At 51.1% G+C, this 252,301-nt stretch overlaps 4 protein-coding genes across 4 annotated transcripts in view; 2 read left to right on the forward strand and 2 right to left on the reverse strand.

The window, feature by feature from the left end:
- The window catches only part of ARL8A (ARF like GTPase 8A), a 21,756-nt gene extending 21,702 nt beyond the window's left edge, over window positions 1-54 (reverse strand). Inside the window, exon 1 of the mRNA XM_074925264.1 lies at window positions 1-54. This exon is cut by the window's left edge and continues 273 nt beyond it. The gene's annotated coding sequence lies outside the window, so the exon portion shown is untranslated.
- Window positions 55-6,493: 6,439 nt separating this feature from the next.
- Window positions 6,494-21,172, reverse strand: PTPN7 (protein tyrosine phosphatase non-receptor type 7). The gene is made up of 10 exons (XM_074925521.1): window positions 21,068-21,172; window positions 14,456-14,684; window positions 13,819-14,002; window positions 13,302-13,386; window positions 12,569-12,645; window positions 9,952-10,089; window positions 8,965-9,075; window positions 8,210-8,367; window positions 7,248-7,361; window positions 6,494-6,718 (listed from the first exon to the last, which is right to left on the reverse strand). The coding sequence occupies exons 2-10, from the start codon at window positions 14,584-14,586 to the stop codon at window positions 6,625-6,627; spliced, it is 1,092 nt and encodes a 363-aa protein (XP_074781622.1). The 5' UTR covers window positions 14,587-14,684; window positions 21,068-21,172; the 3' UTR covers window positions 6,494-6,624.
- Window positions 21,173-35,742: 14,570 nt separating this feature from the next.
- On the forward strand, window positions 35,743-70,484 carry LOC141969494 (receptor-type tyrosine-protein phosphatase V-like). Its single transcript, XM_074925355.1, has 39 exons — window positions 35,743-35,827; window positions 36,875-36,929; window positions 39,339-39,605; window positions 40,325-40,594; window positions 41,178-41,444; window positions 42,918-43,190; window positions 43,840-44,100; window positions 44,675-44,947; window positions 45,381-45,650; window positions 46,175-46,444; window positions 46,870-47,142; window positions 47,429-47,701; window positions 48,129-48,398; window positions 48,779-49,051; window positions 49,867-50,139; window positions 50,623-50,895; window positions 51,746-52,015; window positions 52,485-52,763; window positions 53,001-53,135; window positions 53,242-53,452; window positions 56,140-56,207; window positions 56,371-56,497; window positions 56,821-56,868; window positions 57,293-57,386; window positions 58,270-58,360; window positions 58,863-58,939; window positions 59,777-59,911; window positions 60,470-60,592; window positions 61,102-61,262; window positions 61,638-61,773; window positions 62,360-62,439; window positions 63,175-63,262; window positions 63,727-63,817; window positions 64,474-64,550; window positions 64,882-65,016; window positions 65,520-65,642; window positions 66,384-66,541; window positions 67,193-67,328; window positions 69,852-70,484. The coding sequence occupies exons 1-39, from the start codon at window positions 35,762-35,764 to the stop codon at window positions 69,909-69,911; spliced, it is 6,810 nt and encodes a 2,269-aa protein (XP_074781456.1). The 5' UTR covers window positions 35,743-35,761; the 3' UTR covers window positions 69,912-70,484.
- Window positions 70,485-80,441: 9,957 nt separating this feature from the next.
- Window positions 80,442-227,283, forward strand: LGR6 (leucine rich repeat containing G protein-coupled receptor 6). The gene is made up of 18 exons (XM_074925442.1): window positions 80,442-80,806; window positions 132,510-132,581; window positions 143,235-143,306; window positions 155,190-155,261; window positions 179,407-179,622; window positions 188,454-188,525; window positions 202,469-202,537; window positions 204,041-204,112; window positions 205,327-205,398; window positions 206,520-206,588; window positions 207,546-207,617; window positions 210,670-210,735; window positions 213,264-213,335; window positions 214,927-214,998; window positions 215,790-215,915; window positions 218,396-218,556; window positions 223,997-224,077; window positions 225,926-227,283. The coding sequence occupies exons 1-18, from the start codon at window positions 80,442-80,444 to the stop codon at window positions 227,158-227,160; spliced, it is 3,036 nt and encodes a 1,011-aa protein (XP_074781543.1). The 3' UTR covers window positions 227,161-227,283.
- Window positions 227,284-252,301: the final 25,018 nt, after the last annotated feature.

Here is a 252,301-nt window from a genome sequence, read left to right on the forward strand (position 1 = left end):
CCGAGCCGCCGCCCCGGTATTGTCCGCGCGCCGCGCACCCTCCTGCCGCACCGCCGCGCGCCGCCCCGCGCGCGCCGGGTGGGGCCTGCGCGCCGCCCGCCGGCGCTGCCGCCCCCTGCCGGACGGGAGGACCCAGCGCACCAGGCACCGCCCGGCCCCAGCACCCTGCACCCCCAACACCCCGCACCCCCGCCATCCCAGCAGCCCCTGAACCCCGCCCTGCTTCCCTGCGCCCCCAGCACCCCCACAGCCTGCACCCTCAGCCCTTCGGCACCCCGGCACCCCTGCATCCAGCAGTCTCCACGCCCTGCACCCCTACGTCCTGCACCCCGCACACCCCGCACCCCCAGCGCCCTCCGCACCCCGGCGTACATGCATGCTGCGCCCCCCGCACCCACTGCACCCAGCACCCCTGCTCCCCCTCACCTGCCATGCTGACACCCAGCACCCCCAGCACCCCCTGCACCTTGCACCCCCAGTTCCCTGCACTGACCACCCCCAGCATGCTGCACCCTCAAAATCTGCAACCCCAGACCACTGTGCCCTGCAACCCCAGTACCCCTGCAGCCTGCACCCACAATTCCCCTGCTCCCGGCACCCCTTGCACCTTCCTGAGCCCTGCACCCTCTGCACTCAGCACCCCCACACCCCCAGCACCCCCTGTGCCCTTTCGCACTCGCTGACCCCTGCACCCGGCAGCCTGCGCCGGGCAGCACGTGGCTGGCACCCAGCGCTGCCTGGCACCTATCCTGCACCCCGGGACCGAGGAGCCGGCACCCGCCCCCTCCAACCATGCCAGCTGGGCAGACCCCTGATCCTGCACCCTTACGTGTCTCCTCCCCTGGACCCCAGCTCTCCCCTGCACCCGGGGGTCCCACGGGGCTCCCTGGCACCCACAGGAGGGCTGGGCCAGCCTGTGGGGCTGCTCCCCCGCCCCCCCAGCCCTGCTGCAGCCCCGCCACGCTCCCCCTGTTACCACCTGCCTGAGATACAGCCACAGCGGGGAAAAAAGTGCCTGGCCAGGGGCCAAGGCAGCTTGGGGGCACAGCAGGAGCCACCTCCCTGCCACAGGTGCCCCTTCCTCTGGGCTTGTGGCCATGTAGAAGCACTGGATGCTCCCGAAGGAGAGTGTGATGGTGTGGCACCAGTGGTGGCGAGGGTGAGGTCCCAGCAGGGATAGCAGCTCCTGGACTCAGTGGACACTAATGGGTGAGATGAGGGTGACCTGGGGGTCCAGCCCCCGTGGGACATGCACCGTGGCGTGAGGGGACCTCATGGGCACGAAGGGGAACTCGTCCACCCACTGGTTTGTTTTCAGCTGGTTTTGCGGATTTGTGTGCTGGGCTTTGACCTGGCACTTTGCCCTTGGGCCTCAGTCTCCCCAGGTAATGGGCTGCATCTGCTTTTGTATTTTTACCCTTTGATTTCTCAAAGCAAAACCTCAGCAGAGCCAGGAGCCCGGACCAATGTGACAAGAGCTGATGAGCAATTTTCCACATGCAGAATGAGACACAACTCCAAGGCATGACTTTCTCAAGGGATGTTTCTATAAGATGTTTATACAGCTTTACACACTGCAACACCAGCCTTTAGAGACCAGGTTAGGCCCTGCATCCTCAAACCCCCCTCATTTTCACCCAGCTAAGCTTTGCTGAGTTGCAAGGGAATGCTAAGCTGCTCCTGCACTCCAGGTAGTTGTGCTGGCTGTGCTTTCACACTGCTTTGCTCTTCCACATAGGTGCTGAGCACTCAGGGCAGTGTGCTGCCGGCCACCCTGCCTGGCTGTGCGCTGCCAACAAGGCTCAGTTACATCTAGGCTAGATTTGAGCCAGTCCTAAGGTGAGGGCTGGCACACCTGGGCATTTGCAATTCCCTTACACCGGGGTGAAGAGGCAGGACCTTTATTCCAGCAGTTGCCCACGTGCCTCTCGAGAAGATTGCTCACACTCCCATGAGAGACAAAGACGCTGAATTCACTGCTGGGGCTGCTCAACTGCCTGAGACAAATGTGTACACAGAGAAAATAGAGAAACTGAGTTGTGGTTGGATCTGCCTCACAGTGGGTATCTCAGAGCCCATGACAGTTAGTGTAGGTTTTCAGAGACAGAAACAGTTTTGCTTTCAGAGATGCTGCAGCCTGCTGATGGTCCCCATGCTCTCAAAGGGAGGCCTAAGGAAGCAGGAATATTGTTCTTTTTTGTAATTACTCCATTGTTGCTCCTCCTCATAGCAGTGAAGAATTCATCATCCCTCAAATCTTTGTGTGATTTCTGCCTGAAGATGTGTGGTTTTTTAACAGATTCCAGCCTGGGGAATGTCCTTATACCAGTTTGTGGCTTCCCACCCAAAACGCCTGTGGCACTTGAGCTGTCAGCAGAGATTGCCTCCTGATAGCAGCCCCTGCCAGAGAAACTGTCCAGCCAGTGCTCAAACAAAACACACCCCTCACAGCAGAGATGGGAGCTGGGCGAGTCCATCCCCATGCTGGGAAAGACATGAGCAAATGAGCAAAAAAGACCCTTTTCATGTACTGGCTCTTCTCCACCCATCCTCATTTCCCTTATCCCCAGCAAGAGAAGGGTCTCACACCAGCCCTGGCAGGTTTTGGAGACATCTGGCTGTTTCCAGCTGGTGTGAACCAGGGGGTCCCAAGCTCTGCTCCCTGCAGAGGAACTGTGGTGGCACACGTGGGGATACACAAGCTGGGTCCAGTCCCCATGGCTGCACCTCTGCAGTGCTGTCCCCCACTGTGTCACGCTGTGGTCCCTACGCCAGGAGCATGGGACAGGGCAGAGTGTCTTGTGCAAGAACCAGCACCACTCCATGACCTCTCCAGACAAGAGCATATTTGAAATTCCCAGAAGGTTTTGGTGTGGTTGCTCAGCCAAGCTCCTTAAAGAAACTGAATTGTCAGGGCTGTGCCTGTGTTGATGTGGGTAACGGTGGCTTATTCTCTGTTGCCTTGTCTCATGGTTTAACCACTGCATTACCAAAGACCAGCAGGAACAGATGTCACTCCTGTGCCCCACAGTGTCCCTGCTGCTCCCAGCCACCAGGCCAACCCGTCCCTCTGATGCCGGGTGGACCTCATCCTCTGTGGGGTCCCACCTGCTGCCGGTGCTCTCACAGGGTCTCTGTGAGCTTCTGGGACCCCAAGCTGCTCTTGAAATGTCAAAGCATGCCTTGAAATTTCTCCTTTCTGGGTGATGGCTTTGTCATTGATTACTTGGAGCCCATGAGGATGCTGTTGGAGAATCATCTGTAGTTACATCGCTTGTCTGAGTGGAAAGCTTTGAGATATTGAATATCCAGAACGCTGGATTTTGGCACATCCTACCCCAATGCTCTGCTCTTCCAAGAAACTGTCCCAATCAGTGCCCTGCTGCAGCCTGCCGTGGTGTGCTGTGTTCTGTGGGGACACCATACAGTGCACTGGTGCTCTCCATCAGCTGCATTGAATCTGGAGGACCTTAGATCTCCTTGCCACCAGCAGTGCCTGCATGTGGCACTACGGTGATGTGTGCACCATGTTGTTTTTCTCTCACCCTATGCAACCTCCAGTGTGAGTTGTCATAAGGGTAGGAAATGGATTATCAGCCTGAGAAACCCCAGACCAGAATTACAGTCATGTGCAGAAAGGACTTTTCCTGAACTCTGCGCAGGACCTGGCCTCCTGGGGACGCGGTTCACAGGAGTTTGCAGCCCAGGACCCCCAGTACCAGAGCTCCCTACTTGGTTGTCTGGGATGAACTGCCAGCAAAGCACAGAAATGCCGTGAGAAGGAAAAAGACAGCTGGGTCCATACCAGGGTTTTAAGGGAATGAGGAACAGGAGCAATCTTGGCCCTGCTGAAACCCCTGGCCAAGCTCAGGGGTTTAATCTCAGCCCAGGACATGGACAGACATGAAATTTTGGACTGATTCTTTTCTTTTGCCTGCTGGGCACCCCATGATCTTTATGGATGGGGTGAAGCAGTTTCCCAGGACATACCTGACACAGCCAGATCAGATCAAACACCTGCTTCACCCCTGACATTGGGGGAGCCCCACGATGGGGTTTTGCAATAACACAGGCAATGGCCCAGTATAGCCCTGAGGAGTGCTTGGGAAATAAATACAGAGAGGCTGGAGAGATACTCAGATAGTGCCTGATAAGTGTCCTGAACAGATAAAGCTGGTAGAAACTGAGACTGATAGACAGGAGAACTGCTTAAATGATCATAATCTGCATCAGACAGCGGAACTGTCAAAACTCCAAGCACCCCGTGATTGGAGAGGGGTGGGGGGGGGTGACAACCTCAGAGGGGGTGACAGCACCCCCTGCCCAGCCACCGGTCCCAGTGATGCTCCTGCATGCCTTGGGAGACCCTCAGCGCAGCTCTTGCTCCAAGCCTGCCCTAACAACTCTTCTCTTGATAATAAACCAAAATAATGAGAAAAACTGTGCATATCCTGCTGTCCAGGGAGTGCAGGAAAAGACTGTGTCTTAGTGCAGTTTTCAGGATCTTCAAGTTCCCCTGGCTGATGGCAGTGTGGAGAGGAAAGACTTGGGGAGGAGGATGCTGTGTGCCAGCTGTGTGCCGGTTTGTCTCAGATGAACTCAAAAATTCTATCAGTGCCCTCAGAGACACCATTAAAAGCAACAGCGTGACATAAAATGAACTGAGAAGGCAAAGTCCTGAGCCTTTGACCTTCAGGGAGCTCATGGAGGTTCTGCAGCCTCTCCAAGAGCCTGGGCACCAGGCAGGAGCCCGGCAGTGACCAAGGTCCCCCCAGCAGCACCCGAGTGGGCAGGCTCAGGGGCACGAGGAAGGGTTGACCTGACGGCAGGTACAGGGAGATTGCTCCACTGGGGCGATGCAGACGCTTCAGATCTGGGGGTTTTCCCACTGTGGGGCCAAGGGGTGGGTTTGGTCCTGGTGCCACAGGAGGAGGCTGTGCTAGCAGAGTGTCTCTCACTGTCTGAGACATTTCTCCAACAGGTTTTGCTCCTTGGGGTGAGCAGATGCGTAACATGGCTTTATTGTGCTATAGCATGTGCCCTGGCAAGTACTCTATCTGAAGAGTCTGCAAGCACGTGAGAATGACTAATAAGGACTACCAGGGTTCATCAATACATGAAAATTTCTGTAATATTGTGTATTTTTGCACACTGGGTCATGCCTGGTCTGCCATGGGGTTTGCTACTTATGCCCAGAGATATCAGGGAGAAGCAGCTGATTTTGGCTCACTCCCCATCCCTGGACGAGGCTGATCCACTTGCTCACTTATTGCTTTTATAGAGAGAGGCAGGAGAGGAGCAGAGAGGATGGGATACTGGGGGCAGATGACACAGGCCTGAGGACCCCCCTCCTGGACTGATGGACTGATGACATGTCAGGAGAACTGCAATTAAGGATTAAAATTCTCTTTTTATTCAATCATTTCTTCTCCCAAGAGAGTCTGAATAACAGGCACTAGGGAAAAACCATTGGGCAGCATTTTGGGGACCCACAGAGTGGTGGAGGGGGGTCCATGCATACAGCCTTGATCCAGGAATGCTCGCAGAGCTGAGACAAGATCAGACTCTTTCAGCATGAGGATTGACCCTTTTTTCCCTGGATCTCACCCATCACACAAGCCATGTCAGGGCTTGTCAGCATGGGCAGGCACAGGCTAGGCAGCCACCAGCTCCTTATCAGTCCTCACTGCCCAAGAGGGTGTGCAACCCCCATCAGCTGAAGGCCACTTCTGAACAACTTTAAAATATTTTAGAGAATATTTCCATTTCCATGCTTTGTGCCAAAATGTTTCTCCCTCTTCTTTTTTTTTTTTTCCCCTGAATTTATCAGTGAAGAAAAACAAATAGCAAAACCCAAATATTATTTTGTTCTGATTTCAGCAAAAAAACCCAAGATTGCAAAACCCCCACCCTCGTGTAACAAAAGGCAATCAGTAACACATTACTTGCAAAACTGCAGATGCATTCAGGAATCTCCCCTAGTTTAAGGCTGTTGAGAAGGTGCTGGTCAAAGGTGGAGAGGAAAGCAAGCCACATACAAAGGCAACCAACTGTGCACCTTTTGTACTGAATCATCAAGGTGGACCTTTAGCAAGAAGAGCATCGTGGCGTGTGTTTGGAGCAAGCCCAGCCCTGCACGCAGCCCAGCCTCAGCCAACAGATGATACGCAGTCAGGAGAGAGGCTCTGTTTATTTGCAGGGCAATTCTACCAGCTCTGTGTCTAACGGGGTAAACATTTCTGTGCATCTAAAAGGCAAACTGTGCTTCCAGCGCTCACCCAGCTTCGGTTCCTCTGCACATCTTTCTCTTCTGGTTGAGAATAAAACATTGCATGTTTTGAAAGCCAAAGCTTCTTTCCATGGGTGAAATCTGCCTCAAGCCAGCAGTAACGTCCGCCTCGAGCACCCACTGAGTCCTTCATGTGAACCCGCTAAACCTTGCTCCTCCCCAGGGTCACAAGGCGACAGTCCCCACGGGTTTGCGCAGCTGTGCTCATCCTGAGGGATGCTCATGCTGCTGCTCTGTGGTCCAGCAGCAGCAGGAGGGATTTTGGTGGATGTGTCTCCAAGGCTGGTGCAGGAGAGGTCAGAGTGGGGAGCTGGCAGCCTGGTGGGAGCCCTGTGCTAGTGGCCTCTCGCCTCCAGCAGCTGGGAAGCATAGAGAGCTAGTGTGTGATGGAGGAACTGGTACTGCTCGCTTGTCTGGATCATCCCGCCTCTGCAAGGGAAAGGAAGGTCCTACTGACACCTCACCGAAACCCACAACCCCATCCCCTGCTCCCTGCTCCCAGGGCACAAATATTCCTGCTTCACCCATCATGTCCAGGTACCTCTGAAACAGGTGCCAGAGCTGCCCAAAGAGCATTGCTGGGCTGTTCAAAATGCAGATTAGGAGCCGCTTTGGCTCTATTTTTTACCAATACTTCTTGAGAAGTGACAAAATTGAGTGTTTCTGGATTTAGTGGCTGAGCTGGAAGGAGTGGACTGGCTGCCTGGTTCAGAGCTGCTCTTCTCTCCCTCATGTACTCAGGTGCCCAGAGCTATAACAGCCCTGACAGCAAAACCAGCTGAGCACTGGGGAATCATCTGCTGTCAATACATCTGCATCTTTCAGCAATCCTTCTGGTTTCCATCAAAAATTGTCCCCATGCCCTGTCACGATGCCCTTCCCCACATCCCTCCCACATCCCTCCTCCCAAGCTTAGCACCCAGCAGGACCCTCCAGGGAGCCTGCTCTGAAAACACACCTGTCTATGCGCAGATGGCACACGATTCCCAGGATATCCACCTCCCCCTTGTCCTTCAGCTGTTGGCACCCGATCCTGGTAGCGATAAAGCAGCCTGTCCGGCCGATGCCTGCGCTGCGGGACAGACATAGCTGTGCTGAGCACCAACAATATCCACTGCCTGGACCTTAATCTGCCCGAGCTGGATGTACTCCTGAATTGTTTTGCTGCCATAATTACTTCCTAGAGGGATGCTGGGGTTCCGGTCCCAGCTACCAGAACAACTTTCTTAGCCAGGCACCAAAAGACATGGGTTTGTGTCACTCTGCCATGGCAAGAAGGTCTGGCCATGTTGCATGTCCCAGATGAGGCTGCTCTGGAAGTGCAAAACCAGTCTGTGCTCCCCACCCCTCTGCAGCACAGGGGTCTCTTCAACCCCCCCCCAGCTGTGCTCTAACCCCTGGCACCGAGCAGTTTGCACTGGGGCAGGCCAGCCTGCAGCACTGCACGCTGGGTGTGTTGTACAGGGACAGCCAGGTGCTCTGCTCCCCTGCCCCCAAATTCACTCAGCAATGAGAGAATATATGCAGAGTCCACCTCCTCCAGGAGGGCTGCCATGAAAAACAGCTTCGCAGCCAAGTCACAGGCCATGCAGAAGAGGCAGGAGCCCGAGCTGTTGTGGATCTGCCATGGCGGCTGGGTCCTGACCCTGCAGACCTCTCCTGCTCCCACCCTGCTGTCCACAGACCCAGGTGCAAACCAGATACGGGGCGGTAAGCACCATGCTAATGTCACCATCCTGATGCCAGGACAGGAGCTGCTGGTTGCACAACTCTGCTATGAGCTTGCTGTGCCCTGGAATTTCTGCACCACAGCGGGACCAGCGCATGAGCATTCACATGTGGGATTTTCCCCTCCAGCATTTGCAGACTAACCCCAAGGTAAAGAACACACAGGTGCTCAGGTGAGGGAAAAGCTCTTACCTGCAGTGCACGATGATGGGCCCTGGTCTGGCTGCAGCCTGCAGAGTCTCCTCCACCTTGGACACCAAGTGGAGCAGGGGCTTGGCTGACTCAGGTGTCTGCTGGTCCGGCCAGGAAGGGAAGAGGATGTGTTTGACCTGGCGGCATTCACCTTCAAGCTTTTCCAGCACAGAAGAAAGAGAAATCAGGATGTGGGAACATGGACTCACTGGGCTGGGCCAAACGCAGGCATGGAGTCCAGCTCAGACAGAAGTCGGGCAGCCTGCACCTATCTCATTTATTCTCCTCCTGAATCCCTTCTGAGCCTCTGCCAGACACCCACGAGAGATCCCTGGACCAGGGACACTGCAAAGTATCCCATCCCAGAAGATCCCAGTGCTGTCCCCACAGTCCAGGCAAAGCCAGCAAGACACATTTGGCTAATGTCAGCCCACAGTGACTACTGAAAGCCCACGGGGCAGAGCCCAAAACCACAGTGAAAACAGAATTGGGCTAGTAGAGGAGCTCTCCCCAACTGATTCCCTCTCCTGTGCCCCCCAGGGCTGAATCTTGCTCCCTCTCAGCCTCCTTGGGCAGACAGGAGCTCTGCAGATCCCTCCTCTGGCAGGGGGCTCATAAGACCCAGCTCTCCAAGCCATGAACCCCTGCTCTCCTCTCACACAGTGCTGCCATCCCACTGAGAGCCCAGGAGTGTCAGAGGCACTGCCAGGCCCTGCTGAGCTCCCCCTCTACCCCAGGATGGAGCTCAAACCCACCTGGATGGAGAGATCCCGTATCACGTACTCCACACAGTCGCTCACCCCCTGCACATGGATGGTGAAGGGACCATAGGTGCCCTCCTTCTCAGGCCAGTAGTGGACACATTTCTGAAAGAACAAGGCAGGGTTTGTGGCTGTGGAAATGCTCAAGGCACCTACTGGATGTTTGAGCTATACTTTGCTCAGTGCCCTTGGGAAGAGGCATCACCTGGGGAGGTGTGGAGGAGTGGTGAAGATGGATGTGGAGTGATACAGAGGGGAAACTAAGGAAGGGACAGATCCCTCTCTCCACATCTGCTCCCCTGCACCCTCTCCCATGACATAATGGCTTTCAGACTCAGGTCCGCACAGCTCTCCCCAGCCCCCCAGGAGCTGTGCTAGGGCCAATCCATGTCCTGCCAGACCCAGGAGGACCCAGATGCTGGTGGAGGGCACAGGGATGCTGCGTCAGCCAGGGAGAGAAGGGAGGAGGGACATGGCCAGGCAAGAGAGAGTGAGTTGCCCCAGGCTGGTGCTGCTTGGATGGGGAGCCAGGGATCCCAGCTGAGCCACAGGGTGGCTGCCATGCAGGGTACAGTGCTGCTGGGTCACATCCCTCCTGGATCCACCGGCTGATTGCTCCCAGCCCAGAGGAGACCTTCTCGAGGCTGGAGGAAAACTGCTGACTGCTGCTTCTGCTCCCTCTCCCAGGAGTTGCCCTAATCTCTTTATCCTATTATCCAGCTGGCAAAGCATGGCCAGAGCATGAGAGGCCACGTGAGGAGGAGAGGCTTTGATGGATGGCACCAAGGCTGCAGCCCTGGGGCTCTCCTCCTCCAAGTGTGCTCAATCAGGGGTACCCTCTGAGAGCAAAGCAGAGAGAGCGAGCGGGTGGTCAGACCCCACCTTTGGTCTCGCATAACCCTTTGCTGTTGTTATTATCCTACCCCACCCTTTGCTCCTGGCTGGGGTGCTGTGCCTGCGCCTAGGGAGGGACAATGGTACCTCTTTGCGCTCCTGGAGCTTGGTTATCATGATGATGAGGGGTGTCTCTTCCTGCCACACCATCTCCCAGAAGTCGGTCACGGTGTTCAGCATTGGTCCCTGGGTGGCAATGTACTCCCGGGGCTGCCCCGCATAGCCCTGCTGAGCACACGGTCCATCAGTGACACTGTGGGGAGCCTGTATCCAAGCCACACCAGCTCTTGTGGTGATTGTCTTTCTTTACAGGTGGGACACTGAGCCACACAGGCTATTTCCTACTAAATCTGTCCTTGAAGTTCTTTTATAGACCGGATCAGGAACTTCCAGACATCCCGTCCGTCCTCCTGGTCCCACAAACCAGGAGCAAACCCCTAGAGCAAGCCATGTGCACCCAAGCTCCTTGCAAACATCCCCAGGTTATTGGTATGACAATAGCCAGCACGATGGACGCCTTGGCAAGGCAGAGCTCATGCAGTGAGGGCACTTCTTACAAGAGGCATTTCCCCAAGGACAGGCAGAAGTCATCAAGCCCTCCTCTGGCTGGGACCTGGGACAGTCCCACCAGTCCTGCCTCCCTGGCAGGCTCGGGAGGGGATGTGGCAGTCCCCACAGTGGGAAGGCTGAGCCTGTGGACACTGGAAGGGTGGTTGGCATAGGCCCCTGTGATGCCTCTGCCACAGGTTGTGCTTCACAGCTCCAAGAATCCTCTGCTCGCATGGTCACTTTCTCCCCCAGTATAAAATTGCCAAGAAATACAAAAAGCTTGGAGGTGCTCTGAGTCCGGTTCAGCTCCTGCTTCACACCATGACCTCACGGGCAGTGCTGCTGGCCAACAGAGGGGAGCAGGCAGGAGCTGGAGGGCAGGCACAGGCAGAGGTGTGGAAAAGCCTCCTCCAAGGCTCCAGCTGGAGATGCAATTTGGCAATACAGCAAGGAGTCAGGGACCTGGCTGAGGATGCCGCGAGGATGCCAGGGGAGGCACCCACAGTGCTCACAGCCTTTGGAAAAGCAAGTACAGGGCACTCTGAGAAGAGCTTAATGGTTTTGTCAAAAGAGATCTCGGTTTAAAATGCACCCAAACCCCTGTGATGATTTTAATCCAGATCTTTCCAGCAATCCTGTTAACAGCTTCATCCCACAAGAAGGTGCACTGGCCCAGCCAAGGGGCAGGAACATTTTCAGGAACATTTTGTATATCCCTTTTCTCATGCCTCAAGAATGTTGTTTTTTTTTTTTCCTAGGAAACATGTTTTCCATTCAGAAGGAGACTTGCAGAAAGATCTGGGGGAATTCCCCACCACCTGCTTCTCAAGCTCAAAAACATTTCATGGATACAATCAGCAGGAAAAGTATTCAATCCCAGGTAGGGGCTGATGTGATCAAATACCTGCAGAATTCTTCCAGACTCGCCATGCCTCCCAAGCATGCCAGAAGCAGGCTGAGTTGCTAATTTGCTGATGTGCCCACAAATTCCTGCACTGTGACACCCTTGGAGAGGAAGGGGTCAAGAAAATACCAGCTCCACACAGGGACGTGCGGGCACCCATGTGCGCAGGTGTGTGAGATAGGGATCATCGGTGGTTTTGCATTTTTGTTAGCACTCCTGTGAGACAGAGAGGATGCCACATGCTCATGTACACCCTGAGGCATGTGTCAGGGTCATGGTGTCACCCGATGTGAAGCTGCATGCTGCCAGGCTGCTTCAGTAAGACTACTCTCAAAGTAGTCCTCTGCTGCCCATGTTCAAACCCTGATTTGGACCAGCAAGCCTCCCAACAGTTTTAGGCATGGTGGTCCTGCATCCAAAGTCAGACTTTGATCCTCACTGCAGTATGCTGGCAGCTCTTTGGATCACACCCATGATCACCATCAGAAGAATAAATGCTAATAAATGCAGGGGTCTGTCCATCATACCAAAGCGCACTTTTGTGGGCTACTTCTCTGACTTCCACATTCCCACTCTCTCTTCGCTGGCTGACACAAGAACCTGTTTCAGGGTGATACATGGTTCAGCACAAGTGAGACTGCAGCCTCCAGGGGGTCATTTGCACAGGAGGATGATTAGCATAAATAAGGCTGCTTGTGGGTCTGGGGATTTCTCAGTCTCTGGAAAGGGACCCCATTGGGTGTCAGAGATAAGCCATGCCCTCCTTTTCATTCATTTTCTTATTGGGAAATTGCAGCAAACCCCCTAAGTGGAGAGGAAATTTTTGGATGTGTAAGGGTTGAACAGGACCGGGCTGCAAAGCTCTGTTGGCATAGCTTGCCGCCTGTGGCCTTGCCAGACAACAGACTAGTGCATGAGGAAGGGACAGAGGAGCTGCTGCGAGGGAGCCCATAGAGGTGCTCAATCCACCCGAGCAGCGGGAGCTGAGAGCAGCCACCTCATGAGACTTTCACACCAAAAGGGACAGTGTGTCTGCCCTGCACAGATGGAGCCATGTGTGTCCAGCTCAGAATGGGGTGGCAAGTTCAGAGTGCTACCCCAGGGCAGCCACAGGACAGCGGGTGACAGTCAGTGCCCAACATGCGGGTCCCAGAGTGGCACCTGCAGCACCAAGGAGTTTGCAGCCTGATGCCTTGTGAGGCTGCAGGACATGGGAGACCACCTCATTCTCCAACCAGGCAGGACACTCACCGTGATGTAGTTGGCGTTTATGTAGCTGTTCTCCTCCTGGTTCCCTGCCCTCCTGAGACAGACCCGGCTCTCAGGATCTGAAAGATATGGTAGGTATTACCCCAGGGACAGTCTTTTAGAGCCTGACCCTGCCAATCCTCCCTGCCTCAGCTCCAGAGGCTGGAGGCTGAGTCCTCCAGCTCCATGCCATGCTCAGAGCTGTCTGCACCCTCCCTCAGGCCCCTTCTTGCCCCACTTCACCCTCACTACCATGGCAGAGTACAGCCAGTCATGCCCAAACCTGCCTGTACCACAGTGAGCATGTGGGGTAACTGACTCGTCAGGTAATGACCCACCAGGGCCTTCCCACAGTGCCTGACTAGAGCCCACATGAGTCGTCCTATAACGTGCCCAGCCTTTACACCCCCAGCGAGATGCCCTTGGGACAGGGAGCAACCCAGGCTGGGCTGTCATGTGCTGCACACCCTGGGAATACACCCCAAGGAGTAGTTCCCCACACACCACCCCGTAACACCCCTTGCAACACAGCAACCAGCTCCTGCAACATGGGGAGCAGGAACAAGCACAGCAGGAACACCAAGAGCACCCAAGAGTGCCCACCCCAGTGCCTGGGCTGCTCTGAGTCACCTCTCTCCCATGCACACACATCCACCACCCCACACACACACACACATACACACCCTGCACGTGGCACCTGGACAAATGTGAGGCAAAGGGATGCAGTGGCACATACTGGGGAGGATGGTTTTGTATCTGTCCTTGGAGGCACGTCCAGGGATCTCCAGCTCCTCCGGACTGACGAAGTTGGGTGGGATTTTCTGCAGAAGGAGAGAACAACTATGAGGAAACCCCCACTGCTGGTGCTTGTGTCCCCTCACCGTGGCAGAGCTGGTCCCCAAGGCAATGAGAAGCTGACCCAGGGACCTAGCAGCATCACCAGAGACGTGCCCTGTCCTTACCCCAGGTGTGGTGAGACACCTTCCAGAGAGGTCACGCTGGGAGAAGAGCTTGGCATGGGAGGGCAGGACGGGCTTTCCAGGGACACAAACGGGACTCGTGTGCACTCCAGGGACTGGACAGCCAGGGATTACCCAGGGCATCCCTCACCTCTGTCTGCTCACATCACCCTCCCTCCCACCAGTGCTGTGAGGCTCGGAGCCTCCCTCGGAGATATCCACCCCTGCCAGACCCACCCACCACCAGCCCCTGTTCTCCCTCATGCGAGGAGGGAGAGGGGAAGGGCATCACACCGAAAACTCCTCCTGGAGCTGTGTCAGGCTCTGCGCCTGCTGCTGGAGCTCCTCTAAAGTCAGCACATGGCTGGATGTTCTCAGGAACTTCAGCGTGATGTCCCGCGGCGTGCAGATGGGCTGGATGGGCTCCACACTTCCTAGTGAGCTCATGTCCAGCATCAGTGACACATTGGAGCCCCTCCTGCAAGGAAAAAGGTTCCCTGGCTGACCCGCTGCCACTCCAGGACAGGGGGACAGCCCATCCTGCCATATCATTGGTTAAAACCATCCCACACCGAGCAAAAGCCAGGCAGAGAATAACAGGGGATGACAAAAGGGGCCAGGTAGAGACCACAGAAGATGGGGGAGTTGAGGAACAAGGAACTAGCTGGTCATTTTGCCTTTTTGCTGGAAAGCCCCCAAAGGACAATGTCTAGATTTGGCCCGGGCTAGACTCGGGGGTTCAGGGCTCCCTCCACGTTCAGATCTGGCATCTGCACAAGTCAGCAGGCAAAAGGCTGACAGGGATGGGCTGGGGAAAGGAAGTTCGGGGTAGCCTAAGCCCTGGGGATGAGCAGTGCCATGGGTACCCCCTGTCTGGGCTGAGACAGGCAGTGCAGGGTTTGGGCTGCAGGCACCATCCAGCCATGCTCACCTCTCCTGAAGACGCACGTGCTTCTTGGCAGAGGGACTGGGTTTGTCTGTCTTGTCCATGTCTGTCCCGGCTGCCTGGGCTGTCAGGCTGCCGTTGTGAACTCTGGAGCACACCAAGCAGGCTTGTACCATGCTGTGACAGCCGCGAAGCCCTTGTCCTGAAGCACAAGGAGTGAACACGGGGGGCCCTCAGCTCCCAGGGAGTCAAGGAGCCATTGGAGGAGAAGCAGCTGGAAAAGAAAAGGCAGATCTGAGAGTTACTATGAGGCTGGGGGGATCCCCCAACGGATGGTCCCTAAGCAAGGGACAGATTTTAAGTCTTTTAAGCTGCCCAGGAACCAGGACCCCCAGCCCCTGCGTAGGGGCCCACAAACAGGCGGCATAAGGCGACCTCCCAGCACATTCACCCTCCCGGATGCCTGCAGCACTGCAGCCCACACAGGCACCCACTGGTGACCCTAGGCATGGCACCGATGGCCACCTGCTTGCACCAAGCAGAGGACATCCACGCTCTGTGTTGGCGGAGCATGGTCTGGTTTAGGGGGAGACCAAGACGCTCTCTGCCTCCATGGGAAGCACAAGTTAACATGTGTTCCCAGCCCTTCCTGGCATGCCTGCTTCAGCCTGGGAACGTGGTGGGGAGGAGTGAGAACTGGGACCTGCATGAGCACAGCAGCATTCAGCAGCTGAGACAAGGTGGGCTGTGGGCACCTCAAGGAGCCTGGCCAGCTCCTGCTGTTGGCAGACACAGGGCCAGACAACCTCAGCGGCCTCATGGCTCTGGTGAGGGAGGGATGACCCTGGGACAGCCTCCTCCATCCTGCAAGTCTCAGCAACCGTCAAGAGGAAACTGCTTTATCTGAGTGGTTGAGCAAGAGGCAATGGGGTAGTCCATCTGGAGGAGGGTGCCATGGGTCCACCATCACCAGCCCTGTGACAGCTCCTGGCAGGGAGGGAGAGATGCAGGTGACGCTGGTTCACCTCTGGGCAGAGGTCCTCATGGTGCAGGCAGTGCCCTGGGATTGTGAGGCTCCTTCTCATCCCCAGCTCCCTCTGTGAGGAGGAGATGGACCCGAAGGGACAGGGGATGGTGTGGAGTTGGAGCTCTTGGTGGGCAAAGAGTGGGATGTCAGGTACCCCATCAGGTCAGGGAGGTCCTGCAGAGACCTGGGTCCACGCTGTGCCTGTGCCGTTTGGGAACACGGCTACAGCAGGAGCTGCTCCCCATGACTCCCTGATGCCCAGCAGCATTTCTGGGGGTGGCAATGCCACCACTGCCATGCACACCATCCCCACACCCCATGTAGAGTGCCCTGGGGGGCCTGTGTTGCCAGGGTTTCCCCCAGCCAGGCAGGGCAAGAGCAGCAGGAGCCACAGCACCAGGAGAGATCCTGACCAGAGACAGCAGCAGGCTCCAACCCCAGCAGCCATCCCTTGCACACTGGCCAAGAAACACCTAGGGGATGCCCTGGCCAAGCCCCTGGCAGCAGAAGGGCCCTGGGAAGAGTCCCTGCTGGCACTTCCAGGGAGAGCGTCCCCATCACCCTGCCCAGCATCCCAGCCCTGCTCGGGGCTGCCCAGCAGCAAGCACATGCCCACCACCCATGGGCACCAGGGCCCGGCACTGCCGGGCAGGGATCCCCTCTCCAGTGGGCGGCATGGGAGGGCCGGGGGGTTGCCTACCTGCTGCCCCGCGGCGTGGGCTCCGTTGGTCCCGGCACAGGCCCGCAGGCGCCGCGCGTGTCGGTCTAACCCCACGGTTTGAAAGTGTTCAGGAAGCTGCTTATCAAAGGAGCTGCTGCCTCTGCTGCTTCCTCTCCCTCCTTCTCCCCCACCCTGCCTGCCGCCCACACACATACCGGCCACATCGCTGCAGCTCAGCTCCGCTGGGCTGCCTGCAGCCCCAGCACTTCTCCCCACCAGCGAGCCCCTGTCCTGCGCCTGCAGGCACAGCCCTGCCTCCTCCAAAATTCTGGGGTGCCTCCACAGGGAGCTCCACCAGGGCTGGTGGGGTGTGCTTGGTGTCCTCTGTGACCAGCCGTGGCCAGTGCTGGTGCCAGCCCATGGGCCACGGAGGCACAGGCGAGACCTGGACATGGGGCTGGGGCCAGCAGCAGGAGGGTTGGGGTGGGATGCTCCACACTGTGCAGTGGCACTGCTCTGGGGACACCAGACCACACCTGCCCCACAGGGAGCCAGGGTGAGTCCTCCCATCCCTGCCACCCTGGCCGTATCCCCTGGCCCGGCTGCGCACCAGCCATTGCCCATACGGCTGAGGGGCGAGCCAGGGCCCGCTGCCTCCTGACCTCAGTGCCCAGCTGTGCACATGGTGGCCCTTATGCCACCCACCAACCCCCTAACTGCTGTCCCTGTGCGGGCCATCTGCCACCTGTCTGCCCCCAGCATCATCCCTGGGCACCTCGGGGGAAGGTGTATGAGTTCCCTCTCCCCAACAGGGCAGGGAAGGGGCTGTATTTGGGGAGGAAGGTCCCTGGAGGGTCTGGATCAGGTAGGACAGGTCTGCCCTTGGGGCACTGCACATCCTTCCTGCCGATGCCCGCTGCTGCCTGCCACAGCCCTACCGCCTTCCTGTTTGTTATTGCCTGGGCTCTGCGCAGAGACACCGCACCGCGCTTCCTTCCTCTTCTGCCCCCACCCGCTACACTGCAGCGGCTCCTGCTGCGTCCCCACCAGCCACCACAAACCCCGCATCCCAAACGCCTTCTCCCCACCCCTGCCAGGCCACTGGCTCCTTCTGGCTTCCCCAGGGTCCCCCCCTACCCCAGGCCACCTCCAGCCCAGCTCGTTGTGATGACCAGGTCCCTCCCCGGGATGTGCAATGCTGGGACTACCAGTCACTGTGCTGGAGAGGTGCGTGTCTGTGCACACCCGTGTGTTTGCAGGAATGTGTGTGCAAGGGGGTGCCAGAACAACATCTGCACTGGTGGCCCGTGGGAGATCCTGTCAGTGCCACCTTTTAACCAAAAACTGGGAGATCAGTGAGGCCAAGCTCCAGAGCAAAGTACTGGGCTTGGCCAGCAGCAGAGCAAAGGCACCAGCATCTCTGTCTTATGAGCAGACCCAGGGTGCCACAGCCTCTGCAGACCTGGACCGTACTCTATATCAGGCCTGAGGATGGACTGAGGAATTGCTCCTGGTCCTACATGGGATGAAAGAACTCAGCTCTAAGAACCTACAGACAACCCCGCCACAAACAAGCCCAGCACTGCCCTTCCCTCCCACCCTCTGTCTTCTGACTCAGAGGACCATCAGTGAAGTACTTAACAAGGTGGCTGTATACACTTGCCCTCAGTAAGGACCAGAGTAAACAAAGAGGGTTCTTTCCTGAAGTATCAGCCTGTCAGACAATGGAGAAACTTCCTTCCTCAGCAAGGCTGAGGCTGGGACTGTATCTGCCCTCTTAGTGTAATGGGCACCCTTCCCATCTGGGTGGCTTTGAGCTCAAGGGGTCCTGAGGATGTAGCCAAGATGCAAACCCCTGGGACTGCCCTTCCCGTCTTTTGCTGGCCCAACCCTGCACAGACCTGCTGCTTCTTTGTCGCTCTGCTCCCCTGGCTCTGGGACAAGCAAGGGACAAGCTCAGCATGGCAGTGGGGCAGATCCCATGGAGCTGCCAGTACATGTGAGCCATTGGACACGTGTCAGTGACATCCGTGCACCCTCTCTCACTCCCAACCTGCCCACCTGCCAGGTGCCTGTGACAGCTGGACCCCCACAGACCTTGTAGGGCCCAGGGAGCATCCACAAAACCCATCAGCACCCAAAGGTCCAGAGAAATGGATCTCCAGTCCCCAGAGGCGGCCTGTCCAGAGGCCTTCGGGGTACCCAAGAGGCACCACAGGCACATCCTGCTCCTCTGCATAGAGCACAGTGGGCAGGAGACCAGAGGGCAGCATTGGCCTTTGGGAGTTGGATTTTGGCCCTGTTTCCCCAAAGGGAATGGGAACCTTTCACCAAAACATGATTTTATCCAAGAAACAAGCTCAAGCTGCAAAAGTGGTGTGGAAAAAAAGTTTATAAAGGCCAAGAGCTCCCTGTGTGCTGTCCATTTTTGTGATTTGTTGCCCAGCATGATTTCAGAGATTCGATGGCCATTTCAAAGGGTTTGAGATCCCCTCAACAGTAAGTCCCTTCCTCCTCCCTCCAGGTTCTGCCTTGGTCATGAAACCCTGAAAGCTGCAGAGAAAGCTGCCGATGCACTCCCTTTGCAGAATGACCTTGTTTGGTTGCCCTGGGACCTGGTCACTCCTTTGCCTCAGTGAGACCATGCACAGGGCTAAAAGGAGGAAACTGAGATACTGAGATGCAGCATATCCTCTGCCTCTGAAACAACACAACATCAAGATACTCATGCTCAGGGAAGTACTCCAGAAAACCCTACAGCCATTTCCCTCTGCCACTGATGGACCTCCCATGCCACTGGCTCGGCTCTACTAGCCATGTGCCGGCTGGGACCAAGAAGGACACTCAGGACAAGTGGGAACTTCACTGGGAACTGCACCTGACCCCCTCTGGCTTTTCCTTATTCAGAAAACACTGATGGAGACTCATGGAACATGGGGACTCATCCAGAATGGAGGGAATGCAGGAGTGAAGCAGAGATGGGGTGCAGGGTTGTGCCATGGCCCAGGCTCCCAGGGGCAGAAAAAATCTGCATTGCTGAGACCTCCTGACCCCTACACACATCTGATGGTCCATGAGTGGGCCTCAGCATACTCCCACGCATCCAGCATGGCTACTCTTCCTCCCCTCTGCTGAAGCACCAACAGGCTGAGACATGACAACAGATGACCAGGGGGAGACAGAGCATGGGAGGCCACAGCCCAGTGGGTACCCAGAGCATGAAAGACAAGGTGATGGTGGAAAGCGAGGCATAAGCTGGTGGAGACAGAGTGGATGTGACTAAGACCAGGAGCAGATGGAAAAGGAACCATCACTTGACCCAGGGCACTGTTCGGGTCTCAGTGCCACTCCTGCAGCATCCTTCTCATTGCACTGGACCACGTGGCTGCTGCCTGCCTGGGAATGGCACGTGTACCTCCACATGCCTTTGTGCAGGAGCACAGGGCAGGATGCACACCCACACGTGCAGAGCAAATGTCCCTGTTCACACATTAGTGTCCACCCATGCAGGCAGAGGGCATGCAAATACCTCACTGGCCTCTGCAGCGCAGGGGAGTCCCAGAGGTGCACACACACGCTTTTGAGCACACCAATTCTGGCCACCTCTGCACTCCAGCTTGGAAAATGATGCTGCCACCCTGCTCCTCCTGAGGGACACAGGCTGGACCTGCAGAGGGGTGCAGCAGTGAGCAAAAAGCCAGCAGCTGCTCTGGCCAGTAAGGGTCCCTGCGCGGCTGTTCCCTTGTTGGACTGCCAGCTCTGCACAGATGCATCAGGCTGGCCAGGGCTGCAGAGCATGGGGAAGCTGCCGGGTGCTACAAGAAGGGACTTCTGGGTCCATGGAAGACCTGCAGTAGGTCCTGGCTTCAGGGGAGAAGTGTGTCTGGGCTGGGGCCACCCAGGGACAGTTTGGTGTCAGGGCAGGACCAGGGCTCTAGGGCAGCCACACCCATTGCATTTATGCCACAGATAAAGAGGAACCTGGCAGGGCAGTACCTGGAGGACAGAGCCCAGGAAGGATGGGGGAAGCAGCACTGAAGGAAATGATTCTGGGGTGGGTCCCACAGGGCCACAGCTGTGCCCCTCATCTAGTGAGGCAGGAGGGGTCAGGGCCCAGAACAGGAACATCCTTTGTCCCCAGCACTCCTCTCTGCTCTGACCTTGGTGGCAGCAGGGTGTCACTGCCTGGGTCCCTCAAGGGTGGCCTCCACGCTCACACTCTTACAGTCCATGTGGAGAGCAGGACTGCTGCAAGGAGAAAAGTGTCCCTGATGCTGGGTCCTTCCCCTGCCTTGCTGCAGAAGCCCCAACCTCCTCCTGTCCCCAGAGGTATCCCCAATGCCCAACATGGTGAGCAGGGTGAGTGAGTGTGGCATTTGTGTTTCAGGAGGTGATGAGGATGCCCAGAGTGGTGGTGGGACAGCAGAGGATTGGTGATGGAGGGGTGGACGCAGAGTTACCACATCAGCCATTCACGCTGGCCCAACCTGGGCCCAGAGATGCTGGCATGGGATCCTCTGTGTCCTATCTGGAGACACTGGTGCATTAGGATCACAAGTTGGGATGTAGGGACTGAAGAGGTCTGTGGCAGAGCCTCAGGGGTCTTGAAGGGACTGTATGGCTGTGGTTTTATTTTCAGCAAGCCCAGCAGGACAAGGGGACCCTATGGAGCTGGTGCTTCAAAGAGGGACATCTGGATTTATCCCTGACTGATACTTCCTGGTTGTTCACTTACATTTTACAATTCCACTTCCACGGGGTCATCTTGCACCCTGAGCATCCTCTGGCAATACCATCATAGCTAGTTTCCCATGTGCAAAGAGCAGCTCCCAGCTTCAGACTGGGACTTGTTCTTCCCACTAAAACCCAGCCAGCCCTTACACCCATCTCTGTCCTCCAGCCTCCCAAGCATGAGCCTCCTCTCCCAGCCACCTTACCCTCATCCATAGACCCCAGGACCTCTCCTCACCTTCTTCAAACAGCAGCGTAGCCCCAAAACCACCTGAGCTCAGGCAGGTACCGAACTAACACCCAAACGCAGATGCTGCCCCGCGGCCTCACTCCCCTGGGATTGCCTACCGCACCATGGCCTCGTCTCGCTGGGCCTCCGTCACCTTTGGGTCCAGCGCTCAGAAAGAGCTGGTTTTGCTCCCGCTGGCACGACTGGGAGCTCAGGACATCCTGCAGGGTTTTGGAAATTAGCCCATCTCCTTCGCTGCCAAAACATCCCACGTGAAGGTGAAGCAGCTGCCTGGGGATTCAGCAGACTCTGTTAAAACCAGCCGATCAGCTCCCGGAAGGATGAGAGGGGCATGATTAGCTCGAGCATCCCACAGAGTGGGCTGCGGGGGGTGCAAACAGCCCGGTTACAGCATGGTACTGGGGGGGGCTTGGCGTCACATGTCCGCTGGCCTGGGGACAGCCAGGACCGGGGAGCTGAGTGCAGCACCTCTGCAGATTGCTTTTGCCGGAGAACAACGTCTCGCTACTCCAGCTTCCTCCGCGTGAGCGCATTCCCAAGGACAGCCCCGACACTGTGCCGTGGTGGGCGAACGTCTGCCACACACAGCCTGTGCTGGCAGAGCCGCGGGGAGCTCAGAGCCCGCAGAGCAGCGCCGCATGTGAGCCCGGACCCTTGGGCATCCCACTGGGATGGAGCTGATCCTGGGGGAGGGAGAGCTGGAGGGACCGACGTGTGACCTTCCTCCCACTTGCCAGTGACCGTCTGCACAGAGTTTGCTCCTGCCGCTGCCCGGATCTGGCTGGGAGCAATTAAGCAATTGCTGTTTCATTTTTTCAAGGCATCCGCCGCTGATCTTGCAAGCCCCTTCATTCCTGCTCTCTCCTCAAGGAGAACCAAAATGACAGTTTATCACCTGGTTTTCTTGCTTAACTGTTGGGATTTTTTTCTTCTTTGACTGACTGCTGAGCAGAACCACTTTTGGTTTCTGGAATTAGATATTCTCCCACATCTCCTGCAAACAGCCTGAGCTTTCCTCCAACTTCGCAAACAGAGGCAAAGCAGGTGAACCCCCAGCCCCATCTGTGTGGGGTTAGCAACGACACAGAGTTGGTGCTGCTGTGGACTAAAGAGGGGTGTGTTGGCACAGGAACAACTCTCCTGGGAAAGGTGTTCTAGTGGGAAGGTACTTTATATTAGCGTAGTTTATTTCTCTCCTCATCTGGGAACAAGGTCTCCCCATTCATTTTAGCTTCATGCATGGAGGGTTGCTCCTGAGTCAAGTGGTGAGGGTAGAGGGGATTTAAGCCAGCATGTGGGGCCAGATCTCCAAGGTGCTGAGACTTTGACTCTCTAAATAACAAATGCCAGAGGAGAAGCCACAGAGGCAGAGCAAGAGCCATGGGGCTACTTGGTCACCCAGGACATACTGCAGCCCCAGCACTCATGGCAGTATCTTGCTCATCCTGGTGTCGCTTGGGCTTGTCCTGCACTTCCCCAGCTGCCTCCGAGAATGCTGTGCTTTTGGAAAGTCTGTCTGGAAACATTTGTGTCCCTCAGATACCCCTGGGGAGCTAGCTGTCTGCCTCACATGGGAAGCCTGGCAGGGTGGCAGCAAACAGTGTCTTGCCCTGTTCCAAGAGACACACACACATCTTCTCAGGAGGCTCTAGATCACAGTGCCTGCTTGCAAAACGGTGCAAGGAGTGTGGGCAAGAGAAGGCTCCCAGGAACAAAAAACACCTCAGCTACCCTCCATCCCCAGAGCATACAGGACAAAGCAGCTCCCTATGAAAAAAACACAAAAAGGCCTGAAAATCCCAAAGATCCATTGTGCTGTTCGTATCCTGGGTCCCTGGGAACACTGCACCCTGTAGCACCAGGGACCTCAGCACCCAGCGGCATGGACTGAGCCTCTCTGCCTGCTCCGGCAAAGCTCCGCTGGGTTTGCTTTGCACAGTCCTGCGGTCTCCAGCCCCCAGGCTGTTTTCTCATGGGGGCACTGAGCATGGTGACCTCTTGCCGGGTGCAGGGGCCGTTATCAATAACAGGAAACGAACTTGTCAGGAGGGGCAGGAGGGGGAGAGAGACCCAGAAAGAAAGGAAGCGGTTAGAAAGTAGTCACTTCCATTTTTGTTGCAAGAGAGCCTGCGCCCACATGCCTCTGGGCTCGGGGGAAGAAGCTTTCTGCAGGCTTATCTGGTCTGGGATCAGCAGTGAGTTTTTCACAAAGACTGCACAGATCCTCTCCTAGCCCATGATAACAGCTAGAAAGAAGATAGTAAACCAGGGATGGTTAAAAATAGGCTGCTCTCAGCCAACGTCCGGTGCAGAAATAGGTGCAGTGAGTTAAACAGATGCTGAGTTTGTCACTCCATGGGGGCTAAGTTTCTTAACCTCGCTAAAAACAGCCCATGCATGTGATGCTGACTGTACCATCTGGCCCCAGCACAGGACAGACCTGTGGGTGCAGCTACCTGGGGCCCAAGGGCCCTTCTGCTGCAGGGTGCAGGCCAGGGAGGGTGTGCTGGGAGCTTCTGCGTGGTGTCTTGGAGGTGGGGATGAACGGGGCCCGTCTGAAAGGCCAGTGGTACAGGGTGAATCCAATCCAAGAGCTTGGCTCCTCCACTTCCCAGCTGCTGGCATGTCGGCTGCTGCTGATGGAGAGGAGACATCTTTTCTCCATGCAGGTAGTTGCATAACTCACCCCAGCAGCCTCTTCCTCTTTTTTCTTGGGCAAACTGTAGAGCTGAGGCCTGTCAGATCTTTACTAAAAGCTGTGTTTTCCAGAGCTTTCCATGCTGTTTTCCTGCATTCTAAGTATCTTTTTAAGGTGGGAGAGCCCACAGAAAAGCCTTGCTACCCCCTGTAAGTGCAAATCCACTGCCACCTCCCCATTATACAGCACCCTGCAAGATCCCCCTGAGCACAGAGATGGGATCCCTTCTTGCCCGGAATTGCCCCGAGACAGTCCTGTCTTAGCACAGCAGCACAGGCCCTACAGCCAGGACACACACTGATAGATGAGTGAGGGAGACACATCTCACATGCAGATGTCCAGAGAAGGGCAACGGAGCTGGGGCAGGGTCTGGAGCACAGGTCTGCTGGGGAGCGGCTGGGGGAACTGGGGGGGTTCAGTCTGGAGAAGAGGAGGCTGAGGGGAGACCTCCTGGCCCTCTGCAACTCCCTGCCAGGAGGGGGCAGAGAGGGGGGATGAGTCTCTGGAGCCAAGGCCCCAGCGCCAGGCCCCGAGGGAATGGCCTCAAGCTGCCCAGGGCAGGGTCAGGCTGGCTCTGAGGAAGGATTTCTGTGCAGAAGGGGCTGTTGGGCGTTGGAATGGGCTGCCCGGGGCAGGGGGGGAGTCCCCGGGATCCCTGGAGGGGTTGAAGAGTCTGATTGACCCAGTGCTGAGGGATCTGGTGGAGTTCGGAATGCTCAGTGTGAGGTTCGTGGTTGTACTGGAGGAGCTTCAAGGGCTTTTCCAACTGAGATGATTCTGTGAAACTGAAAGCTTTTTAGGTTTTTTATTTCTGCTGCTAGGGTCAAGGGGAGTTTCCAGCTGCTCTGAGTCAGGGGACACCTTTCCTGACACCAACTGCAGGTAGCAGAGGATGGAGCCAAGGGGCTTTCAGCACTGGAGGATAAATCAAGGCAGCAGCTGGTGGCAGCAGAGGCCCTGCTGCAGCACAGGCATCAGGCTTTTTGCTGATGAAAGCCTCACCTCGCCAGCACTGGAGGAGCTGCAGTGGCAGAAAGCAGACTTCATCACCCAGGGCTGACAAACACTCTTCCTCTGCGCCCGCTTGGCATGGGCACAGGGGTCAAGCTGAGGGGCTGGTATCAGGGGCAGTGTTTGCAGTAATCCTGAAAAAGGCACTGGGTCTGCTGCTGCATGGGAGAGCAGCAGATCATGGTCTTTGTGTCACTGCGTAGTGCTCCAGCTTGTGGTCCACCAACTGGTCCTTCTTCCCCCACATCTCACTTCTGATTTATGGCAGACATTGTGCCCTGTTAACAAGGGGTGCTGGACTGTCTGTGATGTCCTTTTGGGAAAGGGTGGGCCTGTCTATAATGCAGAGCCTGCATGTGGTGCTGGGGCCCAGGTCTGTGATACCAGGGTGGAGCAGGAGGGACTCATGCTGCTGGTGAGTAGAGGAGAGGATGGGGAAGCACTGGCCGATCACCCACGGGGTTGTGCAGAGGGGCACAAAGACAGTGAGCTCTGCTCTTAGCTGGGGCAGGTCACCCCCGACCTGCCATGCCACCAGCCATCCTGGCACCATGACACCGCAGCAGATCGTGTCCCATTTGGTGGGCATCACCCCTGCCAGGGGGCACCTCCACCTCCTCTCACAGCCCCCCAGGCAGCTCTGCCCACCCTTCTGTGGGTTTCCTGAGCCTCCTCACTGGTGACATGAGAGTCACCAGTGAGGCCACCTCAGCTGGGCTTGGGGGCTGCTCCACTTTGGGGAGCTGGAGTTCTGCTGAAGGACCCTGCAGAGCTGAGATGCAACAGCCTGAAGGCACGTGCTGGGCAGGGGCCCTGCTGCCTGCTCGGGCTGGGGAGGACATGCTGTGTGTTGGGCTGCATCCTGCAGCACTGGTTGGGCCTGGTCCCATGGATGCTGACAGGAGCCCCCTGTGTTTGCCTATTTCTCCATTTCTGTGAGGCCCTGGTTTATGTTTCTGTCACAGTCAGGGATGGCTGAGCATGTAAGGATCCAGTATGGACCCTGAGGAGATCCAGATGGATCCTGTCTTTCACAAGGAGCCAGGACCGATAGTCAGTGACAGCCACCCCGTGTGTCAGTGTCCTCTCTGCTTGCCTCTTCTCCATGGGTCAGACAGTCCCCAGGGGCTGACACTTACAGGCTGGCTTTCAGGGCAGACTCTTTGCCAACAGCCTCTTTTTAATAACACTCAGCAAAGGAGGGGAAAGATGATGTTTGCCAACTGAGAAAATACGTGTGTTTCCCTGGAGACCTGATGGTAAGGTCCCCCCAGCCCTGCTCCTGGTACCATCCAGGACAGAGGAGAGGTCAGAATCAGGCAGGGGAAGAAGTTGGAGGAGCTGGGCAGGGGGCTCTGGGCTGAGGTAGAGGAGTAGCGATGGGTGCTGGGTGGGCAGCATCATTGGGCAGGGTGATCTTACCTGTGTGCACAGCTGCAGAGAGGCTCTGGGCGAGAAAGGATGCACCCAAGGCTGGAACAACACCAAAATTGTACAGGGCGCTGCTCAGGACCCCAACACACAGCTGGAGTGCAGGGCCAGGCCTGGGAGGAGCAGGGGTGGTGGGGGTGGAGACACTCACTTCACACTCCTGGGAAACAGAGCAGTGGTGTGCCATGGGGCATCCTGCCCTTGTCCCCTGCCTTCAGCAGCACCCTACATGAACCACAGCACCGAGCCATTTCTGCTCACAGCAGAGCCCATGGGAGCTCCTGGCACTCCCCATGCAGGGCTGGGCGTGTCGGGCAGGTGTTTGTGCATGTGATGAGTTTGTCAGGCCATGGAAAGCTGTCCTAAGAAACACCAGCAAGGCTGCGTAAACAAGTGATGTCCAGACTGTTTTGACCTAGGTAAGACCATGAGTTCATGGATGCTTTCAGTCCAGAGGAGAATAACACTGTCTTTTGTCTCAGGTCTCCGGTAAAATTCCCAGCTGATTCTAAAGCCAATCTTTTGTGACCTCTCTCTGCCAGATGTCAAGCAGCAGGAACTTGCTTCCCCGGTGAGGGTCTGCTCTGGCACCAGGCTCTGTGTGGACAAGTCCTCTGCCCCAGTGGTGCTGGATCTGCTGCTTAGAAAACAGGAAACCACTTGACCAGGAAAAAGCAGTGAAACATTCCCTTATTCTGCAATGTTTGTTGTTTTAGGCTCTCTCAGACAAGTGGCTCAAGCCGAACAGCAGCCTGGCTGATCCCCCTGAGCCTTGGGGCTGTTCCTCCCCGACCCCGCAGCCAACCCAGCCCAGCTGCACCACCCACAGGAGAAGCAGGACAGCGTGGCTTCGCAGCCCAGATGTCAAACTCACTGCTAATGACAGCCCAGGGAGGGATGAGGTAGCTCAGAAAAGCTTGATGTGTCCCCGTTACCAGCCTTCTGCTTGCTCGCCCTCCCCCCGCTCCAGCAGCAGAGCACCTCTGCTTCTCCGTGCAGGGATGGTAAACTGAGGCAGGGTGGGTGTGTCCAGCCTCAGAGGTGAAAATAACTTCTGCCAGTGCTTTGGATAGGGACTGGTTCTCCAAGTCTGGCATCTGTGAAGGTCTCCAAGCCCCACAGACCCTCCATGCCCCCAAACCCTCATGCCAGGATGTCATTGGGGGCCCCTGGACTGACTCCGTGTCACTCTGCAAGATGCAGCGAATGGTCCCACCATCCCCAGTCAAGCAGCAGAGGCTGTGGCTGAAGGGACAGACACTTGGCAGGGATCTGGAGCAAAACTCTCAGCAGGCAACAGTGACCCTGAATCCCTCTGCAAGCGCCACACTCCTGCTCCAGAACTGCAGGACCCAGAGAGGCCAGAGAGGCCAAGCTTGCGCCAGCAAAGCCGTTAGCAATCTCCAGCCATGAGACCCTCACTCATGGCCAAGATGTGTCCCAGGAAGCAGCTTCTGTTGCGATGGGTGAATCTCACCCACGGCAGCACCCTGGGGATCAGCCAAGCTGCAGCTGTGTCAGCCCCAAATGTGTGTCTGCCAGGGCAGAGTGGTCTCGGGGGGGGCTGCAGCTGAGCTGCGGGGAGTAGAGCTGGGGTGGGGGTCCCCCTGCGGCTCCTGTGACGCAGCAGAGCTGCCTTCTTTTGGGAGCTGGATGCAGAAAGAAGCAGGCACCACTGACAGCCAAAGAGACTGTTCGTGTTGTCTTTGGCTCCGGGTGCAGCAGGAGGTGCCAGGAAGAAGCCGAGGAGCTCCAGAAGCTCTTCCAAAGCTGCAGCCATGCTGCGGGGAGGGGAGCACCCCTGGGTGCCACGCTGCAGACAGACATCGATCCCTCTGCTGAAGGACCAGCTCTGCCCTTGAACAGCCCCATCCCACACTCGTCCCCACGCTCTGGGACCCTCCAAGGTGTTGCAGCTATGGGGACGCATGCGAAAGGCCTCGGCCAGCGCAGCTTGCCAGGGCCCAGTGCTTGCTGGCTGGTGAGCAGCTCGGTGCAGCGGCAGCGTTGGCATTGCTGCAGACAGCAGTCTGCTCGCGGGGGACGTGGGAGAGGGAAAGCAGCCAGGCAGCAAGATGGGACAATGCTCTGCCTTTGCCCTGAGCTGCTGGGCAGGCCTCCCGCCCGGGGGCATGGAGGATGGGCAGGCCCTGTGTTTACTCCTCCAAAATAGAGACCTTCCTCCCCAAAACAAAACCTTTTGTGTGCAAATGCTGCCGTCTGGCAGGTTTGTTTTTATACAGGAAACTTTGAACTAGAGGGCTGGGGCTGGTTTCATTTTGAGGTGAGTTTTTCATTTCGTTATGGTATTTGGAAACTGAGCTGCTTTCCAGATTTGGAGGCTGTGTTTTCATGTAGCTGCTGAGCATGGCAGCAGCGTCCAGGGCTTCCTCCTCTCCCTGCTGTGCAGGCAGGCTCGTTTGGACTGAGCCAGCATCGTCTTCTCTCTCCCTTTTCTCTGCAGAGAGCTTTGCCTAGCTGTGGGGAGCAGGTGGGGGGAGCAGCCATCAGGGACAGATGCCCATGGTGGGAAGGCTGAAAGCTGAAATGTGTGACCCCAATGGGACTGGAAAGGGCCAGATGCAGAAGTTGTACCCGCATGAACCGCAGAGCGGATGCAGGAACCCGCTGCTCCCATGTGGGGCTAAACCAGGCTAATCCTGCCAGCCTCTTGTGAGGAGACCAGAAACATGAGCTCCAGGCCCTGTTTTCAGATGGGACTGCAGGAGACAGGAATCCTCACGCTCCCTGCTGTGGATCTTGCACCTCCTCCTGCCACATCCATCAGGATGGGAGAGAGTGCCATGGGACCTGCTCCCATGGACCCAACTTTCCTCTGAACCCACTGGCAAGACCCTTCTTCTTGCCCTCAGGGACCAGCTGGCCACCCACTGACAAGGGTGAGGACAAGCTCTTGGGATGCTCTGCACCTCCTGAGCCAAGTCATCAGCTCCTCTCCATCTCCCCCTTGACGTGGGACGGAGAGGGACCAGGATGCTCTTGCTCCAGAACGGTGGCTGGTCTGGTGGTGCTCAGGGCAGCAAAGCCTTGAGCAGTCGCAGCCCACAGACACCTTCAGGGCTGGAGCACAGGTCTGGGTGTCTGCACTGGCTCCACCACAGCCTTGGGGCTCTCCCTGTCTCTCTTTGCAACAGCAGCATGAAGGGATGCCCGCTGGCTCACAGGGTGCCCCCAGCACCCAGGCTGGCCCTGCAGCACATGGTGCGAACTGAGGTAGGGTGCAGGGAGCCGTGGTCTGTGCCCAGCCTATGGCACAGCACGTGGCTCCTGCCTTCCTGGGTGTGCAGACCCCTGCCGCCACGGGGCCACGGGAGACACCTCCGTCCGGCTGATCCCTCCTCCCTGGCATCCTGCAGCGGACGCGCTGGGCGAGCCCAGGCGGGCCTTCCTCTGGGACCAGCCCAGACTTGAGCGTCGGGGCCATGCACAAGCGGGAGTAAACGGCAAGCGAGTGTGAGCGCGCCAAGTTGACACCGCAGACGCCAGGCTTGCGGGGACGGGCTGTGGACCACGCTGGGGATGCCCACCAGGACAGGTACCAGTCCCACTCCCTGCCCCCCTGTCTCTTCCCAGTTGTGTGGTCGTAGCCGGGATGCGTGCAGTGGGAAAAGGAGAGTGGACCCTCCTGTGCTGTGGTACCGTGCAGGCGAACCCCATCCCACGGCGCCGGGGCGGGCAGCAGGGGATGGGCAGTCTCTGAGCAGGCCTGTGCCAGCAGCAGAGCGTGGCGTTATGCAGCTGTGCCTGCACAGCGGGGTCTCATGCCTGGTCATCCCAGCGTGGTGAGGCACGGGTGGGCACCGGGAGCTGCTTTGTGGCTACTTTACGGCTCCATGAGTGTGGCATCCTGGCAGCACCTTTGCTGTCAGCCTGTGCTGGCACTGCATCTGCGCTGGGAGCAGAGCCCGGGGCTCTGCAGGCTGTTGGCAGTGGGGTGGGTGGTTTGGGGGCCATCCAGGTGCTGCCCCATCACTACTTGCAGTAGATGTGGGGCTGGCACTCTCCAGGCTCCCCACTGGGTGCCTCTTGCCCTGGCCAGGGGAATGGGACCAGTGAGCTTGCTCAGCCCGAGGGGTGGCACCCACACCCGGGGGGGGGGGGCGCAGAGCAGGTCTGCCCGGCTCTGCCGGCTTTGGGTGTGCTCTGAGTCACCCGCAGCCCTGCTATTCCCAGGTCTGCAGGCGCCTGGTTCGCACCCGCAGGCATCCCAGGCTCTGCTGCCAGGTCTTCAGCAGCAAGTGGGGGGGAGCGCAGAGCATCACCCAAGCACGGGAGTCACTCCGATGACTCCTGGCCACCCCACGGCCTGGCCAGCTCTGCCCTGCAGGAATCTGATGTCCCCCACTGCCTGCCTGCCCTCCTCTCTGCCAAATGGGAAGAGCGCCAAGGTTTGAGAGCGCGGGGCAGGAGGCAGGCAGCAGTGCTGGCAGGGCTCCATGTGGAAATGATTAAACATTTTCAAGGGGTTGGAGGCAGAGCATCCCAGCGCTCTAGGGTTTAGTGTTGGAGAACGGTGGTGTGTGAACCTTGCAAAGAGAGAGGTCCCAGCAGCACCTGCATCCTCTGCAGGTTCCACCCTGGGAACAGCCTGTTCCCCTTGTTCCTCCCTCGAAGCCCTGGGCAGCGCTCAGCACCTCAGAGGTGGCAGAGGGGAGAAACTGTGGCCTGGGGCAGTTCACAGCACTGGTGGGCACAAGGAGAAACAGGGACTGAAGGGATGTTGCTGCTGGGCTGAGGCAGGACAACAGCCCTAAAGCTACTCCGAGCCCAGTCCCAGTGTCACCAGTGCCCAAATCAGGGGGCCCCTGGCAACACATTGTCACAGGGTGCCAGGTTGGATGCAGGGGGTCCTGCTCGGGGAGGGATGGCAGAGCTCCCACGTCCAGGCACAGGCTCTGTGCAGTGACAGCATTGTGCATGACAGTGCCAGGTCACATCTGTGCCCTCTCCAGGTAGCAGCCTGAGTCCCTCGGGCAGTGGCAGTGTCCTTGCCCGTGTGCTGTCCCCTGGCAGTGGTGTGCAGGGACCCTGCAGGCTCTGCCTGCGCCCAGCCTCGGGAGCATTGCCTGCTGGCTGTCACCATGCACAGACCCTGTCACACCGGGCTGAGAACTCTGCTGCCCACCCTGCTCATCCTCACTCTAGATGGTGCTTCCCAGGTGTGGGAGACCATGCTCAAAGCTGGGAAATGCCTCAGCAGGGACAAGCCCTGTGCCACCAGCTCCATGCCCAGGGCACTTGGAGTACAGGTCAGTGCACAGAGTACAAAGGCAAACTGGGGGTGGCCTCTGCTCTGCTCTGAAACTGGCACTACCCAGGGGGCCTTTGCTAGACAGGGCCTTTGCCACTGCAGCATGGCTACCGTCCGTCAGCATAAGCAAGACCTGACCCCGCAGAGATGAGCATGCTATCAGAGGTCCCCTTTCCCATCTCTGCTCCAGACTGGATGATCCCACTGGGGCCTGGAGCAAGGACAATCTCCCAGCCAGAGGCTCTCCGCCTTTCATGAGGGGGCGGCTTGGCTGCACAGATGCCGCAGTCCCACCCAGCTCTGGCCCCACAGCTTCTGAGTGATCATGGTCGGAGAGGTGTCCCCCATCCCCCTGCTCCTTGCGGTAGCCTTTGCTGCTTCACGGAAAATGTGATGACTCGGCAGCCCCTGAGTTTCCAGGCCTGGTTCCAGCTGCTGGGTGGAGAAACCTTCTGCAGTTGTTTTTGGGTCTGGCACAGCTGAAGGCTTCACTGTCGGGGGGACTGGAGGGGAGATCTGGCATCCCCAGCTGAAGGCAAGCGAGCTCTCTGTCCTTGCCTGTGGTGGCACAGTGTCACTGGAGTGGCTGCGGGGAGGGCAGCACTGGCACGTAATGAGCAGCTTCTTCCGTCCAGTATGGGAGGCTGCTGAGCCCTGTGGCGCCAGGGACAGGGCCTGGGTTTGGCTCCCACCGACACTTTGTGCTGTTTCCACCACAGGCACAGCCCAGACTCCCTGAGCTCAGGGAGCACAACTGCCGCATCCCCAGGTTTAAAATCAGTGGGGACATGTCCCCACAGCCAGTGGGGTGCCCGTACTGTGTGCCCTGGGATGGGCCACCAGCAGCATGCAGAGTTTGGGAAAGCAGCTGGGACACCGCCGGCTCTGCCCAGAGGTCAGTCCCATCCTAGTGGGCAGCAGGACATGGTGCCAAGGCATCCCCCAGCCCGTCCTCATGTCAGCCAGGGTGTCACTTCTCTTCCTGGATGGAGAGGCATGGGGCAGTGGCATAGCATGGCAGTGGGCTCCAGGGGCACGGAGACACTGAGCTCTAGGACTCCCTGCTTGGCTCCCCAGCCCAGAGACCAGGGAGGGCAGGACAGACCCTTTGGTCCTTGGGCAGGCTGATTCCCAGAGAAAGTACCTTGGTGGTGGGTATGTGCCCCTACACAGGGCCATGGTAACAGAAGCTACTTTCCAACAAGGTCCTGAGGAGCCACATCCCACTTACCTGCCTTGCAACTCCATCCACTGAGCCAGAATGGCCAGAGATGGAGCTGACCAGCTTTGCAGAGAGGCAGGTGGCTGGAGCGTTGGGCTGGCAGGTGTAGGAAGTACGCGCGGGCTCAGCTTGCTCCCCAGCTGGGCAGGGCAGACTCAGCCCAGCTGGAGTTTCCCAGGACTCCAGTGAGTGGGTTTATCCTCTTCCTGGCCTGGAGCTGCTCTCTGGTGTGCTTTGAAGCTAGAGGAGCCCCACCTTGACTCTGCAGCCTAGGAAAATCTCCTGTCTGTGCCACTGCAGGGGACACTGCCTCCTGTCACCTGCCTCAGACACTGGGAGATGCAAACTCTCTTCCCAGGGTTTTCCTTGATAATCAAGGGTCCCTCCTGCCCCATCCCCCTGGATTACAATTCCCAGCCCACCACGGGCCTCCATCCTAACCTCCAACCCCTGCTTCATCAGCCAGGGGCTTCTCCAGTTCAGCTCTGTCTCACCCACCCCCAGCCTCACTCGCCTGCTCTGCCCCTGCCAGAGCCATCCCAACCCTCCAGGCTGCTCACAGCAGCAAAAAGCCCATGGTCCCCAAGCAACACGGGGTCACGTCTCCCTGCACTGCTATGGCAGGGCGGGTTGCCTGACAGCATGCACCCCACCATGGGCACACACAGGGACATCAACCGAAAGCATCTTTGCAAATGTGTTTGGGGACCAGCCAGCTGTAACCTCCTAGATCCTGCCCTGGGCCCCCGGGTAAACCTGGCAAGCCCTTGCTGCAGCAGGGAGCTCCAGCCTCCTCCCAGCTGGCTGCAGCCGCCCAGCTCTGGAAAGGGGCCTTTTAAAACAGTCCCCAGCCCACTGGAGACAGCAGCAGTCAGCCCCAAACCTCCCTCTGCCTTGGCTGGTGGACGGGGAGTCTCTCCACAGCCATCTAAGGGGAGGGAGAACATCACCTCCAGTACCCGTGAGCACCCACCTTGCACTCACCTCCTGTGGGGGATGGCTAGCCCCCGGTCACACTGACATCCAGCAGCAGGGATGGGTGTCCCCAGCTGTCTGTGGCACTGGTTGATGGATCATCCCCATCACACCTCAGTCCCAAATGCTTATCAGGGGATCCCTGAGAGTCAGAGCTTTTACCCTGGGCCTCCATCACTTGAGCAGATACACTGCTTGCATTTCTGACATTCAGCCCTCCCCAGAGCTGCCAGTGCTGAGGATTAAAAAGGCTTGCCAGAACCAGAGCCAAGGCATTGCCTTCTGCTTCCATCCTGATCTCCATGTCCAGGGGGAGGGCAGGTTTGGGGACATAGTGACTCAAAGGTCCTCTGGTTGTTGAGCTGTGCCTCTCTGCTGGGGGCGTGCCTGAGTCCTTAACAGATGAGACAAAGGTGACAAATAAGCTCTCGCTGCTGGGCTGAGCAGCAGGGTCAGGGCTCCTTTACCCTCAGTCCACTCCAGGAAGGGGATTGGACCTCTGCAGAGACGTCACTGTGACCATGGATGAGCAGTCCTGGCAGCAGTCCTATTTGGCCAGGACCTGGGGAATTAACTGTTCCCCCAGGCAAAGGGAAGGGGACTCATGTGCTCTGTCCCCTTTCCCAGCTGGCCCCATCAGCCTGGGGACTGTCAGGATGCTTGAGGGATGGACCTGGGGTTGGAGATGGGTCCTAGACTGGGGCCCTTGTGTCCTCTTCTCAATAACGTGCAGGGGCTGGGGCTTTCCCATGTCTTTGCCCAGGCACTGGGGGCTTATCCGTCTGTCCCAGGTCCCACCTGACAAACCAGTTTCTGGGGGAGGGAATCTGCTGTCCTAGGGCCAGCTGGGGGATGTGCCCCACCCCGACAGCTTGGTGGCTCACAGCAATAAGCAGAACTTGAATAGTCCCTGTTGGTGGCCATTCTTGGCTACTGGGACAGACTCCTAAGGCCACACAGGCTGCACTGGCTTCTGGGATAGATGCATCACTGAACATCCTCCAGCACTGTCCCCGATCTCCAGCGCTGATGCGAAGCCGCTGATGTGAAGCCAATGGCATCTCCGCTCTGAATCAGAGCTGGCATCCCGCCACGCATTGCACAGACACAGCACAATGCATGGCCCTACACACAGCTCGGGGGGCACAGCGTGCTCCCCACGGCAGCCCCGCGGCGTACAACTCCTACAACCCATGAACAGACAGGGCACAGCTCCGACCCAGCCAACCCTTCAAACGGGCAAGGCGTGATCTCTGCACCCGTGGGATGCAGGAGAACCTCTCACAACATGTGTGCACCCTCCCCCAGCTCCAAGCTGCCTCCCCCGGTGCCGTGGGTGTCACACAGAGGCACAGGTCTCCCTCCTCACCCAGCAGGACCAAACCTCCCGTTCCCCATCAGCCCCCCCCGTGCAGAAATTCCCGCATACGGATCTGAAAGGTGCCTGAATGTGCCGGGCACGGAGCCAGGCGCAAGGTGCGCAGCACCCCGGGGCCACGGCTCCCTCCAGCATCCCGGCCGGCGGCGGCTCCGGTCCGCCCTTCCTCCCCTCGCTGGGGGCTGGTCTGGGCACTCCCTCCCAGCTCAGAGCCGCCATCTGTCCTGCTCCTCCCCTCTCAGCACCAACTCCCACAACTCTGCAAGAACTTCTGATGGCCAGACCGGGCTCCAGCCGTGCAGAGACCCAGCCACAGTGAGACCCCCCCGCCAAGCAGCTCTCTAGCCGCAGCACGCACACGCTGACACAAGGACAGCTGCAGGGATACCGCAGAGGGACACAGATCCGCGGGAACAATAGCAAATGCACAGAGCGAGAGGCACACCCCCCCACCGGACGGCTCCCGGCCCCGCGGCGCGCTCTGCTCCTGCCCAGGCACCGGCGGCGCCGACGCGCAGCGCCCTGGCGTGCGACGCCGCTGCCCGCTGATGGCATCCTGCCCCCCGCGCTCGGAAAGCATGCGGGGACACAGCCCCTCGCTGCCATGGGAGAAGGGGCTGGCTGGGGACAGCCACTGCTAAGAAGCCACCCCCCCCAACTTGTCACCCCTCTAATCTGCAGCCACCCTGGTCCCAATGATGCCGCCGCTGCTGCCGCTGCTGGTCCTGTGGGTGCCGGGGCTCCTGGGAACGCTGGCAGAGGTAAGCCCCTGTCCCTTGAACCCCCGCTTGTCCATGCAGGCTCTTGGCTCCAAGCTCACTGGCGGCAAGGGGCTCTGCATAGTCCTACCCCGCTGAGGAATGACGGCATATTTCTGGGCTGCCTCTCCAGCCATGCAGCTGCACCAAATTAGCAACGTTTGCAATTACGAGCTGGCGCTTTCCTCCAGTTCCCCCCCCTCCCCGCCATGCCCTCTCGCCCCGGAGCCTGGGATCGGAGCGTGTTACTGCTGCCATGGCTGCACGGCTCCTCGCCCCAGGAATTGCCTGGCTGCTGTTCCCAGGGCTCCGGAGCCCCTTCGCTCCCCTCCGAGCATGCCCACCCAAAGGCACCGCCGTCGGTGGGGGAGCCAGAAATGAGTCAGCCAGCAGAGCCAAGGGGGAAATAACGAAGGAAAGATGATTGCTCCTCTGTGGCTTGTTGCGGGACAGGGAGTGGGCAGAGATATTTCCTTTAATGTGGAGGGAACTAGCCTCAACCTAAAGCAGGGCACACCCTACTCATGAGCAGACTGTGGGGAGACGCGTGTCCCGCAAGCCTGCTCAGCACCCGCTGCGGTGTGGAGGGTGCTGGATACTCTGGAGCTCTCAGGCCAAGCCCTCGCTTTGCAGACTGGGGGATGGCAGCTGGACTAAGGTCTGGGGTCCCTCCACCCTCCCCCCCGTGGTCATGGGATGTCTTGTGCCCTGGCTGTTTTGGTGGGATGTCTTCCCCTGTGGGCATGGCCTCGTGTTGGTCCGCAGTCCCAGGACCCATGCAGAAGGCCAGGGCAGCCCACAAGCTATGTCTGCTGAGTCTGTCTCCCTGCCTTGGCTAGGGGAGGGCAATGTGAGCAGTGACCTGGGCTCTCCTGGGAAAAGGGGTCACAGTCCCCCGAGGGTCACAGCCCCCAGATGCCATGGCAGGGTGGGACCTGTGCCTGGCCAGCCTCACCCCTGGCCTGGGACAGGGCACCTCTCGCAGGCATCAGTCCCAGCTCAGACCACCTCACCTTGCTCCTCTCTCATGTGACATCTTCAATCTCCCAGGGCAGGGGATGCAACCAAACAGAACGGGCAGGGATGGATGCACACAGTGATAGAGGTAAGTCAAAGCAAAGAGGTTCCCAGGGCTGCAGAGGGTGGTCTTGGTGCCCAGGAGTGATGAGATGAGCAGATGCACTGGGCCAGGACTCTTGGAGTTGCATAGCTTTGTAAATACTCTGCGTTAGATTTCCTGCACACTGCAGATCATGGCCAGGGTAGGGCAGGGAGTCAGCCCCATCCTCCTCCAGCAATCAACCTTATGTGAGAGACAAACAAGGCTCCATTCTCTCCTTCCCATGGGGCATCAAGTGGGCTCAGCAGCAGCACAGGCATAGGTGCCCTGCATGGAGCTGCTGCCGCTGGCTGGGCAGGATCATACTCCATGGGGCAGCCCCATGGCTGTGCCGAGCTGCCTGGGGAGCGGCACAGCCACGCTCACCCTGCAGCCAGCAAGCACAGCTCTGTGCTTGGAGCCAGCGTGGTGCCCACTCGGCGCTGGCCTGTTGCCAGTGGAAACTCTCCCAGATGATCTGCAGGCACCAGTCAGGGCATGGGGTGTACCTGGATGTGGCTGCGATGTGGTTAGAGAAGCTTATCTATGGAGGCATGAGCAGTGTTGTGATCACGGGCCTCAGGGCTGGAGGATGCCTCTGCCCCGTTTCAGATATTAGTACATTTGTACTGCAGAGGTGAAGATGATTGCCAAGGGACAGATGGAGGCAGGTGATGTAGTCTGTTGGAAACCTGAGAGAAGCAGACAGACGTGGGTGGAGAACTCGTACCTTCAAGAGATAAGAAAGAGCCTGCAGTGAAAAAACATCCCTGTTTGGACTCCACACAGGGCGCGATCCCGCTGGCTGTCTTCAGAAGATTGGCCATGCCCTGTGTTCCATGAGCTGCTGCCACTGGGTCTCTGCCAACAGCAAGGGAAGCCCAGGGCAGCTGGCCCAGGTGTAGACACCTGACCCATGGACACCCAGATACATTCATAAAACCCTTCCTGAGCAGTCTGTTCCTATGCGCTTGAACTGCTCAGGGATAGCACTGAAAAAGCTTTTTCCAGGGGGACCATGTCGTTCTCTTTTGTGTCCATCTAACCCCCAATTTCCTTTGCACTCCTCTGCTGAGTGTGGCAGCATGTCCCAAACAATGGCATTGCATGAAACAGAAGTTGCATGTAGTTCTGAAACTGTCCAGCTTTGTGAGAAGGCCACACACAACACCTGAGCAGTCCCAAAGGTGCTGCTGCCCCTGGGGCTCACCCCACACTGCTCCTCTTTTGCTGTGTAGAGGCAGCCCAGGGCAGACCTCTGGGGCAATAGCTGTACTTTTTTAAAGCTTTCTTGCCATGCCAGATCACATGTAAGCCTGTTACAACATGCTGCACGTCATAAATTTTAAGTGCTAATTATTAGACACATGTCTTATTAGCACTAGAGCTGTTTTGTTGTTTCCCAAAGGCTGAAAGCAACAGAGCTCATGGTTCACAGTGAGGCTGGGGATGGGCAGTGTGAGGTGGTGTGTTAGTGGAGGCACAGGGGGGCAGAGATGGAGCCTGCGAGGGTCACGTTGCCAGCTTGGTCCCAACAGACAGGCTCTGTCTGGCTCCTCTTTGTGTAGGTGGTTCCTGAACAACTCTAAGGGCAGGGATTCAATAGCAGTTTTGGCCACTGACCCATCAATTAGGCCAAGCCCTGTATGCCACTTCCTCGTCCCCAGACGCTCTCCATCTGGATGCCCCAGCACTGGCCCTGCAGCCACAGCGTGCTGACCTTGCTGCTGCAGCAGGGCCAAGGCAGGGACACACCTCAGCAGGAGGCTGTGCAAATTTGGCCCATTTCCTCCATGTATGCAGTGTCCTGCTCTTCCCATCACCTCTGCCCTGGGCAGGACAGTGGGGAGTCTGTGCCTTGATCCTTCCAAAGCGACTTTTACCATCTTGTCTGTCAGAGCCCACACAGAGTCAGAGGTTATTGCAGGGAGCATAATGGCTCCACTGCCATATCCACCCTGCTCCCTCCCTGGCCATTGTCCTGCTTCTGCAAGGTGGACCCAGAGCCCATCAACATCTTTTTGGGGACTCAAACTAACCGAGATGGTGAGCAATGGATTATATTCAGCCAGGGCAACTTTTCTGCCATAAACCAGGGCTGTCTGGACAAAGTATGTGATGGCCTGAAGCCTTCTGGTCTTTCTCCAATGGAGAAGATGCTCCATGCTTAGGAGAATCTCTTTCATGTGGTGCCTTTCGCCCCAGTCCATGGGCGTTTCTGAACCTTCTTGTGTTTTCCAAAGGCTGTCCAGATCCCTTGGGGTTGGGGGGTCTGACTGAAGCGGGGCAGTGCCCATGGTGGTGGCCTGTGCCAAGGTGTGCAGCGAGGGTCGGGGTCCGGGAGCCAGGCCCTGTGGGCTGGCCACACAGCAACACCACAGCTTCCTGTGGAGGGTTTTGGCTTTGCCTCTGCAGGAACCCTCCTGAACCTCAACGTGAGTGCCCATGGCCGGTCAGACTCGCTCCTTCTGTCCTGGGATGAGCCAGAGGGAGGTGCCGAGGGGTATTCGCTTGCCCTCTCCTCCCTGGGGTCAGGCACGCCACTGCAGAATGGATCTGCTGGACCCAACATCACCAGCTTCTGGTTCCACGAGCTGACCCCTGGCATGCACTACAAGATTGAGGTGACAGCCACACTTCCCTGCATGGAGACCACCAGCCAGACAGTCACAGCACAGACAAGTAAGGGGTTCCCCAGGGACTGCAGAGTCAAACGGTTTCGAGTGCTCCTACAAATGATCATCACTGCTTAGGAGGGTGCAACATACAGGCCTGTGTGGAGTTCCATGAGTTCATGGGAAGGTCAGGTCTTTCCTTGCTTCCACAAGCATTAGGGTCCTTCCCAGCTCCCCATAGCCCCAGGGGTCATTCCCTGATCCATGTGGAGGGAGGGTCCTGTCCCTACACCTTGCATGGGCAGGGTTCATGCTATATCTTCTCCTGGAATGATATAGCTAATGACAGACCAACCTATGATGTGGACTGCAGAGAGCTGAGGTCTGGAAAATGTCATGCCTGGAGATCTAGAAAGAGTGACAAGGAAGTAGCATCTGCTCCATGATTCTGGTACATCTCTGTCAATCATTGGCTCGCCCTCCAAGCCTTGCCCTAAGCGCTGATGGCTTCACCTTTCTCAGAGCCCACCTGGTGTGTCGCCCCTGACTGAGCCTCCCTGCCTGGGTCAGAGTGACTGTGCAGAGGCTGATCCAAAGGGGATGGTTCAGCCCACAGAACCTGTGGGAGACTGGTGAGGTCAGGGAGGTGCTAGGACTGTGCTTGGGGGATTGAGTCCTGTGGGGCTGGCTGGCAGGACCTCACCAGGTGAAGGCACTGTCCCACCAGCCCTTGAGCAGGGACTGCCAGGCAACCAGCCAACACCGTCTGTGCCCTGTCCAATGCAGGTCCTTCACCCGTCCGCAACCTGAGCCTGAGCAGTGGTGGGAGCTCTGCCGTGCTGCACGCCTCCTGGGTGCACGCCCTCGGTCAGCGAGATGGCTACCACCTTGCCCTCTACCACAGCGAATCCCAGACGCTGGTGAGAAATGCTTCCATCCTGCCAAACGCCTCCATATTCCTGTTTGACGGGTTGCTGGCTGGCAGCGAGTACGCCCTGAAGGTCAGCACACTGGCTGGATCCGGCCAGGCGAGCACCAGTATCCACCAGTGGACAGGTAGGAAGTGAAGGGTGTGCCTGCCCAAGAGGGAAGGGGTGGGAGAAAGGGTTTGGCAGGAGGGGGTCAGAAAATGTGCCAGCTGGGCTGGCAGAGAGGCAGGGGAGGTCTCCAGGCTTGTGATGGGGAGTTTGTGTAGGATGGGGAGCAGCTGGGTGGTTTTCACATCCTCCCTGTAAGCTCAGTGTGCCAGGCCAAGGGGAAAACGTCACACCTCAGGCCTGCCTTGCAGGACCCGCAGCTGGGTTTGTGTGCTCCATGTCCCCATGGGAGAAGGACAATCTGGGCATCCTGGCAAAAGATCTTGACTGGTGGGAGCTGCAGAAATGTTGCATTACCCAGCCTGCCACCCCTCTGCCCTGCAGCCTGAAAAAGCGGGACAGTATGGAGGAACCTGAAGAGCCCTTCAGCCCTTCTGGGAAGGGACATGGGAGAGACATCCCTCAGCAGCCCCCTGCCAGACCTTAGCCCCCATGCCAGCCTAGAGAGCAGCTGTGGGTGTAGGAGACCCTGGGGAGAGAGGAAGGTCCAGGGACCCCCATCCCCAGTGCTGAACCTCACTGCCTCCTGCTTTTCCCCTCAGCTCCCTCCATTCCCACCCAGCTGAGGCTCAGCCCAGGCTCCAGCACAAGCCTCGTCGCCTCCTGGGCAGGTGCTGCGGGGGCTGCCTGGCTCCACCTCGCACTCCACAACCTCCTCACCCAGACGGTGACCACGACCCTGTCAGCCAGGAGGGGCCTCACCAGCTACACCTTCCAGCATCTCCACCCCGGCACCCAGTACTGGCTGGGGCTGAGCGCCACAGCTGGGCCCTACACCGCGAGGGGACCCAACGCCACTGCTTGGACATGTGAGTGTAATGGCCAGGGGGCGGGGAGGACCTTGGTGGCCCTGGCTTCCTCCCTGTCCCTGGTCCAGCCTCAGTCCAGACATCTGCCAGAGCTCCAGGTGCAGAGGGAAATTCTTCTGCTTTAGATCTGGCCAAAAGCCACCTCAGGATTCAGCTCTGGGGCACTGTGACAGTGGGGCCAAGGTGTCCCCATGACAGGTGAATTACCAGTGCCGGCCTGCTTCTCCCTGGGATATACTGGGATCAGCCTGTGGCCTCTTGCTGAGGAGGAGAATGGAAGGGCAGCAGATCCCACTGGTGTTCAGTGCAGCTGGGGCTGGGCTCTCACATGCTTCAGGGCTGCCAAGGGCAGCAGAGAAAACAGGGGACAAGAGGATAGCAGTTTATCTGGTTCAGAGTTTTCTGGAGGGAAATGGATCTTTGGTCCTCTTTGATTGCTGTCAAGGCTGTATTTTGGTAGGACCTGATAACCTCATCCTGGTGGATGTCCCTAATGTGGTGGGTGCTGTTCAAACACAGCCAAGGAATCCAGCCTCTGGAAGGTCAAGAAATTGAGGGTAGCCCTCCCAGTCCGCAGCTGGGAAAACCCCAGCTAGTTGCGCCTTTCAGCCCAATCTCCTCCACCTTTTGGCTTCAGGCTGACAAGAGGCCTGTGAGAGAGGGTGGCTTCCACCACCCCAGGCCTGGTTTGCTGCCGACACCATGTCCGTAGCACTGAAAACAGTTCTGGCCCCAGACTTGCTCTTCCAGATGATCCCAGAAAAATGGGGGGGAATGGAGAGGGCAAGCCTAGCTGCCTGGACAGAGCAAGACTCATACCGAATGTCAGGAAAGTGTTGGCCCTGTTTAGTGAGGAGCAGCAAATTATGGAGGTGCCAAGCTGCAAACTCAGAGCTGTTGTGGCCAGTGACTCGTCCTGGCCCTGGGCAGAGACACTGCTCAAGCGTACGCTGGAAGGACCTAGGTGCCACCAGGTGACAAGTCTCTTTCCTGCCGTGCCTGCCAGTCCAGGAAGCTGGAGGCTTCTCACTGCTGACTCTGCAGCTGGGATTTTGGAAGACCTCCACACACCCAGCTGGTTTGTTTCTGCTATGAAGTGAGTCTGATTCAATCCCTGCTGTTGCCGTCTGTGGCTCTGACCTACTTGACTGAACAAAAGTCCCCGGTGCCAGATGCAGGAGCCAGGGGCGTCCAGCCAGGCCAGTTCCTGGGAATATCAGCAAGCTCATGATGGGACACAAATGGAGAGGAGGGTGACTTTTAGGAATTTCCCAGCAGGGCTGCCAGCTTTGTCTGGGCTCTGTTAGACCAGGAATGGTTGTGCTAGGGAGTGGAGGCAGCATGTTCCAAAGGATGTCTAAGGCTGGACGTAATCCTGGCAGATAAAGAAGCAGGGAACGAGGCTTAGGAGTGTATGGGGTCCAGAGTATCCCATAATCCCGACAAACACAATTCCATTCCCTTCCCTTCCAGACCCCCTGAGTCCTGGCAATGTGACGCTGAGCAGTGCAGAGGAGCAGAGCTCCCTGGAGGCTCGCTGGAGCACCCCAGCAGGAGAGAGGGACTTCTACCTGGTGACACTGCAGGAGGGAGAGGATGGAGCTCTGACGAGGAACATCTCCGTCAGCGGAGACAATGATCGTGTCACCTTCCATGGGCTGAGCCCCGGGAAGCAATACTCTGTCCAGGTGACAGCGGTGGCTGGACCTTACCGGGCATCAGCCCACAGTACAGCAGCCTGGACACGTAAGCAGAAAGCCCAAGTGTGTTCTTTCGAGGCCATTTCTGCCACCTGATGGGGGGGCTGATGCCCAGAGGGAGGTGGCAGGATGGGGAGAGGGACTCCGGCAGGGGCCGAGATGGGGCTGGGCAGTGCAGTGACACCTGGGCTCAAGAGCAGGCTGAAGGTCGGAGCGGCAACATCTGCTGCCGCACAGTTTCTTGTGAGGGTGGACTTGGAGGTCCTTGGCAGACTTGTGCCGGGTGGTGTCAGGCATAAATCAAGACCAGATCCTACTCAGTAACCTTAGGACTCAGCGTTTGGCAGGAATCAAGGCAGCTTCCCCTCTGCCTGCTCACAGCACCTGGTTTGGTGGGTAGTGAAGCACCACCAGGGTCCCCAGAGCAGCATCTCCCTGTGCCCAGTCCCTCCTGGGTGACCTGTGGAGCTGTGGATGGTGATGTCCCAGAGCTGCCACCCCAGGAAGGAAGAACTGGAGCCTTAAGCAGTGTGGGGAGCCACTCACCCAGCCCCTGGTGCCCAGAGCAGTAAAAGGCTCTCCCTGAAGCCCTGGCTGCCTGTGTTTGGTGGGCGGACCACTGCAGAGTGTTGTGAGAGCTGTCTGATGCACTGTCCCACGCAGTGACGTGCAGATCCCATCCTTGTCCCTTGCAGAGCCGCTAGCACCATCTGGTGTGAGTCTGTCGAGCCAAGGGAGCCCCTACAGCCTACTAGCCAGCTGGGAGGAGGCAATGGGAGAGGGCTACCTGCTGGCCCTCAGCCCCGTGGAGCACTCTGTGAAGAACAGCTCGCTGCTCAGAGGTGTCACCAATTTCACCTATGAGGGTGTCCACCCTGGGACACTCTACACCTTTGAGGTCAGCACCGTGGCTGGCCCCTACACGTCCTCACCCCGGCGCATCACCAACTGGACATGTGAGTGCCGCAGCCCTCACGGCAGCCAGCCCTGGGCTTCCCACTGGATCTTGCCCTTCCTCTCAGTGTTGTGCCTCAGGGCATGTAATAGCACATGTCTTCTGCCTCTTCATGCAATAAAAGGTCAAAAGGCTCAGGAGGAAAACAGGTGCTGCTGGATGTATCTGACTCTAGTCTGTATCCCAGTCACCTGGCACAAGGGTCAGCGGAGCCCAGGTGCCCTCCTCCTCTTCTCTCAGGCCACGCTCCTGTGGCACTGCTCAGGCTGCATCTGCCTTGATCCACCTCTCCACCATCCTTGTTTAGACCTTCCCACCCACCACCTCCTCCAGCACCAGAGCAGTCCTCTCTTACCATTCCGGTTTGAACTCTGTGCTGGCCCAGTCCCTGCCAAACTGGTGGGTGGGTGTCAGCAGGGGTGACAGTGGCCTGCTCAGACCCCACAGGTGGCCAGAGAACCTGGATCTGGGTTCTTCCAGGGAAGGGGCTCCAGCCACAGCACATTTGGGGTTGTGCTTCTGCCAGGTGACCCCAGTCCAGGTGCAGCTATGACTCTAGAGCTTTCCTTTCCTAGATCCTCTGCCCCTGGAGCAGGTGACCCTCAGCAATCAGGGCCACAGTACCTCTCTGCACGCCTCCTGGAGAGCAGCTCCTGCTAGCAGCACCGGCTACACAGGCACCCTCTGGGAAACCAAGTCCCAGGAGTGGGTCAGGAACATGACTGTGGGAAACAACTGGACAAATGTCACCTTTGAGGACTTGGTTCCTGGGCGACAGTATACGCTAGAGATGGCTGCTATGGCTGGACCTTACAGATCCCCTGTGAGATCAGCCACAGACTGGACATGTGAGTGTGATACCCCTGCCTCAGCCCTCCCGTGAATTGTAACCATGGCCTGCCAACGAGAGCAGAAAGCTCACGGTGTGGAAGCAAGGCAGAGTATGGACCATGTATGGGGAGGAGGGGGAACCAGGGGCAGGGATGCATAAGCAGATGAGGAGTGGAAGGACAACCAGAGCCACATTCGGTCAGGTTGGAAGTAAAAGGGTCTTCAGTGCAGGAGAAACCCATCACTGAACAGAAAACATTTCCAAATGTCACACAGCAGGAAAGGTGGGTTTGTTGTGGAGAAGAAGGTCAGGCTGTTCCGGGGTTTGATATGCCAGGGCTCATTTACCTGACCTGAGTCTGTCAGGGATAGGCAGTGGAAGGTGCCCAGGACAGGCCCCCACTCCACTGACGACTGCCTGTCACTGCCTGGATGTCTCTTCTCTCTCAGACCCCCTGGCTCCGGCTGGCGTGACCCTGACCAACACTCGACGCCCGCTGGGACTCTCTGCCTTCTGGGACAAGGCTGCTGGTGATGTGGACCAGTTTCACCTCCAGCTCTACAGCAAGAACCATCCAGCACAGAGGAACATCTCCGTGGGGCCAAACACCCACAACTTCACATTCCTGGGACTTTCCCCTGGCATTCAGTACTTCCTGAAGGTGACCGTCCTTGCTGGACCATACAGATCCTCGTCACACTTTGCCACTGAGTGGACATGTGAGTGAGAAGAGTCCCCAGCCTCCTGCAGGGACTGGGCATCCTGGCACTGCCTGAAAGACTGGCAGTGACATGGACGTGTCTGGGCAGAAGGAGGCCTCTGGTGAGACCTGCGTGCTCCCTGCCCCTGGAAATGGGAGCATATGGCATGAGTTAGGTGCTGTGTGCTGGCTTCTGGGCCCCAAAAGACCATTTTCCACAGCTCAGGCTTTCCCCAGTCAAGCTGAACCTTCTGCCTAGATCACTTGTGATCTCCAGGCCAGCCTGGGACTGCTGGGAGTGGGATGCTAGAGAGTAAGCACAGAGACCCATATGAGCTTTCTGGTCCTTGTCCATGGAGCAGAGCAGCCCACTGGGGAGCTCAGTGCCCTCTTCTCATGTGCATGTCCCCCAGGACAGGACAGCTGGCAGTAAGCTGCCACCACTTCTCCTTTAGCCCCATGCAGAGGTGCAGGCTGTGTCCTGCCTTCTCCAGTTGCTTTCCTCCACCATCTCATGGATCTCCATGCTGTGTTTCCCCCTAGATCCACTGTCTCTGGCTAATGTGAGTGTACAGCCTGGCCGGAGGCCCCAGGAGCTACACGTGAGCTGGGTGGAGTCAGGTGGTGGCAGAGACCACTTGGTACAGCTCTCGGTGGCTGAGTCCCTGTCCATCATCAGGAATGTGTCCATCCCCCGTGGAGTCACACAGCTTGACCTGGAGGGGCTTGTGCCAGGGTCCCGATACCGCGTGGAGATCATTTCTCAGGCTGGGCCTCATCGCACCTCCTCTCAGACTGCCATCGGCTACACTGGTAGGAACACAACTCCTCTGCAGCCATCCCCATCCCTGGTACCCAGCCTGACTCTGACCTGGTGAGGGGCTGTGGACCAAGACGGGGGTCCCAGGGCGGTTCTGTGGGAGAGCTCTGAGACCATGTCCCTGCAACCCCACTGGTGCCTGTCTCGTACTGAGGATGCTGGCTCTCTTGCTGGGACCCTCACTCATCCTGAGCCCAGTAGCTCAGTGGGGCATGCTGCAGGCCTGCCCCAGCACTCTGGGACAAGGGGGTCTCAGGCCATGGTGGTGATGCACCATTATCACCTGGGACGCAGGGAGCAGCTTTGATATGGGAGCAGCCCAGTGCTCTCAGCTGTCCTTAGACAGCTTCATTCCCAAATTAGAGCCAGTCCTGGTCATCCCACATTTGGCTTTCGTAACACTGTTTCTCTCCCACAGTCCCGCTGCCTCCTCTTTCCCTGTCAGCAAGCCCTGTCAGCACTGCATGGGCTCTGGCTGTGCACTGGGAGATGCCTCCTGGGCAGAGGGATGGATACCTGCTCAGCATACATGAGGAGGGCTCTTCTGCACCAGCAAGGAGCATGGAAGCAGGAAAGGACAGCACCAATGTCACCCTGGTAGGGCTGGAACCAGGAACTTGCTACCTTGTTCGGATCTGGGCAGTAGCTGGACCCTACCGCTCCCTCCCCAGGAATGTCACTGGCTGCACAGGTGAGCATCCATTACCACCCACAGGCGATTTGGGTGGGAGCACTGTGAGGAGCTCCAGAATGGGATGAGGATCAATGTTGGCACCCAGGGAGAGGAGGGCACTTCAGCCTGGTTCCTGGTGATGCTGGCCTGCTGCCATCTGCTTCTTGCAGCCTTCTTGTACCACATGGGCACAGAGCACTTGCTGGCTGCCCAAGGAAAGAAAGACTCCTCCCTGGGGATGGTTGCATGTTCAGAACTGGATCTTTTTCTCTCTGACTCATGTGTCTGTCATATTTCCTTGCAGTTCCAGCCGCACCAACAAACGTGAGCCTTACCAACCCAGACAGCTCGTCAGAACTTTACATGAGCTGGAACAAGCCTGCCGGCAGGAGGGACCACTACCGTGTTAATTTGTATAGCCTCAGCACCCAGAGCAGGGATCAGGTCCAGACCTTGAGTCCAGATGCCCAGAACATCACCTGGACTCACTTGGAGGCAGGCAGCAGGTTTGCTGTGCAGGTCACTGCTGTGAAAGGCTCATTCGAAGCCTCCTCCACCAATGTCACGCAATGGACACGTGAGTCTGATGGCCTGGGTTGGACACAGCATTCCACTGTGCCCCAGAGCCTCCATCTGAGCTTTGCAGAGCACCCACCACCACCACCTTCCCCATCCCCACTGTGCCCCTAGCTTCTACATATTTGTCCCAACCTTCTGGTCCCTGTTCTCCCTCCTCCAACACAGAGCCAGTCCCCCCTACTCACCTCAAAGGCTCTGGGTATCTTCATCTCCCCTGTCATGTCCAACTGCAAACCCTGGGGATATTGCACTCAGATCCACATGCACTCATGCCTGTCTCTGGAAGGTTCTTTGGTGGCCAGCCTGCCCACCTGGAGTCCAGCACTGCCAGAGCATGAGGAACCACTGGGCAAAGCAGCCAGCTCATAGCAGCAAGCAGCAAGTGGTGGCACACAGGGACTGATTGTCTCCCTGTTGCTTTCCAGATCCCTTGGCCCCTGCCAACCTCACCCTGGGCAGCCCCTCTGCCTCTATGCTGCAGGCCTCCTGGGCAGCAGTGGGGCGAGGAGCAGAAGACTACGTGGTGGATGTCTATGACACAGCCTCCAACAGTCGCGTGGGACGCACGGTGCTGGGCGGGGATGCCAGGAGTCACATCTTCAGGAACCTGAGCCCTGGCACCCGCTACAGTGTGGCAGTGAGGGCCACAGCTGGGCCCTTCCACACCAGCACCCCCAACCTCACCCACTGCACACGTGAGTACGATGCTCTCCTTGCAGCGAGAGGTGTCCCCCACCAGATCTTCTTCCTGGGTGACCATACTGATGCAGCCAAATCCTGCCTTCCTCTCCCACCCATGCAGGCACCTGCTCATGCCCTGCCAGATGCAGCATGGGGAGTCTGTGCATGACCATGTGGCCTGGCCACCCACGTTTCTGGTAGCATCCACAGCCATCCACAGGCTCAGGCAGTGCTAGGGAGGTGGCAGATGCCACAGGGTCAAGAGCAAAGCCAGCCCTTGGGACCTTGCAGGGCTGACCCACCTTCTGCAGCACAGGCTTGGCACAGACATGGAGCATCTCCTTTCCCTCAGCCCAGATGTGGGTCCTGGTAATGACTTGTGTTTCCTCCCCAGGCCCACTGCCCCCGGCTGCTGTGCACTGGCTGAGCACCGGGCACTCCGACAGGTTGAGCACATCCTGGGAAGCTGCGGCTGGGGGGCGAGATGGCTACACGCTGACCCTGTATCGCACGTGGCTGGGCACCGTGGCAGCTACAGCCTCACTCGGGAGAGATACCCACAACTTCACCTTCATGGGCCTGACCCCAGGATACGAGTATTCCCTGGAAGCCAGTGCCACAGCTGGACCGTATCAGGCAGCGGCACCCAACATCAGTGGCTGGACACGTGAGTGCCTGGAGGAGTGTATCCTGCAGAGGGGTGGGAGCCTTGCACCACTGGGCAGTCCTGAGGAGGGCTGGGAGGTTTACAGGAGACCTGGTGCCTTTGGAGGTGTGCATACACATGCATGGGTGCAACACACAGCAGTTAGTACAGGGGTACACTGTTACCCTCATGGGCGCATGGATGTTCAGCTGTAGACTTGCTTAAGTACGTGCTGATGACATGTATGGATACCCAGCTGTGCCCACGTGAGGACATCCCCCTGCCCATGCTGTCCCACCTCCCTGTATACAGGAGCATTCACGCCCTGGCTGAGTCTCCTCCAGCAGGTAGAAACCACATTAATATAAAGGTTCATGAAATGAATCGGTACAAAAGGCTAATCCACAGTCCTCCCAGGAGAACAGGTCTTTGTTCTGGAGATGGACTAGTCCAGCACTTCTCCCTACCCAGAAAGATTTTAGGGCTGGACAGAGTATAGACACTGTGCCAGCTCTGCCCAGGCTGCTGCATGCCAGCTGGGTGCTGGGGGCTGTGTGTGCATGCAGCAGTGGCAAAAGGTGCTCCAGCTGGGCTATGGGCATGAGGGTGACCTGAATGAAGAAGGGTTGTCATGTGAGGGACCACAAAGGGTGAGCAGCATTAAAGGTGAGGTGGGATGGAGACGGAGAAGAAAGAAGTGAGGAGAAGTGTGACAGAGGGGCCCTGTGAGTCCCATCCCTCAGGGAGCACCTGTCCTGCTGCACAATGTCATGTCAAGTGCGTGTTTCCTTCTGCATGGTCTCCAGTCCCTAACATCAGGTCTGGTGACTCCTCAGGCCCGCTGCCCCCGGCTGCCGTGCGCTTGCTGAGCACGGGGCACCCTGACAGGCTGAGCGCGTCCTGGGGAGCCGCAGCTGGGGGGCGAGAAGGCTACGCACTGACCCTGTACCATGCACGGCTGGGCACCATGGCAGCTACGACCTCACTTGGGAGAGACACCCACAACTTCACCTTCACAAGACTGGCCCCAGGAAGCAAGTATATGCTGGAGGTGGTGTCTGTGGCAGGGTCCTACCGGGCACCTGCAGGGAATGTCAGCAACTGGACATGTGAGTACCTTATTTTTAGGGTGATGTGTGCCTTGCTGTGCAGTCACAAAAGCTCATGTGGCAAAGGACATGACCCTGCTGACCTTCATGACAGACCCCAAGCCCTGCCTGACATCAGTGGCATGGCACTGAGCAGGGCTCTGCCCACCCATCAGCTCCACAAGCATGGATTAGACCAGCTGAATCTCTGGGGGCTGTTCTTCAGAGTAGAGGCACGAAGGAGGGAGTAGCAGACAGGGTGTTCACCTTCCCCTCGCCCCTGTCTGGCTGGGTGCTCCTTCCTCACCCATCTTCGGGTGTCTGGTCTGTCACTGCTCAGACACGCACCACCTGAGGCTTGCAGAAGCTGCCTCCAGACTGGCAGATGCAGCCATCCAGTTCAGTGCCGTCCTGCATGGTGCATCCCTCCTCATGACACTGCAAAGATACCCAGGTTATGTCCTCAGACCCTTCACTGACACGTCTCCCATCCTGTCTCTTCAGACCCCCTGGCACCCCGTAATGTGTACATGACGAACCAGGGGTACCCCAACAGGCTGAGCGTGTCCTGGCGAGCTGAACCCCAGGGACAAGACAGTTACAGGCTCCTCCTGTATCATTCGGGATCAGGTATTGTGGCTGGCAATGTATCTGTTGGGAAAGGCACCAGCAAATTCACCTTTTCCGGCCTGGCTCCAGGACACAAATACCTGCTGGAAGTGGTGTCTGTGGCAGGGCCCTACGCAGCCTCTGCAGGGAACATCAGCGACTGGACAAGTAAGTGGCAAGAGCTGGATATCCTTAGGTCATTCATGAGGCGCAGCCTGCCCCAGCTGCGGTGGGAAGGGGCAGGGACACGGGCAGGACTGCTGCCTGGAAGCTGTAGGTACCACCATAGCAGTGGGATCATGGTCTGTGCAAGCCCCTGGTGGCGGGGGGAGCACGGCAGTACTGCTGACAGTCTGGCAGCCACAGTTGCTGTTCCAGAAGGGAGTCCTCCAGCTCATGGTCCTGAGGTTCTCACAAGCTGGCTCCTCCAGGTGTGGGTGACTGAACAAGGGCAAGGGATCCCATGGCAGTAGTGCTGCTCTGGTAGAGGACACACACAGCCTGGGAGATCACGAGGCCTTACAGCCTGGGGAGGACACCCTACCATCCCTGCTGCCTTTCTCCCAGGCACTCAGAAAATTCCTGGCATGGGGGTTAAGGGGAGGCTGGGCTTTTTTTTTTTTTTTAAGGAATGTGGAAATTGCAGATAAACACAATAAGCCTTTTCATGTGCTTGTCCCTGCACTTTGCTTGGGGAATCCAGAGGTCTCTGCTCCCACGCTCAGCCAGCCTGTGGCAGGGTGCTGGGAGTCATGTGCAGAGCCCTTCAGGCAGGTCTCTAATGAAACTTGCTAATTAGCAGGAGGAAAACCCCATCTCCTCGTGCTCCTCACTCTGCATGTCCTCTGACTGCCATTTAAAGGTCATTTCTGGTGGTGGCAGCCAGCAGCTGCAGAAATGTTATCGCTGAACATATGAAGTTGATTTGCATATTACCCATCTTCTACTTGTATCTTTACAGGGTGGAAGAGAGTACATGCATGCCAGTAACTCTTCCCTGGTGTGGTTTTCATTGTAGCCCCCTCAGTTCCCAAAAATCTCTCTGTGGTGGCTGAAGGGAACAACACAATGCTCATCTCCTGGGGCAGTGTTTCTGGAGAGCAGGACGACTGCCAGCTGTGGCTGCGGGATCCCAGGAACAGCACGCTTCCCCGGCGCCATGCCCTCAGCAGAGGGCAAGTCCAGCACCTCCTCCAGGGGCTGATCCCAGGGAGGAACTACTCTGTCTCCTTGAGCTGTGTGGCTGGGCCCTACTGGAGCAGCACCAAGCCCCTGGCAGTGCCAATGGGTGGGTGTGTGCTGCCGTGCGGATGGGGGGAGTGCAGGCTGGAAGGGGTGGAAGTGCCTGGGTGGCTTCAAGACTGGATCATCCCTTGGGTGTCAACAGAAGCATGGGAAGTCTTCATGGTGGGAGATAAGGAAAGCCAGCAAGATGTCCCTATGGTAGCCATCAGCTCCCTAGACTAGTCCCATCACAGAGATTTCCCATCAGTTTGTGGCCTGGCTACCTGTGAAGCAGAGATCTCCATTGGTCTGCTTCTCTTATGAAATATCTGCTCAGGCCCTGTCCCATTTACCTTGTCCTGTGGCCCTTGGCACAGAAGGCTCCCAGGTCACAGATGTCCAGCTCTGCTCCTCTCTCATTAACTTAGGGACAGGCAGTAGAGGACCATAGTGACTCCTGGCTGCTGCATGGGCTGAGGTTGGGATTCTCCTGATCCAGTAAGTTCAGAGCCTGCCATATCTCTCCTTCACAGAGCCAAACCCTGTGGAGGATGTGCAATGCCTACCAGAGTCAAGGAGTCTATACTTGAACTGGACAAGCTCTCCTGGAGATGTGGAGGCTTATGAGGTGGTGACAGAGAGACTCTCTGATGGACCTCCCACCTCCAAGTATGTCATGAGCATCCCTACAAGCAAGGCCAGTCTGGAGGGGCTGGGGCCAAACTCATCCTACCAAATCAGTGTGAGCACAGTGGGCATGAATGCAATGAGGAGCCAGGCTGTGACTCTTCTCTGCAACACAACAGTGGAGGGTGAGTTCCCTTCTTTCTCACAACCTTGTCACAGAACCGAGGAGAAGACCCAGTGTTCCTAATTAGACTTGGGGACTCTTCCAGATTCCTGTGAGCCTTATGTGGTCCTGCATTGAACTGCAGTGGGTCAGGGCTCTGGGCAGTGATGCTGGTACCAGTCACAGGCTGAGCAATGTGTGGTGGGTCTGTGGGAGTAGAGACAGACTAACAGACTGTGCTTGCTGGTTCCCCTTCCAGCCCTGCCACCACCCCTTCGAGCAGACATCTTCCAGGTGGAGGCCAGCTCCACAGTTATCATTTCATCCGACCTGTTCAGCGAGGAGAATGGCCAGATTGAGTATTATGGTGTCGTTGCTACCACTAATGACTCACGTAAGTGCCCCTTCACATCCTAGTCTGCATTGGCTTCCCGGAGGGCAGCAGGTCCCTTGGACGTCACTTTGAGACTACCACTGACACCTTGTACATTCCCCTTCAGTGCTGAGGCCCACCCAGGAAATCATGTCCAGCACATGGTATGACCACTATTATGGGACAGAGGACTCCTACCTGGCTGTGCTAATCCCCAATCCCTTCCATCCGAGCCCCAGGAGCTCCACCGAAACCTGGCGAGTGCCAGTGGGAACAGAAGAGTGCGGCCAGTCCAGGGCAACGTGCAATGGGAAACTGAAAGCCAATGAACAGTACAGGTGAGAGATGTCAACACCGCTCCTGAGGGGAAGGGGCTGGTGGGGAAAAGGGACTGCACATGTCCCTGCAAGGTGCCGCCATCTCTCTGGATGTCACCTCATCCTCCCCAGAACCCCAGGGGTTGCTCCACTAAGCAGCATTTGAGGAATGAAAGGCCTGGCATACCAGAGAGTGTTAGACAGTGTAAGTGGGCAGGGAGAGGGAGAGCAGAAGTCAAAGCTGAGACTGACTGAGGGCTGTACATGTTGCCTTGGGAGATGGGCAGTTGTCCACCTCCAGGGTAAGAACTAAAATGGCCGCTGTTATTTGCAGGACTTTTGCATGTGACTCACAGCCACAGGCAGACTTAAATAGTGCTAAAATGAAACCCACTGGGAAACATCAGTTCAAGTGGTGCCTACACAACTGGGGGTTCAAAGGTTGAGGGGCACGAATGCACAGGCTGAGGTTCAAGTTCCCCCCACACACAGATCACAATAGTCATAAATTCAGAGTCTTATTTGACAGTAAATAGAATCCAGGAACATGAATGTACAAGCATACATATTTTGTTATAGGGTACCTTTAAAATAGTTGATGGTAAAACAGGTTTACTACTACAGAGAAAGAATTCTGTCTTTAGTCAGTCCTCTGTTAATTTAGCAGCTCATGATCTCATCAAACAGGGACCGTATCCCCAGACATTTCTCTGACAAAGGGATCCCCCAGAATCTGGAAGGTTGTCCCACTTCAATTTAAAGAAACTTAGAGCAAGAGTGGCCAACTAGTGACAGAAGTGGCTGATAGTGTTGGGAAAAGAGAAAGAAGGTACTGAAAGGGTGTGTGCATGAGAGAGAGCTTGACTTTCTCCTATGAGTAAGTGAGAATTAGATCTGCCCTTAGGTTTTGTGGGGAGTGGAGGCAAGGTCCCTGGTGTGGGTTTGGACCTGCTGGCTCTCCTTCCTTTCTTCTTTTCTACTTCACTCTCTATTTCTGCTATGTGCACTCTGCACTTACATGAAAAACTTAGATTCTTATAGAGTCATTTTAGATTTACATGTTGCCAAACAGAGGCTCTTAACACAAGCTGCTGTTTGGGGCAGCACTGGCAGAGAATAGAGATTGGTGTTGCGTCAGGAGAGTAGGAAGTGGCTGCTTCTCCTGGGTAAAAAGAGGGAGTTTCCAGAGACCCGTTCCCTTGGAAATCCCACCCAGAGTAGGATCATCAAGAGCAAAGAGCTCTTTGGGCTCTCCCTAGGTGCTGTATTGTCATGCCTGGCAGGAGAGCTGCGTGATGACACGTTCCCATCCCATGCCCACCACAGGTGCTGTATCCCTGGGCTGGCCCAGGAGAGTCTCCAGCTGATTCAGAAGGTTTGAGATTGATTTCCCACCAAGCCCATCTATTCCCTGTTGCTAACAGCTCCTGCCTGAGTCCCACTCAGGCAAGGCAGGGCAAGCCTTAGTGCCTAACTCTGCTCCAGGCAGCACGGCTGAGGCAGGGGACAGGCTGGGCAAAAGCTGCGTCTGCGCTACAACATGTTGGCTCAGACCAAGATCTGCCAGCAGCCTCGAGGGGAGTTTCACAACAGCACAAACACTGGGAGACCCCTCCACCCCCCAAATACTGTCCAGCGAGTCCGAGAGTATGTATCTGCCCTCCCTGCTTCCCAGCTGCCATTTTCACTCCAACACCCACCTCCTGCAGGGTAGCAGCTCCTTCAGAGCCGCCAGGCTGTCATTAGCCCACCTACCAGGATTCAGTAACGTGTACTTAAGTGTCCAGTTACTCAGGACTAGAAGACCCTTTAGCACCTCTTCACAGCTTGCTTTCAATTTGTCTACCCTAAACAATATTTATCCTCAGTAGGCTGTGCTGCTTTCCTCCTTAATCATTAGTAGCGTGGTGAAAAGCAGATATGGCTGAGCCCATCTCCACGCAGAAAGCCAGCCCTTCCTATCTTTCAGTGAGTTATTTATCCACAAGACCTTCTCTCTCATGCCGTGGCATCTGCAGAATCAGTTTCCAAAGAGGTCTTTGCTCTGGCAGCCAGGTCCAGGGTGCTGCCAGGGGGACTCACTCTGGGCTCCACAAACTCTTGGCTGCTAAAATGCAAAGCTACGTTTGAAAGCCTTACCTTGCGTTTAGGGCACAAGAAGACCTCCCCTTCCAAGTTACCTGCTCAGAAAGAAGTCAGCTCTGCAGGGAGCTGTGAGGCTTGGTGTGCACACTGCTGGGAGGAGGATGTGGGGCAGATCTCCATGGGGAAAAGGATGCACCAGCCACTTCGTGTGCATAAGTACAAGTCAACCCAGTTAATGCACTGACATGAACTGACAGTGACTCAACCCAGCTTGATTTTCCCTACTTACTGTTGCCTTTCCCTATTTGTGTCCTGTAAGAGAGCAGAAACTTACTATTTGTCTCTGCAAATAACCCTTCAGAGGAGAGCTATTTTCAACTTGTGCTTTCTGAATATTTTCTGGTGTTCTCCCAAGTGCAACAAACTTGTCCAAGAGGCAGAAAAGGGAAGAAAGAGCATTTCCACATATTCCCTGAATCCCTACCAGAAAACCAGCTTCTTCCAATACAGCATTTCAAAACAGAGGCAGATGTCCTCTTCCCTTGGGTCTTCCTGCTGCTGGCTCCATGGGTGCTGTGCTCAGTTCAGATTGCCCCTGACAGCAGGGCTCTGCTTTACCCTAGGTTCAGCATCGCTGCCTTCACCAAATACGACCCAGTAGCTCCGGCAGTGACATTCACCATGTTCTCAGGTAAGATGGAGAATGCCATCTTCCCTACCTGGCTGTGTAGGTTAGAGATAATAACAACCTGACAGTGGCAAGCCAGAGGGAGATCATAGACTGTCGCAAATAAATAGAATAAATTCAGCCATTTACTAATTCTCACTTCTGTCTGTTCTCTTTTTTATTCCAGCTGCTGGATCTGGTGCAGATGCAACTCCACTCTCAATGCCAATAATTGCTGGAATCATCGTGGGATTTGTCTTGACACTTGGAGCTATTTTTGCTTTGATCTACTGGAAACAGCTCAGAGCAAAGAGGTGAGAATGAACCATCTCTTACCTGGTGGGTGCAGGCAGAGAAACTCAACCTTCAGTGGCAGACCAGGAGGAAGAGCAGTGAGAGGGTATAAAAAGAGATTTAGGCAAACTAGGACACCTGGTAGTGGTGGTGTGCCTGGCAAGCACAGAAGCAAAAGGCCTCTGCTTGAGGAAGAGGGCGGCTGCCCGTGTGCAATTAATTCACAGAACCCTACTGGTGTGCAAGGCAGCGTGCCTGATGTGAGCCAGCAGCATGCAGTGTGCTCACAGCATCTGTCCCTGCACTGCAGGGATGAGTAACATCTCCCATACTTTGATTCTAGAACCAAGAAGAGCAGTCTGCCCCAGGAAATGGAGACCTACAGCTTGAGGTCAGTGCTGGCATCTTCCCTCTCTGTATGTCCCCACTGCAGGTCCAAGAGTCCTTCACCTATTTCCTTTCTCATGCTTTGACTCAGGAAAATATCCAACTCTGTCTTGCCTCCTTCAGTTATTTTTTAAATCTTGGGCTTTTGCATGTTCAGTATTTATTGCCCAATGCGTTGTCCACACCGCCTCTGCAAGGCTTCTGCAGTAGGAGAATATCCTCATCATCCTGAAATCCCTTCCAATATTTAAACAATGCTCTGTTGGACCCACTTCCCTGGGCAAAGATGTGGGCTATAAACCTTCCCTGTGTGTGTGCATCCAGGTACTGCAGGTCTCAAGGCTGGGCTGTCTCATTGGCCACCTGACTGGCCTGCCAGACCTCCCAATAGCTAAGGCAAGTTTTCCTCTGGACTTCATTTCATGCAGAAACGTCCATCGGCCAATTCCTGTACAGAACTTCAAGCAGTACTATGAGATGAAGACAGCAAGTGCTAACCACGCTTTTTTCCAGGAGTTTGAGGTGAGATGAGACTCCTGCTAGAGATGAGACTTAATTTCCCATCTAGGTAGCTTGTGCTGTTGGATGGCCTGTATGAACTCCTCATCTCCAGGGACAGTAACCCATCTCTGTAGCAATCCAGCCACCTTACCAGGCAGCCTTGGAGGCCAAAGATTGGATGGACCAAGTGCTCAGGCAATTCTTTTGCTCAAAACCTGTTTTGTTCAAGTTCTGCTGGAAACATGTTGTCTGTGGCATGAGGTGAACTAGCACTGTCCATAGCTGCTGGTGGGCAAAGCTGAGGTCCCCAGGCCTGGACTGGGGGTGAAGATGCTGAGTGGTGTTGCAATAAGACCCACCCTGACAGTGTTAGAAAAGACCCTGCAGCCAAAAAGAAGGTGGAGGAGCACTCTCAGAGCTATAGGGCCAGGCTGTAAAATTCACCTCAGGTTGCCTTCACTGCATCCCACTGCCAACATGTGCAGGCTCGGAACTGTTCTGCTGACAGCACCTTTGGAGGTCCCATCAGCGATTTCAATGTGTCCTCAATCACCCTTCTCTGGCCTTCTGAATGAGGACAGAAGCTCAAGATATTTCTGTTTTCTCAGCACAAAATGCTCTGAGCTTCTTGGTAGATTTCTGATTTCTGAGGTTTATTTTCCCCAGTATTTGTTCGTGAGCTTGTTTTCTTTTAAATACAAACAGTGCTGTTGGAAAAGGCACTGGGAAAAGCCACCTATGGCTCAGACTTCACAGGCCATACTGAGGGAGGAGTAGAGCAGTTTCTTGTCTGTGGGTGACCCTCTTTAACCACCAGACAGAGCCGTTGGCCATGAGCAGGGAGCTGTGTTATCATGAGCTCTCCAGAGAGGCATTTGTGCTTATCTTCTTCCCGGTCCTACAGGAGCTGAAGGAAGTTGGGAAGGAGCAGCCAAAGGTGGAGGCTGAGCTACCAGCGAATGTCTCCAAGAACAGATATCCCCACGTGCTGCCCTGTAAGTGCTGTCTCCTCCTTCCTCCCCCCAGCATCCAGGGTGGGAATTTACACTGCAGAGCACAGGGACGGGCTCACCTTGCATCGCTTCAGCATTCACAGTGCCTGTCTCCTTTCCTGGGAGAAGAAGGAGCCTTGAAATGGGCCTGTTTCCATTTTTCTACTGGAGACTCAAGGCTTAAGGGTTAATCCAGGACTGAGCTCCTCCAGAGGCTGCTGGGTGAGCCCAGCTCAGGGATGGGTCCCAGCTGGAGACCAAAGAGTGTCCCATGGCTTCTCCAATGAGCCCCATGATACCAGCTATGCTTTCTTACCCCCTGCTAACCCAGCTGGCAGGCAGTGTTTACCTCTCCAGGGAGAAGGTGCCTGGCTGAGCACAGAGCCTCACTGCTCACTGCATACATGGACCTGCTGGGGCTTCTCCCAGTGTGTTACCCAGGTGAAGTGACCATGTCTTGGTGGGGGGCTGCCTTGGGGTGTCACGTGTGTGTGGTCTCTTTCAGATGATCACTCTCGAGTCAAGCTGAGCAAACTGGGGGAGGATCCACACTCGGACTACATCAATGCCAACTTTATGCCTGTGAGTGCCCATTTGCCTTCCCCACAGAGACATGGCCACAGGGCGCCGTCAGAGAAACTCTGCCTTGATTGAGGCTGTGAGGGCTGGTGGGAAAGAGCTGCCACTGAAGCCACAGCTGGCACAGGATGGCAAGGAGGTGGGGGTGAGGCGGAGATGCATAATTACCCTTTAGCTGGGATTGGTGGAGATCATCAGATGGCAAGTGCTGCGAGTGCAGAGGTGTGAGTGTGGGGAGACTGGCAAGGCTTTCTGCTCTCTTCTTGAAGACTATCCTATCCTCCTCCCATCATCTCCCAGCTTACTGCCCTGTCTGTCTGCCTGCTCTTTCTCCTTCTGGTCTGTGCAGCTGCATTTGAACAACCCTGGAGCTGTGCCCACATCCCCCATCCAGGAGATTTTTCCAGGTAACAGGCAGGACACACAGCATGCATGATCGGGTGTGTGGATCTGTGGGGCATGTGTGTGTCACAGGGCCAAAGGCAAAGAAGCAGCCTGAGACCTTGCATGCTCACCCTACCTTCAGCAATGTCTGGGGAGCACATGAAAGACCCAGATCTGTCTTGCCCTGGTTAGTCTGAATGAGGAACTACTTGAAGGGAAATGGTGGTGGTCACGTCTTTATTCCAAATATGCAGAGAGCATGTGCTGGGCCACACGTGCTTCCTGAGAAATCAGCTGCTTCTGAGATCAGCTGCCTGGGAACTGCGTCTGCATGGGCTAAGGGCAACAGGCATTTCTCCCTCTACCACAAAAGCAGACCAGGCACTGATTGTGTCCCAAGGCAGGATCCACCTGCCTCAGGAACTTGCCAACTCCTCCTGTCTGCCTCTTGCTCAGGGCTATACATCCCAGCAAGAGTTTATTGCCACCCAGGGGCCCCTGAAGAAAACGATAGAGGACTTCTGGAGGCTGGTGTGGGAGCAAAACGTCTGCAACATCATCATGCTGACAGTGTGCATGGAGAATGGGCGGGTAGGTCAGCACTTCTGGGCTTTCACGTGCCAGCCTCAGCTACGCCCAGACCTGTTTGTGTGAGCTGAGCCCAGGGCTGGGTTTGTGCCCAGGGTGGCTCGAGGGTGAGCATGGGCCACACAGCTTCCCCGACAGGCAGTCTGGCGGTAACAGAGGCTGATGTGTGCTGCTCAGCATTACACTGGGATAGGAAGGGGCAGAAGTGGCGCTTAGCTGGGGCCATGCCCATCACCCTTAGATATTTCTGCAGCGACTGAAATTACCACTTGCCTCTGGATGAGACACTTCACAGGGACTGTTCCCCCAGTCTCCAGAGATGATGAGACCCACACAGGTCCTTTTCTCTGGAGGAGGCTGAGATCCAAATGAAGGGGAGGTGGGGGAGAGCCATACAAATCTCCCACTGGCAAGAGGAAGCACCCTGCCTGCTCCCCAAGACCTGCCCTGGCTCCCTGAACAGCTGCTGCTTTCCAGATGCTTCCAGGGAGCCAGGATGTCAGCGAATGGGACCTGGGCCCTCACTGGTCTCACTGGGATCCCATCCTGCCTGTGTTCTAGGTCCTCTGTGATCATTACTGGCCATCAGAATCTGCCCCGGTCTCCTACGGGCAGGTCCGGGTCCACCTTCTGATGCAGAGCAGCTCTGAGGAGTGGACCATGCGTGAGTTCAAACTGTGGCATGTGAGTAAGGACCAAGAAGGTTCGGGGGCCTGTCAAGGGCTGGGAGTTTGTATGGGATGCAGTGACATTTCTCCTCTGTGGTGGTGGCATAATTTCCTTTCCCTGCCATTAGCAGGGTTCAGAGAAAACCCAGTCCCCTGAGTAGAAGCCTGTCACTTCAAGCTTGGTAACACAGAAGTGTCCAACGTGTATCACCCCTGCTGTCCACCCTTGCTCTCTCCTTTCCACATCCCTGCACTGGGACACAGCCTCCAGCTCCAAAGGCGTGTTCCCTGGCAGTCAGAGGCAGGTCTCCTCCCTGCCACGTCCACGTGCCTCACCATGGCAGGGGGCTGTGGGGGAGGACAGCAGAGCAGGAGCCACCAGGCAGTGCAGCACACCTGGCGTTGGCTGTTCCCTGCAGCTGAGCCGGGTGTCCCCACGTCCCTGGCTGCTCCCAGGGCTGCAGGATGCAAGCATGTCCCTGTGCCCGTGGGCTGCACACCAATCACCAACATCCCCCCTGGCAGGAGGGTCTCCAGGCAGAGCGGCATGTGTCCCACCTGCACTACACGGCATGGCCTGACCATGGGATTCCAGAGTCCACAACTTCCATTATGACCTTCAGAGAGCTGGTCCGGGAGCATATCCAGAGCACCAAGGATGCGGGGCCAACACTGGTGCACTGCAGGTGAGGCTCTGCTGTGGGGGATGGCAGCAGGCGAGGACATGGGGGACTAGGGTCCTACTTGTGCACAAGCTGGGAGGGAAAGCAGCACCTGGAAGACAGAGCTGGTCTGTAGAGAGCCTCCTGCTTGGGTGCTGGGGATCACAGGTCTGTTTGCAGCCTGACCCCAGTTGCAGGGGACAGGGCAGCTAGACATCAGCACCAACCCAGGGCAGTCTGAGCAAACCCTCAGCCCCATGGGGTGCTGCGACCAGTGCCTCAGGGTGTTCTGACCAGTGGCCCAAGGAGCAGCCTCTGGGAACCTTGTCTAGCAGCAGGAGGGGAGGCCATCAGCTGTGGGGTGAGGCGATGTTTAACCCTTGCTGTCTGTGCTCGCAGCGCTGGGGTGGGCCGTACAGGTACCTTCATTGCCCTGGACCGGCTGCTGCAGCAGATGAAGCAGGAGAAGGTGGTGGACACATTTGGGGTTGTTTATGCCTTGCGGATGAACCGTTACCAGATGATTCAGACTCTGGTAAGACCTCTGCTCCCTCTTCCCCCAGACCCCTTGCTCCATGGCATAAAAGCTAGCAGGGCCTGGCAAACAGATGAGCTGCCTGGCCAGCCCTGGCACTCCCAGGCTGGTCCCCAGCCTGGCACTGTGTCACGGTGCTGCTCAAAGCAGCAGCACAGCTGGAGTGGAAATTGCTCAGCTCTGGGGGTCTCCAGCAGCTTCATTCTCTGCTAGATCCATCGGAGCAACAGAGTCTCAGAGCCCTCCCAGGAGACTTGGAAATCTAGGAACAGGATCAGGCCCTTTGCAGGCAATTCTTAACCCACACCATGTTGTTGGCCTGTGATGCTCCACAGCCCATCTAATATTTCCAGCAGTCAGGGCTGGGACAAGGTGTCAGTTCTACTCTTCAGGACAGACAGACAAACCCAGTGGAGGGATTAAGGGCCTCTGAGACTGAAGTAGCCAGGTCCTTTTGGGCATGAATGTAGGGGTTTTAGGGCATGAATGTAGGACACCCTCTGCCTACCTGGCAGTGCCAGACCTACCCTTTCATGCTGTCTCTGTGGTGCAGTGCTCTACATTGCTGTCTGCCTTTGCCTTCCAGTCCCAGTATATTTTCCTGCACAGCTGTATCCTGGAGAAGATCTTGGAGGAACCACTCCTGAGTTTATCACAGACGGAGAGGTAAGGGCCTCCTATGTGTTGCCAGCCACTCTATCCACAGCCCCTTCAGGTAGCAAGCTGGGATCCTGACCCCAGCTTGAGCCTTGGCTCCAGGACAGAAGGATGGGGAAGCCCAACCAGCCGTCCCACTTGGTCTTTTAAGGTGATGATCCCATGGCTAGTTGTTCCCTACAGCATGGGGAGCCCAGCCCAGAACTGGGTGTGAGTCACTGGGCACGCTGGGAGGACTTGGAGGATCACATCCTCCCTTCCTCCAGTGCCAGTCTCTTGGGCTATGCCAATGACAAAATGCTGCAGAGCTGTCCTGGGGAAGGCATTTTGATCAGCCCCTGTCTTCATAACCCACAGGGATGCCCTAAAGATAGGTTTGAATTGGAGGGGGTCATGGCAGCTGGGTGGCCCTGGGATGTCCCTTCTAACAGAGGCCAAGAGGAGGGATCACAGTCAGGCTGGACATGGCTTTGCCCACCTACCTTGTTGTCTCTGAGGCTACATCTGGCAGTCACATACCTATCTTTATGGTCAAATTGTCTCCTCCCTCATGCAGAACAGCATGCCCTTGTCTCTGCTGCATCTTGGGAGTGGGCCCTGGACTGTGACACACCTGAGACCTGCCTGGACCCCAGCATTTGGGGGGTGAAGATCTGCTCACAGCCCTGTCCACCTACTGCAGACACAGCCTGGATGCTACTGATTTTGCTCAACCTCACCCTTACGCCCAGTTTCTCTCCCCAGGTCCTGCCCCATCCCACTGAAAAGCTTTGCTCAGCACTATGCCCAGAAGGCGGCCAAGTCCCATGTGGGCTTCCTGAGGGAGTATGAGGTGAGAGCTGTTCTGGGTAGGGTGCGGGTAGTACTGCCGTGGCCATATGCACTGGGGGAATCTGGGGAGCGATTGCACCTGGCCAGGCTGGGGGATACCCAGTAAGTGCTTCCTGAGTGGGTCCCATGCCCCAGTTTTCACACACCTGGCTGTCCTGGCAGTGTCCCCTCTCCATGGCATTGCATCCCCAGGCACATAACTCCTTTATGCATCCTTCACTGATCAGGGTCTGTCTATGACTCACTCCCTCCCAGACCCCATGCAAGGTAGGGACCTCGCTGAACACCATTCTCCTACAGCATGGAGCAGACCTGGCAGCCCACCCACCCTCAGAGGTGGTCACGTAGCACCCCTACTAAGGCTTCTGCATGGGCAACTGTAATCTTCCCTCTGCTGAGGGCAGGTGATCTGCTCCTCCTGACCCTTCCCTGCTCACTGCTTCCACCACTCTTTCACTCTGACAGACTCTTCTAGAGGTTGTCAAGGAAGAAGCCAGCTCTGCAACACCATCTTCAGGCAACCAGCAGACACGGCCGTCTTCCAGCATCCTCCCATGTAAGTGCTGTGACACCTTGCATCCTCTTCCTTCCTGCACTTGCGTGGAGCCAGGCTGCACCAGGGCCGGTGCTCCACAGTACAAGAAAATATTTTGACACACTCCAGTGAGTCCACCAGAAGGCTGCCAAGGTGTTTCAGGAGTGGAAGCGCATGATGAATGGGACGGAGATAGGTGTGTTTGTTTAGCCTGGAGAAGATAAGGGAAAGGGGAGATTTTATTGCTATCTTCAGCTACCTGCTGGGAGGGCACAGAGAACATGTAGTCTTCTCAGGGGTGCACCATGGAAGGACAAGAGGCAATAGGGATCATTTGGAAGGGTAAGACAAGTCAGCATAAGGAAAAAAGAGATCCCATGAAGGTGGCCAAACATTGGAACAGTGGCCCAGAGCATCTGCAGGACATGCAGATTCCATTGGCTAAGACATGAGCAACATACACTATGTGTATCTGCTCTGAGCAGGGGGCTGGGTAGAGACCTGTCTTTTAGGGACCAATTCCCATGAACCATCGAAGAGCACTGCAGAGGGGAACACTTCGCAGAAAAATGGTGAATGGGGGTTTGGATTTGTGTGGCTGTGCAGAGTCTGGCAGTAGGTCTGCAGGACCTGTGTGAGCACAAGGCTGCCCTGGATCCCTCCCTCATATTTTGCAGATGATCGCTCCAGAGTGAAGTTTTCCCTGCTGGAACAGGGCCCTTTCTCAGGTCTTCTGCAGGTGTGGCGTATCCCGGTGAGTTGTCCACCCCTGTGCCTGGGTCCCACAGGCAACTCGTCATCATGCCTCTGCTCCCTGCTGCCTGGTTCCTGCGCTGCTCCACTGATCATGGCTGCTGTGATCCTGTGTGGACAAGAGGCGACTGTGGGGACTGAGGATGTGTCTGCACTCACCTACCCAGTTTGGGCTGTCCTTGCTTCCCTCCCTCAGTGCTTTCTTTCATTTCCTCCTGTCCTGCTGAGCTTCCTTCCCTTCTTTTCCTGGCCTCTCCCACAGCCACCTGGGCTGACGGGCTACCTGTATCAACCTCTCCAGCTGGAGAGTGACATTCTCATTTCCAACCCAGGGCTGCAGCTCCAGCAGGGAGTATCTGGCTGTCCAGGGGCCTGACAAGTTGACCATGGAGGACTTTTGGACCCTGGTGTGGGAACAGGACGTTCACACCATCCTAACACTTCTCCCGTGGCAGGACAAAGGGGAGGTAAGGTGCTGCGCCCGCCTGTGCCGTGTCAGAGAAGGGATCTGTTTAATGGAGTTGGAAGCTAGCATAGCTCTGAAACTTGGACTCTTTTCACTGCCTCCTGAAGCCTGGATGCAGATCCAGCTTAGCTAAAGCTGGACCTTTCCTGTGTCAAAGTGCTCCCACAGCTTGTCATGGGAGGCAGGTTCTGTCCATGGCCCTGGACTCAGCTGGTACTCTTCAAGGTGCCTCTCCATGGCTCCCAAGGACAGCACCTCCTGCCTCTGGCCAGCCAAGGTGGAGAGTGTTGGGCAAGCAGGTTCCCATTGCCAAACAGCTCTGTGTTAACAGGGAAGCTGCCTGCAATCTGCTGTTGTTTCCTAAACTCTCCCAGGATTTAGCTAGGGGATGAACTGACATGTTGGGGGTGCTCTCAGTCGAACCCCATCACAGACCCCTAAGGTAGTGACTGATCTGACAGATGACAACCATCAACATGAAGCCAAACTTCTTGTTGTGCGCAGGTGGCAAGTGAAGCGTGCTGGCCCCTGGAAGGAGACTCTCTCTGCACAAAGATGCTGACCATCCAGTGTGGCGCAGAGAAGCTTGTCTATGGATGGAAGTGTATCCAGCTCAAAATAAAACATGTATGTGTTGATGGGGCAGGCCTGCCTGAGATGTTCTTCACTGCTAGCATATAAGTCTGTAGGGACAGGAGCTGAAAGGTCCATGGAAACTTAGCTGTAGGAGCGGAGTGCCAGCAGTCCACAAATACAGGAGAGAATCTAAGTTGCAACAGTCTTTTAGGGAATGGCTTTAAACTGCAACAGGGCAAGTTCAGACTGGACATGAGGAAAAAAAATTTCCCAGCAAGAGTGGTCAGAGAGTGGAACAGGCTGCCCAGGGAGGGGGGAGTCCCCATCCCTGGGGGGGTTTCAGGGCCGTTGGGATGAGCTGTGGGGGATGTGGGGTAGGGGAGAACTTTGTAGAGTCGGGCTGAGGGTTGGACTCGATGATCCCGAGGGGCTTTTCCAACCGGAATGGTTCTGTGATCCATAGCATCTGCTGCATGGACATAGGGGATGTACAGGAGAGGCCTTGGAGGCTTCCCCCACCCTTTGCTGATAGGTCTTTCTGACCTTTGAAAAGGCACACACAGTTCTCAGTCTGCCTCTCAAGGGGCAGGGCGGGGTGCTGCGGGGAAGGAGAGCATGTTGCCAGCGACACCATACCCACTGCACTGGTGATGGCCAATGCCTCAGCAGAGATTGCCTGAACAGCTTCACAGAAGCTAGCAGTTAGCTCAGGATTGGAGAGCTGGGACCCCTCTGCATCCAAACTCATCCATCTCTCCCCATAAGCCATGTCAACTCTTTGTGTCTCACCAGGAGAAGAAAGCAAAGGAGAGGCAGGTACAACGGTTCCTATACACGCTCTGGAGCAGCAAGAAGCAGCCAGATGTCCAGAGCCTGGTGGAGCTCCTCACTGCTGTCAGACGGTGCATGCCCCATCGGAAGAGAGCCGGTCCTCTCCTGCTGCACTGCAGGTACCTCACATGACTGCTCTGTCCATGGGTAGCCTCCCAGAGCTGGTACCCACCAGGCTGCACAGTGCCTTGGCATGGCCACCAGCAAGCCTGCATCCTCCACCAAGGTCCTTGAGGTTTTGGGGCATGTTGTCTAGGTCCCTGGGAGCCAAGGAAGCTCAGAGCTTGGGAGATCAGGTGAAGCAGTGCTCTGCCAAGCACATGGGAGAAGGGAGGACAAACAGGACTGGGTTGGGGGAAGCGTGGATGGAGCAGATGCTCCCGGGCTGAGGTGCCCAGGTCATGCCCAGGCTTAGTGCTAGGATCCTGGGAGCAGCCCTGACATCCTCATCTGCTTGCAGCCAGGGAAAGCACACAGTCCCACAGGAGCCAGCACATCAGCAGAGCTGGCTTGGGTGAGGGATGCACAGCTTGGCAGGGCAGGTAGGCTGGATCTCCAGGCTCCTCCAATGGGCACTTCAGGGTCCCATCACCTTAGTCAGCACGGAGCTCTCTGCCACCTAGACCAGTGCTCACAGTCCTCCATCCCCCTAATACTCGCTCGCTGCATGTTTTCTCATGGGGCTTCTGACTTCTTGGGCTGGTGCCCACTTCCAAAGAGGTTCAGCTCAGCCTGGCCTGGCATCAATGACTCTCCCTTGTCCCTTGCAGTGGTGGTGTGAGCCAAATGGGGACACTGATCTCCCTGGATTGCCTGTTGCACCAGATGAAAGCTGAGAGAATTGTGGATGTCTACGGGGTGACCCTTCAGCTGACAAGAAGCTGCTGTCTCATGACCCCAACTCTGGTAGGTGGGAAGGAGAAAGGATGGTGGGCCAGGCAGAAGAGAACATTCATGCTGAGCTGCCTGGAGGTGGTAGCATGCTGCCCACTCACTGGGTGCTACCTGCCACCTGGGAGCCCAGCCAGCCTATGCAGGGATTTATTCCATGCTTCCTCCCCATCCTGCAGCTCTTCCAGCTCCTCCATCCTCCTTACCAAGGGCTAAGGGCACAGTCTTCTTCCAGAGAACAGAGTTCCATCCCCTTAGTTCTGGAGTTAAAATAGGTTAAATTGCATGTGAGCTCATGATAAATGCCAGGCACTTCCCATTCCGCCTTCTAAAGCATGAAGCACTGTTTTCATCCTACATGACAAATTTGCCTGCTTACCCTTGGCCTCCGGACATGGCTGTCAGCCTGGATACCCAAATCTGCTGCCTTTTCCTGCTGTATCCCACACACCCAGAGCCTGCTCCCAGCCCCTGCCTGCTGCCACAGGCCAGGCCGCCTGCGCGGGGGTCAGTGGGACACCCTGTCACATTTGCAGCTGCCCTGCAGCTGTGTGGTCGGTGGCAGTGTCTGATGGTGCCGCAGCCATGCCCTGCTGTGCTGTGCCAGCCCAGCCCAGCCTCACAGGCCTCCGGCATGCTGCTCCTGATGGGCACTGCTGGCGGAGATGCCCTCTGGACAGTGCTTTCATTTGCTTCGACCGCTGGATAAGCTGATGCAGCATCCCTGGAAACCCTCCCCATGGGACAGCAGAACTGGGGCAGATCTCTCTGGGGCTTCCCAGCTGTAGAGCTGCCTGCAAGCAGCTAATTGCATTCTTAATTAATGTGAACCATGCTCATGGTGGGAGCCGGAGGATGGCAAGGCCTCCGCTGCCCCCGTTTCAGAGCTCCTTTGTGTTTCAGCATCAGTCTTGCCGAGCAGAGACACAATGTGCCCATAAAGGCACAGCAAGCACCCATCAAAAGCTGCTGCCCTGCTGAGGGGGGGCAGCAGAGGCAGCTGCCTCCCCACCTTGCCGCAAGCAGTGGTCGCTCTGATCCCAGCACAGCCAGTCAAGGACAGGCAGCGCTGCCCTCCAGCCCCAGTCACTGCCATGTGGCTACCAGCCTCCTCCATCACTTGCCAGGACCCCTTGATCTCTGTCAGGGGCATGTTACTGTCCTGCTGGGGGAAACAGCTGATTTTCTGGGAGGGTTAGTAGCCAAACGGGGGGAAGATGAACCTTTGAGGGATTGTCCATGGATAACCAGCGGGTGTTTAAGCACCCCCAGCTCCAGTGCAGCGTGTCTCTGGGGATGTGCTCTTGCATTTGGCCAGGTGTTGAGCGTGCTTGGTCTGAAGTCAACCCTGCGCTGTCACTCCAGATTTCACAGCCACAGATTAGGCTCATAGAAAACACACTCTGGTGACCTAGAACTGCAGTCATTGTGTGATCTGTGGCTTTCCTGGCCCTTCAGTGGGGCTGAATACACCACTGGCTGGGGAGAAGGCTCCTCGTGACTTGCAGCTTAGCCAGCGCATTAGTGAGCTGTTTGGAGGCCCCTCTGTCAAGTCCCTAATCCCCCCTCCCTGGCTACCATGTGATTTTGACCCACATCATTTGCAGGCTGTCCCTGCCCTCCAGCTTTGTGCATTGAGTACAACCTCATTTACCTTTCCAACATCTTGCCTTTCCTGGAGCCCTGCCGTTGCAGTGGTCAGTCCTGGGTGGTTTATAGCCTAGCATCGTTTTGGAGCAGCCTGGCATGTAAGCAGATCCTTATATCAAATCCACAGTGGACTTGAGACCACAACCCACATTTGGTACTGATGAATTGTTTTGGTGATCTTAAAAATAGAGAAACAATGCAACTGGACTAAAACCACCCAGATCTTTTTGCATGCCTTGCAGAGATCTACCTTGATCCTCTGTCAGCACTTGACTCAGGTACACTGAGACTACCACCAAGGGAAACTCTTGCTCTAAAGGTCTTCCCTCCTGGCCTCAGGTCACTGCCAGACCCTGTGCACTCCAGCTGGGCAGAGCTCTCCCCGCTCACTGCCCTGCAGCACCACTGGAGTTACTCTTTGGTCTTGTTTTAGATGCAAACACTGTGGCACATCCGAAAGCCACCAGAGCACTTTGAGGAAGTCAGATGACATTGTTCCTCCCAGTCTCAGATGGGGATGTTCTTCTCATCCCCATCACAGGAATAATGAAGCAGGAGGAAACAAACTTGGTGTAACTACAGCTCCAGGCTGGATTCCTCCTTGCTGGGCAACTCTGGTGGCAACCTGTTTATGAGAATCTGAAAGCCAGCATCCAAGGCCTTCCCAGCAACATCCAAGAAGCTGTGTATCAGGCCACTCAAAGTATCCACAAGCTCCATAGTTCTTTTTCCAGTGCTATGTCTTGACAGGACAAACATGGGCCACCTGGGACAGCAAATCAGACACTGTTATTTAATTAGGACCTTTAAGACAAATTTCAGGATAGTCCTACAACCAGGAGTTCTCTGTCAGAAACCTGACTCCAGATCCCCCTTTCTCTCTTGCAGGACCAGTACATGTTCTTATACACCTGCATCCAGGACATCATCACTCAGAAACAGCCCTAACACCGCTCGGCACTTCCTGGCACCGTCCCGCCCTCCACCTCTGTGGGGTCCTGTCCGGAGCCAGGAGCTGGGGTGAGAGCACCATGGGGCTTCTGGCACAGAGCGAGCCCTGCAGCAAGAGGGGACCTACCCCAGCACTGTCACCAATGTGTCCCACAAGGTGTTAGCAGGAACATGGGGTCTCCTGAACAGATGGGCAGTGCTGTCCTGCCACGCACTGCTGCAGACCCTCAGTGCAGACGTGGCAAGGGGCTGGGTGGGATACTGCCCTGCTTTGGCCATCTCCTGGGATTCCTGGTGCCTGGAAGGTTTGTTAGCCCCACTGTGATAAGCAGTGCCAGCTGTGGGAGCTCTGCAGTGCCATTGCCCTTCAGCACAGAGGAGCAGCCCTGGGCTTGCTTCTGGACAGCCCTGGTGCCTGCAGGCTGCTGAGGTCGGTCATGAGCACTGAGCACCACCGTCTCCATGTGTCCATGGGCACCGGGCATGTGGAGGTCTCAGACACTGCTGTGGGCAGAGCATGGTGGGAGCTGGTTTGTCTCGGCTGGTGGATCAGTCTTAGGTACAAACAATAAACAGCCCTAGGAAAGAGTGTGCTTGTAAAGGTGGGTTAGCTTTTGTGGGGCCTCAGCGATGCCAAGACCTTCTTCTGCTGCAGCACAGCGGCCGTTCTCGAAAGGGCAGCTGTGTCTGTAGCCATGGGCAGCAGATGTGGTACCCTTGGGCACTCCAGGTACTGCAGCCCATGGCACACAGCAGCTTCTGCTCACTCTCATCTGCTCCTGTTACTGAGGCAACACTTCTGCAGTGAGCCTCCAACCCACCCGCAGCTTTACAAGGCAGAGACACATTTTCTGTTGAAGCCTGGGCTTGAAATTGTGAGCCTGCTGGCTCCCAAGAGCCAAGGACCAGAGCAAAGCCACCTGATCCAGCTGACATGCTGGCATGCAGCTGGCAGCCCTGTGGCTCGCTGCAGAGCACTGGCTGCTGCTCCAGGAGCTGGGGTTGTCCATGCAGCCACGCTGCTGCTCTCTAAGCAGGGATTGGCCAAGCTGAAATGGCAAGTAGCGACTTGGCTCATTGAGCTCCCAGAGTAGGTCAGAAGGGTTAAAAATCCCAGATGATTTCACCAGCATATTCCCGGAGTAGAAAAAACTCATTGGCCCTCCTTCACCCCTTCAGACAGCTTGAGGTTATGGTACAGTCTCAAAGCAGCACCCCTGTCCCTGTCTGGGCCCATGCTCCTACCCACAGTACCATGCCCTGTGGGAGCTGCCGTGGAGTGGGGCGAGGAGACAACAGCTACGATGAGGAGGTCCAAAAACCTACTGCAAGGAGTAGACAGCCTCAGGTGGGAGACTGAGTTGACCACTTATCCTGTTGCCCCTGTGTCCGCAAACAGCTCCTTCCTCTTCTAAAACAAGGATCCTGCTGTCTGCACCCAGAGTGGGACACTCAGGGCACCTGTTAGTCATCCCAGCAGTGGTATGATGATGCCTCAGTTGCACCTGGGTTTGATGCCCAGCACCTTCCCCCCGCCCCCCCAAGATAACAGTTTTCTCTCTGGCAGTTGCTGTGCCCACCCAACTCCCATCCCCAACACCCACCAGTGCAGTGCAGCTGCCAGCCATGTGTTCAGGCAGGGGTGGGAACCTGCCATGTGTAGACACAGAGGGTGTGCAGCTAGGCAGGAGAAGTTTCTCTGTGCACACAACATATCTTCCATACTTCAGGAAGGGCTTCTCTGCTGCTCAGAGTCCTCTGCCATCCTTTCCTTCCCTGCACTCCCTCTCCAAGCTCTGCTCCCAACTCCAAGCTGCAGCACTCATGGGCTAAAGGAAACCAAGATGGTGCAGAGCCTCTGCCCCATACAGGGCTGTTTTTCCCCCCGACCCTGGGCATTCTATGTGTGCAATGCTGTCTTCACCGCAGGTCAGAGCATCCTGGGTTTCCCATGATCACCCTCATCCACCCTGACCTGGATTGCCATAGACCCAGCTGCTGCTTGAAAATGTTTCCATGTGACTACATCTTTGTCCCAGGGCCACCCACCACCATGATTCAACAGGTCACTGCCTACAGCCTGCACAAGTGGCCATCGCAGTGACTTGTAGCGTTTCTGCTTCTGGTTGGATACCAACATGCCGAGAGCTCTCCAGGAGGACATGTAAATACTTCCAACATGAAAAAGCCCTGTAAAACTCAGTGGATATTCTTATGTGCACAAAAGGATTTATGGTGGTGTCCTGGGAGGAGTCTGGCACTTGCCCATATGCTCACAGGAAGCCTGGTGGCTTTATAACTTTCATGTAACCAGTAACTGCTCAGCTATGCTTGTGCTGCAGGATAAGTGTCACAGCAAGGAAATATTTGTTCCCAGTGACCCCCCCAGCCCAGTAGGCTGGATTGATGGGGTCAAACTGTTTGCTGCTCGTGAGGTACATGCAGTTTGTAGCAGCAGCCACCTGCCATGTTCTTCTGGAGCATCACAGGAGAACACACTGGTGCATGCTGGAGGCCTGACATAAAGCAAGAAAGCTGCAAAATCAGATCTGGTCCAAAGAATGATGTGCCCATTGTCTGTCCAGAGTTTTGAGTTGATAGGCTGGTGAAGTGTAGACCTGCCCAGCAGCACAGAATCTCAACAGTGTTGGGGGATTTATCAAAAGAGCCCCCAAGAAGGAGCAGTCTCAAAGACCACGTAACCTGCTGCCACATGCACACAGGCCCATCCTCCTTAGAACTCTATCAGAAACAACCTTGATGTCCAGTTTCCACCCTTTCAGCTCCAGTCAGCCTTAAAAATCATTCCTGGACTACAAGACAGTAGTCTTTCTGCCAAGACCTGCAAGTCCACTCGAACAAACGCCTGCAAGGACAGTGAAAGTGCTGGCATTTCCATACCGGAGGCCCAATCCCACCCACTTGTCCGAGTCCGCACTGCCTCAGCCTCGGCACAGCTGACCTGCAGAGCACACAGAGGCCCCTGCACAGGAATGGGAGAGGGAGCTGCTGATGTAGGAAAAGGACTGATGCTCATTCCCTCAAAAAGGGAAGAGATGAAGCAGACCTAGATCCAACTCCAACATCTCTGCTGGTGCTGCTGGACACAGCTTGTGGCTCTCAATTGCTACGCACGGCCTGGAAAGCCCCGGTGCTGAGCATGGCTGTATCTCAAAGGTGTGTGTAGATGCCGGCTTCAGCCTGGTGCCCACCAGGCTCTTGTTCAAAGTGTGCAGTCTCCACTGAGCTCTGACAAGCATTCATACCTGTACGTACCAGCATGGTTTGTGATGTGGAAAATGTCTAATGCTCTTAGAGAATTTAAAGAACATCTGTGAAGTACCCTGACCTGCAAAGTGGGGACAGTCACAGTGACAGTGAAGATGTGAGGGAGGACCCACTGCCATGAGGTAGCAGGAGTCTTGTGAGGAGCACAGAAGCAGGATTACCAGGGGTTTTTGCTCTCTAGAGCCTGGCAGCCAGTGTGTGGGGCTCTTCCTGCTGGCTCCTTACCCCGGGTGCGTGGTCATTGACCCTTTGGCTGCGAATCACCCCACAGTAGCCTGGGCTTCTGCAGAGACAAGCCCTCTGTTGCTCTGCCAAGTGGAGCTACCAGAGTCTTCCAACAGCCTGGCCAGGACTGCATCCTCAGAAAGGGGCAGCTGCCAAGGATAAGGAGGGGCAGGAACTCCCCATCCTCTCTTTTCTATTTTTCTACAATCTATCAGAGCTACCCTGTGGCTTTCAGAGTTATTATGCCTGGGACTTTGCTCAAAGCCATATTCCCCATGGAGAGAGTTTGGGTCTGGCTCTACAGCTTGTGGCACAGGAGAGAGGCCTCAGAATGGGACAGCATTCCCGGGGACTGCTTGTGAGCTCTTGCCTTTCATGGAGAAGAGCAGGACAACTTCCACATGAGACAGCTTGGCCACCCTCCATTTCATCTTTAGCTGATAGGAGTGACTGAGCAAGTTGAGGGTTGAGTTCTGCTGGCACCTGCCCCACATCACCTCTCGTCCCAGCGGGGCTCAGTTCAGCACATCACTGTCCATCTGCTTTGCCAGAGGGGCTGCTACACCAGGATCTTTCTACGGTCTCTTGGGAAAGTGCTCAGGGGTCTCCTGTGTGTCTACGCACAGAGGTGGCAGTCCCAGCACGGGACGCACAGACATGCGGGTCTGATGCGTGGACCCAGGGCTTGTGGCACAGCATGGCAAGGGACGCTGGCTCCGAGTCGTAAGGAGGCAAGTGAAAGCCACGGTGGGGGAGGCATGTTGCTGCCTGCAGAGCTTCCAGAGTCCAGGAGCAAGTGATCCCACAGCCCTCACACCTGGCTAGCACAACACAACAGTGTTTCCAGCAGAGCCAGCAGGCAAGGTGAACCTGCAGACATCTGCAGCTAAAGCTCTGGCAGGTATGGAGGGACCTTCTCATCAATGGGATGGGCACGGGACTGGGATTTGTCATGCAAACTGGCTGGCAGGTTTCACCCAATGAGTTAGCTATGGCTGCATCTGTGGCACAGCCTGCTGCTCCACATTTCACGTCCTGTCTAACAGGAAGCTGACTTGGTGACGATGATGAATTTACGACCTCCCACCCACTGCTGCAGCAGAGTCTGGAGCCACAGATGCTTACAGAGGGTGTCGTGGGAGCTGCGGTTTGGATGAATAATTTTCCAGCCCTGCAGCTCAGAGCCACGAAACCCAGAGGGGGAGAGAGAAACAACAAAACAGTAAAGCAAAACAAGCCTCCAGCTCGGGCCGCCCAGTGAGTTCTGGACCGTGCCGTGTTGTTCTTCATATTTAGCCTGCTCCAGTCTAGCAGCATACAGCCACCACCCTCCTCCATCAGCCCCCGTGCAGAGGTCAAGACCCTGGAGATGAGCAGGACTGTGTCCATTTGGATCCCGCTTCCCACCCCCTTCCCTCCTTCCCATGGCTGCCAGAGCAGAGGCAGACTGGGTCAGCATTGCCAAGTGACAGGAGAGCAGGGGGACCCAACCCTCAGATCTCCTGGGGACACACAGCCATGGCAGCCTGCTGGTGACTGCTGGGACCACAGCTCCTTGATCCCACAGTTTCTCCATTCACTGGTGCTGAACCTCTCCCCTAAGCTCTCCCCTGTCCCCTGCTCCCTCTGGGGCACAGAGAGTCCAGCAGCTGCCACATCTTTGGACAGCACAGTAACAGGGCATCACTCCCACCACAGGGAGCCCACAGCACCCTGCCACATCCCAAGCTGGACACCTCCATGATATCAGGTGCCTGGCACCAGGCTGTGGCTGCCCCATCTGTAGACGTGGTGTAGGGATGCCCAACGCTCACTGTCTCTTCCCCCTGAGCTGTACCAGTACCAGGAGCAGCAGGATTGCAGCCTATTCCTCCCCAGGATCTCCAGCATCATCTCTCATCAGCTATTGCTGTCAGCCACCTCCTGGAGAGCAGAAGTGCTGGGACCAGGCAGATTCAGGATAGGTCTGTAGTGGAAGGGGAACTCTTCCTGAGACAGCCAAGTAGGGCCAGAGCTGAGGTTCCCTCTTCAGCACCCTGCTCTTGCATGTGCTAGACTTGCCATGGCTTTGGCTCCCTGATCTAGTTGATGCAGGCACTCCAAAAAGGAAGATCTTCAAGCATGTAGGACACTGAACCAGGGCTCTGGTCCACCTAACAGATCTTCTACCTAGCTCTGCACCTCTGTCCTTCTCTACAAGGAATGGAGCCACCAGGCTCCCGTATGGGTTTTTTTCAAGGAGTGCCTCCCAGAGCAAGGAGTTAAAGGGCATCTGAGCCTTCTGCTATTCTGTGCCCTGAGCATCAGGTAGGAATCGTCCTTCTCTGTGTGGCTTCATTGGCACCAGCCCTTCAGGTAGCCTGGATACCTCCAGTCCCCATCCTTGCCCTGCCGTAGTCAGGCAGCTGGAGCAGCATACTGGGCACTGGGGCTTTCTACTTGTTTTCAAGTGTTTGCATTTACATTTTGGAAAGCCTCTGGGAGCTCTTGCTGGGCCCGGCCTCACATGTGGCCTGACTGTGGTATTTCAGCTTTTGGATGGCCCTGATGGGAGCAGGAGCACCCAGAGGATTCTTCTGGTCTTTGCCCTGTACTCGACCTCGAATGGCTCCCCAGGGTATGCCCCATGCTTACAGACACATCTGAAGCACCATCCCTGCTGGTTTGGGATGCATCTTGCTCTCCCCACAACCTGCTTCAGGAGGATCATGGGATGGTGAGAAAGTCTGGAGGGCTCATTTTATAGAGAGATCACATCCCAGGAATGAGTGTCCTCTCCACAGAGGTGCCATAGATGAGATGGATGAGTGCATGCCCTGGCACACACAGGCCAGCCCTGGTGATGCCAATTCTTCTCGGGTGTCCCCGCGCTTTCTGAGACTGCCTGGGGCTCTCTGCATCTCCTTCCCTTGCAAGTCCTTCTGGAGGGACTGTCTCTCTGTTCTCCTCTCCAGTGTGAAGCACACTGGAGTCTCAGTTCTGCCACAACCTTGGATGTGAAAAACAGCCAGCATCCTCCTGGTCTGCAGCAGGGACTGGTGGTCCTTGGAGATCAACAGCCAAACTGGGATTCTACTGGGTTGATCCTGAACCCTCTAAAATCTGGAAGGGCACAAACAGTTGTGTTACTCCATGGAAGCAGGGAAGAAGACACACTTGTGGGTTTGTTCCAGGGTCCGCAGGTCTGGCATATGCTGAAGACAGAAATAAAGAGCCTCCAGCTCTTTGGCTCAGCTACCACAACCTGTCTTCCAGCTTGGGAAGGTCCCTGGCTGGATGTCCAGGGCATTGTCAGCAGCTTGGGAGGAGTGACAGCGCAGCAGGGCCCATCACCTCCCTCTGCTCTGCAGGAAGAGAATTGCTGAGTGACAAGGTCAAAGTCCAGAAGGTTTTCCTGTCTAGGCCAAGAGAGTCATTTTTGCCTGTTTTAAGGGTTTAGCTGCAGCCCTGCCTCAGGTAAACCTCCACAACAATTTCGTTAGCCTTTAAACTCCAACAGCTCTAAAAAGCCCTGCCAGCCACAGTCCACAGCACAAAGCTTGTTTGGCATTTCATTTCTGGTCCCCAGAGAGGATCTGGCCAATGCTGGTACTCAGAGTCCCAGCTCTGCTCAGGTCCAAGGCTGAGATCCAGAGCCAGACCAGCATGTTGTACTGGCATGAATAACACATCCCCTTCCCACCACCCCTGCCTCTCCTGTGTCCCTGACAAGCAGAGGCAATACCTGTGTTTGCAGTAGCTCACACAAGCTGGACCTTGTTCCCCACTTACGCTGTACTCTAAATTTTCACAGATATTTTTTTTTTTCCTGCTTTTAAGCAAGCTGTAGGAAGACCTGTCAGCTATGCAGTGTGGGGGCAGCAGGAGAAGTATCACCTGGGATGTCACCTGCCACCCAGAGATACCACATGCTGAAGTGTCACACTCAGCCACAACCCCCCGGTGTTTGATCCCAGTCTCAGTCCCATCCTTTAAAAGCAGCTCCCTGTGAACAGAGGGTGCAGCCTGGCGGGTGCAGCCCCAGCACACCAGCGTCTCAGGTAAGCAGAGAGTGCTGCTCAGCTCGCTGTGGAGCACTGCTCTTCCATCTCCCCAAACCACAGCTGCCGCTAGAGGACAACACACAAACATGTGAGCTGCGCAGAAAAACATCCACTCACATTAATAGGAATGAACTGGATCTGGAGCTCCTGGTGTCTTTAGTAAGGGCACAGCACAGCCCGCGCTACTTGCAGCAAACTGCAGTCTCAGTGAGAGCTGCCTGAAAAGTGACACTACCACCCCGGAGGGACTTATTCAGAAATTCCAGGTTTACCGTGGAAACATCAAAGCTCTCTGGTCCAAACAACTTGATGTTCAGACTCTTGGTTTTGCCAGGGGCCAGGCAACACGCTGGAAGTGAACACTTTGAATATTAACACCTATGATCAGATCTCAAAAAACAAGACATGGAAATGAAACACCACAGCAGAGCTGGAATGAAAAGCAAGCAGAAAAGGCAAAGCAAAGTGAGACACACAGAGCAAAGCACTCCAACTTCAGGCTGTGTTTCTCCAAAAACAATGTGAAAAATATCATTGCAGTCAATGCCTTCCTGAGGAAATGGCTCTATTTCAGCAGAATGGCAGTTTTCAATAGGAATCTCTTCAGAGTGATTTTTTTTAAGAGCTCTATTAATAGTGTGCTCAGCCAGAGCCCTGGATCCCCAAGGAGAATTCAGTGAGCAAGAAATTGTCAGGAGCTCACAGTGTGGTTGGTGTCTGGCTGCTTAGGCTGGAGAGAGAGGGACAGGGAAATAGTAGATAAAAGCTGCTGCTGCAGCCAGGAACGGAGTGATAAGCCTGACACTTTCTCCAAACTGACACCAAATTCCTGGCTGCTGCTGGAGCAAACCTGGCAGTTTCAGGCCATGCTAAAGCCCCATGTCAGAGACGGAGGGGAAGCTTGTGAAGGAACCCAAGGAGGAGCCCTTTCTCCGAGGAAGGCTTCCTGTCTCCCCACCAAGCAGTATTTCACATTTGGAGCTGTTAGAGCACATTGCAAATGTTTAATTAGTGACATCCCCAGATCTGCTCATGATGGAAGGGGCTTAATTCCAATTAAAGCAGTTCCTGCTCCTGAACCAAAATCCTTGAACCTCTGCACTCAGTGAGAAAGTTTCCACTGAATTCAGCAGTGATAGGGTTTCAATCCTGAAACTGTAGAATCTGAATGGACTTTGCAAATTAAAAACTTTCAGATCCGGAATCACCCAGGCCAAGAGCCCTCAGCCTGAGTCTGTGCATCAGCCCCAAGCCCTGAGCTTGATCTTGAGCAGGTTTTTTTTTTCAGAGGAGATACCCACTCTGACTCAAAGGCCTCAAGGCACCCCAGCCCCAGGTTAGCTGGAGCTTTTTGAGTCTCCCACTTTGCAGGCTCACCTTCCTGACCCCAGATAACTCCCCTGCCTTTTTTGTGCTGAAAGAACGGGGGTATCAATTAGGAAACTCTTTTGCCAGAAGGGCATTCAGGAGAAGCAGGGCCATTAAAATTATCTCCCAGTCTCTGCTTCAGCCATGCAACATCTTACCATGGCATGACCACAGCCAGAGGGGTAACTTTGTGGGTGCACTTTGCAGCCACCCAAAACTGGGCCCTTCTTTCTCTGCACCATTCACTCCCTCCAGCAGTGGCTGGAGGGGAGGCGGAGGGAGGGACACACACACCTAAAGCCCAGTGGTCAGTTGTCTTCAGAGTGAGAGACCCGTGTTCAGCTGCTGTCCCCATTACAAACAAGATGCCTGGCCCTAGAGAGAGACGCAGCATGGTTCAAGCTGTGGGGCCAGACTCAGGCCCTGTCACTGAACCCACTGCCATAGGAGGACATCAGTCACCCCAGCCAGGGACATCATGGTGACCCTGAGCAGCCAGTGGCTGTCATCAGGAGGGAGGAGCAGAGAGGCCACACAGAGCTGGCCTTTGCAGGCTCTGCCATTGCTGATCCAGCAGCCTTTTCTCAGCAGGTGCTTCTGCTGCCCCAGAACTCGGTAGCTCCTCGACACCCAAGCAGCAAGAAATCCTGTTCTGATGCACATCCCACATGTTTCAGGACACCTCAAGGCCCTGGGCTGGACTGCACAGCTGTACCCCCCTTCTAAGCCAGACCTGCTCCCTTCAGCATGATGGGGCTCCAAATGCATGGCTTCACGACCCCACTCAGGGGACTATTCCTCTGCTATGACCTCTGACCACTTTACCCAAGGTTAGAAAGAGCTCTTGGAGCAAACCTGCTTCTGGCATCAATGCTGTGCAGCTCCTGCAAACACAGCTCACACATGCCCCTAACCTTGATCTGGGCAAAACTGTAGCAAGCAGCACAGCTGCAAGAGCACCCTGTCCCTCTGTCCTGGAGAGCATTCTGTCGAGGTCAGTGCCACGACATTGCTGCTCCATCCCCCTGCATCTCCCACCCAGCCCCTGCCCAACGCGTGGGGACAGAACGGGGCTGCTTGCGCGGGCGGTCAGACCGCGGGACAGACAGACCTACAGCCCTGGGCACAGCTGCTCCCAGCAAACAGCTCCTTGTGAGCTCCTCACTCCCCTGTCCACAGCTGCACCCTGACTTTCCAGTTGCAGCTGGGTTTAGCAGCCAGCGCAGACACACGGAGTCCTTTATCTGGGGTTATATTTCAGCGTCCCAAAGTCTGGAGCGCTTGAAGTGCTGGTTGGGTACTCCTGCCTCCCTATTTATGCTCCTCTGCCCTGCTATCTTTGCCTTCCCCTGCCTTGCTATCTCACAAAAACATTGTTACAAAACAAGCACAGGTCCCGGAGCTATGAACAGGTCTTTATTTGTTGAGGTTTCTTTTCTTTTTTTTTTTTTTTTTTTTTTTCTCCCCCTTTCTTCCCTTTGAATGAAATTCCTGCCAGCTCTAAGAGAGAGAGAGGGAAAGAGTAGAAAGTTTAACTCCTCCCATTGGAGTGTCTCACGCCCCTGCCCAGCCCTTGAAACCCAATAACCAAGATCATTCAACAATGCCTTCCCTTCTCTGGCTGCATCCTTACCACACTCCGACCTGCAGGAGATACCCTGCCCGCTGCGTGCGAGGCAGCGGGATCGCTCCCCTCCATCCAGCTGAGCCCCGGGGTCAGAGCCAGCCGGCGGCTCCTCGCACAGTCCTCAGGGCTGCAGCCAAAGCCAGGATGGACAAGCTCTTCTTCTGGGGCATTCTTCTGGCCTCCTCTGCCCGCTTCCAGGCGGTGCCTGCAGAGCAAGGTGCTGTGCCCTCGTGCCCACCCCAGTGCCACTGCGAAGAGGATGGCATCATGCTCTCGGTGGATTGCTCCGAGCTGGGGCTTTCAGAGGTCCCTGCCAACCTGAGCCCTCTGACAGCTTACCTGTAAGTACAGCCCTTGCTGTTTCTTTTGCAACACTTTCTCTGGACCCCTTTATCAGCGGCAGCTTTCCTCCAGCTTGGAAGTTTGTGCCACATTTGCCTGAAATTAAATTTCCTCTGGAAATTAGAAACAAAACAACAACAAAAAAGGCAGCTATTACTCCCGGACCTGCCAAGCTGAGCCAGCTCCCCCTCCTCCCTGCGCCCCTCTGCAAATGCTGTTTATATTGCGATGTTATGCATGCTTTGCTTCTTGATTACAGTGGATCAGAGGAGCTGATTTGCTGGGTAGATTCTGATTGTCTGAGAACATAATGGAGTATTTATACTGAGCAATTAGTGCAAACTGCTCTGGGATCCTTCTGTCAAACATTTCAATAGCTGTGATTACTCATGGCTTTCGGAGGTTTAGGTTGAGCTGGCCACCAGCAGTGTCCAAGCTGCTTCTTTAAAAAGAATATTGAAGTCTTATAAGAGGTGTGGGGACTTTGGTAGGTTGTGGTGTTTGGTTTTTTAAAATTTAAAAATTCGTAATTATCTGAATGTTTCCCATCCTTTCTGGCATTAATACCCCAAAGGGTTAAACTACTGCAGGACTGGTGGGTTCATTTCTTGCCCCAGCGATGGTCTCAGTGGTGACTAGTGATGGCTGAGGATGTCCCCAGGGTGAGCAAGGGACTCTGGGGAAGGATCAGGTTTTGTCCAGGAGAGGAAACACCTCTCTCAGGGAGACAGGTTGGCCCTGGCATGTGCTGGGGAAGATGCTTGGTCTCTTTATTTGCAGAAAGTGATGAACCCACCAACTTCAGCTGCACGCCTGGTAAGGACTTTGGCTTTCCCAGCTAGGGATGCTGCTGAGGTGCCACCAAGGGAAGCTGTGTATGCCACGATCTTTGAGAAGAACTAGGAGCCCCCAGGCGGTGCTGGGGCCATTTGTTTTGCAGTCATTGTGCTGAGAGGGGTCTTGTGTCCAGGGGTGGCATACAGACTGTGTTGCTGGTTTTCTGGTGTTCCTGGAATGTCCTGAGATGAAGTCACTCAACTGTTAAAGCTAAGCACCCTAACTTCAGGAAGGGTTTTGCAAAGCCAGGTTGAAGCTGCCACAGCTGGATAAGAGCTTCTCTGCTTGTACTGCTTGCCCGAGGAGCAAATTGCTCTGTTTTGTGCCAACCGTTGGATGGCCAGAGATGTATTGGGTCAACTGAGAAAGAAGTATGACAGGAAAGGACGATTTTTACTGAAGGGCATGAAAAATGAGAGAAATGTGTCATGCAAGCTGCATTTCCCTAGGAGAGGGAACCACAGAGCACTTGTCACATGAGGTGTGTCCTGCATTGAGCTGTCCCCTCTGCTCCCACCCTGGGACTAAGTTTGCAGCCTATGAGTGAAAAGTCACTGCAGCTCTTGAGCATGTCTTGGTGGAGGTGGTTAAAAACATGTGGGCTCTAAGTGTGGGAGGCTGCGGAGCTGCAGCACTGGTGCTACTGTGAGGACAAGCAGCAGCCCTGTCAGGGCCCTTGCAGACATCGTAAGGTGGGGCACCCATGGCCCCAACTCTGCAGAGAATGTGCAGCCCGTCACCTCTGCAGAGTTGGCCCTTGCGCTGGGAGCCGCAGAGAGCTCCACTGCATGGACCAAGGGACATCTCGAGGTTAAACTCTCACTGCCACATTTACCCTGATCGCGGCAGGGACACAGAACCCTGGGCTACGGATCCCTTGTGCGCGGACCCCAGAGGGCGGGTGCTTAAAGATGCTCCCGGCGCGGCGCGGCGGTGACTCTGCGGCTGCTTCTGGCAGAGGCCTGGATGTCACTGGGGGTCGGTGTTCGGGCCAGCCCTGCAGGAGCTCAGCTTTGGGAGCGTGTCCCGTGCCGTGGCCGCGGCTCCGGTCCCCCGTGGGCGGCTGCACCCGGCGGGTCTCTCGCACGGTGGCGCCCGTGACGGCCCTTTGCGGGATCGGCGCCGGCGGTGCCACCCCCCGCGCAGGGAAAGCGGGGCTGGGGGCAGCCTCCGGGCGCAAAATGCGCGGGGCCGAGCCGGGGAGGTGTTGGAGGGTCCAGAGTTTTCCTCCTCTCCTTAGGGCTGGGTCTGTTTGTGGAAAAAAGGGCATTTGCCGTCTGTCCGTTAAACACTGCTGGTGAATTAACAAATAGGATCTAACAGAGGGAGGGAGGCAGAATAAACTGGGAATTATTGCAGGAGGGCTGGAGAGCTGAGTTTTTCCCTTTTCTGTCACCACCTGCTTGGGCCACCTTCAGCAAGTCATCTAAGCTTAGTTTATCAGTTAAAAGCTGTGAAGTCAGGGCTGGTTTTTTTAAAGCAAAGCAGCATAATTTTTGTAGAAAGTATGGATATTCGAGAGAGATCCAAGCTCTTCATGTAAATTCAGGCTTTAAATCCATATTCAGATATGTAAAGAAATGTCTAGATTTTTTTGGAGAGCTGCAAGTGCCGAAAAGCAACAAGAATCATGGAGCTGGAGGAGCACAGAGCTGAAGGGCAGCGGCTCCCTAAACTTTCCACCTCCTTTGCTCCGTGCCCTGGTCTTCTAAGCAAGTTACTGGTACTCTGCTGTAAAGAATAGGACTCCCTCAGGTGCACAATAAAAGATCCTCATTATAGCCTCTGGTTAGACACTGCCTCACCACTAATGAGCCCACATTCATGCCCCATCCTGACAGTGCTGTGACTCCGCTGTGCCTGTCTCTCTCTAAGAACCCTGTCCTTGCTCATTCTCACACCTCCCCGAACATGAACCTGATCCCACCCTCCCCAAAACCAAGCTTTTCCAATGGAAGCATCCTTAGTGAGCTTGCAGCTGTGGTCGGGGAAATGAGAGATAAGCAAGTCACCTCTTCTCAGGGACACCTCTCCAGTAGTCACTTAGACATGCTGATGTCTTGTGGGCAACCCTGGAGAGAGCCCAGGCAGCCAGCTCAGCTGGGGTTGTCCGTGTTAGGTGACGTGTCCCTGCTGTCTGCACTGCTCCTGCAGGCAGCCTGAACTTGATCAGGGCTGATGCTGCCTCTAACACCCAGTTTCTCTGGAGCAGCACAGACCATCCTGCCTGACTCACCACACAGGGGCTGGCAAAGAGCTTTGGTGCACGGCATATTGGCAGGAGGGGAAGGTGGTGGTGGTGAACTGTGTCTTAGCCTCACCTTACAGTCCAGCCATGAAACACTAAAGGTCAGCACACCCTCTCTTATTCAGCTATGTCCAGAGACCCTAGGGCCTCTATCAATTCAAAAGGGATGAGCTATTCAGAGAGCAGATTTAACCTTTAGCTGATACACCAGTAAGTCCTGACAGCAGTGTGTCAAATATCACGTCTCTGTCTTCCATGGCCAGCACCATATGTAGGAAGTTGCTTTTGGGGCTGGCAGCAGAGATGCACTGGAGCTGATGGGGGCTCTCTGGAGAGGACAGCAGCAAGCTGAGAGTGCAGAAGGAGACTGGAGCTACCAAGGGGAAGATTCCTGTGCAGCAGAGATGGGACTGCGCAAAGGGGCATGGAGAAGGATGGGGAAATGGGAAGAGCTGCTTGGTACTCAGAGTATTAGCTTAGCTCCCATCCCTGGCACCGCTGCAAACCCTGCGTGTGACCTGGTTGATTCCCTGGGGTATGGAAATGCCACATCGCATGGGCTGGGGGAGTTCAGTCCCCGGCTGTCCCCATGCCCATCACCCACTGCCTGAGCACTGGGAACAGGGGAACAGAGCTGTGGTTGGGTGCAGGTGCTCAGCCCCAGGATGGCATCCTTCCCCCCTGCCCCCCCCCGCCCCCCCCCCCGAGCTCCTCTGTATCTGGCTACCAGCCCCTGGCAAGGGGGACTGGTGGCAATGCTTGGGGGTGAAGGAACATTCTCAATTTGCTGAGATTGCTGTTATTTCACCAAAAAAACCCAACACCGTGTTGCTGGTGCATGCCAGGTCCCTCCTCGCGACACTCTGGCTTGTCCAACCATAGCTGGCAGGAAATAGGGGGCTCAAAGAAATGGAGTACCTGTACTCAGCAGAGGATGTCCTCAGTGGTATCCACAGATGGAAGGGCAACAGCAGTATCGTCATGGTCATGCCTTCAGGCCAGCTAGCCAGACAGCACACATGCACCCTGGCCAACCTGCACATGTGTAGGTTGGAAATCACACATCTTGCAGTGCCTTATCCCCAGCCCCGCTAGGGGAACACAGGGAGGAACTGGAAGGATTGCTCAGAATCATAAAATATCTCAGGTAGGAAGACACCTCTGGTGGTCTCTGATCTACACTCCTGCTCAAAACAGGTCCAGCTTGTGAGGTTGGTCAGGGCCTTGTCCAGTAGGACTTTGAGTATCTCTAAGATTCCCTCAACCTTCCCAATTGTTGACCATCTTTATGGGAAATGTTTTTCTGCATATCTAATTACAATTTCCCATGTTCCAGCTTGTGCCCATTACCTCTCATCCTTCCCCTGCACAACTCCAAAAAGACTTTGGCTCTGTCTTCTCTGCACCCTCCCAGTTAGTAGTTAAAGACAGCAATAACATTCCTCCATTTCTCCTTCTTTTGTGAAGACTGATCAGACCTACTTGGATGAGCAGTGCCTGAGACACAGGTGGAGCAGGGAGTATTGCAAGGTGGGAGAAGGGAGCATGCAGGCTAATGGGGATACTGCAGTGGAAGTAATAAGGATGAAGGACACAAGCCTGCAGGTTACCACACATCAGTAGTACCTGGCTCAAAGATCAGCTGGAGGAGTCATCCCCCCCTTCCCCAGGGTCCCAGGTCCCCACAGTGCCATGAAGGGGTCAGGCTCTACCTCTGCTCTGTGCCCCATCCCCAGAAGCATTGGTGACCGCTGTGTCCTTGTCCCAGGCCCCATGCACACCTTTCAGCGACACCAGGCAGCCACTGCACAGCTCTGCATGCAATGCTGATGCTCTGTCCTGGAAAGCCAGCAAAGACCTGGAGCACAAGACAGATGATGATGTCACTGGGCTGTTGCTGTCACAGCACTATTTGGGGGAATAAAGAGCAGCAGAGAGTCTGGCTGCTCCCAGATAACACCAGGCATCTTAGGAGGCTGCCCAGACATTCCTCACAGTTTCCATTGAGGTGAATGGGATCAGGAGCTCTCAGGGCTGTTCTCACCTTGCAGAGACATTTTGAGCCATTGCCTGGAATTTAGCATCCCACTGGGAGTCTGTGGGGCGCACATCACCCATGCTGTCCTCTGAGCTACCCACGGGGATCAGGTGCCACACGGCCTCGTGATAGATATCCACAGGAGGCAGGGATGCTCTGACGTGAAACTGGGCAGACACTTCCCTTGTCACACAATGTTGCATCCAGTGCAGGGAAAGAGTGAGTGGAGGATGCCTCTTTCTTGATATTTGTATTTTTTAAGCACCCACAAAGCTCCGGGTAGGTGAGGCAGCAGTGTTTGAAGGCTGAATACAGAGCCACAGATGAGGCCTGGAGCAAGACAAGCAGCAGTGCTGAAGGCACCTCCCCTCAGTCTGAAACCCTCCCTAACTCTCTTCCCCAGAGTCTGCTCCTCCACAATCCCCACCTTAGGAAAAACAAGGACAGCCCCCACCACAGCCCTCCTAAGATGGAAAGTACCCCAAGGGCTGCCAGCGGAGCCAGGACACCAGTAAATGGACAGAACTGGTGGCTGACCCATAGGAGCCTGGGAAGGCTTCACAGCTGTGGGGAGGCGTCTCCTGGTTGAGGGGATGGCTGGGCTCGCAGAGGGCTGACAAGAAGATGGGATCTCTTGCAGGGATGACAGGGATGTCTGTGTGCCTTTGGGTATTAGGTGACAGTCACACACCCTGGGGTGACAGAGGGAGCAGCCAAAAATGCAGAGAGCACAAAATCCCAATGCAAGGTGTAAACGAAATCCTTCCTGGGGGCATCCCTGCTCTCCTGCCCCAGGTAATTCTGCAGAGTCACCATCCTGTGGCTGATGCTTGCCCAGTGCTAGGGCCCATCCACAACATCTTCTTCATGCCATGGTCACCACAGGAGCCCCAACATTGCACCAGGACCCATCCAAACACACCATAAAGGTGCAGCCTCACCCCAAAGAGCTGCCAGACCCTTCCACTTCTCAAGCCATGATAGAGCACAAGATTTCCAAAGCCACCCCCAGGTCCAGGTGGCCAGACTGATGCACGAAGGGCTAGCTCTCTGCTTGATCTTCTTCCCTGTTGGAAGACTAATGGGAAATGCTGCTCCTGCCCCATATGGCTAGAAGTCCACAGTCTCACCCTCCGAAGTGCGTGGCATGCCTGGGAGAACAGCAGCCATAGCAGGAGCCAGGGGAAACATTTATGGGCTTGGAGTCCCAGATGTGGGAGATAAGGCTGGTAAGAAGCATTAGATGAGCTGGGCTCTGACACACACTCTGCAGTGGGCTCATGGATTTATATTCACCATTTAACAGCTTTGAGGCATTTTTTTTATTTTTTTCGCTCCTAAAAATATCAGGGATAATGAGAGTTTCCCACCTTCAGGGATTTGGTTTCCTCCAAAGGAGCCCTACAAAGACCATCCGCAGAGCCTGTTGACTCTGTACAGGCATTCCACAAGGACATAGGTGTGTTCTGCATCCTTATTACATCCTTGCCGGCAGGATTTCAGGGGAACTTTAAGGTCAGGACACCAGGGTTCAACTCCAATTACCCAGAACCCCAGTTACCACCTCAGGATCTCCTGTGGCAGATGGTGGCTTTTTGCTGGCATGTTGCAATGAAGATTCCACGGGGAAGCATCTCCCAGCATTAATGAATGCCAACACTTTGGGATACGCACGTAGGCTGGGCCAAACCGAGATCTGTCCAAGTCCCATGTATCAGGGAGAGCTGCTGGTAATAAGTCCAACAGTGACTCTGGCTGATGTTTCCCTTCTGGAGAAGGCAGATGAAAGCTAATGAGAAGCAGTGTAGTTGATGCAATTGTGCTCTACAGCTTGTAATGGGAGAATACCAAACTGAGATGTGGTATCAGGCACAGCTTGGGAGTGGCTAGGGAGAGAAGATGAAAAGCAACCTGGAAGAGCCACAGCTACTGAGCACATGCTTCCCAGTGGCCTTTGGTATTCCCTAGGCATCATGTAACTCCCATCCCAGCCAACAGCTGAAATTTCTCAGTGCCTTGGCCCGTGGCAGTGCTCAGAGCGCTGCCGGTTTAGCAGAGGACCTTCATCCCTGCATTACCGTCATGAGCCTGGTGCTGCAGATGCTGCATGGTGGGTGCCTGGGCTCGAGGCTCAGGGCAGAGCAGTGGGAACATGCTGAAACCCCCAGCAAGCTGACAAAGTACTGCAAAGTACTGGTGAGGGAGCCAGTGTCCTGGGAGGATTAACAGTGCTCAGAGAAAAGCCAGAATTGCAGGACCTTTAATAGTGAGGTCAGTCCTAGAGCTGCCTGAAGAGCACATTTGGTGGGATGATTCTCCAAGCAATACCTCATTTCACTGGAAAGGAAAAGCTTACTGAAAGTGGATGGGTGTTCGTGGGACTGTGAATGGGAGAAATGTAGTAACAAGCTGAACAAGAGAGATTGTTTCAATGTTTTCACTTCATGGTGGCTTAAAAAAAAAGTTTCCATTTCCATATTTTCATCTGCTAGTGTTACGTTTACCCATAGGCGATTTAATATTCACACTGCAGGACTCCAAAACTATCAAAGCAAAGCATCTTGATGTTTCTAAAACACGATACATTGATTTTTTTTTTTTTTTTTTGTTCTATACCAAATATTGACATGTTGGGTCTTTGTTCTGAGTTCAAAGCAAAGGAAATGTTTAAGTCTCTGAGTTTCCAGTGAGGTGAAACTTTCAGGTTCATGACAGCTCTTCCTATCTCCTCCTGGATCATCATCTCCCAGTCTCTTTCTCTGCCATGAGCTCTGCTCCCTTTTACCTCCTGGTATCATGAACTAGAAATCCTTTGGGTCTGGCAGTGCTTTACTTGGCTGCTGCTATCCCGGTGTGAGTTCTGTTGGGATTCACGGGATGCTGTGCTTTCCAGAGAGCGGCTGGTCCACGAGCAAGGGTTGCAGCTCCCAAATCTTTCCAGCTTTGACAAGTGACGCTGCAGCTGATGAGGTGTAGGTCTGTGGCTTTGGTACCACAGGTCATGGCTGAGACCTTCCCAAGATTTCAGTTCAAAAGGAAAGAGGCATTCTTTGCAGGGCTGTTGGGAAGTGGCAGCAGGGTGTCTGGGGCACTGGATGTGAGCAGATGTCCACTTCTTGGTGGGGCACTGCCTGAGTAGGGCTGCAGGAGCTGACTCAGGATTTGCCCCATCCCAAAGCCAACAACTGGTGCCCGGGTCTCTCTGCTGGAGAGGAAGCAGCCAGACCTTTACTGCACTTGCTTCCCAGCTGGCAGCGAGCGCTGAGTTCCCTGGCAGGAAGGGAGCAGGTGTATGGATGAGGAGCACAGCGGGGAAGGCAGCACAGCGGGGTGGTTAGAGCAAACGTGCTCAGGGATGGGGCTGTGCTCCGGGGTGGATAGCCACATGTGACTGCCAGCAAGCCTCCACCCTCCTTCTCCACTCTGCAAACTTCAGCCAGGGTAGCTTGGTTGCGACTGGAGGCCAGTCCCTCCCACTCGTGCTTTGAGGATGCCCCACTCCTGGTCCCGTCCGCCGGAGTGCGTGAGGCTGGGCGGCAGCAGGCATGTCGTGGCCGCACGCTCCCTTCCAGCTGGCACCGCCGTGCAGGGAGCGCGGCTGGGAGGGAGTGCTGCTCACCCGCCACATACTCTGGACTTCAGCCACAGCAGGCTGGTCCTGGCTCACATTCGATTCCACTTTGTCTCTCCACCATGCCTGAGAGCACTGGCCACAGCAGAGCCCAGGTTTCTGCAATGTTGAGCACTTCCACTGCAAACGCCTTCCTCCATCCTCCCCCCTCTCCTCCCTGCCCACCCCCGAGGCTAAGTAATATGCCACAGCCTCCCCTCTCTCCCTCCCTTTCTTGAAGAATAAGCTCATAAATCTGCCTAGGGCAATGAAAACACTGAGCTCATGGCCCTTAGATCTGTGCAGGAGGAGCTCTAGCTGGCGATTAAAGGAGTTTAGGGTTTTCTTTGAAAAGCTCTTTGATTCTGGCAGAGGCTCTGGTGCCAAAAGGCAGCAATGGAGCTGCAAATGCCTCTCCCCCTCTGCACCTGCCTGGGTCAGGGAGCAGCAGGAGGGTGGAGGAGGGAAAGGGAAGAGCAGCGCTTCCCAGCTCACTGCAGTGGGGGCTGAAGGACCCCCTTCACCCTTTCTCAGCAGTGGAGCACCTCCTGCCAACAGCAGGGAAGTGGGTGCTGCTGCCTTTGAGCCCCGACGTTTTAGCTGATGTGCCAAAATGCCTCTGTTGCTGTGGAACAATCCGCTTCCCCAGGTCCTTCTTTGGAGGAGTTGGGCTGGGTCTCAGGGAGCCCGTGGGACAGATGGACACTCTGCCTCTTGGCTGCTCTGAGACAGATCAGAAGGCACCTGACATGGGCCAGGGTCCTTGGGAACCCCGAAATGGCAACATGAGCCACCTCCATGCACCACAGAGAAATAGCTCTGGGTGCAGAAAGGGGCGCTAAGGGCAGCCCAGTGATGAGCTCCCTGGGTGCCAGGAGAGGCTGTGGGGAGCCAGAGAGGAGCTGGGACCAGGACAGGGATCACCACAGCGGTGCTCTGAAAAGTGGTGGGAAGGGATAGAGGAGCACTGTCAGGGCTGGGAGGAGCCTGAGATCTTGGAGAAGGATTTGAGTTTCATAAGAGCTGAAGAGAGATCTGAAACAGCCTTCACAAAGAAGAGCAGGACCAAGTGCAAGCATCTAATGGTGCAGCAGAGTCCAAACATAACCGGGCTCCAGCCTGAACGGAGGCAGGAGCTGTGCCAGTGGTGGGGAGCAAGGGGAGGACACAGTGAAGCTCAGGTGGTGCCTCCAGTCTTGCAGGGATGCATCAAGGATCCAGGAAGGGGTAATGCAAAACCTTTCCCAGATCCACCAGTGCAGGCTTTGCTGACAGTGATGAAGTTGGGCAGCTCTCCAGTCTCCTACCCTCCATGGGATAACAGAGGAGTTTCCTGAGGTATCAGCAGCTCTCTGTCTCCATTTACCTTGTTTTCAGTCCTTCCTGTACCTGTTTAAAACTCTTTGAAGGATTTAGAAATGAAAAGCATTGCTCATGGGAGTGGAGCAAGTCAGACACACCTGTAAGGGTAGGACCTGCTCAAGGGACCTGCTGTCTCTTCTTGGGAGCAGCCACAGGTCCCACTACAAAGAGACCCCGGGGAGACAAGATAGTTTCCAGCACTGAACATCCCCGTGGGGCACCAATTAGTAACATTCCCCTTCGTTCAAAGGGAAGGTGAAGCCCAAGCACCACCCGTCATCCCATCAGGGCTCTGCGTGCTGAAGTGGGAACCACAGGAGTGGAAGGGGAGCGGAAACGTGGTCTCCTCTGCCAAGTAAGAGGTGGGGAGAAGGGGGGTGCACGCATGGGAGCGGGGAGGGCTGATGGGAGGATGCCCCACACAAATATTGAAAGGCTTGGTAACGTGACACTGAGCCCCGCAGACCACCGACCCCTGGGACATTCCTCCTGCCCAGCACCACCTCCCAGCACCAGCCGTGTCTTGTATGTGCAACAGTGAGTTGAGCCAAGGCCACAGCTGCTGGCAGTGTGACTGTGTGTGTAAGCACCAGAAATCTGAAGGACCTGCAGGATCGGAAGGCACAAGTCACCTTCCCAAGGAGATTATCTGGTTAGGGATGACTCTGGGTGTTACTGCATCTTGCAACTTCAAGAGAATTCCTGATTCTGGACATTTCTTAACCTTAGTAAAGCAAATTTTCATCTTTGCATACATGAAACCAGCATGAAAAGCATTTGCACTTTTAGACAGAAATTCATCTTCTATCTTTCCCAAAGAACATGAGAAGAAATTCCGGTTGCAGAGAACAATCTCTGCAATTTTGCTTTACCCCTGTTTCTGCAGATGCACAGCTGGCAGTGCCCTGCTGGCTTCCCAGTACCTGGGAGCTGAGAGAGGCAACAGCTGTGTGAGCATTCCACTGACTTCCCAGGCAGCACTCTGAGTCAGCCTGACTATGGCCATGAAAACAGTGCTGCTGCTGCTGCTCAGTCAGCCTCTCCCAGGGGAAGAATGAGGTGCAGAGTCATGTAGCTGCACTGGAAGGCTTGCTTCTCCCTGTACATAGGGGTGTACATGGGAGTTGTCAGATATTGTCCCAAGCTGTTGTCTCAGATATTGTCCCAAGGCTTTGTCCCAAGACTAGGAGGTCACCTGCCTGAGCAGCATGTTCCCCAGGTACCGAGGGACAGAGACAAACCTTTAGGGTCAGATGTGTTTTATTTGCAGAACCGAAGGTATCACAACCAGGACAGAACCTTGGTTATATGTGCAGATAAGACTTTTATTGTTGCACTTATTTCCTGTGGCAATGGGTTCCACAGATTAATGAGGTTCCTGCTGCACAGAGAGGTTTTACATGTGCTCTGGCAACAACATGCAGGGCTTTACTGAGCGCAGGGGCAGCCTTGCTGTATATGCTGTCTTTAACTTCTCTTCAGCTCAGGGCCAAAACAGCAGGTTCTTGTGCTGCAGGTTGTGTTTGCAGCTGCAGTCCTGCACAGGGAATTTCCTGTTGGTTAAGGTATTGTTGTGCTTTCATGTGGTGTAAGACAGCGCAAGATTTATTAGTGACAACAGCATGAATGCTGAAAGCCTTGATTTATTGAAGAAGGGGGAGAGGAAACGTGTTGCAGCCCATGCTGGTTAGTGTGGTGTGTCTGAGATGAGCTAGCACACACTGTGAAAACTGCTCTGCTCCTCCATGAGCCAGAGCCGTGCTCTGGCTCATCTGGTAGGCCTACTCCTTTTCCAAGGGATGACTTTCCACTGACCATCTTGCACATGATTTGAGGAAAGGGCTTCTCCTAAATGGAAGGACACAAAGACTCAGACTTTTGGGAACAGAGAGGTACCCGCTGAGCTTTGGCTCACTTGTATGGTGGAGGTGGGTGATACAGATGGCTGGAGTGCAGCACGAGAAACCTCGACTGTTTTCTAGCTCTGTCCCAGCCCTGTGGTTTACACCTAACAAGTCCTCTCCTTTTCCTGTGCCTCAGTCTCCCTATCTTTAAAGCACTACTAATAAACCCTTCACTAATGTGCTTTGAGATCAACTGATTAAAACAGTGCTACAGAAGAGTTGGAGACTCTCAGCACTTTTCAGCCACATGTCTGGACCTCTTGAGCTAAAATACCTTTAAAAAGTTTATTAAAAAATTCTTGAGCTTTACATTTGTTCAGCCACAACACAGCAATTCTAAACTCTCAGATTTGTAGACGGCTTTTCATGTCCACTGACCTTATCACTCCTTGCTTACGAATGCAGCCACAAGTCAGTGCAGCTACTGAAATACTCCTCTGGAGTCGCATCCAGCAGCTGTTTAAAAGCTCGTGGGCAGCTCTGGCGAAGTCCATAGAGGAAGTGAACCCAGCTGGTAAACTGCAGCTCGGCCAGAGCTTCTGTAAACTCCAATTCTTTAATCTGTTTTCTATAGGAAGCTACCTCGCTTTTAGCATACTTCTTCCTGAACATATGGGGATAAATAACAGCTATTTCAGTTCTTTGGCTAAAAAGGAGGGGAAAGTTTGGCTTGGGTTAAACAAATAGATATTTTTTTTTCAGGTTTCCCATACAATTAAAACTAAACCAAAACAAAACATCTTTGCTCTAGGTATCCCTGAAACATTTTGCTTTGACCCCCAAAAGAATACTTTGTTTCATTTTGAATTACTTGAAAATCTTTAAACCCTTTAAAAAAAAAGATCTTACAATGAAATATTCCACCATTTTCCCTCCCTTCTTTTTCCAGTGGAGCATAATTTTTCTGTGAATTTACTTTTGACCAAAATGCTGTGAGTTCTGCCTGACCTGGAGAGTCACCCAGCTGAGCTTGTGCTGTCACTCATTTTTCCTTCCCACTGTACAGACACGCGGGTCCCATGGGAGCATCATCCTTATCCCAGGACTGACTGCGCTGACTTTCCAGGGAGACTAGAGAGTGTCTGGGAGAGGGGACAAAAGAATCCACGAAGGCTTCTTTTGGCGTCAGGGAGCTCCTCTGGCTCTTCTTACTATCTCTGCCTACTGCCAAGGCACCTTGGAAACACCTTTGAAACGTCTCCATCATGTTGGGCATTGTGACTGGGCTGGAGGGGAAATCCACATTCCCTTTGAAGTCTGGATACTTGAGCAGTCTTAGAATTATAGGGCTGTAATATACAGGAATGTGTAGGGCTGTAATTGTGACTTAGATCCTTGGATGAAAGGTGCTATGTACATACAAAAGGTATTATTATTATTGCTATTATTATTACTATTATTATTACTATTATTATTATTATAGGGCTGCAATATGTGGATTGGAGATGAAAGTAGCACCAAAAGATCCTGAAATATGAGATGTGTCTTAAGGAAATTCCAGTTTGGGATTAGGTTTTGTCTACATGGGGGAAGCAGAGCCGACTGGCTCCCCTGGAGTGACAGCTCTCGGGCTTTTATGGAAGAAGTCCTGTATGCAGGCATGATTCCCAAATCCAAGTTGCTCTGTCTCTCAGAAGGGTGTCTCCAGGAGGAGCTATTCCAGAGCAGTTTTTGCAGAAAAAAAATTACATCAGACATTTTCACCATTCTTTCTGAGACACTCTGTCTGCTGCCAGGCAGACTGTAGCCATCACAAAGTAAGTCCGTGGTGCTTGAGCCATCCAGTGTGAGAAGTACAGGAACTGGTGACCCTTAGCAGGCTGAGGTGGAAACTGGAGCAAACTTCCAGAGTCACTGAGCAGCAGAGAGCTCCTGTGTGCACTGATCCTCCTGCACTCAAGCAGAGATAGTGCCAGATCCACCGTCCTGAGCTCATCGTCCTCTCTCCAGCCATCAATCACCTCTCCCTGCAGAGCCTGGGAGCAGAGCACAAAGGAAGACAGGGATCAGCCTTGATCCTTCGTAGGGTCTGTGGGTCTGCACAGCCTTTGCCATCAGCCTCAAGCTGTTTCTCCTGCCCTGTTCTGCACTCACATCTTGTTAACAAGGGAGGACTTAAGTGAAGCCAGACACTGAAGTGGACTCCCCACGACAGCACCCACAGTGATTTTCTCTTGTGTCACAGGCTCTGTAAAGCATCAGGTTTCACCCTCACATGCAGCTCCAGCTGCCTCTCCTGGAGAAGGTGGGGGGAGGATTTAATATGCTCTGATTTCCATCAGCTTTGAAAGGCCAGGCAAAATCAGCTTGAGCTTTTTCACTGACTTCAAAGGTTTTGGGGAAAGGCCTTCGCTCTCCTGCTCACCTATGAGAGTGCACAGGCAGGTCTGCACTCAGCTGGTCTTGCTGAAGAGCTGAGCCAGAGTCATGGGAGGCAGGTGAAAGTGGAAAGGACTGTTTTGCTTCAACTAGACCCCTCCCTGAAGGAGGCTTTCTCCTGCCCTGAGTAGCAATGCCGGCTCTGTCTGGCACAGGCTAGATCTGATGAGGCACTGGGATCTAGCTGATGGTGTGGCTCCTGCTGGACCTGGTCCCTGGAGCAAGTCAGGGAGCAGATTGAACTGACTTCACTGATGCACCCAGAGATTCCTTTCAAGCATCCAGTCCTCCATTCTTCTGCAGTGCTCCATGAACCAGCAGGCAGCTTCATTCTTTAGCCTGGAAGAGCTTTCATTTCAGCTGTGGCTATGAGATGGGATGATGAGTAATTCTGTCTGCAAGTCTGGTGTACACACAGGCTCTTTCACAGTCTCCTTAAGCCTCTCTCTTGCTGTTTCTGTGGCAGCACTTCAGTTCTCAGCATGATGTGTGGCAGGGCTGCTTCTCCCGGACAGACTCTTCCCACAAGGGTATGGAACAACTGCCAGGGATGAATGGGGATGAAATAGCTGCATGCTGGTAGCCCTCTGGGCTGCCACCAGCTACAGCACTTCTGCAAAGGAGCTTCCTTCTCACCTGATGCTGTTTCTGGCAGGTACAAAAAGGGAGAATTCAAAACCCCTGTGAGGAAAGTTTGTAAAGCCTTAGTGTTATAACTATGTCTGGTGGTCTTGGGAGGAGCTGGAGTGTCAGTGAGAGCCGCTTTGACTCTAGAATCAGCTTGAGAACCTTAGAAAAAACGTATTTCTCGAGACATGTCCAGCAGCTTATGCTAAGTGTTGCATTCACATCAAACCAGACCTCACCTGCAGAACAGATGCTGCTTGGAGAGCAGATCCTTGACACAGGGACTTGGGCACAGCCATGTAGCTGAGCACTGTCAAGCAAAACTCTCCGCTAAGTAAAGCCCTGAACTACCAGAGGTGCCCCTGGAGCAAGAGACCATACCAGGCATCTGAATATCCAGACGTAAAAAACATTTCCCTTCATAAGATGTGTGCCAAAAATCTTTGAAAGGGCTGCAAACCACAGACTAGTGTCTAGTGTGTCTAGCGAGTGGCCTGAGCCACTTGCTGTGCCCCAGTCTGGCAAATAGGAGGAGCCCTGGGGACCGCTGTGTGCATCCCTGGGCAGGTCTCAATGCTGGGCTCTGGGACTCAGGTTTCCCGGTTTCTTAGGCTGTTGTGCTCCTTCATCCACTCCTCTTCCTGTCCGTTTGCCCCGTGGCCAAAGCTTTCTGACCAAGACATCCCACGCACTCTGGCTTCCTGGGAATTTTTGTATTCTTCTGGTCAAACATTGCCCCTGCCTTGTTACTCCACGTGCCTTGTGAAATCAGGCATGCAGAAGCAGGAGCAGGGCCTCTACCTGAACCACATGTGCCACGGAGCACAGGCTGGCTCACACCGGGGGTGATGAGTCAGTCCATCCACAGTAGCTTGTCCGTTGCTGAACTCCCACAAGTGAGGTCTGGCTCCTCCGCAGTAAGGTTCAGCTCCCCGGCCCTGCCCTGCTCTTTCCCAGTTGCACTGATAAGTGGAGCTTTTTCCCCAGCAGTCGGGAGTGATGGTGACTCACCACCACTTCAGTGTGAACCGTGCAGCCAGGCGCTCCAGCAGCAATGTGGGCTGGAGACAGGAAGACTCTCGTTACCCACTTGACAGCAGAAGAAAGGCGCAGGGACCACCCACCAGAGAATGAGACAAGGCAAGAGCGGTCACGCTCTAATGTCTCGTGGCTTCCTGGTGACACCATCGAGTCTGCTGCAGTTAATGGAAACCCGCTAGTTATTCAGGGTAGCAGAGATCACTCTGAGATGAGCCAACTCTTGGCATCTCTGAAACAGCCTGTCCCACCAGAGGAACTCTCAATCCCCTGCCAAGGCTATTGCTGGGCTTGGCTGGAGAGCACCTCAGGCCAAATCCCTGCAGGCATCTCACTGCCCTTCGAAGGTGGTGAGCATGGTGAGGAATGCAGCTGTTGTTCATCTCTTACCTTGGGCTGTGAGTTTCAGCCCAAGAAGCCAAGCTGCTACAAACAGCATAGAGAAGCTCTCCCCTGCTGTCATAAACGCTAGGAGACTCTTTGTCTATAAATCATGCACTGTCTTGGGAGGCAGGACTTGGATGTTTACTAGCCACAGAGACCCAGGCTTTTCTGGCATGGTCAGGATGCTGGCAGGATCAGTAGTTCCCTGGGAAAGGGTTCAGAAAGGAATGAATTGTAGCACTTGCTCTTGTGCTGGTACCACAAGGGAAGTCTGCACACATGGGCTGCATCAGTATAGGGAAAGACCAACAGGATCCTGTCTGCCATGTGTCGTCATAACCAAGACAGATCCCTTGGGTTGGATCCTCAGTTTCTGCTGGCTGAGATTTCGTGGCTGTTGACTTCAAACTTTATTCATGAAAAGGCCAGAAGTCCAAAAGGCATTTTTCAAAAGCTTTCAGCCATAACGTTTCATTTGGGAAGTCTTTGGTCTGAACACAGGTAATTTTTAGCCAAAAATGCCAGCAATTTTCAATTCTGATAAAAATGCTATTCTCCGTTGGACAGTGTCAACAACTGTTGTTTTTTGCTCCTTGCTCATTACTCTTCCCTGCAAGAGGAAACAAATGTCTCCAGGCAGCGGTCCCCTGGGATCCGAACAGTTTATCCATATCTCTCACCCAACACAGTGCCTTCTCCAGGTAGCATTTCTTTTACCTCCAAAGAGATGCAAAATGCTGCCTCTGGCCTAGAGGTCTGGTTTGTGTGTGGACATGAACATTATTTACTGAGCTCACTGGCTGGTGGCTTGCTCCACAGTAAGATTCAGCTCAAAGATTACAGTATATTACAACTCAGTATTACAACTCAGTATTACAACTCAGAAAAGTGCTGACTAGTAAAGCCATGTCTGGGAGAGGGTAAAAAATTAGGTGGGAAACACAAGTGTTTCAGGGGAGTAATAGAGCCCACATTTATCTGTGAGACTGTAGGAGCAGGAAATATTGTCTGATGGAGCAGATGGGGAGCAGAAATTCTCCCTCTGAGGGAGAGGAATCTTTCTTTGAAAGAATCTTTCTTTGCAAGCAGCCCAGGATTAGGGATTTAAGAGCAGGCTGATGAGGTTGTTTATCCCAGAAGGCAGACCAGGTTGGCTGAGTGGCTCCTCAGGGGTCATTGTACTATGGTCCAAGAAAAAGGAGAGATGGCACAGTCTGGGGCTTCTCAGAAGACATGATCAGAAGAGTATAATGCAGTTCTCTGGCTGCAGTGTTGCAGGGAAAAGTGCAAGAGACTGGATGAGTTGGAATAAATATAAAGAGTGACTGTTCATTGCCCCAGAGAGCTTCCCTGCATGACAGCTTATGGGGATGGATCCTGACCAGCAGCTCAGTACCCACCCAGCCGCTTGCTCACTCCCTCCAGTGGGATGGGGGAGAGAATCAGAGGGGCAAAAGTGAGAAACCTCATGGGTCAAGATAAAGACAGTTTAATAGGTAAAGCAAAGCTAAGTGTGTGAGCAAAGCAGAACAAGGAAATCACTCACTACTTCCCATCAGCAGACAGGTGCTGAGCCACTTTCAGGAAAGCAAGGCTGCATCACCTGTAATGGTCACTTGGGAGAACAAATGTCATCACCACAAATGCCCCATCTTCTCTCTCATTTCCCCGGAGCTTTTATTGTTGAGCATGATGTCATATGGAATGGGATATCCTTTCGATCAGTTCAGAGCAGCTGTCCTGGCTGTGTTCCCTCCCAACTTCTTGCATGCCCCCAGCCTAGTCCTAAGGTGGGGTAGGGTGGGAAAAAGATGCTGTGCAAGCACTCCTCAGCAATAGCCAGAACACTGGTGTGTTATCAACGCAGTCACACATCCAAAACACAGCAGCCTGTGTGCCGCCATGAAGAAAATTAACCCAGACAGAACCAATTCACAGCTCTGTTAATTTGCCTGACTCCAGCATTCACCTGCTTGTACTTCCTTCTGGCAGGTTTTTGCAGGCTGGTGTGGAGGTCAAGGTTCTGCTTCCAGATACTGTTATCACCATATGATTTCATGGCCACAGCCAGATTTAAATCATCTTTTATTTAATGCCATTCTTGGGCTTGATCTTCTAGGCTGTAGTGTAGATAATTGCTACTGTTGTGGGCAGGAGCCTCCTAAATCTTGATAAATCAATCCGATCCTGATAAATCTAGCCAATTTATTCACTTCATATCCAGTTATTTCTGTAATGTTGTTCATCAGTTATGTGACCTACTCCCTGACTATGTTACAACTCTTCAGAGGCAGGAAGGCAATATTTATATCCTGTAGCTCCAGTCCCGCAGTCTTTCCTACAGTCCTACACAACAGACCATCTAGGGCAGCGCCTACCCGTACTATGATTTTTCTGAAGGTCCAGATAATAATTAATGGCTAGTTATCACATTCTTTTGCCTGGCAGATGTGAAGGAATGGTTGGGAAGTTTTGCGTCTGAGGACAGAGTTGGTGACATAAGAAGGTTTCAGAGGTGCCTAGGGTGGTCCTAGCTGCTCCTGTCCCTAGCTACAGTTTGAACTTTCATCAGACTCACCAGGTTCATGATTAGACCTAGAAGGGCTTTTTGTTATTCTATGACTTCAACTTATCTTGGCAGGGGGATAGTGATCTGTCCTAGCTGCAGGACTGCAATTCCTCTTAGCACCTGAGGGGGTCCTACAGCTGTACTGGGGGAGCTTTGCTACTCTGTTGCCCTTTATTTCTCTCACAAAACTTCTTGTTTCAAAGTTCACCATTCCTCTTGACTAGTCCAAGTCTTGGATAAGTCACAGAACTCCAGGTTTGGAACCACTGGTCTCAGAACCCTGAAATGGAGCTCCAGGTTGCTTTGTTGTGAGGTTAAGACCTTCCCTGGGAGGGAGCACTAGCAGATATGTTTCCATACACCCAAGCCATGCATCATCAAGCAGAACTGTCTTTGCCCTGGAGTAGCACTGATATTCCTGTGTTAGGCACTGAAGGTGTCCCAAAGCTCAAGCAGATACAGACTGCAAATTTTCAGAGCAGCTGTGCCATAGCTGGGCCCAATGGAGGATCAGACCATGACAGGCATACTTGGCAGGTCACCTTGAGAACCACAAGCTGTCTGTCAGAAGCCCTTCCACAGAGAATAAGAGCTTGGCCTGTACTGTAGAGCTGTTAGAGATGCCAGGCACATTCCCTGCCTGCTCAGGGAACAGAGACCAGGCAAGCCAACTGCTCATCATCCTCCTCAAATGCAGATCCAAAGCTGCTGGGAAAGGAGCCTCCGTGGAGGTCAGGGCTGAGTGATGGCCACAGGAGTCTTTACTGAGAGGCAACTGTGGCCAACGTAGCAGGCACTCATAGGGAGAGAAGGCACAGAGAACAGCAGAAGTTCCCTCCTCGTCTCAGCCAGCTGGATGGTACCTGCAGTGATGGAGGAGCTGTGTGCCTGGCATTTAACCTTCCTTTGGCCAGGTGCTACCTGGGACTTCCCCACTTTGCATACAGCAGGTGTGAACAGAGCTGTTTGCCCTGTGGACTTTGGAGTGGTGGGGCTGGAGAAAGTATATCCCTCTTCAACCTGGCGCTTGCCATGGTCCCTGCACATCCCCTTTGCTGGCCTTCTCCGTGCCAGGGGAGGCATTTCACTGTGCACTTCATAAAATGTGCCCACCACTCATTCCCTGAGAAAGGGCTGTTTCACTCAAATGGATCCTGGCAGCACAGGGCTCTCAGATATTGTCATCTTGGGATTTTGCCGACTTTTAGTTGTTGCTCATGCTGGTGCAACTTGTCTGGACAGGACAGATGATACTTTGGTGCATGAGCAGAGGGAGTGCCACTGAGTCACCCACAGGGCATCTGATTTCCAGACATGGCCCACGCACTTCACTGCCTTTCTCCCAGGAGACCAGGCCACAGGTGCTGGGGTCATCCCTTCATCGATCTGTATCTAAAAAGGGAGGGAGCAGGGCTGACACCCAGCGCTTGCCACTGGAGAAGCATCTACTGCCAGCAGGCAAAGGTTCCCACATCCTGCAGCTGCCTGGGAGCTGGGAGCAAAAGTGGCTGATGGTGGGTCCTTTCTCCTTCATGTGGGGACACATCTGGGTCAGTTCCCTACCTGGAGCTGTGGGGAGGCGACGGTGAACAGCAGGAGCAGCCTGATCCTGCAGTAGGGAGGATCCTTGGCAGCTCTCCCCAGCTCAGAGCCCCTGTGGGTCCCCTCTTGCTGGCTGTACGTGGTGGCAGTGTCCCTCAAGCACTGGGCAGATGATGGCCAGGACTCTGGACACCCGGACCAGATGCATGTGGCTTTATGCATATGAGGACATGTTACCACAGACCCAGCAAGGAGGTCCCAGTCCCTTCTCCAGGTTAGGGTATGGATTAGGCACAGACTACCTCACACGGGGGTCCTGCCTCCCACCCCTGTTCTGCTCCCCTTGCTGTCCCACACAGCAGGGCCAGGGAAGGGGCAGGGTGGGAGCCCCATCTGCTGCTCAAGCCACCAGCACTGAGAAGGGCTGAGCAAAACCAGCTCTGAGCACTCAGGCGTTCATCCAGGTTATGGCAGCCCGAGGTGGGAGGTTTGCACAAGCTCTGCTTATGATTTCCCAATCTGAGAGAGCACCAGGGAACATTGGCCTGCCATAGAGCTTGGCCATTGCCAGGGTAAACCCCCACAGTTTAAAAACTCCTTGTAATTAATGAACCTTCCCATTAAGTGTCACAATGGAACAATTCATTATTACTGATGTGTGCAGGCTCTGCAATCCACTGGTTCTGCTGCCTCCTACAAGAATGTGGAGACTGATTTAAATAGATGAAACCATCTCATCTGCATTGTCTTTGGTGATTTACCAATTCCAGGTACTGTTCTCCAACTCTTTGGCATTTATTTACCTGCCTCTTAGTCCTCCATATCCACCAGCTTCCAGGTACTGCAGCCAAATGGATTTGCACTGGATCACATCTGTCAAAAAAAAAGGGAATTAGGAATACTCTGCTTGAGTGTCACTTCACTGTTCCCACCACAGCAACCAGCAGGGACTGGCTTTCAAACTTCCACCAAGTGTGACCAGTCAAACTGATTTCTGCTGTCAAAAGCTTCTGTTTTCCCCAAAAAATTCTCAGTGACTTAATGATGTCTGTGAGTTTTGTCAGTATAAATCATCTGTCTTGCACCCGTCTTGGAGTAAGTTCTCAGAGTGAATCTGGTGGGACGGCGGCAGGCACTGTCCCAGTGTCAGCACTTGCAGACAGAGAAGGACAGAGCTGGGTGAGCTGGTGGATACGAGTCCTGCAGGTCTGGAGCAGGGTTTACCAGAGGGAAGTCAGAACAACAACCTGTGACCGTAGAAGAGAGCTGTGTCCCAGGAGTAGCTTTCTTTCCTCTACCTGGAAGGCACCGTGCCCAGGACAGAGCAAGGTCACCTGTTAACAGTGTGCATCCAGTGGAAAGGGAGTTCTGCTCTCATGCCATTCTGCACCCATCCCTCATGGAGCTGGGACTTGCCTGACTGGCTCGCTCTCTGCTAAGGGAGGTGCAAGCCCTGGAAACCACGGATGTAGTGGGCTAGCCCAGCACCGAGGCTAGAGACCTGTCAACCACAGGGACCACAGTATTTTGGCAGCCTCAAGATTGGGTGGATCTGCTTTAGCACTGTGTTCCCATCTCACTCCCCGTATCATCCAGATTTATCCCGGAGACAACAGAATGAGTCACTGCTGTGATTTCCTCAGTGGACTGTGATTGTGTCAGGGCTATTCCCTAGATGTGATTTTATCTGTGGGACTTGTCTCTTTCACTTATGTTACACACATTCTGACTATAGGGGATGGCTCCCTGGTTAATGCATGCACTCAGGGCAGAAGATGACCACCTCGTGATTTTATTAAGTCTGTGTGCAGGAGCTCATGGCCCCCACAAAGGTGGTCTAGTGCTTGTCCTCTGTAAGGACCAGCTTTGCTCATGGAAGCAACTGGCAGTTCACCTTCCTCGCATCCAACTGTTTTAAGTGTCTCTAGTCTGTTCATCTTTACAAGAAGCTGGAAAAGGAAAAAAAAAAAAAAACAAAACAAAAAACCCAAGAACACATCTGACCCATTCAGATTGTGCTGTGGGTCTCCACTGTCAGGGCTCACTAGGGTTCAAGCCTCTCCACTGAAGCAACCACTGAACAAAATGGAAACAGTATTTTTTCCAGAAATAAGTAAGGTCTGTGGGATAGGAAAAGACTGGATTAGTGCTCAAAGCAGGAAGCATTAAGGGATGCATAGGCAGAGTTTTGAGGAGCTGAATATAGGAAGTTTTTGGGATGGCTATATACATATCATTATTTATCACATAGGTATAAGATTATTGGAGAGGTGTTCCCCAGGACATGGAGCCTCCATAGAGACACTATACCTGTCTACCATGGCATGACCTACATTTCTCAGTGTCTGCTGGATGGAGGATTTCCATGAGATTTCCAGTGGCTCTCCAGGAATTCTCTAATGTGGATAACTCCCAGACCAAAGAAATGCTGTCTATAAGCTTCCTCAGAATCCAGCATTTCTTGGATTTGACATTCCAGTGGGTCACCAACCTAGATTAGAGGGAGGGGAGTGCTTTCTCAAATGTCTCTTCATGAGAATTCATGAAACAGTGTAAGAACTCAAAGCGGCAAAGATGTAATTTATTGGGTTGATCTGAGCAGAAATTGTGAAAGGCTCCCCACAAAAATAACAGTTAAATTTTCAGATGAGAGTGAAGTTTGTAGGTGTTTTGTCTAGACTGTCTCTCCTTTTGATGGAGTTGGAGACTCCCAACAATGAAAAACTGGCTGGGCTTTAAAGACTTCCTTTGATTTTTCCAGAAGGGACTGTAATCCCAATGCACAGTCTGGCCTAGTTGAGAAATCTGGTCCTTTGTAATTTAGTGCAACTGAGAGTGAAATCATTGATAGACCTCAACTTGTCTGTCCAGACATCTGTACAGATAAATGAATGGAGGAATGCTATGGAAATTGTGCAAGCATGATACCCACATCACCTAGTGCAAGCTTAGCCATCATTCCAGAGTTTATTTTCTTTATTTACCCATTACCTTAAAGTGAATATGAAACAGTGAACAACTTTTTTGTTCTCAATAGGATAAGAAGTTCTTTCCAAAACATGGATGAAATCTGAGGCTTTCAATCAGAAATCACAGTAGGCAGCAAGTCTACAAGTTAAGAAAAGCTGAGCTACTTCCTTAATAGAAGGAGGGTAGGTGCAGGATAGAAGGTGTCTTAATTAAGCTCATTAATAAGGCAAATAAAGCTGTTCTGATTCCCTGGAGGTAGGAAATGTAAGCTAACATCAAAAATATAATCTAAAGAAAGAGCTTGTGCAATTAAAGATGCCGGGCTATCACTAGTTCTACAGCCTTGATATACTTGCAGGGTTCAGCTTGTATAACCCACTCCCAGGTGTCCTATGGCATGGTGTGCCAGTCAAAAAGAATGTGATGAGAAGTTCATAATCCCTGAAAGATTTACTGTGTCAGAAAGGCACTTGCTCGAACTTTGAACCAAACAGCCCCTTATGGGCTTGAGTTGTCTCCTGGTTAGGGTAAGAAACCTCATGTTTGCCTGTTGCATGGGTACCTTGCTTTGGTTGAAGACTATGAGCCATGAGTAGGCAGAATAATCCTTAGGGTGGCTGAGGGTCCTAAACAGGTTACATTGGCAAACTCCAGGTGGTTTTAAAACTGATCTCCAGGACTGCAGACCAGAGCTGGTTAGCTTGTGCTTTTAATACAAAGCCTGCTTTCCTCATCTTTCCAACAGGCAAAAATGCAAGCTGGTAAAATTGAATATAATAATCAGGAAACAAATGGGTTAACAGTGGTTTAGTCTTGCAGTCATGGTGCTTTATCCTCCTCAGTGTTCTCATCCCAGCTGGGCAGAAGCAGCTTTGCTGCAGGTAGCTCATCAATAGCAGCTAATTGTCTTGAATTCAACTAATGTCAGTCACTAAAAATAGCTTGTGTAGGGAGGAAGCTGTGGTTGAAAGGTCTTGAACGAACTGGGCTACCACTACTCTTCCAGCACAATGAGAAACATCTGCTTTAACAGTGAACTGATGGGAAGGGTCTGTGTGTATTATGAATGGGATGATTACGAAAACCTGTTCAAAACTGTGTATTTCCTCAGCAACCAGGGTGTGATTTATCTCCACCTGAAATATGTAGCTAAAATAGGCTGTATGAATCACACAGTGAAAGGACTTGTTTCTCCTCATGGGACTATAAAGGGAATCCAAAGTCTAGCTCAGATGTAGACATGTGCATTGTAGGCATCTAAACCGAGGCGGTAAGATTCAAACGTCCCCCTCTTTAATAAGTCCAGGAATGGGAAGATCATTTGATGAAGTCTTTAATTAATTGGTGATAAAAGCTAATGAAGCTAAGAAAGCACTGAAACCTAGTAACTGTCTTTGGTGTGGCCAAGTCTGTGATTTCTCAGAGTTCATTTCCATTGCCTCTGGGGAGGTGAAGCAGACCAGGAATTCAATGGAAGACTTTTCAGAATTTCACCTCTCTAATTTGGCATATGAGTTTGTGACAGCTCAAATACTCTGGAACTGATTTTACAAGATGTTCAGGTTGGTTCATGCCCTGTGAAAAAAATAATGCTGTTGTCCAAGAGTATTATTATAAAGGAATCTAGTAAATCTCTAAAAAACATAATTAAAAATTTTGCAAGGTAACTGAAGCATTAGATAGGCCAAAGGACATGACCAAATACTCAAAGTGTCTGTCTCTGGTCCAAAAGTTCATTTTCATTTTATCTTCTGAGGATTCTCTTGCCAAACTTCAGATGTCTCTGTGTTGCAGTTTTGTAAAGACATTTTCTGCAATATAATTTTCAAGATCAAGAGTAATGGATGTCTTTTCTCACAACTGTCTTACCTGATTTTCAAAACCTTGATGTATGATGGAAATAAGCCATCCTACTTGCATGCAAAAAGAATGTGAGGACACCTGTGGTGAAGCTGAAGCATGTACAAACCCTCTGGCTGGCTTTCAGAGCTGTGTTCTCCAAGTGCTTTCATGCTGGCTCTGACAATGGATAAAGGAACCCAAATCTGGCTCCCAGAGCCGGTGTGGTCATCTGCCCAAAGAGAGGGTGGAAGGGAGCAGCATTCTGTCTCCATAGCCGAGTATTTTATTGGCATAACAAGTACTTGTTTTTTAACTCACACAAGGCTGGTGTAATGCCAACGACCTTTCCTCCTGAGACCATGATGGGATGATACTACTTCTAATGACATGTTGATGGAGACAAAAATCAGAAATGAATGTTATCCCCTCACTCCAAAGGGCTGAAGATTGTGCAAGGAGAGCCAGCCCCTCATCCCCCCTCACGTGACTGGGAAATGGGATGAGTGAGCCAGACAAAATTTAATAGCTAATTACTTTTGCAGTGTAACAGCAGCCACTAATAATAATATAAATTATTTCCTACACACAAGAAGCAGGCAATTTGACAGGCCAAAAGGTGGCAGATATGAGAAGAACTGCTCAAACACAGGGCCATCACCATAAAATTAACTCATTTTCTTCGTTTTTTCCTGAGAACAGGCTGTGGGTGCTTCCCTCAAAGCCATTTTTAATGTGGACAAATCTAAGAACAAGTGGATAAGATGAATAACAAAAAATGTCAGAACCAGATGATACTCACACAGCTTCTAAAGGCATCCACATTTGAGATTACCGACCATCCTGCTTAGCCCATTGTTTAAACCAATTCTGCTGTCTGAAAAATGCAAGGAGACAAATGCAACACCAACTTTGGAAAAGCCTTCAGGGGCAATCCAGGGAATCACAGACCCTTGAGCCTGTCAGATGGAGTGAAGCTAGAAGTAAGGAATATTATCAGTAGATGAAATGTAAAGGGTAGATTGGGTAAGAGATAAGAAGAGGATGGTCTGAGAAGAGGAAACCATTCATTGAAGTTGCCAGGAAGTATCTGGTCCAACAGAAAGTAGTTCTTGAGTTTCCAGAAAGTCTCCAAGATGAGCACCCATCAAACTCTCTTAAAGAAATTCAGTTGATATGGACTCATGACTGGTTAGGAGAAATGAAATTACAGAAGGTTCAGGGGGCATTTTTAGAGCAGAAGGCAGGAGGAACCAAGGACCAGGAGAGTATCACAGGAACCTTTGCCTCTGGCAGGTGACAGAGCTTTGCCAGGAGAACAAAACAGGAAAAATTTGGTTTTGAGAAACCCAGGGACAAACTAGAGCTTGTGTACACACACCGGTGGGCTGCATGGATGTTATGACCATATGAGAAAGACTTCATGGAGGCAGTGCAAGGCAGATCCATGAAGGTGTCAGCCTGGTCCTCAGGGCAATCAAAAAGGCGATTGTTTGTTAGGCAGTGTTCAGGAATGGGAGGGAAGCTGCACCAGTTCTAGTGTCTAAAACAGTGTGGTAGGTCTACTGAAATCAAAAGGAATGACTGGAGATCAGGATTGCCTTCTTTCCAAACTGCAATGACGTACATAGTGTCATAGGCTCAGGATCAGGAGCTTAGAAAAGGGACAGCCATAGAAAGAGAAAGCAGATCAGTAATATCCACGAATCAGTTCTTTGCACTGGTCCTGCTACTCTTTGTTACTCCGGCAGTTCCTGCTTTACTGCCCCAGCCAGTTTCACACGCCTTTGACTAAGGGAGCTTAGGAAAATGTTCATTTTATCAGGCTTTTCCTTCTGCCTCTTCTCAGAGCAGTTCCCACACTGTGAAACACTTCTGTGGAAAAATTCATCTTCAGAAGGGGTTTTCAGGCCCATTGTGGGTGCAATATGCTCTCACTATGTGGAAACTGCTAGTGAAATTATTATAAAACCATGGTCACTGGCCCCATCGTGAAAATGACACAGAGTAGATATGTCATCTTCTATTACCACTTCTCTGACTCTTATTGTCTTGCCAGAATAGCGATAACTTCACAGGAACCATGTCTCCTGCTTTCTTCTTCCCGTTCCATCCTGGGCTGAGCACCCAGGTCCCACTGAAGGATCTCTGTCTGGGTCAGTTTTTAAGTATATTTAGTGCTGGGGTGCTCAAAAACTGAGCCAGTGTGTTGACAGGTACTGCTGGTGCTGCTTTCTTATGAAATCCAGGCTTTTTTGAGATGGCTACAAGGAAGCTAAACTCTTCTGAAAATCTGGCTCCAAAACAAGCAACTCCTGCCGTGGTTTTCCCAGGCAAGTGCCACACGCTGACTTCTGCGCAGGAGCTGCTCAATGGGAGAGAGAAGTTTCTGGTTTAGGGGTTTTTTAAATGGAAAAATGTGTTTTGTCCTCAATTGAATATTTCCTTCAGAACATAGTGATGTTTGCCAGAACGTCTCAAGTTTCCACTGGGAAAGTTGAATCATGATGAATTGACTGGCGTCCTCCAATGCTCAGTCAAAGCACTTGGCTGGGTCAAACAAAACTGTATTTGACTTCACAGTGACACTGAACTGTATAATGGGAGGCACCTGCTTGGACCTGTAGCTCAGTTAATCCTATTAAGTTTTCCTAATTGGACCCCCAGGGTGACTGTGATGTGATAAAGGCATCAATGCTGGAAATTTGTTTTCGATGTGGAAAACAAATATTTCAGGGAAGGAAATATTGTATCTCAAGCTTTGCTTTTGTTCTGAAAAATATATTGGGAATATTTCAGGCAGCCTTGATCGCATCAGCTGGCCTTTCACCAGGTCCTTTCTGATTCCTGGCCGGTGGTCTTTTGTAGGTGGAGATGGATGAACTACAGGAAACAAGAAAAAAATCCTAGAAGAAAATACTCCGACTGTTCTCACAAGTTGAAAAACAGGAGCATTTGTTCTCAGTTGAAGACAGTGTTTTGTCTGAACTGGTTTCAAGCAATTCAATCTATTTAACTGTGTCAGTTTGGATGAAGAATAATGTATTCCAAGGGACTTTGTGAAAACAGAACATTTTAATATTTTCAGAGTTTTGCAGCCTTTGCCTCCACAAATAATTGAAAAACCTGATGCTAATTTGCCAAGTCTTGCATTGTCATTCCACAAGCACTTTTGGCAAAGTAAATGTTAGTCGAAAACCTTTTCGCCATCTCTGCAATAAGTTCATTGCTTTCTTCCATTTTCTGCTGGCTGAGAACCCCAGCACAGCTAAAATCGAGCAAAGCGGGAGGCAGTGGCTGCCTAGCACAGCCAAGGGGATGAACTCGTTTGTGAACATTGGTGTGCACATGTGGTAGGACAGAGACAGTCGGGGTAACTTACCACAAATTTGCCATGTCTGAAGATATCTGTTGAGATCTTAACACAGAGTAACTCCTCAGTAGCGAACCAAGAGTGACATTTTGATTTTGCTCCTCCTTAGACATTTTTTGTCTATATCGAAAGCTGTCTGTGCAACCCAGCATCGATGACAGTTGCCTCTAGTGACAAGTGGTGGATACCAAGAGGTGCTGTTGTCAAGGCAGGGCTCTGCACAGGTGGTCATGGACAGAGCTGGAAGCTCAACAGCAAATGTGGGAAAAGCTGCAGCATTTTTGTCTAGTGAGTGTAAGCCGAAAAACAAAATCCTCGTTTTGTATGGGGGAATGCAGCCTGTAAGCTGCCCAGCAGATGCTCCTCTCCAACCATGGAGAGAAGGGCAGCCACCTGTGCAGGTGGGGGGAGCCTGGATATGGGGACAAGTTTGGAGAAGGGATATGACACCCCTCAGCTGTCGCTAGAGCAGAAATTGGGACTAGGACAGTGTGGGCTGAGAGCAGAAACAGCTGTGGGCTAAGCTGTGGTGCCAGCTGCAGGCATGCGAGGCCATCCTGCAAGTACCAGCAGGAAGGGGAGCTACTGCCTCTGCCTGATGGAGCCTTTCTCTTCAGAGCAGCCGCAGGGAGCATCGCTCCATGTATAACAAATCCGGGCTTGGTGCTTTCTTCTCCCCTGCTGTCAAGAGGATTTACAGCTTGTGGTAGGGAAGGCAGCAGTATTAATAGTGCAGAGTGGGAGAGGAGTCCTTTGAAGACACAAACTGAACGGAAGGATGGTCTGGCATGGCTGGGACCTGTGCCCTGAAGCCAAGCCCTTACAGCCTTCCACCAGCCCCAGCCGGGACACCAGCCTAAAACCCTGCAGCACCAGGGGCTTCTGCTTTCAGAGAAAGGGCAGTTTCTGCTGAAACCACTGCACTGACTGCCCTGGCCAAGGGCCAGAAAACTTGTGGTCAGAGTTAAGAGCCTTCGCAACCGACGTACACATGCCAGAGGTGATTGGGCAGCATACAGTGATGTGCTCTCTCCATAGTGTTTTGCTAGTTGGTTGGATTTGTGATTCAGCTCCCAGGTCTTTTTAAGTGGTAAAGCTGTTTTCCTTGCTTTCCAGGGGTCTCAAGGGCCCAGTGAAGTGAAAGGACCATTTGAGTGTCCTATGGAGAGGGACAACTGGAATCAGGGTGGTCAACCACTTCCAAACCTCCCTCCCTGATGCCAGCTCTCCCCAGCCCACCTGCTTATGTCATGTATGCAGACACATATGTGGCAGTAGATGTCGGCACACTCTCCTCGGGGTAGGACATGGTCACTGGGCTCCACATGCAGCAGCTCTAAGAGCTGCCTGACTCTTACCTGTGGCAGCAGGGAAGGCAGTGGTGCTTTTCTTAGGGCTCTTAAATTAACAAAGAAAAGCAAACATAGTGCAAATTCTGGGCACCAAGCACAGGGACTGTTTGCATACATATTGGTCCCAAGAAGCGCCCCAGCTTTGAGAAATATTACTCGCAGCATGGCTGAAGGATGGCAGGCTGGTGAGGAGGGAAGGGGGAGGTGTGTCAAAGACTGGCTGAGTGGCCTCTGGTCTGGGGGTATGACAGCAGCTGACTGACTTCATGGGGAAGTGCCAGTGATTGTCTCCATGAAGTCAAGTATCAGTGTCCCAGGTCACTTTTTGGAAGATGGGTTGGCAAAGAACTGGGCAGGTGTTGATTATGGGAGCAGAGAAGGCAGCACATGTGTGACTGGTGGCAATGGCAAACCTTTACACTTCTTAGAGCTTGTAGCAAACACCAGCTCCTGGAATCACGCGAAGTGAGGGCCTTTCCTTTGAAAAAGACATTTTCCAGGCCTCTGAAGGTTCAAAATTGAGAAGGCAAATAAAAGAAAACAAATATTTTTCATTGTTAACCCTTTTGCCCAAGCAAGTTGACAATATCCAGAGTCATGAAGGGCTGGTTTTGTTAGGATGAAAAGTAAACTATAGGGGTTGGGTGTATTCTTGATGTAATCTCATTTATTTACCAAGAACACACGCTGGGGCCTGTTCCCCTGTGCACTGCAGAACAAACACCAGCAGCCTTCCTCAGAAATCCCACACCTGCCCTTCCATGCCCAGGAAGCCCTGTCTTCTGTCACTGAGCAGCTTCTCCCCAACCATCACTCCAAGCAAGCTCCATCACTGGCAGCCTGACTCCAGGACCTGATACTGCAAATCCTGCACCCACACTGCTTTCAGTCTGAGGTTCCTCTGTGGGAGCAGGTAGCAACTATCAGGATGATGCTTTTTACATCTATCTGCTTGTTAAAATCAGGTTGACTTTTGGAGACTGGATGGATGTGTTTGGAACCTACATTTGCAGCCATTGCTGGAAGGGAACTGGAGTGCACTGAAGTGATTGCCTTAAAAATCTGTTGTCTCCTTAAGAGAAATAAATACTAGCATCATTCTGCAAGCATATGGGGCATTTGAAGGCTTGAGATGGACATCTCCGGTGTTGAAAGCAAGGGTGAAATTGCTTGCACTGTTGCGACAGGAATGCACTGATAGAGGTTGATGTAATGAAGGGGAAGTAGGAATGTACTCTCTGATGGAGCAGCGAGACCCAGAACTCTGACAGGCATTCAAGTATTATTGAGATATTAAGTTAGTAGAGCTAGTCCATATTTTTCAGAGGCTGAACAGGCAGATATGCACCAGAAAGCTCAGTACTGTAGTCTCAGGGTGATTCAGGGCTCATTGTGCCTAGTGCCTTGTGCCTTTCCTTTGCATTTCCAAGCAGAAGTCCCATTAAAAATGGTGTTCGGGCACCAGGACCCCTGACAGCTGTGAGCAAAGGAGGTTGCTCCCTGCCACAGGCCCTGCTCCAGGACAGTGCATAAAGACATTACCCTGTGATCACTCACAGCCCCCATGTCACTGTGAGTCCTCCCATGCACCCTCTGTGCAGTGGGCACCGTTCCTCATGCTCTTGTTGGAGTTATGAGTTATCTGTAGCAGCTGGTACACTGTGTTCAGGATATTCCTCTTTCCTTCTTCCGTGCTTTGCTGCTTCTGTTTGAGATCTATAAACCTGCCAAATAATGGGATTAACCTTGTAAAAGAGCTTTGCAACATTCATACATGGCTGGGGACTTGTTTGTGCCCTTTTCCTGACTTGCCACCACCTCAGCTTCAGGACAGCATGTCCCATGATGGCAGAGTTCGATTTCCAACAGCAGGGATTGTGTCTGCAAGCAGGCACAAGGCCGCAGCTCTCCAACAGAGGCAAGTTTTACAAGAATTTCTGCTGGCAGCTGACACTCTGTGTCTCTACTGTCCTCTGGGCCAGACACTGGTTTCCGTGTGAGAAGCTCGGTCACTGCTCAGGGGACACGGTGCTTGGATTCCATAATTCTGCTGCCAGATCCCCATCTCCAGCCCAAGCTGCACTTCACATTTCAAGCACTGATAAGCATAGAGATGTTTCTGGCAATGAGCAGTGCCAGATGGGGATACCCACCTCTGTGCCCCTCTTATGCAGGGGCACTGACAAATGGAGAGGTTATGGGCGCACTCCCAGCCCCACTGCATAAAAAAACATCCATCAAAGGCAGCTTGACCCGACCCTGCCAAGTGCCAGAAGCAGTGTGAGGACCACTCAGAGGATCCTGCAGGATGGCTGACCTTCAGTTTGTGGCAGTGAGGAACAGCTCGAGATAATGAATGGACACAGCTGGCTCAGAAGAGGACATCTGCACAGCACCTGTGGAGTCTGCTAACGAGAGTGAGGTCTCCCTTCCGCTGTCAGCCGTCATCCATCATTCCCCACAATAGTCTGGGTTAGCACATCACTTTGTGGCTGTGATGGTGGTTTCAGATTCCCCCCACAATGTTCAACAGATCAGTGGGTCATGGGAGTTGTGCCAGCTCTAAGGCATAGTGTAGAAGAAGACTTTGTCTCTCTCTGTCCCTCAGACTGTTGGGGCAGTGAAAGGCTACTGATTCCAAAGGTGAGTCCAAAATGCAGGGGACAAATGACACAGTCACTGATTTGCTCCAGAAACGTTTTGCACAACTGAACTGCACAAGATAAAAGCAGAATCATACTGGAGTTGTACAGGAGTGCTGGACCAGCATGGGCTATGAGGGGATGCTGCTTGTCTCACTGTCATCCAGAGATGACCCCTTCCACCCTACGGGCAGAGCAAGAACCACAAGGACCGGGAGCAAGGCAGGCCATGGCTCTGAAGATGGTTTATGCAGCGTCAGGCTGCCAGCAACCATGATAAGGTGTCTCCCCATACTCCAAGGAGCGTGGCCACATCCTGAGTGGGAAGGCAGTCAAAACCCAAAGTATTCCCTAGATTACCCACACAAATGCCTCAATCTCTGTGTCCAAGGTCAGCTCCACTCAAACAGGGCAGAGGAGTCATCTGAGGCTGAGCGTGCAGCCAGAGCCTTTCTGTGTCTCCACATAGCAGCATCCAGCTCCTATCTGCTGTCCCTTTCTCTGCTGCCCTCATGGGCTACAGGTGAAAACCCCTCTAGCCCAGGCTGTACAGAAAAGGCCTGCTAACATCACTTGGCAAGTTACTTACCTGTCCCAGGGGAAACAGAAAAAAAAGCCGTTGATACTGCAGTGGAGCTGCAAAGGACAAGAGGTGCCCACTGCAGCCAACAGGCTGTCAGATGCATGGAGCAGAGAGGACATTGCAGCAAAGATGGGAGACAAATCAGAAAGCATACTGTGCTGTCCTGGCATCGGTGGATTGCTCTGCAACTGCCTCATAGTCCTGTGTCCAGCCTCTGCCTCTTGCACACAGAGAAGCTCTCCAGGGCACGCTGCAGGGAACGTGCCCTGTCACATTACCTGTCCAGAGCTCTGCAGCAGCTGCTTTCCTCCTCCCCTGCACTCAGCCCTCAAAGCATCTGGTGGTCATCAGATCAGCTCTGGTGGAGGAGAATTGGCAGGAAGAGGTGGTGGTTCAGCATCAGCCACGTGGGATGCCGTCCAGCACCAGGACTAGCAACAAGCCTGATGTCTGCTTCTCACTCAGTCTTCTCAAGGTTTGAACAGCTCTGGGCTCTCTCTCTTGTCTCATCAGAGCTTACATTTTACTTTAAGGAAATACTTCTTTTTCATTAAGTCTTCTTCCTCCTACTTTCAATAATTTTGTCTTGCAAGACTGGGATTGGGTGTCTGGCCATAACTTGGCTTGAGAGGAAGAGGAATACAGATGGAGACACTAAAACTGTGAAGCAGTTCGGCTTCCTCAGTTCACAGGTGCTGCTCCTGGTTCTTCCAGACTACTGAAAAAGCTTCAGAAAGCGGACATTACTGCAGATGCTTCTCACTTCTTGCACAGCAGGCAGAAAGTGTGCTCTCAGTTAAGCATGGCCTAGATTCCTATCTGATTCCCCAGGGCCTTGGTCTTTCCCAGGAAGGGCAGTGCCTTGGGCTGTATAAAGGAAGGGTGAGGCTGCTCCTGTCTGGCTCCAGCAAGTCAGATGAGGGCACCAAGCAGCAAGGCCGGAGACAGCATCTCCTTTGACATCCATTTACCCATAATGAACCAGGGACATGGCTTCATGCCCTTCTCAGGGCCATCAGGACTAGTGGCAATAGCGTAGAGACAATTCTCTCCAATAGCCTGGATCTTGGTAGCGCAGAATATTTTCTCTCTGATGAAGAGCAGTGCCTGGCAGTGCAGAGGGGCAGCAGGAGTCAAGAGGTGCTCACCATCCTGATCTACTGGCACTCAGGCTGTTTGCCACTCTGCTCTCAGAAGACTAGGCAGCTCGACCTCACAGAGAAAAAAGCTTTAGAGTGCACCATCAGGATTTGGACAACTCTGTAGGCAGCAATCCCCCTCTATGAAAACCTCCGCCCTAGGGGCCCACAACCCCCCCAGCATGACCCTGACCAGCATCCAGCCAGAATGACACCTGCACCAAGCAGGCAAGGCTGGATACCTCTGCGAGACAGACAGCAGCCTCTTGGAGATCTCTTCCCCACCCAGCTCTCCTTGGCCCTCTCCCTGCTTTATTCTTCCGCCTTTTAATACATCGGATGTTACTCAAGCCCACTGATTGTTCTCCCTTTTGTGCTGGGGCAGACAGACGGGCTCCCCAGACAATAGACAGGCTTCACCAATGACTGGGAAAGAGAGGTGGAAGATTTACTGCCATGAGGTAATTGGCTGGAGGAATTTGAACTTTCTTTGCTTCAGGAACTGCCTCCATTGTCCTGCCTTGTCAGCAAAGTGGAGATAGGGAGGGTCCCGAGCACGGTGTGCTTGCAACAGGCCAGGTCTGCCTTCCGAGCGCCAGCTCCATTCACAGACCCGAGCCAGAACCTGAATCCTTGGGCTGTGACTGTTTTCCGCCTCTGGGTGCAGCTTACCCCACCTGCTCTGACACTTCTTTTGCCAGATTTCTCAACCATGTCTGATTGGTGACCCCCCTCCCCCTTATTCAGAGCATAAAAATGTCCCAACCCTTTTTCATTTACCCCATCAGTAAGAATAAAAACATCTCCCTGATGCCTTTGATAGTGCGTTAGGACATGGACAGGCAGCATCACAGACCAGATCATACCAGTGCGTGGGTGCGTGGTGAGGCCAGCGGAAAGTTGGTGCAAAAGGTGAGGTCTTGTGGTCTGTGTGGGGGTGAAAAGGTATCCATTTTCAGCTGGAAGAAACACTTTTGCAACTTGCAACTGCCAGCACGGTGTTTTTGCAATCTCTTCTTGATGTGGGTGTAGCAGGCACAGATCAGGAAATGCTGCACTAGCTATGCTGACACTTCATCATCCTTTTTGCTGTGAAAGGCCGTTTTGTTGGGATCCACAACAATTTCAGCCTGCCACACTGCTTAGAGTCTTGACTGCTCCAGGCAGGTCTTTAGTAAATGGCTGGTTTAACCCCATATGGGTCCAGTGGTTTCTGCTGCACATCTTTGTCATGTTCTCTCTTGATGGCTCTGGGTTGCTGAGTTTTCCAGCTATCTGAGGTTATGGACTTGAACATGCTTAGTGGTTGTGTAAGTGAACTGGTTAGAAAACTAACAAGATGCTCCAAGATTACCTGTTTTGGTGGGACCCTTTAGCACACCTTTTACACAGACGTTGCCAACAGGCTATCACGTGGAGACATCTAGGTAGACTATCTGGGTAGCAGCCCACTCCCTGTGCTCCATGGACATTGCTTCTGCCACCTCAGCCCAGAGACAGGGTGGGAGCATCAGGGTGGGGAACGTGCTGGGGATGTGCATAACCCCAACCTTAGCCTGTGCACCCCAAAAGCTCTGGTGCCCAGGTGGTAGGGGAAGGCCAACAGAGTCCATGTCCCAGGGTCATGCCTCTGACACCCCTTGCAGATAACAGTGGGAGTTGTCCAGCGATATCCTATCTCTGCACGTAACATCAGTCTTGTGGTTTTCTGCCCTAGTACCAGTGGGAAGACCAGTGCTTCTCAGTTTCTGTAAATCCCTAGATGCAGGACCTAAATTATATTTAAAAAGCTATTTTAAGTTTTATTTATGCTTCTGAATTATCTCACATTCTGGGGCTTTTTTTCACTTTTCCTGACTCCCTCCCCATATGCAACGTCAGCCTTGGTACTCAGACAGGGCCACAGCTGGGGTGGCCTGTGAATCCCACCCCAGAGCCAATTCTGATTCCTTGAGAAAGGTGATGTTTCCCTTCCTCACTCTGTCCAAATCCACCCTCCTACATAAAAAAAAAAAAAAAAAGGAAGGCAGGAACATTTGCAGGAGCAATTTTTTTTTGAGATCTCCTTTACTCAAAGTCTCATGAGGAAGGCAAAAATTTAACACTGTCCTGGTCACCATCAGAGGCTCATCCATGCCCATAGCTCTGGCATCAAAGCCTTGTCTAACAGGGCCCAAGGTAGGGATCCAACTCCCAGAGCCAATTGGTCAAGCCAGCTGCCTCCACACTGTGAGGACAGCGCCCTTTGTGCCCTTCCCTGCTTCACATGCTCAGTGGCCAGCACTAGGCTTCAGGAGTCTTAGCACTGGCCATTGTCTTGCGTGAGCTGATGCCACAGGATTGATGTAGACAGCGTGTTGCAGCCCATCACAGACAGTTCTGCAAAACCCCTCCCAGATACCCATTCCAGGACAGCCCCACTACAAGGACATGTGTGTCCTCCTACCGAAATGCTGAGAGCACATGGTTTCAGTTGGTCTTTCAATTCTCAGTCTATACACTGGCATCACAGCACAGGGAGCTGGAGAGCAGGGGAGAGGGCTGGGGCAGAAGAGGAGTAAGATCCTCTCTCAGGCCCCAGTATTTCTGCCAGTCCACCCAGATACTTGGCCGCAGGATGTTGAAGAGACAGCATTATGTCAATGCCAGCATTATGTCTCCAGCAGCACCTAGCACTACCCAACACCCAAGAAATAGAAGAGGGCAATTTTGTGCACTCCTTTCCCAGCTGAGATAGTTAATAGTTGGCCATGCCACAAAGCAGAATGGTTTAAACTATTTTTGGGGCAGGTTGAATACAATAGAAAACCAAACTTCTGTTCCATAAAAGCACCTGCCAAGCCTAACTCTAAATATAAATCATCTGCAGTGCCAGACCATCCCAAGCTAGTTCTGCTCAGGAGTGAATTATTGTTTTCCATTCCTGCTTGAGTGTATTAAATGTATTCAGCCTTGTCATGATGTGATTGTTCCTTCTCTGACTTGTTTTGGCACAGAGCGCACCATCTCCAAGATGAGTGAGCTGAAAAGCAAAGCCTGGACACTGTCTCATTACTAAGCAGGTGTTAAGTTATCACATGATTTTCTCCTCTTGAGGCAGCCACTCTGCAGATGTTGTATTAATCCTGTTTGCAATTTTCAGGGCCTTACTTAAGGTTCTTTGAAAATCCCAGCCTGCACAGGCAGCCCTCTATATCAACAGCTTCTCACAGTCATGACTGAAGTAGTGCCACAAACCAGGTTAAAAAAGCAAAGTGCAAACCTTAAGGGAGGTTCTGCTGCCCATCATTGCAACGGGCAGCTCCCCTCTGGGCAAGGCAGGCAAATAGGAGCATCCTGTATCCCTGCAAAATGCCTCCCCACTGGTCCACCTTCACAGTGTGACAGGGCACCTGAATCTGTGATAAAATGCACAGGGACACCATTGTTATTTCCCCACAACTGTCCCCCCACCTCTCGTGTCTCTCAGTCATTCTGCTTGGGGGAGGACCCTGCTGGCCTTTCTGCTGGGGTCCAAAGTGTGTGAAAGACAACAGAGACAACTCAGAGATATCTCCGCCAGCTGTAGGCTGAACACAACCATCGCTCTTTGTTTGGCCAAAGATTTGCTGAAGTCTTTTGGGGCTGGATGCAGTTCCCCACACAGGGGCTTGAAGTGAAACCTGAGACAGCCTGTGGTACCTCAGATGTCCCCGTGGTGAGCAGATACAACACAGGACCCACGGGAGATCCTCAGCATGGTGGCTGGAAGCCATGGTGGATGCAAGGGTGCTGCAAGGCCCCTGTTTAGATGCCTGCAGGGTCAGTGCAGACAAGGTCCCAGTTGGCTGGATGAAGCAGCTGCTGTTTGGATCCTGCTCTGGTGGGGGACTGACCCTGGACAGTCAGACCCCACCTAATCCTTCCCGGTACAGCAGTGCTGGCAGCTGGACCCCAGCGTTGACGGCACAGGTGAAAATCTGGGAATAACATACGGCTAAAATGGTGGTTTTGTCTGACAGTTGTCAAATGGCTGGAGTCAAGACTTCTGCATGCTGTCAGCACCCCAGCAGCCCATCGCAGGAGCCAGCAGGGAGCTGAGAACCAGGGAAGCACAGGAGTCCAGCTTCTAGCATCCCTCAGCTTTTCAGGGTTCTCTGCTCCAGAGCAGAGGGGACAGGCACACGATTCCTAATGCCAGCATGACCTGACAGCAGCAAGTGCTGGGTGCAGACAGCCTCAGAACGAGCAAAGCCTGAGGATGCCAAGGACACTCTCTTCCACCATACTGCTGGAGCCTGTGCAGGGCACACCCTTGCTGTGCTGGGCAAGAGTTGTGCTCACTGCGCTCAGGTGACTGGTGCCTGCAGAAAAAAAACTACAGTGAGAGACAGCCCAGTGCCTCACATCCAGAACTGTAGCTGGATTAAGAGAACTTTAACCCATTTTAAATCCAAATCAGGCAGTACGAGAGCTGTGTCCTTGATGGAGGGGCTGATACCCACATAATATGAGTCATGTGGGCCAAAAAGAAGAGCTATAGATTATTATGCTTGAAAATCAGGATAACCAGGGAAGTTAGAATGCTGACACTAAACCAGCACTCTGGTGTCAGTGCTTGGTTACCCAGCCTGGGTTCACGGGGTAGCTCTGAAAGCAACACTTGTAAGAGAAGGGCAGTGATGCTTGAGGAGAAACCTTGCCTCAGTGCACAAGCCAAATGGGAACATTCACAGCAGCCCACCTTCTCCTGTCTGTCGACCAGCATTGCAACACAGCTGGCACCAGAGCTAACTCAAGCAGTGTCAGAGATGCCAAAACTGAGCCTTCCACCCGTTTCAGGCATGAGAACACAGCCTTGGCTCTTTCAGTTGTTTATGACACTGAATTGTCTTTACTGGTTGGTCATGGTGGTTGGGAGTGTTTAGAAAGTGCCATTTAAACACAGGCTTCTGCAGCACAGTCTTTCCAAACCAAATGTGGAAGGACCAGGACTTGAGTGTTTCTGGGGACTGTGTCCCGAGACAGAGCACCGCCTGCCCTGGTCCCTCCTGCCAGCTCCCAGGCTGACACGGCTCCTAGCCCTTGAGCAGCAGTTCAGCGACCAGGGAGCCATGCTTGTCACTGCCGTGTCTGGTTGCAGGTTGAGACTGGTGTGTCTCACCACAGGTGGGCTGCACACACATTCTGCACAGCTTGTCACAAGTTCATGCATAGGCCTCACACGCACTCCATGCTCACAGCCCTATCGAGCTCTTTGTAGTGGTCCAGACCTTGCTGGAACCTGGGCTGCAATCCTGACCACCCCTCAGCAAAGGGTGTTGGGGATCTACACAGGTGTAAGTAGTGCTTAAAGCAAAGCAAGGTACCAGGGGTTTTTTGGGAGAGCCGAGTCTGTAAAGCAGCTTGGCTGGGTTCAACAGACCACAGCAGTCACTGCGGTAAACATGATCTTGGGGATAGGAGGAGTTCAGGATTGACTGCAGCATGATGGTGCAAGGATGGTGGTGTAGGGCATGGTGCTGCACATGACCAAGATGGAGATGGGGCTTCTCCTCATCCCTTGGCCAGGCTCTGCTAAAGGGAGAGCCTCTGTCCTCAACACAGCCTTCCCTGGATAAATCCCACCTGGGATCTTAACTCTTGGAGATCTGCATGCTTCGTCTTCACAGAGCTTTCTAATGAATATTAGAGAAGCACTCCCTTTCCACGAGGTCAAGATTTGGGCGTAAAGCCATCAGCTTGCATCTGGGAGAGTAAATCCTCATTTTCCTCTGACTTAAGATCTTTTTTTTTTACCTTCTGGGTAAGAGAAATCAGTTATCACTGGAGGTAACAGTCTGCTCTGAGGAATCACAGGCAGGAAGACACAGCCTTCACATCTAAATCTTTCCTATTATTTCTTGCCAGAAAACCTCTTGTGCTTTTCCAAGAATTTTACGGGATCTGTCCAGAAGTGCAAAATCAGGTACAAGCCTCCATACCTTAGAAACTGGATTCCTGTTCTTTGAGAGAATGACGCAATCTGCAGCACTGACATTTGCCAAGTCCAAGAGGTCACATGCAAGGGGAGGAAGCCCATGTAAAAGTCTCCGAATGCCAAGCCCTGCTCCCTCTGCCAGCTCTTTGTTTGAGCATCGGTCTCTCACTGACCCTTGAGCCACCTCTCTGCCCTAGCATGTGGGTTTTCAGATCGGGACACGCACAGCCCTGGAGATAACCCAGACAGCTTCAAAGCCGTGTGCCAGTGAAATACAGAAACTTGTCATCTTTCCACCAGGGGCAGACAAGGAACAGCTGTTAAGGTAATCCTGTGTCTAAGCACAGCCCAGCACCAAGACCAGGGTTCCCATGGGGCCACAGACCTTTCTCAGTGCTCACGTCTGGCACCCCGCAGGGTCCCATGCTGGTAGCTTGCCCATGAGCAGAAAAAAGATCCACTTATGATGGACAAGGCAACCAGGTCTCATTCTGAGAAACAGTTTCCTTGAGCAAAAAATGCTCTTCATCAAATGCAGCAATTTCAAGGCAACACGTCGATGTGATCGAAATTTTTGAATGAGAATATGTTGGAGATGTTTGAATCTGAAGGATTTGTTTCAGTTGGGGTTTCATTTTACTTCTCATTTTTCCAGATTCAGCCTCAGGTTAATATGTGCATGTGCTGTCTGTCATTAAATATTGCATTGTCATGGCTTGGCTTTTAGTGAATGAAATGTTTTGATGTCAGCATAAAGCATTTCAATCAGCCATTCTGACATTTTCAACTAAAAAATGTATTAGAATTTTTCCCCTGTAAAATATTTCTACATTTTGCTTTCTTATTCCAGTTAGTGACAGACACAAACTCCACAGAGATTCACTAGTGCATCTCCTCCAACCCTCTAGTTCACGTGTGCTTATTTATTTGCTAGTCTCAGGACTTTGAAACCAAACTCTGCACCATACATCAGCTGGTGTGTCCCCCCCGAGATATGAGTTGCCAAGGGAAAAGGCAGCCTGGCCCAGTGCTCTTCCAGTAGTGCCTTGCCCCGTCTCAGCAGCTTTTACTTCCACCTCAGGTAGACATCACACACTCTCTGTGACCACACAGCCTGCCTGATGCTTTCTCTGGGTTTTTTTTGCCAGCCAGAGATCTAATAGGAATAACTGCACACTGCCAGATCCTCTCAAAGTGACAAATGGGCATGGAAAGCTATTAGTTTCCTGCCTGCCATCCTTGGGCTCCTCCATCTCCTTTCTGTGGGTGTGAAAGTAAATGGAGTGGGGCTGGAGGTCATGGGCATCAGCTGTCGGTGATTCCTGAGCAAGGTTGGGTGGGTCTGAAGTTGGCAGTGAGGGGAGGAGCCGTGCAATGAAGAGAAACAGGACAAAGGGTGCTGCCCTGGGCCAGAGGTGCAGGGGTCTCTTGTGCACAAATTAACTATGGGCACCTTCGAAAGAGTCCAGCAGGGCTTTCAACTCTCAAGCAGAGGTGGAATTCAGTATTCAGAGAGCTTTTTTTCTCTAATTCAAATACTGCCTCTCCTTAGACTTCCAGCTGATGCTTTTCCAGGACATGTGGGGCCAAAAGCACTTTGTGCAGACTTTGTGCAACCAAAGGAAGGATGTGGATGACAGTGGTTGCACGTGCCACTGATATGCCATTGGAAGCATGTCTGTGACACCTGTGTGCAGACCACAATAGCTTAATGCTGCTTCTAGCCTGCCCCAAAAAGGAGAACCAAAGCTCACAGCAAATGCCCTGAATCAGTCATGGGTACCAAGCTGGCAGTCCAAAAGCCAGTCCCGGTCAAGGACACACTCAGGAAGTGTTTGGGCCACAGGTTTATCCACACATAATGGCCCAAAAGGAAAGCTGGCCAGCAGGAAGCTGTCACCCAGCACAGCCAGGCTATTGTTTTCAGACATTTGCTCATCAAAATTCACCAAGAGCCACTGGGAGCAACAAGAAGACTTTCAGGAATCTCTTCTTCTGCATTGCCTGGCTGTACCCCCATGCCCCAGCTCTACGAATCAGTCGTTTAGGCACTCTTGAGCCAGATGTAGCATTAGACAATCACCCTGAATAGTCACAGGTAGATCTATACTCCCTTAATTTGTCTTGTATCCTTGTCCTCTGTCTTTATAGGGGGAGTCTACAAAATATCAGCAATTTGTAGCTAAAAAATACATCATTCTAGTGCATCAAACCAGTATCATCTTCTCTGTCACACCTCTCCTCACACATCTTTTTGCCAGGCAGAGGAGTCCTGGTATCTTCACCACTACACTGGCCCAGCTCCTTAGACCCTGTTCCCTCTCCTGTCATCTGTCTGCTCCCTTAGTGTCTGCTTTTTTGGTACAGTCCAACAAGCCATGCTTTCCAGGTGGATCATTTACTGTCCCAGGAGTATCTCTGTAGCAATTCACTTCTGTTCCCACCACATGGGCTCCAACAGGGGCTCAGCCATTGTGCTCCCACTGCTTCCTCCCACGTTAACTGTGCAAGTGGCACAGGGGGGCTGCAAAGCCCTTCACTGCCCTGAAGGAAAACCAGGCTGTGCAGTGTCAGTGTAGACTTCCCACAGAGGTCTTCATGGAGGGACTTGGCAGGGACGTGGAGCAGGCAGGGCAGATCTTAACGAACAAGGTACCTGCTCAGGCACTGCGGGTTGCAGAACTGCTGGCAAGTGCCTCTGCCATGAGATTCTGACTCCCTAGAACAGCCTTGTGTCTCACAACCATGCTTGACTTGACTTGAGCCACCTTCTACCCTTCTGCATTACTCTTCCTGAGACACAGCACCATACCCCCCAGCCAGCCCTCAGATGAGTGTGGCTAGTGTCCCAGAGTAGAGCTGGGTAAGAGCTTCTCAACACATTTGTCTTCATAAATATCCTGCCTTAATCAAAGCAGAAGAGGCCAACTTGAAAGCACTATATTTCGGTGACTCAGCTGATTTCAAGGCTATGTGACAGATGCACCAGTTGCATTTGTTTGTTGTTTACTGCTCATTATCTCTTTCAAAAGGCTTTGGCTGGGCAGCAAAGAGGAAGATGCTCCTGGGTTTACCTCTCCCTGGTAGCTGTTCCGGGTGTTAAGAGGATACCTACTCCAGCAGGGTGTTCCAGGACAGTGACTGTTCCCAGACAGGTCTGTTCCCAAGGAGCCCAGCAAGTGGGGAGCTGGAGCCCAGCAGAGACCTGGAGAAGGGCAGGGAACAAACCCACACTCAGGACACAAGGGAATCTGAGGCTCTTTCCAGGGATCTAGTGGGGACCACTTAGCTGCTAAAAGTCAGGACATTGCTGGGCTGTGGCTGATCTGAAGAACACAACAGGCAGAAAGGACATTTGCTTGCAATCTTATTTTTCTTGCTTAAAAATAAAAAAAAAGAAGTTCTTTGCTCTCATTCATACCCCTTGCTCTCATTCATACCCCAATATTTCTTTTTGGTTTTTATGTACTCACACTAAGGAAAAAGTTCATGTTGACCCAGCTCCAACACTGGCCAACTCCGAATCCCATTATGTGAAACATAAGAAGAGTTTTAAAGAGGTTATCCTGCTTGGACACTTTCAGGACAGAAAGTATTTTTCTTTACAAATGGTTTTTGGTTTAGACTGTTCTTTCTGGGATTATTTTTTTAAATGTCAAAACTGGAGGGGGGAAAAAAAAACAAAACAACTTTTAAAATTATTTTATCAACTCAAAAGAATTGTTGCTGGACTTCTGATTCATAGGAATGACCTAAAATATGAACTTGCAGAATGGTACCAGAAATTGAAAATAGGGTCCTTGCCCAACATCCAAGCCAAAGCAGCCTCCTGCACTGACTGCTCCGCCTGCAAGGTGAATGCAGAGGGCCTGGGGAGGCTCCATCAGGCTCCCCCTCAGTTTGCTGTACAAGATTCCCCTACACCAGTCAAAGCAGCTCTGTGCTAATGGGCACTGGAATTACCAGGCCACCTGTGCACCCGTAGACCAGAAGATGTCAGTGCCCATCATGCTCGTAAGAGCTATATCCAGCAGTACAAGCCATCTTCTCCCTGCCTTGTAACAGCCCAAGTGCCTTCCCCTTTTATTGCCACACAGACTTTTTCTCTGGCAGTTCAGACAGTTGCAGCCAGGAGACGGAGCCCATGAGAAAAATCTCTAAGAGCACATTTAGCAAGATTCACATTTTGCCTTTTTGGAAAAAATGTCCCCATGTTCTGATTCAGGTTTCGTCTCTGCCTCATGGCATGGTGACTTCTGGAGGCAGGTCCTTGCTGCTTTTCAGCCATGTGTCTTCCATGTAGCTGCAGCCTGTTCTGCCAAGCAATCTGCCCTTCTCCCTACCCTTGGCTGAGCACCCCATCCTTTCTCCTCTGCTGTCAAGGGAGAGCCCTTCTCCTGGCAGACCCGGTGGGCCTAGGGGGTGATGGTATTCACTGACAGCTCTGACCTGGCAGATGGTTTCTAAAAGCTATTTCTTCTTGTTCTCACATCAACCATTCCCAGGGGCAGAAATTCATTATGCCTCTGCTCAGGTCCTTTCTGCTGTCATGCGTGGAGGGCACATAACATGGTGCAGAGCCAGGGCAGCTACCAGTGGAGCTGGAAGTGGAGCAGCCAGAGCGGTGTGAGAGTTGTGCTTGCTGTAGGTTATTGCTTTTCACTGCACAGACCAGACTTCTGAAGACCTGATGGTGCAGGGATGGGCTTAATCTCACCCTGGCAAACTGGCCTTGGCTGAGTCTTTATTATTGAAACATTGTGGAGATCTCGGATAGGGCCTACACATGGGGGATGATCTAAAATGACTGATCTATTTTCAAACATGGAGAGGTGGGAGTAGAAACACGTCCTGCTTTTGCCTATTGCAGTGATATGGGATTGAAGCAGGGCTGGTGCCTCCAGATATGGTGTAATGCAAATGAGCTCTTACTGCTTTGATCTCTTTATCTTCCCTTTCTCCTTTTCTTCATGGAGACTACCTTTAGCGTAGTTTTCAACCTGCAGGCCTTTAGGAAAAATTTCAGCTGGTTCTATGGCTCCAAGTACCATTCTATCCTCAGCCCCAGCTTTACCCCAAGCAATTCAGGCATTTTGTGGTGACCTCGGAGATTTCAAGATAAAGAGGAAAGGAGATAACAAGAACCTTTATGAATCACTCTAGTATAATCTGAAGAATTTCTAAAAGCATCATTTATTGCCTTTGGGCTTCTTTTCTAAAGGTGGTGTAATTGTGCGTTTTTCACTGGAAGCTAATGAGAGTGGCCAGAAGATAGGTAGAGACATTGCTCATCTCCCAGTGATTTCAGAGAGACAAGAGTGTTTCATGCCTTGCAAGAACAGGTCTAATGTTGGACCTTTCCATGATAAGGATGGGAATTTTGGTCTGGTTTGTACAGTTCCCCCAGAAATCAGACTGCTGGACTGGGAGGCCTTAGTGCTGTAATTGTGCAATTAAATAATCAAGAGGATACCGGGTTATTAGCTTCTCCCCACAGTCATAAGAATTTCAGCTCAAACTTCCTGAGTGTAAGGAAGGTCTTTTCTATGGTCCAGGAACCCATGTGTTCAGCAGCAACACTGAGAGGAGCTAGGAAGAGAACCCATTAATATCCTGAAAATCTTGAAAAATGCAAAGATATTCATATAGTAGAGCAATTATGGGCTTGAGAAGCTAGTCACCATTTAGGATTCTTAGTAGCTTCCTGTAGGCTCAAAACCTGAGGATAGCAGTTAGATATGTTGAGGTGACCTTGCCTCCTTACAAAAGAGGAGCACAGGGTCCATGTCCCTAGGTAGTGAAAATCCTGTCCGGTGGCTTGAGCAATGTCTGTCATCACTTCCAGGTGTTGCCACATGCACAGGATTTCACTGAGGTATGAAAGCAGCCAGAAACCTATAGAGTACCCCACTGCTGACTCCCTGAAAGTCTGTCCCTTGAACCACACCCTGAGCTTGCAGAAACCTTATAGATCAAAGATTCGCTTGAAGGCAGCTACTTTCCCCTGCTCTTGTGGAAGGACGCCACAGGTGTCTCGTCATTCTGAGTGGCAGAGGGACCCCTGGAGAACACCTCAGGGTACTGAAGCCAGTGACCAGACTTTCTGCCCCTCTGGAGTACAGAGAGAGATGACAGGGGAATGTCTTCTCTCAGCCATAGCTAGGAGCTGCTCTTTCTGTAGGAAATCTCCCAGTCCCGCCATGTCATGTGTACTTTGCAGATCTTGAGCCAGATGTGCATGTGGCTCTGAAGGCTCTGTGCTTGGCCTCACCCAAAACTGTAGATTTCATCTTCAAACCCTCCTGACTGAAAAGTTGTAGTCTTGTGTTACTCTAGTGTGGCTTCAACCCGTTTTGCTTTAGTTCTGCTGACTTCTACTTGTGTTAATTCACATTAGAGTGCGTCTCTGGGGAAACACTTTGCTTATAGTCTGGGAAGGGTATATCAGGAGCTTTGTGGGTAATGGGCAGGGTTTATTGCTCCCCAATTTTGTGAGCAGCTTTTAGACACCTTGAGTTTGTGTGAGATGCATCAATACCGCTGTCCCTAGAGGTACACCCATCCTGGGGGTATTGATTAGACCTATCTTGGGCAAGTATCACAGGGCGCCCTTCATGCAGGCCCACATATTATATCGTAAAAAACTTCCCCCTTGCCCTAAGAGCATGCACTTCTACAAGGTCCCACAGGTGCCTTCACCAGAGCTGAGTCTGCTGGGACTGTGCTGGTCCCCACAGGGACATCCATGGCTCCATGTTTCAGAGCACCAGCACCACAGCCTGCATCCCACCTGCCCGAACAATTATGCCAAAGAAAAATTCCTTTGATCTTTAAAGCTCATATCATCCCTGAACTAAAACCCTGTGGTAATCATCTCATAGCACTGGTAGAAAGCATGGCAGACAGTCCTACTGGGGTACCCAAGGCATGGTGTGTGTCACATCATTTTTTGGTAAGGAAGATCAGCTAATCAGTGAATAATCAAAGGTTGTTCATGAAAGAAGGCGACATCAAAGCAAATAATTTAAGGAACCCCTCGAGGGCCAGAGGAGTTGTAAGGTCTGAGGCTGAATCACATGAGCTCAGTTTCCATGAACTGTGTCTCAGTTTTCCTGCAGGTACAAGTTAGAAATGCTTACGATAAATGTTTAGAATTAGTTGGGGAAGGGGGGGATGTTAAATCACACTAATTACAGACATGATGGCTTTGGTGCAGTGCCATTTGAAAGCATATGTAATTTCAAAACTTAATGCAAGAGGCCTTAAAAGACATTGCTTCATGGGTAAATGGGGGTGATACCAGAACAGAGTTTCAGTTCCGGGAGTAGTAGCGTAGCTCATCTTACCGTCAGCATTTCAGACCGCAGCCATGCAAAACGATTTGACAGTGAAAGGTTTTGTGCCTTTATTTGATAGCTTGCAGGCCAGTCACTGGGGAAAAGGAACACGGGAGCTCTGGGACAGGAGCGGAATGGCTTGTCCCGGTGTCTAATGCACTGTGGTGTCATGAACTCAAAGGCAAGAATCTGGACAGTTCCTCTGATGGTCCTACATTGCAAGCCTGGGTGAAGTTGCAGCACCCCATGTCCTCTCCTATGTTTCTCATTTATTTTAGAGTTAAAGGATCTAAATTATGTTCTTTGTGCATTTCTGTAATGCCTGCTATGGTACGGTCCCCATCTTTGCAGTGGTTTCTCCAGTGCAAATGACAATAGCCATGCTTAGATATGAGTGACCCAACACTTGTTTGACTCCACTGGATGCGAGTCACTCAAAAGAGACAGCTACTTTGGAAAGTCACAGTCATTGACAGAGCTGAGAAAGGTCAAAGGAGTTCCTAATCCATTCAGTCCACGAATCCCTAATCCTTCTGCCAGATGTTGCTGAAAAAAAAAAAAAAAAAATCCATCAAGGTTCAAATACCATGGGTTCCTTTTAACATTTACTAAATGTAGCTAGTTGAAGTAACCACCCCCAAACACTTGAAGAGATAAATAGCTTCTCTGATTACTCTGACAGAAAGCATTTCCACTCTTGCATGCACCGGGGATGTACATAACACAAGAAACATAAGAGCAAAAACTTGGGAAAACACAGCAACAAGTCAACAACATCTTTACATGAGTAATAAGTCAAATATTTACTCCCACAACACTTCAGGCAAGAATCCTGTGCTTCAGCTTTCACACAAGCATGGACAGTCTGTGGAGAAACATCTTGTACTTTTGTGGCTAGCAAAATCACTGGGTCCAGGACCATGCCCAGGAAGTTCATTTCCAGCACTTGGAGGAACTCATTCTTCCGTCACAGAATCTGTCCTTTCAGCATCCCCTCCGTGCTGTCCTCATACCATGGCCACGCCAGAAACGCCACCACACCGAGCCAGATGTGATGTCCAGGAGTGATGTCCAGAGGAGCTGATGTGTGGCCTATATGGGATCTCACACTGGAGAGTTAACAGCAAAGCTGAGTTGTTGGCACCCTATTTGCCTTGCTGGTGATTAGCCAGCAGACCACTACCAGGGTTTGCACTATGGGCCTCCCCTTTCAGCACTGTGAGTGTAGATGTGCCGTGCTTGAGTCCTGTAGGACTACAAACCACCAAAGCATCCAAACACTCAAAACATCAATGAGTTTTAAGTAAAATGACCCAGAATATTCCCCATGCAATAACCTTGGAAATCAGGGCTGGATTTTTCTACACTGCCCCAAGAGATGGTGAGAGAGACCCTTCCCTCAGACCTGTCTGGGTTCAGGCCAAGGGTGCAAGAGGGTGAGAGAGAGGGGAGCGGAGCATTTAAAGAAAAACCATGTGAGGTGGAGCCCTGAGGCTGTCAGAGTGGTGGGATAATGGTATTTCTCCTCTGCCTTTTTAAAGATTTCTTCAGAAACCAGTATATTTTGTTCTTCAGGTTATGGATCAAGGGGGAGGAAAGAAGGGGTCAAAACATCTTTTGCCCATTACTGCTGTGCTGCTGGGTAGGACAGAGGCTGAGGGTCTGCGCATGCCTGCAACCCCTGCCCACCCAGGGGTGCCGGACAGGCAGCTGTCCTCATGCCTGGGAAGGGGCTGGGCACCCAACATGCAGTTCAGTGAGGTTTGACAAGTGTGTCCTGCAGTGAACAAGTATTCCCTTACACTGCCAGCAGAAGGCAAATTAAGGAATATGACTCGGAGTTTCAAGAAGATCTTGGAAGTTTTAGATCTGTGTTTTGTTTCATAGCCTTTCATTTTACGTTATTTTTCGTTATTTTCACACTGTTTCACAACATGTCAAAACATCAGGCTAATTCATTGCAACATAAACAGGAGACACTTTGATGTAGTGAAAAAAAGATGTTTTAATGGGTGCTAAGTAGCAACTGCCCTTAGGGATTTAAAAATAAAAATAGAAGCGGCACAAAATAATATTTTAACCCTTCTATTGTATCCTGGGATCATCCAAATATAGAATGCAGCACTAGACACAGAACAATGCAGACAATAAGTTTATTTTTGCATTCATTCTTGAAATAGAATTTTGAATTCCTGTAGATCTTTCAGAGATTTTTCCACCACTTCTTTGGAGAGAAGAAAGTTGAAAAAAAAACTTTGCCAGGAGTATCTTCAAATAGGTCTGATGAAACTGCACAGGACACATCTCCAGAGAAATTGTAAAGGCAGGCTTCAGGCCCTCCCTAGCTGTAACCCTGTCTCCACCAATGCCAAATTGATCTGGTTAGAAAGTGGTGTTTTTTTGTGGAAAATGGTGCAAAACGGAGAAGCCTACACCCCCAAACTTCTTAAGCCTCTTTACTAGCAGAACTCAGGCATCTTCTCACTGAAAAATACAAAAGAATTTCAATTTACATGAATTTACAATAAACCTGCTTTCCACTGAAGTGATTTGCTACCCAGAGCCCAAAGCCAGCCCGTGATGCTCCAGGGCGTCTGGTATATGACCTGTGGTCCCAAGTCTTGGGTCTGCAGGGTCTCAGTTAAAATGACAGTGTGCTGTGCAGGCGGCAGCCAGCTCAGAGAGATCCCTCTTGTATGGCTGGGTTGTGCTGAGAGAATTTTCTCTTTCATGTTTCAGTCCTTGTCCTTGGCACAAGCCTCCTTCCTCCATGCGTTTGTCCAACACCAAGATAGATTCCCACTGACATTTGGTGGGGAGGACATATCATTCCTTATGTTCACAAGTCTGTGAGATCTGCAGCTGGAAAGAGTGAAGTAAAATGCCTTTGTTTTTATGTTGTGCCCCCTTATTCTCGTAAGAGACACCTGTCTGCCTCTGCCATTTATTCTAAGCAGTCCAAAGGAGCCAGGCAGTGTCCTGTCTATAGACAATGAACAAAAATAGCCCCTTCAGCTTCACGCAAGTCTACCCGGTGCCTCAGATGACATTTGTCTTGGATTGCTGTGCTTGGTAGGGAATTACATCCCATCCATTCCCACTGCTTTCAGCCACAATAGCTTTTAATTCAGCCTCATCTTTCCCCATAGTTGTAAAAATCAAGGCTCACTTGCAGTCACCTGGACACAGCTTCCGCTAGACTTGAGTAACAAGCACGATTTTCTTCATGTGCAGCTGCTCATGAGGGCAGGGTTGCTGCTATCAAGTACCAGACCTCCTGAAGAGCCTCAGAGCCCAGAAGCATCCTTGTTTTTTCCAACTACCAACTGCATCATTTGCTGCAGACTTTGCTGTATCGTCCTGAGGCAATGACAGCTCTGCAGTGGGTGGCTCACAGTGACTTCAGACTCAGCACGCCCCTTGGACCCATTGAGTCGCAGCACAGTCTCCTCTGGGAGGGTCTGTCAGACCCAAACCAGGATACGAAGTGAGCCTTTAGCTGGAGATGGCAAAGACTGAGACAAGCACAATCAGATTCCTCTCACCCTTAAACTCAGAGTTTGTCAACCACAGAGGGTTTGTCCCTCGTTCCTGGTGTTGTTCTCTAGTTTCCCCAGTTTAGAGCAGATCTGTGCAATAGGATGTAGCCCATCTTCCATGGCTTGCTCTTTCCTCAAAAGCATCTGTCATGGATATGCACTGGAAGAGCTCCCTGTTGCATCTGGCATGACCAGTGGTCACAGATACTTTTGGGCCCAAGGACATACTGTCCTACTCCGGAGTCACTGGGCTTCCTGTCTCCTCTCCATCTTGCAGGAAGAGCCTGGGCTGTGATAAGATGCTAATGCTGAAATGTTTTTTTGCATTATTCCTTCTTAGCAGAGAGGAGGGACAGAGCCTGGCATTGGGGTTTATTCTGTGCGAACCACAGTGTGACTGACCAGAGACTTCTGTCTTTCTTTTCCACTAGAGATCTGAGCATGAACAACATCAGCCGGCTGCAGCCCAGCACTCTCCGTCACCTTCGCTTCCTGGAGGAGCTGTAAGTATGGAGATGCCACACTGGGCAGAGCATGGTCAGGGTGGTGGAGGGACACTGGGGAGGGTGCCTGTGGCTCTGGTAGCAACCCCCAGTGTTGTCACTGTGGCTACAGGCTGAGATGGAAGGACGCTGCACACTGGGAGAGGGTTTATTTGCTTTTCTATCTTAGGGATTTGACTGAGGTCATTGTATTTAGGCTGAGAGGGTGCATGTGCCAAAAGTCAAAATAAAAGGGGACCCGATTCATTCTGCAAAAATCAACACTGTACCCCAGAGCAGGCCCAGAAAATGGGAGCTTCATTCACCCTTCTGCCTACAGGGTCCCCCTCATAGCCTCCTGCACTCCAGAGACACATCAACTCCCAGGCACTTTGCAGTTCAGATGGCAAAGAGCATGTGCAATTGAAGTAAAAAAACTTTTCCTCAGAGGCCGTGGGGGATCATTGTGCACCAGTGTGTATTGCGGTCGGAGCAGGCACAGACACAGCAGCAATCACAATCCCCAAGGATCAGCATGTGGCTGTATGTCAGTGAAGGAGTGGCCCCACCTCTGAAAGTGTGAAAATTAACCACCAACATTAGAAACCACTGGAATTCCTTGAGAGTCCCAAAAAGTGGGAGCCTAGGGGGCAGAATATTGAGGCCGGCCATTTCTGCATGGCTAGATTGCACCTGTATGGTCTTATTCCACTTGACCATGAGAAACACCTCCAGGTGTTATTCACATGCTGTTGCTCCTGACAACACAATAGCTTCTGTTTGAAAACACAGTTTCTTCAAAACACTATTATTACTTCACATGAAATCCTAGTATTAATGTTGCATCTGATGTATATATTGTAAATTTGCTGTATATATAACACTTGCTACAGCTCAATCTGTCTAAATGAAACATTTTGACTTTACTGAATCAGTTCTTGCAGCCACCGCTATACACGACATCGACATTTCAAAAATGGGATTTTCTAAAACGTCAGAATTTCCTGCAGAATAGGTGTTTGCACTACCCTGAAAGGAGGCATTTTCATCTCCCAGATGTGCTAACCCACATGTTCTGCAGTGGAGCGACCCTGAATCATCAGCATCCGGTACTGCAGTATGCCAGTGACGTGCACAGATCGTGGTGCTGACCTGCCTAACACCTTACTGACATGAGCTCTGCGCCCCGAGACGCTGTGCGTGCTCAGGCACCACTGCCATGAGCAGAAAGTCCCCTCTGTGCATTTAGAAAAGAGTTTGCAGATGAATGTGCAATCCTTATGTGGACACAGTTATGCAAAGACGAACTTACTCCTCTGAACATTCAGTCTTGACTAAAGAGACCAGACCAGATACTGATGTTCATTATTCCCATAACAGATCAAAGCTCATAATTATCAAATTTTTAAGCACGTTTTTAATTTCAAACGGTCTTGCAACTCATCTTCATCTGCCTGTAGTTTCTGTTCACTAGATTTGTAAGGACACCAGCTACCCAAACTCCCCTCCCCCTTAGGCATTTACAGCCTGAACAGGAGTAACTTTTATCCTTCTTTAGCTCTGGAGCTCAAGCTACCCACAGAAGGTGGGTTTTTCAAGACCTTGCATCCATCTTGCAACCTTTCTCTTTCCATTTTGTCAATATCCGTGTTGAAGTGTGGACACCCATAGCGTTCACTGGGGGTAGTACAGTTTTTACAGACGGTTGTATACAATTAACAGTTGTCTTGCTGCAAGCAATCGTGCCCTGATTACATGTCATGTAGAAACAGAACAGTCTCAACGAGTGATGAATAAATATTCATAGGCTCCAAGAGCCTGCTTCCCAAAGCCAAAAATAATTACAAATGAAACAGATGAAGAGGAAAAATTTAAACAGGAAAATCTGAAAAATAATTGGAAGTTGTTAGAGAACATTTCACTAGAGGTTCAAAATGCCACAAGTCCTCATTTGGAAAGCAAAGGTATTTTGACTAGGAAAAAACCATCACAGTTAGGAGAAGAAATGGAAACTACATCACCCTCTGTGCCAGGAGGTGCACAAGAATCAAGCAAACAAATCCTGCCTGTTTACACATGCTCAACAGAAATTTGTTCAGGTTTCACAGCTCAAATCTCTGCAGATTTCATCTACCCCAAACATATTCCTTTGGGTCTGCTGGGGTGACATGTAGCACATGAGACCAAGTCTTCTGTCTGCCTCCCCATGGAAGAACTGCCCATGCTGGGTCATGCTAAGTGAGTGAAGACCAAAAAACCCTGCTGAGCAATGAGGGACAATTCAGGTATCTCAGTGTTAGTGCCTCCCGGGGAGGAGGAAGACCTGCCTCCCTGCCTCCCTGCCTGCCTCCCTGCCTGCCTCCCTGCTTGCCTGCCTCCCTGCCTGCCTGCCTGCCTGCCTGCCTCCCTGCCTGCCTCCCTGCCTCCCTGCTTGCCTGCCTGCCCCCCAAGCAGACAGTGAAGAGGACCCTGCTGCAGCCCATCCTTGCTGCAAGTGCCTGTCTTCAGTTAGATGGAAACCTTTTGGCAGGTTTCTTATTTCCAGGGATTTTGGGTGGTCTTACAGCCCCAGACTCCCTCATACACTATTGTGTTCCCTGTTACATCCTTGATAAACTGGGTGAGTAACAGGGTGAACAACTGAAGACAAAACTTGCAATATTCAATTCAAGGTGAACTAAAACTTATGCTCTGGGGCTTTGGTCAATCCAAAGAAGTTCTAACCTGAAAGAAAAAGTTTGTCTCATTTTCGGGTTACTTCTTAACCTTTGCTCTTTTACTTTGGGTCAAACTTGGAAAAAAAATTATATTTCAAGTATTTGCTTTATTGCAAAGAAGTTTATAAGAGATGCTTGAACATTCTGAAAAAAATCACAGGTTCCTCAGCCAGGAATATTTGCCAAATTCAACACAGAATTTCAAATCTTCTTTTCAGTTCCCCTGGAAACTCTTATATTTTAGAGATATTTTTACCTTGGTCTAATGACCAGAAACTCCTGACACCCCTGGCCCTTGAACACATGTGAATGTGATCTGTAACCCTCATCTTCTTTGACAGTCAGAGAAAGTCCATGTTCCTCTGCCTCCTCCACAAGCAACTCATAGTTCTGCTCTCCTGCTCTGCTGCTGCCAATCTCCTCTCTTAGATACCATCCCAGTAGCCCAGAGTGACAGCAGCTTGGAGGGGACCTGGTGTTTCACACCTTTTACAATTCCTCATCTTTCTGTGCCTCTATTTTAGCACCTTCTCAGGATCTTCATGAAGGTGAAGTTTCAGGAAAGTCAGAGATCATCTGGACTCAAAGCTCAGCTTGTGCATGGAAGCTCAGCTTCCCTAGTGGGAAGGGGAAAGTAAGCTGCAAAAATGGGTAGATGAAGCCCATGTGTCCCATGGACACTGAGGACAAATGTGCCTTGTTGTACGTCCTTCAGGCTGGTGAGAAGCACTTGGAATCCAAGTTGTTGGATCCACTTGAGCCCTGAGTACGTTAGTCCTCTGCAGTCACCCATGCCGGATGGGGGCATGCAAGGAACAAGTGAGAGCAGAGTGGCATGTGAGGGTCTTGAGGACAGTGGAGCAATCACCCAATCCACATCATGATGTCCATACGGGCTGTGTCTCACGCGACATTTCTGCATTGTCTCTAGTCCCCTCTGGAGACCGAAGGACCACGTCCCACAAGGGATCAGAGGCAGCACTCTGGGTAGGGCACAGATGAGGACACCAGCACTGCTCCAGCTTAAACTGCTCGCTCACTGTGTGGTCTTGGTAAAATGATTTTCCCTGCCAGTGCCTCTATTTACCCATCCATTCACCAAAGAGAACGGGCCTCTCAGGTGTGCCGGGACCTGTTAGTCATTAGTTTTTACTGTGAGCTGCTCAGGAAGGTGTTGCGGATGCAATTAGCACTCATGCTCAGAGGCTGCCAGGAGACCAGATTCTCCAGTCTCAGCTAGCTTTGAAGAGGCAGTGCCGCTGAGGACTCCGCTCCCATGGCTCTCCATCAGCCTGCGCTCTCCTCTGTCACCACCACCCTCCAGCTCCAGCGGGGAAACAGAGTGACAGGAGAGGCTGTGCCCTGAGCAGGCACAGTCCCAGCCCGGCACTCACCCATCCTTCCCTCCAAAGAAAACCTCCAGTGATAGAGGTGTTCAGACCTGGGCCTCACACAGACAGGGAGCAGCCCGGAGTTTAGTGTGTCTCCTCTTTGTTTCTTTTTTTTCCTTCTTCTTTACTTTCTTTCTCTCTTTTTGGCAGCAGGAAGATTGTTTAAAGTTGCTAATAAATTCCAGTTAATGAAGCCTGAAAAGCCAGAGCTGGGAGCCAAGAGAAACAAGAGCAATCAGTACAGAAGGAATAGAAAGAGGATCTTGAAAGCCGGCCTGGGAATAATAACATGTTGAAATGTGTTTGCCGGCAAGGGCTTTGTTACCGCGCTTTGAATCCAAACAGGAGCACTTGGTGCCAAGAAGAGAAACTGCAGCCAAAGGCAGGTGTTCATTGCCATTCACCTCTTGCTTCAGGGCACAGCGGCAAGATCAGACCCCTTCCCAGCCACTGGCTCTTTCACCTGCCTCTTCTCAGGCCCCGGGGGCAGAGGGACTCAGCATCACGGGGAGTGCCATGCCTCTGCATCAATGCAGGCACAGCAGGCTCAGGACCCACACCACGGCTTCCCCTTGCAGGCTCTTCCCTTCCCCAGGCAGCTCATGCAACTCAAGGGACCGGACGCCAAGAAACAGCATAAAACCAAAATGAAATAAAATGCAGGCATTTATGCTGGGAATGTGAACACAGCAGCCCTCTTCTTCTCCCCTGCACCAGGGAAGAAACCCCCTTCCCATGCAGGTGCACAGACCGGTGGAGCCATCATGGGTTATGGAGCACCAACACTGCAGTGTGCCCTGCCTGGTGTTGGAGCACCTGCCATTACCCACATCAGCTCCCAGACATCTGAAACATCCATCTTTGGGGGTATTGTCCAGCACAGGGTGTCACTCCAAGGCAATCTTATTCTTGTAAGAGGCAACACTGCAGTAATACTGGCTTTGGGGCATGACTCCTTCTTGAGAGTGGGTGCTGACATTTCTGGACAATGTTCAAGTGTGCTGGCACAGTGATGAAAATCCTTGCCTGGAGCAGTGCAGTAACATGTCTGGAGTAGGGTACTCCTAGGAGAGCAGTTTTGGTGGTTTTCGATGACATAGCAGGCTGCAGAGGTCTCTGGTAGAGAGACAAATGCTTGCAGGGCCATGATCTTGCCTTGCCAGGCTGAGATTTGGAGGCAGCATCACTGCTCCCTTGGCAGCCACCTTGCCTGACACAGCTCTCCATTTCCAGATGGCTGTACGCAAGGTGCAGCTTCTCTGAATGCTTGGACACCATGGTTCCCCCAGGGTGCTGCCTAGCTCCTGTATCTGAGAAGGCATCAAGATGCAGCTTGTTAACAACAAGGGAACTAGCCCCGGTTCATCCAGGACTTTCAGTCCTCCCAGTGACATTGGTCCTTGCAGAGGACAGCACTGGTCATCAATTCAGTGGGAGGGAAAAAGCACAGAGTGGGTCAAAGGATCATTCCTCTGATGAAGCCTTCCAAATGTCATCCCTGTGCAATCCAGCGTGGCGCTGAGGCAGACATTGGCTAAGGTGTAGGTGGAGACAGGACAGAAGGGCTTCTAAGGGGTTCTCCATCATACACACTGAAAAATGAAGCCAAGTTATTGCAGGGACCCAAGTCAAATTCAAAATGATGTGAAAATTTAGAGATTTCAATTCTTTTTCTACTCCATTTAGGCTAGGGATAGTGCTCAGCAATTGAAAAATCCTTACAAGTGAGGATAGTTGGCCCCAATTTTCCTGAAAACTGCCTTCCAAATGTCTAGCTGTGTTCTGGGGTATCCCAAGTCAGGCACCCACAGAAAAGTCAATATTCAAAACTGTTCTGAGGGTTTGGAGGGAACAAATCTCCCCTGAACACCTTGACAGTTTTTCATGTAAGTGGATGGAGTGAAGTCATTCAGTGTCCTGTATTGGGTTGTTCATTAAGGGGTTGTGTCTTATTAAATCTTACTTGGCAAATGAATCCAAACTAGCTTGCATATGAACATTCATGTGGGTTGAAAACTGGCTTGAGGACCATAAACAAAAGAAACGAATGCCATCAATCTATCGAGTTGGAACAGGCATTCGGTGGGGGTATGGAGAGCAGAGTTAGAAACAGGCATGCATAGTCTCCTCCTCAAGGATGGAGTAAGGCAGTAAAGACCACGTTAGAGAGACCTCCAGGTGATACCAGACCAGGACCAGCTGCAGATTCCTGTGTGGAAAGGGAGAGTCCACACCTGGCTCTTTCCTCAAATGTACCATGTTTTCACTTGCACGGCTTAATTGGCTTCATTCCTGTTTTGCACCAGCATGAGAACAAACTCAAGTGTAACACAAAGCCCTTGGTCCTCTCTCCAGGGGTTGGCACAGTCTTGGCATGATGACACTGTTTAGACAGGAGCGCAGAGAGTTTATCTGGGCACAGATTCTGACTTGACAGTGTTAGTGCTTGAGAAATGAACCAGAGCAGGAGATCAAAGCAGGAGGCTGACACACTCAATAAAGATCTGGCAAGGGGGAAATTCTCTGGGATATGGACACACATGTTTGTCCTGTCCTGCCAATGGGCAATGTTCCTGCCTCCTAATGTGAATGATAAGAGCATCACAGTGTTGCCTGAGCACATGACATGAGCTATCATGCCCAACAAACAGCCTTTGGGCGTGCCATGGAAGTTGTAGCATGACCAAGAAGCCCAAGATACAGGAGGGGGTGGGAGCCTGTGGTAACTGAACTGCAGCAACCATGAGGTGGTAAACCATGAGTTTGTTCCAACTTGGACTGTATTGGGAATGCAGATCAAAGCCTGGAGGAATGTTCCCAGAAATCACAGGAGTGGGGAAGTAGGGGGGAGCAGAATTTAAAATCCAATGAACACGTGAGCTTTCCAGAGCAAGCCAGCCAACTCCAGGTCTCACCCTCCCCTTCCACCTGTCCCTTCTCTCCCTCTTCCATCAGTCACTTTAATTCAGAACTTTTCCTTTCTCCCAACCTTATCTCACAACATAAGCTCCAGAATGGCAGGACACACAGCTGAATGAAGTCTGTCTGCCCTAAAAAGAGACCTGAGCAGGCCTGAAGTAGAGCTTGTGTGCTCTGGACCAGACTTTCACCCTGCAGGAGCAGCTCCTCTTCTCCCCATGTGCTTAGGGTACAAGAGACTGACACCTCTCCATCCTTCTTAGACGGGTTATTTGCTTCAGCCTTCTCCACAGAAGGAGCAAATTAAGAGCTGTCTCAGGGGAAGTCACACTGGCAGCATCATTTCAAATGTTATTGTTTCCTTTTAAATAGAAAGGAAGGAACTATTTTGGTGGATTTCCTGTGGGATCTGGATTCTAGTGATATATTCAATGGATGCCTGTCTGCCAGGCTGGGAGATTTCTGAAGAGTTTGAAAGGGACAGAAGGAACCAGGCACTAGGGAGACATGGAAAGAGGAAGGGTCACACACAGGGAGTCTTTTGTGTCTTGGATCTCTTACATGAACAGGAGTTAACAACATGGAAGCAGGCATCTCTTCCCAGTGGCCACTCCTCCTGCGGGACAGGACACCCCAAGAGACCCACCCATCCCTGACCTTCTGTCAGAGAGCTGGGACAGCTGTGAGCCCTCGCCTGGGACACCTGGCCACCCCTCACAGCGTCATGAGGCTCCTGTCCTGGGAGGTTCAACAAACTTCCAAAGCCCACCCCTCCAGACCCTGTGTGCATGTCCTGGACATGTAGCCCTCTGGGAAGGTGAAACCTCAGACTGTGTGCATGAACCCAGACATCTCCCACCTCCCAGTCTCTGCACACATATAAGTAAGCAGAGACCATCTTGGACCTCAACAGCACTGGCAGCTGCCTTGGGAGGTGGGTTGAGTGAAGTGGTTGTGGCTGGTGCCTCCCTTTGTGCCTGCTCCTTGGCTCAACATGTAGCTCTGAACCTTGGGGAGAGGATCTGGGCTGCCCTGGCAGTGGAGAAGAGGTAAAGGTAGAGAGAGAACAGCTAGAGGCCAGAGGTGAGCCAGTGACAGGGCAGAGTCTGTGGGTGACAGGGACAAGGACAGAAGCAGCAGCAACAGGGTCCGATGGCTGCCTTTCCTGGCGATGGGGGTGCTTTATGCCTCTAAATTCACCCAGAGATGGTGAAACCAGTGCATCTCCAGCAGAGTTGTTTTTTTCCCTCATGTTCTGTTTTGCCCATGGTGCTCAAATGACACAAGCTGTCTCAGCACATGTCCCGCCAGAATATGGGGCTCCCTTACACCCTGTTCTGAGGCCAGGAGCCTTAGCCTGGGCTCCATCCAAGCTCCACACTCCTCTCCTGCAAATCCTGGAGGTCCCAGATCCATTTAGAGACGTGGCAAACGTTCAAACACACCCATGAAAGTGAACATAAAGGTCTGCCAGGAAACAAGTCAAGAGGCACATGTAACCATGAATACGTGTAGCCTGCTGCCAGCGAAGGCAAGGGGGCAGACAGGGGCTCCAGGGAGGTGAGGACAGAGTCCCCCACAGAGCGAGCGCAGCCTGGTAGGATGGATGCTGGGAGCAAGCTGAGGATGCCACGCAGGAACACCTCCCCTCCAGGCGAGCACTCCAGGCTCCTGGACAACACTCCCTCCCATGTGGAAATCAGCAATCAAAAGGAGCAATTACCCCAAATCACAGCCCCCAAGTGACAAATAGCCCAGCCTGCCAGGCGGCTTGCATACTGCAGAGGCAGGTTACAACCTGCTCACACACATTAAAGAGACGACCCTGTGCTGTTTATGCTGTCGGAGGCCTAATTATGGGAGCAATTTTCTCTAGGTTCCCGAGGGGAGAGACAGGGAGGGAGAGAGCTCGGGCACCCGCACATGCCTGCTCTGCCACTAGTGAGTGTGGATCCCCAAAACGGCTCCGATCCTCTCCATGACCTTTGCAGAGTCCTCGCTGCAATACACTCTGCTGCCAGCCTGGATTACACTGCTCATCCTTGACACCTGTCTCCTTTGCAGGCAAAACGTCTAAAAAGGAAACTGAGCTTTGCTGATGCTGAATGAATACAACAAGCTTGCCAGCATCTGTGCCTGAACTCTTGGGCCTGGTTTGGATTTTCTGGGAGAGTGAAGATGAGCCTGGTCATGAATGATGTTCACTATCTCCTTTTGGGACATGCAATATTCCACTCCAAGTCAAGCAGACAACTACAAGTTTCTTACCCTGTGACTGTGGAGAAGTCCAACCTTGATCGGTGTTTTCCCACTTGGGGATCAGAAAGTAAAACACAAATGCAGCAAAAATTTGGGGTTTTAATGAGGTTGTTGAACCTGTCTTCATGATTTCTGGGTGATGGGCACTGGGACTTAACCCTTGTTTGTCCTCATGGGAAAAATAGGAGGAGAAGGAGAAGATTCTCCTTAGGTCAAGCATAAAGTCAAGAGTCCTGGACTTTACTCCTGGTTCCCACCATGGTCTCTCAGGATGACTGTCCTCGTCAGTGGAAGTAATAGTAACAGTGATGCAGTTTCCAATGTCAGTGAAAAAATCCAAATACCTGTTAATGCTCCAGCCTGCTCTAGGCCTTCTTAAAATTTGAGTGTTCTGATCATATGATTCTGTACAATGGTGAATCCCACGGGTTTCCTTGGATAAATTCTTTCAGCTAGTTCTGAACATCCCCTGCTCTTTGCTCTGTGTCCCCGATGGTCCCACTTTCCTTTGTGATGCTGCTCTTTGTCTTCTTCTCCCATCCCTTCACATTCATCTTCATTCGTCAGGCTTCCCAGGCTGCATTGTCCCTATCTTCACCTTCCCTCCTACAGTTTTCTCCAGTCATAACTCATCCAAGAACCACTTCTGACTTTTCTGGCCTGGTTTTCAAAACTATATTCAGATGAGCTGACTCTACTGTGGGCACCTACATAGTACCCCCCAGCCCCAGCCCCTTCCCTGGTCTCCTCTCACAGCAATGATACCAAAATCATGTGTTGAAGGAGCTGGGCCTGAGCTGTGATGCCACAGGTCAAAGCAGGGCTGGGAATTAAGGGTTGGAAGCAAATCCAGTGGCATTGATCAAAGAACCTGCATCATACAGAAACAGGCTGCATGCAGACAAAAGGGACAGAAATGGGTCCATGATTTAAGGATAATCCTCCCAGGACCTGTGCATGAGCAGAAAGTAGTTCTCCCCCTGCTCCCCCCTCACTGCCGGGCACCTGGCGTAGAGCAGGGTCTGAAGGTGGGTCAGTGCCCTTGAGCAGAGGTTCCTCTCACTGGCAGCCTGTGCTGTAATTTCTGTGGCGTGGGGTCTACTGCAGGTATCCAGGGGGTGATTTGATCCATGAGCTGTCACTGGATGCTGAAAACACTGGATTCGGGTCTGGGAGGAGTAATAAACGATAATTTGCCTGTTCCCCGAGCTGTAAGAGGGGATGATATGCAAAGGATCCCAATGGCACGAGGATGGCTCAGCTTGCAGGTGTTGCAGTCTCCTCCCCAAAGGGACTGTAGCAAGACACATGAATTGTTAAGCCTCTGCAGACAAGGGACTGTCATTACAAGGATGTTGAGACATTACTGGCTCTTCTTTTTGTTGCAGACGCCTCTCTGGAAACCAGATCTCCAGGATCCCAGGGGAAGCTTTCTCTGGCCTCTACAGCCTGAAAATTCTGTAAGTAACTCACTCCCCTCTGCAGAGCCACCACTGCCCCCCCCTGCCCCTTGGCACTGACCATGCACGGGGACTTGCAGCCACCCAGAGGGAGAGGCAGAGTTACAAGGCAATGTAGTGTCACTTGTTAAACCCACCTGGCTAACAGGGCCCTTGGTGAGTAGGAAGCTGTGTCCCACCCCAAGGACAAGCCATCCCCCCTGCACCGCTTCCTTCTACTCTGCTGCAGCAAACCGTGAGCAGATCACCTCCAGGGCACAGCCCTCCATGCTGTGTGGAGACACGCCGCAGGAGAACCTGCAGAGGTTCACATTTTGCATAAAATTCACCAAATTCCCTAACGTGGTTTCCCCGAGACGTGGTGTCCAGACCCCAGACTGGCCCACATCTGCTCTGCTGCAGACTCTTGGGGCTGGGTGAGAGCAACTCGAAGGTCCAGATATCTGCACTCTGGCAGGTGCCACGGAAAGCTCCTGTGCTCTGCCCAGCTCAGCCACTTCTTTGCAACCAGCTTGCCCTTGCTGCAAACTTCTGCATGGCCCAGGAGAATTCTGCAGGGCTCTGGAGTGAACTGCCCCTGGGAAGGGTGGGATCCTTGAACAGTCTGACTTCATCCAGAGCCCAGCCTGCCCACAGGGTGATGGGGACATGTGCAGCTGGCTCTGGGAGCATTGCAGCAATCAGGCCATGCCTGGGAACTGTCAACCCTGGTAAATGAAGGCCTCCTTGTCATCGTGGGCAGGCCACCCACCTCTGCCCACCCACCAGTGGGGAAGGTCTAAGTGACAAAAGCTACCAGCAAGTTCCTCCCCAGAGTATTTTTCTACAGGACAGGGTGTCTCACTGCTCATACAGTCACACCACTTTCTGCATCTGTGTGACAGTCCTGCAGGGTCTGTGCAGGGTATTGAGGTGGGACTCCCTTTCTCCCTTTCATGAAGCATCTTAAAAATCTCCTGCAATAAACACTTGATCCCCAAGGGGATGTTTTGAACTCAGCCACAATGTGAAATTGTTGTAGCTGGTCCAGTTTATACAGAGCGAGCAGGTACAAACCTGCTCCCAGGATTAGAGAGCATAGGGCTGTTTACTACGTCTTCTGAAGAAGTAAAGTATGAATCCTGCCCTAAATCTCAGGGCTTAGAGATTTATCCATCCCCTGCATTAGGCAACAAATCAAAGGAACTGAGGAAAAACCACAGCTCTCCCACCCAATTTCAACAAGAGGAACTTTCTACTCTGGGAACGCAGGATCTTTTAAAGCTGCTTTTGATCAATTTCTATTTGTGTCAGGCCCAGGTAACTACAGATGCAGAGTACAAGAGCAATGCCTCCCCTCCGGAGCCAGCACAGCTCCCTGCAGGTTGCAATAAGGAGAGGCCCGTGCTCTCTCTACCCTCTGCCCGTGTGTAGACAGGCTCACAGACACCCGGTGTGCTCCACCACAGCTGGGACATGTTCACAAGTGACCCCATTGTAAGGAGAGGCTTGAAGGATCAGAGCTGGGAAATGGTTGCATGGAGAAGCCGATTCCTGGATGTCTTGTTCATGCTTCAGGACAACCTGCCTTGCTCTCAGCCAGGCTGTGCCCAGTGACAGAGGGTGGCCCTTGGGCTGTCATACCAATCCCTCTGGCTGCAGACATGCTTTAGATTTACTCTAACCCCCTGACCTTTCCCACGGAGGTATGCAGAGGACTAGCGCAGCTCCAAGGCCAGGAAAGGAAGGGTTGATACTCACAGTGAGTGGCCCATCCAGTCCCCGCCATGGGCCTCTTACTTAAAGAAGTTCTTGCTTTCTAAAAGCAAGGGCATGGCCAGCCCTCATTCCACTGGGAGCATTTCACTTTCCAAAGACTGGTGCTTCCCTGGCTTGTTTGCAAGGGTATGTTGGCCTGTCATGTGCTCTTGTTACAATAGATGCCCTGATTGTTTTCTGTGACTATACTGTGGGCTCCACAGGAGTGAGGTCATTGATGGATTCAGATGTGGGTCCCTTCACCCTCCAGAAACAGCAATTGTTCACTCTCATCTATTTCTTTGTCACTGTGAGAGTGATTTCCTCTGCTGAGAAAAGACTGTGGGAAAGCACAAGGTGCTGAAGAAGGCAGGTGAAGGCCGCCGTGTGTTTCCTTCAGGTCCTTCAGGTGACTGGAGCAGTGACCTGGTTGAGGCTGGTGACTCTGCAGCAGCTCAGCACAATCTGCTCTGTCTCCCCATGGACCAGGGGGAACAACTGTCCTTCCTGTCACTGGTTTGCTGAAGAGTCATGGGCCACTCCACTTCCGTCTGACCTCCTCAAGACAGGAGTGTGAGTGCAGGGTGCCTTCCACAGAAGCACCACAACTTCGCTGAAAGCACAATAAAATCATCAAAAACTCCTGAAGGGAAAGATGATAATATTGCCATTTTACAGGCTGGATAAACCAAGGCAGGAACTGAGTTTAGAGGCAGGGTGTCCCTTCCCAGCCCATTGCAGAGCACCTTGCACCTTCCCTCAGAGTTTGGTTGTGGTCAGGTGTGGAGAGCCTGGAGAGAGACTGTGGGGCTGGCTCACCCTGCTCCTTGCACTCTGGGAGTGACCAAAAATCCTCATCCTCTTCCCAAACCGTGTCTCAGTTCCCTCTTCCCTTGCTGTGCTTCTCCACCCTGATCCAAGCCTGCTGAGGGCAAGACTGCCCTGTGAGATGGCTGCTCCAAGATCTCCATGAGACCTGGCACTTTGAAACTGAGAGGAGCAACTTTAACCCAAAAGACTGTAGGAGGCATTAGGGGCTAATGGGGAACTGTTGTGATTTATAGGATGCTGCCATTATGGATACAGTGGCTGCTACACTAATATGGCAGGGGGTAACCAGCTGTAAATGGGTGTGAAATGTGTGCCTCATGTACCATAAAGAAGCATGCTGGGTAACTGGGGAGCATCAGTTTGGCCCCAGTTACACCCATGTCCTGTGGGGCTGCCATGAAGCTACACTGTGCAGAGCACTGCGTTTCGTGGTGACACGAGCTGCTCACTGCACTGCTCCCCATCCAGAGCAGATCTTTGCTCCCTTAGGGCCAGTATAACCACTCCCCCAGTCATCTATTTTAATCTCCACCAAAAAAACACAGATCTTGAAGGAGGTATCTGTAGAGGAACTCTGAAGAGCCCATGAGGCAGGAAAGATCAGAGAAACGCTGGGGTGTCAGGTATTAAGAGACAGGAACAGAGAGGAAAGTCCTCTCTCCTCGCTTTAGATAGAGGCAAAGCACCGAGTTTATACTTAACCATTCTGACTCTGTTGAGAAACAAGACAGAAGAGGACTTAGGGAGGGCAAGTCACCATGCGGCTACACACTGAGCTTTCCTGGGGTTGCTGGACTCTGACAGCCAGCAAAGGCTATGGGACAGGCTGCTGGGCTGGATACCAACCTGCACCCAGATGCCAGCTGTGATCCTTCTGCTCCTCTTGATGGTGGGGAGGTTATGGCCAGGCCACGCTGTCCCATCTGGGACCTGCCCTGCAGGACATGGGGCAGCAGGAGAGCAGCCGGCGGACAAGGCAGAAGGATGAGGAGATGCCAGATCCTCACCTGTGGGGAAACTAGAACAGAAATTACAGAGGTGATAGAAGAATGCAATTGGGATAATTTGGTCTAGAGGAGAAAAGGCTCAGGAGGCAGCGTGGGAATGTCAGGCACAGAGATGTGCAGTGTGCTCACACACCACTCCTCAGCGGCGGGGCAGGGCAGGGCTGGGCGTGTTTGAAGTGGCTCCCTCTGCCCGTGTCCTCCTCCCGCATCTCCTGCGCAAAGCTGGTCCATGGGCAGCACAAATGGCCCAAGTGTCCTGGTGCACACAAGGGGCAACCCGAGCCTCAGACACCCTGACAGTCTCAGATCCCTGCTCCACCGGCTCCTGATTTCCCTCTGATCATCCTGTCACACCAACTTGCCATTCTTAAAACGCTTCCCCTCATCACCTTCCTGGGTGATCTTCTCACTGCCTGCTCTGCGTGGACACGGGCCAAGCACAGGGACCACGGAGCACCATGAGCTTCCTCCCTGATGCAGCCAGAGCCCACTCCTGCAGGGTGCAGGCTGCAAGGCTGGTGGGACCCCTCTGAGAGGAGCATCACCCACGGAGGGTTGTGTGCCTGCTGTGAATTGTGCCCTGGTTCTCCTTCCACGCTTGTGAAAGGGGAGTGTAAGCCCCAGTGATCAATCCCGTGGGTGCTCTCTGCAGCCCACAGGGATGGGGAAGGTCATGCAGGAGGACAGCTGTCACGCGAGGACCAACACAACTTCTGGTCCTGCATCGGGATTTGTTTCTGTAGCTGGGGTGTGCTGGGGAGATAAAACACTGGGTCCTGCAGCCCAGTGAAGTAGAAAACCAAATTGTTTTATTTAAAAGCAGTGAGAAGGATCAGGGGTCTGTTGATGAACTAAATGTACAATGAGTCAACGGAGGTTACTTAACCGAAAGGAGAGGTGAATGAGGCTGGACATAGGACAAGGACAAGCAGCTGCTGCAGTAAGGAAGGAAATACATATTTTTTGTATCTGAAGACAGAACTAGCAGGTTTTGGAGTAGATGGCACCAGGGATATTCAGGACAGATTGTGTCTACAGATACGGACGCTCTGTCACAGGCTGGCTGAGGTGTGATAGGCATGGCTGGGGTTGAGAATGGCTCCCCAAACATGGCCAGCTGAAGCCTGTAGGTATTCGGTAGCTGAGTCACCGCAGGATCAGAGATCTTACCTCTGGTGACAGGGCTGTCCCCCGAGGACACCTGAGGCTGGTAGCTGGGGATTGTAATGATTTTCATAATTTGATTTTAATGTGCCAGGGCCTTAGAGCTAATTGCTTGTCCACAAGTAAACTCTCTTATGCATTTTGGGCTGTCAAGGGGCCTGGTGCTTTCCCAGAGAATTAGTTTATGTTTAAAAAAGGATGGGAAACACCCTGGGAATTCCTCCACAAACCCGCCTGTGCAGATGGTCCTCTCCTTGCCCTCGGATTGAATCCCAGAGCTACTGGAAGCAGGACCAGATTCTTGGCTCTGCCTCCTCCGTCTGCTTCACTGCACAAAAACCACCTGGAAAGCGGCCATGAAGATAGGCCTGTGCAGAAAACATGCAGGGGTACACCCGGGAAAGCAGGTGTGTGGGACTTGGAAGAGAGCAAGTGAAAAGCCAGGCTGCCCCACTAACCAACAGAACATCATGACAAGGGAATATGCTGAGATCTTGGGGAATATGCTGAGATCTTCATGCACCGAGCCTTGAGTCACCCCCAACCAAAGGCAAGGTGAGATGTGACCTCCTCAGCTCCCCTCAAATGGGAGCATACTGACAGTGACAGATGCTCAGCAGCAGCATCTGGTGCTCTGAGGTCTTCTCAATGGATGGGTACATCCCTGTGGAAAGAGACTTTGCAAGTGCTGCTCTCCCAGGGGCTCTGCTCTGCAGCATAGCCAACCCACACCCTCCCCGTGGAGGCTGATGCTCCTGAGTCTGCTTCAGTGCCAGGATCATTAGAAACCAGCTCCATAGGCTGGTTTGTCTTCTCTGCCAAGGTTCTTCCCTTGCAAAATTAACTCTTTAGTCCATGCTCTCCCAGTCTTGGAGCTTTCCAGAATGGCAGAATATGCTGCTTAATCAAAGTCTCTGGAAAACTGGAAACTTCCCTGTCCTTTCAAACCTCCTTGTGAGCTGCCTGGATGCCACTCACCTCCGAGTGCCCTGGCTGGAGCTCCATCAGCCAGGAAGCATCCATCACAGCTGGCCGTGTGGCTGAGCTTGTGCTGGCCATGGCTTCACACCACATCCCACCCCCACACATGCATCCCTCATCAAATGCTCTGCTGTACAAGCAAGATTGCTAGGGCCTCTTACTTTCCTGGCTGAACATGCTGCAGCAGCAGCAGTACTTACTGCCCAAGAAGGAATCCCACACCAAACTCCGCAAGGAAAGACTCCAAGTACAACCACAACCTGAGTCTGCCTCACCCCAAAGTGTGGAGGGCAAAATGCCTGGGTGCATCCTCTTGGCTGCAGACCCTGCACCCGCAGCAGCCAGCTGGGGTGGCCCACCCCACTGCTCTGTTCCTCAACAAGCCTCAACCAGTCTGCGAGAGCATGCAGACCCAGCGCTGCCCACAGCCTGCCTGCACAGACAGTGGCACGAGAGCTGCCCAGAACCTGCCTGCACAAGCATGTTGACCCAGTGCTGCCTGCAGCTGCTCTCACCTACACACTGCCCCGGAGCTGCCCATGGCCGGTCTCCATCGACAGGTGGGCTGGAGCGAGCCTGACAAGAGTGGCCTTGCCTCTGCACATGCCACATTTCCTGGATGGATGGATCCTACTCAATGGCCACCCCCACTGGTCCCTCCTTCTCTTCTCCACCTTGAACTGCAATCACAGCATCTCATGTGGTCCAGGACAGGCACTGACTAGCCTGGGTTGTGAACACCCATCAAAAAACACCACAAAAAAAGCCATGCTGCCCCAAAATGGCGGGTGTGCAGGTGGCCTGGGACACTTCAGGGGTTCCCAGATAGACCCTCTGTCTTTGACAAGGCCGAGCCTGTGCAGAACAGAAATGGCTTTGAGACAAAGGGAATGGTGTGGTACATCCAAGAGACGCTCCCATGGGGAGGGAAGAGGAACGTGCAAAGGTTGGAATGTCTTTAATCCCCATGCATGGGCTCCAGGCACAGTTGCCTCAAGCAATAACAGCCCTTTGACTGTGCTGGCTGAGTCACTTCAGCCTCCCAAGATGGGGACATTTTATCATGCACAGACCTGTACCTCTGAGGTCTGTAAGTCTGCTGAGACTGTCTTGTGCAAGGATCCTGGTGTGATGGGACCTGATCCCAGCATTTTTCTGGTTGTTTAGACAAGGTGTCTGCCAACAAACAATCCTCTTACTTCTGAAAATAAAGCATGACCTTTGAAGGGTTGTGATTTATGCTGTGGATAGCAGGTTGTGTGTCCACGTCTGCCAGTGTCTGCAAGCTCCAGTATGGTGACCTGAACAGTACAAACCCAAGGTGACAGTGGGACAGTGGGTCCAGACCTACTTTTGGTCACTTGCTGGCCTGAATGGTCTTTGTTTTTCATGTTTGTCCATGTCATCAGCTTGTCCAGAAGACCTAGTCCTGCACTTGATTCTGGCTAATCAACCAGCACAGTCCTGTAGGACTTTATTCATTGTTACAGTTGCTTGAAGACAGAAAATTGCACCCAGCAATTGAGAAACTGCACAAACCAGAGTGGGCATAAGGCTGGATAGGTGGTGAGATTGCTTCACGGGTGAAAGTCAAGCTCTGATTAAGGTTGTCTCCAGGCTGCTGTGAAGTAGCAGCTTGCAGTTGGAAAGCTAATGAAGTCCAGGAATTCTGTGTGAATTGGAGCCAAGAGATGATGGAGAGGCAGGAACAATGACAGATGCTGATGGAGAAGGGCTGGGGCCAGTGTGACTGGGGATCCTCGAGTTGCTGTGACCTTGTGGACTGAGGTCCAGGTTTACAGATCATGCCTGTGCTTCAGTCAGTCACTCAAGGGGTGCCTAGCTCCCTCATGCAGCTCCCTGCACCATCCTGCAAGCACACACCCTGGAACACAGTTTCCTTTCCTGGTGGAGCATGAATTCAGGGAGGGGACAGGGCATGCCAGAGGCTTTCAGGGACAAGAAGTCAGGAGATGACTGGTTTGCAGGAGATGACTGATTCCCTCTTTACAATGCTGTTCATATAAGTCATGAAGTGACCCCTTAATGTAAAATGTATCAGCCGTCCTTGGGGCTGGTCTGGAGCCCAGGAGTCCTGCTATGGGTGCTCTCCTCAGTGAGCATTGTCCTCCTCCATTTTACACAAGACCAGCACCCCAAGAGAGGAAATGTCACCACTTAGAGAGGGATCCTGTGACCCTGTCCCAGCTCTCCAGGTGTACTGCTGTCCTCTGAACCCTTTTTCCATCCTCCTTTTGTAGCAGCACCTGAGCACCCCAGTACAGAGCAGCCCCAGGAACCAGATGCCACAGTGAGGAGATGTGCTTCAGCTAGTCTGTAGGGACCTCCATGACATCATCCTCCAAGTTTTGGAACAATTATTTGAGCTCTTGCCAAAATCATGCTATATGTTGTTGTTGAAAGGATCTTTTATGAAAATAAAAATAGATAAACATTCCAGAATGGTTTAACATGACATGTAAGGATTGGCTGCAGTGACCAGGGGCCTGATGGGGGTTGTCCTTACGACCAGACTGTCAGAAAAGCCGTCCTGGGCCATCCAGTGGTAGATGCAGCATGCCTTTTCCTGCTCAAACCTGAGCTCCCAGTGAGCAGAGCTGGGGCTTTCCTAAGCTTGAGGCTGAATGAAGAACTTTTTGTTTAAAACCAGGGTAGAAAATTATCTAACCCTGTTTGGAACTATTTTTTGGTGTCTCTGTATCATTCTATAATGACGAGTTATTGGAGTAATTACATGCCATGTGAAGAAGCACTGCTTCCTGTTCCAGTCCCAGCATCTGAAAACTTCTGCAGTTGCCCTGCTGCTGTGAAAGATTGCAATTTCCAGAACTCCAATCATTTATCTGCATGAAATGGCTTCGTTTTGGAACTGCTACATGCTGCTGAGTGTCTGGAAAGTCTCTCAGTCTGTGTAACTGGTTGGAGAAGAGACTTGTAATAGAGGGGAGGCAGCAGGATACAGCAGAAGTATGACAATGGGGTTTGCTTTAATATTGACTGCAGATACTTGTACTGATCAACTTGAACACTGAACTCAGATTTCATAGAGCCACTGAGATCCAGTGGGTATCCCACCAAAACCCCAACAGCGCTCCCTAAAGCCCCACTTTATCACTCTCTGTTTAGCTGTGCATCTTCCTGATTTTTGACAAAACGGAATTGTACTGCTTCACTGGGCTGCAGGACCCAGTGTTTTATCTCCCCAGCACACCCCAGCTACAGAAACAAATCCCGATGCAGGACCAGAAGTTGTGTTGGTCCTCGCGTGACAGCTGTCCTCCTGCATGACCTTCCCCATCCCTGTGGGCTGCAGAGAGCACCCACGGGATTGATCACTGGGGCTTACACTCCCCTTTCACAAGCGTGGAAGGAGAACCAGGGCACAATTCACAGCAGGCACACAACCCTCCGTGGGTGATGCTCCTCTCAGAGGGGTCCCACCAGCCTTGCAGCCTGCACCCTGCAGGAGTGGGCTCTGGCTGCATCAGGGAGGAAGCTCATGGTGCTCCGTGGTCCCTGTGCTTGGCCCGTGTCCACGCAGAGCAGGCAGTGAGAAGATCACCCAGGAAGGTGATGAGGGGAAGCGTTTTAAGAATGGCAAGTTGGTGTGACAGGATGATCAGAGGGAAATCAGGAGCCGGTGGAGCAGGGATCTGAGACTGTCAGGGTGTCTGAGGCTCGGGTTGCCCCTTGTGTGCACCAGGACACTTGGGCCATTTGTGCTGCCCATGGACCAGCTTTGCGCAGGAGATGCGGGAGGAGGACACGGGCAGAGGGAGCCACTTCAAACACGCCCAGCCCTGCCCTGCCCTGCCGCTGAGGAGTGGTGTGTGAGCACACTGCACATCTCTGTGCCTGACATTCCCACGCTGCCTCCTGAGCCTTTTCTCCTCTAGACCAAATTATCCCAATTGCATTCTTCTATCACCTCAGTAATTTCTGTTCTAGTTTCCCCACAGGTGAGGATCTGGCATCTCCTCATCCTTCTGCCTTGTCCGCCGGCTGCTCTCCTGCTGCCCCATGTCCTGCAGGGCAGGTCCCAGATGGGACAGCGTGGCCTGGCCATAACCTCCCCACCATCAAGAGGAGCAGAAGGATCACAGCTGATGTCCTGCTCCTCACATCCCCATGTAGCCATTCAGGGTCTCTGCACTCTCCTAAGAGCAAGTCTGTCTTGCCTCCAGTCTCCTGGGATCCCCACCAGCCCCAGACAGTTTTGGCAGGGCTCCATGCACATGCCCTGTTGGATTTGTGCAGCTGTTGGAGCCATCCATGGAGCCTTTCTCTTGGTCTCCTTGCAGTATCCTGCATTTTCCAGCCACTCTCCCAACCTAGCTGATCTCTGCACCCCTCCTCGTATGTAAAAGGTACCTTGTGCAGCCCCGTGTTTTCAGCAGAGTTAACAATCTTCCCCCCCCCAGCTATCCTCCAGGTCCTTAGCATTAATACTGAGTGTCATCTCCAGAAGAAATGCTGTGGACCCTTAAACATGTTCTTCATTTGAGAGGTAACCATTTATTAGTTTGAGTATGGCCTCTCTGCTGCCTTTTTATACCAATCATCAAACATGTCTTCTCTCCTGCTTTACATTCCAGCATTTAACATCTTACTAAAGTAAAGCTAAAGTCATGGTAGGTGGTGTCTATGCTTTCCTCCCCATTCCTCAGCCTTTTACCCTGTATAGAAAAAACCTAGATTCCTTTGGCACAACTCATTCTTCACTAGCCACTACTGACAGTTGCTTGTTTCCCCGCTTTTTCTTCTGTGTGTATACAAATAATCTAATGGTATGACCCCCTTTTCTTCCAGAAAGTGAAGAGTTATGTGGCCTATAGCTTCCCTTTTTTAGAGACTGTCTCTAAAACTGTCTTTTTTCCAACTTTCCGTTCATGACAGACCTTTAAATCCTCTGCACTAAAGCTAGCAGTCACAACAGTGGGAAATTTTCTTGTTTGCATCGGTACTTTTTGGGCTGCCCCTCACTACTAAGGCCTTGCTCTGTCCTTTTGACACTGGTAGTAATTACAACAGCCCCCTAAGTACCATTTCCCTTTTCATGTCATCTCCAACCACTCCTTGAAGGTTTTGGAAATAGAAACCTTGGATATGTAAAACATTCCTTTCTTTAGGCACTTTTCCCAGCGCAGCTACCACACTGGGATGTCTCTCTTATCCAGAGGAGTATGTGCCCATGATGTCCCAATTCTCAAAGGAACAAGTAGGTTCAGAACAGAGTATGGTCCAGAGTCAAAAACTGAGCCTTTCCAGAGATGATAAAACCAGTAAACTCATATGCGTGGTGCTCCAGGAGGTCAGTGAGACAGGATAGCAGCTGACCAGCTCAGAAATACTTCTGTGGTCCAGTTCTGACCCTACTTGAATATCTAGAGCCAGTCAGACACCCACCCCTGGGGCAGGAGCACTGCTTCCCAGTGCCTCCTCCTCTCCAATCACTTGTGTAGCTTCCTTGGTGTCCATGGCCCTTCTCCATGCCCTATACTCACTTCTGTTTCTGAGAAGTCTTCCTGGTCCTGCCCATTCAGCCCAGCAGCTCCAGTCACCTGCTCACTCTGAAGCCCTTGCGCTGGTTTGGTTTTTTCCACAACAGCTTCAGTTACTGCTGCAAGTAGTGCCAATGCTGCCAAGCCCCTTAGCAAACAGCTATGGGCTGGCTCCTCATCCATTGTGTTTGCAGCTGTCCCACAAGTTGAATAAGAAACCTGCCCACAGGCTAGTTTCCACAGACGCTGCAGAGGTAACCACCAGTGACACACACTGCGAGGAGGATGTCTTACACAAGTGTAAATATCGGACAGCTCAGCTGAAAGCACTGGTATTACTCTGGACTAACAGATGTGTGTGTGCAGTGGTGAGGCCCCTTTATGGTCACATCCTCCCAGTGGATCCCCCACTGTAGCACCCCTGGGACATTCTGCTGCAGGATCCCGGCCAGCCTGGACTGCAGCTCACCGGCCAGCAGCCTGCAAGCTTGCTTAGGAGCCCTGGGTGACCAGCATGGTGCTTTCCAACCCCTCTAGCTTTCCAGAAAGAGTCTAGGACAGCTTCAGAAACAAGCAGCAGCATCCTCCATTTTGTGTCAGGAGCTTTTTTTTTAACAAAGTTTTCTTATTTCTAATTATAGGATGTTGCAGAACAATCAGCTGAGTCGCATCCCTGCAGAGGCACTGAGAGATCTTCCAAACCTCCAATCTCTGTAAGTCATTAAAAATCAATGCCACGAGCTGCACAGTCCCTTGGGGGCTCTGGGCTTCCCAGCATTTGAGTCATTAGTTCCTTTGTCAAGGATGTTCTGTCCCTTCTTCCTTTTCTTTTCCAATTAAAGCCAAGATTACTGTCACTTAGCATAGAAGGGAGGGGAGGGCAGTTTTCAAGGAAGGAACACTGTCTTGGTAAAGGATGTTGAAATTACAGCTCCCCATGTGTGCATCGTGATGAAAAGGCCGCCAGTGCCAATGCATATTTCAAGGAATGCTGGAAAATATCCACCCAGAAGGGGCTCTGTTCTCTCCACTGCAGACCACAGTGGGGAAGGGACCTGCCAGGGAGCACAGAGGACGTTCTGGTCTGTCAGAATGAGAGTTGGGCTGTTTGACCCAGATAGAAGGTAGTTATGTCCGGGTAGAAATGTTTTAAAACACTTTTAGTGGTTCACCCATGAGAAGCAGCTGAGGCTTCAGTTGTGCTTTTCCTTTAACTACATCTACAGCAGGTTTATGTTACTGTATTCACTAAAAAGCACACATAACTGAAATATTTGCAGTTTTCCTGTGTGGACACACCTGCAATCAGATCCTGGTAGTGCCACTGAATTTAGGGAAGGTCTGTTTGCTAATTGCCCAGCTGATGTAAGCAGCACTGCTGAAGCTTGTAAGAGCATTCTGAATTGGGCTGAACTACTGAAAAATTAACCTTAACCCCAATCTTTAACTTCAGTCCTAGTCTTACTCTGTCTTTTTATCACAGAAATGTTGGCTGAAAGCAGTTTCTGGGGGTCTCCAGCCTGCTGCTTGGAGCAGGATCAATACTAGGTGAGACAGTGGCAGCTTTGTCTATCTCAGCCTTGAAACCCTCCAAGCATGGAGATTCCCCCCTTGCTGGTGACGTGACCTGGGGCTGTTCTTTCTGGGGAAGAAGTTTTTTCTCAAATACAACCTAAAACTTCTGGAGCGTGATTTGTGGTCATTACTTTCTGTCTGATCACTTGGAACCACTCAGAAGAGCTTGGCTCCATCATCTTTAGGTGAGGGTTGCTAGCAAATCTCCTCTTAGCCTGTTCTCTGCTAGGTGAAACCAACACAGTTCTGTCCACCCCTACTCATGGGGCAAGTGCTCTGGGGCCAACTCAGTTGCCAGCCCTCCACTAGACCTATCTGGTTCCTGTTCATCCTTCTTACACTGGGCAGCCCAAAACTGGGCACAGTTCTCCATGTGTGGCCCTCCCAGAACCAAGTAGGAGTTTCTGTAAATATTAATTTAAATATTAATTTGCAATGGGGGTGTTGGCTGTGCAGGATATGAATATTCTTTCTGCCAGGAGAGATTTGAAACATTTGCTGCTGAAACACCACTGGCACATGGTTGTGGCTGTTGTTAAAATGTGTTGAATTCACCACCAGTGCCGCCAGAGTCGAGACCCCCCACTCCAGGGATCTGGAGATTAGGTTGTTCTCCAAGTGACTTCCCTTTCAAGGGAAACATGACACAGAAGTTCACTGCAACGTGGCTGCCCCAGGAATGCCCCTTTCCCTCATCACCCTGTCTCTCCTACACCCATGAAAATGTGTGACAACCAGTGCCACCAGAGCCCACAGTTGGATAGACCCAACCTTTGCTTCTGAAGGTTCAATTACCTGCAGACACCACTGCTGCTCAGGCCACTCGCCCTGGAGCACACACTGCTGATGGACGGCCATCTTGGCTAGTGCTGAGAGGTCCACACACTCCATCCCCTCAGCCAACAGCCTCCACTGAAATACCACGTGGCACATGAGAAATGCAAAATGCTCAAGAAGCTGCTCACAGCACTTTTGGGCTTCATTTAAGGCTCAGGCTGGGAGGATGGCTTATCTTGAATCAACACAGAGGTACCAGTTCTTAGTGTACTTTGAGGCCACCTCATCCAGTGTGGGCCCCCCAAGTGCCTCCAAAGTTGGGCGAGGAGGGAGAACTCAGGCCAGCTGGGATCTTGTGTTCTGCCTGCAGAAACTAAACAGTAAGAGCAAATTTTAAGGAAGAAATAAGCTGCTTCAGTCAACCTGAGGGAGACAAGGCTTGGAATAAGTTCAGAGGGCTGAATATCAGGGCATGACTGGTTAGGACTTGCATAATGCCTGTCATATTAGGACTGGTTTCAAGAGCCACAGTAGCAGTGGTAAGAGGTTGCTTAGCCAGCCGTGTCCCATTTGCCCCCAGAGCATGCTTTCCCAGCTGGCAGGCTCCCATCCAGGGTCCAAGGTGGTTGAGCAGGGACCTCCTGCCCTTCCCCGGCAGCCTTGGACCTTTCGACCAACCTGTCCATGCTGTTATTCCCCTCTCAGAGCTCCCTTCACCCCCTTACCCCTGGTAGTTCATCCAGGTCTTTCTTCTCAGTAGTGCACAATTACCCATGTCCAGTCCTTCTGGGCTCCTTCACTCTTCTCATCACCATCCATTTTTAGGATCCTCTTTCCCCCAGACCAGGGCCACCTCTTCTGAGCCTTCCCAGCTCCACCTCTGAGGTTCAGGTTCCCTTCCCAGCCTCTCATCAGACCCAAATTCCTGTCCTAGACACAAACTGCGCACAGGAGGGACTGAGACAGTGGCCTCTCACTCCTCTCTCTTTCTTAAAAAAATGAAAAACCTCTTAGACCTGACAAGAGCTGGGTTTGGGATGGGAGAAGGGGCAATGACTTCTGACATGCAAGACTGCTCCATCCATTGCTCCCAACTACACCAGCCAGACCCACAGTTTATCTGCCAGTCACCAGGCACAGTGAGAATAAATAAGTTCAAAAGAAGGCTCCTGCTAGGAAAATAAGCATTTCATGGTATGAAGTTTAAAGCATCCCTCCAGTCGTGAAATGCTGGGGTTTCAACCCCACTCCCCAAATTAAGGTTGACATATGGGTGATTCCCACAGCCCTTCACAAAGGGGGGGTGAGTTTGCCTTTAGCCTGCCTTCCTTCCTGCCTGCCTGCCTGCCTGCCTTCCTTCCTGCCTGCCTGCCTTCCTTCCTTTCCTTTCCTTTCCTTCCCTCCCTCCCTCCCTCCCTCCCTTCCTTCCCTCCTTCCTTCCCCTTCCCTGGAGAAGGCTTTAGGCTTCCCTTCCTTTTCCTTCCCTGGAGAGCCACTGGGTAAATGAGCCCCAGGTGTCCCGCAGTGAGTAACCCAAGGTCAGGTGTCCCACTTAGGGGTAAAAGCTGGGACCACTTGCAGGAGGGGCAGTGTCTGTCTGTGAGGTGGATGCACTGTGTGGAGTTCCCTGTTGGGGAAGGACCTCCCACCTCCCTGGGACTGGGCTCCAGTCAGGTCTGGCTTTTGTAAACACGGGCTGTGTAGAGATTCAGTATGTGGCTTCCTCGGTCTTATGTATTTGGCTTGTTGACTTGGTTGTCTCCCATCCCTTCTGTGTGAGACTACATTTCACTATTTATCCCACCCATTGTTGGTCATGGGGTGGTGTTGTTGGGGTCAGTGGGATTGATGTCAATTATGTATAATCTGACTGACTTGTTTGTACCCCCAGCGCTCACCCATGTACTGACCCTTTTGTATCAAATACAATTTGGTTATTGGTTCATCTCTATGCTGGCTGTGTCCTTTATGCTAGGCCTAATAATTGGCAAAACAAGCTGAGGGAGCCTGGATACATGTTCTCATGATCATGGACTACCCAGGGCTTCTGGACCATCTTTACATGGATGACTAGTTAATTAAACATGTTCTTTGGGAAGCTCAGCTTTGAGAAATAGTATCAGAAAATAAGAGATATAGCATCAATATATGAATCTTATATGAATCTCATCATCATTCAATCAGAAAATAAGAAATAGCATCAAATAGTATCAGAAAATAAGAGATTTGTGTTGGGAAAACAGCATAACCCCTTGTGGAAGATCTGCTGTTGGCAACACCTCTCTCCCTGAGCCAGACAGGTATCCCACTTATTAGCTCAGGAAGGTGGGACCTGCTGCAGTTGGGTTGGTTCTTCATCACATCTCACCTGATCAGAGAAACTGAAAAGGGATTAGCTAAGCAGCAAATTAGTGAGAACTGCTAGACATGGCAAACTGTGGATCTTTCCCCATTAAGACAATAACACCTGTACATAGTCCTCTCTAGCTGCACACTCAGAAGTGTTTCCTAGAGTGTTTGCTCACTGTCAGTGCTTGAACTGCACTGGCAAGAATGACACAAGCATGGGAAGGCAAAGTGATCTTCCCTAAGTCAGGAGTAGGACCTAGGTGTCCTGGCTCCGCTTGCCACATTAAGGTGTTTCCATGCCTCTGCAATGACACAGTCAGTATGTGTAACCACCAGTCACCAGGAGAGGAAGTACCAGGGACAGATTAAAAGCCCCAGGAGAGAGGTTTCTGTAAGGAAAAGCAAGCAGAAAAATGGTAGTATCTTCTGTAGCCTCACATCAGTGAACCTGCCTCACCCATTCTGTTATTTCTGTGCTGAACAAGAATTCAGGGTAAAGCCATAAGAGGTCATCCTGGTCTCCTATAGTCGCTTTTCCGTGCTGTGCCCAACTCTTTGAGCCAGGTGGGCAGTCTCCGGAAGCAAAAGTTTCAGAAGTGTCCCACATCATAGAGACCTTTTCCCTCTCCGAGCTACCTGGTTAAAGGATGGGCAGAAGGTGCCTGTCAGAAAGACTCTGACTGCAGATCACCAAGAGGCTGCAGTAAAACCTGCCCTCAGCATAGGGAGTACAGGAGGTGGTTGTTCTCCGAGATAGCTGTCCTCCACAGGTAGTTATTCTCTGAGAGGACAGACACAAGCCAGCTCTGCCTCATGTTGTCACTGTACCAAGCCCTGTCTGTGTGTCTAGCTTGGCCGCTTGAAAGTGTAGAGTGCACCAGAAGATGATGATTTGCACTTTCTCCTCTTTTTTGTACAGTCTCTGTATAAATAGAGAACCCTTGGGCATGGTAAAGGCCCAAAAACCATGTCTGGTAACTAAGCCCAGCATGGCTGTGAGGCACAGCCCTGCTCTGGGTAGATGGGACATCCCTGACACAGTGTGTGTTCTGAGATTGTACCACTGCTGTGTCTCACACTGGTGAAAGCATGACCTGCCTTCATCCTGGGTCTCTGTCCTGTGCTGCTCCCCCAAGGGAGAAGCCGGTGCTTGCAGAGTCTTGCAATTCCCCTTCTAGCTCACGTTTAGAGACGCTCTTCTGTAACCACCTTTTCCTTCTCTTTCCATTCAAACAGGGAAATGCTCCATAAAGATAAATGAAACCTGATTGGAAAAACGGGAGTGGCACAGTGTGGACAGTCACTATGTCTCAAGGCAGATACAGAGCTAGGATGCTTTGCTTGGGTTTCGCTGGTGCTGCCACAACTTCTCCAAAGGCAGTTACTAGCCTCAGGCCAAGAGCCTCCAGTACAGGTCTGCATTAGATATTTTTTTTCCCTCTTTTTCAAATATCTGAGTCATTTTCCACAAGTTTATGAGACTTCTGTGTATTCATTGCTAAAAAATTAGCCAGCCTGGAACGTCCATAGGTCACCCACAGCATGGTTTCCAAGCATTACTGGTCAGCCTATCTGAGACCCAGTGTACTTACGTTGCCCAGAGACTATTTTTTTTCCATTCAGAAGGGGAAGTGGCTTTATGGCACATCATAACCATTCATGAGTTACCAGACTTGTAAGAAACTTCATGGAATATTAACTATCTGCTTTGCAAGCTGGCAACACATGCTAAGCAAGCAGGACAGATGAAAAGGGAGGTGAAAATGGGAGCCAACAGGAGTGGGGTGGAACAGACAGCTCTACTAGACAGAAAGGGATTGTGTGCTGGTTATTTTCTTGCTCTTTCAGATATTTGTATTTGATGTCCACATTCATCATTCTGGGATTCAGGCAGGATTTGAAGGGAAAGTATGTATCTCTTATGGACAAGCTGACACAGGAGAGGAAAACCAGACTTCTCAATACACAAGTATTTTCTCAGGTTTACAACAGAAGCAGCCAAACCAAGTGGAAGTTGAGAACAATTGTTTTGAGCATAGCTCTACCAGTAGGACTTACCAGGCAGTTCAAGGGATGAGGTGACCAAACAAGTGGGACAGAAGGGGATGCTTCTAGCCACTGTGGAACAGAGAGAGGGCAGTATTTACTGCCTGCCCAACACCAAGTGAGAGCTGAAATGTAGCAAAACCTAATGTGTCAGTGGAGGCTTTGAAATAGGAAAGTGAAAAACCGTAATGAGGAAAGTCCACTTGTCTCCAAAGGTGGCATCTTGCCTTTTGAGCATTCAGAGAGGATGCCCACTAAGATAGGCCACATGCACCCAAGCCTTGGCAGCACTTGACATTGAACTGCTGGGTCCCTTTGCTGCACTGCTGGGGTCCAAGCTGGGGTCCCAGGCATGAGGCATGTTCAGACCCGTCCTGAAGTCCCTCTGCTGCTGTCTGAGAGTGCTGGACAGTGCAGGCAGCCAGACACTCCTCAGGCTCTGCAAGAGGCATGCTGTGAGGTCATGGTACCAACTAGGAAGTCTAGAGCAAGTTTGGGAGTCTCTTACAGCAGAACAACTTGCACATACATGCTCAAGGAGAGAAAAGTCCAGGCAGAAAGAAATGTTGTCACTCAGAGAGAGAAGGAAAGTTATTCCTCCTTTTAACTGAGGGATGATGCACATGGAAGTAGCAGTCTCCTGTCCAGAATGACCAGAGAGCCTGTGGCACAGTCAGGGCATGAACTCTACTCTCCAGAGTACCTTCTCCCGGGAAAGCTTGTTCCACACTGGAGCCCTCTTGCATTGCACATGCACCCTGTATTTCTTCCCATACAGACATTTTTTGTGGCAGCCTGAACAAAGGACTCCACCTCCAGGGAGGGGAAGCAGGAGGTCTCTGTTAACATGGCCTGGGCCCTGCTCTCACGTCTGTCTCTATAAGACCAGGAACAAGGAAGGAGAAACACTGGCCAGGTGTCACAAAGACCATACTTACACTGCTCTCCTTCTGTGAGCCTCCCCTTGCTTTTCCCTTCTGATCTGTCTAAGATGAGGGTCTGTCTTCAGGCAAGGAGCCTTCTCAAAGCTGCCAACCCATGAGCTTCAGGTGTGCAGGATTTTCCATGGCAGGTGTGGTGTAACCCACAAAAGACGTGTTGTGGTTCAGGAACCAGCAATGGGAGGACACTGATTTTAACTTACCTAGATGAGGCATACTGCTTCTCAGGAAACCTAAGTTACTGAAGGTCCAGTCCTTCACAGGACAGACAGCATGCCAAAAAACTGACTTTAGATTCAGAGAAGTTTAGGTGAGATGAGGGGGTCGGGGTGTCCCCCTGCAGGTGCTCTCCAAGCGGATGTTCCCATTGCCCTGTGTGATCCCCCCATACCTTTTCCAACCAAGAAAGATGCAGTCCTGAGTTATGGGAAATAATATTTCAAGCACACTGACAGGGCTTCCTTCTGCAAACTCTAACACAGAGCTGGAAAGACTGGCAAATCAAGTGGAGGTTTCCAGTCATTCAACATAAATCTCTGCCAATTCCCCATCACTTCATGTGCTGACCCAGAGCTTGGCTGCTCCAGGTTGACTTACTGTGTTATCACCAAGTATCATTCATCAGGGGCTTCATGTGATCTGGGCCACTCCTCCTCCAGAGGGAGGCATCCACTATGGTCGGCATTTCCCGACCAGAGGTGTTCATGATTCACTCTGCCCCATGGATGCCAGCCAGCCTGAGCAGGCAAGTGTCAAATCCACCCAGATACCCCCATCCACATCAGACACACCTGTCCTTACAAACACCCCTCATCACAGGTCCTCTGAAGCTGCAGCCATGCCTGTGGGGCCAGAATCAGACCTGCCCTGCTCCCTGTCAGCTACAGGATGTGGAGGCATCACTGCCTGGAGCCTGAGCTGTCAGGAAGGAGACCTTGGCAGGGATCACTGGATGAATACAAAGAGGAATTTGGATTTCAAAAGAAGAGAATACAAAGCTCTGGAGACTGAGCCTCTTACCAAGTGTGAGGGAGCTGCTTCCCAGCAGGCTTGCTTTATCTGGGAAGCATGTTGGGAAGCCCAGTGGGGAGGATTAGAAAGAACACGCACACCTGATGGCATTGCTCTGAGCCCTGCAAGGGGTGCCAAGGCTTTGCGTAATGTTCTGATCCAGTTGTGATCCCCTGGCAGAGTATCTGGTTACCAGTGGTTTATAGGTGCAGTAACAACATACCATGTGTATTCTGGAAGAGTCGTGTGTCAGTCTAATTAACGACTTTGTGGTTTGTGAGCACTTACCTAAAGCAGATGGGCACTGTGTCTGTTCCTCTGCCAGGCAAAAGGAGTCCAAGGTATTTCAAAGTGAGCAGGTGCTATAAATTATAATTACCAGGCTTGCAGAGGTAGAGAAAGCAAAGCGAAAAGAAACCTGATGGATTAAGAGATCAAGATAAACTCTTGGGTTTTCTTTTTCAAATACTCATGGAAAGTGATGAGAATGGCTGGCTCTTTCTGGAGTTTCTCACAGATCAGCACTTTGGGAAGGTGCTTAGCGTGTGTCTGGCTCGTCTGGTTGGTTGTTGCCTACAGCAGTTTGGAGGGGGAAGGGGGAATTAGTGCCAGTCAGAAGAGTGTCAGAGCTTTTCCGGTATGGGCGGCTATATGGTGGCCTCAGGACAGCCATCACAGCTTGTCTCACCTGGCTTTGAGGCCAGGGGCTCCAGGAGGGTAAGATTTCTAAGTGGCCCATTGCAGCTTTCCCAAAGTTACCACTGTCGTTCAGGTCCACAGTACCAGCCTGTGTTTTCAGTGTGTTGATCTGATTTCTAGCCTATGGCCATGAATCCCAGAATCTGCATTTCCTTGGGGTTCCCTCCTCCAGACTGGGAAGGAACTGCATTAATAGCTAATTTCTGGGATTTGGAGAGACTTTGGGCATCCTTAGGACACTAGCAGGTTTCTGACTCAGTACCACACAGCAGCATAGGCACAAAGCTTCCAGTCACATTTCTCCCTGCTGATAAAGACATCCAAACATTTATCTCCTGCCCTGTGGTAGCTCATTTCTCCTCCCACAGAGACTTGTGGCTGCATGTCACCTCATGTAGACCCCAGACCCCAAAAGTATCGACATAGGTGGCACAGAGATGATGACACACATAGTCATCTAACCCCACGTGGGACATCAGCAGTGTGGAAGGCTCCAGCTGAGCTCATCTCCATGTGTCTGAGAGGCACCCCTTAGTCAAGAGAGAGTAGACGCACTGGGAGAGAGGCTCATCTCCTGGCTCATCTCAGCTCCTCACCTGCCTTCAGAGATGGATCACTCACAGAGGGGCCTGGTCCTCTACACTCACAGCTGGATTCACAGCTGGAGAGGGACACACAGTTCAAAAGGAGACATCTGAGTATAGTTGAGATGCCTTCTGCCTGTGATACCCTGTGATACTTGATGTCCTCGGTACTTGGAGCACGGCGTGTGAATCAGGGAGTTAACCACAGCTCTAGCTCATCCCCTGGCCTGCATGTGCAGGGATTTCTCCAGAAACATCTAAACTTCTGGTAACCCTGCTCCAGAGGAGAGAGAGCATGTAAATCGTAGTGCATCTATACTAAAATTCAGGATAAGAGGGAACTAGAAGTCTGGTGTCTTGGCTGAAGGTCTGCAAAGCCCGTCCACTCCAGTAAAGTAATTTTCAGATATTTCTGCCTTGTCCAAGTGATCAGCAACAGTCAGGGCCTTGGACAAGGCTTGACTGTGGGATTTCCCAACAGCTGTTGCTGTCCCAGCAGCCTCCAGCACACTCAGCCCATACTGCGCTTCACCCTTGCATTTACAAGCGCAGAAACCAATTGCAGCACGTGAGACTTGGAGAATGGTTCCCCACCACTTTTTGACAGATCTCCCCATTGCATTCACCTCCTCCTCTGTCATCAACCTCTCCTATCTCTCAGTCATGCCCCACTCCCTGCTCTGCAATATCCCCTTTCCCCAGTAGCAACAGCAACACTTCATAAGGAGTGAAGGCTCAAGATCCTGCACCATGAGGTCAGGCTCTTTTTTCCATAATACACTTCAAGTTTTCTCATCTCCCTGGCAAGATACACCACAATGCTAGCAAACACTGACTTCAGTCCTTGCGGGCAGTTCGTAAGCCCTGTATCCCAAAAGGATTGCTAAAGCAAAGGGTCCCAGGAAAAAAAACTGTGATTGTGTCTCCATCTGCCTTCTGTCTCTTGGCAAGTCCTCCTGTGTGCAACATGTAAGGGAAGCAACTGCAGAAAAGGAAGAGACCTTCCCTCCATTGACACATAGGTCCCTCCATGTTCCCAGCATGGACACATAGAGCAAACCATTTCCTGCTACCTTGTGACTAATGCACCCAGTCCACAGTTAGCCATTCCCACTACAACCATACACAGATGGTGGGCAACAGCCCACCAGGTCCCATTCCCTGACGTCCCATCCTTGCTCTCATTTCAATTCTCCTTTCTCCCTCACAGTCTTTGTTCACTGCATCCCTCTGAAATATTTGCAGGATTCACTTGCCACTCTGCCACAAATCTGCTGTTCCCAGCTGAAGTCAGCCACAGTCTTTCTGAGGAGGACTCCTGTCCATCAGCACTGGTCCTGCTAACATCACCTTCCCATTTCAGATGTTCATATGACAGCAGTGTCTTTCCTCTTTACAGCTGTCCTGCAGAAGGATTCGATGCCTTTATAAGCTGGTGGGATGCAACCTGGAGAACAAACTGTGTCATATACATTGTTCTTTAAAATATTGCAAGCATTTTCATGTTTTCTACAAATATTGTTCTGATTTCACTCCAGCTTTACTCGACTCATAATCTCTTAGTGCTCAATCAGCCTGATATGTACACTCCCTGCATACAGGTTAATTTTACCTCTAACTAAAACAATCCAGTTCATCCAACCCATTGGCTTGCCACTTCTGTATCTTTAGCAGAAACGTTCTGGAGTTTCATGGAAATGCAATCCCCTGTCCCTCAAGGCAGGTAATTATTTTTATATATATGACCGGAGATTAAAATTCAAAGAATGACTTATAGCAATTTGAGAACATGTGGACTTTGATGTCAACAAAGGAGGAAAGCTCTTCCCACCTGATCAGATTCTCACAAGCATATAAATTCTTATGACAGAAGGAAGAAAAAAAATTACTTTGGAATCAGCATGGCCCGAAGAGCTCAGTCAATTCATTCCTCTTTTCACTTCTTTGATCTGTTTGAGATTTGACAGTTTGCTGTTAACAGCAATATTCCTCTCTATAAATCACATGTGATCCAGTAAGGTTTAAGAAAGGTGTTTCCATTGCGTATTTAGAGGCTAAAAGCTATGGAAAAAACGGAAATCTATAAAGTCAACATAACATAGCGGTGACTAACAATCTGTTGGCATAGAAGTTGTCTTGTGGCAAGACCACCTCACTCCTGTAACATGATTTACTGGCTACAGGGTCTTTCTGAATCACAATGAAAAAGAGGTAAGGGAGGAGCATTGAGGTAGTTCTTAACAGCAAATCTGAAGATAGGCTGAAATGAAGCAACCACAAGTATTTTCTTGGTGATTGCTGCTGCTGAGAGCACAGGACCTTGAATTTCACCTGTTATAGGCTGCTCTGCAGCAGAAAGCATGCTTGTGGCGGGACAGAGAGCCCAGAACTAGTGTCACAGTGCAGGCAGCATGCTAAAGAAATTCCTTCCACTGTAGAGGCCACTTGCAGCTCAAAACCTTCCTGTCCCATCTCTGAAATCCCCTCTTTTGCCTGAGGCACCTCTTCTCAGAAGCCAGCTCTGGAGATGAGCACAGCTAAATCCGTGGAGTTTCGTCCCCATTCGTGTTTTCAGAAGTCTGGTCTCCGTTTTAGCATTTCAAGTGTTTAATGGTATTTCTACACAGAAGAAAGTCTAGGAGGGGCCAAGAGCAGATGTCTGCCACATCCAAGTGAACACTACAGTCAGGCGTGCCACACATCGGGAGGTACTGCAGGGAACTTTCTTGCAGTGATTCAGCCATGTTGTGGTGCTGTGAGTCCTTGCTGAAGTTCGGCTGCTGTTAGTATTCCTCACTGGCTGGATGGAAGCAGGAGCCTCTCTGGCTCCACATGCCATGATCCTTCCTCCCAGGTATAATGAGCAAAATCTGAGATTCACCTGGAAACAGCAAGGTGGCCCTGGTAGTTGTGTAGTTGAGACAGTGCCCAGACAGTGAGGAAATGTTTCAGTTGTGTTTTCTTTCTTTGGATTCAGGTGGGCTGATGTCCCTGGAAAGGGCTGAGGCTCTCCTTCTCTATGGCCACATGTTGTAATCTAGTTCAGGAGTGACAAGCCAGATTCGGAGGAGTCACTGCTTTTTGGCATAGACTTCGAGCAGACAAGATTTTTCTGGTTCCATGTACCACAGGCTGTCATCCAATCCTGCCGCTCCTTAGTTCTTTTCTCTACTTCACCCAGTCTGAGCTGTCACTGAAGATCTGTGCTTGTCACCAGGACACACAGTAGCTTGGCAATATCAGACCAGGTTTGAGGAGAAAAACCTGCATTAAAATACAAATCCAGTTCAAGATTCAGATTTTGGAGTTGTTCCTCTGCTTACACTGTCCTGATCCAAATCCCTGATCTGGGTTCAAGAGTGTCAGGTGCGTGACTGGACCTTATTTCTTATTCGAGCAGCTTTCTCTGCCAGTCATCTTGTCTCCTCTTGTTGTTTATGGGCTGTTCCCCAGTACCTTTGAAGAGCACTAGCATTTTTACTGCAATGATGATCAATAACACATTTTTCAAAAGTCAGTGACAAATCCACTTGGCAGAAAACTGATCACCCTCTTTTATAGGTGCAAAAAATCTGGCTTGTTGATGGTGTTCTTGGTAGGACCCAGCAAGCACCTTCGCTGCCTCCCCTTTGCAGCCCTCAAAGCACAGCAGCAGGATCAGCCACGCTAGTGCTTGGCATTACAACAGAGCAGCCCAGGCCAGGTTTGTAGTTGGGAGGTTGAGTGGCTGGGACCAGGAGGCTGGTGTCTTTGTGCCTCTGCTATGAGTGGAGTGCTGGATCGTTCCCTCATGGTGGGAGATCCTAAGATACCACCAGGAAGGAAATCAAATTCTCCATGGCCTTGCTGCACAACCTTCCTCCCCTTCAGGTAAGCTTCTGCTGTGCCCATGTCTCCCTCAGGCAGACCAGGTGGATTTATCTCCTCTGACCATAGCTGTCTAGATATTACTCATCTCAGCTAGTCAGCAGTGGAAAATGATCAGCATCTCCAGAGAGTGAATCATGCCTGTTACCTGAGAGCCCTGTCTGGGGGGTGAATCACTCTCTGGAGGACCCTGGTTTTCTCTTCTGGCTATGGAAAGACCCTGTATTTGGTTCCAAGTTCTGTGTCAATAAGGCTGCATGAAATGTGTCTTTCCAACCCCTGGAGATCAAAAAATGCCCCTCTCCCCACCTCCCCATTTTTACCTGGCAAAACCAGATCACCAAGCTAACAAAAATCATCAGAGCATGGGTACCAAAGCAAAGCTGAGCATCTCTCCTCCCCCATGGCCCCATGCACACAACCCAGCACACACGTGTGTAGCCCTCAGAGAAACACATCAGAGGACACTGTCTTGCCCAAGAATACAAGTGCAAAGAGCAGTTTACCCATTAACCAGAGGGGAATTTCTCTGCATTCCAGAGCTGGAAGGATTTTAATTTGTAACCATTGTTCTGGGAACAAGTCAGAAATGAGAAAAGCTTCTGACATGGGTACTGGGTACATCACAGACATATTTTTTTCCTGTCAGTAGGAGGAACTCAGATGGTCAGATTAGGGCCTTTTCTGCTTAGGACTAAAAAAGCATGAAATGCAATGTGGTTATCCCACTGCAATGACCTCAATAGCTTTTTTTGAGAGGAAGATTTAGAGACCACACACAAGCTGTTGAATGTATCATCCTCAATAAACAGTTCTCTTTAGCGGTGCCCATATAAATCTTTGTCTCCATTTGTCCTTCATCCATTACGCCCTGGCTTTGATCAATGAGATGTTGTCAAGTTTATGGAAAGGAAATGTCCATATGGCTCATGTTTGTGAGTGTCCATGATGTGAAGGATCCCTGGATTCATCTCCCAGGAAGATGAGAGTGTTGTGTTGTTTATCAGACTAACAAAAGTTTAGTGAACTTCAGTCACTCTAACTTACTTTATTGTATGACAGAACTGGCAAATAATACAGAAAAACAGGTGTCTGCATAAATTGCTATTTCCTCCCAAGAATGGTGTCAGCAGATACAGAAACTCTACCCCTGAGTGTATCGGATGTGTTACCTCTGTACACAGTGTGTAAAAAGCAGCAGTTTCATCTCCTTATAGCTTTTGAAATTCTTTCCTGGAATGTGTAGAGAGTAGGCTTTTCATCTCCCAGTCATCTTGAGTTGGGACATCATGTTCGTCATGATCCCCTGAGTAAATTCGTCTCTTGTGACTTCGCTTTCTGATTTTCCCATTCATTGAGCTCGTAGTTGGCAATACTTGGAAGGGGGTGATGATGAGTGACACCCTTGCCATGCCCCAGCCCCTCCAAGATTCACCAGTTGTGCTCCCAAGAGAAGTGGTTGCAGCACGGGTTGGGTGGCTTGAGCTGTATTTGTCTATCAGCTTGGCAGATTTATACCTACGTGGCTATGCCCATTATGTCCTGTAGTCGCCACCAACCTTTTCTATACTGACTGCTAGCAATCCAGCGTGGCAGCCAGGAGCTCCATGTGGATAAACATTCAAGAGATCATTCACACCAAGCTGAAAGTGGTGGCCAGTTGTCTATATTGTTCCTACCTCTCTCTGCCCACACTGCAATGACTGCAGTACCCACCTTTCCATAAGCATATGTCCCTCAGAGGAGACTCTGACAAACACAGAAATTTAATTCCGCCTTCATACCCCTCTCATAGGCACTGTCAGTTCCCATCTCAGGGCAGGGGGGGAGGCCAGGAAAAGGCACACACTATCTTGACTGCCCTCCCAGTGCCTAGGACATTTTAGGCACTAAAGAAATAATAATCACAGTTCACATCCATAATCCACACACACACACTCTTGCATATGAGTCATATAGTAAGTTCCAATGTGTTTTCCATTGACCTTTATTATGGGGATTCATGAACCTTAACTCACTCGCTTACACACATAAGTATCCAGGGCATGCTGCATTTCCCTAGTGACGACTCAATAGAGAAGATGAACAATGGGTCCCAGATGTTACGTACAGTAGATACAGCCACATAGCAGGGAAGATGGGTCCCAGATGTTAGATACAGTAGATGTGTCAGTGCAAAAGGAAGATGGGTCCCAGATGTTACATGCATTGAATGTATAAGTGCTCCTGATGAACCACAGAGAAGCTTCAGGTAAACTGGAGATAGGAAGGCAAGAAAGAAATGAAGAACATATTTAAACTGTCACCCATCTTTGCAGCCTTTAGTCCTCTACACAAGATACATTAGTCTGCTCTCATCTTTAACCCTCTGCCATTCATAGCTTGTGGCCTTCAAGGCATTCCTCCCACCACAAGGTAGATGGGAGCAGAGTCAGTCTAGTGAGACTCGGGGATGAAAAGCACAGAACTGTCTCCCCTCGTGAGGTAAGGCATAGGAATCACTAGCTGTCTTGGTAGGACAAATACCAAGTTAATTTTTAGCCAAGTGATGTCATGCGCATAAACAACATTTTAGGGGCAGTAGGAGCCATCCCTGTGCATGACAGTCCCTACCAGACATGCTGTCTTTGGCAGCAGGAACCCAGAGCTGTGATCTGCGAGGTCCCTGCTAGCCCAGGCTGTAGATGATCCAAGCAATCTGTCTCCTAACAGCCATGTGCAGTGCTAACTGCTCTTGAAGGGAGGCAGGTCCTGTCACAGCCCCTTGCAGTGCAGGGCAGAGCCTCTGTTCCCTGCAGACAGAGGAAGGAGGAGACAGAGAAAAGCCAAGCACCTTGTCCAGGGTCACACTGAGCCCACAGCAGAGCAGGGGCACTGGACAGTCAGGTCCAAATCCCAGTCAAGCAGACTATGTCCTGTTTTCACAACTCAGTGTTACACCTCAAAAGCAGCCCCAGCTGTCAGAAAGAGCAGAAGAGCTTTCCAGTGCCCTGCAGCTGTGGTGTGGCTCAAAAACTACTGTGTCTGGCCCATGGAGAATCCTCTCAGCGAGAAAGGGGGCAGAGAACAGTCCCACAGAGCCCTGTGTTGACTCCAGAGGGCTTGTGGCTGCCGTGCTGTTTAAAAAAACGTGGTAAGTTGTGGAGGGGCCAAGTCCAGAGGGCCTCAGGCCCTTGTGACATTGAGAGCTATTGTGCACGCCTCTCCAGGACAGCATCTGGCCAGCTGTGAATTGCACACCTTCGGTGAGAAGTGATGCACCACATCCACGACCATCAAGGTTCAAGGCTCTCAGCAGAGGCCAGTGCTGAGCCTCAGTATAGTCTGTGAGCTATAAGGTTATTTAATTTCTAAAACAAAGCTGGCTGCATCAGAAAGTCGGGAGGGGGGGGGGGGGGATGTCTTACGGATGCTCACCCAGCACAAGGAGGCACTCAAACACACCGGACACCTCAACAGGATAAAGCTCACACCCAAGTTTCAATCAAAACAAAATAACCATAAGTCTAGCAATGATTGCCCAAGTCAACCATCACAAACTGTACACCTGGAGCCCTATCCCCATGTCAGCTCATGATTAGAGAGTGGATGGAGCAGGGTAGACATGAATCCAGCTGTGACACCCCTGCAGGTCCCCCAGGACCTTGTGATGCATCTGGTCTGGTCCTGGTCCCCGTGCATTCAAGATGTGAGCTGGCTCTTATGTCCCAGTATATGTTTGGCCCTGGGGATCTGTCAGGGTGCCATGACCTGTTCTGAGACCCTCTCCCAGAGAGCAGTGTGTCCTGTTCCTTCTGTCCCCAAGAGGTGCTCTCCCTTCTCTTTTCCAGCTAGCTTGTGCGCTTGACAAACACCTTGTTTCCCAGCAAATATGCAGGACCCACACTGCTTGGTGGGCCTTTGAGCCACTCTGCTTGGCCTCTGGCTGCTTTCTGTACCTTCTCCATTTCCCCCTGCCATGGGCAAGGAGGGCAAACCCAGAGAGAAGGCTGGCTGGGGAGTCAGTGCAGTGGTGGAGTGCAGCTGCCCAACTGTCAGCAGTTTCTATAACTGCACAGAGATTTTGGCAATACTTCTTGCACGGTTCTGACCTGAGGGGTTTTGGAGGTGTCTGGAGCCCGGGATAACAAAGCCCTCTTGTCTGTACCAAAGGCACTTTGTGTGGAGTCTAGGTATTGCTCTGATTTAATTTCCTGAGCATCCATCAAGCAGGGTTTCCCAGAGGTACATGTCCCATTAAGTCAGACTCTGCAGTCCAAACAGAGCCCTGCAAACTTTTCCACCAGGTCCTGTTCCACAGCCAACTGGGAACATGTTTGCATCTTGAACCTTCGTTTGCTGTCTGGGTTGGTTTTCACAAGAGTTTTTAGACTGGAAATGGAGCAAGCCTTGCTTGAGGGATGTGAGCTCTTCTGTGGCACAGGCAGAGCGCCCAGGTGTTGGAGCAGGCCTACAAGGCAATGTTTTACCTATTCAATAGTGTCATTCATAGGATCAGGGAAGCACAGAATGGTTTGGGTTGGAAGGGACCTCTAAAGCTCATCTAGTCCAACCCCCCTGCAATGAGCAGGGACATCTTCAACTAGATGAGGTTGCTCGGAGCCCCGTCCAACCTGAATGTTTCCAGGGGTGGGGCATCCACCACCTCTCTGGGCAACCTGTTCCAGTGTTTCACCACCTTCATCATAAAATTTTTTTCCTTGTATCCTGTCTGAATCTACCCTCTTTTAGCTTACCCCTTGTCTTATCACTACAAGCTCTACCAAAAAGTCTGTCCCCATCTTTCTTATAAGCCCCCTTTAAATATTGAAAGGCCGCAGTAAGGTCTCCCCAGAGCCTTCTCTTCTCCAGGCTGAACAACCCCAAGTCTCTCAGCCTTTCCTCAATAACAGAGGTGTTCCAGCCCTCTGATCATTTTTGTCTCCTCCTCTGAACCCACTCTGACAGGACCATTCTTCCACTGTATCTGCAGTATGTCATGACCACAAGGACACTATAGGCAGAGCAGAAATTGAACCCAGTTTCCCACCTTCCAGGCTAGCACTGTGTTCTCTGGCTGCCTTTCTCCTATCCCATTTGATATCAGTTGATGAAGAAGACCTTGCTCCTCACCTGGGTTATTTGGGCAGGCTCAAGGACCCAGAACCTCCTGTCCCTGTGTGTTCAGGCCCCATCAGGTGCTGTGCCTGGCACAAAGAGAAGCACATGTGGAGCTGGCTTGCAGGGGATTGTGGCAGAGGGGGACAGTGTCTTTTAGCAGGGTGTTCTGCAGGGCTCTGGAGCTGTCCTGCTGCGCTGCACCCTCAGCTCCTTGCACAGCAAGTTCCCCAGGAGCTCACAAGCCAGGTACTGACTCAGTGCATCTGGGATTTTTTCCTGAGAAAGGAGCTGAGGTGTTGGCCCCAGTCATTAGTAAGTTATCGGAGAAATTTAGCTGCAGTGACATCATCTCCTTCTTATGTTACTACAAGGAACTTAGATCCTATTATGGGATAGGAGGTAACTCAATCGAGCCTTTCAAGATAAACTCAGACAGGAAGAGAGACATGATTGCCTGAAGGCACCAATTAGACATTTCTGGTGAGATCAGCTCTGTTCAGCTAACACACATGCACACTGGGGCCAGGGAAAACAGCAAGCACCTCGCTCCCTGAGAAGGGGGTAGTGTCAGGGAGGGGTGGGCAACCAGCTCTTCCTCCCACTGCTGCCGGGTCAGTCCTCACCACTCCTTCAAGGGTCACAGCTCTCTCTCCACACTGTCCTTTCTTTATGTCCTATATTCTGGTGTTGACAGATAATCAAGATGCAGAGGACATCCCCCATTTGGAGAGAGAACATCCCAGCCCAGTACCTCCCAGTGCTGATATGATCTTTGGTGGCACATTTTCTCCAACTTTATCAAGGGAAATAGTAGCCCAATATGTTTCAAAAAACACTGGGAGGATGGATTAGATACGGTGATCCCACTGTCCTGTTGTGACTGGGAAGTGGAGGAATATCAGAGTCTGTACTGCAGATGGCTTACTGCACGGTTTGTCTAAGGCATCCAGAGAGCCAGCTGTGATTGGCTCTACTCTGTGCAAGGGAGGAAGAAGAGCAGCAAAAGTCAGGATATTTCCCGATAGTGTGGCATTGTGCATTTCATTGATTTCCAGGCTGCAGCTCCCCTTGTAAGTGTTCCACAGCCAGAAGGAACTGGGAAGATATGGGCAAAGTTGTTTCTGCCAGTCGTAGCCTGAGATTTGCACCACATCTGTTAGGGAACAGAGAGAGTGTTTCTGGTTATCCGCTGCTGCACACTTCTGCCAGTCATGTTACAGACAGCAGGATGCATGTCCTTACAGATGTCTAGGAAATGCACTTGTACATCCTCTGAAATGCTCTGAAGCTGTTCTTGGAACAAGGCAGTTCTTAGAAACTGCTGGGTCTGTGGCACAGGAAACCAAATATCTCAGATTATAGCTCAACCTGTCAGAATTAATATAAAACTTATGACATGCTTGATGCACTGGCAACTGCACATAGCCCCACCACCACCGACCTCCTGAATGGCTGCGCTGATTCCACTGGCTTATCTTCTGCACACTGGGAAGGAGGAATCTCCCACTCTTGACCTTTTCTCATTAGTAAAGGATTTCCCTACCTGCTTGGTTCCTTCTAGGAATGTTTTTGATCCTAGCATAATGTCTGGACTGTTCCTGGCAAGAAGGCAGGCAAATCCTCCTCAAGCCTTTATCAAATACAGACAATGCTCAAAGCAATGAAGTGCTCTTCAAAGGTACCCTGCGCCCGTGTGAAGCCTACCTGACACTGTCTTGTCCAAGGAAAAACTTCCCTTTCCCACTACACACAAGTTCCTTTGGCTCCCCAGAGCCTTTCAGTGCTCCTTCAGGCACTTTTAGGACTTCTGATTGTCATGTTGAAGTCCTGCCCATAACTATCAGCAGTAGATGCAGACCTAAAGCCAGAAGCTGATACTTTCAAGCAGCTGCTGATTTTCATAGGCCGTTTTCATGAATGTCCCACTTAAAATCAGCTCCTTTTGTCTACAATGGACAGGACAATGCTCTGCAGTGCCTTGTCTGAGTCTGTGAAGTCATTTGGAAATCTTACCCATGCAGACATCTGGAGACCACTGTGTGTCATCTGCTCTCCCGATCTGCAGCGTTGCTCGACAGTAGGTGTGAGATGAAGTCCCACTTCTAAGGCAGCCAGCAGCCCCAGGAAAGGTGCATCTTCCTCTGTAAGCAACAAATGGTTAATGCTTGCAAGGAAAACCGAGTGATTTGGTGAAATAAAGATTAAAACATCTCCATGGAAGGTGAGGAGCCAGCCCCAGCCTGCGCTGTCCCATTTACCCACTAATCGGCCCAATTATCTTAGGTATAAATCATAACACAAAACACTTACAGAGCCAGAGTCACACACTGAAGAAAGGAGAGAACTGTTGGGTTGGTTTTTGTTTAGTATAATTGATATAATTACTAACAACTCTGTGCCAAGAACTTCAGCTTTTCTCCTTCCAGAAGAGAGTGGAGAGCTGTCTGAAAGCCATAGCAATTAGCAATCCCCACATGCACAGCTTTTATTAGAAAGAATGCACCTCTATTCCAGAAAGAGCCAGCAACTCCCTGAGGAGCAATTAAACAACCCAGAGACCTTTTGGCACCAGGAAAGCAGCCATCAGTCCATGTTCCCTGTTCCCTTGTCAATGCTGCAAAGGCACAAAGGAATCCTGCCTGTCGTGCTGCATGTGAAATGCCTTCACCTGGAACGTCCTTGTTCCCACTTTTAACTTCGCTAGCTCCAGATAGCTGCACCTTGCTGTGCTGTGGTCCAACCAGGCTGATGTTTCTGAGGTTGCTCAGGCCCTTGTCCAGTTCATTGCAACCAGCAAAAAGTCTCCATTTCACTCCACTGAGGAATCTGGCTGGGATCTGATTTGCACACTCTTAGGTGCCTGGAGCTCACCAACACTCCCCATGCACGCTGCTCTCCAGATAGTGTCTCATGGACAGTGGCCACACTCATCACAACACTCCACATTGCCACCAGGCAGCCCCTGTGGAGCTGAGGAGACAGAAGACTTGGGATTCGTTTGAGTCTTGCAGAGGTGATCTCTCACTGACAGCAGGTGTTGAGACACGGAACAGAGCCTGGCTTGGAGCTGCAGAACATCCAGAGCTAGTGGCCATCCAGAGCATTACCAGACTCCTTCAGTGAATCTCAATTATTGCCCCTGTACTAACCACAGGGATCCGCAGAGACAGGGAGGTGTCCGAGTACCTCAGAAAAATCCGCCAAGGACCCATGCCGCCTCACTGGCACTTCTCTCATACCTATGGACCATGGATGTAAAAAGGTGCCTTTCCTGGGCATAATAAAATAGCCAGGAAGAAAATCCATCAACATTAATGTTTTCCCCAACACCTGGGGCGCCATCACACTGAAGCCAAACTCCCTTGTGGCTCAAGGCTGAGAGGTCACCCAGGAGTTCCTGACCGAAGTGGGACATAAAGCTGGACAGCCATGGGGTCCACCTCGCTCCCTTGCCACGGACCATCCCTCTCTTGGACAGCTCAGCCTCATGCACCAGCCCTCGGCTCTGTTTTAGTGTCTCCATTTCTGAAAGCTTAATTTGGTTCTGAAAAACGATAACTATTCTCAACAGATATTTTCATTGTCTGTGCTTTAATTAATTAAACTTGAAACAGAGCACTCACTTCAAAACAATTTTCAGTAAACATATAGAGATTTGGATGAAAGAATGTCTCTGAGAAAAGTAAGAAGAACTTCTTTTTTCTTTTTTGAAAAACAGATTATGATGCCAGAAACTAACAGAATTCTTATGCTGAAGAAGGAATGGAAAAATTAAGCAAAGATTAACATTTCCCACGCAAGTTTTAATTTTGGTCAAAAGGTTCTTTTTATTCCCAAAACATTTTGATGAAAATTTTCGAATAGTGTCTTTAATCTTACCCTGAGCTGCTGCAGGGTTTGCTTTTCTGCTCTTCATTCTTTGGATTTGTCTTCCCAGGAAGATGACTGATGCTATGCTCTCGTTTGTTTGTAATCTTGGTGACAGGAGGCACATCGAGGCAGAACTTGCAACATGCTCACCCTCTTCAAGGGGAAAATATACACTGTCTTGTGTCAGTCCTCTGAGCAAAGATGCAAATCCTGTGGCAACAGAGCTGAGATTTGGGTGCGATGAGCTTTTGTCATCCACAGAGGAATCAAGAGAGCAGGCTGAAAAAGTCTCAGCTAAACAGCCTTGCACTAGAAAACGTTGCTTTGCATAATGCAAGTGTATTTTAATTTGGAAAAATACATTAATGTGGCAAAATGGGAATAATGGAATAGTTATTTAATTCACCTTGGAGTATCATTTCCGTTTGAGGTGATCCTGTATCAAGACTTGTACACCACATTTAAAGGACAGTTGTACAAGGGAGATCTCAGGAAGGTTTGGCTAGAGTTTTTGACCAGGCCCAGGTCAGAGCAGCCAGTGCAGGAAATGGTTCTCTGTAGCATAGGAAAAGGTCTGTTTCCCAGGATATTCTGAAATTTTCACCCAGGGAATACCACCCCTACCCCACTGCGGAGACAGGCGTTTTCCCACATGGGGGGGCATTTGCTCTCCTCCTGCAGACTAGATGAATGCAGGTGCTGGGAATTGGTTTGTAAACTAGAAAATGTTGTCTGTGCACTTCGGACAAGGGTCTGGTGCCAGGGGGGAACAGTGTCAGGGGGTCTGCTCCAGTGTCCAACTTTCATCAAAATATATTACTTTATGTAGTCAAAAAATACTAATTCCTATGCCGCATTCCTTTAGGGAGGATCACTGATCTGAGGGCAGGGTCATGACAGTTCTGTTAACTTCCTTCTCTCATGCTTTGATAAGAGACAAAATGCTTTCTCTTTGCAATTTGAATTCAGAGATCTTTCCTTTAGATAGCTTGGAAAAATAAAATAAGCTCTGTTGGCCACGGATGGAAATCAGAATTTGCTTTCTCCTTGGTATAATTGGTTCCTGGTATTTCATCCAAATTTGAAGTGTTTTCCTCCTATATTTTGATTTTAAGATCTACAGATAACACATTATATTCTGCTCACCATTGTTGAAATAAGAGATCTTTAAGAGAAATTATTCCCAAAACTTTTTTTTTAAACTTTTTTTTTTTTTTTTCACAAGCTTAATATTTTTTGGCTTCTAATTCTATCTTGGAACAAAAACAATTCTTAAAAATTAAAGTTTCTCATCAAATTAAACCTCAAATTCAAATGCCTTAAGGTTTCCATGATGATAAAAAAAAAAAAAAAAAAAAAGGCAATTGGCAAATCAAGAAGAAAGAAAGGTCTGAACATGTGTGATACAGAGAGCACAGGCTTAATTCCTGTCCCATGACATATAGTCTGACTTGTTTGTGGTGCTTTTGCAGGTAGCTCTGGCAGTTTGGATCAAATGCAGGACACCAAGCAAGGCTGCCACATATTTCACATTTCCAGAAAAATCCTTTTCTTCTGGAATGGGGCTCTGGCCACAGTCTGCTGTCCAGCTCATCCCGCAGCAGTGGGTCGGAGTGGGCTATGGGTACCCCAAATAGGGCTGTGCCCCCGCAGATCAGCTCAGGCAGATCCACAGCAAGCCTGGCCCCAGGGGATGCAGCTTTGATGCTCATTTTTAAGCTGGCCAGTGTCCAACTGGTGAGTCCGTATGAAAGGACTTAGCCCAACCACTTTGTTTAAGAAGCTGCCATCAGTTGGCAGCACCAAATGGCCATCAAGAAGGGGTCATCCTTGGCAATGGTCAAACACCTCCAATTACAGGCAGGAGCCTTGCGCCAAGACCTCCTTATGCTAATCACTATTTACAGTCTAATCAAATCTCCCTGGCCATCAATCCATCTGCCTCGGCATCAAAACTCCCTTTGCATAACACTGCAGGCACGTAAAGCAATGCTGGATCCGTCTCTCACTTATCCCCACCCTGTTTCTTTCCCACTCAGACGCCTGGATGCAAACCTTATCTCTGTGGTGCCTGAGAAGAGCTTTGAGGGGCTGCTCTCCTTGCGTCACCTGTGGCTGGATGATAATGCCCTGACGGAGATCCCTGTCCAGGCCCTGAACCACCTGCCAGCACTGCAAGCCATGACCCTGGCTCTCAACCAGATCTGGCACATCCCTGATTACGCCTTCCAGAACCTCAGCAGCCTCGTGGTGCTGTAAGCCTTCTCCACTTGTTATTCCCTCGCAGCCGTGGCATCCTCTGGCTGGGACAAGGTGCTGACTGTGCCTGGCAAACAGGGTCCTCCTCCCATGGGAAGACCTGCTGGTCACTCCCCAGGAGTAGCTTTTTGCTGCAGGGGCAGTAGACAGACTCTTATTCACACGAGTGAAGGAATCTTTGCTGTTTGATATGAAATGCTCCAATTGCCCCTTCTGATTTTTTTCATATTTTCCCCACTTTTCACTGAAGAGCCAGTAAGCTCCCCAATATCATTCAAAAAATGTTTTGCATTAATATATATATATAAATCAATCTGGATATAAAAAGCAGATTTTTTTTCCTGAAGATTCAAGAAACAAAAAGTTTCTCATTTCTATTCACCCCTCCAATCCCCGTGTTAAAACTATATGAATTTCTATCAACATGAAAAAAAAATAACATTGCAACAACTTGCGGTCGGGTCAAAAAGCAATTATTTTTTTTTCTTGGAAAACATACCAAGAAAACTTTTTGACCAAATATGATTTTTGTCTAACCTCAACACCTTGTCCAAGCCTGTGCGTGCTTATTTGCATGACTGTGTTACACATGCAGATCAACTATTCTTTGCAGTGTTCATAACCCCATGGTGCATGTTGTTGTCCAGTTTGCATTATAAACGTTTTGCTGACAGCATTCAGAGCAATGTAGAGAACAGCGCTGCTCTCAGAAGATACCTGGTCCAGGAGGGAAACATTTACTCCACGGGCAGTGAGACACTAAAAAACTATGCGGCAGAAATCAGAAAGCAAACTGATGTCCACAGCAGTAACATCAGGAGGTGGATCCCTTCTATCAGCAGAGGCTTGCGTGTTACCTAGCTTTTAAAAGGAAGTTTACATGTGCAAATTAGCTTGTCATTACTTTTTTGGTGTTGATTAGCAAGTTCAGGTGTGATTGCCAACTACTTCAGAGCTCCTGTATCTACATGAAATGCTATCTTTTAGTTTGGTAAGACGTATGGATACCAGGGTATTAAGTAACCTCAGCATGTGGTGCCTTAGTGAAAGTTTAGCAATTATTTCGCTTTCAAAATTTAAAGTGTTTACTGAAGCCATCTAGCATAGAAAGTGCTTGGATAAAGTACAGTCCAGAGTTTTATTAAGCATCAACTTCAGCTGTTTAGACAAAGCGTAAAGACTTATTTAGGAGAAATGCTAAAAGCGACTTGAGAAATGTCAAATAAGTAGTTTTCACCCACAATAGTGCTCATTCTACAAGGCATCCCATGACCATCATAATGCAACCACTTCATTCAGTTATAATAGCTAGCACGGCGGGTGAGCTGACATTTGGGGTTTTATTTCAGTCTCAAAAGCATGCTGTTTTCATTTTAGCTTATCCCATACTTTGGGTGAGAAGCAACTCCTTAATTAAACAGGCAAGCTCAAGAAATAAAAGTCATTGACCATTAGGTCACAAGGGAGAGAATAATGTCCCACCGCAGACAACTGGAAGGGAACACATGTGTGATCCTGCCAGGCACTGTGGGACACGATGCTAAATTTTTGTGGGATCACAAGTGTTTGGCAGAATTGGCCCCATAAATCTCTCCCATGCTTCCATGCATACCCTTGTCAGTGCGCAGCCAGTGGAAAGTCACCCAGTGTCCTTCCTGCACCCCCACCAGGGATGGTTCCCTGCTTTGGACTCACCCACCAAGCTGAGAAGAAAATGATCCCAAAAGCCAGCCGAGCTAGGCAGTAAAGTTTTCGAGGAGACTGTCCCTACCAGGATGCAGATGATACATATGTGCATTCCTCTGCAAGTGTCTGAATTTGCATGTAGATGGAGAAGGGCTGGCTGCTGCCATAAACACCAGGAAACTCCTAACCTGAGAGGTATTAAAATGAGCACCTGAGGGAGGAGAGCCAAGGGCAGATGTGGAAGAGCACAGAGGAGCCTCTCATATATAGTCTGATTAATACCCACAGACACAGCTGACCATGCCTGAGGGCATGACCTTCCCAGGTGCAGAGATGTGCTTTTCCTCCTCCACACACCTTGGGCCTTTGGGAGAAATGCGGGTGATCGTCCCACACTGACACAAAGCACCAACATCAGAATGTACAAGCCCCAGTCTGGAATAAGTTAAGGGGTTCAGTCTCTGCTAATAAATTACGCCTCTGTTGAGGAATTCCCTGATCTTATTCCCATCTATTGCTGCTGCAGGTTCCTAACTAGGACTGCAGGGTGTTCAGTAAGCAGAGCCTCATGTAAATCACTCATCATGAAATCTATGAATCTCAGTAACTGACGCCATCGTTTCCCCAGCTTTGATAACAAGGGCTCCATGTGCTGTTGGCACTGCGCTGCTGATGGCAGAAGGGAGATGACTTGTTAGATCAGGGGGGCTCCTGGGAATAGGCTACTGAAGATGTTACTTCCACGTCTGATCTATTCAGGTCAGAATGTGTCTCAGCAGAAATAGTCCTGAATATTTCTCAGCTAATGATTTGTATGGAGCAAAAGGTTTTTTAGAAAAACATCTTTCTCTGGCATAAAAGATTTTTCATTTAGAAGCAAGCATCTGAAACCCCCATGCTGCTGTGCTGACAGGCCGATAAAGTGCATGACGGCAGTTCTTGTTAGTGTCCCTCATCTTCTCTGTCGGCTGAATTCAGCAGAAAGTCAACTCTCAAACCAGGAATCACAGCACCTCTTTCAGTCCCTGTCCCCAGAGGGGTCCACAGTAAATTCTCACATGGACAAATTTGGGAACCATAGCCGGGAATTCCCCCAATGCCACAGATGCGTCCTTGCTGTCACATCTTTGCAATGGGTTGCAGTTCCCTTCTTTCCTGGTGTCCCCAAAGGAGCTGTGAGCACTCTCAGCAGAGATGGGTGGATGTGGATGGGACACAGAGCCAGAGTGACCTCTCCTAAACAGGCCAGGCAGTAGAGAGGTTTTCTCTGCAGTCCTGTAATGATGGACTTGGCTAGAAAAAGTCTTTGGTAGTTTTACTTTCATCACATGACAGGGAATCCCTTAAATGAGAGGAAATGTGGTCAAAATCCAGATCTTTCACTATTTGGGTGCACAGGAAGCCTTAGCTCCTGGAAACCCAGTGACTCAAGCATTCCTTCAATGCTGAACATCCCCCTGTCAGAAGGACCCAGCATTTGCTGTGTCACGTGCAGTGAGCTTGGAGATAATGAGTTAACTTGGCCTCATAATGCAAAAAAGATGCTCCACTCCTTTTCTCTGGCCCTGACCATTGTCTACCTGAACACGAGTCTTCCAAAAACAAGGACTCTGGGAAAGTTGTTTTCATGCCACTACCAGTTAGTTTTGCTTAACACCCACTAATTCTTGCACTATGTCTCTACCTCCTCTGTGCCATCTCTGTATTTGTTAGTGTCTGTCATACCCTTCCCTCATTGTGGCTTTCCCAGTCCCCATCCAGTTAGCTATTTTGCAATCAGAAGTTAGCCTACATATGACTTGTTTGTTCCTCCACAACTTTAAGATGGAGACACCAGAACTGCACACTGTAGCAAAGACAAAAATTAACGCGAGTTTATCCAACGGCATAATGCCATTCTGTAGCCCGTCTTCTCCTTTCTAGTCATCCCTATAATTTGATTTGCTTTTTTGACAGCTACTAAACACCAAGACCTGTGTATATTTAAATGCCTATTACTGCATGTGCTCATATAAGACTGGTTTTCTCCCCCTATACAGCATTCATGCGATCTGAATTTCATCTGTTTTATTGTTGAGGACAAACCATTCACCTGCAAGTTCTTCCCTCCTAGATCACCCAGCAAGACCTTCCAGTTGAATATGTTGAGATCTGAGGACATTAAATTAAGCATATTTAGTAGAATTTCTCTTTCTTACAGTTTTTATCATGTAAGGACATGATGCAGCTCTCTCTCTAACAACATGGTTTAGTGACTAGAGGAGAAAACTAGTTTCCAAGACTCCTGGGTTCCCATTCCCATTCTGGTCCTTGTTCTGCTGTTACTCTGGCCAAGACATGTAAAAGGGCACACTGATTTTCCGTGCCCTCCCTGCCTGGGAGCAAATGTCAAGCATCTCATCCCTGCTTTCTGAGGAAGCTGAGTGCCAGTAGTTCCAGCTGACATCTGTGGAACTCAGAGCTCCCCAGCATGACAAACCCCAGTCTGTTAGATCTGTGTCAGGATGAACTTGTGCATCTCTCCCTTCACCTGTGCAAGGGAGTTAACGAGTCCCTCTCTGAGAAGTTCCTGGGAGCCTCAGTGTTGGCGAGCAGTGCCAGGCATATGCAATTCATTATTACTAAGAACAATATCGCCTGGAACATCTGGGTCCCATTCATGGGCCTTGTAATTTGCAAAAGTGCCTTTTCTCTCTGAGGACCGAGCATGCTGCCTTGGCAAAAGTGAGTTTCCCTCTTCAGCAATTGAGGAAGAAGTGAATAGCACTCCAACACATCCCTGACAACATCACTCCTGACTGAGCTCTATTCTTCACCAGACGAGTCTCATGATGGTTCTTCATTGCCGGAAATAACTAATAGGTTTTACACCATTTATGATTTAGGTTTCTCTATTTATCCATGGCCAAATTGAGGAAAAGGACACTTTTGCCACAATAGAACTGGAAATTCATCATGGCAATGGCTGGTCCAGTGGGAGAATTCATATCATGTCAGATTTGAACTTAGTTAAATCATCTAATGCAAATAACTGATGGAAAATATTTGCGTTTGTCCTTTTTGAGAGGAAAAAATTGAAGTCATTAGAAATGAAAGTGATGGAGAATCCACCACTTCTCTTTGTAGTGTGTTCCAGTGGTTAATCATCCTTAGTGTCAACAAAAAAAAAAAAAAAAAAAAAAAAAAAAAAAAAAAAAAGCGCTCATATTTCCCATTTGATTTTTCTTTGGCTTTGACTTCAGACATTTGTTCTTATTATTCTTTTATCCACTAAATCACAGAACCGTTTTAGTACCCATTTTCTAATCAGAAAGAATCCTATACCTTACACTGCACTCATCCCCTTGATCTTATTTTTAATAAGCTAAACAGATTGAGTTCTCTAAGTCTCTATCCAGTTTCTTCCAGTACTTAGATAATTTTTATTGCTCTTTTCTGCACTCATTCCCAATTATCAACATCCAGTTAACAACATGGGCACCAGCAATACATTTATCCTTCCAAAGCCTTTTTCACCAGTGCACAGTGCAGATATATTTTCCCTTTCCTTACACTTTACTCACTTGTTCGTTCAGACAAGCACGTTTATTGAACAAATATTTAGCACATTAACTCAACCTGCTTTCCCTTGTGTGTAAGGCAAATGATGGAGGAGCATTGTGCTCTTGGACGTGTCTTTTCCAGACTTGGAGCTCACAGTGCTAATGCCTGTGTTGGACTCTCTCACTTCAGTACAAAACTGTTCTCCAGGATCTTTTAATCCACTGGAAGAATACATGGCAAGGGGTGTGAAATGAAAATGAAACCAATTCTACTAAGAGTGCTGCAGGGATGATCTGGAAAAATCTCATTTATGCTCAATTTGTGATAAGAAATTGTTGGCAAGGGCAGAAAATCTTCCTTCTAGAAACTTGTGCATTTATTTTTTTTTGTGGGACACAAATGAATCTTGTAGGATTGGGTTTTTTCTGGTGTCCTAAAAAGTCTCATCACCTGAGACACTATCCAAGATGAAACACGTCTCCCTAGCCTGTCCAGGGGATTGCAGCTGTTTGGTACTCTACAGCCACTGTAATTTACGCTCCCTTCCAGCGAGGCATGGCACGGGTTCACCCGACACAGCAGAGGAGCTAGCCTGCCTCATGACACATGGCAGCACTTGTGCTGCTGCAGAGCACACGAGGCAAATTGTCTGCCATGGTGCCAGAGATCAGTCATGAAAATTGCTTTTGTAAAGAGACCATTGTTTTCTAATGGAGGTGCATAACTGAAAACCAGTCTACACGCCAGCCCACAAAAAAGCAATGGCTATCCTGCTTCTTCCTGGGCAAAGCTGCTCTCGTGAATGATTGCCCAAAATCAGCTCCATGGTACTGACCTGCAAAGGGAGATGCACAGATCTTAAAGCTCATTGCTCTTACTGAGGACAGTGGTGGATACTAGGCCCAACAGGAATAGCTTAAAGACTTCTCATGTTTTTGCATCACAAAAGGGTTGTTTACAGCCCAGGCCCAAGTATCTCAAGCTACTATCAAACCAACTGTAATTTACAGGGCAGAATATAACGTCGTGTGGGCTGAGCTCGAATTGACAAACACTGGAGATGTTGCAATTCCACTTGTTAAAATTTGTTTACCATGGGAGAAAAAAAAGAAGAAAGGAGCATCTTTTCAAGTGTTTACCTTTCCAATTCTCTTGTTTCAATTATTGCTATGTGGTTGGGTAATGATTCTAGAGTTCAGCTTCGACAGCAAATTTTTTTATAACTCTCTTTTTTGGTTGCTCATAATTTTCTCGCCAACAAAGAACTTCCTTCTGATGATTTTCATTACTCTGCCTCCAAACAAAGCACTTCAGAGCCAAATATAAACACAGCAGGTGATTGCTTTTCTATTCTGTCTCCTTGCCTGACTTGAGTGATAGTAATCAGCTGCTCAGCACGTCCGAGCTTAGACAACGTGTCCTGTGGTACCATCCCAACAAAGCTCCAGGGAGCTCACATCTTCCCTGGCATTCAGCATTTCCTTTCTCCCCACACTGTCCTCTCGCAGCAGACAGAGGTATCGGACAAGGGGTTCCTGGGGTACCTCTTGCTGCAATTATAGAGCGACTCCAGATCCAAACCCTCTATTTGCCAAATGCAGTGTCCAGTGCTCAGAGGGACCCAAAATGACCATCTTGCACTGGAAGTGCCAAAAGGAGTAAGGACAACACGATCTGAAGCTACCCCATAATATTTGATAGATGAAACCATGTGAACTTGAACTTCTCTTCTTGTGACAAAAGATAAATTCCTCCTGTAAGATTCTGATTTGATCTCAGCTTCTTTTCTCCTCTAAGAGTCACTATCAAACCAAGTTTTATTCCAGACACCATTCTTTTCCTTTTTTTTCCCATTTGCTCAAAGGAGCAAACATATTTTATCACATATCTTTCCCCTCCCTTCCCCTTCCTCTGAAATGTTTGTATGTACTCATCCCAATGACAAACATCCGTCTTGGGCTGGTTTCTGTTTTGCAAGCCCCTACCAAACTGCCCTAGAGCCTGGCTGTTCCTCCACTTCCAGCTCCCTCCTGTTTTACCCTAGAATATTTGGCAGTGGGAGCTGCCTGTGCTCAGCCAAACAGTTCACACTTGAATCCAGGTGGAGTGAGAGATTTTTCAAGCCGAGACAGATTTAGATCAAGCAGCAAATAACAAAAAAGTCATTGATCCACCTGCCAATGTGGAATCTCCCCCAGGCTCTTGGAAGGAGGCGGCGTGTTGGACAAAGGCTGGTGCATCCCTGGGCGTGGGCAAGGGAAAAAAGGACTCCAAAGGCAAGTGGTGCAGCAGCAGATTCACCATGAAGGACTCTGTGTCAAAGGAGAACCTGAACTGTAAAATAAACTGATGGGGAAACCTCCCCTGACAGAGAGCAAAGAGGATATCCTGCCCCAGAGGACCTTGCCTCCTCAGCGGGTGTTTCTCCACATAGACCATCCCAGTGCAAGCATGGACATCACTAATGTCCTTACACACAGGCTGGTAGAAGTGCAGGCTGGGCAGCAGTGGATTGTCTTCTCCTGGTTTTCGCAGACTTTCCTCAGATAGCTCACGAGATCTCTATATGAACTTCAAGGTGCCCTTAAGTGGGATTTCAGAGGGGGATGCACAATTAGTCACACAGCTCCCACCAGCTGTAAAGAAAACCAGATGGCAAAAACTCTCAGATGTGTACACAGACACACACACACACAGAGTCTCTGACAATCGGAGAGGAAGAATCCAGGCATTAAGATCTTGGGTTTGCCAAAAAAACTGCAACATAGGAGTAAGGGGCCCATGGAAACAGAACGCAGGAGATGAACTCATCACCTTGGAGCTTCCAAGGCAAAAATACTCCAGGTGGCTTGCAGGGACCCCCAGCACATGGCTCTCCAGCACCAACATTAAGGCTGGGAGCTCCAGAGCCCTTAAGCACTAGATGTTCATGGCATGTAGCACCAGAATGAAGTGGAACATGAAAAAAAATGTTGCTTTAGTGTAGAGAATGTGCATCAGCCTGTCACATGGCCCCTGCACTTCAGCCAGACACTCTGAAGCATTAAACTGAAGACAACTTTCATTTCAATCAAACTGGAGCTATTCCAGGAACTGGCAGCATTTTCATTTTTTTGCAAGTAAAGATAATAAACTGTGACTAACAGGATGATTTTGAACTCAAAGCCTTCTTGCTGTACTAAGGCTCTGAGTACTCCAAATATGACTGTGTCCTTAAATAGCACTCAGTGCCCATGAACAACTCTAGAAGCCACACAGCACTTTGTAGGGTTGGGCCCAATGTAAGGTGAGATCTAGGATGTTTCTTCTTGCTTAAGCAAGTTCATTCAAAGTCACCCAGCAGCTGTGAAAATGGAGGTCTCGGGGAAACTCCTATGTCAGGCTGGATTTCCTGGGAGAAATGGGAGCTCTGTAGCTGCTCTGCACACACTCTTGCACCTAGCATGTATTTCATGGGGCAAGAGAGGGGACCTTATGATGCCCCTTGTCATTCCAGCCCCTGCTGTGCACAGTTTGCAGGCTGTCCCTGGGCCATGGCTCAGACTGGCAGGAAAAGGTCAGCTTGCATCTCCACTGACCATCTCTGTGTTGTCCACAGGCACCTGCACAACAACCGGATCCAAAGTCTGGGAGCCAACGGCTTTGATGGGCTGCACAGCTTGGAAACCCTGTGAGTCACCTGTTTTCTTTTCTGTCCTAAAGAGCTCATATGTGTTCATCCCCTCCACCACAGGCCACAGGAAAGGGCTGGTGTCTCTGGGTCAGCCCCACTGCTCGTTCACTCATCACCACACACTGAGGGCAGCAGCAGGGCTGGCTCCAGGCACCAGCCCAGCAAGTAGATGCCCAGGGCATGATGCTTCCTGGGGTGGTGGCAGACTGAACTTTCTCCCTGCATCTGTGCAAGCTGTTCTAGCTGTGCTGCTGCTGCAGAGGGGTCTGTGCCTGGCTAGGAGTGGGCTCTGAGGCCCCGGACACAAGTTTAGTCCTGGTGCAATCCAGAGAGCTTGCATGCATGCGTATGATCCCAAAGCCTCCTAAACACCTGACCACCAAAATGAGGGGCTGGCTTGAGTTCAAGGATGCTAAAATCCTCAGGGATCTGTGGAATATCTCTCTTCAAGATGGTCTCATGTTACCTGGCATCATCCATAGCCAGCTGACTTCATCTTGCACCATGTTCTGAGCATGACTGGGTCAGCAATCTGTCAGGAGAACACAAGGGAAGATGGGAAGCAGGAATGAACTCTCCTCCAGGACACATTCATTAGCAGCAGACAGGTCACCCTGAACTCAAAGAGTGTTAAATGTGATGGGCTTGCCTTGCACACAACGTGCCTTTGACAGCAGTATGAATTGCTTGGGTCTCATGTGCCATGCATTGGCCCAGGAGGAAACATAAACAAGCAAACAAATAAATCATGGCTCTGAAAGACTGGAAGAGGTGACTGTTGCCTTCAATTGTGCAGAAACATGTCCCTTCATGCAGGCCTTGGGGTCAGAGTCAGGCCCTAACTCCTTGCCAGGGACAACTAGGGGGTCTGGGTCATGGTAAAAAGGGGTGACGCTTCCCAGCATTCAAGTGCCACTCAAGGAGACAGGGCCCCTCTGTGCCCAGCACGGTGCCAGCAGCAGTGATCAGGCGAGAGTGGAAACAGCAGGCAAGTCCTTGGTCCCTAGACACACTCCTCGGGGGCAGGACCATGACACGCATTGTCTCTTACTTTCAGACTGGCACATCCTGGGGCCACCCAGAAGGGCTCAGCTGGGGAGAATTTGAACCATGCCAGGGATGATGTGGGAAGGGAGGCTGCTGGATGGTCTCCTCTGGTGACCCACAGGTCTCCCCCATCACTGTGCTGGCTTGGCTTTCTCCCCAGTCATTTCTGATGGACACAGGCAAATACTTGAGGGCAGAGTCATGGCATCCAGGCAGCACAAAGGCGGGCAAGTTGCAGGAGGGAGTGGAAGACTTGCTGATGGAAGAAAACACTGTTTGGGCTATAATCCAGGCAGATCATGCAGCAACATCACAGCCTGCATCAGGGCAACCTTATTCAGCAGCCAAAGGGGTTAAAGCAGGACAGAGATGCAGAGAAGAAGCTGGTCCCTTATTTCCCCTGTGGGAAAGACTAAAGAGCTTCCATTGCCCTGGGAGATTATTCCGTTTCTACAGACACTTGTACCAAAAGGTCATGTTCCCTTGTCTTCCCCTCTGCTGCTGCTCTAGCTCTTTCTTTATCTTTTGTTGCCCACCTGAGATACCACCCAGCATTCAGGGGAGCTCTGCATCTCCTTCTCTTGCTCTGAGTCCCTTCAGGGACTGTATAGCACTACAGGGACACGGCTGCAGCAGTGGAAGTCCTGTCCCCACTGATCAGGCAGCCCTGGGAGTATTCAACCTCCCTTTGGATCAGGCTTCTGCCTGACTACTGCCTGTGCCCAAGCTCTGATGGCTTGTGCATGTGTGTCTCCCACAGCCCCCATCCTCCATGAGCTGCCTGCAGCTGCAAGGACAGTGCTGTGGGTGAGAGCTCCAAACTCTCCTCCACATCTGATCACACTGAAGGAATGTCCTCGACAGAGTGAGCTGGCTTTTGCTCCTCTTGGCCTGAGCATCTAATTCTCACCTCCAGGCTAGCAAGTATTTCAACTCACTGATCTTTGAGGAGTGTGTTGTTCCCCAAGTGGAGCCGTCCCGCTTGTGCTACTCTCCAGCCCTCATCTGCCCTGCTGACCAAAGCTGCCCAAGCTTTGTGGCATAAAACAGCCGAACATTTGCCTGCAAAAGCCCAGCCAAGCTGCTCGACCTGCATCTACCCACCACCTTTCAGCTCCTGTGCATGTGGAGACTATTACAGTCTCCACACATACCCTTTAACTCAAATTATGATTACATTCTGTTGACAGCACTTAGCACATTTTCTTGGCTTGTGGAGGCCAAACTGTGCTCTCAGTTACCCTGTGGGCGTTACCTCCTGGAAGGCAGCAGGATGGTAAGAGTTGGTGAAGACAGAAACTTCTCCAGGGTTCCTAAAATGAGTATTTGTGGCCAGATGCTGATTATAAACCAGGCAAATAGTTGAAGAACTGTAGAAGTTGAGAGGAAAAAAATTATTTTGGGCTTTTCAGAAAAGTTTTAGGTGCAGAAACCTCTGTTCTCCTAAGGGAAATGTTTCTTCTCATATTCAGCTAGACAGGGAAACTTCTATTTTTATCAAATGCAGCCAAAACTTTAGGAGGAACAGAACCCACTGCTCCATGCAGGTCTCAGCAGTGTGCAAGCTGCCTATGCGCAAACACACATCGGACGCCTACCCCACGTCCTATCATTTCTGCAAAAACAAATCCCAGTGGAGCATCTCTGTTCTTGGAGAGGGCTTGGCCCTGATATTTTAGGATGGCAGCAAATCTAAAAAGAGATAAAGTGAAGCCAGATGAATGACTTCATGTTTCCCCTGCATTGACCTGCAGCTACTGTGCACAAGTCAGCTCTGCCAGGTACAGAGCAAGAGCATGCTGATGAGGGGGCAGGTAGATGTGAAACACCTGTCAGGTCTCAACCGGTCAAACACCAGCTTGTAGCTGGAGAAAGCAGCTCCAAGAAAATTTTTTCTGTCAGGGCAAGAGCTGGATGTTCACCAGCACCCCCCCAGCCTCCTCTGCCTGGGAAGGAAACCTGGGCAGGCAGGCTGGAAGCAAGTCAGAACCTCTCTGGCCACATTCCAAATAGGGTTTCGAAATAGCCTTGAAACCTAGTGAGATTCCCTCACCGGTTCCTGTAAGCCTGAGATATGACACAGAGCAACCCTGCAGGGCTGTGAGAAGAAACCCCAAGCATGGCTGAGCCATGAAACCAGGTATTAGATGGTCGAAGTGGGTGATACTTGGCATTTTTTAGCCCTCTCCCAAAGACGCAGAGTAAATAAGAGTGTAAATATCCTTATGTGACACATACTCCCTGCAGCTTCGGTCATGGACTGGATCCTTTAAATAAGGTGTAAGCTCAGAGGTGCCCACAGGAGATGCGGAGCAGAGCCAGTGCTGCCCAGTGAGCGGAGCAGGGTCAGCCATCCACAAAGACTTTAAATACCAAGGAAAGGATAACCATAACCCATAAACATGCCCAGAGGGGAAGACCTGTGGCTAACGTGTTTGGACCACAACAAATGGCCTGGTGCAGTGGCGGGGGGGGAATCCCAAGAGGGCTTTGAGTGAGGAGTTGGGTGGTGAAATGAAGGAGAAAAGTTAAGGGGAAGCATCATCTTTTTCAAGAAGTAGGAGCAAGGCATCCCAAAAGCTGAGACTCCAGCCGCACTGCTCTTCACATCGCTTTGCTGCTCCTGCTTTGCCTTATAAAAGCTGCCCTGTAGTGTACTGCTCTTTAGGCCATTTAAAGTGTGCTGTAAAACGTCAGGCAGCATAACCGCCTTCCTGCCATTTGGATGGGAGGATCTTAATTTTTACATTTCCTGATTATGCTGGAAATTCAGTTGTCAATCTTTAACCATGCAGAGAGAAGGGGAAGGGTATTAGATTATACCTGTTCTGTAGCATAAGCCTAGTAAGTTTATGGAAAAGTTGATGTAAAGAAAAGTCAGCTGCAGTCGGGAACATCTCTGCAATGACAGAAGTTGATTCTTGGAAACACTTGGACCTTGTACTTGGGACTGGGGGGCTGCACAAGGGGACACAGGGCTGTGTTTTCAGAAGAGCAGCAAGAAAAAAATGCCATCCAAAGTCTTGCATGGTGCTAATACCGAAGCTGAGTTCCCCACTGCTGTATGAGGGCAGGATTTCTAATGTGGGGATCCCTGTGACATGAATTTCCACAGTGATACTGGTCTTGTGCTCAAGTTTCCTCCTCAAAACTTTTGCCTGGAAAGCTGACCAATGTCTTAAGGTCCTTGAGCTTTGCAGCCAGTCTGAATGCAATCTAAAGGCTGATGAATACTTGCCTCATGCCTTGTAGTGTTTGACTTTGACCTCATTAGATAGGTGTGATAACACTGAACTTAGCCCTCTGCTTCCCCGGAATATAAATGTTTCATGATCAAACCTGGAGGGGAAGATGAATGCATGAAGACCCTCCAAATGGCCAAGCCACAAGCCACTGCTCTCTACAGAGTGGAGGAATGGAAGGGATAGGTGACCTGAAACTACGCTGCCAAATATATATATATATCTGGATATATGCGTGTGTGTGTATAGCGCTTCACAGATAGCCATGGGGAGGGCATCTAATCATGGACCTGAATTTTAGAGCTGACCCCCAAGTTCCAGCTCCAAACACCAGCACACATAAACCACCATTTAGCATTTCCCAGCTTGACTGCTGTTTGGGAGCTCTCAGTCTTGCCAGTGTCCCCATGGCAAAGCAGGGCAGACCCCAGACAGCAAGCGGAGCGTGCAGCTGAAGGGGTAGAGAGGTTCCTGCATGGATCTTCCTGGTGTCTTCCACCAAAACCGTGGTACCTCCCTGAAAACACCCCTGGGCTGGGAGCTCTGCTTTGAAGAAAAGGAAAGTAGCTGTTCTCCCATCAGGGCTGTTTTGCCCAAGCAGGGAGAGGAGGCGCTGTGGCCCTGAACGCTAGTTGCCAAATGCATGTGGAGAGGAAAACCATCAAGGCAAGTACTTGGGGCCTCTGATACGGGGTAGGATCTGGCAGGTCTACACTCTTAGATGGCTCTCGGGTGCAGATGGGCTGGCAGTACCGAGCAGCACCTTGGCATGGGTACATGCAGGGTCCCCATCACAAAAACCACAACATATCCCCCAACACCTGCTCAGGACTCGATTTTGAGCTGCTGAGGCAAAGGGAAGAATGCAAAAGTAAGAGCCGGGCCTTCCCAGTGGTATTGTCCATGGCATGGCCAAGTCCCCTACATGTATGGAGCATGGGATGAACCAAAAACAGTGGCTAGGGTTCCTTGCTGCCCTGGCACATGCAACCAGACTAGACCCTGACATTGGCAGAGAGTGAAATGTGTCTTGGCAGTGTCCTGTCTCCCCACCCTGCAGCAGGGCTAAGGTGGCTCCCAGGGCAGAGGCAGGGATGGGAAATGAATGGCTGTTCTCCAGGACCAGCCCAAAATACTGAAGGCCTCCAGGCTGTGGCCAATATAGTAATGATCTGCCCCAAAAGTGCTGCTCCTCTGATTGTTCAGGCATCTCTAGCCCATCCCTGGCACGGATGTAATGGGGAAGTGGTTCAGAGAGGCCCCACAGCCCTCGCCCATCCCCTCAGCCTGAGATGACCCCAGTGCTTCCTATCTCTCTGACTTCTCCCTCCCCATCCACACCCCTGCCAGCTCCTCCGCTTGTCAGACAAAGGAGATAAATCACTTGGAAAGAGCAAATCTCCATTCATTTAAAAACCTTTTAATTTATTTTTAAAAAATAGCACTAATAAATTAAAAACATCTCCCAGAAGGGCTGAATCCAAAACCCTCTGGCTCCAGGCATTTTATCTGCCTAACCTTGCCTCACAGGAAATGCCCTTACCACAGGCTTTCGCAGTGCGCTGCCCTATTATCCAGGTAATTAGTCAAGTCTGTAAATGCAGAGCAGAGCTGGAACCTACCGACTCCTACGGAGAGTTGGATTTTCTATGGGAGAGAAAAAAAAAGAAAATTAATATAAAGTGCACCTCGGGCAATGAAGGCAAGAAAAAGGCAATGCGAAGTATCTCCACCACAGCTCATACAAGGGTTGTTTAACCCTTTAAGGGCCAGGCAGGCTTTGCTCTTCTGGAAAACTGTCTGCTAAGTGCTACCTTGCTCCTCAGGTGGCATTTGTCTCCATAAGCATGCTTAGATTGAAACCTTTTGTGCAGTCTCTTGTTAATCCCAGTCTGTGCAATTCCCAAAGTAGCTGGTGGTTTTGACTCCTCCGAGGATGTCGTGGTTGCTGCGCTGAGCTGCTCTGTTCCTTTCTCAGCATCCCGATGCTCCAGCCCTGATGTGTGTCAGCGTGGAGCTCATCAGAGGCAACTTGGCTTTACGGTCCCACCTTGCTCTGCCAGAGGAGGGAGGGGACTTCAGCAGAGGCTTGGGTACCCAGATTCAGGGGATGGAGAAAGGAAGGGGGCAGGTGGCTTTTTGGAAAGAGGGACCACAGCTCAGGGCGCTGGGTCCCTGTGTCTCATCCAAGAACAGGGCTATAAATCTCATTGCCTGCTCTGATCATCATGTAAATGGAAGGTGACTTTTCCAAACAGAGAAAGCCACCTGTCAAACTGAATTTGCAAATGCACGAAGCACTGTCTGGGAGCATGGGGACCAAACACTTCCCTCCCATGGTCTCCTTGGGCCAAATGTTCCCAGTTTGCTGCATCTTGTCTCCTAAAAGCAGAAGCCTGGACTGCCAGAAATGTGTCCTTACCGATGCAGCTCAACCAGGCTTTGAGCTTTGGCTGAACATGACCCAAACCAGATGTAATATTTTGCAAGATTCTCAAGAAAAAGACAGAAAGTGTAGGCAGTTCAGGTGAAAAGGTAGTTCTGGAGCCACTGCATTTTTCCATGGGTTATGGCTCTGCTATAAGGCTCAACCTCCTTTGCAGGACTCTGTCTATTCTCCCTTTGCCCACCAAATCCTCACACCACCCTTCTTGCACCCTGCCAGCTCATGACCTGTCAAATGTCCCCAACTCCTCTGGCTCCTTGGGCTTCATTTTGCTCAAAGCCTTCCCCTCGGACACAGACTTTTTCACAGAGCATCTGCACAAGAGCAGCTGCCCGTGCTGGAGGAGGGAAGCTTTTGTGTCCAGAAATGTGTGAGCGTGAATTAATTACCTGTGAAAAGGAGGAATAGACACTGCAAGCAGCAGAAATGGCAGCAGAGGCAGCTGTGGGCATGTTTTCACCATGGGCGTGCTGATGCACAGAAGCTCTGCCCCCACCCCACGCTCCCTCCTTCCAGGGACAGTACACTGCAGGGGGCTGATCACCAGCAGCTTCTGCACCTTGAGGGGTAGGTAGGAGTCCCCAGCTTCCTTCTCGCAGTCCAGAAGTGCTCTACTGTAGACCAGGCTTTCTTGAGCCTGCCTTGTTCCCCTGCCTGGCAAAGTGCAGCAGCATACTCCGTGCCTCCCCTGCCTGAGTCATCAGCTCCATGGTTATTGTCTGTGCATCCCAGCGACCGTGGTCCCCGCTGCTCTGCTTTGCGGTCAGCTCCCTTTGTGTCTTGTAAATAATATGTGCATGGCAGGGCCTGTGCTCCCAGGACCCCCCACGAGATCCCATTCTCAAAGGCTTATTTCAACCTTGTTAAATAAATCAAACAGAATTGAAAACATATTTAATCTGGTACCTTCGTCAGTTAGAGAACAGACAGAAATACTGTTTGGAATAGACACATTCTGGGCAACGCTGTGTTTTTAAATGTGGAACAGAGCTGTGCAGGGAAAGATTGGTGGCTGCAGGCACACAAGGCATGACCTACGGACAGGTCCCCCCCGCCCCAGCAATAGACTTTCGGTGCCACATAAACCCTGTAAAATGGTGCAGCACCATGTAAGTGAGAGACTCTGATGTTTCCAGGCCAGGCTGTCAGAATGAATCCTTGTACAAAGGTTTCTGCCTGCTCCTGGCAGAAATCAGGTACCATTACTAGCTGACAACCTTCCCACAGTGTGGGGGCCCATCTCTGCTCCTTTGGGACACCCCTGAACTCTGTCACACTCCATCACAGCCAAGCTTCTCCTTATAATTTGCCAAAAATGGGCCTTTCTAGGACATGATTAGTTTCCCAAATTAAAACACTGACCATAGCAGATGAATCCCATGACAGGTCATTTCTCTTCTGCCCACACTTCAGCATCTGCCTCTTTTATGTCTCCATGTAGGGACTGGGCACACAGCTCCAGGCTGGCTGGAGTCAGACATGTGCTCTGGGTCCTTTTGCATCCCCCTTCCCTCCTCTCATGTGTTACAGGCACTTGCTGCATCTCATCATCCGGACTGTGCTGGGGAAAGGCACACACTCCCAGCACGTGTTAGTCACTACCAGGAGAGCAGGGTTTATGGTGATGCTACACAACAGAAATATGGCATCTAGTGGTACATTTACTTTTCCTACTCCTGACTAATCAGGCAGCTCTTCCCAGCTCAAGCTCAGCCACAAGCCATGACCTTGATATAAGGCATCTGGGTAGAGCTGTCTGGCCAGTGCCAGGCAAGAGGTCAAACTACATGGTCATGACAGCCCCCTTGGGCTTTCAGACTAACAATTACATGATTTCCAGTGCTTGATTTGGCCACAGTAACCAGCACGACTATCAACGGTGGTAATTACTTTCACTGGCAGCTTGATTATATGCCAGCACAGGACAGGTGTTAAAGCGAGTCCTTATCAGAGGCTGCACAGAGTCTCCCTCCAGGACACAGCAGGAACATCTCAAACTACACTGGGACTGAAATAGTCAGCAAATGTCCCATCTCCAGCTTCTAATCTTACTGCATCTTCAGGTTTATTAGCTGCAAATTTGTGGTGTTTTGTGGCTTATGGAAGAATTTATAGTACTACATAATTTTTTTTTGGCTTCCTGTGTGGAACCACTAATAGTCCCTAACAGGCAGAAAATTGACCTGAGACTCTTTCCCCTCCTTCTCTCCTTTTGGCCCGACTGATGATATTAATAGTTCCAGGCTGAATGTTGTCAGCTTCAAATCACCCTGGCAGTTAAAGCCCAAAATAACTGCCTTTGATGTCAATTTACTTTTATTTCTAAATAAACAACAGGGTTGGTTAAGATCTTCCAAATATGAAGCTATAGGCTCACTCTAGAAATAACAACAATGGAAAACCAGCCAGTTCATTGTGTCTTGGACAGACCGGGTGACCTTTAAGAGGTTTTCATTTTAACTAGAAGAACAGACAAGGCTCCTTTCAACATCCCACTATGATGCCTGGAGCTGGTAACTTGGAGCCCAACTAAGGAAAGTGATTTTTTATAGTCATTTCTCTTGCACATCATTTCTGAATCTCTTGGCTGGGTGATTTTGCTTCCAAAATCCCTTGATAATGGTCAAAACTCTCTTCCTTATGCCATGCCCATTATTTCTTTTTTTGTTATGAGGCTTCCCTATTGTTCGGGCATAACCATGACCATGGGGCATTCACGTCCTTCCACCAGGTAATGCTGGCATGGGGTCCACTTTCCCAGGTGTGCCAAACAGGGCAGCACCCCACTGCCGGGAGACCCTATACATAGTGTGCAAAGCCTCAGGGCAGACCCTAGAGCTGGGGCAGCTCACACACCAACAGTGCCAGGTCCAGTTCCCCTGGGCCAAGAGTTCTCCCAGGCCAGCCCCCAGCCCATGCACCACAGCAGTGCAGTGGGGATAGTGTCACCTGGCGGCAAGTTCGGCTTTTTGCAGCTTTCCCTGCATTGTCCCAAAGCCAGAAGCAGTAGGAAAGTGTCAGACCGTGGATCTGGGATCAGCAAAGCATTGTCCAAGCAGCTCAGATAAATCACAGAGATAAATAGGGCACATGAAGGCATTTTCTATGGTACATCCATTTTCTATACCCGCCCAGCCCCTGGAAAGGGTTTGTAGATGATGTACACTTCACTGGCATGCTCAGTGGAGGAAATTTTGTTGCCACTGAATTCAAAACGCAATGTCCTCTGCAACTCAGTGAGCCCAGACTCCTTCCCATCTGCCTTGACCCTATGACCAGAAAGAAGCTCCAGAGACCCACCAGCAGGGACACAGGCTGGGACAAATTCATCACAGGAGAGCAGGCAGACAGGAGCAATGTCTGGGATGGATGTAGCCCTGCAGATATCAGACATCTGTGGAAAGACCCAAGGACTGAATTTCACTAAATGAGCAGAAACTTTCCCACTGCCATGAACACCTGTGGCCTCCTCTGCGGTGAAGGTCAGAGACTTGCTTGAACCGCAGCCCAACTCAAGTTCTGGAAAGGAAGGAGAAGGGAGAGGGAAGCCATCCTTCCGTCCTGGTTTGGGCTTTGGGGAGTGTTGCCCCACTGCAGGGAAGAGACGTCACCTGGGGACAGTTTCAGTTACTGGCTTCTTCCAGCCTCCCCCAACCGGATGAACCCCCCTGAAATTGTCAGGGCTTGGCACAGGGCAGCACTGGAAGCAAGTCAGGGCAGTGCAAGTGGCACACAGATCAAGAGCAATCGGCTGCAAGCATCACTCAGGGGAGCTGTTAATGAGCACAGTTGGGTTTGTTTTCCAGGAGGCAGGCTCACCTCCCCGAAAACCAGGAAGCACCGGCAGGAGCGAGCAGAGGCACATTGTCTCTCCTGAACAGACTGGGGTTGCTGGCAGCCAGGCTGGAGCAGCATGACTACACCTGGTTGCATTTCCACTTTCCAACAAGCCCAGTATATACCAGCATTCAGAGATGGCTTTTTTACCCAGAGGGAGCTGCTGAATACAATGCTCTTTGTATCTGTCAAGTGCAGGGGGGGGAGGGAGGCACCAAGGTGCTGCCAGGGCCTGGAAAGGTGTGTGTTCGCTCAGGAAGAACTGGTCCTGTACATACTTGCACACACACGGAGGTACAAACAAAATGTTCATCTGCTGATGAAAGACCAGCCTGCCTGGAAGAGACACGAGCTGGAAAGGAAACGCATTTTTAGAGAAAGTCAGGAGCAAATATTACAGCACACTGAATTATTCCTTGTAAATAATATTGGTTACAGATCTAAGATCCCTTCTTCTGTTAGTGAATCACAGCTGAGCCAAGTCTCCTCTCTGTTGGGCAATATTTTCCATCTGTCGGCTGCTCACAGACATGTCAGGTATCGCTGGAGAGAAACTCAACGCCATGCCATTGCACAGAGCTTCCCCCAGTGTTGGTGACACAACGGTGGTGGGCTGTGGCACCTGCAGAGGGGCTCACAGTGCCTCTCTTCCAGGGTTGGTCCCTTGGCATTGCTCAGGCTCATCCCAGCCCCTCAGTCTGTGGTACAAGGGATGGAAGCGGTGCAGGCAGACACCCAGCCTTGAGTGACCTCTGCAGCTTCCTGCGCTGCTGTGGAACCTCGCCGTAAGCTTGGAAAGTCACTGCAGGATGAGACTTTTAAAGGTATTAAACACCTTATGGGCAGCTAGAGATTTGGGACTGTCAGTCAACTTAGGCTGCTATTGCCCTCTGATTCCATTCAGTGCACTGATCTGAAGGGTAATGGGATTTTACCAATGCTTTCAAAATGCCCAGCGGTGTCCTGTCTGCACTTCTAATCGCTTGTTCCCTTTGGAAATCCACTCCTGTGGCTCCTCGAGCTTCGGTGAAGGGATGTGTATTGTAAAAGTCCTGCCCTGTGTTCCCCCATGTAACAGAGCCTGTGTAAGGTGAGGCACTCAGCCGTGACAGTGACAGACATCTGACAGGTACCACCGACAGAAACTGGCTATGGGCATCCAAGCAGCTGGTAACAAGCTACATGTGTCTTGCAAAGAGTGAGGTGTGTGGCTATTTGAGTCATGTGTTGGGCTATTTATTCTTTAACAAATCATTTTCAGCTCAAGCAGAAGACTGGGAAAACACAGATCTGCTTGGATCCATATGAGACCTGAGTGTGTCAGAGAAAACTCTTTCGGAGGTGCAGAGCTCTGATACCTGACAGATATGCTGGCGTGGGGAGGGACACATCACTCCTGTTTCACTCTGGGGACACACACAGCAGCTTCATGTGTGCTGGGACTCTGCCACTGCACGGCAGGTGGGACCTGGCAGGGAGGCAGAGCTCGAGGCCTTGTCACCAGCCTGTGTGCCTCTCCTGATAATTGCCACCACCGGCCATTATTAGACTATGTGAACCCTTTCCAGATCTTGAGCGGCAGGTCCTGCAGGATTCGTTTGCTCAGATCCATACACGTAGTGCAGGCAGCCAGACTCCCTCTGTAACCAGAGGAGAGAAAACAGCCCTTGGTGTGCAGAGACAAACCCGCCACAGCAGGGCCCGCCGCATGCCCTGGGCTGCAGAGAGAATTGACCAACAACGTCTGACACGGACCTTGTCAGGCTACACAAGACAAAATCCACCCAAGACAACCTCATTCCATATTTTCTTCTGGTTTTGTCCCCTATCTTGTAATTCCCTGATAAGTATTCCCTAGGTTGTAAATCATATAAGCCTGGAGTCCTGGAAGGCGCAAGGGAAAACCATTTTGGAGAGACTCTCTGGGTTGATTTACGGTGTAAATACCTACAGGGCAAAGCCAAGACAGTGCTGTAGAGTAATTCCCAAGCAGGGATACTGGTAAAGGAGAAGACTATGTAGGAGAAAGAGGGGCCAAGAGAGATCATAATGTAATTACCATGCCTGGGCCCAGAGGATGAGAATTACAAGGTAATTGGGCAGCAACTCATTGCTGTGTAAATGCACGGTTATTTCTGTTCCGTAAACCACAATCCGGGTTACATGGTAATTACTTTGAGGTCCATTAAGTGTAATTATACAGTAATCTCCAGGAGCCAGTAATTACCCTCATGTTCCAAAGTATCTACCACTTAAAACCCGGTGAGTTTCATGCAGGTAGGAAACAGTTGCCTGGTTTTCAGACTTCAGTGTCTTGGTCTGTGGGATGGACAGGACAGGGCCAAATGTTACCATTTTATCTGGAACTGCCTTTCAAAGTGTTGGGCATGCTGGAGGAGGAGTGCTACACATCTAAAGCCCAGACAGTCTCCATGGGCCCCCCTCAGTCAACAGCAGGATCAGTACCTCCAGAGGGCTGCTCCTCCCAGGCTGACAGCAATGCCCCCAAGAAATACTTTTCTGGAGGTGCCAGTCCATCCTTGGAGAACAAATACAGCCCATGATGTTTCATTCAGGTTCACATGTCTCTTCTGGTTGCCAAGTCAGGGCAGGTAAATTCTACACTTGTCATTATGACCAACATATTATATTTTACTTAATTTATTATACTGCAAATTAAGCTTAATGATCTGCAGTTATTAATACCTCTTGCACATCACTTCCACCTTTGACTCACAGTTTCCAATGTGGGGTTCACCCCAACCACCACAAGAAGACCTAGGCCTTCCCACAGCCTGGTCTTCCCACTGGTCCCAGTCACAGCACGTCCCAGTGGCAGGGAGATCCATCATCCCCAGGACAAGCACGAAGGGAATGATCCCCCGATCCCCTCTGCACCACAGGGGGAGGTGTTCCAGAGAAGCCCTTTCATGGGGCCCACACAACTGAAGCTTGTATTGTGTTTCTTGTCCTTCATAAAATCCTTTTTTGACCTGGAAAGGCAGGAAAAATGATTCACAGCTAAAGCCCCTGGGGGTGAGTTCCTGGGAGAGCAGGACAGGGCACGCTGGAGATGTGAAGCAGCAGCACAGTCCAGCACCAGGCATGGAAGGACTTGGGGGGAAGGAGTCCAGACAGCAGCAGCCATGGCTTGGACTGGCTCTCGCCTGACAGTGCTCCTAGCAGGGAATATTCCTGCTGCAGGAATGTGTGAGATTTTGTTTCCAGGCAGTGGCTGGATCAGCATGGTAGGAAAAACCTGTCTCCCATGCTTAACAACCAAGTTTCCATGCCTTCAAAGCACAGATACACTCGGTTGAGTTCCTACAGCAACATTAATGAATGTTTTTCCCTTCTCTGTCTTTCAGGGATCTGAACTACAATGAGCTGCTGGAATTCCCTGGGGCTATCAGGACGCTGGGCCGACTGCAGGAGCTGTGAGATTTTCTATTTATTCCTTTTCAAAAGCGTTCCCCAACAGAGAGTGACCAATAAAGCATTGCATGTGCTCTGACTTGAGGAGAGCGCTTAGTCCAAGCCTTTCTTTTGTCTTTCTCAGTCTTCTCCACCATGCACATAAAAGCAGTTTATCCCTTCAATTTCCATCAGCTCTAACCATTTCACCCTCAGCCTCTGCACCAGAGCTGGGGGAGAGGAGTGGAATGTCCCCCATCAGGCTTGGAGCAGGTTCCTCCTGCAGCTCTACATTCTCCTGTGCCATCTGAGGGACTCAAAGTCCATCTGACCTCCAGCTACTCCTAATGTCCATTCCACATCTTGGGACCACAGCCACGGAGTTATCTGTGTTATCGTGAGGCCATGGCTCCTGCAGGCCCTGTGCCACGTCCTCTGATGTGCAGAAACTGTTTGGTCTCCCTTAGGAGAAACTTATAATAGGGAATTATAAAAGTTTATGACTATTTTAGTGGCTCTTTCTCCTTCCTCTAACCAGTCAGCCTGGGAGACACTAAAAATGGGAAACCATACCACTTAATACCCATGAAGGTAGAACCCTCAAGATGGGGTTGAGTTGACATGAATCCACAGTTCCTGTGGATACTAAGACTGTGTCACACTGGTGACAGGCTGGGGTGGGACAAAAGCAGCTACTTCGGTGTTTCTGGGAGGCTTGGAGTAAAAATCTGACATTACTTTTCTGTTTTACTGGAAAAATTCTCAAGAAATTTCTCTGATCAGACCAGATATCATCATTACTCTGACATTCAAAAAGAGAATAAGATTCTTAATCCACTTTGAGATGGCTTTTGAAATGCCATCACTAAGAGGCAAATTTCAAACAGCCATCCAACCAATCATTCACGCAGACACCTCTGGGATTAAACAACCTGGGCATCACCCAGAGCCTGGTCTTGGTCATGGACACAGGATCCCACATCTGCCTTTGAGGTACAGGAGAGCAGACTGTGACCACAGAGCTCTCTTCTGCTGCAAAAGTTTGCTGATAGCAATTTTCTCTGTCTTAACTAAAAATATCACAGCTAGATCTACAAATACTTTAAAGTCACGTAGACCAATAATTCATGGCAGGCTGGACTCTGGTTAACAGCTGTGGAGCTATAATGGAGACCATCCATAAAAACTGTAATTCCTGGAGGGTATAAAATAAGTGTATTTTGTTTGCTCCTGTTTCCTGACCTGTAAAGCGTTAAACCTTAAGTCTTTGTATTCTTGGTGGGTTCAGTGGAGTGACATATGGAGACCAAGCTATAGACAGAGTAAACAGAACAGAATGAAGCCTTTGTCCTGTCAAAGGACAGACCTAGTTCACCTGCTGGGATGATGCTACAGCTGGAACAGAGCCTACACCTCCTGTTCTATGTGTGTTTTGAAGGCTCTCTGCCTTTAAAAGTGTTGAAGTAAGAAAGTGTCTCCAACCCTTTCTCATCCATTAATATCAAGATATTTGTTTCTCCCAACAGTGGCTTTCATAACAACAACATCAAAGCTATTCCAGAGAATGCATTTGTTGGGAATCCCCTCCTCCAAACAATGTAAGAAAATTAAACAATATTTCCTAAATCCTTACATCCCCTAGAAAGGGACGATTCCTGATGTCTTTGGTTGAGATTTCTGACAGTTGTCAGCATGACTGTAATTTGACATTTGTTGTATGTGGGCCAAAGCAAACTGATATTAGCTCCTTCCCAGCTACACCTCAGGTTTTTTGCCATGAGTTCTCCTTTCCCTGCAGCTGAACGCTGCAGTACAGGCTGATAACAGCGGAGGAACAATATATGGGTGGTCTGCATGGAAATCGTGCTGTGCATAACAGGATATTCTAAGCCCTGTTTGACATCTGCCCGTGTTTATTCCTCGTGTTTAGAGAAGCTGCCAGCCAGCTACAGCAGCAGCTCTGTGTGTCAGGGACCTGGGACACCAGATCACTGTGTCTGTACCCCAGACCCATGGACACAAAGTTCTGCAGATAAACACACCCAGTTGTCAGCTCATTTCCCCTCTGACATAGGCACAGGTAGAGATTTTTTGGACAGTTCTTCCCTGAACCACACTGATATTGAAAATCACAGCAAGAGACAAAAGCTCTGCTTGGCCAGTTTGGGACTTAAGTTATAGAAATACCAAGATCTGGAAAGCCATGGTGACACTGGGTTAAAACAGTCACTGCTCCAGTCAATAAAAACTCATGCACATCTTCCTTGGGCACCATCCTTGGAGTGACATGGGGATGGGACACATCCAGAATATTCATATCTCCATTGGATCTGCCCATCTAAAGCCTTTCACAGTCAGTGGGGGGAAAGTGCTTCTTGTAGAAGGTGATACAACTCCTCTTAAAGGTAGTTGGATCCTAGTTCACTTCTCTCCACTGACTGTGACACGTAGAAAAGATGCTGGTGCTGTGGCCGTGTAAGATCAGAAGAGATGTCATCAAGTGCAAGGTTGTTTCCCTGCAGAGTTACAGCACTATAGCAGGGTTGAAGGAGGCTTTTGGATCTTTCTAGCCTGCCTGGTTCAACAGGAACCTAAAGGGTCATTTCAGAGCAGCAGGAGACCTCATTGTACCAATGTTCAGCCAGAACAGGCTATGGGAGAGCTTGGGGTTATCTGGAAAACAAGGCTCCCTCACAGGATAGCCAGCACCTCCTACACAGCTTACTACTTGTAGCTCCAGGGCTCGTGACCTGTAATAACATCTTTTCTTCCTGTGCAGCAGAATCTGACCAGTTACTCATTTCCTTTGCAGCCATTTTTATGACAATCCCATCCAGTTTGTTGGACAGTCTGCTTTCCAGTACTTGCCAAAGCTCCATACTCTGTAAGTTCACCAAGCACATCCTCAGAGGTTTAACATACAAAGTTCCAAGCCCTGTGAGCAGGACACCTTAGTGGCCTTCTCCCTTCATTTTTTCTAGAGCTCTTGTGCCAACAGAAGAGCACTCTTCTGGCCAGCCCCAAAGGCAGTGAGCCAAGAAGTAGACACTGCAGATGTTTTCTGCTGAGGAAGAATAATTTTGAGAAGGGCATTTTGGAGGGAGCAATTCATTCCTCCTGCCCACCTATCTGACAGGCACTGGAGTTTTCTAGGGTATCCACAGCTGCATCAGCACCAGCAAAGACCATACTCACAAGCGCCACTGTTTGCTGTGTGATGCTCAAGCAAGCCCTGCGCTGTTGAGTAGCTGCCCAAACACAAGGCCACTGAAGGCATCTGCCTTTCTCCGCAAGATGGAGAAGTGGAAGAACACGTGACCCATAGCACGGACACCACGGCACAGAGTCTCACTGAGCAGCCAGTGGTGACAGTGCTGCCTTCACATGTATGGCTCTAAGCCTGCTCCAGGGCCACCACCAGTGGCAGGCACCATCTGGACTAGAACAGCTGCTCCACATTGGCTTGCCTGGACTCTCTGGCTAAACTGTCATGGCGCAGCCCTAAATATTTAGGCAGAGGCAACCTCTAAATCTCTATTTATAAGCCTCACCCAGCCTCTCACTCCTGGAACACACACTCAGGTGAAAAATATAATCCTTCAATTACCCTTGCATTCTTTAGCTCCAAATGCATAGACTCTGGGAGGCTCAGGTGGGATGCCCTTCTTACGCTTCCCATGGTAATTGTTCGGGATTTTTTATTTAATTTGGGTAAAAATCATGCCAAGAATGTCAGTGGCTGGGGGAGGGTCTGTGCTTGCCAAACCTCCTTGCATAGAAATGCCCAAGTCTGTCTCACCGTATCAGCACTGCATGAGACATCTCTGCCACCACCCAGCCGGCAGCGGCACGCTGATGACGGGCATCCTTGGATCTGGGCCTCTGATCACATTTGGGTGTGTAGAAGCAGATTTGCCACCATGGCTGATGTTGTCTGGGAACCTGGGCAGTTACACTTGCTTCTGGGTCCTCTGTCCATCTCACTTCAGCCTCATTTCTCTGCAGGTCACTCAATGGTGCAACGGACATCAGAGAATTCCCAGACCTTAAAGGCACCACCAGCCTAGAAGTTTTGTGAGTGGCAACTCTTTTCTTTTACTCTTTTTTGTGCTCTTCCTCCTTCAAGGTGGTCCAGGCTGTCTCAGTGAGGACAACTTTTGCAGTTCTGTACAGTTGGTTGTCTTCAGCTCTGCCTCTCCCTGGTCACTCACCTCTCTGCTTCGTTTCACCCCTGTGGCTTCTGAAAGCAGCTTTACTCTCTGTGAGTTGCTCTCTTGGTACTGTTGAGTGTGCTCCAATCTTTTCTTGTTTTTTTTTCTTCCTTCCTTTCTGCATCTGTAAAGGAATGAGCCTTTGGGTGCAGTGCTTCAGCATGGGCTGCTGAGACCCAGCATCTGCCCATCCTGGGACCAGCACTGGTAGCGCAGTGCGAAAAACATCTGCTGTGTTTGCCACATATTTGCCACCCAGGCTGGGGACCCCTGGAACTCGTTTGGTCCCATCCTCACAACACCAGACCCAGGAGAGCAGGGGCCTGGAGGACATGCTGTCTCTGGCCGCCCACAGTTCTCTTCTCCAGGGCACTGGTCCACATACTGTGCCCAAACTGGGAGCACTCCAGCCCAGGAGTGTGACCTGGCTATGCCTTGCCTCAGGGACCCAGGTCCACCCCCTGTACATGGGTTTCTGAGGTAGTCATGGCTTCAGGTGGATCACCAGTCTAGACAATGGGGAACTGGGATGGCAGCGCATGCCACGGAGGGCACTGCCACCTGCCCTCGACATGGCCAAGGACAGAGTGAATTCAGTACTCAACAACATCCCAGAACTTCTTATAGGCACATTCACCTTTATCAGGTCCAGCAGCAGTGCCCATTTCCAAGTCAGTTTTTGTTTCTCTCCAGGTATTTCATTATCCCATTGATATTGTCTCTCCTGCTGCTGTCTGGGACCAGTAGCTGGACTTGCAGGTCGCAGTCTGTGCGCTGACTCTCAGTAACACTATTTCTTCTCTCTCCTCCACTCCTCTAGGACCTTGACCCGAGCAGGCATTCGTTTACTCCCCAGGGGAATGTGCCAGCAGCTGCCCAGCCTCCGAGTTCTGTGAGTAACACATTTATCTCTCCTGCTTGGTCTTTAGAGAAGTGCCATCAGAAACCAGGTCTTCTTCTTGTCTAGCTCGCAAGGGGACCAGCTATGGAAGACCATCCTGTAGCTTTTGTTCCCATTATCCTTTCCATGCAGAAAACACTACCTTTTTAGGCACTACTTTGACCTCTGCATGTTCTTGAACTTGTTTCATTCTAGCGTGATGCTCTGGACTCAGGGCTGTAAGCAAGAAGGCACATCTACATTTGCCACCTCCTTGCTCTGCACCAGTGGGAACTGTCTGCCCCATGCAAGGAGGGTAGAGAGGGTGCAAAGGGCGGTGGGTAAGAACAGCATCAGCATTGCGGAGCTCCTACATGTCTACAGCACAAAATCCAGGGGTGGATCGCATTTCGCACAATGCTTTGCCCTGGTGTTGACTTGCTGCAGTTGCAGCTCCAGCAAGTGCCATCATCTGGAGGAAGGATCTTGTTCACACTCTCGGAGGGGACAGGCCTGACCTGATGGAGACCTGCAAGGCCACATGGCCACGGCCCCTCACACAGTACAGCAGTGGCAGGTCAGGGTTTTGCTCAGAGTCTCTAAGTTGCTTTGACTCTACCTGCTTGACAAGGCACTGAATGATGCTGAGTGGAGGGATGTGCTTTCTTCTTTAACTTGGTACATCACGAAATCAGCATCTTGGAAAGACTCCCACATCATCTCAGGAATCACACTCCTCATTCCTGAGATCCCCAACCTTGTCTGTAGTCAAAGACATCCTCAGGAAATAAGTCATGAACCAGATTTATACAAGTTTGCAGCCTTAGGGCAAGCAAGAGGCTTGCCTCTCCGCAGTCTTTACACACCAAGCTGAAATGAAAACAAGTTTGTTCCAGGAAAGCAACAGGAGTGAATTCTTGATCACAGAAATTGGAAACAAGAGAAAAACATAAAAATAAAAGAACACAATTTGTAACTTAGCAGATCACAGCATTTTGGCTCCAGCTGTCCCTGTAGGGAAGATCTCTCATCTTGAGACATCTGGACCAAATCAGTGGACATCTTGCCACCAAAGCATAGCCTTTGGAATGGCCCAGGTTGTAGGGTCCCAACCACGCTCTTTATGTTTGCAAGTTATCAGACTGTAAACCTTCACAGCAGAGCCTGTTCTTCACACCTGCCCCCTCCTTGTGGGAGCGTTTTGCTGGGACACCCCACCTTGTTCCTTGTTCCTTTTTCCCAATTAATTTTACTGACATTAATTGCTTTGCTTTCAGTTTGGAGAGACAGTATGTGGGCCAATATTTATTCATGTTTACATCTCTCTTGCCTTTGAAATGTGTTGGCCTTCTGTCCCTGCAGAGCTAGTGGTTGTTCTCGACGCCTTCCCCCACGTTGCCAGCCCTTTGGCAGTTCATCAGGTTGACATTACGACTGTGACACATCTGAACACAGATTAACGTCACATTTCTGGCCTCCTACTGCTCACGTCATGCTGCAGATTTTCAGCAGAGATCTTGCACAGGGGCTGTAGGAACCACCTCAGGGGCATGAAGCTCGCAGCTGTGCTGCGATGTCGGCCTGTGCATGAGCACTGAGCCCAGCACACCCAGGCGGGGCAGCCTGGCTGAGCCTGAGCTCAGCATCAACCTGACATCGTCTCGCTGCTTTTGTCCAGAGCTTCGTGGCTCAGGGCACAGATGTGTCTTTCCTCTCAAGCAGAAATAGCTGAAGGTTCCCTGAGCAGAGCTAAAGTCCCTTGACGATAGCACCTTCACCCTGATGTTTCCACAACACAGCTTCAGTGACTGAGGCTGCTCTATTGGTACATACCGGGTTGCATCTGGTTACCCTCGCTCTGGAGAAACCAGAATTAACTCCTGGGGCTGCATTCTCCCTCCATCACTGTCTAGCTAATGCACCACATTGGCACAGAGACCAGGGAAAAGTGACTGATGCTATAGCTCTTTCTCCATAGTGATAGTCTCCAGAGCTAAGCACAAAACCTTTGGTTGCTTTTTCCTGCCTCCTTCTCCCCACCATAGAAAACTGTTGGAGAGGGGGTTGGCAAAAAAATAAATAATTGAAATGTTTTAGCAGCAACTTACTGGCAGAAAGATGGAAACTGAGTTTAGAAAGTCAGCAGAGAGGCCACATACAAAACTACCCTGGGGCAAATTTCCCTTTAAACAGCCACAAATCCAGCCTCTGCTGGTGGGTGAAAAAGTCAGTTTTAAGCTTTACTCCCTACCCAGCCCATTTCAGTTTTAAGAAATGCACATTAAACTGTGCCAGGATAGATTGTCCTCTGACTACCAAGTCACTTTACCCTGGACACTGACATGCCACCAGGCTATGAAGCAGTGGGAACAGGAGTTTGCTGGGAATTGCTTTCAAGTGGCAGCACTTGAAAGAATGGGGAAGAGGGATTTTCACAGTCTGTAATGTGATGTACTAAATCCCTGCCTGTGCCACAACCCCTTCCTTAGCCCTGGGGAGGAGCTAGGAAAGGCTGAATGGAGAGCGGGCAGTTGGGTTTGCTGTGCCAGGAAGGAGGCAGGGCAACTGGCTGCCTGCTCTGCTGGCCAAAACCTCCCCAGGCTCTGCAAGCACATCTGCAGCTTTTGTGAGCTTTCCCATCCACAACAGCAGGACGGGAGCTCTGGCACAAACACCTCTCTGCCTTGCCCACAGAAAAGCAAGGCTGTGCACAGCAGAAGTTGCCACGGATGAGTCTCACAGCTGACTGGGGCTGGGGGAAAAAAGCCCACCCCAGCTGTGGAAGCAGCTCCATCAGTCCACAGCTTGTGCTGGAGGGAGCTGGGCTGGGGCTGGATGAGTAGGTAAACCACCGAGCAATCCTCCCTTACACAGAGATGCTCAGAGCAAGTGTCAGGTCTGAACAGAGTTGAGATCTGCCTTGCCTGTGGTTACTGCTCCCTGCAGCTCTGCAAAATGGAAGTCGGGTCAGCCCCCTCTCCAGCAATATCTGCTTTCCGAGGGAGGGCTCAGGGGCACTCGCTTTTGATCTCTTAATATTTTTGTGATGGTTCTTCCCCTGCAGAGAACTGTCACACAACCAAATCGAAGATCTGCCCAGTTTCCACCGGTGTCAGCGGCTGGAGGAGCTGTGAGTAAAGAGATGCCCTCACTTGTGCTATGCTCTGGGGGCAAGGGGACGATTCGGGGATAGAGGCAGCTCCCCCACACGGAACTCAACCTTCACCAAGCACTGGGAAAGCTGAGCCTTATAACTCACTATCAGACTGCAAGTGGACCAGAGCTCCACTCTTTGCCCCAGTGCAAATACAGAATAAAAACACATTCCCTCTGCATAGGAGCTTAATTCACTCAGGTCTTTTTAGAGGTCCCAGCCACAGCAAACAGTAGGATGTGATAGCACTGAATTTTACTTCACTAATTCAAGTCCCAGTATGAGCTAATCGAGAATGAGGTTTATCTCTACCATAAATGTCTTCTGCTTCAAGGCCCCATGCCATGGGCACAAAGCAGCCCTTAGCCACACTGCTCAGGGCTAGCCCCTCCGTAGAGAAGACTGATTCTTTCTATATGTGTAGCACTTGATCGGGTCCCCTCTGAGCCCTGGGAGGCACCTCTGTTTCTCTGAGACAGAGCTGTTTGTGCTCAGTTCAAAGTGTCTGGAGATCTTGCCCTACTTTTCAAATCTAACAGTTCTTGGCCTTTTTCAGGAAAAAAAATAATAATAGACTCCAAGGTTTTTTATAGAATTGAGAAACCTGGAAGAATAGATGTGTGGGAGTAGCATTCCCACAAAAATACACTGGAGAGGTTGTCCCTGCTCTCTGAAGCCCCCCAGCCTGGATGGCCGGACCATTTCATGCCTCAGCAAAATCAGACATTAGTACACCATGTAAAATCTCATGAAAATGAGTAACTGCCCTTGCTTCCTCTTGAGGAGCTCTGAGAACAAAGTTAGAGCTGGATGTATTTTTATCTATAGTACCCCCAGGGAAAAGTTTGAAAAAATAAGAGAAAACATCCAAAAAAAGAACAAACTTTCAGAATTCCAGACCTGTAGTTTCATGCATTGTACCTAAATTTCTTCTTACAAAATTTTTTTATACGCCAAATTCAGACTTACCATTAATATCCACAGTAAATCCCTCTTTCAGACTACTGAGGTCAGACAGTGTCTTAAATTAACATTTTATTACAAAATAAGTATTTGGTCCCTTAAGCCCAAAGTTATCATCCTGTAAGCCCCACCGCCACCAGGCATCAGCATTCCTGCTGGGAAATACGTTGGAAACAAGTCTGGTGGTGCATGGTGGTACAGCCTGGCACGCAAACAACTTCTGTGTGCAGTCACTCTGCTGTAACTGCCAATGTGCAGGTCTTTACCTGCAGCACACAGGTGGTCCCTGGCAGCTAAACATCCTTGAATTATTTTTCCGTAGCTTGCTTCCCAAGCTCCACCTTTCCCACTCAGTGCTCCTCTACCTGAGACAAACACATTTGTGCACATGGCTCTCACTTGAAATCTTAACTAGACATACAGGGAATGCCTTCTTAGCACATGGGGCACTGAGAAACCAGATCTGAGTAGAGCAGAGGAAAGCCTAAAGCCCCTGCCTCTGAAACATGAACATGTGGCCAAATACCAGCTGAGACATTACAGCCATCATGTGCAGGTCCTTGTGTGACATGAGTCAAGATCATTTCTGAGTCTGAAAGCAGGTGAGCTACCCAACAAATGTCCAGGAGGAAGAGCACTAGGCAGTGACTGTCTCCCCTTGCAGAATGTCACACACGGGGAGACCACTTCTGCAGATCTGGGGATTTGTGATGGACATTTTTTGGGAATTTTAAAAACTATTCACTATTGTCCCACACTGGGGGGAGGGGGGAGGGGGGGGGGGGGAACGGGACGGGACGGGACACACCAAAAATCACCAGCTGAAAAACTGTGAATGTTTCCCACAAAGTGGATGCTTGGATCAGTTCTAGATGTCTCTTGGGGGGTGTGGGGAGGGTATAGGTCAGCCAGCAAACACCGTGTGCGCTCTTACCCTGCTCCCTCCTCTACTCCGGGGAGTGCAGGATGCTGCTGGAAGGGGGATGTGCAGGTGCTGAGGCACTTCATGAAAATACATGTGCAGGATGTTGATGGTAGGTTCGGCAAGACATCAGGATTTTTCTTCATGAAAAGTTGAGATGTCCTCAGCCCTCAAAACCCCCTCATTATCACCAAAGCAAAGGGCAGCAGTCCTTCCTGAAGGGTGACACAGAGCTGTTTGCTGACTCACTGGCTCCAAGCTCTCCTCTTTTGGTCTGGACTAAGCAGTTTGCAGATTTAGGGTGGAGCAGAGTGGGAAACCAGCATGGCTTTGGAGATAATGGGGCACCTTTAACAACTGCACATCAATGACACTTTACTGTGCCATGATGGCATCAAAAGCAGAGGCTGTCTGAGCCCTGGAGCTGCCCACAGGAGAGAATGACTTTGAGCTGTTTTGTTGCTCATCCTGTTTACCCCTTGAAATTAGAGTAGGTCTCCAAAGCTCAAATGATAACTTCCACCGTGACAGTTTGCATCTGCTACCATGGGACAAAGAGCCCTACAAAGTACAAATGCTGCCATCAGCTATTTTCTGAAACCAGTTTCTGTTTTTTCAGGGGTCTCCAGCACAACAGGATCCATGAAATCAGAGCAGACACCTTCGTGCAGCTGATGGCCCTGCGCTCCATGTAAGTTTTGTCTTGTAAGGGAAACAATTGGGCTTTTTGCTAGGGGAAGGGGAACCATGAGGACCCAGACAAGCTGATGTGGAGTTTCACAACCCCACTCCCTCTGTCTCTGCTGGGAGGCTTTGCTGTCTAGTCCCTCTTCCACTTCCCCTTACAAAAGAACAGGGCACAAACCTTCCCTCTGGCTTCCCTTCTGCATGCAGACACCTCCTGTAAAAAAACTCGTTACCTGCCAGCCTTACTGCCCACACATGTGGGCATTCCACACCACATGCTTCAGCCACACGCCGCACCTCACATGTTGCACAGCACACGTTAGGGTCACCCAACTCCTGAATGCCCATGCAGACGTGGGCTCATGGCAGGGATTCACCACAGTGTGCATGAGCTCTAGCACCCCTTTCCCTACACATGCTAGTCCTGGGCTGTGCACTCCCGGGACATCTGTGCAGAACATCCCATCTGTCCCCACAACTCAAAAGCATATGTTAGATGTATTAAGTGCTTACAAGCGTGCACATATCCTACATGCTAGTGACATGCATAGTAGACAGCCCACCTAAGAAGCTAGTAAGGCTCCACACAACGTGATTCTCCCTGTGACATGTGGGAAGAGCCCTCCAAGTGCTGATGGTCTTTATTTACTGTCCTGTTAGGAAGTCAACTGAATCACATAAAAGCTTTTTCCCATGGTGCAGCAATTTGAGTGCCGTTTAATAGGCCGGCACTCCTAGAGATCCTGTGAGTGTCATGTACACCGTGTTTACAACTGCATAGGAACACTCACGTATTACATGTACCACTACAGACAAGCATGCAAATATGAGCATGCTGCTGCCACACTACAGGCACATAAACAGCTGAACAGGCAAGTTCTAGCAGTTGCCTTTGGGTATGTTCTGGGTCCCTGTGGCAAGGATTCACGTCACCCAACTTCAGCTTTCTGCAGTGTGACACACACATCTGGGCAAGCACCCCCGGCTCCACTCAGAGCCAGGGAGATGAAGATTTATGTAGGACACTGCTTGTGCAGTCAGCCTTAGGAGAATAAACGCTTCCTGATATGCTGGTTCCCCTCTGCTGATGACAGAGGGAGTCGAGCCCTCTAGCTCAGATGGAAGCAGAGCTTACTGAGGAGCCTCGGTGAATCCAAGCCAACTGTACATGACCGGAGACACTCTAAGATGACCTTGGTTCACCTTCCCCACAGTCCCTGGCCCTGTCTGCTCTTGCCTGGGCACCCAGCACTATGACTGCATCAGGGATACTCAGGCACTAAGGCATAACCTGTGTACTGCTCTAAAGTTTAGCATTTTATCATAAAATCACCAAATTTGTAGAAATGAACCCAGAAAGGAACCTTTCCCATTGGTCTCAATGGAGGAGCTACTGCAAGGCAAACTGTTGTTTCTCTGTTAGAAATCATCCATATATAGACCCAAACAGAGAGCTGCAACAAGACAGAACTTGCTGATGACCAAGGGGCTACAGATCCCACATTTGCTCACATCAAGCCCCTTGACCAGGCCAGTGCCAGCAGCTTCACTGCCCTGCTCTGCACCCCTCTTACTGCCATGTCCTTGCCTTGCAGAGACCTGAGCTGGAATTACATCCAGTTTATTCACCCTGAAGCCTTTGTGACCCTGCACTCGCTCACCAAGCTGTAAGTTGCAGTGATATTTCTTTCACAGTGGGCCATGGACAGCAGGTATCTGAGAACCTCAGAGTGACTCCCCAAGCTAGCAGGACACCCGGCATTTAGATATCAGAAGGCTGCAGTGCTGAGGTGCACGTCCCAGCACTGATGTGGGCAGACCAAATCCCAAGGCTTCCTATCAATATTAAAGGGATGATGGAAGTGCAGAAGGGGCTGTCTTCAAGGTGCTCTCACCCTGAGCACTTAAACCTTCCCTTCCTGATGCTTTCATACCTGCCTTAGATGCCTTTATGAAAGATCAGCATGATATATCATAGAATTACAGAATCATCTTGGTTGGAAAAGACCTTGAAGATCATCTAGTCCAACAACTAACCTCACACTGATCATTCTAAATCTCTTCAGCAAAAGTCATTGCAAACCATCTTTGCTGGTTCTGGAGGGGTCCGCAGTCCTCAGTCCCCTCACCATGACTCTTGGGTATTTTGTGGGCTGGGAGATGCAGTCATACCTCACCTGGTGTGGGGGTGGTGGGGGAAGAGATGCGCGGGACAGATACCACCCAGAGCTTTCAGCATGGGCATTAACCCCTGACCCTCCTTTTCCCCAGGGACTGTGGTATCAATCTGTTTATCTCCAGAGGATCCTGGCCCCCAAGCAGCTCCCAGCCCCATTTCATCACCACATTTGAGGGAGCAATCAATGCAGGCAGCATGGCTCTGCAAGACTCTGCTTGGCTGAGACACAGCTATCAGCAAAACCCTGACTGCAATCTCCCTCTGCTTTCCCTTCATCAGGGACTTGACTGATAACCAGCTGGTCACACTGCCTCTGGATGGTTTGGGTGGCCTGACCCATCTGAAGCTCCAAGGCAACCCCGCGCTCTCTGAGCCCTTCACCAAGGAGAGCTTCCCCAAAATGAGGTACTGGTGGTGTTGGCTCTTTCACTTCTGGCACTCAGCATAGCCTGTGTTTGCTTATAGCAATCAGCCTCCTGCTTTCCTTGTTTATCTCATGCTTTCCTCCAACCTTTTAGGAGGCTGAGGAAGATTCATCTGCTGCTAACACACCTCATCTTTTAAAGTCTTCCACGGGAGAGTGGCGATGTGCTCCGGGGCCTGCCACCCCCACCCCAAACGCACACACAAGGGGAAAGCATAGAGCTGGCCCAGCTCAGGGCTCCTCTCAATGGAAAACATTCCCAGAAGCCAGTTCTAGCTAATGACATCCAGCTTTCCTTCCGTAAACTCTGTTTGTGTGGCCGTGTCTTGTCCGCTATGGATTAATGAGGAGCCTGAAGGGGTCAAACTGAGCAAGACGAGGCTGCAAAAGGCTTGGGTGACAGTGCTACACTGCAGGCTCTGGCTCTCCTGACCCTCTCTTAGTGAAGGGTCTCCGGTGTGGCACTCACCCTCAGGCTGACGGGCCCATGGTCCAGATGAATCAAATTCCCCTGAGGTAAAGCCATCTTTCACTTGGGTCTCCCAGGTGGTTCCCTTGAAGCTGAGGATGCATGAGCTGATGCTCCCACTCATCCAGTATGGGTTCCCAAGGCTGGAGCTTCTCAAATTTAGACATTCACTGCTGGGGTCACAGGCCACTGCATGAACACTGGGCTTAATACCTCAGGTCCAATGAGAAGTGTGGAGTTCTTCCTTTGGTCTGCTTCAGCAGTGGTGCCTGCAGGGCTTTCTCTTCTGACTTTTTGCACTCGTCAGAGCTGGGATCTGCTGCATGACTGGTTTCCAAATGGCAGGGCATCCCAGAAGCTTCTGGAGAGCTTTCCACACCCAAGATGGCAGTTCCTTGCACAGAGAGGGTCAAGTTCAGTACTTCCAGGGGCGTTCCTCCTCTAAACTAATTCCATTGACGTCTGTGGATCTGGTTTGAATTTGTACCAGAGAGACCGAGTCTGCAGGAGTGTTTCATTGAACCATGCCAGGCAATGGACCCATTAACATTTCCTAAATGTTGGGGTACTGCCATTAAGTAGTCTTATTCTTGGGGCATATGTCTGGAGGAATCATCTTAGCCATCCCAGGAGAATCTGTACCTCCTTACCACCTTTCAGTAATAGGATTTAATTTGGAGCTTATAACAGGAAGCAAGCTTGTATACAGAGTTTCCACAGCCTCCCAGGGCTCAGCCAGAAATGTTTGGGAACTTAAAACAAAAGCATATTTTTAGAATATAGAGTTTCACCATATTTACTGATCTTGTCAGAAAACCTTAATTGTCTGGAAAACCTGAGGTTCCTTTGCCTTCATCAGCCGTCTTCCTGACTTCCAGCAATGAAGCAAGAGTTTGCAGTCTTTGAAGAAAATGCAGCTGCTGACTGATAGCCTGGTATTTCATCCAGATGATGTTCAGCTGCTGTTTAATTAACCTTGTAATACATGCTATAATTAACAACTAACAATTCTACTTTCAAGTAGAAATCAGACATATTAAAATAACTTGCTACATTTGAGAGGCCTGAAATTTCCCTGCCTGAGCTGGCCGGGGTGAGCCATGCTCATGAAACTGGAGCTCGGAAGTGCCTCTCTGACCTTCAGCAACAAGCAAGGGGGACTTTGCACTTGCTCAAGCTCTCAGGAAGCTTCTCACCTTGAACAAAAGTAAGGATGCCCAGCAATATGGCCTTGGGGTTAAAAATGAAGATTCCACATGCACATGGCATGCTGCCAGATGGCATGGAAAAGCTAATTCTGTCTAGGGAGAACTGCAGATAGATTTTTAGGAATTATCCAGGAACTTAAGTGCAGTTTCCAAACATGGTGTTTGACAACATCTTATTGACAGTGTCTTAAGTGCCAAAAGCGAGGCAGTGCAGAGACACTGTGGGGTGACTTGGGTCCACACTCTGTCCTACGTGGAGGCCTTCACAAGAGCAAAGTCACAGAAATCACACAGAATCACAGAATCATTCAGGTTGGAAAAGCCCCTCGGGATCATCGAGTCCAACCCTCAGCCCGACTCTACAAAGTTCTCCCCTACCCCACATCCCCCCACAGCTCATCCCAACGGCCCTTAAACCCCCCCAGGGATGGGGACTCCCCCCTCCCTGGGCAGCCTGTGCCACTCTCTGACCACTCTGTCTGGGAAACATTTTTCCCTCATGTCCAGTCTGACCCTCCCCTGTGGCAGTTTCCAGCCGTTCCCTCTTGTCCTGTCCCTGATCCCCTGGGAGCAGAGCCCAGCCCCAGCCTCTCTGCAATGTCCTGTCAGGAGCTGCAGAGAGGGATGAGGGCTCCCCTCAGCCTTCTCTTCCAATGTCCTGTTCCAGTGTAACCATCACGTGATTGGCTTTTGTCGTATGTGGAAATTAAGCAAAATGTGCAAAGCAATGGCGAGCAGGTCATGGAGGTGATGCACCTAAAAGTTCGAGTTTCTCTCTTTGCAGAGTCCTTGAGGTACCTTACGCCTACCAGTGCTGTGCCTATGGAAGCTGCAGCAGTTTCTTCAAGATGTCCAACCAATGGGAGGCAGAAGACATGAGCCCTGAGGAGGAGGATCCCCACAAGAGGACCATGGAATTGTTTCCAGGTCATGCTGATAATCACTGTAAGTAAACACTGAACGGTGACCAGTCCATGGGCAGGGCCATGCTGCGAGCCAGGATACAATCCTGCATTTGCAGGAGTGGTCCCACTGCCAGCCGTGGAGTTACACCTGCCTCAGGGAAGGCAGGCTGATCCTTCTGCAGCTCTGGTGGCCAGCTGCTGTGAATGGGCTTCAGATAGTGTCACTGCATTGGACAAAGAGCTGAGCTGGCACATCCAAATCTTCACAGTCTAACAGAAGAGTCTGGGAGCCCTCAGCAGCATGGACAATCTGCTGATTTGTCCTCACTTACTACAGAGGGAGACTAGCCAAGCCACTGAAAGGTGGCTGAGGTTACATGGGACAGCTTCTGGGCTTGGTCATTAGACTTCTGGGCAGTATGGAGCCTTTGGCAAGGGCATCAGTCTGTTGCTACAACATACAGAGGGTGGGCTCTAGGATTAATCTGAGTAAGAGAATGAACTCAAAGAACTGGAATGTGCAGCTGGCTGGAGGTAAAGAGACCTGTGTCTGTGCTACTTCCGTGAACGTACCCTGATGCCACAGCAAAGGTCGGGGTTAGGTGTGAAACAAAGGACATGTTTGGGGAAAATGATGAGCTCAGCACAGGCACTAACCTATGCAGGACAGAAGTGGCTCCACAGATGAAGACGAACAGCGCTTTCTGTTCAAAAGTCAGTTTATTCTGTGCTCCCAAATGCACTTCTGCATAGATCTCCATGAAATTGGTTGCACAAGGCCAGCAGAGGAGTGCACAAAGCACACCTCCTGCGCCCACAGACACAGCCCAGCAGCAGCTCCGGGCAGAACGCTGGCGTGATCCCTTTGCAAGGGAATCTCAGAATAACGTATAATAAGCATGAGATGCTTTGTTTCCTCTGTAACTGCTGGAAAGTGGAAATAGCATTTTGGGACAGAGCTTGGATGCTGCATTTGTTTATATGTTTGTGTAAATACAGAGGCCACATGCAATTCCAAGGTCTGAAATGCCCTGTAGGCAAAACCACATTGTGCTATGTGTCTGTAGGAGTTGGGGAGAGGGCTGAATACCTGGGGAGCACTTGACTCACCTGCTCCCAGGAGCACCATGCACTCAGCCATAACCAAGGGCTCTGCAGAATCTCCTCCTGCATTCTAAGCAGGCAGGACTAGATCTGGAGGCAGGTATCAACCCAGAGCAGTTGGATTCTCTGTGGTAAAGCAGTGATGGGAGGCAGGATGACCCAGACATTTTATGACACAGCTAGTGAGTCATGAGCTCTGTGTTCCTGCTCCTACCATCTGCCCTGCCCTGATTCTTCCCAGACTAGGAATAAGCTGTAGCAACGTAAAATGTCCAGCCAGAGGCTAGCAAGTGTGATTCCTACCAGCATGATGTGGCTCCTGGAAACATGGTAGACTTGGTGGTTACATTGGGCAGACAGTACAGAGGAGCCATATGTTACGGTCATTGCTGCAGGAATTTCTTCTCAGCTGGGTCAGTTTTTCCATCATTAATGCAGCCCATACTTTAACAGTCCTTGTGCATATAGTTGGGGTGTTTGCCCAGCAAATTACAGCATCTGTGAAAAGACCTGGTTTGCGGTCAGGGCCCATAGTATTGCTCACAGACCTGCTTTTGCTAGGCACCAAAACCTTTGATGTCTCAAAGGATACACTCCCCTGCCCTGCCAGCAAACCAATACCTACTAAAGGCTCCCAGGCCTCCAAGCCAGGCTCAGCCTCATGGACTGTATGTGTGTTCATGAGATATTAAGACCAGAGGAGAAAGCTGACTGATTCTAAGATGTGCCAGAAGAGACTATTAGCAGCTCATAAAGGCTCACATTTTCAGATATTAAAGCACTGAGTTTGTCCTGAAATATCAAACCACAGAGGTGCAAACATGAATGCACAAGAACGTCGTTCCTTACTATGTGCAGCTTTTACAGATGACTCTCCTTACCGTCCGTCTGCTCTTGACGATCAGGGTTTTGTGATATGGTTATTTTACTTAATTAATTGTTGCTTTATTTCTGCTCCCAGTGCTTCCTTTCTGATGGCCTGATTAGCTGTGTTATATGAATCTTAGACACTTCCTCATTAAAGAGGAAAAAAGCTCCCAAACATTCCTTCCATGCAAGAGATAAAGTGGTCTCATTAGGAGAAATAACTCAGGGCTCTGTCCCTGCAGTGTACAGCCAGGCTCATCAGGGCGCTTGGATGCTGCAGGGGAACTTGTGAGAGGATGGGGCCCACGTCCAGATAGCCGTGTGTCCTCTCAGCCTCGCACAGTGTGTCCTGCAAGTGGCTGAGGAGTCCTTTACAAACAAGTCTGCAGAACTTCACAGCCAGGTGGTAAAAGGCAACTTGTCCCAGGCAGCCGTGCAGGGTCGAGAAATGGGTCCCTGGTCACAGCCCTGCTCCAGCAGCAGACAATGCTGCCTCCCGCAGCGTGTCCCACTCCTGCACCCAGCACCCATCCCTCAGCCCAGTCCAGTACCCAAGGGACTGTCTGACTCCAGCCACAGAGCACACTTGGTGCCACGGACCCCAGGGCCAGCTCAGCTCCTTCCCATCCTCCCTGAATGCCCAGTAACGTCCCCAACACCACCCAAGTGTGTCCATTCATATCTGAGTAACAGCCAAAGGAGTGTGGTTAGTGCATGTCTCATCACTCCCTCACCTTATCACAACAGATATTTAAGGTCCCATTTCCACGATTTTTGGTGCTTGAGATATGCCTCTTTGGATTATAATTGGCAGCGTTTAGCAGATAGCCCCTGCCCCAAGCCTGTCCCGTGTGGCTGGGCAGCATCGCAAAGATGGCTCCGAGGCTTTGTCACCCAGGACATCCACTCAACACTCCCCAGCAGCTCGCTCCTGCCACCCTCCCAAAACTGGCTGCAGAGGGAGAACAGGCCAAGTGCAAGCACTTCCATCGCAGTCCCAGCACCCCGCTTCAGGACCCCTGATGTGAGGATAGAAAGGGATGTATTAACCTAGAATCATATGTTTGTAATAATGAACGAAAGCTACAGAATGTGAGAACACACTTGTATGGTTATCCTTGACAAGAGGACTCTGCTTTACCCAGCCCAGCACCTCCATTAGCTTGTAAAGCTAATTAATTTTTGCAACCATCCAGCAAACCCTGGAGGGTCCTTAGAGCTACACTTTTCCTGCTTCTGTCATTCAAGAGGGCTACTCGAGTGCTCCAAAGAACACCTGCCCAGGCTCCTTGCAGCCAGCCCAGCCCTAACTCTGAGGGAGACAGCGATTATCTGCAAACCCCACACCGGACTGCACTGGCTAAGGCAGACAGGTCCAAAGGGGAAGAAGCATCCAGCCCAGTGGTTTTTGTTCTACCCCTTCTCCAGCAGTTCTTCTCCTCTTCCACCCACTTTGGTGTTGGTACAAGCAGCTGGGAACCATTTTCCATGGATAGGGGACTACTAGCAATGTGGGTTTTTTTCCATAAGGTCTCAGAAATTAGAGGCGCCTTAGTAAAATTCAAGTAAATAAAGGCTACTTCAAAAACAATACAATCTGCCTTGCTAGAACACAACAGCTATTTTCTTTTCTCTACAGTCCCCAGGCTGGGAGAAGTACAGATTTCCAGCAGAGAGAGGTACATTTTCTGCTTTGAATCCCACTGTGCTGGCAAAGGATTGCTTTGCAATTCACAGCTAGCTCAGCAGTCCAGACAAAACAAAAGATTGCTTCTTCACTTCATGCAAATGTTTAACCTATGCTGAAAACCACTTTGTGCATTCTGGACCTTTGAAGAGAAAAGGGATGGGGCAGTTTTACACTTTAACATTACCCTGGGTTGGGTGGCAGAGGGGCACAGAAAGTGCAAGTCTCTGCATTGATTTGAGTATCGTGACTGCACATCACAGCCTCCGCACTGTGGATGGAAAAGACACTGGAGATTTATAAGACTATAAAATACAAGGAGGAAATATTTTTCCATCCCACTGTGAGTGTTTTCTTGCCAGACTCCAAAGCAGCAGTAATATTTCAACTCTTATACAGACAGATTTAAAAAATGGCGTTTTTTTCCAAAGCTCACTGAAGCCGAGAAAGCCACAGTGCTTGTCAGGAGGCACTAAAGATAGCACATTATTTGTCATCATTCTTTAAGAAAATAATCCCAGTCATATTTTCAAACATAGGCAGGGAGCAGACCTCATGAGAGGCACCATTTCTAAACAGATTTGGCAACTAAATCCCACTTAAGTTAGCCATATCTTCAGCACTGTGAAAACTCACCTTTCTGGCCAGTGTCTGAGCTGCGAGTGCACACCTGGGCACCAGCATCCGTCCGTATCATCCAAGGAGGAGTTCACCCCTCAGACACAGATCCAGCTCCCTGCCTAGCGGGCTGTGGCAAGCAAACATACACATCCTTTCCCCTTCCTCCTGCCTGCAGAAAACCCTCCAAAGATTTCCACTGGGAGCAGAAGGCCATGCTGGTGCCATGGGTGGGGCAGCACCTGTCCTCACTGTGAATCAGCAGCAGTTTGAGAAGAACAACAAAGAACAAAGCAGAAAAGCATGTCTTGGATTAGATTAAGAGGATGCCATTCTTCTTGGTGATGACCTACACCTACAGGCCGTTGAAAACACAGCTGAGATCTCAGCCCCGTTCTCTTCCAGCAGCTTCTCCTTCAGCCATGGAGTCTCTGCCTGACCCTCAGAGAGCCCAAGCCTGGCTCAGGGTGCAGCTGCCAGCACGATGGAGATGCTGGCCCAGCAGGCTGGGCTCTGAGGGCAGTTTATACCCCATGGATCCAAAGTCCACAGGAATGGGCAATTGATTTTCCTTTAAGCAAATCCAGGACTGGCAACCTCCAAGGTTAAAAACAGGGCATCACAGTCCCAAGAAAGCATAGGACATAAAAGAAAGCAATAGATGTTGGGTTGTCTTGTCCTTTTGCTTCTGAGCCGTCTGGTGGTGGCGATTGCTGACGCAGAATTATTACGGCAAGTAGAGGCTAATGAGTCTTTCTGAACAAAGCTCCGAAGTCTGTGTTAATGAACTAACATTGGACGAGGCCTGCCCAGACAGCTTCCATTCAGAATATGCATTTGAAGGCTTTGTTTTCAGTAACCACATAGGCTAGATTATTTCTTTATTTTTAACAAAGCATGCTGGGAGGAGGGATCTGCAGTCACACAGCTCTGGGATTTGGGGCTCTTACACTTCAAATGTTGGGAGTAACCTAAATACAGAGGGGTTGGCCACATTGCCAGTGTTTACAAGACCTTCTTCCTCTACAGTCGTGACTGCAGGGGACAAACCAAACAGCAGCAGCTACTTTGAACTTGTGGGTTGGGAAATGGCTGAGAAGGTCTGTGCTGAGGACAGGCAGCGGGAAAAGCTTCTGGTTCAGTTAGCCCTCATGGCCCTTCTTGTTCTTCTCTGAGCACCATTTCTCGTTGTTTTTCTCCCCAGATGACCTAGATGCAGATGACCTCCAGCTGGACCTTGAGGAATCAAAGTTGCACCCCACTATTCAGTGCACACCAAGCCCTGGTGAGCAGCCAGGGAAAGCATGTGAACATAGCTGGGATCCTTTGAGGTCCTCTAAATCCCCAGGATCCCATGACTTTTCCTGCAGTGTCTCACAGACACGCGAGCAGAAGCCTGAATGGTTGGGCTTTGGCCAAACCGGGAACAAGTGACGAGCTTCCTTCTCCCACTTGGATTTAGCTGCCCTCCTATGAGGAGAGGACAAGGTCATGGTATCCCTGACCAGGAATCCCAGGTATCACCAGCTCCTCCTCCCACCAAACTGCCCACAGTCAGACTCTGGGTCTCAAGAAATTCCTGTTCCCTTGCAAGACTTAGACTTTACTTTGTCCCAACCAGCCCAGAATATTGCATGACAAGACCTTGTCATTGATCTCCTGATCATACTCGTGGCACTGCAAACTGCAGGAGTACTTTACTCTGTTTCCTGATAAAGGAGAGAAGGGAGGTGCTGGACTGCACCCAGCCGTTTTCTTCTTACTTACATCAGAAACATGCCAGTGGGCACAGGCTGGCTGGGACACAAGGAAGCTGTCTTCTGATTTTGTCCCCTTACACAGTTCAGGGGTGTCCTACACAAGCACAGCTGGAGGTTGGAGAGGCCTGTCTCCCTCCAGGCAGCTGTGGGACTCTGTCAGGGTTGGAGTTTCCACCAGTTGTCCCACTGAGTTTGCTGCAAAAGAGACAAGAAGGAACAAGATTTTAGCAGAGAGCATGCCCTGCTGCCTGGGTACAGAGGTGCTGGCTCTCTGAGGAAAGCCAGCCAGTGACTTCCACCCACGTTGAGCTGAACAAGATTTCTGTTTCCTCTAATTTCTTTTGCTCTCTATTGCCTAAAACTTGGCCCATCCCGTTTCTTTTTTTGCTGAGCTCCCACCCTGGGCCCCTCACTGTAACACCTGAATTCCTCCCAGAGGCAACTCTGTCTCATTGCACTGTCTCTCCCCACTCTCTTCTTTTTCCTTTGGCAAAAGCATCCACCACCAGTCCCCTTCTTGCCTCTCCATGAACCTTCCCTTACTCACTCAGCTTTCTCCCCTTGTCCATCTTCCACTGCTCTTTCTCCTGACATCCTCCCACGTTCTCCTTGCCCAGGCCCCTCTGTCCTTTCTTTGCCACCTCAGCTCCCGCCCTCCTTTTCTCCCTCCTGGTCTAACACTTCATTCAGAGGTCATTCATGCATAAACAATAAGACACCACTTAGCCAAGGTCTTGAAGTATAAGAGCAGAGGTTGGCAATGTCAGAGCAGGATGCAGCATCCTGCCATCTCTTGCACGTCTCCACACCACTGACTCCAAGGTCCCAGGGGGTACGTGAGAAGGAGCAGCTAATGGCAGGGTGGCCCAAGTGCCAGGCTGACACCAGGAGTGTTAGTGGGTCTGGGGTCCCACAGAAATGTGGGGCATTATGGTCATGACTTCCTTCAGATGAAAGCCTACCTGGAGCTCAGACTCTGCCCCACTGAACAGAGTAGGGCAGGTGGGACATGGGAGTAAAAAGGCTTCTCCATGCATACAGTCATGGGGTGGCAGTGCCAGGCCCCGACCTTTTGACATTCTAGGAGGTCTGATAAATTTGCCGTTTCTCATATTTCACATACAACCTCTCCTTGCCCTAGACAAGATCTGAGAGTATGCCCGAGGAACCCCAGTGTGGGGACAGGAGTGCAGGGACAGAGGCAAGAGGCAGCTGCAGAAGAGGGCAGACGATGCCATATGTTCCTTTCCAGCCCTCAGCATTCAAGGGGCTGGTGGGGGCAGGAGAGGGCTGGGACCTGGCTACTGCACAGAGCAGCACCACTAGAGCAAAATGGTATATTCTGGGTATAACTGGGGTTTGTTTACTTCCAGGTCCCTTCAAGCCTTGTGATCATTTGTTTGAGAGCTGGATTATCCGCCTGGGAGTCTGGGTCATCGTCCTTGTCTCAGTGCTCTGCAATGGGCTGGTCATTCTGGCTGTCTTTGCCTCTCCGAGCTACCTCTCTCCAGTGAAGTTCATCATCGGCTCCATAGCTGGAGCCAACATGCTGACCGGCATTTACTGCAGTATGCTGGCTCTCGTCGACGCCCTGACCTACGGCCAGTTTGCCAAACACGGTGCCAGATGGGAGACAGGCGCAGGCTGCAGGGTGACGGGATTCCTGTCGGTGTTTGCCTCCGAGGCTGCCATCTTTCTGCTGACGTTGGCTGCCGTGCAGTGCAGCATTTCAGTCTCCTGTGTGCGGGGCTATGGAAAGTCATCCTTAGGCAAGATCAAGGCAGCTGCTTTTTGCTGCCTGTTGTTGTCCTCTGTGGCTGCTGTTCTGCCTCTCTTCTCTATTGGGGAATATGGAGCATCCCCTCTCTGCCTACCATATCCCATCCCGGATGGGAAACCTGCTACCCTGGGCTTCACTGTGGCCTTGGTGTTGACAAACATGCTCTGCTTCCTGACTATCACAGGCACCTACATCCGACTCTACTGCAACCTGTTGAAGGGGGAGTTCAGCGCTGTCTGGGACTGTGCCATGGTCAAGCATGTGGCCTGGCTGATCTTCACCAACTGCCTCCTCTACTGCCCAGTGGCCTTCCTCACCTTCTCCTCCACACTCAACCTCTTCCTCATCACCCCAGAGGTCATCAAATCCGTCCTCCTTGTGGTTCTGCCCCTGCCCGCCTGCCTGAACCCCTTGCTCTACCTGCTCTTCAACCCCCATTTCAGAGATGACCTCCGCCTGCTGATACAGAAGGGCCAAGACAAGGGGAGCTACACCCAGTCCTGTGAGGTTGATGACATGGAGAAAAGTTCCTATGACTCCACCCAGGCTCTGGTGAGCTTCTCTGACATCGACCACATATTCGAGACACCTGATTCACTGGGAGTACACCCCATCCTTGACAGCTACAGCTTCCCCTCCATGACGCTCGTCCCCTGCCAGCAAAGGGTGGGTACCAGGGGGAAGGGCAGGGGCTTCTCTGAGCACTGTCCCTGCCTCAGTGACAGTGAGGTGCTGATCACTTCAGAGAGCCGAGATCCAGCCAGCAGCAGCCTCCGGATAACCTTCTTCCCCTCCCCGCCCACACCACCCTACACATCTCACTTATAAACCTCCTCTGAGTAGCCATGCCAAACAGTCCCACACCACACGCTGAGGGCCAGCCCCAGCGCCAGGTGGCCAGCAAGGTGACAGCAGGCTGCTCCATGTAAAGCACCAGTACAACCCATCTACCCTCACCCCTCATCATATCTGCCTGGGCAACAGGCACTGCTCTGCCAGCTGCCATGTGCCTGGAAGGGCTCTGACTGAGCTCCAGATACTCAGGGCTGGCCATGGGAGGAGATATACCCCCTGTGCAAGTGTTTCTCCTGCTACAGACTGCCTGGGAGAGAGCCCTACCAGCTCAGGAGATGGGTCAGGGAGACCCTCATCATCATCATCATCATCATCCTGCAGCATTGCAAGCCAGGAGGAGTCTGCAGCAAAGCCAAGCATGACTTCTCAAGGCAGAGATGTCTTAGCAAGAAAAAGGCATTGCTCTGCGGCAGAAACACATGGAAATGGCTGGCTGCAAAGGGTCCTCCACAGGTCCCACAGACCCCTGGAAATGGGCTTGTGTCTGTCCCACACCATCAACTGGAAGAGCAGAAGTGGTTAAAAGCAATGTAGCCACGTGTGCACCTGAGGTCTGGACCGCCTCCATTTCGGGAGGCTCCGCTTCATCCACTGGGAGCCTCGTGGGTTGGGCAGGATCCCCACTTCCAGCTGATACCGGGAGCTGGGGATGCTCAGCCCCTCTTTCAATCTGACCCACAGTGTCTAACAAGGGGACTCTGAACCCCGAGACAGTCAAATCCAAACACCTCGCTGGAGAAGCCTATGTGCTTTGCCTGAGGTCACTCGGCAGCACCTGGCCAAGGTGCCCAAGAGAACACCAGGCTGCCTCCACCTTCATCGTTCCCTCCACCTTTGCACGCTGCAGCACCCCTAGGGCACTCCTGTCTGTAGTCACCTGGCTCCTGGTCAGGTGCAGTGAAACTGGTGTCTGGCTCCCTCACTGCTCCCAAATTTCACTCGTGGAAGAGGCTGTTGGTTCTTGGGTACATGCCACCCACACAGAACAGCCATTTTGGGAGCTGCATTTGCCCTCCCCTATTTTAAGGGCAGCTTGTGTAGAAGGAGGGAACAGAAATCAGCCTTGTGGGATGATGGCTTCAGGAGGACACAGGCTACTGGGAACAGTCTCAAATTCACTCCCTGCAGCTCAGGGATCTCCCAAATCCATCCTCTCCATCACAAACCCTCCCACTGCCACCCAATGCAGCAGGGAGCCCCTTGGTCAGAGCTCAGGCCCTGGGCAAAGCTTTGGTTCTGCTGACATTACTGCAGCTGTATGTCATTCATTCTTGTGAGATAATAAATGAGCCCCGTTGCTGACCAGTGGCTGGCTTCTGTCCTCTTGCATGTGAAAAGCACCTTGCTGGTTCATTCAGCGGCTGGCTGCCTGCCTCTCCCAGCCAAGGTGGGCTTCTATGGCTTGGATGTTGTCTGTATTACCTGAGTGAGGACTGGGAAATTGTGTTGTGTCCCACTCTTCTTCAGAGGGAAGAGACAAACTGTGTGCCTTTATATGGCAAAATTACATCACCAGTGTCCCTCTCCTCACCCTGTGGACTAGGCCCACCTGGTTGCACACTGTGGTCTGCTGCTCAGCTGTCTGGGTTCATAAGCAGGACAGTCTGCTGCATAAAAGTCCAACGACATCATATAACAGGGTCTCTCATGCAAAGACAGACTCCCTAGCCATAGCCTAGTTCTGCTTCCCTTCTCTGCACGAGCATTGTAGTCTTATCTCTAGAATAAAAACTTGAGAGATCAGCAGGAAATCAGAGGAACAAGATCCAAAGATTAGAGAAGAGGATGGGAACCCCAAATTTAGTGATAAAATCCAAACCTCTGCTATGCAGTTCAGGGGGGAACTGTGAAAAACATGCCCTGATGTGATTTTTGAGTCCTGATCCAGACTTCTGATATCCTACAGATGCTGAAAATCTGTTCTCTTGCTTGGCTCATTAAACACTGAGCCATTCTCTTCCATTTCCTTAGGGCTGCTAATGTGCACATGACTGGGAAAGACTCATACTTAGTTCAATTTGCAGAAATAAAATGCTCCTTTAGAAGTGGGATTGTATATCCCCATCATAAATCCAAATTTCCCAGCATCTATCATAACTCCATAAGGAAATCCCTAATTATAAGACACCCCAAAATAAACCCCACTGACATTGACATAATGAGCATCATTACAAGTCACAGACTAATCGCAACACTCTCTTGCCTGAAATCCCCTGCACTGCACGGCTGCCAGGAGTATTCATGCCATGCTAGCAGGCTTTGAAGTACCCAGATTAACACTTGACAGGCAGCTGTCCCCAAGAGATGGAGCAGTGAGCTCTCCATGGGCACTGGGCCATCAGGGAACAGTCACATCGTGGTAGCAGGAGCTGAACAGTACTTGGAACAACAAAAGCAGGATGCTGCATGGTCAGCATAGCAGAAATTGAGTCCCCAGTTGTCCCAGCTGGTAGATGGGGTTTCTAAAATGTATGGATGCTCTGCACACTTCCCACACACACATCAGTGTGCATGGGCAGGCTGCCATGGCCGGAGAGACTGTGGTGCAGAGACAACAGCTTCCTCTTGGGATTACATAAATTACAGCCCTCATCCAACCTTCCTGTCCCGTACACAGTCTCAGCCTAGCTGGGCAGTTCCCACTGTGATGTTGTCATAGGTGTCTTGGGTGGTGAGCACCATGGGGTAGATAAATAGCCAACACCATTGCAGACATCGTTCATGGTGCTGAGCACAGAGGAACAGGTGAGTCTGAGTTCAAGACTAGTAGGAGTCTGGCACAGCCAGCTCTCCAGGGCCTATGCTCATCACCTCTGGAGCTGGCTGAAGAGGATGAAGAGATCTGAGAGTGCCCAACCCAGGAAAACAATGACAGGATTGATGCAGGCACAGGCACCGTCCTTCCCAAGAGGAATAACATTTCCCCAGGAAGCTGTGGAAAACTCTGCTGTGGGGCTGGGTAAAAGCCCTCTGGAATGTTTGGGCCCCTGGTGTTCTGTGTGGGACTTCCCACCCCCCTTTCTCACAGACAAAGCAATGGTCAGCAGCTCTGTTGATCTTGTCTGTGCCAGCGCAGCACAGCACAGCCAAACTGAGCCCTACAGAACCTCACTCCATCTCTCAGGGCCTCCACACTGGGTGCTGCCTATGTATGTCCTGACCATTATGCCCTGCTCACCCATAATCATCACTCCACCCTATCTTCTACCTCACTTGTGTCTTCAGACACGTGCCTGGAGGATGTCCCCTGCGAGGGGGACATTGCCTATGCCAAGGACAGGCTGCAGAGCACCTCTGGAGAAGGAGGAACAGAGCACCAGGCCACCCCAAAGGGCTTTAAGCCCGCAAAGCACAGCAGCACTTCACTGCTGTTCAGCATCGAACCTTCTCCCATCAAGGATCTGTAGGCTGCCTCCAGGGCAGTGCCCTTTTTTCCACTCCGCAGAGCCAGCTCTCACCAGGCTCAGAGGGTTCCTCGCGGTACTTCTGCACAGGCCAGTCTCCTTGCTTAACAGAGTACAAGCTTGCTATGGAGCAGGGATGAGACCTGTTCCCTCTCCTTCCCCAGGGCCACGAGTTGACCCTCAGAGCACATTTAGAGCAAATGCTCCCCGAAGCCCTCTCTGAGCTGTGGGACTTGCAAGATTACTAAGAGGAAAGGAGGGAGCATAAACACAGAGCACATTCTGTCCTGACCCACAGGTGCCCGAGAAACAGTGAGAGCTTATGGATCTGCAGAGGTGCAGGAAACAGAAACCAGCATCCTCCCCTCTGCTATTGCAGGCCATAAATCCAGAGTATGAACTCTCTGGCAAATGCTCATTAAAGTGCCTTTCATCACATCTCTAACAGTGTACATATGGCTTTCCACCCCACCAAACACTAGATTCAGTAACTGTTAAAAGCAAAAGGAAAAGCATTCCTACACCAATCCATCTCCCCTCTGAGCAGTTGGTTTGGCCCTTACTGGTGCCAGGCCGTCAGGCAGCTCAGCCCTCTGCCAGTCCTTAGGTAACTGAGGGTGACCCTGCTGCTTCACAGGCAGCACAACCAGCCTGGATTACCCAGTCCCACGGGCAGTCAGGAGTCATTTTAGATTATGTAAACCACTGCTGGCCAACAAACAGAGGTGTGAAATGACCTCAGCAAGCCCATCCCCATCTTCCACCAGCAAGAACTCGTGAGGCTGCTCTTCTGCCTCCTGGACTAAGCTTTGGTAATGAGATACCACACTGTCTGGCTACCTCCCTTCCAGATGATCCTCTTCAAGGCCACCAGATGTTAGCGTGGGCCTCCCAACAGCAACAAGAGGTCCTTGAGGCATCGTGAGCTCTCCTCATTGGATACAGGGCTCACCTGGATTCCAGCCTTTGAAAGGGGATGTATGTAACTAAGGGAGTAAGAGAGAAGTTTAAGTCTGGGCTCCCTCCCTGTAGCACGGTTGCTCCTGGTTGGAAGAGGTATGGCTGCCAAAGAGCCCCAGGCAGCAGCCAGTGAGTTGCATGTCGTGGTTGGACAAGAGGAGCTGGGCTGTGAGTCCCAGCACAATAAGGCTACAGTTCTGTCGGTGTGATAGAGTGGGTCGGCAAACACCCCCCTCAGCTGGTGGTCCTGGGTCCCCTCTGACACACCAGAGGTTTCCAGGAGCTGATGGTGGCGCAGCCTGCACAGCCTGGGTGAGCAAGAGGGCACAGAAGTGGTGAGACATGCTGAAGGGGAGGAGGACAAGGCTACACTGCCTTGTGGGTGACATCTTGGCTGGTGTGGTGTATTCCAGGCAGAGGCTCTCTGGGTAGCTGGATGACAGGCAGAGCTGCTCTGGAAGCCATTGTCAGGGCTGGGCACCTTTGAGCTTTCCCCTGCACGTCAGCAAGGCACTGTCAGGACACCCTGAAGGGGAGAGACGGCGTGTTTCAGGGAGGACTTTGGCCCTGAGGGACCCGGAAGCATTGTTTAACAGGACAATGTAGAGAGTTTGTAGGCACTCTCAGATGTCAATTTTTCACTTGTCCAGCCCTCATGGCTGTAGATGTGCAACTCCTCTGAAACAAAGCCAGTGAAGCAAGCACCCTACGGTATTATTTTTTCAATCCCATTGTTTTTTCCACCAACGTTGTGATTTCTGGAAGTGTGGGCCATGATTCGGAACGCTTGGGATGGCAGCACTGCCACTGCCACGGGAATGCAAATGAGAAGAAGCAAGTTCTTCATGGGACTGCAATATCTGGTACCAGCCTCCTTGGAGGCCAAAGGAAAACAGAGACATTTTGAAGAATGCAAGTCCATCTTTGAGACTGAGTTAGACCACATGACAGGTCTGGCAGTTTCAGGTTATACCCTGAGCTGCTGAAGGGTTAATGCTTTTTCCCTACTCTCCAGTGACACGAAACCATATTCACATTTGCAGACAATCTCTCCCAAACATGCCCCAAGAACCATTACTGTTCAAGACTTGACTGGGAACTTCCAAGCTATCTCATTCACACAGTTTGCTGGTTTGAGCTCCTGGAAGCAAAACCGAGGCATTTCATCTCAACTTTTTGTCTGTCAATATTTTGTGAGCTGTAATTCCCGCTGGGATCCCCTGCCATCCAGACCCAACATTTCTCCATATGGACGCTGTGCTCCCAGCCCTGAATCACCATGCCTCTACCTTCCATCACAGACCCCAGGGAGGGCATGCTGGCTGGTGTAGGCACAGACAGTCCTGAGCAGGAGCATCAGGAGAACCAAACTTATTGACTTTTGATCTCAAAGTGAAAGACATTGTGATCTTCAGTCTCCACTGGCCATGGTGTAGGTTTCCCTTGTGTCTGCTGCATTCTATGGTCTCTGTCAGAGTTTTAGGATGGAGCAGTCAAAGATGGGCAGTCAAAGATGGGCAGACTGGCACAGAAAAAGGTGAGATCTGATGAATTACCTCACAGAGGACTCTCAGCTACAAGAGACGCTGAGTTTGACCCCAAACAGAGCAGGGAGCCGGAGCAGAGCAGGGAGCAACTGCCTCGTGGCATCCTGTGCTGCCAAGGAAATGACATAGCACACTTCAGTCCTTCTCTGCTGGGTAAAGGCCACACTGCTTTCAGGCAGAGAGCTGGCTGTCCTATGAATTTAGAGCCTTCAGGCATGAGCCTGCTAACTGGGTGTTCCCAGGAATGCAGACAGAACCACAGATCTGTCTGAAATCTACCTCGCTTCCAGCTGTAAGCTTCCCGTGCTCAGGGGAGGGAGAGGCACCACTTTGAAAGGTGATAGGCAGAAATGTGCTGCAGAGGAGGCAGGCTTGCAAGGGGTTGAAGAGTTAGCAGTTTGTTCTTATTCCTCTGGCCAGTACACTCTCCCACTACTACACTGGGAAGTATTCTGCTAGGAAGAAGTATTCTGGGAAGTATTCTGCTAGATTTCTTAAACCTCGGATAAGAGCAAAGTTTGTGCAAAATCTCTCCAACTATGTTTCAAGGTATACCAGCAAACTCAAGATCCTTGCTCATTGTCTTCAGATGTATCTGGGATGTCATTGTACAAACAACTGCCAAATTGACCCCTGGGAAAAATCACAGGAAGAAGAATCCCACCCAAACACTGGCCAGTCATAAACTGAGTCAAACACCTTGACTTCTTCTGTGGCACCTCCCCTGAGACCCACAGGGCTTAAGGAATTAAGGCTTGGCTGGGGCAGAGGGTCATTAAGTAATGGTCACTATCTCCCATCCTAAAGGGGGACAGATATTAACAATGTGCAGGTGCTTAAAGATGCAGAAAAACAAGTTTTCTGAAGCACTTTGGTATTTACTTATGATTGGAAACAAACATTTGGGATTTGTATGACTGCTAGGAATAGCTCCACTGACTCAATGTGGAGTGAATGATGGAGGGAGTTAGGGAATGTTGCAACTGGCTCTTTTCTTTCCCTGATATTCACTGGGATGTGCTCTTTCTGCAGCTCCAGAGGGAATCAAGCAGCAGTTCCCACTTTGGACTGAGGTTCCTTTTGTCCACCCAAGAGGGTAGCTGTGTATGTAAGAATGCAGACAGCACCCTGATACCAGAACTACTCCAGCTAGGGCACTCTGCCCTTTATGGACACTCAGGATATGGAGCAAGTAGTATGTCCCCGCACATGGGCTAGCCAGCTTCCCCATACCAGAGTCACAGAGCTCTTGAAATGCTCTTGAAATGCTGGTCACTTGATGGGAGTTAGGAGTAAGTGCATCTCTGAGAGTTCCCACCTCTCAGCCTTCATCTGTCCTCAGGCACAACAAGAACACGTTGCATTTGTTACCTGTGGCAAGTATTGCTCAGAAGCAGCAGATGTCTCATGCCTCCAGAAGTGATGAACAGCAGTTCAAGTGCTTCTCTGAAGAGCCTGAAGGGAAGAGCAAAGCATGGATCTCGACTGGCCCAGCAAGAGCCAAGACCGTACACTGTGCTGAACTGCAAGCTAGGGGAACATTTTTATTCTCCTTTCTCAGCTTCCGGTGCCATAAACTATTTGTGATAGTAAATCTATTGAAGTGAGATTAATTACCATGTCTTACAGTTCTCCTCCACTGCATCTATCACAAGAGGTTTAACTGTATTCAAATCCACCCAGGAGTTTTTGTATGAATTTGTCTTTCTTGGCAAGTACTTCCAAATTATCATCTCCTCTCCCTCTTTATACTCCAGAGAAGCTTCATCTGCCTGCTCAAAGGCTACCTGTCATTTGTTGTCTCCTAAATTTTAATAATATCACTATTAAATATCATATTTTTTTCATATTAGTAGGTGGGTAAGAACCTATCAGGCATAGTCTGCTTTTAAAGTATTTATATCATGCTTATCACTTATTCTTAAAAAGAATCCCACACTATTCCAAATCTACATCAAGAATAATCACAAAATCACAGAATTGGAATCACTGAAGTTGGAAGGGACTTCTCAAGATCACCTAGTCTGACTTGCCTACTCAAGCAGGATCAGCTACAGCAGGTTGTCCAAGACTGCATCCAGTCAGATTTTGAATAACTCCATGGATGGGGAGACTGAACAATCCCTTTGGACAATCTATTCTGGTGTTTGACCACCCTCACAGTAAAAAAGTGGGGGGGTTATGTTCAGATGGATTCTTCTGAGCTTTAGATTGTGCCCATCACCTCTCGTCCTGTCACTGAGCACCACTGAGAAGACTCCGACTCTCTCTTCTCCATCCCCTCCCATCAGGTATTTATACGCGCTGACAAGATCCCCCTTCGCCTTCTGTTCTCCAAGCTAAACATGAGGCTTCCTGAACTTCTTTTCATATGAGAGATGCCCCAGGCCTTTAACACTCTGTGGCCTTTCACAGGACTCTCTCCAGTCAGTTCATGCCTTTCTTGTACTGGGGAGTCCGGAAATGGACACACCAGGTGTGGCCTCACCAGTGCTGACTAGAGCAGATCACCTCCCTCCATCTGCCGGCAAGGCTCATCCGAACGCAGCCAGGGATGGTAGTGGCCTTCCTTCCCACGGGGGTGCATTGCTGGTTCATGCTCAGCTTGTTGTCCATGCATAGGCCCAGGTCCTTCCCTGCAGAGCTGCTTCCCAGCCAGTCGGCCTCCAGCTGGTACTGATGCATGGCATTATTCCTCTTCCTCTATGGACGAGAAATGACTCTACATGGGCTGCTCTGTCTTTCAATACTCTGTAAATGCTATTGTACATATATTTGATTGCAGACATGTGCATGCACAACACTAAAATATCCAGTAACCATGAATATGTGCACATTACTCATTTCTGTATAAAAACACCTTACCTCGACCCAAAGTCCTGCAAGTCCCATCCTAAACTGCCTCGTGCATCATCCTGAGAAAGGAAGAAAATTATTCTTTGCTGCAGTGTGTAGAGCTCAGCTTACCCACAGCTTTAGTGCAGAGCAGTAGCCAAGCCTTCTCAGCACAGAACAAAGGGGATCAGGGATTTCTCTCCTGCATGCAGCACCATCTGAGGGAGGACACAAAACTGGATTAGCATGGCAATCTTACCTCTTACCTTTCCAGAGCTGTGGTTCTCACGTCTCAAGTCAATCCATGGCATGTGTCTTTCTTTTGCCAAAATGTTGGACTCTTTCTGGCATTCACAGCAGCTCAACAAGCACAGTTCCACTTGCCATGACTAGTATCTCAGCACTGCGAAGTACTAAAATCCAGTGATGGTAATCATCTCATTTACAAGTATGCATTAATATGTAAAGGGAGATATGCTGGTGGAACTTCAATGTTAGGAAACCATAAGAAACAGGAATAGAGTGGCTTACTTTAAAATACATCGTCCTGCTCTAATTAATCTGATACCATTTTGCCCATAGCCCTCATCGCTTTTCTTTCTTTGAGACACAAGAGAGCCATAGATGCTCTTGCATTCAGTGTCCAAAGTCAGATCTGATGTTTATACAGGAGCACGTGACAGGCTGAAGAACATGTAAAGCTTCAGTTAACACCTGAAAGGTGACAGTTCTGCTGTGAGAACACTAAAAGGAATTAAGTCTATGGCAAGAAGTGTCCTTCTAGGCTCTTCTGGGACTTAAGAGTAAGCAGTTAAGACATTTCCTCAATATGCTGAAATAATCTTTGGATTTACAGTTCTGACACTGATTGCATGGTGTGGCGATGACAGGGTAAAGGCTGGGATGCAGCAGTGCTCTTCATATTTATCGTGCAGTGAATGCTACTTATGTTGAACTACTGCTAATATTGTATAATGTCATAACTCCAAGAAAGGACACAAGGCATGGTCTAAACAGGCATACTGGTGACCCAAACATGGAGTAATGGGACATCTTTTCCCTATAGAAAATCAAACATGCTTTTTCATTACTTATTGTAGTTTCCAAAAATAAAAGGGCAGAAATGCCAGGCTGCCAAAGTACTTCCCTTGACAGTATTAAGCAACTGCTCATTCATTTATGAGTATCATCACAAAGGGACTGTGACCATCAGGACAATCAGAATGCATTTTTTATTTCTTTCTTTTCAAAGTAGTCTGAAATAAAATAAAATATAAAATAAAAAGCAAGAATCACCAAGGAACACAGGAGATGCATTCTTCTAAAGGAATAAAGCACTGTGTTCGAAGGTAATGACTAACACTGCATAAAAGACAACAACAAACAACCTAAAACCAGAGGGGACTGGCCAACCAGTCAGCATCACACATAAATATTGTAAGATCTATTTCTTTAAACTGATTAGCTTATTTTGCTGAAGTGTAAATCAAGTTGACAGCGAAGCCATCTAGAAACTAAACATGCATTTTGCCCTCTTCCTGATGACAGTATTTTCTTTGCTTGGGAAGAGACTGAATTCTTTGAGGTATTGTCTCCCTTTCTTATCCAGCAGCCTGGAACAGCCTTAGAGACAAAGAAATCTTCTAGCCTGTAGGCCATGACCCGTGGTCCTGATGCTCCCATTGTCCAGCTCAGGGACCTCCTTATGCACCACAGCACAGTCCCAGCCTGCGTGTCCAGGTTTTCCTATCACATTGCAGAGGGACAGGAGGGAAGCAGGGGCAGATGCACAGTTGGTCTCCTTCTAATTCTGTGATAACACGTCACTAGAAACACTGGGGGGCCTGTTGTATGCATATAACCAAACATAGTTTTTAAAGCATTCCTATAACTTTGCCAGTCAAGATATAGGAGAGAGCAAAGGGCCAGGAACTTTGTGAGTGGAGGTAAAAACTAGCCCCTCCTCTCAAAAACATCATCCTGCATCCATGTTTACACCATGGTGTGTGGGAAGAGCTGATCCTGAATTGCTGCCATTCTAGGGATAAAACCCAGCAGCTGTTTCACACCACCTAGGAACTGTTCAAGGTTAATTCTGAACAACAACAACAAAAGAGCTGGCTGGGGTGCTCGCCAAGCCACTTTCCATCGTTTCCCAGCAGTCCTGGCTGACCGGGGAGGTCCCAACAGATTGGAGATTGGCCAATGTGACGCCCATCCATAAGAAGGGTCAGAAGGATGATCCAGTAAATTACAGGGCTGTCAGCTTGACTTTGGTGCCTGGGAAGCTGATGGAGCAGCTCGTCCTGAGTACCATCGTACAGCACATGCAGGACAACCAGATGCTCAGGCCCAGTCAGCATGGGTTTAGGAAAGGCAGGTCCTGCCTGACAAACCTGATCTCCTTCTACAACAGGGCCACCTGCTTATTGATGAGGGAAAGGCTGTGGATGTTGTCTGCCTCGACTTTAGTAAGGCCTTTGACACCGTTTCCCACAGCATTCTCCTGGCAAAACTGACTGCTCGAGACTTGGATGATTGCACGGTTTGCTGGGTAAAAATTGGCTGGATGGCCGGGCCCAAAGAGTTGTGGTGAACGGAGTTAAATCCAGTTGGCGGCCGGTCACGAGTGGTGTCCCCCAGGGCTGGGTTTTGGGGCCACTCCTGTTTAACATCTTTATTGATGATCTGGACGAGGGGATCGAGTGCACCCTCAGTCAGTTTGCAGATGACACCCAGTTGGGTGGGAGTGTTGATCTGCTCGAGGGTGGGGAGGCTCTGCAGAGAGACCTGGACAGGCTGGAGCCATGGGCTGAGCCCAACTGGGGGAGTTTCACTAAGGGCAAATGCCGGGGGCTGCCCTTGGGCCACAACAACCCCCAGCAGTGCTACAGGCTTGGGGAGGAGTGGCTGGAGAGCTGCCGGTCAGAGAGGGACCTGGGGGGGATTGATAATGAGCCAGCAGTGTGCCCAGGGGGCCAAGAAGGCCAATGGCATCCTGGCTTGTGTCAGCACTGGCGTGGCCAGCAGGGACAGGGAAGGGATCTGAGCCCTGTGCTGGGCACTGGTGAGGCCGCCCCTCGATGAGTGGGTTCAGTTTTGGGCCCCTCACCCCAAAAAGGCCATTGAATGACTCGAGCGTGGCCAGAGAAGGGCAACGGAGCTGGGGCAGGGTCTGGAGCACAGGTCTGCTGGGGAGCGGCTGGGGGAACTGGGGGGGTTCAGTCTGGAGAAGAGGAGGCTGAGGGGAGACCTCCTGGCCCTCTGCAACTCCCTGCCAGGAGGGGGCAGAGAGGGGGATGAGTCTCTGGAGCCAAGGCGCCAGCGCCAGGCCCCGAGGGAATGGCCTCAAGCTGCCCAGGGCAGGGTCAGGCTGGCTCTGAGGAAGGATTTCTGTGCAGAAGGGGCTGTTGGGCGTTGGAATGGGCTGCCCAGGGCAGGGGGGGAGTCCCTGGGATCCCTGGAGGGGTTGAAGAGTCGGGCTGAGCCAGCGCTGAGGGATCTGGGGGAGTTTGGAAGGGTCAGGGTGAGGGTCATGGTTGGGCTGGAGGAGCTTCAAGGGCTTTTCCAACCTAGACAATTCTGTGATCCTGTGAAAAAGACTAGTTTCATTATGGATGATTTCCTGAACCAGGGGAAGACAGGAGGATGGAGCCAGATGAGTTGTTTTGGTGGCAATGCTAACTTCTTCTAACATCAGCTTTTCAGGAAACTACAGTCTTCAGCAACACAACTAAAGTGACCCTAATCTTCAAGGAAAAAGTAGATGCGAAGTTAATCCAAGTTTGCCACTGAGGTTAAAAGGGTGCCCAAAAGGACTCCTTGCTCCTAGACAGTGCTTCACAGCCAGGCTCTTCCTCCCCTTTGCTTTACTGCCCCACAATAACAGAGCCAGTTAACAAACAGAAAAAGAATTGCACCAAAAATTCTGCAGTTATTTTAGCTCCAAGCCCTCAGGAAAAAAGCCTCTTATGCTTTTAATTTCTTGTTTTTCTCCTGCATTTTTTGACAATTGAATCAATGAGTTAAAATAACTAGATTATTTTCCTATTCCATCTGCTCCAACCAACCTCTTCTCTCCCTTCTTCTTCCATTCTTACATTTAGATCTTTATTTTTCTTCTGTTTTTTAAAAAAACTTTTGGTTTGGAAAAGTTACATAGCCAGCGTTTCACATTTCCTTTTGCCACCACATTGAAGACCTGAAGTGAATTTCATCCTGAACACACACATGTTCAGTTACATCAGGGGCAAAGGGAAAAAAGACAAGAAGGCAAAGCAGTTTCTATGGCTTGGCTGGCGTTTCTCTGCCTTGCTGCGACTGGCTGGTTGTTCAAATCCTTCACCCACCCCCATCCCTCTATCTCCACTTGACTGCAACACTTCTCCTCTTCCTGTTGCATCTCAACCTCGTTTCTGTAACCGATTCCTGCTACATACACCTGTTCATCACCCCGTGCAAAATAAAATAAATTACAAGAAAACAGAAATAAAACTGTGCTGCAGATAGAAAGCTGCCAGGTGTAAATGGAGTGAGCAAGGCTTTGAAGGGTCCAACACTCCCTTTTGACAAATGCTGGTGAATAAGGAACATTCCAGAGCCCCTGAGGCTTGCAGGAGACAAGGATCTTGATCTGACTGTGAGGTCTGTCCCATCAGAGCCTGAGGCAGCAGCGTTATTGGAAGGGGCTGAGGAGATCCGTGCCATAAGGACAGTCAAGCTGAGGTCCTGCATGCCTTGCAGAGAGCACGAGCAACGATGTGGAAATGCTGACAAGGCCGTACCTTGGCCAATGGGAAGAGAACCTGCAGCTCCCAGGGGGGCACATGCCGGGCAGAGGCTGAGCTGATCCTGTCTCGTGCGGTGCTGTTCCCAAAGAGGAGCAGTGCCCCTTTGCCTTTTACTCCCATCACACGATGGACAGCAGGAGCCTGCATCTGTCCTCCAGACCTCCACTGAACCAGTGCACTGAGGTTAGGATTTTTGGAGAGCCCCTTCTCCCCCAGGTTTATCTGAAAATCACACTCTTCAGAGAACAGTGAAACACAAAGGCAAGAATCCTCGGTCAGACATCGGCACATGCTGAACCACTGCCTTCTTCATACTCACACATGAGCAAGAAACAGTAGAAAGATTTTGCATCAGAGAAGTTGTACTGTGCAGACAGTTGGCAGTTCAGTATCTCCTCACCTCCCTTATCTGCAGACAGCCTACAGGTACCTTTAGCAGTCGGCATCAGGAGAGGGGGGCAGAGAGCAAAGCCACAGAAGCAGAGAGGCATGTTGTAGGAAGAGGTGTTTGAGAAACAGACCTCATGAGGTCTGTGTTCCAGATCACAAATAACGGATGCTAAATCCTCCCCCCAGGTCACTCACAGAACCTTATTTCCTTCTACACAGCAGCGCTGGCAGGAGGTATTTCCATCTCTAACTTAACTAAAGCCTCTGACTTACCTCCCTCAAATGCCTGCAGCTGGCTTCTGAGATTTCACATCACCAGACATCTTTTTGCCAGTACTTAGCAGCAGCTTCCTCCATCTGAAATATCTGGTATGCCATTGTCTCAGCTGTGATCAGGAGTAAAATTTCATCCTCAAAGTCCCTTTTCCTCCTTCACAGCAATCCTTAATGACTGCTGTTAACAAAGCCTTGGGGAGCTCATAGTGAATTGAATTGTAACAACCAAGTGAGAAAGAGGAAAAAATCAGCATTTAAAGTTCATCCCAAACTGACGGTCTGTGTTCACAAACGCTGTGTCCAGGGAACCAACCCTCACCTCTTAATGCCTCCCACATGCCTAAAAGGAAGGCAGAAATTAGAGCTGTCTCACCGTGTCCATACCATAGGGTGAGATGCAATTCACCCTCCAGAAACAAATCCTTCTAAGCTAAAAATGCCCTTTTTCACATGACATTTTTGCTCCAGTTAAAATTTCTTAAAGAAAGAAAAAAAAAAATAATCCAGAGGTTAGAGCTCAGTCAGGAAGAGGGAAAGAAGAGGTTAAATACCGGCTGCTGAACTGGATGAGATGCATCTTGCCAGACTTAGTCTGGGCCATTTCAGGGCTGGAGAGCTTCCAGATTTGAAAGGTAAAGAAGAAAAAAAAACCTTGGACCTCAGCTAACTCAAGGCACCCAAGTAGCTCCTGCTGGATGCACACACTTCTCCCAGCAAGCCTGGTGCCACTACTGTCTGTCCTCTTAAGTGTGGTTCTGCCTCCCCCCAACCAGAAAACCCTCAAATGGCACCACAGGTCCACTGCTAGTTGAGTCCTGGGCCCCAGATTGTCCATCCCACCAGCAGAAATATTTCTTGCATCCATCACAGTTGATACGACTGCAAAGTATCTGCATGACCCTTCCCAGCTTACCCTGCCATCCTTTGTGGATCAATTTGAAGCTTAGGGCCACAGTGATACCCATGAGCACAGGTAACTTTCAAGGTGACAATAACCTTTCTGGAAGGAGTCTGAGCCTCCTACAGCTTTCTCACTACCTTGCCTCAGACAGGAGAGGTTCAGACCTGCAGGCCAGCCCCACAATCAAGACAGCCATTAAGGACAGGCATGTTCAAGCTGCCTGACAAAGCTCTGTGGGACCTCTGGGTGCACACATACATGTGATGGACCTTGAAAAAAAAAGAAAATATATTCCATTACATTTCTGGCAGTCTATAATATTGAAGGATTTTCATTTTCTGGTGCATTTATTTTTATTCATCGGCATGATCTCTTATTTACCAGAACTTCAGGGACACAAATTATGGCTTACAGAAACATAGCTCCATAAAACTTTAAAGTACATTATGGCATCATTTTTTCCTGCAAGGCCTCCTATCCATTTCTGACCCCAACAACCACATCACTCAGAGCCCATCAACAGCCCCATTGCACTACTACAGTCAAAAAAAAAGCGCCTTATGTCTGTCATATTTAAACCTATACTAGAGATAGGTGGGTATTACCTTTGTATTCTAGAGGAAACAGGTGTCTAGAATGCAATATCAACAGAGAAGTCTTTCCAGAAAAATTTTGCAGATATCTAGGCAAGATTCTCAAAGCATCAGCTTTTTCACCAGTGTATAGACATGGAGACATCTGCCTTTTCAGTTTTCTTTCACTTTCATCTAGGTCTTTTGGTTAATGAACAAATAAAATGTGAAGTGACCTAGTCCCATATGCCCTGGACCTTGTTATCTAACATCGGAACACAGACGGGTTTAGAAACAACATTGTAAAGCATTCTGAGTTGTAAAACACAGCTAAAGGAAGTTTCACCTTGGTCTGGTGAACTACATAAAGATTCTGTCAGCCTCTCCTCATGTGTCCTGTGCTACAGCCCCCAAATGGACACACACAGACCCCAAAATGGACACAGTATTTAGGTGTGACCTCCTAAGTACCAAATAGAGATGAACAAACACTTCCCTCCACATACTAGCTTCACTTTTACCAATGCACACAGTGTGTGGTTGACCTTCACTGCAGCAGCAGCATCACTACAAGTATGTATGGGAAACTGTGCCAGAAACCTTCCAAAAGCCAGGGGAATCAGCACCCGCAGACCCTCCACCCACACAGCCCATCATCTCTGGAAGGTAATTGGGAAGATTTACCTTCAGTAAAGCCACACTGTTCCCAGTTGCCTTCTTGTCCCTTGTGTGTCTTCATGTCCTTGAACATGGTTTCAAGGAGGATCTGCTCCAAAACCTTCCCAGGGACTGAGGGGAGGCTGATCAGCCTGTCATTTCCTGGATCTTCCTTCTTGTCCCTTCTGAAGATGGGTGTGACACTTGCCGTGTCATGGCAGTTATCAGGACCCTTCCCCAGGTGCCAAGAGTTTTCAAAGAGGATGTAGAATAGCCTTGCAATGACATCGGCCAGCTCCATCAGTGCCCTCACGTACATCCCATCTGGTTTCATAGGGTCGTGTATGTCCAGTTTCCTTAAATGACCTATGATTTTATCTTCTTCTAATGTACCTCCCTCTCCCAAACTCTGCCACTAGTCATGGAGACCAGTGAGGCCACGCTAGTGAAGCCTGGGGCCTTTTCTGTGTCCTTTGTCAACAGGACGCCCAACACATTCAGCAGTGGGCCAACGTTTCCTAATTCCACCCCCTGCACATTCAAGTAATGTTTCTATGTTCCTTCTGGCCAGCCCAACGCTGCTTTCACTTTTTTTTTTTTTTTTTATTTGAGCTTAGTCACAAGTTCCCTGTTCATCCATGCTGGCCTTCTGCGATGCTTGCTTGGCTTCCTGGAGATCACCCTGGGCCTTTCTTCTGTCTGGGGAGGTCATCCTTGAAAATTTAGCAGCTTTTGTGGGTGGCTTTGCCCTGTGAAGGCAGCCTCCTTTGCAATCTCACCTAACGCCTGAATATCCCAAAATATGATTTCCTGGCGTCAGAGGTGTTACTCTGCTGCTTGCCTTCCTTGCTTCTCTAAAATACACCAAGTTGTGATTCCAGCAGCCAAAGCTGCCGTCAACCATCATATTCCCAAATAGTTCTTCCTTATGCATGAATAGCAGATCCACCACCTCCCCTAGATGGCCTGCCCAGCACTTTCATCAAAAATGAAATGACCATTAGACCTCATGATGAGGCTCGTTCTGCTTTATTCCCCCTCATCTTCTGGCCTATGAAATCCCTGTCTGAAATCTCACAAATTCATGGGACCTCTGCATCAGCTGCAATGGGGCCCTCATCATATGGCTAATCCTAATACTAGATGAATTAAACTCAGTTGCAGGGGAAGGGGAGCAAAAAGCTCCCCACAACTGCAGGATCTAATTCTTTTCTGTGTGTCCTCCCATCTGGGGACAGAGACCTCCTTGGCAGCATGCTCCAGACCCCTCCAAGGCGTGCTGGGCAATACAGGGATGTTCTGTGCACTACCTCCACTCTAGTCCTCTTGTTCTAGCCTTTTAAGTACACTGTCATCCTTCTCTCTTCATTACTTGTCCCATGTAATCACCTGGACTCCTGAGTCCAGCACTCCAGTCCTCCCCACCAGCAAGGGACATGCAACAGAAAGAGTACAGATTACATGCATGTCATGGTATTCAAGAGAAGAGGTAAGGACTGAAGGTTGTGTGTGGAACTGAAGGTCTTGATTTGGGTGAAAACCTCTCTATAAAGATGAAGGCAAGAGAAAGGCAGAGAGTGCTGGGTCTCATGGTCACTTCCTCACAAGCCATCAAGGGCATGCTCTCCACTCCAGTGGTGCAGGTGTGAGTAGATGTCCCCTAAGGTACAATTGCACGGCCATTGGAGCAAAGTCAGGTAAAATGGGTTATGAAACAGGAACAGGGGATAAATGTGTGACAAAAGGTGAAAACGTGAAAAGAGACTGGCTACAGTGGCAGCAGCTCCAGCACACACTATGACAGCCAGCAGCTGCGTGGCAAGAGCACCGTGGCAAGCCCTAGGCACAGGAACGGTTTCCAGATCTGGTGCCCACAAGTACCGCTTGGTGCCATTGGGCGACCAGCACGCCCTCGTGACGTGCAGGCTTCCAGTGCTGATGCCTGGGAATTGCACCTCGGGGAACAGGGCAGGGACACAGGACTCCCACAGCACATCCCACTACACAGCTGAACAGACACGCTTCCACGGCCATCCCTGCACGGATGGTACATCTTGTGTGCCACCCCTGCTCCCACCTCCAAACAGTGACACCCTGACGTTTAGACTAGATATTAGGAAGTAATTTTTTCCAGAAGGGGCTGTTGGGCGTTGGAATGGGCTGCCCAGGGCAGGGGGGTAGTCCCCATCCCTGGGGGGGTTGAAGAGTCGGGCTGACCCAGCGCTGAGGGATCTGGGGGAGTTGGGAAGGGTCAGTGTTGGGTTGATGGTTGGACTGGAAGAGCTTCAAGGTCTTTTCCAACCGAGATGATTCTGTGATTCTGTTTCAGATCCAGACTGGATAAAGTGTTGAGTAACATTGCACGGGACACAACATGACAACACTCAAATATGCCTAGCCTGGATGTCTGGTGAGCTAAGAGAGACCATTAGCTCCTGCTTGGGTCCTTCAGAAGAGATACCAGGGGTCTTTCCAGCCACTGTCACATACACACACACACACATGCACGGAGTTTGTATAGTTCTTGCAACACTGATGCTGTGAAGATCCTTTGTAGAGCTGCTACAGCAGACTTAAAGCTACTCCGCCCTCGCGTGGTGTGTGGACATTTCTGCAGTAACACGTCTTGTATCTGTCACTATATCACATCCTTATAACTTATCACTGTCTCTTCCATATCAATGTCCGTAGAAGATGCTGTACTCAGCTGCACGTGGGTTCACGGACCATTCTTAAAGTCCCTGACAGATCACATCCAACAAACATCTCAATCACACCCCAGAGACACCATTTTGAAGATGAGCATAAAGATATCATCGGATGCTTTTTGAAGTGTTTCTCAGATCACTCTTGTGACGCATTTCTTACAATATTCCTGAAGACACTCCCCAACGCTGGAACCTTGATATCCAAAAGTCATTTTAAATTGTCTCAAAGACCTCACCTAAGAGACAGAGACAAGAAAAATTTGAAAAACCATCCAAAGCCCCAGCCCAGGAACCATTCTGTGACTCCTCTGAAAGCTGGAAAAAATTCTGAACTACAGATCCAGCACACCAGAAACCACAGCCAAAGGCAATTTTGAAAACATATAGATCTAAGACCCCACCAAAGCAATTTACCAAATGTCTCAGTGATCCCATCGAAGGGACATTTAGAAAATTCCCATAGGGCATTACTGATGAAACAATTGTAAAAATCGTCAAGGCAGTTGTGAAGCTGCCCGAGAGTCAAACCATATGGATTTACTGTGAACATCTTGGTGATCTAAAATTTCCCCAAATAACACCACATAGAAGCCATTTTGGAAGTGATCTGTACTGTCAAAGCATAGCCATAAACACCCCATTAAAAGGACCATAAAAAAAAAAAAAAAAGGCAACCAAAAAATCCCACAAAGCATCCAGTATTAAAAATCTTTTGTGTGATTTTTGGAAGCATTCTCATGGGGGCCTTTTGAAGGGATTTATACAATGATGCCTCAATTTTTTATGGTCCTATTTACAATGGATCCTTTGTGGGGATTTGGGCTTACTCTTGATAGCTCCTTGGCAGTATTTTTGGTCTCTTCAGTGTGTTTTCACAATAGCTCCATGATGGAGGTGGGGTATTTTTACAAGAGGCATTTCATAGATTTTTTGAGACAGTTTACATAATGGTTATGTAATGGTGTCTTGGGGGAGGATCAGAGATTTGATTTAAACTGTCTGAGTGATGTTGGATTTGCAAGTATTTTCCCTGTTAAGTCTACATTCATTGGACCACAGCCCCCATTTTATGCCATGAAGAGCGAAGAGGAGACAATCAGAATTACAGGATTTCCACTCCTGACTCCAGTCGCAGGGGAAAGGCTAGAACAGCCATATTGCAGACAGCCGAAGATAACACCACCCTGCAGTTCATGGAGGAAAAAACTGAATCTGGTATGAATCTTTCCAGGCTTACAGACTGCAACAATCCCAAACTGATCTTCTGCCATGGCCCATCAGTGAGCCAGGCCAGTCCTGACTCCCTGCCAGCTATCAGTCCCCTACAGAAAAAAATGTCAGCAAAGGAAGATGAGTGGGGGTAGTCCTAGAAGAAAGACAGCCATGATGGGTCAGTGCAATTTATCTGGGAGATGCATCTGATCATGACCCAGTAAAGCAGCCAAGGCCCTCCATGTGATGCATCTTGTTGCTAAACTGAAACTCCAGCCAGTCTTGCATGGCTGCTCCCTCTGACAGGAGAAGTGTCCCTGCCGTGAGCCTTGCCCAGAATTGTTGATTCTCTGACCAGAGAAGGCAAATCTCTGAGATGACAGCATGGGGATCTCTGCTCAGCCAGGGGAAACACATCTTCTCTGGCCTGCAGACAGTGACCATCACCTCCAACAGCATATCTGCCCTAGACCGAGTCATGTTTCCTTGCTCTCTGCCCTCCCTGTTCATGTTATTAATGCCCACACACACACACGACAACTCCTCCCAGACATGAGTGTGTCCTGATGGATGTCTAAAAAGTTCAGATCATGGAAATCATCCTAGCCTTGGCAGAGCCCTTCTGTCTGGCTAGGAGGACTCCTGTTTGACTCCCAGGAATAAAGTACTAATTATTTTTAAGGCCCATGCCTGAGGTTCTTCCTTACCCCCTCTAAGTCTGTCCTGGCTCTACATTTATGAAATACCACCAGAAGCTCGTTGGAAGGCTCCCTTCCACAGATTTCACATAGCAATCATGAAAGGACATGCTGCCCCAGAAGGACAGTTGCAGTCTTGTCACTAACCTTTCTGAGTTGTTTTATTATTATTTGCATTTACATTGCCCTCAGGTGTATCCAGCCTAGCCAATATCCAGGGAAGTGACCTTCTGCTGCTGTCCTGATGTTACCAGCCAGGTGGCTCCCAGCTCTCTTCACAGCTCCCCAAGACTCTTCCAGAGCGACAAGACTGCTTCTCTGCAAAAAAGAAAAGCAGAGGGGGGTTGTCATGTTTTTTTCACGGACTTTTGTAGAGGGATATTGAATCAGAGATTCATAAAAGGAAGAAAGCTATGGATGAACATGGACCACAACAGTGACAGTCACAACCCTGCTACCTCTTGAGGATGGAGCCCAGCCTGGTTTCCTTTTCCACCACTCCTCTGACAGCAAGTGTGAGTTTCTCACCCAGGGATCCAGTTGGTCTGCTCTACAGTAAAGCCAGATTGTAAATCAACATGTAAGAAGTGGAGGATCAAAGAGTCTGGGTTCTTCCACAGTCAGAGCCACAATAATCTTGCCCATCCCAAACTGGTAAACCACTGCTGAAGAAGAATCCGGAGCGGCCTGCTTCTGCTCCAGACTTGAAGGAGAGCTCGAGTGCCCAAACAGTGGCCTGTTTTTCCAGGAATGTTGTTTTCTCTGATACAAGAAATTACATCTTCCTGCAAACCTTGACTTGTTTTCAACTGAAGAAGATCCATCAGGCAGCTGGACTGGAAAAAAATAATTTCTTGTCTTGTAACAAGAACTGAAACGCAGTAACTGATTTTTCTCTTAAAAATTGCAGCACAAGGATTGAAAACAGACTGGCGGGTGCTCCGATGAGCAATGCCCAGCTGAAGCCAACAGGCACTTTGAGAGCTGTAGCCTTTGAGTGCCTCTAGCTGGTAGCAGGTTATCCTCTAGAGGATGTTCCCAAATCTGGTGGAGCTTTTGTCAGCTTTGACCTAAGTCACTCACAGTCAACCCAGCTCCAACCTTTCTTCCTCTGCCTTCCCCAAACCGTTCCTTCTCCCATGACAACAAAACAATTCTGTGTGCCCAGCAAGCATGACAAATTTGTCCATACCAGAGGTATGAGAGTCCAGAAAAAAATGAAAGCTCTTAAAAACAAAAATGATGAATTTTGGGTATTGTTTTGTTTTTTGAAAATCTGGTATGCAAAACTGGAGAGGGTGTGGGGAACCAAAAGAATGTTTAATATAAAATATTTTCTCTGAGAATAAACAATGAAAGACATCAGCCTAATGTTTAACAGTACATTAGCTCTGCTGCATTTTGCGCCTCCAAAAGACTTTTTGTAACTTAAGAAGTATTTCAAATAAGATCAGTTTGTTCATAAATCAGAATTGGTTTGTAATGCTTTTGCCTGTACTTAGGCTAAAGCTCTTAAGTGATCTGTCCTGGGCACAACTATTTTGTCTCTCCAGAGGTTTTGCACATCTTTACTCCTCTGACACCACAGACTATTGCCTGCGACTCACGCAACACTGTGAGCTCTTGGGGTATATGAAGGCAGACAGTCTGGCATGGCTCTGTCCTGTCTTTGATGCCCTCTCAGCTCTTCCAAAATTCATTTATCTGTTCCCTGAAATCCTTGTGCCGCCCTGTGATAGAGTTTTGCTTGTCTCGGCCACATCAGTCATTTTCCCAAAACACACAGACAATTGTGGAAGTATTGCGTTTCTCAGATTACTCTGATAGCCAATGACAGCTCCAAAAACTTTTAGCATGTACATGACAGCAACAAAGGGACAGGAGAGATTTCAACCATGACCCACAAGAAACAGTAAATGCAAAGTGTCTCATGCTTGGAATTTGGGCTCTGCACTGCTGGCCCCAAGTGAAATGGCCTGACTGGCCTTTCTAAGGAGACAGACTGAGTTCATCTGAGAGAAGAAGGGCTGGAGTACAGCCTGAGATGTTGGGCTTCATGGGGGTCTTGTCTCAGTGTACTTAGCCTAAGTGACCTGGAGACATAGTCTGTGTATTAATCCTGGGACAAACCAGACCTGATCTGCAGCATGAGTGGCAGTGTAACAGCCACTTTCCCAGCACGGCTCGTCCAGCTGATACTTAGCTAGGATGTACTGCAGCTCTGCTGAGACAAGCCAGTGCGTCTGCTGGGTAACTGCTCCCCTGATACCCTGGCACAGGGATGGGAGAACACCTGGTCACCACGAGCGCTGTGTTTTGGTCCGGCCATTCTGCCAGGTACTCCTGGGGGCACGAGGAGCCAGGCCCTGGCTGGCCCAAAGAGGTCTGTTGCACATGAAATTCAGTACCATCTACCCCAAAAGTCACGCCACAAAGACCACCAACACTACTTCGGTGTCAGGCCCCAGCCCACCACGTCCAACTGCCTCTTCAAATATGCCAAAACACAGGTGGCTCCTCCACTTCCTGGGCTGGCACTGCCCCAGCAGCAGGAGGTCTCTAAGTTTGAGCCAGCCTGAGGGAGCAACCCCAAAGGAAGCCTACAGATAAGGTTTTCCCAAGTTTCATCCTTGTACCATACTGGCTGGGACTTTTTTACACAATCCCAGAGGACACTCCAAGGATAGGAGAACAAGACCTATCAAGTCAAGCCAAGGAATTTAGCTCTGTGGACATTAACACAGACTCAAAGCACAACTTAGATTGGAGGTCTAGAGACCTCTGGAGATCTCTGGTCCCACCTCACTCAAAGCAGCGGCAACACCAACATTAAATTAAGTTGCTCAGGGTCTTGTCCAGGTACATTCTGGGTGTCTTTCAGCACACAGTGCATTCTTACAGCCTATTCTACATAGCATCACCATCGTGTGATAGAACCACATTCTCACACACAGGGATGACATGTTCATTTTCCAAGCCTCTGCTCTACAAATATTAGCTTATTCTGAAACACTGTTACTGTGCTAAGTTTATTTGTATATTTCTGATCCCTACGATGCACCTTGCTCTTCTTTACACATTTACAGAGTTGATGGTTTTTATTTTCTCTATTTTAATTCCTTTTTCCTGTTTTAAAATACTGATTGAAAAGCAAAACATATATGGATGCAAAATATATACATTATATAAAAATACATAAAATATATAGTATATAATATTCTAATAAATATAATATATTAAATATGAGAAATTATAAAAATATAATATTATGGAATATATAATGGAATATATATAACGTGGAGAGCAACTCAATATATCTGTCAACATTCAAAAATCAAGACTGCAAACCTATTTCATAAACATACAGTATAAAACTAATTTTTGTGTGGTATTTTTCATCCTTTGTGACATAAAGTTTAATTTCAATATGCAATTTTTACTGTGACTACCTTCGTTTTCCCCAGATGTAAAAGAACATCTTGAAAAAAATACAGAGTCATGGTTTTAAACGGGTCTTCAACACTGTCTAGAGATTTCATATATAACCTTGGAAAATCAAGACGAGGTGGATGCAGAGACTGATTTGATGTGTCTTGGGAAATGAGGAGCACATGGCATGAATGTAAGCGCTGTGCAGGCATATGCTGACTTTTTATCTCCATTAGTCCAGGCTGCATCTCTCATGGACTGACAGCCTGTTCTGACACTCTGCTCAAACATCCCTCTTGATTTTAAGCTCCAAGAGGACTGTATGCTGATATAGTCTGACATAGCGTCTCACTTACTGGTACCTGCCTCCAGCACGATAATTTCTGCTTGAACTGGATCTAGAGAAAGAGATGCTGCATACTGATTTAAAGATCCGACATGGCAGAACATCTGCCAGCTCTGAAGGTAGTGGTTAACTGCCCTTCTGGCTAAACACTGATTTCTCATCTCTAGCTGCTGGATTTTGCCAATCCCTTGCTTGCTAGATTAGTACAACTTAAGGTCTAACAAATCCTCCAATCTCTCGTTTCACACGCAGTCTCAAAGCAGACTGATCCTACCTCTCTTGAGGAGGAAGTTTATGATTAATGATCAGCCAGGATAGTATCTTAACCTCCGTGTACAGATTTCTTAACTCAGAATTTGTTCTACTTTTAACTGAGTATTTATGTCAGC

Source organism: Athene noctua, chromosome 23 (assembly GCF_965140245.1).
Source record: "Athene noctua chromosome 23, bAthNoc1.hap1.1, whole genome shotgun sequence".
Classification (NCBI taxonomy): Eukaryota; Metazoa; Chordata; class Aves; order Strigiformes; family Strigidae; genus Athene; species Athene noctua.

What these genes read in the sequence shown, in the direction of transcription:
- PTPN7 (XM_074925521.1), bottom strand. Translation starts at nt 14,586, where the DNA reads ATGGTACAAGCCTGCTTGGTGTGCTCCAGAGTTCACAACGGCAGCCTG. An exon ending in CACGTGCGTCTTCAGGAGAG is followed by an intron (nt 14,003 to 14,455) that starts GTGAGCATGGCT and finishes TTTTCCTTGCAG; the next exon opens with GAGGGGCTCCAATGTGTCAC. An exon ending in ATACAAAACCATCCTCCCCA is followed by an intron (nt 12,646 to 13,301) that starts GTATGTGCCACT and finishes CATATCTTTCAG; the next exon opens with ATCCTGAGAGCCGGGTCTGT.
- LOC141969494 (XM_074925355.1), top strand. Translation starts at nt 35,762, where the DNA reads ATGATGCCGCCGCTGCTGCCGCTGCTGGTCCTGTGGGTGCCGGGGCTC. An exon ending in TCCTGGGAACGCTGGCAGAG is followed by an intron (nt 35,828 to 36,874) that starts GTAAGCCCCTGT and finishes TCAATCTCCCAG; the next exon opens with GGCAGGGGATGCAACCAAAC. An exon ending in CTTTTTTCCAGGAGTTTGAG is followed by an intron (nt 57,387 to 58,269) that starts GTGAGATGAGAC and finishes CCGGTCCTACAG; the next exon opens with GAGCTGAAGGAAGTTGGGAA.
- LGR6 (XM_074925442.1), top strand. Translation starts at nt 80,442, where the DNA reads ATGCCTTCCCTTCTCTGGCTGCATCCTTACCACACTCCGACCTGCAGG. An exon ending in CTTCCAAACCTCCAATCTCT is followed by an intron (nt 155,262 to 179,406) that starts GTAAGTCATTAA and finishes TTTCCCACTCAG; the next exon opens with ACGCCTGGATGCAAACCTTA. An exon ending in AATCCCCTCCTCCAAACAAT is followed by an intron (nt 204,113 to 205,326) that starts GTAAGAAAATTA and finishes TTTCCTTTGCAG; the next exon opens with CCATTTTTATGACAATCCCA.